A 288,358-nucleotide genomic window follows, 5' to 3' on the forward strand; every position below is an offset into this window, starting at 1 on the left:
TATTTATCAAACTTACTCATTGGAAATGGCAGCCCAAGAAATTTACTCCTTAGGATTTTGATTTTTCTTACATACTTCTGGCAATGGTTTCAAGGTTTTAGAAAGGTGTAAATCATGTTTTTGCTCAGTCCAGACAGTGTTGGCACAAAACTAAAATTATTTTTCCAGAAATGCAAACCCTTTTGTTTGGATGGCCTTTATTTTTCTGCCAAATTATACCACCAGTGCTATTTCTTTAGCCTAACACTATTTTCCATTATAATCCCGTCTTTCAAGAAACAAACCAAAGCCTTCTATCCTTGCAGAAATTTCAGACCCACAGATATGACTATCTTTCAACTGAGTTGGGAAAGTGGTCTCCAGTGACAGGCTTGGAGGATTCTGGTCATTTTTTCCATAAATAGCTAGATGAAAAGCCAATAACCTGATAGGGGAAAAACAGGTTTAGGAGGAAGATTGTTTCTGTAGTATGACTCAAAAAAGCTCTGGCTCCGAAAACCTTAGTAGTATATGAGTTTATTTACAAAAACCAGTGTCTTTGAAAATAACTAGCATGAGTACTGTTTAAGCTGAAGGGGCCCCAAATGATTGTGATGCTGTTTCTGTTGTTTGTTAGCATAGGAAAAGCTCCTATAACCCAAATTTTCTTGAGTTTTCTATTAAAAAGAACAAATTAGGTACGATAATATAGAAAAGAAGGAAAAAAAAAATTAATAAGGCTAGCATTATGGGACAAAAATACACCCACCGTATGAGTGTACAGAGTGACACAGATTTGTTCCTGGGGTTTTTTTGCTTGCAAATTATTTTTGTTTTACAAGCATTCCTTTTATATACATATATGATATATTAAAGTGTAAGAATTAAATTAATTCCAATTGTCTTCTGCTTGGACTAAATATATGTTAATGGTTGGGCTTTATTTTCTTTCCCTTCACGTTCCAAACATTGTTATAATGCATCTTTTTGCATTTGTACCACAGATCTACATAGCATGTTATAATTCAAAAATCAGTTGCTTTCTTAAGCAGCTTATAAACTAGCCCAAATGAAGAAGGTACCTGAATGAGAGTAGGTAAGAGAGTGTATGGACGCCAGTGGAGAGCATGTCAGCATAAAAGGGACTCCTCTACTAAGATGCAGCAAAGGAAGCGTTAAAGCTTTGTTTCCCCAGCCCTACCTGCTGCTTAGCTGGTGCTTCCATGTTAGCAGTGTGGTTATGATGGTCTCCCCTTATAAACATTGGAGAGAGGGTGATTCAGACATTAGGTGAGATGATAACTCATTAGGTGCCTAATGCTAAAAGGAGTGAATACTTTGTGTCCAGGGAACAGAAGACTGTCCCAAGTACAGCAGGTTGAAAAGGAAGTTGTCCAGTTTGCAGGAAAAGCTTTCAAAAAATATACTGGCTGTTTAGTCCAGACTGTTCTGGCTGGTGACCCCAGTGCTCCCCAGCTGGGCAGATATCCCCGTCACCAAAAATGGCATTTCCCCCTCCCAAGTGAAGGCAGCACCACCAGTCGGCAGAGCCCTCACCCTGGACCTGGCAGAGCTGTTCTGGCATGGCATGCCAGTGAGACGTGGGTTTATGGGACAGAGACGGCACAAGGAGGGGAGAAGTCAAGCTGAAGGACTAAAGCTCTGCAGTCTGTGCTGCGTGTCTTGTGGGAGGGGGGACGTCCTCCCTCTGTCTGCCCCAAGAGCCGCAGTCAATCGGGGAGTGCTGGCCAGGCAGCTGCGTCACCCACCTGCAGCGAGGGACCGGCTGGCTCCAGACTGAAAGAATGGAGGCTCCTCCAGCAGCATCAGGGGTCTTGCCCTTCATTTTATTTACCCATTTTATTTTTTGTAAAGCAGAACTTTTCTGGTTTCTCACTTTGGTGAGGAAAGAAAACACAAAGAAAATCCAAACTCAGTTCAGTCTGAACTCAATCGGTGTATAACTTGGCTTCCAAACTGAAATATCGACTATCTGCAAAGCCCTAAAGGAAACTGTCATGCTGATTTGAGGTAGACCAGTATAAATCCAACAGTTTCAATAGGCTACTTCAGGAATTAGTGTTAATACCTGTGCAGCTGTTATGAGGGGAAAGATAAGCAGTATTTACCAGGTTCTGTCTGTGACTTGAAATGTGGTGATACAAATTCATTAGCCATGGCGCTGCTCAGCACACTCATTATTTATTTGTTCCTAAATAGTCCTCTCAGGTTTTGTTTTGTAAGTTTTCCTACATTCCTCCTGCTTCAATGTCACATTGTTTGCCAGCATCCTACTTGTACTCAAAATGGGTAAGATTTGTTTTCCGAAACGTCAGCATTTCCAGGTGTCAATTTTCTTCCCTTTTCATGCTCAGAAGTGCCAGCGGAAGATTGGCTCTCTTTTTCTGGCTCCACTGTGAATTAAGTTCAACCTTTCCTTAAAAAGGTTTACGTTTCAGAACAGCTCATTTAAAAAAAAAAAAACCAACCTGACCCAAGCCCCCAAACAAGACAGTTAATGGAAGAAAAAGCTCTCGGCTTTGGTTTGAAAGGTCTTCAAGAGGAGGAATGCAAAGGGACTAAGGAACACAAACAGTTCTCATCCATGCCCCTTCTCCATGCCAACATATTTCTTCTTTCCAACTTCTGATCACAAATTAGTAGTTTAGTAACTGACCCTGTAGTGTTTTGGACTATTATTCTATTTGGGTCTGCTTTCACCTAAATAACAACCATCTGGTGGTGTCTCAAATCAGATTCGTGTGATGGGCTGTATATAATAACCAGTTCAAGGATTGTCAGGGGAAGGGTTAACATTCTTGCCCTGAGCAGAAGGACCGCAGCTGCATGCCGTAAACTTCGCACAAAGATTGTCAGGGTAGAAGGGCTGGGTCAGCTGTAAAGAATTAAGCAAATCCCCCTACTACAAGAAGAGGGAAGAAGAAGAGTGGAATTAAGAAGTCCTTTTCTGTTCTTGTGTTTGGTTCATAGTAAAATAGATAACAGAGAACGTTTGAGGCATACCTCGACCCTTACCCTCTACGCAATTTTTCCTCATGGAGAGCCTTGCTCCTTGATCTCACAGAACCTGAATAATTCATCTTCTGTTCCAGCAATGTCCGAAGTTTGCAGGAGGTGTGTGGAAAAGAGACCACGTGAACCTGCAAACTCATTTGCTATTTGTCTGGAAATCTGTATCCCCGCTGTCAATATAAAGTTATGTTCCTAAAAGAAAGGTGGAGGGTTTACTCTAGACTGAAATGTTCCCTGCACAAATCCTTCTTCAAGGGCAAGACTGAATTAAAGTAGCATGAAGGTGTCTTGTTTTCCCCAAAACATTAAAATCCTTCTTCAGCACAAACAGAATGTCCAAAATGCAGAGTTCCCTGAAAGGTTCGTCACAGGGATACGGGGAAACGGCAGATCTTCCCGCTACAATAAGTCATGGGGCAGCTGGAAACAAAAGTATGTGTCACAGGATGTTAGAGATGGAAAAGAAAATAATAAGGGCTGGTTGATTTTGCATATCCAAAGGCTCTTTTGTGGAGAGGAAGAATGTGAAATGCTGCAGCATGTTGCAGAAAAGAGGCTTTCAGAGAAAGACGTGGCTGAGGATGCTATTACAGCCTGGGACCATGGTAAGGGTATAGTCTCAACTCCTCGTGATGGGTGGGGAAGGCCACAATCTGCTCTCTTGTTTCTTTCTGATTTCTTGGGTTCTTTGAATTTGTCGGAGTGCCAAGGGTTATCAGGCTTTGGGCTTTTTTTTTTGCTCCTTTTTAGCTGTGGGTTGGAAAATATTTTTCCTCTATATGTATATGTGAACGTAAGGTATGTATTTATACACAGAACCTAAATATGCATAGATCTAAATATAGTATGTGTATATATATGAAAACTTCTTTAAGAATATAACTTTTTACATACCGCGTTGTGCAAAAGCGAACTACACACTTATCTTTGTAACCCTAAAGAATCCTACTGAAATCAGTAAGACTTCTTCCAGCAATAGCGGATGTCTGGGGGGTACATTTTGACTGTTCAGAGTACAGGTTGCCTTTTATGTTCTGAGCCCAAATCCAGGCACTTGCTGCTCATCAGAAAGCTGCTGCATCTCTGGTGTCTTTGGAGGAACTGCCTAAGGGAGAAGCAACCTACCTGAACCTTCGCTCCTGCTTTTCCTGACTTGTGTGAGCTGAAGCTTTATAAGCTTGCTTGTTTTCTCTGTAATCGTTGCTGCGCTGCATGTCACCGAAGCTGCTGTCCATCTGCAAGATTTAAGGCAAGACTCTTGACTGTAGCTGCTATTGACAATGGAAAAAGCAGATTTGTTATGGCTTTCTATTTTTTTTGTGGGGTAAGACTATATTTGATATATGAAAACATTTTTCAAAATGATTAGAGCAATCTCTCTGTAATTTGATTTGTTGGGTGGGAGGAGGGAGAGAGGGAAAACCCTATTGTAGAATGTTTTTCAATAAAACTGCAACAACTAAGACTCCAGACCAACAAACACTTACACATGTGCTTAGCTTTAAATCTGAGTTAGACCCATGGGGCCTATATTTGTATTTGATTAATGACAATTATTTGAAGAAAGATGGACTGGGTGGAATCAACTGGAAAAAATATGTAGCTATAAAAATGTATGCTTACTGTAACCTATTTTTATACTCTTTCAGTTCTGTTATATTCTTTTATCTTGCATATTTGGCACACAGCTGTAGGTTTCTAGCATAAGGAAAAGGTTTCACTGTCAAATTCTGTTTAGTTTTAATCAGAAGTGTGTAACTAAGTCCCCATTTGCCAACATGAGCCCAAGCAGAAACCCTATTAGCACTAGAGAACCTGGTTGCAGAACTGGGACCTTAATTTGAATGAGCTGCAGGCATTGATCTCCCTTTCTTCCTTCGTCTGGTGAGTTCAGTACCCCTGCTTGTATAGTTACAAGATTGAGCTTACAGTATGATAGCGGGATTGCTTTGTTAACAATCCCTTTAACCCTCATATGTGTTTCATCTTGTCTGTACACAAACTTCGCTGTTTGCAACTAGGCATTTGAGAGGAAAGTTAGACAGACCCAGCGTCTTTCAGATAAGAGCTTGTCACAGGACCTTCACAATTCTGCAAGAAGTACTTCTAATAATATGAGAAGTGGTAGAGTGCTGGGATGGGTCCCACTATGATAGCCTTATCAGATCACAGCCAAGCTCCGAGGCTCTGGGTGCACAGACTTTTGTGAGTGACTGCCAAGTTTGCAGGTGAGGCTGCCTGCACTGGTCTCTGACTCGATCTGCAGAGCGGCTCTGGGAGAGCCAGCAGCCCCGGTGCTCCTGCCCCAGCCTGGCTGCTCCTGCCCCAGCACAAGTGCTCCTGCCTCAGCCTGGACACCTCCCTTTGACCAGCTTTGGGAAGAGGAGCTCTCAGGATTGCAGGAGAGGCCGTGCAGCCACCTAACTACTCTTTTCCTACTGGAGAGAGGTATTTGTTCCTGCTGCCCAACACTTTCTTTCTGCTGTGGCAGACAGAAGGAGGGGCAATAGAGCACCCAGGCTTGGCATGGGACCTGCTCAGTCTCAGCTTAGATTAGCAGTTTAGAAAAGACATCGCTTTGAGGGCACAGCTCAGATGAGGAGAGCATGAGCATGTCCACCTCCAAGCCTTTGTAGTGAGTGGTGAGAAACAGCCCGTGATTCATCTCAGCCTTAGGGTAGGGGTAGGATTCAGCTCTAGGCTGATGGTTGAATCCGGCACCTACATGTAGGTGTCTAAATGTGAGCCAGGTTTTCAAGTGTCTGGTGTGGTCAGTGGAGATATAGTTTACACAGCGAAGGAAAACCAGAGGGCAGTTCAGCCCACTAAAGGTAACTGTATTGCAAAGTGAACTGAATTGGTCTCTGGTCTCCATTGACTGCATTGACTGGATCTTCACGACTGTACTGAAAACTCAGACATATTCCTCCCACTTAGGTACCTACTTCTGATAAGTTTTTCTTAAAGTGTATCTTACCCCAAGTGCCTGTGTTTGGTCAGAATCAAGTCCTCTAAGTGCCTGTTTCCCTTCACTGTCTTCAAAGGACAAAAAGAGCAGTGACAGCTCCTGGCAAAGGTCCTGCTGGGGCTGAGGGTGCCAGCTGTGTTTGAGTGAGGGGAGCAGTAGTCTTCTCTGGACTGTTTCTGGCTCAGGCTTCTAGTTCCTAGCAAACAGCTTCTAGCTCCTTCTGGAAGTACTCATTTTCTAAGTCTATGAGTTTTCCTTATGCAAACTGCAGAGCCAGATTCGTTTAGTTCATTATAAAGTCTCTTCTTGAGTTAGATCCCTAACTCACTCAAGAGTTCAAAGAGAAATGTAGACAGGCTTGAGATGTCTAAATCCAAATTGCACTTCTGCACATGTAAAGCAGTGCCTAAGCTCTTGAGAAGGCCAGACCAGACCCCAAGATAACTCCTAACCCTGTTGCATTACGAATAGTTGACTCTGATAAAAATTGCTTGGTACCTTAGCTGCAGGAGCTGGGTTAAGACCACGAATAGTGAGTGAAGGTAGGCGTTGCCTCAGAACAGGCATGCTTGCCCTCTAAATTTCAGTGTAGTGAGCTTCTGTTCAGAAAACACAGATTAGTAGGACTGAAGGCAGTCATCTCTCTGTATTTCCTAGATTAAACACTGAGTAGAAAGCCATTTTACCATGTGAAATCTGCTCTGAGGAACCTAACTGTCCCAACTCATCTGTAAGGACTACCTTACTGCATTTCAGAGCCAGGACACAGAAAGGTCAAGTGAGATGGTAAAGCTGCCACCACCCAAGTTTGTTTGTGAAGCTGGCGCTCGGCTATACCTCTGCATCCAAACACTCATGAGGGTTAACAAATCCTGAGTCTAAACTGCTGCTCTAACCTCAGCCTGAAAATGTCTTCCTCGCTGAACTGCTGGGTACTGCTGTGCATTGTTTAAACAGCTGCAGGGCTCCACTCCTGAGGGACCTGCAGGCTTGCGCTGGGTGAAGTCTTGTATATACAAACATAGTTTTGTGTCCTCCTTTGGAATATGCCTGGATAAAAGGTGGTATACAAACAGAAGATCATCATTGCTCTACAGTGAGGATTATATGTCTAAGCCTCATTAACACTATGGCTGAGATAGATAGATAGAATTTACCTTTTTTTGTAGTACTGCATAAATGGAAACCGCCATGACTGAGGGAAAACATCTAAACAAGACGTAGCCATTTAGACTGCCTTATTCTGATCAAAGGTTCGGATTCTGCAGATGTTTCTGTTTCCTCCTCCATCCTTGCAGTAAAAAGCTTTTGCAGGCTACCCTTTGGGACTTCGGCTCAAGGGTTCCCAGTCTCTTTTACTTCTGCTCCCACTGCAGTACAATTCCTACTGCAGGAGTACAGGGTTGTACCGCTACTGCTGGGGTGACGCACCAAGAGAGAGTTTTGCCTTCCCAAAGCTTGTAACTCTGTGCTATAATCACACACAAATGTCCTGTAGAGACTGTTTGACAAACTGCTGGGAAGGCGCAGGAGCCATGGAGTCATTTAGCAGAAATTGCTATGTTTGACGTGTCAGGGGGATTACTGAAGTACAGTAGAGGTTTCAGATTTTATTTTCTATCAAAGTGTGTTTTGCATTGCTTTGAAGACTCTAAAGTAAATAAACTGAACAATGCTTGAGTAGCCTAATGTAGTTGTTATTATGCCAGTTATTTAGAAATATTCTCATATTTAACAATATATTCCAGAGCCAAGCAGAGAAGCCTGTTCTAGCACTGTGGCATGGATATATAATTTTAATATATAAACTACTAATGTAACAGAACCAAGTGTATGTGTAGTAATGGCAAATTAAATTCCAAATACGTTATTAAATGAAAATAACTATTGGGCCCTATTGAGTGCAAATTTCTGCATTTGCCTATGATGACAAGCTATAAAAAATGAAAGGTTTGGCTTCCAGACATCATGTCATCATTTTCCAGCTATTGGACCTGCGAATCTCTGTGCTTGGTGAGCAGAATCTGGGCTGGAGCAAGGCTTTGAGCCCCAGACCTCCCTCATCTTAGGAGACTACTCCAAGAGCTAGGTTTTTGGCTATTCGGTGGTGGTCCTCTGTCTGTAGTTCTGAGCAGAAATTCCATCCTCAAGCAGAGAACACTTTCCCAATCACTGTTTCACTGAAGCTGGCACACACTGTGAAAAGCTTTATTTTCAGTGAGTCAGCACTTTCCGAGTAAAATCCATTTTGTCAGAAAATTGCCTACTAGTTTTCACCCTGTGCTAGCTGCACACATTCCCTGTAAGGAAAAAAACCCAGCTGAGAAGGATGTTCCAGCTGAGTTAGGTGAAGTCTGACAGGTGATATACCTGCTCTTTTGCATTCCCTCCCACGGATGTGGATACGGACTGAGTACTCTGGCTTTCCTCTGTTTTCCCAGCCAGCAGCCTGATCCCTCCTTCATATGGGTGTGATTGATTGAGAAAACATGCCTCCAACAGCACCGATGCTTGGATAAAGGCACAACACAGGAGGGTGTGCTGAGAGGGGTGAGACAGGGAATAATGCTGCACAACAAATTAGGCATGAACTTAATATGAGATATGTGCTGCTGTTAAAGCAATGATTTCTGTACAGTAATGAGTGTCACAGGTGAAATCAGGGTCTTATCAATCTTTAGCACATAGCCTCGGTTGTTCTCCAGTGTAGGTATTCCATTTTTAAGTTTGTTTTTTAAAAAAAAAAAAATAAAACAAAATAAGCATATATATGTGTATGTATATCTCAAAAAAAATGGGAACAAAAGTGAATGCAAAAAAATCATTGAAAGGACAATTGCATGTGACCAACTGAGATGGGTTAATAGATTTTAATATACATAGCTTAGGAAAGGCATTTATGAAAGGAAGAGGGAGGAAAAATATTTAAACATGTGAATAGTAAAGTAATGCTATCAGAGAAGAGTAACTACTTCAGCAGGTTGTGAGCGTAAATAACAAGGTGAAAGAGCTGCAAATTAGACAAGATAAAATTCACACCAGGAAATATCAGAAACATGACAGAACTGAAGAACTTGCCTCATACATGTGAAAATCAGGCAAAATGAGACTAGATAAAATCTGAGAAGCCCAGGTCTTGGTGTTTATTGTGTTTTTTTTTCTCTGAAGATGATAACAAAATTCTTGGTAGTTTCACTAGGAGCTGGTTTGTGCTGTCCCAAAGGGTTAACCATAGTTCAGCTCCGGGGGTGGAAAGTGTCTCCCAGCGGTCAGACTGAAGGAGACAGGGGAAAGGCCTGACTGGCAGAAAGGTGGTACTGTATCATCTTCCCTCCTCCTCCTCCTCTCCCCTCCCTCCAAAAGGAGGATTTAACACCAAAAAACCTGCTGCAATCTTAACTATCTTTTTCTTAATTTAAAGGCTGTTCATATACAACCTAAAGTTTGGGTTGAATTAAGCTACAGTCCACAAGCTATTCTGCCTTATTCTGAGTGGTATGAAACACAAGGAGCAGGAGTTGATATTTATAACCTTATAATAAATTATTCTGATCAGGAACATCCTGATAGCAATGTATGTATATTCATTTCTTATAATCTGTCTTGAAGGCCATTTACATAATCAGTTAACTGAGAAATGCAATGTGGTTGTATTATCCTACTGCCTTTACTCAGAAGTATTTTGCCTTAATCAGGGTGGAAAGTTCAACTGACACCACATTTCCAACAGTAATCATACCTTCTCCTCATCTCACAAGGCCCCTTTTTACTTTTACCAGAGAAGAGCACTAAATACATTGGCATTCTTTGTACGTGGCACTAGTTTCCCTAGTTTCTGGGATATAAAATCTCAAATCTTGAATGTTTCATAGTTCTGCTTAAATATGTTTCCTAAGTTCAGTTTGGGAGGGAAATAAAATTACTGAGCCCCGTTAAAAAAAGAAAAGAAAAAGAAAAAAGCTGGTAAACTGAGTTTTGAGCTAGAAGTGAGAGAAATATTTATATTGTAGATAAGTGTGAGTTTTCATGGAATCTCATGGCAGGGGTATTTCAGCAGAATGCCCCTGGTCTGCACATTCAGGGAACATGTAATGGGATACCACATAAATAAGTGGAAAAAAGTCATCACAGCACTTTGAGAGAGAAATAATTGCATTTTATTACTCATTTGGGCAGCATGAAGCAACACCACTTCTAGTTTGACCCTATAGTGTTGCTAACAAGTGTCGTTTAGTTTAATAAAAATATTATTATCTTTTACTTAAACTACAACTCTAACTTATTATTAGAGCTAGGCAGAAGAAGGAAATTCCAGTTCGTGTAGTACTTTGCCATTTCAAATTAGACTTTACTCTGATTTGGCAATGAAAATAAAATAAATGTGAAATTTCTCCAAAAGAAGGAATTGAGGGTTGGCCAGGTGGTCTTGGAGCTGTTGTTGGACCCACCTGGTTGGAAGTTGAGGAGCCAAAGCAGAAGGCAGTAGAAACCATACAGTTCTTCTCCTGTAACCACTTTTGTTTTGCAAACCCATGCCTAGCTTTCTGTATGTGTTTAAGTACCACTGACTTTACCGGGATTAAGCTCATGTTTAACTTTGAATGGGGATGAATCCAAGAGAGTTCATAAATCCTCTCCTGTGAAGTAGGAGGCTGATGGCTGGAAGCCAGCACAGCTGTAGTGGTGGTGCTCCCCAAGTACGCATAACGACATGCTAGGCCTGCCAACTGAGAAAAACACAGGTTCCTTTTGCTTGAAAAGGTGCAGCTGGAGTTTGGAAACTTCGCCTCACCGTTATACACTCCTACAAAACACAACTAATGCAGTGATACCATGTGCTGGGCAAGGGAGCTACTCCTAAATGTAGAAGAAGTCTGCACATAACCCAGTTTGAGATAATGAAGTTTATTTAGGAGAGAGCTAAGAGTCTGTGATGTATTGTCTCTGTATTTCTCTGTATTTTAAGACTTATCAATTGCATATGAGGTGCTAACACAAAAAAGGGGAAAAAGAAAGAGATAGTATCTTAGTTTGACCTTTTCCCATCTTTCATCAACACTGAGCAAGTTACCTCTTTAATCTGATTAGTCTGTGTTGGCTGGAGGCCTGGGAACCAAAGCCTTCCCTGGCAGCCCAGCAGCCACTACTTCACTACCATCTTGGCTGAGTCAAACTCATTTTTATTAGCAACTAATTTATTGTATAACATAGGCAGCAGGAGGACATTTCAAAAACAATAGAAGTTTTCAAAGATTTATGATCTACTAAAGACAGCAAAATATGCTTTATACATAAACTATGGATACAAAGAGATTTGAATTGTCTTGAGGTTGAGGCATAATACACTTGGTCCTCCATAGCAGCTACTTCTTTATCTGAGTTTGCTAAGGTGACCAAGAAGCAACCGGATTTTTGTTTACATATTATTAAAATCAAAATCACAATACGCATCAGTTCATGAAAATTCAGTGATAATAGTGTTTACAACTACAACGGTCAGGAATTTCCTTTGATTCAATGTGGACATGTGATCTGCTTAAAACCTGTTAAAAGAATGTTATTACATTAAAGGATGGAAAAGTAAAGGGTGAATACCAAATAAAACTTAAATGTGAAGAAATTCTTGTCAGTCTTTGTGAATACGCAATGTACAAAGCCTTATGATCCCCCTAAGAAGAGATGGAAAAATATTTCCTACCCTTACTTCTTTACTTATAAAAGCAGAAGGTATTCAGCAGACCAATTAATAATACAGTTTGAAGTTAACTAAATCTATTCACAGATTTCTGCTGACAAATATTGTTGTTCAAAACTATGGATAAACAAAACAGTATTTTTAAAAGATGGATACTGCATTTTCTATTTCTTGTACTAAATTTCTGTAGTAGTAGTATTATTATTGCTGTCTGCATTTCAAAAATTGTTCCTCAAAATCCTGGAACATAATTTTTTCTTCATTTCAGTGAGCAAACTAAGGAACCTGATTTACATGACAGCTTTTAGTTTTGCTGCTGTAATTTTTTTAGATGAAAAGCTGGACTTTGTGTTGAATGATATTCTTGATGAACAATGCAAGGGAAAAATGCGAACTTTTCCTTGATAAAACATGTCCAAATTGAACATTTTGGGGAGTGTTGATCAAAACCAGAACACTTCAGTTAAAATAAGCTAAGACAGTGGATTAGGAGAGAAGTACTGCGAATACCTCCTACTTCTCCTCCCTGTGGCTGGCTTCCCCAGCTGAGCTATGTTCCTGCCTTGCACTGCAGCCAGAAGGACTTTCAAGATACAGCCCCGCTGGACAATGGTGGGACCATCCTGCATCCTGGGAGATGCAGTCTCATGGAGGACGTAAAATCACACAGCTTTGGGAATATTCTAGGGGAAAAAAAACCCACAAGAAGTGGGCTATCTTAGCTTCCCATCAGCTAAAAAGGATGAATAAGCTGGCATAAAGAACTGCACTTCAGCTAAGTAGTCTTCAGGGTATGTGCAAGCACCTTTATTGTTTCTTGCCCCTCTACCAGTGAAATGTTGCAACTGATAGCTTTTATTGCTTTTAAAAATGTTGTCTTGTAAACTAGGCAATTAGATCAAATATAAAGCTCTTAGCAGTTCAGATAACCAAAGATACCTGTGCAGACTGTCTATAAACTTTCAGTAGAGCAGAACCTTACATGTATGGCTTCTTTATCTAATCTGTTTCTCAAAAAAATCTACACAGTTCTCTAAGAGCCAGAGCTATGAAAGCCCAGTTTCCAATCACCTTATTCTTACAGTTGAATAATTTTTTTATTGAGTTATATGAGGCACAAGCTTATACTTTATTATACACCGGGGAATCAATATTGACTATCAGCCATCACAATACAAGGATCTTTTTTCCTATATCTGACAGCATATTCTCATATCTTTTTAAACCTTTATCTTAATATCAGATTAGGCTAAAAATGGTCTGAACCTTACAGGAAAGGAAACGAAGAGGACTGACTGAGCACATAAGCCTTGCCTCCTTCAGAAATCAGTTAAAATGGCCCCATACCCTTATCAAAGGCATAGGTAAATTTGATATTTAGATTAGCATTATTGATAGAGCCTTTCTGGTGGAGTAATTTAATTCTCATATCCTCACAATTTTTTTCACCCTGCAAAACATTCAGTTGTCATCGCATTTTACTGGAACGTTTTAAAAGGAAAAAAAGGAGATATGGAGTATCAAAATACATTGTCTGCCTTTGTCAAAAGTGCCAATGATTTGTAGTGCTGGGAAGTCCTGTGCGGCTGAGGTCTAGAGTGAATTAAACCCTGGAAGTACGGCTGCATTTTAGTGCTGAGCCATCAGGTGTGAATATTTGCCTGGCTGAAAGAGCCCTCATTTGTTACTACTGGCTAGACGTGCTGACCATAAATCTGAAGTAAGGAAAGGCATTGGGCTGAATTGGCATCCCAAAATATTTAGGCTTGTAAAACCCCCAAGTATTCTGTTATGTATGCCCTGAAATGTTGACGCCTGTCTGACTGGAACCAATAACCTTGTATGACTGCTTTTTGACATGGGCAACTGTGTGTAGAATAGGAGGCCAAACATCTGAGGGGCAGTTTATTCTGCTCTCTGCGGCTATAGTTGCTTCAAAGCTTGAATTAGCGCTTCTCTTCCATAACGGCTGTTTTGTTAAAACCAAAGCGGTTTGTAACACATACCAGTATTCTCTGAAAATGTGATTAATGAGATTCTCAGGTTCAGGAGTGTACCAGGGAGAGAAAAGCATTTACAAGGAAGGAGGGAGGGAAGCTCAAAGTCAGCTTCTTCACTGCCTGGTTCCTTGTGGGAAGCTGAGTTTGGCTCTTTTTTTGTCCAAGGTGAGTAACTAATCTGTAGGTTATAGACAATATTCCAGCTGGTCTCCTGGAATAGGTTTCTTTTCTTCATCCTAGTTTAAAAGGACGTATTGGTTTTATTCATGTTAGAACAGGCTTTGAAACTTCAGTATGTTTCATGAGCTGGAATTACTGCTTTTCAGCCAGCCCTATTGTGACCTTTGCTTTTTACCATGCCCAAGGGTAGTTATTGTGATACTGTTTGATAGGTTTCTGGTAAATACCCAGGAAAGTCTAATGGGGAGGTGATAAAAGTAGCTGCACAGATAGTAATGCTCTCCTTATTCTAATATCTTGTTCAGAGCTAGAATGAGATCGCAGTTATGATAATTTCCTCACCATAGGAAACAGAGAAAAATATATACTTAACCAGACCAGGAAAACAGAAAATATCTATTTATCTAATAATGAAAATAAAGGGATATAACAATATAATATTTTGAGGGTTTTCTGTGTCAGTGGGTGGTCAGCAGGGCTTGCTGATAAATCTTTAGTACTACTCTACAGGCCAAAGAAACTGAAGAGGCCTAAAAGAAAGGTGAAGAGTTCACTGAAGACCTGAGTGAACCAAGAACTCAACATCAACCTGCCAAACCCCAGTGACTTGGATACCACCACTGTGTACTCAGCTGCCTAAGGAGAGGCTCAAGGCAGTTGACATCTGTCTACAAAGTAGTTTTGCATGTACCACAGGTCTTTCTGCATCTTGTGATCAGTGACTGAGCTTGTCACACAATATATGGGAAACTGCTCACCACAAATAAGCATCCAAAACTCTATATCCATTTAAAATGACTGCATGGAATAATGTTTTACTCTGTTGCTTATTCTACTGAGTATCAGATCTTTATGGTTTGTGATAGGGATGCTACTTCATGCCCTGTTTCCATCAACAGTCATTAATACATCCGTTAGGACATCCAGGCTACAAACTGCCAGCCAAGACTTCGGTCACAGGCAGTCTATTTGTCTATATGAGCTGGAAAAAAGTAGTGCTCTCTTGGCAGAAGAATTACTTAAGAAGAATTTCAAACCTTTTAATGATGCTTGACCTAGGCATCTTCTGCGGCCAAAAAGGCCTATTCTGTGGCCAAGAAGGCCAATAGGATGCTGGGTTGCATCAAAAAGGGAATCACCAGCAGAGATAAAGAAGTCATTATCCCACTCTACCCGGTGCTTGTCAGGCCACACCTGGAATACTGTGTACAGTTCTGGTCCCCATTACACAAAAAAAATGTGGACAGGCTGGAGGGGGTCCAGAGAAGGGCCACCAGGATGATCAAGGGTCTGGGAAGCCTGCCGTGTGAGGACAGGCTGAGAGAACTGGGCTTGTTCAGCCTTGAGAAAAGGAGGCTTAGAGGTGATCTCCTCACCATGTACCAGTACTTAAAGGGGAGCTACAAAGAAGATGGAGACTCCCTTTTTACAAGGAGTCACATGGTGAGGACAAGGGGTAACGGGTACAAGTTACTCCCAGGGAGATTCCGATTGGACACGAGAGGTAAATTTTTCACAATGAGAACAGTCAATCATTGGAATAATCTCCCCAGGGAAGTGGTTGACTCTGCTACACTGAACACATTTAAGCCTCAGCTGGACACGGTGCTGGGCCATCTTGTCTAGATTGTGCTAGAAAGGTTGGACCGGATGATCCTTGAGGTCCCTTCCAACCTGGTATTCTATGATTCCATGATTTTATGTGAACAAACATCAGGCATAAAGGGAAAGCAACAGTAAACAGGACTGCAGCCATAAAAGATATGATTTTGGGAGCTTCTTCCTTGAAACAGAATTATCAGTTAGACACTGTACAGTGTTTCTGGTCTACAACAGAGGTGTCACAGCCATGCTGCTGTTGTTTGTTTTACCAACATCCGTTTTGAAGCTCTTGTAAGTCTCTCTCCCCCACTCCCCCCTCCCTGAAGTCATGAACTGGTCATGTTTCATTTAAACTAAAAGAAAATATTTTGCATTATCTGTACTAAATGAGACAGAGGTTGCAAATAGCAGTAGTGGCATTCAGTCACAGAGCAGGTTAGATAAATAGGAGGGTAACTTTTTCATACAAAAAAAGTCATAAACTGCCTTTTTGCTTAGTGACCCTTTCAAAAAATCTTCACTTAGCTGTTTTAAATATACTTTCTTTAACTATATTATTCCCAGTTGAGAGACTAAAGCTGCTAGAAAAGCATTGGCTTTGTCTTATTGGATTGTTAAATGTTAAAAACCTAAATTATATTTTCTTCTAGACAAAGCTATGGTCTCAGCATGCATTGCTTATGTTTCATTGCATACTGGATTCTTTTTGCTACACAGTCTATGCACACTGAAATTTAATTCCTTAAGAAATTTGTGCAACTCCCTAAATAGTTACAGAGAAATGCTGTTTATGCCTTTGGTATTTTTCCTGCAAATGGAAAAAGTAGAAAATATAAATTAAACCTTGCGGCATTTCATTTCTATTATTAAATCTCCTGTGATCTCTTTAGAGAGAGAGAGATATTTTTGGAAAATTAAGGTCTGAGCAGTATTTTAGCACAAGATTTCTTTCTGAAGATGCAAAGCATTGTTAAAATGCTATAATTTTTAATGATATGATAACCAGGATTTGTAATGTTTGTTGGAGATATATATATATATATATATGTACATGTGTGCATGGAACGGAAGTTATTGTTCCTAACTTTCTGACTATCTGATTTGAAAATACCTAAATATCTGCAATCTGGAATGTAGACCTATAGTCTAAATTGTTCACTTACTCTTCCACCATAGCTGATAAAAGGAGGATATGTCACGAGGGCAGCTCATTCCACCTCACAGACATCTATCTTAGTATGGGATGAATTATTGTTTGGAAATATTCCTCTACTGATCGAGGAAGGAGCCTGTGTGATGATCTTAGACTCAACACTCAAACTTTTCAATATCTAAAATTAGGAGAGCTAAGTCTCACTCACAGACAATATGCTACTTGGCTAACTGGGATAGGCTTTGTCCTGCCAAACCTTAGATGTCAGCCACCCACATCTGACAAAATCCCTGGAGGCTGCCCAGGCTGAGGTGCAGTTCCTTCGTTCTACAGTGGCCACGTAAAACAGATTGGAGGAGCTGACTACTTCCACACTTCCACACAGGTGACTTTTTCCAGAAACCACTGTACAAGCTTCCCAGAAAGGCTGTGAAATCTCCATCCTTGGGATGTTTTCAACACAAAGCCCAGCGGTGAGCTGATCTAGTGATGCTGATAATCCTGAACTAGAAGACCCCCTGTAAACTGCTTCCAGCCTACATTTCTGTATTTTTTTCCCCCCACTGGTGACAAAACAAGTACAGACAATGAGCTTTGACACAGGCATTAACGATTAGGTGAGACAAATGCAAACTCTGGTCTTAGGCTGCTTCTGCACACAGTTTGCTCTATTTGATTACAGAGGAGTATTCCTGGTGGTCTATGCGAACCAGAAAGAAAGTCTTCAGTAGCAATAAATATTAATTCATGGTTAAGTGTGTTAATACCTAAATGTAGAAATGTTAAAGGGTATCTCTAGTTGGACTAATTTAGGGCAATCTGAGAAAGACATTTAGGTTGCATAGTACAAATTCTTCAAAGTGAATATCCCCCTGTTTTGATTCCTATGACGGAAGCTTAGACAAGTAGCTTAAACTAGATATCTAACGTGTAAATAGCTAAATATGAGTGATGGATGGAATATAGCTGGCAAGTCAGCTTTTTTCTAAAGAATTTTCTGCCTCCTTTTCTTGCCTTTTTTAGTTACCAGGGAAGCAGGGACTGTATTGTAGGTACAGCTGCTTGAAAGAAAAAAAAGAAAAAATTCTTCTTAAAAAGAAGTTTTATCTGCTCTTTTCACTAAAAAAAAAAAGGGTTTAGAATTTCCTTTTTTAATTTTTTTCATTATAATTTAAGCCTTTCACCACATACTGGTTTGCCTAGTTTTATTTATTTCACAATAAATTAAACTATTCTAAGTTCTCATTGGAAACAGGAACATTTCAGACAAACTAGATCTTTCTTTTCCTCCAACACTTTTCATAGTAAGTAAAACATTGTATGTGATCTTACTGAATAGGAATAAGGGTTTGGGAAGTGCTCTTGGATAATGAAAGCATCCAGAAGAGGAGATGGAGAGCAAGAAATTGTTAAACAATAGGATGGCAGTAGAACCCTAGGCTACAGTAGAGGAGAGCATCAATGACAGCGAAGAGACTGCTGCGGATCACTGCAGTAATGTTGTTACTATTTTTGGAGCATTACACATTAGCTATCTAACAGAGATATCGGCATCTGTTCTTCGAAGATTTGATCAGTTTAAGAGTTCAAGTACATATAATTATTTGTGGCAGGGGGTTGTTGTGTTGTTTTTTTTAATTTGTGGGTTTAGCACTTCTGTCCTCTCTCACTCTTTCTAGCTCCTATCCTGCACTGAGGTATAGGATAAACCTTATTTTAGGTGGCTGTCGCTTTTCATGTAACATAGGGGGCAACAGTGAACTCCCTGATAGACCTTATGGAGGTTCTGGCTCTTCTCCTTTTTCTGTTGTAGAAAACTGTTCGCCATGGGGTGTTCTCTGGGGGAAGAATGAAAGATGTTCTGGTTATGATAAAATGTACTCTATCGAATAAATGGGGCTGGCAAAATTTCTGAAGTGTGGTTAGACTCTGGATTCATTTAATCTCCTCTGAAACTTTATTCCACATTTTCTTTCTGCAATCGCACATGAAGGACTAGATCCTCAGCTGTTTTAAGTCAATACAGCATCACTGACATCAGCTGTCTGCTACCCAGGATAATCTGGGTGTTACTACACTCTGGCACACAGAAACCTAGGCAGTTCGATGGTTTCTAGCCCTGAACTGGCTCACACAGAACCAGCTTAAGTGTCCCTGCACTGGACTCCCCTGTGTATCTGGTATTACTTCAGGTGCTGAGCCACGTCAACAAGTGATACTTGTGAGAGTTGAAGCAGTCTGGTTGTTGCTGTGCCCAAGTTACCAAAACTTTCCAGACATGGATGTGCTAAAGACAGCGGAGGCATTGGGGAAGCAACACGGTGGAGTCCAGCACGGCCAATATCGGACATAAATTGGAGGTGTGAGCAGAGTCAGCTTGCTTTCCAGAAGTGGGGAGTCTCTTGTTGGATCAGTGATACAGGCTCAACATTCCGCTGTGGTCCTCAGCTGCCAAAACCCCGTCAGGCACTAGATTGCTTCTGTGGAACAAGTTCAAAAGTGTCTTTTCATAAGGACACAGTAAATCCCAAAGCCTATCTACCTGTCTAGACGATCTATACAATCTATTCATATATAATGGAGATTCATCTATTGGTTTGTAAGAGCTAGAGATCCAGTCCAAAGGCTTTGGCCAAAGTTATGTTCACTTTCTTCTCTGGTATTTGAGTTAATGTCATCTTTCCTTTCATAAGCAGAAGCTAGATATTTAACACCCTTGAGAAAATACTTTTCAAATTTCTCACTGAAAGCTTTGCAGAAGAGGAGAGAACAGATATTTAAAGAATCAGCTGCTGAAACATAGGTGTCTCATGCCCGTTTAGATCCCTCAGGACATCCTGTTTAGCCTGCAGGTGAGTATGGATCTTCTACAAGTACTGACAGCCCCAGGTCATTGTGCCACATCAACCCACATGGCACTATGCCTTTTTTGAAGCAACTGAATTGAGTCCTAAGACTGCTCACTGAATTTGTATTTGACTTGCTGGGCTAGAGCTTCTGCAAACAGTGGTCAAAGAAGGCAACCCACCAGGGAGTCCAATGATTCCTGCATAGGACTGGCAGCCACGTCATGTTAGCTACATTTGGGGAGGCCCAAGTGTTTAGGAAGAAGTTGATCTGTCAGACCATGAGTAGTGAACAACATGGACAAACTGGAGAATGTGAACACGGCTGATGCTGCCTTTTAAACCAAGTGTAGGGAAGAAACACATCATTGTTTATGAAAACAACAGGTAATGTCAAAACAAAAGGTCTCAGACCTTTTTTCTCCTTTTTTTTTCTTGACTTTTTCTGGAAAACACATTAATCAATCCTACTGTGCAGTCCTTCAATTTCCTGGAGGTCTCCCTCTCATACTGCTTCATAAACATAACCACTGTTTATCAAAACCCTGTGGTTCACTGTTTCTGAGGCGGGACACAGAGTTTCTCAAAAGGGAGTAATGAAGAGGCTAAAAGGGATCATGTGGATCCAAAAGGTGCTATAACTAACACTCAGCAAATGCAAAAATTGATTGCCTTTAATTTGAGAGAAAATCATATTTGCTTCCAAGTTTATACTACTTTTGACATGCTAGCAAGTACTTGAATAAATGTAGCGCTTTACGTATAAAAATTGCAACCCAAAGGGAGGCAGCAATAATTTAGCTCAGAAAACCCATAGAGCTCTCTGTTTCTCACTGAGTTGGCAGAGAAGCCCTCCCATATCCTCAGAAGAAATGAAAACAGATGAAGAAGTCCTGCATAGTCCATTCTCTAGTAGGAATCAGATCATATTTCTCACATCTGTTACCAACATGGCTGATCTGCTCTGTTCCCATCAGAGGGATAGTCAGGATATCAATGATTTGAGGTTTTCCCTTTTTAGGAGATATATTTCTCATCTTGTTATGTCTTTTGTTAATTTTACAGCAGTTTGATGTTAGGAAGGAGCTCCTCCTTTTCTGTCAATAGTACAAGGTCATTCTATCAGAGTAACATAATACATCAGCAGCTTGCATGCTTCAGGCATTTGAATAGATTAATTTTGTTCTGGTAAAATTTAGCAATGCATCTTTACTCCTTGCTTTTCTGTGGACAGTCAGTCCAATGTTAATGTCAAAAGTAACCGCATGTTATGGTGATATATTAGGCTTTAAAAAATTCAGATATTGTAAAGATCTGAAAGTACAATGTCATAATGCTTTGGTTCTGGAAAAGTTTTTTAATTTTATGAGCTATAAATAAGTTGAATGATGGAAACCACCTAAACTTTTTATCCATTTGCCAACTTGCCAATATGCAGCAAGGAGAGAGACAAACAGGTTGACAGGCCTTCATGTCTGAATGCCATACAGAAAGAAATTCAGGGATGAAACTGGACGACCACAGCACACCCGTAGCTTCCACAAATGATTTTAAACTGTAGAAACTGCAGCCTGAAACACTTAGGAAATGTAAAGGTTTTTGTCAAATCCAAAGAACTATCCCTTTGTAGTGAAAGCTTTGGAAGAATTAAGTATATTGAGTCTCCCAAATTTTAGAGACGGAAATTGCCAGAATAAATCTATATGACTTACGTTCTTGTGACTCTCATATTCTAATAAACTCTCATTATTTGCTCCTACTTCAATCAAAGGTTTAGAGCACAGAATAATATTTAACCATAATATGTAAGGTAGTGATTAGAAAAGACCTTAACAGGCTTGTATAATAAAGAAGCCAGCAGTGAAAATTAATCACTTCTAGAAATGACTTCAGAAAAGAAAGAAGTTGCATAAAATAGATGCAGAAAAACTGGGAGATCACTAAAAAGTAGCTACAATCGTAATTTTTGTTGTTTGTATATTACATGGGTGAAGATCAAGGGAGTATAGCGGAGAAACACAGAGAAGTCATGAGCAATCTCAGAATGCTTAACATCAGCCATCTGTTAAATACTGAAATATTTATAATGCACATCTAAACAAAAGAATATACAGTGGTGAAAAGTTAGGCATACACCTGATGATTTTACATTCACCTGAGAAATTGCAAACAATGAGATGGATCAAACACGCAAGAGTTTAAAGGGTAAAAATCTGCCATTTTCTGCTCTGTAGAAACACTTGCTAAGTATTTCAGGATGAATTGTCAGTTAAAGGCTAAATTTGCCATAGGACATCTTGGGGACCAAAGATTGGAAAGCGTGTTTCTGGTGGATCACTGGAATAAAATCAGTCCCTTAGAACAGCAGAAGAGCCTATTTCTGCTCAAATAGGTGTCACAGAAATACATGCCATTAAATAACATACATAGAAGCAGCAATTTGGACAGTTGGTAAGAAAATTACACCTTGTCTGTGAAAGCTACACAGACAAAAAAAGAAAGTGGGAGCAACTACTACTGCACAGTGATTTTCATGCAATTTATTACGTTAATACACAGTTTCTGTTTATATTGGGACAAAATCCATGTGTGTCCATTTCAAGGTAAAGAATCACTGGGGCTTTTGGTTCTGAATCAGGACATCACGTAATGGATAAAATGCTTTGTTCTTCCAAGTGATTCAGAAAAAGCTGAGATCCTTACTTTCTGTCTTAACTTTTGGATGTCAAATGCATTTTTAATTATGATGTTCTTTCTACTATGATTAGCATTGTTAGCAGATGTTTTTGCTCAAGAATCAAGACTATTGGAAACCAATATGTTTCTTAAACTAGCTATGTTTTTCCTCAAAGAGAATTCTGATCTAATTGGCATGTGTATTAAAGGGATTTCCTGTTCTAAATATACTGATTTCCTCAACTGTTGTGACTATGTGCAACATATGTCTCCAAAAGCAGAGTATCCTCAGTTACCAATGTTCCAGAGTTTATGCTGTGAAAGCTCAAAGATCTCATATAATTTTTAAATTTCATTCTTAACTTCTGAGTTTAGTGGGATTTAAGGGCATTTATGACCTTTCATGACATGCTCAATATGTTGCAGGATCAGGCCCTTAAGTATTGCCACAAGAAAGTATTCAGAACATGACTTTCTGGATTCTGTCATTCAGAATGTCATAGAATTGGCTCAACAATCACAAGAAATTCCAAAACATCTGGAAGGCATCACATTTCATACTGATGGTACCTACTAGATTTAGGTAGAAAAGCTCCAGAGAGTGTTTTTTTTTGTTTTTTTTTTTTTTTTTAAATGCTAGCCCTCTTGGAAAGAAGTTGATACACACATAGTAAAGTTCTTAAAAATGTAGAAAATCTCACCAGATCTGAATAAGGGTTTAACAGAAGGATTTAGAAGAGACTATTATGACAGCCTTGGGCCTGTCATAAGTGGGTCAGATAGGATATAGCAGAACAGATAGAAGGTGAAAGAACCAAGATTTGCAGGAGAACTGGAGTTTTAACAAGAAGTATTAAGTGGAATATGAAATATTACATCCATATGCTAGAGAAACCACATGTCGAACAGAAGGGATGGTAGACTATCAAAGCAGTGACTTAAATTTGTTGGGTTTGGCAAAGCAAGTCATAATCAGTACAATAAACAGAACACTCGAATACTTAAATAACCTTGAAGAAATGTAACTGCAAACAATATTTTCCTCTTGATTAAAAAAAAAAAAGGCACTAATTCTGTTAGGCAGTATTATGTTTTAGGTTTTTTAAAATTTGAGGGTACCCAGCATTACTACATTTTGTTTTTATAGAAAATACTATTCTCTCATGAAAACACTACCGCTTGTTAAATATTGCATGAAAAATATCTACACTTTGTGGGCAGTAAGTAAAAACAAGTACACCATATGCAGCAACAAACTGCAGACGAATAGAAGTGCTATGTGTGTTACCTTACAGTATTATTTCATAAAAAATATCATGCATTATTTACAGAATTGCCTCACTGTGCAATGCTGGAAGCTTTATCCATTCTCTTAGAACTTCTGAGGACACCATATCATCTTCAAAACTCTGTTTTCTTTCATGTATTACAGTATATCACACTAACCAAGATGCTACCTGGAGTCAGAAGTTTAAATTGATTCTCTCATTTTTGCTGTAATGTAAACTGAAGCAAACACTGTTCACAGATTTCAGACAGATGTTACAAAACGGCAGAGCTTACTTAAGAAGTTTCCACAATGTCTCATCATTTACAGTAACAGCATATGACTCTGGGAATTATCACTAGTATTTACAAGCAGATATTACCTCTGAGCCACAGGACAGCAGTCCTGCAAGCTGCAGCATGTAGGATGTATCATACATCTCTGAAGCCAACAACTTCTTGAGAAATCATATATTGGAGATGTTCTTTTCTTTTGGCTTGTGAGGAATCTAATGCTCAGGCTGCAGCAATTTATGTTTGCAGAACTTTACATGTGTTTTAGCTACTTTTCTGTGTGCTAAGATAACAAATCACACACGAATCGGTCAGCAAGAACATGTCTATAAACAAATAATGTCCAGAAAACAGTTTTTCATTAATCATTCCCAGTAAATCACTGTGACAGTCTGAAAAAAGGAGATGTTGATGGAACTGTGACATTCCCTCCAGTTTCACAGAGATGAGAGAACGGGGTCTGAACTCCAAAGGTCCAGAACATCGCTGTTATACCACATCAGACAACAAGGTGTCCCAAACAGGAAGGTGTTGATTGTGATCCACCCTTTGTTTTCAGCTAGAATATGCAAAGATACATACTGTGAATGATTTGATTTGGAATGGCCAGAATATGTGGACTTCCTCACTCACTTGGAAGGGGTATGGCCCTCAAGGAAAGGGTATGTGACCTCTGCTGTAAGATTCTCCCAAGAAGCCTAATTCATCTCTGAACATTAGGGTTCATGATAGACTGAAGTGCCTGAAATGCATTTGATGTGATTTATAATAAACTTGGACATTAAAAAAATATTGTTTATATTTGTCAGGCACTGTTTCAAGGCATTTTATGACGAAGTAGTCCCATCACACACAGCAACCTTCTGCAGCATGGGAGAAAACCTATGTGTTCATGCACTCGTTCTTAAGTGCGTGTTATCAGTGACGCAGCAGAGAGTTACCCATGCGGTTATACTTGAAAGGAGAGGGGGCAGATACAGGGTGGATTCTCAAGGCAGGATTTCATGGTGAAAACAGGGCTCTGTACAAGTGTTAGCCATTCGGATGTGATCTGCAGGACTAGCTGTACTCACAGGGAGGGTGGGTACGTACGAGCAACAGTGTGATAGGATGCTCGCACCTCCTCCAGGCTTAAACAAACTGTGACAGTCCATAACTCTAATGCCTTTTGTGATGGTTGCCCCAGTCACCTACACTGTGCGATTAAAGAATGACATTTTTGAGCAATTTTTTACTGAAGTAGATATGCAATCCTTTCAACAAACTTAGATGTTTTACTGTTCCCTTTTCCTCATTGACTTCCAGGCAAAAACTGCGGTGGCACCCTCTGCTAGGGCTTTATCTGTGTTTCCAACCCACACAGGTGCATCAGCAAATGTTCAGTGGGGAAGAGCTCTGCTCTGCGCCATTCCTCCCTCCAGGGGTGGAGGGCATCCCTCATCCCTCCCAAGGAAAAGGCAGAGAAAGATGGAGAAGGCTCCATTTAGATATAGGGAAGTGGGAACGAAGTCAAGAGGCAGAAGAAAGAGTTTCAACTCTAAGCCTAAAACATTTCAAATGAGATTAAGGTTTCATTTCAATAACTGGAGCACAGCTTTTTCTTCCCAAATTAAAATTGGCAAGTGTGTAATGAAGACTAATTGCATGTTCTGCATATTAAAAATATTTAGTTTTACTTGCACCCTAGAACCTAGATTATTTTGATAATGATTTGGGGATATTTAAGAGTGATGCCTGTTTAATAGGGGTGATTTTTAATGGATGCAAAGTGCCGATCAGTGGCTGCAAAGAAATTCCCTCAGCCTCTTTAGTCCATTTTTTTCTTTGCAACAGCATAACAGACTTGGCTTGCTTCAGCTATCATTAATGGTAGTACCATTTCTCGAAGAGGATGATTGAGAAGAACTTAAAAGAAAGAAAACTCCTGCAATCCCATTGCTTATTATAATTTACATTACCAGACAGTTTAAGCCTGTAAAACTACTTTAAAGTATATGAAGTTGGTTTAGGGGGTTGCACATCCCAAAAGTTAGTTCCTTTTTTAGCCAGGCTGCCCTGAAAACCTCTTGTGTTTCTTGATCCCTAGGCCAAAGGCCAAATGACAGCATAACTTGTAGCAGGCTGTGAAGGCAGAAGCTCATTCTTGCTTCACTGTGGAACAGCCCATTTCTGGGACCCAAAGGTACAGATGGTATAGATATAAACAAATACATTTTATGGTATCCAGTATCATGCCCACTCATATGCTGGGAAATTCCCACCTCTCCATCACCTTATCACTTTTTATCACTGCAAGGAAGACTGAATCCAAAGCCAAAATCAAGCTTCAAATGTCTGGTTTATTTTTGCTGGGCTGTAAAGACCCACAAAATTCATCTGGAAATTCATCTGAAATTTTGAGCCAGACAATGAAGCCAAAGACTAAAGGAACATTCTACATGGTGAATTGCTAAGGGTGTTCAAGGGAAGCTCTTCCTAAGTTTATCCATTCTGGGGTCACTTATTTTTTTCTGTAGGGTTTTAAATGCTAGCCTGTTGCTGGCTTTTAGCCAGGCCTATTGCTGGCGCCAGAGAGACTCATCATTTTATCAGGCTTGCCTCTGTTACACGAACATTTAATTGTTTGTGGGATATTCTTAGAACACAGAAATGATAGATCTTTCTGGCATTCAAATGAATTCATTCATTTGATTTATTTGTTTTCCCTAACAGCACAAGAGGTTTCGTCTGAATATTTATTTGGAAGGGCTTGGTATATAGAGAAATGTGAAGAAAAACAAATGTTTTTGTTCCATTCAGATTAGCTGGCTGTAGTGCACATGGAGAATACACAGCCCATGTAGATGCAGAAGAAAAGCCAGTATAAATGTTTGCTTTACAGAATTCAATAAGAACTGCTAGAAGCATAACTTGTTCCTGGGGAAAACTGCTTGAGATCTGTCTTCAGTGTTAGCCACACAGCTTTCTGTTTTTCAGACTGGGTGTCTTCTTTTGACATTAGTGTCTAAAGGCTCTGACTAAGAGTGGGGTACCACTCCAACACATGCAGAATATAGATGGAGTAAGGGTACTGATGCATGTTCACTCTTAAGAAAGGAGAGGAGTGTCATTTCCATTTTTTTGAGAGAACGGAGGCTCGGCAGGCTGTATGGAGATGGCCCCCATACCTGACTTAGGGACTACAGTACCATGGTGTTTACATTAAAGAGGACAATGTCTAACTCAAACATTCTACTGTCCAGGGCATCACATTTGGATCCCTATGCAGGTGAGGAGAGAGAGATGAGAGAGAAGTAACACAGCAAAGCAAAATAATCTAGGCCCCTATAATTCCTGTAGTTCAGTCCATCTAATTTAGATATTGGGATTTGTCTACATGGGCCACATAGGCAGCACTGATTGACAGCCTCGATGAGAAGAGAGTTTCATACACTTGCTGCTGTCCTGAAAGAAGATGTTATCTTGGTAGTGGTGACAACTAAAGGGTGACCTGTGATCATTAAGGTGGCTGATTGTTGTAGCAAATTGCCCAATATCATGCAGTCGAGCCAGTGACCTGATAGGAAATTGTCCTGTGATCTCCTAAATCTGGCTGCATAATTGTCACAACAAGAACCAGCAGAGATCTAAATGACAGGTGCTGCACAGCCTGTGGACATATCCTGTGATGTGGGAGACTGTGCCACATTGCTAGTGGAAATGAGGGAGACAGGAAAGGAAAGAGGATGATGTATCCCTCTTCTCCATTGTATATCTGCACCTGACCCTATGATAATATTTATCTCAGCATAATGCTGAAGTGCACTAATGCAGCATATGAAGGCTTAACAATGCTACAGATTTCTTCAGTATACAAAGTTCTTCTGGTTTCGTTCTTGTTTTATTTTTAAAGAGTTGAGACACAGACTGCCATCATGAAAGTGAAAATATCAGTTTTACTTTTAAAAATCAACTTCTAAATCTCACATATGTAGATAGGAAAATATTTGCCACTACAGTTTGCAACCGGAAAATACAGCATGATCAAAGTTTAATGATTTTTTATCAGAGAAAAAGACTTCAATCTTCCCATATTAATAAAGCTGAAAAAGTTCATCTGGACATCAAATTAATGGTATTTCAACAGTATCAGAATGAAATATGCCTATGTTTTCATTTCTATTTTTTTTTTAGAAATTATGTTCCACAACATTTTTTAACAATTTAATGGTTTTGTCTGTTGAGGACAGAAATTCCATTTATGACTAGCTCTAGTTGTTGAGGAAAGCTGGAAAAAATTATCATGACAGGCTCAAAAACCCGAAGACCAATAAAAAGAAACAAAAAATGTAGTATTTCTTAATATTTGGATTTTATACCAATGCCATGAATGTTGGTGGCCTGACACTGTGGTTTGGCAGTCCTGCATTCATTCAAATCCTACATATTTTTCAGCTCGGTTGTTCTCTCAGACATTTGTGCATATGAACAATTTGCACATGAACAAGGCATCTGTGCAGAGATGAGTCCATTTGTTCACAGCCATAGTTATTCGTTATTGATCATTTATTATTCAGTCACACATTGTGGAAATTGTATTCTTTCAGAAATGCTATATAAACAGGACTTAACCACTCCCCAAACCAAATCTCAAATACTTGTTTTGATAAAAACTATAACTCTTCTATTGCTTTTTAGCCACAGGTCTTGAAGAGCTTCACAGCGAAAAGGCACGATGGTTACAGAAATGGGGAACTGAGGCACAGAGCAATGAAGTGACTCTTCTGAGGTACTGCGATAGGTCAGTGCCAGGCTCCCGTACCCCTTCAGTCAGACACCTCAGCCTCTGTTGGCTTCTAAGGATGCTCTGTTCTTGTGCTAGTGTTAAAGCACTGAAATGCTTTCATGGCCGGTTTTTTGGACAAATTGTTCTGTGTGTGCTTGTCCAAAATGGGTAACTATTGACTTCTACTGCTAGACTTACATAGCATAGATTAATTTCTAAACTGTGATTTTTCACAACCAAAATGTTCTTTGAGTAGTAGAGTAGTAGAAATAGCTGTTAATACAGTGCATATGCTAAGGGAAAAAATTTAATTTACCTAAGACTTTCTTATATAAGAATTCTTCTTATTCTGCCCTATATACTGAAATTTATTACTGTTTCCCTATTTTGACTCCTGTATTTTCTGACGCCTGTTTCTTCTGTACTGTCCTGGTTGACACCAGAAGATTCAAGTTATACCAAACTTTCATTTAATGTAAAATTTGAGATTATCTCCCTATGGGCCAACCACAATTAGAACTGGTACTATTTGTAGTCTACAATTACACATATGTGTGATCAGGCTAAGAAGTCCCATCTGTAACTTTTAACATTTTCTCCATATACACTGTTGACTTCTAAGACATCCCAGTCAAGACATGTCTTATCACATAATTTGGAAGGAACTATTATTATAATAGGTTTTCATAAATATTTGTTTTGAAAGTTCTTATATAAATTTCTAGGCAAGTGTTGGAATAAAGCAATGCAAAATTAAGGCTAAATTTTGCTGACCTTAGACTGAACAAGAACTGAAATTACCCCTTCACATCAGACCAGCTACGTCAATGAACTTTTGATGAGATGACAGCTGAAAGAGATTTGAGAAGGGTTCTGCATGCTGTCACTTAGACATTAGGGCTAATTTTTTCAGACTATTGGCAAAATGAGTTGGCCGCAATCAGGTTGAGGTTTAAAATTTACATAATTCATTATACAGTTGTCTTATGGTTTGGATTTGGTTGAGAAGAGCAAGTAGGCACTATTGAAAAAAATGCATATCTTTCATTTCAGTGTGCCAGGAGACCCTTAAGATCAAAATCTGGCTTTCCAAGTGATAGAATTCATATGGAATCTGGTTAGAGTTTACAATTTTCACATCAGCAATAGTCAGTTTGTTTCCATCAGAGAGGTTAGAAGCTGTCATTTTAATTTTTTTCTGCCTGCTGGTATGTTACAGCATTCACACCTGCCAGAAAATGTCAGAATGTTTATTCCAAGAATAAAAATGTGGGCACATGTCCGCCTCCCAAAATAAATAGAACAGCAGATATATTCTGTAGTGCCTCCAATACTCACAGGTTGGAGTTAGTCATTCTTCCTGTGAGAGGGTGGCCATCAATCACTGTCAAAGGGAGCCTTGAGTTTGGAGTCAAGAACAGGGGTACTTGGATCAATGGACAAGGAACACAAGGAGCCTGTAGGGAGAGGATATGCCTTTTTATATGTATAAGTGGCAGCACTGTAAAGTCCCAAAAGCATCTGGGCTTGAGGGAAAAAAAAATTGCAGTATGGAGAGTTTGCTGGTTTGCCAAGCAAATAATCTTTCAGTCACAACCTTCTCCTCCCACAAGACCGAAGGGTGAATATTTTCATAATAAAAAGAAATCATTAAATTTCTGTCCCTGCCAATGGAACATATTCAGCAATCATCTGCATTGATTTACTGGAAAAAAGGAAATCTTTGTTCTATTGTGAAGTGGTACCACAATTTTAAGATGGCAAATGCATAAGAACACCAAGAGTGATACTCAGAGACTAATTTAGTCTGTCAAACTTACTCTTTTCAAATAAGTTCTAATAAACCAGTCCACTTTCAAAATCTTCTACTTAAGTGATCTGAAACTAAAACAGAACAAGTCATGAAAGCTTTACACGGAATAGTAATATTGCCTTGTATTTAAAGTGCTGGAATAGGAATTGCCTAAATTTCTGGCTCAGTCACAGACTCCTTGGGTGACTCTGGATGAGTTATTTAATCTCTCTTTGACTCCATACTTATAGAGAAGAAAATACTCCCTTTGAACTTGTTGCTTTACAAGGCAAGTATTGAGGGGCAGGTAATGTGGCTTGTATTCATCTGACACAGAGAATCCAACAGAGCTTCGTTAGTGAGGAACATGCCAGTTTCAGGCTCCCTCTGTAGTCAGAGCAGGGGGATAAGAAGCTCCTTCGACGCTTAATGTAGTCCAGCTATGGCTGGAAGGGCCCTTTGACAGTACCTCTTTTCATGCATTCACAGCAGAAGAAACTTAGGGTGACCACACTCCCCATTTGGCATTTGGCTTAGCTGGTTGGCCAAAAAATGATTTTTTTTTGCCCTCCATGCTGATATGACCTCCTCCAGAAGAGCTGGTAACTTTCTTCTTTGTGTTTCATGGGTCAAGCTCCATAGCTAGACCGTTTCCCAAGAACCACTGCAGGAAAAAACACCTCTCATGCATGACCTCGTCTAAATAAAAGAAGACAATGAGGCCTTAATAGCCCTGCATCTGCAGTTCTCACAAATTCAGTGCTTTCAGGTATTTTTCTGAAATTTATTTTATGAGATGACTGAAGCAATGTTTTGGTCAAAGTTCTGCCAGTAACAACCTCTCGACTTTCAGAGCCGCACTTTAGATGATGAGTTGAAAACAAGCAGGAACCCTTTGGCTGCCAAACAGCTACTTATTCACACAGCATCTAAGTCCTCAGTTTTTCTACAAAAAAAAAAAATTTTTTTTGAAACAACAAGGCTTACAAGGGGCTGAAATATTGTGACCAAAGCATAATGGCAATCTAAGAACAGACGGGAAGCCGTGGCACGGAACATAATTGCAATGCTCACACTATTAATGTATTTTATTATGTTGGACTAAAGAGAATGGAAAAAAAAACATCAAATATTCTGTTTGCAAATGAGGGCCTGGGGAGGTGCACCCATGAAACGTGTAGCGTTTTTACAAAAATAACCTATTTCAGCTAAAGAGATGGAAGATATCTAGTACACTTGGTCAGGGCACTGTCCGGGGAAGTAGGAGAATTTGGATCAAATCCCTGATGGGGCTGCAAACCAGAAGGATTTCAACCATGACCCTCACATCCTGGCCAACATTCCAAGATCATCGTGTTTTCTGTTTTGCTCTCCTTGTCTTCTGTTTTTCTGCTTCAGTCCCATGAACCTTGGTGAATCTTGACCCAAATTTGTATTTCTATAAATTTCCCTCCACACCCCTGGAAGGCCCCCAAATATAAGAAATCATCAGGCTCTCTAAGAAGAAATAAAAGTAGGATAACAAAGCAGAATTGTCCATTTCCTTGCAATGTGAACCACAGTCAGAAAATGTATTGTCTCCCTCTCCTCCTTATGCCTATTTATTGAGCGCCTTCCATTTTATTAGATATAGTTTTATATAGATACAGTGATATCTGAGAAGGGAAAACAGAAATGGCTTACTTGGAAAAAAACCCCAGCATTTATTTGATTTTTAGCCTTCTTAAATTCAGGTGAGGATAAATACCTGCATCACAAACTACAGAGTTTTTTAAGTCTCTGGCAAATGCTTGCTGGCCTTCAAAATCTCTGAATTTAGCATTTATTTCTCAGCAATGAAGTGTAACCAAGGAGACACACATTCCCAGACAGAATATCTTTAAGTAACATAGGCTCCATGGATAAGAAGAGTAGAGAATTGCTTGCTTGTAACCTATGAATTGATGTTACTGTGAATGAATATGTGTTCTTAGAAACAAGCCTCCTGCAGACAAAACCTAGAGGTGGTTGTTGAAGGCACCCATCAGCCCAAATCTGACAACTATCTGGTCATATATTTAAAGACAGTCTTGTTAGCTTCATCCTAAGGAAGTTCAATGAAATCTTTGAATTTCTTTGAGAAATTCCACATGACAGGAATTTCAATTCACATAAGACTCTTGATGCTACGGGCTAGTTAAAAGGCTTTGATTTTTGTCTTTCTCCTAGTTGCTCCTAGCAAAATAAAGAATCAGTCTCCCACAGTTCTTGTCACTTTGTAGTGCAAAAGACCATCCATGAAATATTCTGATATGGTGTCAAGAACTATGTGAAGTTTCTGGACAAAATGAGAGCAGATGACAAGCTGAGGTAAGTAGTAATGACTCTGGAGTTTAGCTGATATATACACTTGGCAGTCAAATATGGGTTTGAAGTTTTTGTGCCTTTTCTTTTTTTTTACTTCAGTCATCTAACAGGGAAACAGCTTGATCTTTTGAAATTAAATTAGACAAGCTGTTAATGAAGACTAATTGCTTTGCATAATTTAAAATATGTAGAGAGAGCTCCCTTGATCTGTGCAATCTGTACTTGCGTTAGCACTGGGGGTGAAGACAAACGATATCTCCAAGCCATTCGCCATCCTCCTAATCTGTAACCAGACTGAGAGCCAAGATGCCCCTGAGAAAGTTATAGCAACTCAGAAATATGCATCACTGCTCTTTTATTCTGCCCTGTCATATAGCTTAGCTGTGCTTTCATGTTTTACTCATGAGGGAATGTGACTGTCCTCTCCACCTAGTGCAAGGTTCTCACTTCATTAACAGAGACCCTTTCCATGCTGTTGCTGGAGGAAATCTTGTTACCTCATGAGAGCCAGGAGCCAGAATCTGCCCTGGAAGTTTTTCACTTTTGGAGGTGTGCTTGGGGAATGGAGGTAGAGACTGCAGGGAGAGGAGTGAGGGTGGAGCTTGCATTGCCCAGCACAGAATCCATTAGGTACCTACTTAAAGGAGTGAGTCCTCAGTAGCATGAGCAAAGCTAAGTCAGGGTGACTGGGGTCTTGCTTTCTATCATCCTGGTGGCACATTCCTGTGTTCCCCCCCTGCACTAACCCTGTGGCCAAACATGAAGTCTCTTCAGGGAGCTTATCCAAAATAGTAAACTAATATGGTTTTTTCCTCTGGATTAATTTTTGGCTGAACCAGCTCACCACCTACCAGACACAAGGGAGAAAGTACAGCTGGAGGTGGAGGTGGGACTTGCCACACCACTGACTTAGATCAGCTTCAAATGCTGCTGAACTGCACTCTTGAGGGCGATTCACAGCCTAGTTTCTCTATATAAAAGTAAAGGAGTCACTAGAGAGCAGTCGATTCTGCATAAGGCGAGTCAGAGCACCTAAGCTAACTGCGTCAAGTCAGCAGTGTGACCCCCCATGTTGAAACATACTGTTATGCACTAATGATGCTCTGGACACACTTGGGTGAATGGTGGGTTGACTTTTTTTCCCCAATGTTTATTGATTTAGCAAACGCAAAGAAAGGAGCGCCAAATCTGGCAGTTATTAGTGACTCCATGCTGTAGCCTGCTTGTGAACATACAATGCTCTGAAATAGTTTCTAAAGAGCCTAGTTTAACACAGCCTGATTTAACTCAGTTATCCTCTTCACAGATGATTACCCCACTAGCAACTCCTCCGCCTTTTCTTCCAGTCTGTTTTCTTGCTAGTAGCATCATTTCTAAGTTAAAATACATGGATACAAGCCAGTCCAGTATCTCTGGGAGCACTCACACTGCCAAATTTTAGTCATGTAACTTTATGTGCTCAGGTAAGGAAAGCCATCTTTCCCTGAGCTGCTGATGTGCTCACTGGAAAAGGAGAAGCTCTTCCAGAAGCCCATGAACTGTGCTTCCTTTCTGAATCACTGTGGGAGACCTAGTTGCTCTCTAGTGATCATATAGGGAGCCTAAGGTAACTAACTTTTGATTTAGACATATGAAGTAAGCGCCCAAAATTAAGTACTTGGACAAAAGTGTCATCAAAATATTTTCATTTTTCTTCATCTGCAGAGCGAAAAACCATTAAGTACCCACGCAGCCAGGCAGTGTAAAGTGCTGCATTGTTCATTTTGCGATCACCCCATCTCTAAAGCACATATAAAGTATGGTTAGATAAAAGATTGAAAAATGGCAGGATTCCTCTACAGCCACGAACCAGGACCACTATTCAATATTGAGAGAAGTTACTCTTGGTTTACATTGAGGTAAGTGAGAGGAAAATCAGACAGTGCAAGTGAAGCACGGCATTTGGAAAAACCTTTTGCTGAACTATGGAAGTTTTGTAGATGAGCTGTTTCTGAAAATACGAGTTGCTGCACTACTTTGTTAAAGACCCACTATATTTACAGCCAGAAAAAAGCGCTCAAGCATTTATTTCTGGAGAACAGTGACATCTAGTGAGCGTCCTGACCGACACTGAGCGTTCCCTGGGGTCTTCTTTAAGACTGAGCCTGCTACTTAGGCTTAGTTTGTTTTTCCGCTATTTGAACTTTACAGTTCCTTGAATCTCAACTGCATGTGCTGCTCATCTCTGACAGGGTCTATTGAATATAAACGGCAAGGGAGATGTGAGCCAGAACGGTGAGGGAGTGGGGTGGCTTCGAAGAGGGGACTTAAGCATGATAAATAAAATGTAGGTATGTGCCCTGGGACAGATTTGCTGTAGCAGAGGAATTACGGTGGTAGCAGAGTTGCCTAGGAGACAAGCATCAAGCTGTCAAACGGTCAGGAGCTGCAACAGCCAGGAAACCACAGTTTAAGTGGCTCATTAGTTCAGCACTTTTCTGGTAGACTTTCTGTTCCTGGGCTCCTGGGGAGCTCCTGGCAGAATTCACAGCTGCCTTCTCCTGCTGGAGATCCCAGGGCACTTCCCCAGATACTAGTCTGAATTCATTCATCAGGTAAATTCTGTACTTTCCTTCCCTACTGAGGTTCAGCCCAGGACTGTGAGAGTGTGCAGACACATCCATGTAAGCGTAAAGATTTTAGAGCTTTAAGATAAAATGCTTTTGGAACTAAAAATACTATTCATTTTACATTGCAGCTCTGTGAATAAGTGATGACTGGGATGACCCTCCAAGGACCCCTGGGCTGGGGAAATGGTGTCAAAAAGAATGGGAACTGTTGCTGTGAAGGAACAATTCTCAAAGATTGCAGTGAATCACACAATGAACTTTACAAATGGGGATTACAAAGGGTGTTGAGGCACGCACACACCAAACTGGAAGTCTTCAGCACTCCATCAGCATCCACAGCTGGACACTTCATTAGCACTTCGTCTTTAAAAAACTGGAGAGGTAATCTTTCAGCTGTATCATAAACAACCATTATATCCAATCCCATCTGTCCAGGCTGTAATCATGTATTTTATTATATAAATTACATATCTTTTATTAGTATTCTGAGAGATACTGGGCCAGATTCAGCAGTGTTTTTTAAAGCAATTTAAGTCTAAGGAAACAGTTTTTCTACAGCTATGCCAGTTTAAAAAGGTAGAATCCTTTTACACCTAGACTATCACATGATATCACTTTCATCTGCCAGCATTTGAAGAAACTCAATAATAATGATGAGAAGGCTTAGACTGGTGGAAAACTAAGGGTAATTAAATCTTTACATTATGCGCTATGTAGTTCCTGAAACTGGAGGATAAGAAGTTTATTTTACATAAATGTCTTACCATAAGCTACCTGAATGGATGAAATCCCCACTGTAACATGAGTTTTTTATCATTCCCTGTGTCATGGCATTTGCACTGTTGTTTTTTTTTTTTCTTTTCTCTCTTCTTTCTTTTCCTCACTGCAAATGCTGGAAGTGTGCACACATTTGAGAAAAACTTGTGCAAATATCTTAAATGTCAGGAATAGAATCTGAAGACTATCCCGTTGTATTACACTTCTTCTTGTTTTATCTTAGGGAAAAGTGCAGTATGTGGCCATCTCATGGAAAATGCATTTTAATGGGCAGGCACAACAGAACCAAAGCAAAGTTTTCTCAGCAAAGTTAATGTTGATGTTTCCCATCTTCTGTGCATTTGACTTTGCTACCATAACACTTCTGTAACACTGTGACAAACATGCTTCTAGAATCTTTTCTAATCTTTTCAAGGCAGATACATTTAATTTTGTGGAAGATATAGTTCTTGTGTCCAGAAAAGGAGCTTGACTTCTTAGAAGAGTACTGCCAACTGTTACAACCATGCTGCCACCAATACAGACACTGTCTCTCAAGTCTTGTCTGATCCCTCTCGCAACAAGGGCCTTTCTGCAGAGACCTACTGAATGTATGAAATGAATCCCTTGTTGTAATGAGGGAAAGAGCTGCAACATACCAGTGGAAACACGACACAGGAGCCAGAGAGTGTGGCAGCCAGGTTATGGGGGCCAGCCATAGCCATGTGATAGAAAGTGTTTGTAGGACAGAGGGAGCAAAATCGATTTTCCCCTTTACACCATTAACAATCTGACAAAAGCACTGCAGAAGGACTGGGATCAGGGGCTGAGAAAATTTATCCTACGGTGAGGTCTTTGAAAACCTGAGTGCTTTAAGAGTAAATCTTCAGCAGTTAAGAAATTTTGTCAATAGGCATGTGCTTTGCTATTTCCTTCCTTGCTCCTAGAACATCTAGTTTATGGTCTCCTCAGAGATCATATTTTAGATGAAGCAACGGGTGGAAATTGTGTAATGTTAACGCTAAATGTCCAAGAGAGGGCTCTTCGACTCTAATTTGGGAATCCAATGCAGCTTCCCATCAGATTAAAAAGTCAGATGAGAGGTCTGACCTAGGATTGTATCCAGAAAAGACAGAGCTAGAACAGTGAGACTGTATTTAGCCATTCTCAGCTGGTTTAAAAGTATGTAAGATTTAGCAATAGAGTCTAAACAATGAGGTATTTGGCTTGGCTGTGTAAGTGTAAACATAATGTTTCAATTGAAACCTTCCGTATCAGATGATTTTTCTCTTCAATTTACACTTTATAAATAACTTGGAATTGTACAGATTCCCAAGAGTCAACAAGTTGCAATCATTGCACAATGTCCTCTACAGCCTGAGCCACTTCGAGCATTGTAGGCTATTTTCCCTCTCAGGGTACCAGCTGCTGGAGGATGAGTGATGTACTTTGCATGTGGCTTAGCAGCTATCTTCTGGTAGCAAAGTGTAGGGAAAAACAATAATATTGATTCAAAGATGGTTATTAGTGAAATTGTAATGTTAAATCATTACAATCTTGTCAGAGTCTTTTTCTCAATTTGAAAAGGTATCTGTGATTTTTTTTATACCAGTGATAACTGGAGAACATAAAAATAGGTATTTATGGGTTAGGTTTTGGGGGAATTACTTTTCACTAGGAAATGCTCAGGATAAATGAAGGAATTCCTCATCCTTTGTTAGTTAAGGATCAGTTTCAAGTGTTAAAAGATAAAATACATTATCCGTAAACCACTAAACATATTTTTTAAACACTCAAGACAAAAATTTACAATTCTTCAATTTTTAACACTATTTCCTTTTATGCTGCAAGTTGGAAAGTGTATAAAAAACTTTGTGGTTTGTAGGAATCTAATTATATTTTGGAAGTGGTTTACATACTAATAAGGTGTAAAAGCAACTGTAAGTGAAAAAGCAACTGAGGAAGACTTAGACCACCATTGCATGTCACTGGAAAGAGCAAGGCCTGTCTCAGAAGGCTGAAAAAACTTTATTTTCAAGAAAATAAACCTTATGGAAGAGTTGAGGATCAGAAAGATTCTAGACTTTAAAAGAAAAAAAGATTATTCTCTTCAGAAACAGAAGAAAAAGTAGTGACATATTAGTAGCAAAGGTGGACACAGCTTTGGTTTGATGCCACATGATGGAAACATGTCAAGAGCGTATTAGGGGTGGACGAAGATAACGAGTCTGTAGACATTAAGAAGCCCACACTTCTGACCCAATGGGCTCCTCCTTTTCTGAAGTTATAAAAAAGTTAGATTATAAACCAAGTAGCCAAAGAAAGCATTTATTCCTATTCTCAAGTTTACCACAAATTTCATAGTGTGTCCGTTGGCTTATACAAATGAAGAAATAGCCAGATAAATGAAAATGAATGGTGAAACAAAAACACTGCAATACACCACTTGGGAATACTGATTTTCTTTTCATGAATGTTCTTGTAATATGATGACAAGACTGCATTGTCCTGTGAAAGACAAAGTGGTAAAGCATTGCCAAGAAATTAGATTGATACATCTATTTTGAAGTTCCTACCAGCATATTGATTTACTATTTAAATTAAAATATTAAGGGGAACAGAGAACATTAGAAAGACTTACTTTTTATATAAGACTATTGAGAGATATTTATATTATTATTATTATTGACAACTCCCCAAGTGACTTATTTTTATAAAACCATTTCTCAGATTTTATAAGACTTACTTAAAATTTCTATCCATTGATCATCTATAACCCTACAGATTAGGTTATCTGTGATACATTACATAGGCCTGATCAATCCTCAGCTGTAACTGCTGACCCACCTATAGGCTACCTCCATTACTTATGTTACGTTAAGATAAGACTTGTTGCTACTTGGAAGAAGAAGATATTCTGGACTCCATATGGTTAGACCGCACTCAGTGATGTAGTCTTTGTTAAGGTGTTTCCACAAAAAGGATAAATAAAAAGAATTAAAATGAAATAGCCATTCCTTTTGCTTGTGCTCTGTTTTTAATTTTTCTTTTCCTTTTCTATCAATTAAAAAGTCATGGTTAATAAGCACAATTATTTTCCTTGTCTTTAATCATTGTGTCCCCTAGGTGTTGGCAAGGGAGCCCATGTGAGTAGGAAAGCAGGACTGGAGTCCCTAAACTGGCATTAAGAGAAACAATTACTAAACAATGGCCTCTCATTTTTTATTTCTCCAGATTATAAATTGCAGAGGGGAGCTTTGTTTATGTCATGGTTTAACCCCAGCTGGCAACTAAGCACCACACAGCCACTTGCTCACTCCCTGCTTGCCCTGGTGGGATGGGGGAGAGATTCGGAAGGGCAAAAGTAAATAAACTCTTGGGCTGAGATAAGAAAAGTCTAATAATTGAAATAAAATAAAATAAAATAAAATAAAATAAAATAAAATAAAATAAAATAAAATAAAAATAAAATAGAATAAAATAAAATAAAATAAAATAAAATAAAATAAAATAAAATAAAATATTTTTTAAACTGTAATTAAAAGGAAAACAACAAAAGAGAGAGAGAGGAACAAAATCCAGGAAAAACAAGCGATGCAACTGCTTGCCACCAGTCAACCGATGCCCAGCCAGTCCCTGAGCAGCAATTGCTGCACTCCAGCCAACTCCCTCCAGTTTATACACTGAGTGTGATGTCGTATGGTATAGAATAGCCCTTTGTCCAGTGTGGGTCAGCTGTCCTGGCTGTGCCCCCTCCCAGCTTCTTGTGCACCTCCTTGCTGGCAGAACATAGGAAGCTGAAAAGTCTTTGATTTAGTATAAACACTGCTTAGCAACAACTAAAACATCAGTGTGTTGTCACATTATTTTCACCCTAAATCCAAAACACAGCACTATACCAGCTACTACGAGGAAAATTAACTCTATCCCAGCTGAAACCAGGACAATTCTTTGTTTGGATAAAATTACTTGCTGCTCAGCAAATTGGAACATGTTTTTTTCAACCCACAAAGAATCTGGCATTCTTTTCCAAGCTACAGTGCTGAGTTTACTGTCCACAGACCCTCATGCTTCTATTGTCATCTCCTCCTGTTTCCCTGACTACTTTTTGTCATGTCTCTTGTTTCTTCCCCCATCCACTACTGTACTTCAGTTTTTCCTTTCCCAATCCAACTGCATCAGAGTATTACTGCCTGTCCTGTCTCATGTTGCTAATATTTCGCTTTCCACTCATACCTGTTTCAATATTCCCCTTTGAGCTTCTTTTCACTGCCAGGAGCAGGCAGAGAAAGAAATTCCCTGTATTCCATACCTTGTGACTCCCTGCTGCTAAGAATAGTAGCTACAAGGAAGTCCTCCTACCTTTGCAATGAAGCACGCGCTTTTGCTCTGCTGGAATGGCACACAAGCATTCCAGCCAGTAACTAGAACTGGAGTGTATTCAGGGCAGATGAAATTTTGAGAGAATTTTGCTTCCAGCTGAAAACAAACAGCAGTCACCACCTCCAGAAACCCTCAATTATACACACTGAAAAAGTTAGTTCTTATAACTTCTTTGATAAATTTGGGACAAAGTTTTACGATAACAACAATAGGTACATCCTGACATCAAAATGGCTCTTAGCTTTGATCAAAAGCTTGGCTATACTAGAGATAATACCTTTTTAATGGGTACCTCTTGGTGTTAACAGGTAGAGTCAAATTTCTTGCAATAAAATTACGCACTCTCCAAAAGAGACATAGAAAAATTCAGATCAAATATTTAAAAAAATGATAGGATTTAGAAGCAACCAAAAAAGCAACTTCTAGTAGAGGATGCCAGGAAGCCTTAATTAGAGACTTAAAAATTGCTGATGTTCTGAAATTTTCATTTAGGTGTTCTCTGACTCTTGCCTAAAGAATAAATTGTGTTTTATTTGTGAATCACAATAACACTTTCAACTCTCAACAAAACTAGGTACACTCGGGTGTCTGGGCTTGCTATGAAATTATCATACAGTCCTCATAATTTATAACAATACTTCCAAGCCTGTAGACTAGAACTTAGATAATGTTTTGCTGTAAAGAATTTATTTTAAAAATTTGCACACTAGATTATTTATCTTTTTGATTATCCCTTTATTACGGTCTTTAAAAGTACATTTAACTTTAAACATTATTTAAACATTATATTATATATATTCTATATATTTATAGCTACATTATTTAAGTGGGATATGAATTTGTTAAAGGCTGTCGCTTTCCAGTTTATGTTTATAAAACAAGCAAGCAAACAAAACACCCAAGAAGTAATATTTCTAATAATAAAATGTGTGAGTTCTTTAAAGATTTAGGAGTGTGCTGCAAGCTCCTCAGACTCACAGTGCATAGACCCATACTGTTCAACTTACACTGATTTGTTGCTGTGAGGTTGGTCTTCCTTCCAGAATTGCGTTAAGCAACATGGCTAGCATCTGCCTGATGTTTATTCTTTTCCCCATCGTCTACCACAGAGGAATATTGTTTGAGAGAGATATTAGAACAAATATTATGTGCATTATGCTGTGGGCTTATGCTGGTTAAGGCAAGGTTGAAAAAATAGACTTGGAATGAAAGTAAATGAGCTTTTGCCATGGCTCTTAACACCTGTGGAATTTCATTCCATGGTCTTGACTGGTCACCGAAAAAAGACTTGTTTAGGACACCCATGAACTTCAGTAGGATTGTCTCTGTGTGTAACTAGCAGTGTGAGTAGAAAGATGAAGATTTGATACTTTAAAACAGCAACCAAACTTTAAAAAAATAACTAGAGATAGATAAACATAGAATTTATCCAGAGATATAATTGGGCCCAACCTGCGATGTCTTGGGGTGATCAGGTACCTTCTCCCTTAGCAAACACATGTATAACTTCAGCCTGATATAAAGAGATAACGGAGTCCTACCAATTATCTAAACTTTCCAGCTAGGGCAATTACGTTAAGATCTTTACATTTACGGTATGTCATGTGTCTAATCAAAAATTAATCAAATGATACTCTAAAGCAAAATAATTAATGAAAAAGTTCTTCTACCCACTGAATCTCTGAACAGTGTCACGCTGCATATTAATTATACAAGATGTTTACTTGCTATTTGCTGAGGACAACTGCTATGACTCCCATCCCCTAATGTTCTGTGAATGTCAGTTCGATATTGACAGATGACAGTTTCCTGTCCATGTTCTTGTCATCCAGCCTAAGGTGCTGCAGTTTTTGATGCACTGAAACCTCAGCTCCGAGTTGCAAGTAGATTTTAGAAACGTCGTTTGAAAAGCCAATGGGCAGCCAAATCCGGCAAATTTTCATTAAAATCAAGCTTTGTGCTTATACAAGAAAATAGTGAATGGTAAACCAATCTGAGAGAGATGACTGGCAGTCTGTTCTTGTTTACTTGGGCTAGAAGAAAGTCAACTTTGCTCAAAACTGCATATTCGATTAATAAGATTTTGACTGATTCTCTTTTAGTCCCTATTTCAAGGAATGGTACACTTCTTGAACTAGAACAACAAAGCAAACTGTCTGAGGCTAATAGTGCAAATAGACAAATGCCCAAATTCCCTCGTCTTATCTGAACTTGAACTTATTCTAACACTGGCATCTATGGATTAGATCGGAGTTGCTTGAAGTTTGCCTCACTTGAGACAGAAGCTCATTATTATTATTATCTCTGAGCAAATTTAGTTACTTCTGTGTTGAGAAGTTTGAATCTAGAGTATAAGTTGTACTGTGCAAGTTACTTTAAATGAAGCATAGCTGCTTCATTTCTAGATATACTGTGTAGTTATTAGTAACCATCGGTAACTTGCCTTCCATATTTAAATACATATTAGTATACACACACATATTTGTGGGCTTTTTTATCAGTATTTTATGAGAAATCCGTATCATATTAAATTACTTTGACATAAAATAACTGACTATAGAAATAAATATAGTTCAAGAGACATATTCCTAGCTTTGACTAAAGGTCTTTTGAGGATAATCTAAAACTTCTTTTTACACCATTTACTGCCTGTATTGTAACTTAAAGTACCTGATTTTATGAATCTTGATGCTCCTGTGTCATGGTTTAACCCTAGCCAGTAACAAAAAGTACCACACAGCTGCTCGCTCACTTGCCCATCCCCGGGGGGAGAGAATCGGAAGGGTAAAATTGAGAAAGCTCGTGGGTTGAGATAAGAACAGTTTAATAACTGAAATAAAGTAACAACAATAATAATAATAATAATTAAAAGAATATACAAAGCAAGTGATGCATGATGCAACTGCTCACCACCTGCCCACCGATGCCCTGCCAGTTCCTAAGCAGTGGTCGCCGCTCCCCAGCCAACTCCCCCCAGCGTATACACTGAGTGTGATGCCATACAGTATGGAGTAGCCCTGTGGCCAGCCTGGGTCAGCCGTCCTGGCTGTGCCCCCTCCCAGCTTCTTGTGAACCTGGCAGAGCAGGGGAAGGTGAAAAGTCCTTGACTAGTGTAAGCACTGCTTAGCAACAACTAAAATATCAGGGTGGTATCAACATTATTCTCATCCTAAATCCAAAACACAGCATTATACCAGCTACTAGGAAGAAAATTAACTCTATCCTAGCCGAAACCAGGACAGTATCCACGCCTTATTCTATACCATCTATGTCATGCCCAGGTCCTACGCTTTCAAATACATTCAAATTAATCACCACTACTTTTCCTGTCTTTTGATACAAACACACAGATATCATTCCCTAAGTCTATGGGCCATCCCTCTAAAATGTCCATTGAGTTAATTTTGTCCATGCCTTTGGGGTCCATCTGTCATAACAGTCCTTTAGGGCAGGAGAGGTGGTCTGTGGTGTTGGATTGTTGCATGCTGAAGCCAGTGTTTGTTCCATTATCGCTGCACTTCTCCGGTTCTACCATCGCTGCACTTTGCTTGGTTCTATCAAAGTTCATTCTTCATTAATCTGGGTGATTCTTACCGTAATACCATTGATATGGCATATAGCCACCATAAAACTAATGATATACAGTATTACATAGTAATTAACATCATACAATTCAAATCATTGGCTATTCTCACCCAAAATCAAGTCCCCTTGAGGTACGCATTGGACTTCCCCATTCTTCCGCATTATCCACCAACTGCACCCAGGTCCTTGAGCAAAAGCAATCCCATGAATGGGTTTGCCTTTGCCCAAGGCAGGAATAACCCAGACTGTCTTCCCCAGCATATATTTTACATGCACTACAGAGACTTTATCCCCTTCTACAGTACGTAAGAGTTTTGACTGGGCAGGGCCAACTCGACTGGCAGATCCCCTAGTGTTGACTGACCAGGTGGCTTTTGCTCAAGGCGTATCCCAATGTTTGAACGTCCTAGCACCCATTGCTCTCAGTGTAGTCTTTAACAGTCCATTGTATCGTTCAATTCTCCCAAAGGCTGGTGCGTGATAGGGGATGTGATATACCCGCTCCATGCCGTGCTCTTTGGCCCAGGTGTCTATGAGGTTGTTTCAGAAATGAGTCCCGTTGTCTGACTCAATTCTTCCTGGGGTGCCATGTCACCATAGGACTTGCTTTTCAAGGCCCAGGATACTGTTCCATGTATTCCAGCTGTTATTTTGTTGATCACATCCATTGGGATCTGATGATGCCCATCTTGCCATTTTATTCCTAAAATCCGGATCTCCTGTGCAGGTCCCTTGACCTTACTTTGTTTTATGGCAAAACCAGCCTTCAAGAAGGATTTGGACTATTTTCTTCCCTTTCTCAAAAACCTCTTCTGCTGTGTTGCCCCATACGATGATGTCATCAATGTACTGCAGGTGTTCCGGAGCCCCACCCTCTTCCAGTGCAGTCTGGATCAGTCCACGGCGAATGGTGGGGCTGTGTTTCCAGCCCTGGGGCAGTCGATTCCAGGTGTACTGGACGCCCCTCCAAGTGAAAGCAAACTGTGGCCTGCACTCTGCTGCCAAAGGGATTGAGAAAAACGCATTAGCGATATCAGTTGTGGCATACCACTTGGCTGCCTTTGACTCCACTTCATATTGAAGTTCTAGCATGTCCGGCACGGCAGCGCTCAGTGGTGGTGTGACTTTTTGTTCAGGCCCTGATAGTCTACTGTTAGCCTCCACTCTCCATTAGACTTTTGCACTGGCCATACGGGGCTGTTAAAGGGTGGGCGAGTCTTGCTGATGACTCCTTGGCTCTCCAGTCAATGAATCAGCTTATGGATGGGAATCAGGGAGCTATACCAAAAGCCACTTGTACCCTTTTGGGTCCTTGAAATACCCTCTCCTGAGGTAGTCTGTGCCAAGGATGCATGGAGCCTCTGGGCCAATGGAGTCACAATGGGGTGGCTTCTGCCACTCATTCCCAGTTAGGCTCACTCCAGCCTCCAACACAGTCAGCTGTTGGGATCCCCCTGTCACTCCAGAAATACAGATGGGTTCTGCCCCTTTATAGCTTGACGGCATTAGGGTACCCTGTGCACCGGTGTCCACTAGAGCCTTATACTCCTGTGGGTCTGATGTGCTCAGACATCGAATCCACAGAGCCCAGTAAATCCGGTTGTCCTTTTCATCCACCTGGCTGGAGGTAGGGCCCCTCTAGTCCTGGTCATAGCATTCATTACTCACTTCTTGTAAATGCGAATCAAATTAAGATCGGAAGTGAAATCAGCCCTTCTACTCTGTGCGGGAAACTGCTCACTGGAAACTGGAGCAGCAATTTTCCTGGAAGAACCCGCTGCCGTAATTGCTTTTCCTTGTAACTCACATACCCATGCCTCTAGGGTCGAGGTAGGTTTTCCATCCCACTTCCTCATGTCCTCTCCGTGGTCAGACAGGTAAAACCACAGGGTGGCCCATGGTGCGTACTCACTATATGCTCTCTTGAGCAGAGGAACGCATACTCCTAATGGCTGAGATAGTGGTCCATACAGGTGGGGAGTAGGGCATATCCTCTTTGAATGGCTGGACTTCCAGGGACAGTTTCTCCACAGCTGAGACACAGGCTCATAGGGAGGAAGAGAGACTTTTCTTTGTATTGCTGGAGTTGGCCAGCCAACTCATCCACCATCTGTTCCTCTCCATCTTTCCAGGTCACTACTGCCAATGAATTTGCGTGTGACGACAGTGCGCTCCGTACAAACTTCCGCCACATGGGTCCTGTGCCCCTGACTGGGCTGATCTGGATCTTTGGACAACTGCTTGTTTTTCAGGTCATCATAAATCACCTCCAGCATGGCTAATTTCCTCAGGTACTGGATACCTATCTCCACGATGGTCCACTTGCCTGGGTGACATATAACAGCTTCCTTGAATGGATACTTTTCCTTCATGCCTGACAGGAGTTGCCTTCAGAGGCTGAGGGCTTCTGCCCCTTTTCCAATTGCTTTGTCAATGCCCCCTTCCCTAGAAAGGGATCCCAGCTGCTTGGCTTCCCTACCCTCTAATTCCAGGCTACTGGCCCTGTTATCCCAGCATCGGAGCAGGTGACGACATTCTCACCTGGACGACAACTAAAATCTTTTTGCCTATCTCACAGCTCACTCAGGGATAGGGATTGGGTGGTTACCATCTCATTTATGAGTTCTGCCTCTTCCTCCTCCTATTCTCATGGTGGCCCTCGTTCATCTTCATCTCTTACTAAATGAGCTGATTTTCTTGTGTATTTCTTGTGTATAGGGGCAACTGATATCGGCATGGGTTGGTTCTCCAGTTCAGCTGTAGTACCTGTTGTGGGGGCTGGAGTAGCCACAGTGCCTGCCGCCCAGCTGGAGTAGCCGCAGTGCCTGTTTGCTGGGGTTGCAGTAGCCGCAGTGCCTGTTATTTTGTCATCAGATCCGGAGACCTTCTCTTCCCTTTGAGGGTTCTGAATAGTGTTTAATACGGCTTGGTAGGCATGGGCCAGGCCCCAGCACATTGCAGTGATTTGTGTCTCTCTGGAGTTACCAGGGTGACAGCATACTTTTTCCAAATTTTCTACTCATTTTTCAGGATTCTGCACTTGTTCAGGGGTGAAGTTCCAAAATACTGGAGGAGGCCACCATCCTAGGCATTTGCCCATGCTGTCCCACACACCCTGCCACTCATAACTATCCAGCCTTGGGGCAGATCTCTAGATGATATTCTTAAATTGCTTATTAACCTTAGACAAAACTGAAACAATATTCCCAAGAAATACCAATAGAAGTATTTTAACTACTCAAGGCTGTTCAACATACTGAAAAGTTATTGTAATGAAGAAGGAAACATCGTAGAAGAAGATAGTGAAGGTGCCATTCTGTATTTGCTCCATAAAAAACTTCTCAGAGGAAGAAGTATGATTGCTAATTGTCTCCATGAGGTGGTACCCGAAGTACAGTAATGGCTTCAGTACAAAACCCAAATACCAGACTAAGCTCAAGACCAGTGTTTTAATAACAAATCTCCCAAGCAAAACATCACTAATCACTGCAGAGCACACCAAACTGCAAAACCCAACACCAATCTTTAAGACGTACAGCAAAAAAAAGAGCATGGTGCAGATCAGATAAACTAATATTGAGAACAGATGAATCAATATTGTGACCGGCAACTATTAACAGATATAAATTCCTTAATATGCTCTGGTTAATCTGTTATTATCACAAACCCTTTGTGCCCCATATTGGGCACCAAAAAGGACTGTTGTGGTTTAACCCGAGTCGACAACCAAGCACCACACAGCCACTCGCTCAATCCCTGCTCTGGTGGGATGGGGGAGAGAACTGGAAGAGTAAAAGTGAGAAAACTCATGGGTTGAGACAAGAACAGTTTAATAACTGAAATAAAATAAAGTATAATAATAATAATAGAATATACAAAGCAAATGATGCACGATGCAATTGCTCACCACCTGCCGACCAATCCCAGCTAGTCCCCGAGCAGCGATCGCTGCCCCCAGGCCAACTTCCCCCAGCTTATATACTGAGCATGACGTCATATGGTATGGAATAGCCCTTTGGCCAGTCTGGGTCAGCTGGCTATGCTCCCTCCCGGCTTCTTGTGCACGTGGCAGAGCATGGGAAGCTGAAAAGTCGTTGACTTAGTGTAAGCACTGCTTAGCAACAACTATAACATCAGGGTGTTATCAACAGTATTCTCATCCTAAATCCAAAACACAGCATTATACCAGCTACTAGGAAGAAAATTAACTCTATCCCAGCCAAAACCAGGACATCCTGGTAGAACATTTGAGGAAGATACCTTTACTGCCCTCTGGTATGAATAGCATAAAAGAGAGAAGAAATCAGAGAAAATGGTGAAATGGTACCTGGGCTGTATGAAATCAGAGCCATCATTTGCTGTTCCAGATATTTGCTATGAACGGACCTGAACAGAGAGCCAAAAATGTCTACTAACATAGAATTGTTGATTATGTCCTTGTGGAGGGTGGCTTATCACCAACTCAAAACCACAGATACCTCCAATTAGAAATCCGGAAAAATGCCCAGGTGAACAACTTTGTAAGAAAATGTAAGAGTCTCCTGAGCAAATATTCATATCTATACATGAGCTAATTATCTTAAATTCCCATTACTGTCAGTGGAGAAAAATCAGCACCTTGGGGCATGATTCATCCCAAGGTTGACACCTAAAAGAGATCAGATGAAATATGCTCTAGGACTTCCTATTTCTCTCTCTTGATGACAATGGAAGCTCAGCATGACTAGCTCAGAGGAAGGTATCTACCTTGCAGATGTCTCAGGTTAGATGAAGTGAATCCTACACCTATTTTTGGAATATTTTGACCTGTGTCTTCATGTCCCACTTTCAGGCAAAACAATGGAACAGCTAATGCAGCACAGCAGAAAGAAAAGCTGATGTTTCTAGCACAATTAGACTTCAGATGGAAACAGTGCTAAAAGACCTTGCCATGGGCAAGAAGATAAATAGCCATCCTTATTATTTCAAATATGTTTAAAAGTATTTTACCACTAAATACAAAATGCTGAGACAAGCTATCTTCAACCTGGTAGGAATAAGTGACTCCACATCACATTCATTCCCCTCCAGAGAAGTAATCGACATGGCTAAATGCATCTGCAAGTACTTATGTCTTGCCCTCAGTACTGGTTAGGGCTACCCCAGCCCCTTTTACAGATCTCGTTCACACTGGGGATTAACAGTGGTTTGTCTTGTGTCTTTAACAGGCAGCTTTTGGTCAGGCACCCCTTAATCCATTTGATTCTTTACAAACGGCCTCATGAACCAGGAATGAAATGTTTCTACTTAAGCTACAGTTAACTTCATTAGAAAAAAGAAAAAAATAAAAATTATATAAAAATGATAACATGGTCTTGCCAAAATCTGGATAATGCTCTTGAAGTTTCAGATCTACGACATAGCCACAAATACCCTTGCATCCTCCCGCTCTCTCTCTTGTGCTGTCAAAGTTTTTGTTGTCTCTCAGCTGAGCCAGTGTCAGTTTTTCAGGTCTATATTAGAGATTCTGCCAAAAAAAGACTGGAGAGTCCCAGACCACTTTAGAAGGTTGTAATCCTATAATGACAATACTCATTAGGAATATAATGCGTTTGCATTGGTACAATAATGATTTTGCCCACAGGCAATCTCTCAGGACACAAGCTACTCCCTGCCAGTTTTTCCTGTAGCAGTTACCTTTCTGCACTGTCTTAAAAGAACCCCTCTTCCCATCCTAGCAATATTATTTAGTGTGAGACCTAATCGTACATGTCATGAGCTCTCCTCTTCCAAGATCACTGTATGCACACACATGCACACACCAAAAAGCAGTTATTTTTCTGATTTGCATTCATCTCTCCAAAGAATCTTTTGATCTATGCATATAACCTGCTCTTCACCCCTCCTCCTCATCCAACCTGCTTTCATTTATTACTACACAGTGCTTCAGTTTTCTGCTGAAGCTTGCCACGGGACAACAGATATGAGGATCTATATTATTCACCTTAGACAAAAGTGTGATTCTCTCTTCTTCAGATATATTGTCTGCTTGCTAATCTATGTATTGCTGCCTTCTTAAACTGAAGATTGGCTTTGGATTTGGCTTTCATTGTTTTAGCTTCCTCTGAAAGCAATTTGTCAATGGAAATCTAGTGCAAAATGATTCCCAGACGAGGAAGATGGTCTACCCAGTGTGACAGGGGAGGGAAACAGTAAGACCTCTAACACTTTTAACAGTCTCTCTTAATTGTAACCAATATCGAGTGTGACTTCTCAGCAGCACACTCAATCTGTCACATCAGAAGAGAAGAAGGTACCACAGAAAAAACATTGAAAAGAATTAGCAGTATCCCGTACCATTTACCTCACTTATAAATATTGGTAATATTCAGCATTCAGCTGAACACTTAATTCAGCTCTAGATTTAATACACTCTGAGTAAGCCACACACTAGTGATCTCCACTCTGTTAATATCATGTTCTGTATTTGGAAATCAAAAATAAATAAAAAAATTCAGTGAAGCTAGAGAATTCAAGCTGATGCAACATGTATTAGCTCATTTTCTGTGTAACAGCTTCCCACTCCACAGTAATGCTTCCATTTTGCATTGACGAGACTGCCTTTTAAAAAGGATGCATTGATATAAAATTCAGCAAATTATTTAGTCTTAGCTTCCCATTGAATCCAGCTTAACTATGCGTTGGAAGCCTAAATGTTTTCTTGGCTATGGGCTCAAAACCATATCTCAAGACATTTCCCCAGTGGAAAACGGTTTTCTTAACAGAGTAGTGGTGAGTCATCTGGTCTTTGTGCCTTAGGGCTCTACAAGTGAGGTGAGTAGATATAGCTACAGTGCTCAATCATATGAAACCACAGCCGCCTCACCTGTAACCACATGGGGACAAATCAATACCATTAGCTTCAGTGGAGTTATCCTGTTGACATATTTGACCCTAAATCCTTACCTAGAACACACAAGGGTGACGACTTGTGGACAATAACAAAACATCAGAGGACTGCAAGTAAATTTTTCTTGCATCTTTCCCTAGGAGTTGGCTAAGTTTTAATTTGCACTGCGCAACTTACCGAGGGAAGTATAGCCTCCTGCTTGTTTTTCCCATATGTATACATCTGAGGCCTGGGCACCCTGGAACTGCAGTTGTAGGCACACAACTAGGGTGCACTGCACAGACAGACTTCTTTCTTTCACTTCTTTTTGCTTTCATCTAGTCAGAACTAGTAGGATTAAACTGGAACAGGATGTGCTGCAATTTGTATATACCCACAGCAAATTATCATCTCAGTAGAGGAAGCAGCAGAAATCTCACGACTTAGCAGGGCATCTGAGGCACAATACCTACAAAAGATATTACTGAGATGACAGGGCTCAAATACCACTCCTTGTTCAAAAATCCCCTTGTTCATTTTAATTCCCTGTTTCGGGCAGAGCTCAAGATTGAGGGCTGTCTTCCAACCCAAGCCTTTTTTCACTTACGTTGCTGTCAAACGAACGACCTAACCGTCTATATGCATGTGAACAGCCGTGTGGGGGCTGGCAAAGGAAGCTCATTTGCATCTGTACAGTCACACATGCAATCGCATCTAGATATCAGGCCCTGCGCAGCCCTTCCCATCTTTATATGAAGACAATTTCTGCGCAAAGGTTCATTTAAAGCCAGTTAGAAGCAAGCAAGCTCGGTTAATCTTCTTTGTTATTTTCTACTTAGGACGCATCATTTCAGCCGCAGACCTGACCGTGCGTGTACACTGCTTGCCACATCCAGCAGTAGGCTGTAGACGGATCACTTGCCGGGTGACACATCTGCCGCTTCCTCTCAAGGTTAGCCTCCGGTGCCTCTTTTGATCAATTAAACTCAACTTTAGAAAATGATCTTGTGACAGGGCTGTTTCACGTTTGGCCTCTTTATATGGGTCTCTGATAGCCATGTAATCAGATTTCCTAAGTGTCTCCTGAGTAGGGGTTGCATCAGTCTGGTCTGAACCACTGCCTGGAGTTCAGCAGATCCCAAGCAAACGTTACTTAATTTCTGTATCAGCCGTGATTTCCATCATGCAGTTTTTGCTAACTGCTTATTTTACCACACAACGTGTTGCACAACATATTGAAGGGGGGGATTGCCTCTGCCGCAAGCACAAAACCACACATCGTCAAAGTCCTCCCAGACATGCCAAATCTTCCGAGACGAGCCTCATCAGCGCTGCAGTACTGGGGAGATGCAAACCCCACCGCTTCGCTGCAGCAGCGAGCCCCGACTGCTGCTTCAGCTGGGAGCTGAGGGAGAAACCAGCCCCCTCGCCATCGCCTCCTGCCCATGCATGCGGCTGGAACCGGAGATCTCTCCCTTCGCTTCTCGTCCCCGGACACTTCGGCTCTTCCACAACCCCCCGCTCCCGGTGTGTGTTGGGGGGGAGGGGGGGGCGCGATCTCAGCCCCAGCCGCCGCCGCCGCCGCTCCCCGCCGCCCGGCCTCGGCCCTCGCCTCACCCCGCGCCCAGGAGGCAGCTGAGGGCAGCCGCCCGCCCAACCGCCCAACCGCCCTCCCGCCCGCGCGGCGCTGCGCATGCGCAGCCGGCTCCCAGGCATGCTCACTGGCGGGGGCGGGGGGGGAGCGGGACGCGGCGGCGCGGCGCTGCCCGGCTCCCCTCGCCTCGCCTCGCCTCGCCTCAGCGCGGCTCGCACCATGCGGCGGGCGGCCGTGTGCCTGCGGGCGCTCTGCCTCCTGCTCCACCTCCGCGCCGCAGGTGAGCGGGGGCGGCCGGGGCCGGACGGTGGGGCGGGGAAGGCGGCGGGCACCCGCTTGCGCCGGGCGGCTCACCTGTTGTGGCGGCGGGGCTTTTGGGGCGGGGGGGGGGGGGGGGGGGGCGGCCCCGCGGGCGGCGGCGGGCGGCGCGAGCGCCGTTCAGCACCGCGGACAGCGGGCGGCCCCGCGCGCCGGCGGCGGGGCGGGCGGCGGGCGAGACCCGCGCCGAGGCGCCCCGCGCCCCGCGGAGCGGCCGCCCGCCGGCCCCGCATCGCCCCGACCTGGCCGGGGCTTGGGGCAGCGAAAGAAAACCCTGCCTCTTCACCCCTTTGCCTTCCTGGTTGTTTGGTTGCTTTTGAATTACTGGGGGGGGGAGGCGTTGCCACTTGTGTCTGCTCGCGGCAGCAGGGTTTTTAGAAAGGGAAATTTCAGCTGCGACAGCAGGCGTTTCGGCTGTAGCGGCGGTAATAAATCCTCGCTCTGCTTTGCTAGCAAAACGTGTGCCTCATTCAGAAATGTGGTGAGCGATGAGCGCCCGAGTACGTACACGAAGTTCCACTGCCGGTTTCGTTCTGATAGTCGTAGCTTATATTTCTGGCATAAATCTCGGGCTTCTTTTAAGTCATGAAAAACTGCCTATTTTCCAGAGTCTCTCTCCTGTGCAGAGTTAAGCATATATACTCTTAGGAAGGAAATAAAATCTGAGGTAACTGTATAACTGAATTAAGTTCTCAATTAGTAAAGTTGAAGAGTTTCTTCATTTTATAATTTATGGCAAGCATAGTTACTTCTGAAGCAGTAAACGGCTGTCGCACCCCGCTTTTAACTTCACTGAAGTTTAATTAACAACAACAATTATATGCACAGGTACCGATTCTTTTGCTCCCGGGAATGTTGGTTTTAGGAGAGGTTTTTAAGATGCACCTAATTTGCATTGTCTTACTGTAGAATCATTAAAAGTAACAACTGAACTTCATGCCTCTATTAATGTGGAAGCAGTGCATGAGCATGTATGCCTCCCCCCCAATTAGCCGTGTTGTGAAAATAGTTGTTTGTATGGATACATCAGGAAGTGGGCACTGCGTTCTTTTCTTTGCTGTTGTCAGGAGAAGTGGTTTGCCTCAGTTATTGGTATTTTATTGCCCTGGAATATTAGGCTACACTTCATAAAATCTCAGGAGCCTCTTTCCTGTGTATCTATAGTTAGGAAGCTCATGCTGTTATGCCTTATATTCATATGTGCAAGAGATTATTGACTGAAAGATAGGGAGCATTTTGTGATCCATTTTAATAAAAGCCTTAAGCTGCTTTTAGATTGTTCTTTTACAACATGTATTAAAATGATCATCTGTACAAAATTAGCGTACAGCCTCTATTTGACATAACGTGCCTTCTAATCTCAATGTATCCTCTATTAATAGTGGACTTCTCATTAGTTTTGATGTGCTTCATTTTTCTATCCTACTAATGGAAACTGGGTTTATATCCTGCCATTAAGCCATTTACTTCCCTTACTAAGTTTTACTTGTTTCATTAAGTTACTGGGAATGATTGCAGACAAAGCATGGCCTTTATTACGAAAATGTCTCTAATCATGAGAAAAAGAGAGGAAAATAGACGTTTGTATGGTGTTACTTTGTTCCCTGGGCAATCTTGGAAAATAATTGTTTCAGAGAAGGCAACAGAGAGGATCGACAGGAGCTGAATTCAACCTTTGCATATTGGGCACGGCTCCTATTGAGCGCAAGAGCTGTGCTTCCTCTCAGGCAGGGCTTGCATACAACTTGCTCTTGTTGGAAGTCATTGAAGATGTCACAGCAATGAAATAATATAGCAAGCTTAAACTGCTGAGATTTCTCTGTTTCATCTGATGCGAGTAGAAAATTTGGTCTTACACAGGCTACCACTATGGACATGTTTTATGTATAGCCTGAACTTATGAATTATTGACGGTGATTTTGCAGCTTTGGTTCATGTGGAATCACAAAATGCATTCCACTTGCCACTAGTGCTAGGTCACAAATTATATCCCAAATGTCAATTTTTTTGTAATATGATGGACACTGCTTGGCTTTTTTGTTCCAAGGCTGACTATACATGAGGCATGCTTCTAGGGAATGCTAAAGAAACTGTCAGCAGACATTAACAAAATCTCCCTTGATATCAGTTGATGATAATAGATTTTAAAGAAAACATAAGTCTACATTTTACTTGAGCTAATGCTACAGCAAAAATAATTCATTCTATAATGTGTTTAAATAGTGCTTTGTAATGGAAAGGTAATGCATGTCATATTGCAAATCTGGTTTGCTATGGAAAAACAATTCTACTATGGTTGTGTTACAGTAGCTTACATATGTATTCACACAAAAAATGGAAAATATTCTTGTCAAAAATGTGATTGGGAATTTTCATGTGCTTGAACAGGTACCGCTTTACTAAGTTGGTTTAGATACCAATTCCAATAAAGCGTGACAGCTGTGTAAACAGAAAATTAAATCCAATTGTGCTGTTGGTATACCCTCATATTGCTTGCTGAAATCAAACACACTTGTGTGTGCATCTCTGAAAACAGAATTAGGCCCTTCTGCTGAGTGCAGCAGGTGAAGTAATCAACCTATATAGAGGTTGCTGTTGGATGAAGACCTAAATCCGTAGTGACTGATTACAGGTCAGCATGAACCTTCAACTTATATTATGTGTTGCATGAGAGACTGCAAGGCAGTGCAGGTTATACTCTTTTTTAGTAGGTATGATCTAATACGTGTTCTTGCAATAAAAAACTGATGTCTCCCAAGATGACTCGGAAGCATTGTTTCCTTGTAAAAGAATGGCAGGTGGTAGCAAAAAAACAAAAAGTGATGCATTAGACTAACTTGTAATTAGAGCCATTTGCGTCATCCAGATTACTCAACTAATTAACTATTTTGCCTCTTTTTTTTCTAACAAATTTCGTGAACAAAATTAAAATATATGATGAATTAAATATCCAGTCGCAGGAAATAGGCTAGGAAAATCAACTAGACTAGAAAAAAACTTACTCACTTAACAATCACCATATCAACCCACCACCTGCCTTACATTAAAAATCTCTCTTTAAGAGAGCATTTTTGCAGAATTTGCTTTTAAGATGAACAAACCCTGGTCCTGGAAAAGCAAAGAGTTAACAACTGAAGGTTTGGTCAAGTCATCTAAGTCATGGTTTCTTGAGCAAAGGCCTTACACTAGCTTGCTAAGGGCTTCTATTACCTCATTTTATTATTCTCTTCATCAGTGAAGAGATGCATTGACAACCTTAAGTCAGTATGGACCAATACTTCCCTACTAGCCTTTTCAGAGAGGAAGCATGTAGATCCTTGTCTCCACCTCTTGATGGATCCGTTCCCCAAGCCTGTCAGCTGAATCAGGTAAAATTCAAGGTAGGAAATAGTGGCATTTTATCTTCTTGGGGTAATGCTGTAATAACATCAGGATTGCTTATATCAAAACTGAAATTTCTTTGACCACAAACTAACACTCCATTGGGTGGAATTCACTAGGTGTAGAAACATACATTATAAATACGCGAGACTGGTTCTCAATTAATTGTTACCAAAGTCCACAGGGTGATTTTACTAAGTTCTGCTGAGCAGAGACTAGTACTTCAGCTTTCCTGGTCAAACATACACTGTGTATTATTCTGATGGTTGGAAATTACTTGAGTGGACTGTGGTTTCTACTTAAGTGTTGTGCGGCCTATTTTCTAAAAAATGCACAAGCTCTGTCACAAAAATAAGAAAATCTGGGGACTGTCCTTCTAGGGTTGAGGTGAGATCTGCACAAAATGCATTTGCAATCAGATCCATTTCAGTAACCTCATACTAATCAGTGAATAATTCTAGCTTCTAAATACATTTAGAGTGAATGTGAAGGAGCTATTGATTTTAAAAATGTATTGGAATTCTGCTTCATTACACTAACATAATCTAAATGAAGCTGGTACTTATAATTGCCTTCTTTAGAAAACATATTGCTGCCCGTGAGTGGGTGTTTTTACTACAGTAGACATTTGTGCCTTTTATTAGTAGACTCATGGATAATCAGAGGGTAGTCATCTCTCTCTTTAACGGTTCCATTGGGGAGAATTAGTTTTATAGTTCAGTATCTGACTTCATATTTTTGAGAAAGTATTTAGTTGCAAAAGAGACTCTTGTCATGTTTTTACATGTGGAAATTCTTGCTATTCATAATTTTGAAAGACATCATTGTCTATGAAAGTTTTACGTTCAGTACATCCATTAGGAAATTATTGAGGTTTGTGATCTTGGAATCCCTGCCTAATTTCATTTGTTGTATTATGAGAAGACTAAAACATGTTAGACAGCAAAGGCCGGTTCCAGCTTTTCTGGAGAGTGAAGCAGGAGACTTGCTGAAAAAACCATGAATTGGGCTCTTGGGGGAGTTTGTCTCTCTAGAAGGAGGCTAATGAGATAACAGTGGGTGGCCATGTTTGGTGGAGGTCCCCCTCTGCAGGGATGTTATGAGGCTTGATGTGGGGGACTAGAAGAAGCGGTAGGACTCTTACTCTGTAAAGCACAGTCATTGTCCTGCAGGATTTTCAGCATGGCTTTGGAATAAATACTTGGAGAAGCTAAATAAGATCTGCTCAGAAATCCTCGGTGTGATTTCCTAGAGCAGTATTACTGCAAAAATAAACCAGCCAAAACTTTAAGACTGAACTTGACTTCCCTTCATATTGGCTACGGATTTCCGTGGAGATACTATATATTTCACAGAGATACTATATATTTACGTTCACGTTACGCAGAGCAGAATTTAGCCACAACCTTCATTTGGAAAATGACAGTAATCACAAAATTAGCAAATTGATGCAACACTTTCTCACACCTTCTGGAAAAAAAAGTCTGATGTGAGACTATACAGCACATTAGTGCCAGGGCATAAGTATGGCGGAATACTTAAGTGCCTTTGGGACCAATGGCTCGTCTCTTAATTCCCATGAGTAGACCTAGTGAAATCAGTGGTCTGTGGTATCCAGTTTCATTATTGACATACCAGGCAACAGGCCCATAAAACGAGATGCAAAGTGTCGTTTTGAAAAAGATACCACTTGTGCTTAATTCAAATTCACTGTAGCTGTGGATATTTTTGGCCAGAGCTTTTTTTTTTTTTCACCCTACTGAAAAGGACAAATTCAGCAAAAATGAATTTGCAGTTGTTTCTATTTTCAGCAGATTGCTTATTAGAAAAGGAAGAAAATTCCTTGCAATCATCTCTGTCTCCCTCTCCCTCTCTTGTGCGTACTCCCTCCCTCTCTCGGGGTGCTCTCGCACTCTCACATGCGTGTGCATGCGCTCCCTCGCTTTCACACACACAAGCACCCAGAAAAAACAAATTGTATATACATCTGCAGACATACCTACATACATTTTGTATGAATGGATTTTGTCTGAATTTTTTGTTTTAGTCAAAATTTCTGAACACTTTGTTTAAGGGCAAACCAAAATATTTTTCCAAATTTTTACAATTGTCCTGTTCCGTGCTTGCTTAGCTCTGGTGTAGGTTACTTGCTCTAAATTTTGACATGTCGTGGGTACTGTTCCTCTGCTGCAAAAGGCCTGGCCTTTTTATTACCAGACCTAGCTAGGAAAGCGCAGAACCCTTCCTATGAAGGACTGTGACCTTGTAGCCCTGTAATGTGGTGTTGCCTTTGCTAGTAACAACGCCATAAGCTTTGTACTGAGTTTGCAAGGCTTCATGACTGGGGCTTGTCAAGAGCAGTTTCTCTAATTGACCAAGCATCTATATCTGCTTTACTCTTGTTTATCTTTGTGTGGTGCAACTCTAGTTTTATACAGATAGCAGTAACACAGGCCTGCTAGAACAGCAGAGGCACTGAGAGTGCTGGAGCGTGTCCAAAGAAGGGCAACAAAGCTGGTGAAGGGTCTGGAGAACAAGTCTTACAAGGAGCGGCTGAGGGAGCTGGGGTTGTTTAGCCTGGAGAAGAGGAGGCTGAGGGGGGACCTTATCGCTTTCTACAACTACCTGAAAGGAGGTTGTAGCGAGGTGGGGGTCGGTCTCTTCTCCCAAGTAACAAGCGATAGGACGAGAGGAAATGGCCTCAAGTTGTGCCAGGGGAGATTTAGATTATATATTAGGAAAAATTTCTTCACGGAGAGAGTGGTTAGGCACTGGAACAGACTGCCCAGGGAAGTGGTACAATCACAGTCCCTAGAAGTATTCAAAAAACATGTGGATGTGGTGCTTAGGGACATGGTTTAGAGGTAGACCAGGCAGTTAGGTTAACAGGTTGGACTCGATGATCTCAGAGGTCCTTTCCAACCTTAACGATTCTATGATTCTATGTGGCATAGAGGAGTGCAGGTGTGGGATGATAAGAGTTGGGGTACAGGCTTGGCACTGAAGACCCCATGCTATAAACAGCTCAGTAATACGTAAAATGCAGACCTGGAGAACACCAGGTAAAGGGACTGACAATTTTAATTGTATTATTGCTATTATTGTTACTTTTTCTGTATTATTATTGTTTGCTTTTCTATAAAAGTTAGATCTAGACTAACAATGCTTCTTGAATTAGATTGTTAAGATTTTCATTATGCTAACAATAAACTCTTGGCTTTGCTTACATGTATAAGGTGTGCTTCTTCTTTGCTCATGAGCAAGACTTTGAATGTAACAGGGCTGAAAAACTTCTAACTGAAGGAGGCCGTGAGAAGCTATGCAGGATCATGCCCAGTGAAAGATCATTAGGTCTAGCAGCCTACTTTGGGTAGGGAATAGCTTAATTTGTACTGGTCTAACAAGCTTTGTCTTAAGAGGAAGCTGTGGTGTGAAGGAAGGATCTGATCAGGCTTTGTGTTTTGGCGTTATTCTCTGAACGATGGAAACAGTCACAGCCTGCAAGTCCCTCTGCTACAAGGACTGTTATATGTGGGAAAGTATTTTTCCAGGTGAATTCTTTCGTCAGTTCCAAAATTTCCAATGTGTTGCTTCATGCATGTGCTACCAAACCAGCAAGTGGATTCATATTTTTTCCTTTTCAGATTTGCCTGGTTTGCCTCACCTTTTAAAAGTATGTTCTGTTGTCCAGCTAATAGTGAAGTCATATTTTTGCCACTGTTCAACTGCATTTTATTGCTAATAATTCTTCATCCACCTCGCTAAAGTTGAACAGTAATTTGTGTTTGGCTAAAACTGTGTAGCCTATCCTAATGAGATTTAGATTTGATTGATGTACTACTTTGCTGACAGTAAGACGTACTGTTAACTAGACAGTACAGATGCAAGGCATATTGCCTCCAGACAGCTTTTGTTTTCATTTGTGCTTTCAGCATAATTTGAAACATTTTTATTTCCCACCAGATACATTGACTCTTCTTGATATGTTTTGGGTTTTTTTTGGTAAGATAGATGAAACAGGGATAAAGCAGTAGACTTTTATATTTTTTAAAGTCACAGCCAAAGGATGGTCCCATTGCCTGCACCAGAAGAGACAACCTTCACAGCCCAGAGAAGACACAAGTCTTTTAAACCTATAGTAGTGTTTATCCTATGTCTAGAAATTACCAGTAGTTAGCATTTCCCTTAGTATCTTTGTCATCCGGACTCCTGAGAGTTAGAGCCATGATCATAAATGGCTAGCATGATATTAAGCATTTTAGCACAGATGCTAAGAGAGATATTTCTTTTTCCCTTCCTTTTGGCCAATATCTACTTGGCCCTTACATAGACCAAAGAGGACTGCAAACTCTGCTCTGCAGGGTATGAGACCATATCCATCTCAATGGACTAAAAAGAGGCAGGCAATGAATCTCCTAGCTGTAGGAACATTGGCATTATTGGAAAAGATTGATTAATGCTCTGCATAAGTACATTGACCTGCCTCTCACAGTGACTCTGGGTGGCTGTTCGAGATGAACCATTGTGCAAGAGGTGATAAAGACTGAGCCTGTCCAAAGTCAGAGGCTGGTTTATAGGGTGTGAGGAAAGGTTGTATGGGCCTAAGAGCATCTTTCAGAACAATGAGCTAAACATAAAGAGAAAAGCATGTGGAGTTCAGGGTACAAAATTTAATTACCAAAGTTTAGTAAGTCTTCTTACTGAAAATGAGAAATTATTTAGCAACAGCATTAAATATGTTAACTCAAATTGCATTTGAGTTAAATTTATCTTTGAAACCAATCAGTAAAGTTTCAGCATGTTTTTCCCTTATGAAATGACTCTACATTTTCTGCCTTTTTTCCTCCAGTTTCCAGCTTGTTAGCATGAAAATCTCAAGCTGTGTAATATACCGAGATATCTGTAACTATAAAGACACTTCAGTGTTATTATAGTGCTAGTTATAGTATTAGTGTGAGTTTTAAAACATAGGTACTATGTGTCTATATTCACTTGTGTGTTTTACTTGCCTTTAATTGTGCGTTTTACTTACCTTTATCAGGTATAGCACAGCAGTTCTGTTGATGGATTTGGGGTGACTGTACTACTTACAAGTAGTAAATACACAGTATACCTCTCATTACAGAAAATGGGAATGTTCAGGAACATATCTTAATATGAATCTAATTTCTTCAGATTAAAACAAATAATAAGACTTGAGACAATGACCTCAAATTGTTTTTCCAGACATACATCAAGACTTTAGATGCCATTATCTTGGCCCTATCAGGTTTACAAAAGAATGTTATGTCCCACTGGGACTCTCCTTTTCCAGTCAAATAAAGTTCTGGTTTCTGGCTCTGGAGGCTGTGAGATAAAAAATCTGTAAAGCTGTGATATTTTTGTGTTTTAAACAGAGAAAACTGTGCTACAGTGTTACTGGCTTATTAATGGATCTTGACTATCTTGAAATTTTTTATCTGTCTATTTTAGAGAAAGTGAAGGTATTTGGGAATTGGGAGTCTAACAATTTTCTGGCACATTGCTTTAAAATAAAATGTCAACTGTCTGAGACTATTCAGGGAGTCAAGACAGTCTACAGTAATCTTGGTATTTCTCTATTAAGCAGAGGCCAACTGGGACAGTCAAAAGTGGCCACAACATCTTTCACATCTGATTTACTATTTATTATAGGCTTTCATTTCTGCATATGTAATACACGTTTGTAGTGTAAGACAGGCTCAGCAGCATGTGCTATCTAGCATTCTTGTGATTTACCTATCTATTATGATAAGAAACTTTTGTGCTTCCCATATGCTGGGACCATGTGGGTATTTCACATGGACTTCTACTGACCCGTTATCCATCATTTTTCTGTAGATTGGATACTTTTTTCTTTTTAATTCAGGACAGAAGCTTCTATGTTTCTGCAGACAACTAAGAAAATCAAGTGAACACATAGTTGGAACCAGCAAGCAGAACAGCTGGAGCCAGCAGAACAGGGAGTTTTGTAGGGATTTTTCCAATTTTCCTTTCCAGGAAGGATGATGAAGACAAAGATGGCAACTGGCGGCAATGGTGAAAATACTGAAATTAGCACCAGCAGTGAAGATGTTCAAGATGTAGAAAGTGTGTATTCTACGTCACTCTGGAGCTTCTTGTTGCACTTTGTTAATAGATGAAGTGTTTCAGTTGGTAGAGTTTCCAGAAGCAAAGCTCCAGGGATTGGAAATGCAACTAAAGATAATCTGAGATTTTGAGGAAGGAGAATACTGTGGTACAGGAGAAGCTAAATTAAAGAGGGGGTTTACAGCGGAGGAACATGGAAACAAGATCAAGACAGACTTTCTTTTTAAAAAAGAAATCTAAGGAACAGCAGCAGCAGCATGTGAGGAGCTGCAATGAAGAAGGAAATGTCAATCAGTAGGAAAGAACAGAGGAAGAAGTAGCAATATTCATCAGGAGCCAGAGTCTAAGAAAAAGTGTGGTGACCAATCATGACATTGTGCAGACAGAAGAACTGGAAAAAAGAATTAAGAAATACCAGTATAAAGTCACAGTGCCGCATATGTTACTAAAGGGAATAGGAATGGTTATTACATGAGATGATTGAGCTGAAGGAAGGGTAGACTGTCTTCCAGGGGCAAAGGTAGATACAAACCTGCTGCTGAGAAGTTTTGATATGAGTTTGAAAGTAACCACTGATTACTGTTCATTTTGGAACAAAAAATAAAATAAAATTTTCCATTGACATAAAAATAGCTATACTTAGATGAGAAATAGGTGAAGATTCAGGATCTTTTTTATTAGAAGAAATAGCATGGAATCACATTCTGAACATCTAGTCTGTTCTTCTCAATGCCAAGGCAGAATAAACGATAATTCTTTGTAAATACACTTGAGGGGAGGGAATTTTAGGAGAAGGAATAAAATTATTTTAGTTAAAGGGTGATATCAGCACTGAGGGAATATTAGAAGTCAGTCATGAATAACTCTACATTCTGAAGTAGAGTTCAAACAGGGCAGTGTGAGCAGAATATCAAAATTCATTTTAGGATCAAGTTTGCTAAGCTTATGGAAGAGATACCTCTAGGAATTCTATTTTTTGAGCCTTGTCCTAAGCCCCATTTTCTGAATTTACGTGTATGTTGGGATATCTGAATCTTAAAAGACACCAACATCACTTTTTTGCTATCATACTGTGGTACTTCAGTTCTTCATAGCTTCTGGTTTCCCTGGGGGCCACAAAGGAGTATTTGCTTTTTCTGTATAGGTACAGAACTCCATAGGGGAATCCCAGTCTTCTCTCTTAAGGGTCGGAGACTCACAATATTTAAAGGTGATGTGTAGCAGAAGTGCTGGTGTTTCTAATGACTTACTTCTCTGGGTGTCTCATTGGTGCATACTGCTTGTGTTCAGAGCTGAAGCTTGGGGGGTGAAGAAGGAATATTTTCCCCCTTTATCAGATTAAGAGGAAGCTTTATGTTCCCCTGTAGTATCAAGGGTGGCCCACTTGTTAGGGTCACCTGAGGCATCCATCGCAGTCTGGGAGTCAAAGTCTGATCTTGGTTGGGGCCTTATCCAGAGTCTGCTAAGATCAATGAAGTTTTTCACATGGGCACTGTAAATGCATGTAACCTACTTAAGCTATTGGGGCTGGGTGGACTTCTCAGAAAACCAAGTTCAGCGTAGTAATTTTCTTGGAATATATTTGAACTTCTGTGCTATCAGCTGGTAAAAATGGATTTGTGTGAGTGCGAGGAGTATGTTGTGTAATTAGAGTTCTTAATTTCTCATTTCTACAGGATAAGCCATTACCATTATCATCTTGTTGTCCATCTTGAAATTCTGCTGCGATGGATCTTGTATTGAATTTGCTGCAGGGTCCTGTGTTATTGATGTGATTTTTGGCATTCTAATGGAAGCGAGCCTGCTGGGTTTTAGTGGGAAATGATGATTCTGCTGTTATAAAGTACTGAGATTCATGAGCAGGCGAGCTTTTTGGAGAGTTCCTTTAACTATTGTTTTATCAAAAATAAGACAACTGTTCAGGTTTTTCTGTGTTACTCTGGGTTCAGTCAGGATTCACTCTGAAGTCATACTTGGGATTTACCTTAATGTTATTCAGTGAACAATTTGGGCTAATACTTAATGATATTATTTTTTTTCTTCTTCCGGTAAAAATAAATGAAATAAAAGGGTCATTTTGAATATTAAAGTGGGTAGGAAATGCAATATAAAGCATTCCAGGAGAAGCACAGTGGTTTTGCTTCCCTCAGAAACAAAGGCATAGGAATGAAGGAAGCAAAGAGGAACCACAAACGCCGAATGTGTCTGTAGTTACATTCCTGTATATTATCTATGATCAGTTTTAGAATACCGGTTGTCTGTGAAGGAGACATGAAAATAAATCCAACAAAGAGGTGACTATGAGAAGTGCTATGTTTCCTTGTTTTTATTTTGCCTTTCACACAACTCTCAGTTGCTAGGTAAGACCAGCCCTCAGGATTTTATCAATGAAGCCAACCCCCACAAAGCTTAATGAGATCCCAGCCAGCTTAACAAGCTTTGAAATTCATCTGTCTTTAAGACTATACTCTGTAGTTTCTCTCTTTTTTTTTTTTTTTCCCCTCCTGCTCTCAGTCATCTTCCCAATCAAAACCTGAGAACAGCTGTACGTAGGTGACCTCAGTGGTCATCTAGGAAAGTGTCAGTGTTTGTTTTTACCATTTAAAAGAGTAGCCTTAGGTTTAGCATTGTACTTTATACTAGGAGGATCTCTAAGTGTACTGCAAAATGCAGGATTCTGTGTTATGTCTTCTTCCTATTGATTTTCTGCTTATGTATGTTATGAATTGCTTCACCGCCTACTGACATGAACCCGCTTTTGGCAGAGAATGCATTTCCCAATGATGCATAGCAATACTGTAGCACAGATAAGGTATTGTCCTTGATTTTCCTAACCAAAATTTCATGAGGAAATTAGGTCAACAGAATGTAATTACCTACACTGAAATCTCCTAAGGGCACTGGGTAGAGCTGTGCAAATGACTGATTATTTTGATTTGCTTACAGAAGCACAAAAATCAGAGGCAAAAATCAGTCTGAATAGAACAAAATGATTTCTTGTTCAGCCTGAATTGAAACATGTTGGTTCTGAGCGGTTCTTCACAGCTCATTATGAGAATTAAAATAACATTGATTTTTTTTTTTTTTAAACTAAAAATCAGTGCACAAATGCAACATTGCCATTAACTCCAGCAGCTTCTGAAGAGGAAATTCCAGGCTGATCTGAGCGAGCTCTTGAGGTTCACTTCTCTTAGAACACAAAGTCCCTTTTGTACCACCGTGGGTTTCTTAGAGTGCTCTCCCAGGAGGTGACTAATGCAGCTTTCATTACTTTTTATCTATAAAGGAGCTGATCCTTGCCTATTTTTCTGCTCAGAGGGACAGCCTGACTTCCAGACTGGGAGCTGAACTGGGCTGTTGCAGCTGTTCTGTTCTTCACAAAGGAACTGAAGATTCACTAGGTTTCATCCCTAAAAAAAAAATCAAATAAAACTTTAGTTCTGGTTCCTTTTATAAAGGCATCTTTAGGAAGTATTTTGACTATCAAAAGAAAACTAATTTTTCACTAGTACACAGTTTATTAAAAGCATGTAATCTAAAAGAGTTCATGTGACCAACACCAAGGTATACAAGGTATGGCTAAATCCACACACCTATATCTCCTCTGCAGGGAGCCAGGTGCTCCGTTGTCTGGCCAGGCAATGCTTGGCTGTAGGCTGGGTTATAACAGGAGTTGGCACAAGGGACTATAAGGCCTCCTGATCTAAGCAGTTAATGGCAGCTGAACAGGGAATGCAGAATTATGATTCTGGACTAAGGCATCTGAGCTTTGCCTTTCTTCTCTTTCTTACATGTTTAAGTCTGATTTTTGGATCTGGTTCTTGGCCTTTTCTCCTCAAGTCCCCATATATAAAAGATGATCACAGCAATTCTCATCTTTAGTATTACTAGTTGATTAAATAAATCACAAAGCGGACTGCATATGTTTTCCTATTGGAGTTGATGCCGATACAAAGTTGGACTTGGCTCAGCATGTGCTCTGCTCTTGCACGTCATTTTTGAAATGTAACCCTGGCTGGAAGTATAAATAACATTTTAAAAAAAACCTGTAAAAATGAGTTTAAGAATGTGTCGTGGTTTAACCCCAGCCAGCAACTCAGCACCACGCAGCCGCTCGCTCGCTCCCCCCCAGTGGGATGGGGGAGAGAATCGGAAGGGTAAAAGGGAGAAAACTCGTGGGTTGAGATAAGAACAGTTTAATAATTGAAGTAAAATGAAATAGAGCAGTTAAATAGGCAAAGCAAAAACCGTGCACGCAAACAAAACAGAACAAGGAATTCATTCACCACTTCCCATCGGCAGGCAGGTGTTCAGCCATCTCCAGGAAAGCAGGGCCCCATCACGCGTAATGGTTACTTGGGAAGACAAATGCCATCATGCCCCATGTCCCCCTCCTTCCTTCTTCTTCCCCCAGCTTATATACTGAGCATGACGTCATATGGTATGGAATAGCCCCTTGGCCAGTCTGGGCCAGCTGTCCTGGCTGTGCCACCCCCCCCCCAGCTTCTTGTGCCCCCGGCAGAGCATGGGCAGTTGAAAAGTCCTTTACCACTGTGAGCGCCACTTAGCAACTACTTAGCAAGAACAAAACGTCAGTGTATCCTCGACATTGTTCTCATCCTAAACCCAAAACACAGCCCCATACCAGCTACCAAGAAGAAAATTAACTCTATCCCAGCTGAAACCAGGACAGAATGTGATACACTTCACATACTTAGTAGACTCTCTCTAGTGTTGTTAAGCTATTGCTATAGAAATTGTATTGTGGGATTTTAAGGGAATTCTTGTATTCCACAACTATTCTTTCCAAATCTTGCAGAATCCAAAGATCTCATCAGATTTCCAGCGCCGTCTACAGAATATTCAAGAGAGACATTCTAAACTTATTCTTCTCTTTTTGCAGGCTGCTTTTCTGGAGACAATGACCACTTTTTGGCAATTCATCAGCGAAGGAGTGGGAAACCTGTGTTTATTTATCACCATGTGCAGAGTGTGGAGAAAAGTCTGGATACAGACAGTTATAAGAATTCCAAACAAAATTTCCATTCTTCTTCCCACACCAAAATAAGCAAGCTGCACCCTGCAATAATTGTTAAATCGACCTTCCCCAGACCTGCCTACGACCCATCCCTCAATCTGTTAGCTATGACTGGTCAAGATTTGGAAGTGGAAAATCTTCCTATTCCTGCAACAAATGTGATTGTTGTGGTAAGTGCCTTTTCTTCTGAGTTCTGGAGTTGTTTTGTGAATAAATATGCCTGTAGATAAATATAGACATAGATTGTAATGTGGGGTATCCAAAGTTCCTATTCCACTGCCTGGCTGATCATCTAAATCTAAGTAATGACCATACATCTTGAAGCTCTTCACTTTAGTAGAGCTTGCATTCATATAGCCTCACCATCATCAACAAGCAATCTGATGAACCAGTGCAGAATATAGCCTCTCTGTAGGTAAAGAACTTACCTTTACTTCAGATGCCTTTAATCCTCTTGTCTTGACTGGTATTTGCACTGCTTTTGCTGGATGGATTTTAAACTTGTTCTGGATAGGGCACAAGAACATGTACTTTAGGGAACAATTCAACAGAGGCAGGGAGATTTTAAAAGGCTGACACGAAGGATTCATTCACTTCTGTTTCTGCAGTGAATCCGCCATGATGCTTACGTAGCTGTTTGAAAACAAGCCTGTTTCTTGCAAAGAATAAGAACTATGTTTTTGTTAGTGTAAGCCTTATGTGCTCCTTCTGGGCGATACCGTCTGGGACCCCCTCTTTCAGTTAACTACATGTGTGATCTATCCCGTTCTCAGAAAAGTGATGGCAGTGCTCCCTCCTGCAGCGGAGGGCATGGCAGTGGAATTGTACACTGATGCCACCCTGCTGCATCCTCACCCTTCATGCCAGTGAAGCAGCATGCTGTCAGTAGAGGTGTCCTCTGCAGAATGCACAGCACAGTCTGTACGTGCTCTGCGTAGACACTGCTCTGCCTCACCCTGGTGCATCGGTAGCCCTGCTTGATTATGGAGAAGAGCGTTGGGCTCATCCTTCTCCTTCTTGGAAGGCAGAACAACCATTCATAGTGGCTCATGCACTCATTCGAGTGAACTAATAAAGATTAAACTGAAACAATGTGACTAATTACAATCAGCAGCTATTTGCCTAATTCTGTAAATTACTCTGTAGAGAAGATGCTAGATTAAAAGAGATGGCCTTTACGAATAAGGAAAGAAGACAGAGCATACAACACTAGGCCATGTTAGCCCACAAAGTGTTTCAGCATCGTGTATGAGTTCCTCGTACTGTTGGTACCTCTAGAGATCTGCCCTCATGAATGCACCAAATGCAATAGAGGCTAGTGACACAGAAAAGAATAATCAGGAAAAAAAAAAGGGTAGTAATTTTATTAGTCTAACTTTAAAGTTTTAACAGTTAAAAATTGTATCAGAGAAGTAGGCTCAAAAAGCTGCGCTCTGGACTTGTCACATCCCACATGAACAAGACCTGCTAATTTGAGATTAGATGGCTAGCATAGTCAGTGGACTAGATTCATTTGTATGTAAATGTCCGTATCAGAGCAAAATAAGGTACTGACAGCCTTGCCTCACTGGGGACGTGCCAACTGTACAGAGTCCCAATACTGCATGGTACTGATCAGGAGGAGGAGATGCCAAGCAAGCTTGGATGCATCTATGTCCCAAGCTAGCCTAAGCCAGGAGGGCCAACGCCATAGCAAAGGTGCCTGCTCTCTTTTTTCCATAGCAAGCATTACTTCACCTCCTGTGAAGGTGAAACCTTTCTGTTAATGCAGGCAACTCAGAATATGCATGGCCCTTCATTTTTTCATTAAATGACACTGTTACCTGTGGCCTGTTATTTTAGTAGAGCTTTGCACATTTTTGGAAACCCATGGTCCTCAACTTGAAATGGAAGAATCCTGCAAAATATTCTGGGGCTACCCTGATTTTAGCTGACTGGCTCTGTGCCTGCATTAAAAGCTAAATGAGGCAGATTTTCAATCGGAAGTCACATTAAAAAAAGATCTATTAAATCTACATTAAGTTCTCATTAAGTGACCTCGGTCTGAAGCTTTGCTACTGCATTTCTAGGATGGAGCTGCTGCTCTGAAGCCTTCTGTTCTGGCTGAGAACCATATGTGCTTTAAGGGGGGGCATAACAGCATGAGCTAATCATGACATGAAAGCTGTTTGTTGCTTGGGATCTTCAGGTATCTCTGGATGTGTTGAAGGACAGTTTTTTTTTGTTTGTTTTTAATGTCATCCTTTCATAAAAAGCCTTTGGGGAAGCGTATGTTTTAAAGCTGAAGTGCTGAGAGTCAGACATCTCACTGGACTAATCCCACAATAAGAAATTTTGAAGCTGTCTTCCTCCAAAGGGCAGCTGTCCCACAGCAGGGTGGTTGCCATAATCCAAGCACAGCCCTGCTCCTGCCAGGTCTCCGCGCTTCAACGTTTTCGTTTCTCCCTCTTGAATTTCATGTTAAGTAGATGGTAATGTTAATGTCATTGCCGAGGGAGCCTGTTTTGTTTTGAATACATGTATATCGCCCCCTCTTTGTTTCGAACTAGCATTTACTGCTTGTTGCTGCGTTTTGGTTTTTATCATATAGGGCAAGTGGCAACATTTGTTGTTTTGCCCTGGCTGACCCTTTTTGTTCCAGCCTTTAGCAATGTTGTTGGTTGCTCAACTTGAAAGGGCAATTGCTAGTGTTAATGCTTCCTGTAATCCAGTTACATGACTAGTGCACATTGTGATTTACTATGAAAGCCAGCAACGGGGGTTATTTTTTAGAATAAATCAACGCTGTTGCGGCTCTGCAGAGGGGAAGAAACTGAATTCAATCTAATTTCAGTGACTTGAGGTCCATTTTCTTCGTGATAGAGGTGGAAAGGTAGGGTGAGTGGATGCCTAATGTAGAGCTATTACAAGGTTACATTTTGTGCTAAGGACTAGACCATCTGACAAGCAAAATGTTGCCAAGGCACGGCAGAGTGCTATGAAGCCAAGAATTCTGCAGGTCTTGTGTCAAAAAGTGATGTTTTGTGACTCTGTCAATAAAGAATGCACATTAAGAAGAAATTTTACTGAACCTGGGGAAACTGTAGTGCTTGTTTGCCTGAGGGAGGAAGAGGAGGGATTTATTTTCTGGGAGTGAGTTTTATATAGCTGAAGGCTTTCCATCACATTACCCAGGATTAAGTTCCTGTCTTTTTTGTGTGTGTGTGTGTGCTCAGTGCACATTGTTTGTTGAGGGAAGTGAGGACAATCCAGAGCTCTTAGAAGCATTTTGACTGTTCTATAAATGCCTTAGTGCTTAACCATATGTTCTGCTTAGCTATCTCTAAATGACGTGAGATCAACTCGTATGAAAATTGCTTCGTTAACATACGGAATTACATAATTTTTTTGTAATACTTGAGAGTTTTCTATTTGTATGGGTTTATTTTGGATCTCAGAATCTATACGCTCATCGAACATATTAGAGAGTTAGTAGTGAAATGAACAAGTTCTCCAAATGTTTATTTGTGTTTATTCCAAGTCTTTCCAATACTGAATGTGAGCACCACCAAGGTCAAGGCAGTACATGGAAAGTAGATACAGAGTATGGATAACCATTTATGATTAAAATTTTGCTAACACACTTGTTAAAAAGCCCAAACATATATACATACATATATATAGTTAAGGCTGCACTTGAGAGTAAAGCAGGACTTGTTGTAAAGGTTACAGCTCAGACTAGGTCTAAAGTATCACCTCATGGAGGTGCTAAAGCATCATCCCTTGCAACCTGATATAGTTTGGTCTGTCCAAAGTCTGTCTCAGGCACACAAGTGCGTTGTACTAAGACTGGACCAAGCTCCTCAGATGCTTTTTTCACTTGTATCCTGTGAAGCGTTTCAGAAATGTAAAGGTAATAAACTTGCTCAATATATTGACATTTTGCCTTTCATACCTCGCTACTACTATACGCCTTCTTATATAAATGTGAAAATTTGTCGCTATTTCTGTTGCTTCGAAAGGTCACAGCACTGTACAGTAGCCTAAAATTCAGCGCATCTCTTCAGTTTTGTTTGGCTTACATGAGTGTTACTGAACTGAGTTGATTCATTAGAGTTTCTCTCAGCTAATGTCAGTAGGACATAAGATTCACAGACAGCCACACAGAGCTTCTCTTTGCCTTTTCCATGGCATTTTGGGTAAGGCTGAATGCCTCAGAGCTATAGCTCTGCCATACCATTACAGCTACTTTGTCACCAGTGTTTGAACCATCTACCTTTAAGCACACTGAAGACCGCAAGGAAGAGCTTCAGATGCTAGTGCTTTGAGAGAGGATTCAGTGGAAGAGTAAAGCACACGAGTGTATGTATATATAAGCAGATAGCCACATGTGAACTCGGTATTCAAGCTTCAGTATAGGCAGTGGAAATCTAGCCTGTTGGTAGTCTATTAAGCTATCTAGCACTTTTCTAAACAAATTCTGGGTGATTAGAGAGTTAATATAGGTCAGGGACCATATCCAATAGTCAGACTGGATGTGGTCATCCTGGTTTGGAGATTAGCACTGACACGGGCCATTTCCACATCAGTTTTCTTACTGTCAGAGAATAGTACCAGACACATTTAATCTACCAGTAGAACATAGCCTTGATGTCTACTTCAGGGTGAGCTAAGTATCTCCTTAAGCCCAAATGGCTGTAGTGACAAGATTTCTATTGATGATAGTGGGTGCTTAAGCACCAGCTGCACACTGACTACTTACATATTTATATATATTCATACACGCACACCACATGTACATTTAGTGCCATCTTAATCTGGAGCTGATCCCAGCTTAAACAACACATTTTATATTGAAATAATGTGGAAATCCTTTCCAAATCTAGGAACAGTTCAAGTAGGTGGGCTGCTTCTGGGTGGCTTTGGGTAGCTGAAAACCACGAGGCTGTGAAATCACAGCAGAACTGCTTTTACACTTATGTCAAATTCATCCCACCAGTACTGCTCTATCCTCTTGTCTGACTCTGCTCATACTACATACTCAGAGAAGATGCATCTCTTGCTTGCTTACTGACATGGCCTTACACATATAAGTTTATTCCTCCATCAGTTCCCCATTTCCTGATGCATCAGGTTTAATTACGGGTGTCAAGGCCCAGAACTCATCTGCCTTATTTTTTCCTATATTTTATTTATTATTCCCACTACTTTTTTTCTGCTGGAAATGTCTATTTTTCTAATTCTTTTGTACTTTGTGTGAAGCCATGACTTCCACATGGATGATCTTAAAGGTCTTTTCCAACCTAAATGATTCTATGATTCTGTAGTGTCCTCCTGAAGCTCCTCTAGTAACACACAGAATGTCCTACTCTCTCCTCCTTCATGTATCCACTCAAGACTTACTTCTGATGCAAGACTTGCTTCTTCCTTTTAAAGATCAGCCAAACAAAGGGAGCCACACTACACAATATGCTTTCTTCTGAGCATTGAAATTCCCTCTACTGACTGGCTTTGTTGGAGTGCCATAAGAAGAACTGTATGAGGAGAGCTTGATAAAAAGGTGGGGGCATTCAATCTTTCCAAGCATTTTCAGTCCAAAAAAATATTTTACCTATAGGTACATTTTTGTGGAGACGTTTAATTAGTTTTCTTTTCTCTTCATAAAAATGGAACAATGTCTGTGAAATTTGCTTTTTACTTTTCTTTAAATGGAAAATACATGTTTCTTCTCACTGGTATTTTGGTAATATAAGATGCCCTCTTTTTCACGGCTAAGTCATAGAGTTTTACTGAATGAGAGGAGTAGGATACAGAGAGCCCTGTGAGTCACAGCACCAAGCTGCATGTGATCTTTCTGCATACTGGAAGGTAAATGGCCTTCTGAGAATCCCAAGAACAGAAGATGCTCTGATAATGTTTTTTCACCAGTAACCTGTTCCAGCTTTCCCCAGCTGTCTACTCCACTGATGCACTGTTTTTCCATAATCTCTTACTACTCTTTTCCCTGATGTTGAATACCTTGCCTTGATATAAGATAAAGTCTCTTCCTTATTTCAGTTCTCTTTGTTAGGGACTCTTCTGTCTTTCAGATACTGTGTCAGCCTCTGCTGGCACAGCACCCACCCAGTTAACTGGCCCAGTAAGGCCATGGTGAACAATCTGTAAAGTTATATTTAAATGTTTCTGTCTCAGTCTGATAAAAGTGCATAGAAGTCTGTGATAAACTATGATAGCCCAGGGTGATCCGTTAGACCAGAAATTAAGGACCGCTTTCAGGAGAGCACAGGCCAAAAGTGATTCTTCATTTGGGAGGGAGAGGAAGGGAGAGGAATGGATAAGGCTGGGGATGTTCTTATGACAGAACAGGCAGGGTTTCTGAAGCAAGCGGTTGGTTTGTTGTTGCTCATGCACCGTCTGCCTTCCACCCTATGTTGCGTGATATGTTATAGTACAGTTAGTTTGGAAGTTATTCAAAATGGTAATTTTATCTTCCTATTACATCCGGTACAGTAATGTCCTAATTTTCACTGGGATAGATGTAGATGTATGTATATGTAGTTCTATCTATAGCTAGATGTAGTTATACTATATTGTACTAATGGAAGGGACTAAGGAGGTGCTTTTTGAATACTGCGTGAACCTGGGGTCTCAGCCTTGAGTCTGTCAGACTCCGACTCCAAAGGCCATTTACCTTCTGGTGCACAGAAAGACCGCACGCAGCGTGGTGCAGTCACTCAGAGGGCTCTCTGTATCCTAATCCTCTCGTTCAGTAAAAGCACCCTAAGCTCACTCCCTCTGTAGGCCTTGTGAAGAGGTGGTCAAAATACTTTTGAAAGTATATTAAGCTACAAAATGGGGTGAGAATAAGGCAAAAAGTATGTTATGAGTGAGGAGAACACGTAGTCCATAAAGTGGCAGGTCAACCAGTGCTAGGGCAAACAGCCAAGCTAATGGTCTATGAAATGGAACAAAAAGTCAGATGTCACTTCTTGTCACTTAACATCTGTTATTGCCAGCCTAAGAGAGGGATTGGCACTGTGCCAGGCAGAGGAAGCATAAATAGAAAATCGTGTCTCCGCAGTGACTTCTCAAAGGAGCCTTCTGAGCAGTAAGATCTGGAAATCCAGTAAGGTCTCAACTGTGTCCCTCTCCATTTCCAGGTCATGTGTTTGTCTGATGCTTGGAACAACAGAGGACAAGTGCCGTGCTGATAGACAGTGAAGTTTTAAGACCTTATTATAATTACAGTGCTGACTTGCTAACAAGCTCTAAATGTTAGTCACACATTACAACAGTGCGCAACATCAGTCAGTATCCTTAGTGTGATTGTTATAATCACTGTTGTGTCGCTTTACGCTTTACGTCATGACCCCGAACACCAGGTCTTCACAGTATTTGGCTTCTAGACTTAAGTCCACCTTCTAATAAGAGATTGATGCTCACCATTATCTTAGTCCTTTCTTTAGTAATTATACTAGGCATAACATATCTGCAGCAAGCCTTGCAAATAGACCTAGTAGCCTGCAGCTCTGTCATTCTGGATTTTGTTTGCACAAAGAAATCTAGAGAATCTGCATTAGTTGGCCTCATTTGCTTTCTGCTTCCTTCTGTGCGCTCCAGCAGGGATAATTGCATGCTGAACCATTATCGTGGTATTGTGTTTGCTGTCAGTCCTTGTGGAAAACAGGAAAGATTGCATTAGGTTGTAACATGCACTAAAACCTCCTTAAGGCACTTTTTTTTCTTCTGACTGGCAAAATGATAAAAGAATGTTAGTGGGATATTCAGCAACCCCGTGCTTTAATTGATTAGCTTAATGCTGGCAACTTTGGGGTTATTTTCTGTCACATTCATTTGGATGCTAAACTTGCACAAAAGCTAGTCATATCTTTCACAAATTGACCAGATCCTCTTTGGTCACAAAGTTTTCCCTTTTCCTGCATTTTTTAGTGAAGGGAAGATGTTTCTTGAAGTCATTTAGTTTTCTTCATAAGCTCCGCAGTTTAAATGAAAACTGGATTTCAGGAGCAGGCATCTTATATGTTTTTAAACTAAAGACTAAAGTTTCATTGACAGTTAGCATTGTGCAGTTCATCTGTAAGAAGGTAAGAGTTGGCTGTTCCATACTTCTTCTTTCAGCTGTATGTTCCTATAACTGACCAGTCCCAGCTATAAAGTAGATACTTGTGTGTAGCAGAAAGGAATCTCCCTATGTTTTTCCATTCTTCAAATTGCTGGGGTTTGTTCTCCAGGAAAATCTTTATTAATTGATATTTTTTTGTTTTTGGCAAAACAGAGATTTTCCATGAAATTGGATTGAATTCAGCCACAGTTGCAGCCAAATCAAAGATCTTCACTTTTGCTTAAGCATTTTCAATATATCTTGGAGGTGCAGGGGAACTCAAATGTGAGAGTAGGGCTGTATACTGAAATGTGGGAGACTTGGCTCAAAGACTTGCTCTGAAGGAGATAGAGGAGAAAACTGAACCTGAATCTTTCTCATTCCACATGATCTAGTCGCTGAGCTAAGGGGTACAGAGTGCCACTTATATTCACAGATGAAATGATTTGTTTGTCCCAAAAGGCATCGTTTCAGCCAACGAAAGATTCAGAGAAGTGTTGATCTTGGGCTGATCCAGTACAAATTTCTTGTATGTATTTTGATTTGGCCTCTGAAACAGGGAAAAACTCCACAAACAAACAAACAAAAAACCAAGCCCCCCTGCTGCTTCCTTATTACTTACATGGCCCCATTTATTCCTCTGATCAAAATAGGCTTCTGTGCCATTTCTGTGCCATGCTGTACTGAATTCCAGGAGAAAAGACCCAGAGATTTAGACAACAGTGGATTTTCCATCCCTGCTCTTTGTTTGGCTTCTTCATGACGATGCCCAAACTGCACTGTGGGTGTTTCAGCCTTCAGCTTTGGAGGCAGCCTTGAGCTCCTTACCGGTTGGAGCTGCACTGTCTCCATTACCCGGAACAGTACAGACAGGCTTGTATTTCAGCAGGACTTCAGGAGATTGCTATACCACTATCAATGTTATGTTTTCCTTTTACAAGTGAGCTGAAACCTATTACTGCCTAAATTTGACTAAGGAAAGGGAAAAGTTTCCTGGCACGCAGAGTTTCGGGTGCCATCACTGGAATCACACACGCTTGATGTCCAGAATCATAAATGAACAAAATGGCCCTGCTGGGGTCATGAGACCCACCAATAAACAAATCAGTGACTTCTTCCCACAATAAATCTAAGTGTTGTGTTGATAATGTTCAGGAATAAAGACTGAAGAAGCACTTTTTCTTTTTTTTTTTTTTTTTTTTTTTTTTTAAATTCTTTCTGTACCCTCAGAGAGCTATCTTTGTGAAAACCCAAGTCCCCTACAGTAACGTTTAAAAGGCAGATAAAGGGCACTCAGATAAAAAGACAGCAAGACAGCATGTGTTTCCTTATCCGTCAATGTTTTGTTGGATCTGGCAGTTCAGCCTCTGGAATAATCCTTTTGGTTCTTCACTTCTGACGTCATTGTTAGGAAAAGTGACAGCTTCTATGAAGCTCCTGAATAGATGGTTCATAATGTGTTCTTGTATGTAACCCCTTAAATATTAAGCCTTATAAAAATTCCTTTTGAAAAAGAAAAATAATATTTTTTCCCATATCATCGCTACATTAATATGTGATATTTTTAAAACACAGTGACGTTTTGAATCAGACAAGCATTATTAGGGAGCAGAAGATGATCTTTTGAACACACTTTTTAAAATGTTTCATAGGTCAAATATTACTGCACTTCGGCATCTATTTTGCAAAAAATAAATATTGAATTCTGAAATGAAATGCACAGGCTGGGAGGATATTGGAGTTTGAAAGTGATCACATAGCTATCAACCGAATGATGTTTTTTCAGTCACCTCGGTACCGAAATAGTTCATGGAAAGGGGAATAACCCAGGGAGGTAAGCAGAGAGGTACAAAGTCTTTGTCTGTCTTCGTTGCTGTTGCTAAAAGCATTTAAGTAATGTTTTGCTGTCTTTCCTTTGAAGGTCAGTCGTCATGACTGACAATTTGTAATGGACCTAATTCTTATTTGGCTCTGCACCACAATAAACGGATGGAAAATACTTTTTAGCAGATAAAGCACTTTGAAATGAGTATATGGTAGAAGTATCATGAAAGGTGTTGGGAGCATATATCAAGACTGCTAATATAACAGCGTTGAATCGTGTAGGAAAGTGGTTGACTGCATATGTTATATCTGTGTTTATTTAAACATGAATTGAAACAGATTTACATTTCAGCCTTTATTAGCTGTTGGAGAATAATAGTGGAATGTCTGCTTTGTACAGATTTGGCTGAGGATACACATTCTCCTTGGGAATGGTCATTGTGTAATAAACTGTAGCATAGAAATCAATGACAATATAAATCAAGATTTTTACATTTACAATATGTTAAAGTAAATTTTGCTTGATTTACACAATGTCATTGATTGAATTTAATTTCATTTTTTTGCCCATTTTCCTGTTGGTGTTTTTAGAATGAGAGGTTATCTTTTTGCTGGTACTAACTGTACTAGTAATCTTGCTGTCTTTTTGAAAACACTGAAAGAAATAAGGATCGCTTCTGTTACAGTCCTGTGGTGTTCTGGCAACAGTTATAGCTTTCTGCAATGTTTAGCCAAATTGTTGCTGATATGCTTTCTTCGTGCAACACATAATGTATTGTCTAATTAAGAACACAGCTCTGGAGGCTAACCTTTACAAATAGATATGATATTTCAATTGCATGTAATAAAAATTATTTCATGTTATAACAGTTTAATTTTGGGTACTGTACCATGTAGTTCTATAGTAGTGCAGTCTTCTGAGCTGACAGGTCATTAAAACACAAATGTTTTGGGTTAGTGGAAGAATGACCTTAAATATGGTGCTCTTAGAACCTTTGCATTCTTTAGGCAAAGTAAAGCTTAAACAGTATAGAAATTATATTCCTTTTCTTAAGGTGATGATGAAAAATAAGCACGAAGCACATGTTGTCCGCAAAACCTCTCTCACAGGCTTTCTCTGGAATGGTGCTACGGGATGCTGTGGCTCTGCCTAATTAGCCACAGTAAAAGTGTATACAGGCAATAGAAATGAACTTGAAAATTAAAAATACTCACTCCCTTTCTTCCACTCTTTTCTGTTTGAATTATAGCTACACTAGTTAAAGACCTCTCCCATTTGTCCATTGCCTACTATGACATAAACTTAGTTTTAAGGGTTTCTAGATTGACCCTGGTAGAAATACCCTGTTAAAGGATGGCTGGGGTGGGAGGAGGGCAGGTGATTATTAGCTGTAGGAACACCTCTCCAGCATGCTGTATACGTACTTTTGTGGTTGGAACAAGAGACTATTGACTGGAGTTGGGAGAACAAGGAAACATAAACTGCAAATTTAAAAGACCACCCAGATCGTGAAATAGCAAGAAAGCCACTGAATGTTGATCAAGAAAATTATAAAAAAACCCCAACAACAACAACTGACCCCTCTAGAAATAGGTAATAGGACAATAATTAAATAGATAATTTGAAATCCATGCACTAAATCAAAAATTTGATTGTAGCTTTAATTTTTAAATATGCTTCCGAAGAATCTGCCTGAATATGGATATAACCTTTAATGAAATAACTGTAATGTGAGGCTTTCAGTAATGAATGAATTAGAAAACCATATGGATGCATTAAGTAGAATAATAAATGTACCATACACAAAAGTAGGACATCCATAAATCATTTATGATGTCCCTTCTCATCAGTTCTTGGCTCTTTGAGTCTTAATTGAAAGTCAGGGTAGCTGGATATTAGAAAAACTAGATTTTTTAGTCAGATAACAGACAACTTTCATTAAAGCATTAATTAATTTTAGAAGGCTGACGGCCTGATACATTAAAAATACTTGCAGAGCAGTGCTACTTTAGTCATGTTTTTTTCTATTTTAATTACTGTCTTCCTCTGGTCAATGAAAGTTATTCGTGTTCTACTTTAACTTGCTCAGCAAGCGTGATAGGATACTATTGTGTTTATAGAATTAAGTATTGTCTTGCCCAAACAATTCCAAATGCTTCAAATGGCTGCATGGTACAGTAACAAAAGTAAGATGGCTATTCTTACAGTAACTGTGAATGAGGTTGTTTCCTCTTTCAAAGGCAGAGATTTAGAGGACCTGTGTTAGGCAGTTCATTCTATGCACAGTCCTTCATGCCAGTAGAGACAAGGGAACACTGCAGAAAATACCTTTTTTCCTTTTTTCTTTTCACTTTTCTTGTACTTAAAAGTACTAATTTAAACTCTCTTTTTATCACCTTTAATAGTTTCCTTCCTGGAATCTAATCTCATTAAGAAGATGGACAAAATAAACATTTTGCATCACTCTCATAAAATGAGAGCCCAACATACATGCTGAAATTAATGTGAGACTTAAGCTACAAGCTTACTCTGCCAAAGAGGGACATGTCTATGCAAAATGATCGGAGTTGTTTTAATAAAATACTTTAGGAAAATTTTCAACAAATAACTGGATTTACAATATTGATTCTAAAAATATAAAAGATTCAGTCTGACAAGAATGTTATTCAGTATGAATAGCACATCTTTGTGGTGATGATAAATACGCTAAGAAAAAGTACAGATAGGAAGCTTATTTTCAGGGATCATATTTATTTCTGTCCAGGTGTTAAGAGTAGGATGTTTTTATAATTAATTCTCCATTATTCAAAGTGAAGGACTAAGGGATGTTGTAGATAATGGAAAAAAACCCTGATAATGTAATGTAACAATATAACGATATAACATAGTAAGATCATGATGTAGATGTACTGGGCACAGAGTTAGCTCACACCTATCAAGGCTTGCTAGCCAAGGCCTAGCATCAATGCACAGAGCTGGCCATCTCAAACCAAAAAGTCCCTTGGAGTCCCAATGCCCAGGAATGTGTTGCAGAACATGAGGAGCATCAATATCAGCGCTCAGTTATGGTATCCTCCTGACTCTGAGCCACCACTGATTAAGGGCAGCTTTGGTGGCTCCACATTCATGTGCCATTAAACTGAAATCCAAGGGCAACTGAGCGCTGACTGTGTTTCTAGGCCAGGGAATGTATTTCTAGGCCAGACTCAGATGTTCCCAACTGTCCTACCCACAATCAACCCCTTTCTCTCGTTCTCATGGAATTGACCTTTCTTCTCTTGTAATGCTACTAGTTTGTTTGGCTGGCCAGCCAGGTGTGTTGAATGGTTGGAATGCTTTCTCTTGGCCCACATGAAATTTACTTTTGCTTTTTACCATTAACTTTCAGTGGACTGTAAAACTGTCTTGGCTTACAGCTGTAGGCTTTTCTAGGGGCTAGCCAATATTTCCTTGTGTGCCCTGTTTGACTCATGGGCTGCCAGTTGACCAGTCCTCATCTGTTACGAGCACAGCCCTATAAATTCTTTTCATTAAAGGTAAGAGACTTTAAATGAAGAATCCAGTGCTTTTGGCATGCTGCATATTCATCTCTTCTGATCAATCACTGAAGAAATTAAATGCTCCAGAAATACCTATCTGCTGCTTGAAAGGACTGTTTAATCACTGTGGCCTCATTAATGTCTTGTGTGTTGCCAGTCCCAGTGATCCCAGCCTTTGCCAAACACAGTTGTATAAGCTTGGCAAAGGCTGCTAGCTTTTCTTTGTCTTAATGTTGTTATAACCCTCTCCATCCATTGCTCTACTGCTATTGATCTTTGCTCTCTTGGCCATGTTACTACTATTGTAGTTTCTTCAGTTGTAACAGAAATGCATTGACTACAATCTTTGGCTCCAATACCTAGTAATTTATTTTGTTGGCTTGTCTACTTGAACATATAAGCTACATCTTTGCTGTCTTAAATCTTATTCTGCCTGGAGGCTGACCGACTCTGCCTCTATCTTTGGCTTTCTTTTTCTTTCCCTTGTCTCTAATTGTGGACTTCTTTCAAAATTACTTTGAGGCTGATGCAATACAAAAATACCTTCACTTTGATAACACATCAGCTGCCAACTAGCTCTCTAACAGCTTATTAGTTATGGATTGGATCACTCATTCCTTTGTAGCAATTGAGCTGTACAGCAGGCTGATCAAGAACCACTGAAATGAAGTCTTCTGAGTCAAAAAATCAAGGCAGAGGTATCCCGAAAACAAAGTTCCTTTTTAAAGAATTTTGAGGTTTGAGGTAATTTTTGAGGTAAAAAAAAATTAACTGGGATAAAATGCAACTTTTTAGACCCTTTAATTGGGAGGTAAGGAGGAAATGTGAGTCATGCATCACAAAATGGCCAAGATGCCAGAGCTCAAGGCTTAGAGCTACAATGGACGCTTGGGTTCCAGTGCCTCTTTTGCCGCATCCTGGTAGGAGCCAAGAGTCACAAGGAGGAAATTAGTTAAATCGTCCAAGTCAGGTTATTTGGTGTCTTTGTTTACATTTTAGGATAGACCTGAGACAGGCTTATGCAGGGGGTGTTTTCCGTGCACTTGAGGTTGGTTTTGCCTTCAATGTATGGGAGTTCCAGAAGGCCAAGTCTCTTTTAGACACTGAAATGCTTTGCTCTCCTTTCCAGATCAATTTTTATTTAATTATTTGGACTGAGTGGAATCTGTGGTGTTGGCAGAAAAAGATTTGTCTGGAAGTCTAATAATTCAATTAATCATGTGGGATATGGAGGACAAAGCAATAATTCTTTATTCTGAAGCATATACAGATCAGGGACTGGAGCTGAGGTCTCCCATAGCCGGTATAAAACTCTAACCACAAATCTGTTGCTTATTCTGAAGTAAATCGGTCTTCTTCAGGTCTTCAGCAGGTTGGCCCTTAGTGAGATTATCAGCAATATATTATTTCTCAGCAGTAGAAGACTTACAATTTTGAGAAGAAATTCTGGGGATGGGAGCTGGAGAAAGAAGCTATTCTTAACTGTTCTTCTGCTAGCAGCCTGTATAAAATCAGGAGGCAGTGTATCGGCATGAGTCTCAACACACATTATCCTGATAAGGTTGTACTGAGTTCCTCATACAACCTAGGTAGCAGAGAGTTTCTTCATCCTTGATAGAGAAAAAAGTTGAAGGAAACACTATAACGTAAAAATGCAGACAGGTATTTCCGTACAGGGAGAGAAGACCACATGCAGTCCATGTGCTTTATCTGGTAAAGTGGGAAGGCAGAAGTTGGTTTTCAGAGGCGATACCAGACAGGTTACATAAACAGGGAGGAATGAATAAAACTTTAGTGTGGTGAATCTAGCACACTCCATTATTCTCTGTTTGGAAAGGTCACTTATTATCCTTGGGAGCCTTTTAAAAATTCTCCGTGTATAATCAGGAGTCATTTAGTTAAAATCGTAATGTCAACTAGACAATCATTTCAGCCAAACTTACACTACATTACTTCTGCATTGTTCATTCTTTCCTGAATTATATTTTCTACTGGGACTTACAACCTAATACTACTGATGTGAATTGATGTGAAACTTATGAGAATAAGAGTCCTAACTGCTTGATACATTTTATGTTGCCCAGTATAAAACTTGTATTTCTCTCCATTTAATCAGGCATGTAATGTGTTCAAAAGCATTGATTCAGAAGAACATTGCTGCAGTTTTCATACATCCTTTCTTTTTTTTCATCCTTTTCTGCTTTGGCTAACCATTCGGTGCTTACCATGCAGTATTCTCTACCCTTTTTTATCCCTCTCTTTCATTCCTGTAATAAGTTTGCTGGAGTTCTTGCCCCCAAAATACCTAGTCTGTAGTGCCTACTTAAGACATTTGTCTCACCATCCATTCAAACAGTTCTCAATGATTCTGTTATTTCATCTACTCCCTCTTTGACTCTGCTGTGTGCAAGTCATATAAATCGTTTAATCCTCTCCTCATCCAACCCTTGTTTTGTCTTTTTTTTTAACGTGTTTGGGTTTCAGGCTATAATAGAGCTAATATCTAATCTTACCCAAAATCTTTCATAATAAATTCAAACTTGGAAAAAATACTTTAAATAGCACATTCATCTTCCTTGATCATGCCCCCATATAGCTGCTAGAGGTGAAGCTCTGCTTTTCTCCTTGGAGTGCTGCATTGGTCTTCTGCACACTTCTGCCTGTGCACTCACCCCTTCTTCTCGCACCTTCTCATTCTTCTCATGCTCTAATCTTCTGCCCTCCTTTTTGCATCTCTTCAGTGCCACCCCTTATCCCAGGCTACTACCAGGGTCTTGGCTTGCCTTTGTTTTTAGTCACCTTCACCTTTGTCTTTCCTTTCCCCTTTGTCTTCTGCTCCTCCCTTTAGTCTTATAACCTCAAACCATTTTACTGATCTCTTTTTTGTCTCCATTTTTACATATATCTTAGCCCACACTTCTCTTTGGTTCCCTTGATAGTCTTCCCCTCTGCTGTGCGTGCTCCTTTTTTGCCCAGGGCCCTTCTGTTACCAGATCTCTGACAATGTTGTGGGTATCTGGACATATTCTTGAACTGTAATGTGCATCTTCTCACCATTTATTTTGACAGTACGGCAGGTGTTCTCAGCTCTGGTTTTAGTCAGATCTTTTGGTCTCGTTTTTTTTTTTTTTATTATTATTATTATTTATTTTATTCATGGCAAATAACTGCTGTGAGTGTTTCTAAACCTATTTGCTTATTTGCTTGTGTTAAGCTAGGAAAAGCCAACTAGAGAATATTCCTGCTGTTGGTATAGGGTTGCCCTGCTTTTGCAGTGCTCCATGGACTTCTGGATTCCAGGTGCTGTGGGGATCATTGTGAAGGGTGTACACTCATGTACTTACAGGCCTGGATTTAAATGATGATATAAGTAAGTGATTTCTGAAAATCCCATTTAAACTTGGGACCAAAGTATATTTTGAAGTCCAAGGTTAAATTTTGCTATTTTTGATAAAGTGTTATAGGAAAATGTATATTTTCACTTTGAAAAGGTTCACGTTTACCACGTGAGTGGTGACTAAAAGAAACTAAATTAATGTCTGCTCAAAGACAATAAAAATGTCAGCTGAAGTAAATATTCATTTAAGATTAATTTATTGTAAAGTGTACATGTCAAAGGTCACGTAGCAATATGAAAATATGCAGTATTTCTTAAATGTAGGCCATTGAATAGATTGAATTTGTACTCTGTGGAGTTTTGGAGGAAAATGTCTAGTGAAAATATGTAGAAAAATAGCAAATAACAATTATCGTCCACCAGATGTCCCTGTACTCATAGGTGGTAATGAACAATATTCATTCAACTGTCTAATTACTTTTATTAAAGGCAATTTACACACAGCGTATGCATTTCCCAAGTCTCTGTTAACCACTGTGTAATAAGATCATGAATAAATGGCAATTACATTAACAGTATTTGAGAGCTGTAGTTATGAAAATAAATTACAGGAATTCACTGTTAAGTTTCTACTTGCTATCTCAGTTTTGTGTGCTTTTCCTTCTCTTGGGTAACAGTCTATCATGCATTGCATGGTAGAAGTGGTAAATATTGATCTCTTATATTTGTAATGTACATACATTTAGATATGTAAATACAATTAGTCATATAAATATTACCAATCAATATGTTCTCATCTACCTCTCTATCTATAAAAGACTCTCAGTTACAGAACTAGTGAGTTGAAGGAATGTGGCTTTTGTGGAGATTTCTTTTAACTTTGGTAGCTATCGGAGCAGGCTGTAGTCATGGTACCTGCGTTCATGCAGGGTGTTTCGTTTCTGTCAGCTGCTCCCTTAGCTTGCCATGCAGCATGCTCCAGCCAAATGCGCGGCCGTCAGCCGTTCATGCACGTTTAGGGGCTGCAGCAGGACTGTGAAGTATCTGTTCTCGAGTGGGGACTTAGGCTACTGCCCTCAAATCTGTAGATGACTATATACCTGACCATACCCATGGTGGGAACTGGGCAGGTCTGCCAAGTTGTGTGCCCTTAAGCATCGTGGCTGATTCGAAGACACAACCTGACTTTTTAGTGATGCCACAACACAGGCAGGGCACCTTGTCCTCCTTTTCCCTGGGATGACTAAGCTGCCAGAAGAGCATCTGAATCGCTGCTGGGAGCAAGGCCCTGGCATGACTGAGAGATCCCACCCCAGCCATTCACTCTGGCCGGTCTACATTGGTGGCTATCCTTGGAGAGAGAGCCGGCAAACAGTGGTGGAAGGTCACTTGGTCACAGCCTTCCTTTCAACCCATGTCCAAGCCTTCCTTTCATTTTCTGTGTCAGTGCCACCATGGCATAGCCCAGGTTGGCGATGTGCAGTCCTGGCAAGCTCTGTGGACCTTCCCTACCTGTGTGCTATTGCGTATCTTGCGTCTATGACACATGGCCAAGGCCCAGCTAGCCACAGGGGCTGCCTGGCCTCCTACCCTGTCTCTGCAGAGGGGCTAGCACTGCTGACAGCTAGCATGCTTAGGTACGGACACTCATAGGCAGGGAGCAGCACTTTGGCTTGGAGTGGCCTCCTTTAGGCTACAAAGGAGGTGCATCTCTTGGGAAAGGCCATGTGCCTAGTGCTCCGATGGCTGCCCTGGGTCGTTTTTTCCTCTCCTTTTTGCTACAAGGAGCTGGTGGATGATGACAGGAATCAAAGAGGGCTTCTTGGGTAGGACTGTGTGGGAGGGGCACAAGACATTTGTTTTACCAGGGCCTGGGACAGACACTCAGCAGACCCAAGCACTCCCCGCAGTGTTGACACACCTAAGCTGATCTAAGGTGTTTTGGGAGCTGTCGTGTAGACCTTGCTTTGGGCCTCAGGAACTCTTGCAAGGATACAAACAAATGAGCGTGGACAAACTACAGGTTTACAGAGCCAAATCTTGTGTACCTGCTAAACAATACACGTGTGGACATCCCACCTCGAACGGGAGCCATCTCTTTATTCTCAAGAGTAGTCCTGTTTTATGGAGTTATGCTGGTGCTGAATGCATATTCGCAAGAATGCATCCTGTATTTAGTCCTGATAAGTTAACTTAAAAGTGTGGACAGAATTATAATTTTGTAATTGTAGTTGTGACTCTCCAGATGTTTCTATGTTTGGCGATGTATTACTTGATGAGAATGTTTAGTTTTAATAATGGTTTTGTAACCAATATGCTGCTTTTTAGTCATAGTTATAAAGTTTTGCAAGATGCATAGACTTGAAGATTTCTATTGAATGTGTATGAATTTATACACAAGCATTTCTGTTGTCTTCTGCCTTTTTTAAAAATTAAATGGTACCTAAAAAAATCTTATTAAAGCCAGATAAATGTTTATTGCCCATTAATAGTGCCTTCTGATAACGATGATAGAGCAAATGATACAGTTTCATTTGTTTTTCAATGTGTTTGTGATCCTGTCTTTTAGTATATGCATGTGACTTTCCTGATGGGTGAGCAGTTATGTAAGTTTTCATACTAGATACATAGATTGATTCATCAGTAGGAATTCTGTCTTAATAAGATGACTGCCTTCTGGTGTCTAAGCACTCTAAGCTTGATTAAGTAAGGGGAAATCAGTGGGAGCCAAAGGATGCAGGAAGGGAGTCGGAAAGAACAAATTTCTTGATTAATTTGGAGAAAATAAACCACTTCTGAAAGCAGCAGACATCCTTATCTTGGTGGATGTGCTAAGAGTTTACCCTCCCTAAATTAAGATATCAACTAACACTTTATTACATAAAAATAGATCTTGTATTTTTGTATATTTGTGTGTATGTATTTCAAAATGGCATATTGCATAGAAAGTTAAGTGTTTTCTTTTGACTTTTTGGTTGCAAAGTTTTCTGTTTCCACAAGGCATTATTGTTGCTTAAGAACAGCTATCAGACAAAATAATAACATAAAATGTTTACTGCCATAGCCCAGTAAACAAGGCATGAAAGGTTATTCCAAGTCTGCATATTAGAAAATGCTACTCAGATTTTCAAATCTGTAGACCAATAAAAAAGTAATTTATTTTTTAGACCTTTTTTCTCCTAAATATATTTATTTTTCTTAAAGTATTTTCAGTTTGTGTTATACCATGATATTAATGTAAAGAAGCTTTCAGGAAGAAGGTTTAGTGGAAGTTTTATGTGCATTTTAGCCCAACAGAGTGAACTAAAATTTATTTCAGTCCACTGAGCTAACTATATAACATAATCCTGTTAGTTTATTTGCAGTTTCCTGGATTATCTCTAACTCTTTAATCTCATAAAGTACCATGTTTATTATAGTGCTTGCATGTGTTGGGGAAAGACATTGGCTGAAAAAGAAATAGACACAACAAAATTTCTTGCACAACTTCCTTAATTTGAATGTAGGAATGTACACCACCTACTGTAAAGGCAGTAATGACGTCTGATTACGTAAGTACTTGTAATTTTTAGATAGATTTTGTGCTTAAACCTAGAAGGAATGGTATAAAATAGGCAAAGGTATAATAACCGAGTTATGGCTTAGCTCTATTTTAGCAGTATGTTGCTAATGCTGCAATAAAAGGGCTCTTGTCTGTAGTTACTTGAAAATGCTCATGACATCTTGTGCTTTTAATGAGCTAAATTTCAGTTTACAGACCAATCTAGCACTGATTAATTCTGCAGTGATGGTAGTTATGAAATATTACAATACCTGTGCTAATCTTTTATAGAGTATATATCATACAAACATGAATAAGTTTTGGCCAACAATAGCCTTTTTTTACAAAATTGCTTCCATAACGCTCTTTTTAGAGGAGTTAAAATCCTCTTACTGTGACTTCTTAGAATTGTGTTTACTGACAGTGAGAGTAACACCTGTCTTTAATCTGGTAGGGCTTTATGAGGGGAGTTGACAGTGGATTTTTGAAGTGAGGGAAAAATATAGGCAGTAGAGGAATTGTTTTAAATAGCTATTAACCATTTACATTTGGTTAACAGTAGTTAATGTGCTATTGTAAAGTCAAAACATCTCTAGAAAAAATGTGGAACAATTCAGCAACTCTGAGTATTATATATATGATGCCTGTACAATGGAAAAAGGTCTTGGAGAATATATATACTATTATTTCTTTAATTCTTTTCTTTCATGCTTAGTGTACCTCCATACGTTTTTCTGTTACCTTGATGTGGATTACAATATGTAGGTGTATGAAAAATACCCGTGCGTACTTTGGGCCTGTAGGTGTTTTTGTCCCAAGTTCTGGCCACATCTGGTTTGTGTCTCTGGGGGTCCATTCAAGCGCTGGGGCATCCGTTTGCCTGTGTGTTGCTGAGGGAAGGGAGCCAAAGGTCCCATCCTAGGGACGCTTGCTCAAACTGAACGTGTCTTAGATAAATAGCTGCACAGGAAATGGAACTGCGTTCATTTCTAGCGTGGTGATAACAGAAAAAGCTCAAGTTCACTGGTAGTTTCTGCCTAGGCAGGACTGAGATCTCAGTATATATGAAAATGAAAGCTACAGGCCAGCAGTAAGTGCAATATTGAAGCACAGCAAGTGAACAAGGAACGTAGAAGGGACTGAATGAGTCCTCTCTGCTCATACGTTGTCATTTTGAGTCTTATGAATATGACCATAAGTATGTCATCTTGAAGCACTCAGATTTCAGTGAGCATGGAGAGCTACATTTTTTTGTTTTGAATAGCTGGTTGGGATTATGTCTGTGGTGCTACAATACCTTTCTGGTAGCTACCAGTACTTGCTGTTGGTCAGTATGACACTGAGCTCTGCCTGAGCCAGAGTCTTCAGACCACTAGAGCTGCCCAGAATGCAGCTATCCTTCATTTCTTGTCTTGTCCTTTCTTCCCATAAGGGCTAATAGCACTCATGATATGATTTTTCGAGGACAAACCTAACGCCTGATTTTCAGTGAACTAATCTGTTTACATTTGGCTTTGCTCCATCAACGACAAACAATATTAAGTCTATTAAATAGCATCCTGGTATTTTAGAGCATTTGTACATAAGTTTTGCAAAACAGTGCTTGAAGGTTGTTTACACAATGAAAAAGGCAATTCTCCTAACTTAGCGTATTAGTTGTTTCTCATAACATTTGGATTGCTGTCCAGGATAGATGTAATATATTCACAAAGGCAAAGATCCAGGAAAAACCTTTCCTTCAGCAGAGCAGCTGAAATGAACAAAATGTTCCTGGTTCTTTAATTGCTTTTCTTTCTATGACTTGCCATATCACATAATAACATGAAATAAAACAAAAGTGCATCCGTCCAATCTTGTAGCACTCATTCAAGCTGAACTCCCACATACTTCAGTTTCAACCTCTGCCTTTTCGTTGTGCTTCCTCTTGCTACAAGAATAGAGGTGAAATACCTGTGACAGAAGTGGTACCAGAGAGGGTGGCACATGGGAGAGCAGTAGTTCGCTTGGATAACCATGGCCTTGTCAAACAACTTGTTTGATTCAGTTTTGGGGAGGAGGTTGGGAGAAGAACGTTCTTTTGCCCTGGAGCCAGGTGCCTTTGGAGCAGGGCGGCTTCCCAAAACACATTTCTTCCGACTACAAACATAAATCTGTCCAGGTGCACTCATTTTTAAGAGGCTACCACACTCTTAGACATTTTAGCCAAGCACCTCCATATTTTCAGCCTCCATAAAGATCACTCTCCTGAGCATTTGCTTGCTGGTTTCATCACATAGCCCCCTTAGAAGCCAGAGTGGCACATTTATGGTGCATATTGCAAAGAATTAGCTGTAAATGAGCCAGATCAAGGTATTGGAAGCAGTGTGGTCATCATAGCATGGTAGCCATAGCTGTGGTTAACTCATATGTTTCAGGAAGCTATATGGGTTTCTCTACACTGCACCTCAAAATGCCGTGACTCAGCGGGTGGCATCTGTGGACATTTGATGCACAGGAAGGGACCGTGTGGCCAAAAAACCTCTTTTCTTCAGGTTCTTCAGCACGAGCGTGAATGGTGCCACCAAATGTCCTCTGAGACACAAGATCATAAAATAGTTAGCAAAATAAGGCCTCTGTCATAAACAGGTTATCGAAGTTGTTGCATTATATATATATATGCTAAATAGTATATCTTTATTAATAACCATGAATAAGAGGAAAATTAATTTTTAATTCTCTGAAATGTATTAAACATTAAAAGATGGAATGAAATTCTGTTCAGGAGCTCAGCATAAAATGAGATGCGGTACCCAGTGGGAGATGTTGCTTTATTGCTCATAAATTAAAAATGAGTACTTTTTGTATGTGTTTGGTTATTATTTTCTAAGAAAGAATTGCTAATTGTTCGTAACTAAGTAAAAAATACCAAATACTGGTATGACTAAATATTTACTGGATAAAAGACAGGGAACAGAATCCAGGACTTGCCTCCTTGTGTGCCTAAAGCAGTCACTGAATTGCAGAGTCACACTCACATTTGTTCTTTATCTCTTCCCTCAAAAACCTGGGCTTCTTATCTACACACTGAAGTGGCTTCAAAAGGATGGATGAAGAATGGTGGAAGTCCTAGAATAACCTCAGGCTTGTTAGACAACACTCATTCTTGGGAAATGAGGCTTGAAATCTCCTTGCAAAAGGGAGAATATTGGATCCACATTTTTTTTCTTTGGATGACATCCCTAATCCCTAAATTACTAGAAGGAAGTAATAAGGATGAAATAACTACCATATTATATTGGATGTAGAAATGGGCTAAGCGTAAGCAAGCAAGCAGAGTCCTCCCCCAGAGGTCTGGGTATGACTCCTTCTTACGTGGGATACAGTTTAAACCATGCCACTGTCCACAGTGATCTTAGCTTGGTCACCAGCTCCAGCGCAGGCTTTATGCATGATCTGACTGTTTATGCCTCAGTTTCCCCTCCATTCAGTCAGGATATTATTTGATTTTGCCACATACAGAGGTAGCTGCAAATATACATTCGTTAACAGTTTGTGAGTTTCTCAAATACAACAGTAATGACTTTAGAAAGGAAAAAGCCTTCAAAAATTTAAAAACAGCATACAAATATGTCTGAAAAGGTGCTTCCAAAGTGGATTTCCTCACACTAGCAGCAAGGAAAATCTGTACTCCCTGAATTTCATGGAGAAAAGATATTGATTGAATTGCCTAGTTTTCTGGGTTCTTATAGTTTCAGTTTACAATGGGTTTATATGACATGGTTGAGTTCAATAGCAAGAAACTCGATCCAAAAATAGGGTAGGTGTTTCCTAGTTCTGTATTATCTGAAATCAGATAATTCTTAGTCCACAGCTAAAAGCATAGGCCAGTTTTCACTGCAAACTTTTAGAAATTAATTCAGTGTGTTTAGACTTGAGCAAAAACACACACAGTTTGCATTAAAATCAGAGTTCTAGGAAACTCATGTCTTGTAACACCAGGTACTGTAGAAGATCTGAAGAACAGACATTTTATATGCAGGATATCCCCTTAAAACTGTAACACTTAAAATGAAAAAGACAATGCAGGTTTGTCAGCATTATGTTACAGGTAATGCATTCAGTAGGTTGGATCTGGCTTTACCTTATGAAGCTAGATCATTTGTTATGAATCCATCTCTTACAAAAAACATAGCATTAATATAACCATAAAAATCTGACATGATGAGATATGCCTCAGGTAGAAACAAATCTACATTTGCTTCTATGACAATTTAAGAAAAGCATTTTAGTGAAACTATTGGTAAAACTGTGAATCAGACTATAAATATGTTTATTATTTTTTTGAGTGAAAGGCTTAATTTGCAGAGGAGGTGTTGCATGCAGATGTTGCAGGTAAGGCAAAAGCAGGGCATGAAATTACAGGCTGCCATCTGCTTTTGACAAATTAATTTTTCAGTTCTGCCAGTCAAAATTTGAAATCATGATTAATGCACGGTGCTCAGTTTAAAGCTATTGGCATGACAGACTGTTCAGCACTGAATTCTACTACAGCTAACAAGGCAGATCAGGGAGGTCAAACCTTATTTTTGTAGTCTTACACAGGGAAGGAAATCCTTCTCCTTGTCCTTAGTATCCTGATTTCAGAAAGCTCACATCATCTCCAGTATGTTTTCTTGTGAAAGAAAAGACTGTGAGAAAGAGATGGTTGGTAAGACCCTATTCATGTTATTACATGTCTTTCAGTATTTTGCAGAGGTTGGTGGTTAACACTGCAGATAATCATCCTAAACCAGAGAAACTCTCTAAGCAGTAATGATTATAAATTGTAACAATTCTCTCACAAAGGATATTAATTATAAAGGTAATGGGGCATGCTTTTAAACTCCTGTATGTCTTTCCTTTTTTCTTTTTTTTTCCATTTTAATGGAAAACATTTGACTTTTTTTCTTGTATTTTTGTTCAACATTGTGGATATTCTACAAAAAATTATATATATTTGTTAGATCAAAATTCACTTTATCTTAGTTTTCACACACACCCCCAATTTTACCATTTCTTCCTATTTTTTGCTGTTATGTAATTTAGTAGAATTAATTTTACCTGTGCTTTTTTCAGGGTTGTTTTATATTAATCTTTTTTGTATTTTGCATTCTGGAATTCTTAAAAACTTGAAGCGATTTGGATAAGTTAAATAAGCAGTAACAAAAAAATACAAAGCACAAAGAGAAAAATAGGAAAACTGGAAAGGAAATGAAAATAAATAGCAAAGCTGGAAATAATTTCTTCTATTCCAGTTGATGGCAAAAAACTTGGACTGGGGATGAAAAATTAGAGGGGGAAAAAGATGTATCATAGTTTTTGTTTTCCAAAACTAAATCAATGTAGATTTCCAACTGGAATAAGGTCAAATTTGCCAATTGATTTGTTGGGGTTTTTTACTTATAAATTTCATATTAAAAACATTCAAATGTTGTTTTCTTTGGTAAAAAAAAAGACCAGGTTGTTTTTCAATGGGAAAACTTTCAGACAGAATATGTCATCCAGCTCTTCTGGGGCTGACGGCTTTTTTGCTTTTGTGGATTACAATCATGGTTTGGAAAAGTTTAGGAGCTGTTCTGTTTGCAGTGATCTGAGCAGCATCCCCAAGCTGCCAGGTACCAAGTTGCAGTTCTGAGAGGTTACAAATGCCAATGCCAACAGTCTATTGATCACCAGCTCCATCAGCTAAGTCAGCTGGGCAAAAGGAATTTCTAGGTTTCATTGGCACTGTTGCGCATTGTCCCTTGTTTGACATAATCACAGAATCATTTAGGTTGGAAAGGACCTTTAAGATCGTTGAGTCCAACCATTAAGCTAACATTGCCAAGTCCACCACTAAACCAGGTGGGGTGGTGACTCAACCACTTCCCTGGGCAGCCTGTTCCAGTGCCTGACTACCCTTTCGGTGAAGAAGTTTCTCCTAATATCCAACCTAAACCTCCCCTGACACAACCTGAGGCTGTTTCCTCTCATCCTATCGCTTGTTACTTGGGGAGAAGAGACCGACCCCCACCTCGCTACAACCTCCTTTCAGGTAGTCGTAGAGAGCAATAAGGTCTCCCCTCAGCCTCCTTTTCTCCAGGCTAAACAACCCCAGCTCCCTCATCCGCTACAATGATACTGTATGTAGATGATGCATAGTTCAGGAAGAAAAATTAAATCTCCATTAGGAAGAAAATACTGTCATCTGTATCAAACTTTCAAGTATTAGAGTTTGTTTGCTTTCTCAAATGAAAGAAAGAAAGAAAGCTACAAGAAAAAACACTTTAAATTATAGCTCATTTTGCAGAGTCTGTCGTGGAGAAACCAGTGAAGTTCTAGGTCTCCCAACTGCTCCTGGAGGTTTCTGCCTTTCCCAAGAACTGTTAATTGTATCTGCCATATTGTCAGCTCTGTCTCCTTGCAGTGGCAATACTGAGGTGAAGAAGGTCAGTGTAAGCATGAGGCTTTAGACAACAGGGCAGCGTTCAGCAGTTTTAATCAAAGACGAGTGTGTGGCCTCTGAGGAACGTGTGCTGGCAGATCGTGTACTTGGGGAATTGCTCTGCAGGGTGGCTTCACATGAATGATTCAGGTCAGTATCTCTTGAGCAAAAAGTTCGTGGTGGGAAGATATTTGTGATTGAACAACAAAAACATCCTTATGTTTTTCAGATTAGCAGACCTTCTCATTATTATTTTTGAAATTTTTGTTAATGCCCTTGTGATTCTGTTTCAAATTTTCTAACAGCATGGTAAGAACTTAAAAATACTTGTATCTTTCAGAGAAAGGAATTCCCTCAGAAACAGAGGAAGTCACGTTATCTTGTTTAACTCCTGGCCTTGCCTTGGTAACTGGATAAAAGAATTTGAATCAAAGCTAGTCTTCACACAATGTGTTTTCTACTTTAGAGTTTGTCTAGCTTACAAATTATACAAAATGTATTTAAGGCTTTTCAAGCACGTAGATTCTTTCTAATTCTAACTGTGCATGTGTGTGTATGTGGATCTGATTTCCAGCATAGTCACTTCAGGATGGAATAGAATAATTAGAAAAGGTCAGTATGTACGAAAAACACGTGTCTACCTGCATGCTGGAATTATGAAAGTACAATTTCCGTCATTCCAGGGAAAAGAGGTGATTATTCAAAGCAATACAGCCAATATTTAATATAATCTGTCTCCTGTATGCATTCATATGTGCACGTGTGTGTGTGTGCATGGTATCATTCAGTGATACGATCCATTTTGAAACTGTTCTCCAAAGCAGTTTCCCATGTATGTGGTTTCCAGCACATTTTCCTCAAAGTAGCACAAAGTCTCCTTGCACAAAATAGCACCTAATTGCCCTGTCCTATGTAACTCCCCATATATACATGTATGTATGTATAGCTATACACATTATATATATATAAAATACGTATATATTTTTATACAGTCGATATGTATCATAGTTAGGTATGGTTGTTATGGTACAAGTCTCTAAAATGCTTAATAAACTTAATTTTCATCAAACAAGTCTGTGAAATCAGATTTCAACCACCGTAGCTATTTTGGGGTAGAGAATTTTACAGCCACAATCCTCAATGACTAGTGCTTTTTTAAAAATCTCTTACTGTTTCTATGCTTCAAGCGTACACTGCAGATTTGTACTGAAGTGAAAACCTAAGTTGTTTCTAGGTTGCTTTTTGTTTATCGTATTAAAAACCATGGTGCATTCTTCCCTGGATGCACACATGTAACTCCCATTAGCATTACAGTAAGTATCACACAAACACTGGGGAGATGGAATAGTTCCCCAAGGCCTTTATGTTATCCTCCATGCGTTAAATCATGTGGAGCGGAACAGAATAATCTGAAAATATGAAGGCTTTTGAACTGTGGCTATTGAACTGTATTATCCTTGCTGCACTAATTCCACAGAATTGGCAGGAGCAGCAGAGCTGATATAGACAGAGGCCCCCCAAAAAGCATACAGATATTTTTCTAGCCTTAAGGCTGTGAGGGACAAAAGGCTGCTCTGCTCTTGTAGATATGGTTGGTAAGTTGCAGAAAAACTGCAAATTATTTGGTGTACGGAAGAAATTTTGTAGAAAATTTTTTTTGAAAGTGCTTTCTCATTCAATACTGCCTTTTATCTGTGTATAGGTAGTACGCAGGTATTGATGACTAAGGTCTCTCAATGGGTCATTAAAGACAAAAGTATTAGTGTTCTTCAGCCTTAAAGCTGGTGGAAACATGAACTTTTCATTCTGAATAAAACATTATGTCTTTATAATATTAAAGAGTTTAGATAATTCGTGGGGAAAAATCTACTAAAGCAATGTGTTCTACTGAAACACCCTTTTATAATAATAACTTATTCTGTCAGGGAGTTTGACCAAGTTTTTATGTTGCTTTTTGAGCAACACTAGGACAAAAACATAGCAAAAGCTTTTGGCCAGTAGCTAAACTAGCTCTAAATCTAGTAATGTTGGTGTACAGTTTCCATCCTCGAAGATATGTCAAATTATTCTTTTACATGTGACCTCACTCAGAAACGTCAGTTGTTCTTTGCAGAAAGTTTAGAGAAAACTAAAAATTCTAATGAAAATGTTTCTTGGAAACCAATTCATTTCTTTGGATTTTTAAAAAATATTTGGGGTATATTGCATATACCTTTATGGAAGATATGCTTAGAATTTTCCCAGCATATTCTGAATGAAATTAACAGTCTGGTGAGTAATTTAGTTCTGTTAATGTATAATCTCTGTTACCATGCCTTTCTCTGTTTAAAGTTCATATGTCTTCCTGGCTGTAATCATGAACTCTTATGCAGTAACCATAGCTTGCAAATATTTGTTCACTTATTGCTGGTTGTTGTCCTTCTTACCTGAAATAAAGCTAAGTAAACAGCTACGGGCAACATATGCTTATCTCATTGGTAGGCTGCAAAATGATGAATCAGAGTGAATAATTATTTGGAAAATAGACTGTTTCAGAGCAAAGAAAGCCACCCACCTTGTGTCATCTTAGCAACGTTTAAATATATTAGGAGAATATTGGCTAGGAAGGCCAGACTGATCCAAATTAGTAGGATGTTAACATTTATTTGTAATGTAAAGAGACAGAGTAAAAGGTCACAGAAAAATTTCATTACTGTAAATCTGCCAAAGATGTAGCTTCCCCCTGACATGGGACAAACTGTTCTGTAAAAGAAGTGCATTTGCAAATCTCACTTTTATAGGACTTGTTTCATTACTCTCTGAATTCAGTGGCAAATGTCCTGATGGTATTAACGGCGTCCAGCTACTTTCCTGCAAGGTGCGCTCATCTCTTGCACCTTCAGGATTTTATTCAGCAATTAATCCCTCCGCTGATGTTTGAGGAGGTCATATGCTCATTGGGTTGTCTCAGCACTGGGATACAAGGCTGGCATGAGAGGTTACATGTAAGGTAAGAACTGATGTTGGGGCAGCTACTGCAGAAAGAAGCTATGTGGCAGTGCTGGGCTAGAAGTAACAGAAGGAAAAAAACCCCAAACCACCAAAATTATCAGTTCAGGAACATGAGATTTCTTGTTTGGCTTCTTTACTGAAGATCAGGTGGTATGAGTTTAGGTTTTTTTTGCATTATGCATTGTTGAATAAAGGTCACTTCTTTCTAGTTCTTTTCTATCATTTCCTTCCCATGTTACATTTAATCTTATGTTTTTTATACTGCCATATTTCCTTTCTCTTTTCTACTATTTCGTCCCTAGATAGGGAATGGGGGAGGGGGAAAGGAAACAGTGGCTATCTCTAGTGGTATTTCTTCTTGACATTAGATTTATTCATGTGACTCAACTATGCTGATTAATACTAAATGATTAATACTAAATTTCTTGACCTTCCACTTCACCATACAGATTGACAGCTGACAGATACCAGTAGATGAGTGGAGGTTGCCAGTCCGTCCACATTCTCCTTTTCCAGAAGTCATTTATTGGGTCCCCCCTGTGTTCTCTCCAGAGGACCTTTTCTGAGGAAACTTGCTGCTTCCTTCTCTGACACCACAGGAGGCTGTGTTAGAGAAATCCAGTCTTCAGTCTTCCCCATTTACCCCTGTGAAAAAGCTGCTTAGCTGTAAAGATTTTAATTGATATTTCTATTCAAAGACATTCTTCATTTTGGATCTTCTTCAGGCCTTACACTGCTGTGTATACCACCATGTACTGCCTTTCCATTTTTGCCATATATTCCATAGAAAATCACTAGGAAATCTTCCAGTATCCTCCCAAATCATGTCATGATTGGATTGCGTGTCCTTTCCATCAAATGTTGTGTATCATCCTCTTCAAAAGGGTTGTCCTGCACCCATCACCGTGTTATCTGTGTACCTTTTTCGTAGCAATTTGGTAAGCATCTGTCAGATGAATTACTTCAGTGCTCCCATGTAAATATGTATATATCCTAAAGCTGTGTGAAAGCAGACAGTCAAGGAGGTCCACGTGAAGAATCACCTTGAAACAATGTCTGTGTTTTTTCTCTATTCTTCTTCCCACCCAGTTCTCCAGTGAGCTGGGGAAAATATTTCTGCAAAATGGTTTAGGTTTTTATGAAGCTATTGAAAGGTGCAAGAGTAATATTACTTCCTGAGAAAAGAAAGTCCAAGTGGACACATAACATGATTATTTGAACCTGTCTGCTTTAGCAGGAAAACATGTATTGCATACATTTAAAAAGTTGTCTTAGCCTCCCAGTGTGAGCTGAGCTGTTCTCACTTGTTACTAAATTTAGCATGACTGCACAGAAACAGAAAGAAAAAAGCAAGTAAACCTTGAATCTTCACTTCTGTTAATAGTTAATTGTTAACTGCACAATGTCTTACTTATGAGATGATATTGGACAGACATTCTTCTTTACTACAAGTGCTGTGATATTATTAGAGACAGGAGAAAAATCTGCAAATAAATGTGGTCCTCAGAGAAATAAAACCTTCTGAGGTTTTTCTTCCTCTTATAAAACACTTAAGCTGGCCATCAGACTCTAACAAGGAGTACATCTGGGAAAGTAAATCAATGGTAATGTTTCATAAAAAAAAAAAAAAAAAAAGAGCTCAGATGCTCTTTAAAGGTTTTGTGGTTCTGTATTGGTTGTGTTAATGAAGTTCATTCTCTGTAGATGATATAACTGCTAATGCTTCCTACATTAGTGAATGAATTCCCTTTTCTCTTATGGCAGAGCAAGTCTCTGGTGAGAAACTGAATTCATGACGAGATATAGGTCAATATCTCCCATCTGACTGGGGCGATCCTCCCACCAGCCTGGAGAGAATGTGGGTGGTAATGAGAAGGGTGCAGGTATTAGCAGAGATTAAAATAAATGAAATGAGCTCTGCTTGTCGGCAAAAGAATCAGTTATTCTAGTCTTGCAGACCTGATGTTTAAATGAGTAAAATAGGAACATCCCTGATGATACAGGATAAAATGGAAAGTGGAGAAGCAAAAAAGTCATCAGCTTTTCTGCTTTGGCATGTAATTCGTGCTATGCCTTAGAGTGTTAGACAGAAAGAAACCTTCCTTTAGGTGAGGATGCCCATTCGTGACTTGCTTGTGGCCTTCTGGCTCTCCCAGAACTGACAGCTTCAAAAAGCAGATGAGAATACAAATGAACTAGTGTCTGTAAGTTGCCGGGTAGGCTGCTGTCAGTAATGGGAAAGGTGATCCCATGCAGAAGGAAACATCAGGCACTCAACCATAATTATATCACATTTGAGATGATGGTGAGCAAAAAATTATATGTTGATGAGAAACAGAGGTTGAGATTACCCTTCACAGCATCTTCACAACGTCTCTGAGAGAGTGGCCATAAACTGCCTCTCCTTCAACAAGTGATTTGATTTTTATTCTTACAGTAGTTTCTAAACCTGATTCCTACTGAGAGTATAAAGGAAGGATTTAAGCCTTTCCAAGGACTCTCTAAATTTGCATGAGTCAAGAGTTGTGAGAAAACATTTTTAAGGCAAGGAACTTTTAACAGCCATCCCTTCCTAGCAGTGCCAGGATTATTTGTGTGTGAATAGTGTATTTCCTAGGGCTCTTTAGTAAAATAAATAATATGGATAAATGCTCTAACACACATTTCATTGGCAGCAAAGAATAGTTACTTCACCAGGCTCTGAAGAGCATGATGAGATGCTGCATAGAGGTACATTTACTGTTGGAGTGCCTCTCTGCACGTTCAATAACGGGCAATGCTCGCTGGATGACTGATCGGTTACCTCACATCCTCTTTAGTGTTGACATGACTTGCAGCAACCCAACTGTCACAGTGTGTTTCAATTAGGCTTGATTCCCTTACCTAAAAAGGTCTGAAAAGCTAATTGGCACAGAGGTACTTTTGACTCCCAGTTGCAGGGAAAGAGACAATTATGCAGCAGATGGGAGAGAGAATACACAGGGCAATGATGTTTCCTACCGTCATTAAAATAGTAGGTAAATCTGGGAGAGTAGGGATCATCGTAGCTAGAGATAGGCAGAGGGAGTAGTTGAATTTCTGCCCGACAGGGACAGGGTTTTATGTTTCATAGACAATCTTAAAAATTACAAATACCCTGTCTTAAGCAGAAGAGCAGTGCTATGATACACTCAGGTATTTTGGAAACTGTTATTGCCAGTGAGCAGCTGGCAATAATATATTTATTTAAATGTCACGTTTAGAAGAATTGATATATTACCCTTCTTCTTAAATACAAACAGTTTGAAAGATAAATGGAGGATTCATGGAAAGCTTTCACTTCTGATGCTTGTAAATAATTAATTAGTAGGGATAATTTACTGTTTTAAGTTAGAAAGCATTTTAAAAAATCCACTCAGCTTTTTGCCAGTGGAAAGTAAATGCTAGATGAGTGCCTATGCTCATTTTCCAGTCTTATATCTTCCTATTCAGGACTATAGAGATAAATATTTTTCCATGCACTGCCGCTACCATCTAGTGTCATGAAAAATGCTAAACAGGATTTTATTGTGTGTACTGAATTAATATCCCTGGGTACTTCAGCATAGTTGCTATAACAGAAGACACAGCCATTCAGTTACAGTATTTGTTGTTACAGATTTCTGGTTTTGTGACAGGAGAGAGGGAAATAACCAAAAATAGTTTCAGGGCAGATCTTCTGGTTTGCAACTACACCATATGCCCACCACGCACAATATGTCTGATCATTCCAAAAATTGAAGTGTAGATGGTAAAACACGATGAATGAAATGTATGGCTGGTATAGCACTACTGCCTTCAGAGAAATTACACTAGCAACAAATCTAGCCCAATGACCTAACAGGTACATCTATTTTCAGGCAGCTACTTGTAGCTGTTTATCGTTTCAGTATAGTTCAGTGTCGTATCAGTGTAATTGAGAGCTTGTTTTCCACTCCTAGAGAGCTTCCAAACTGACTCTGAAACTAATTGAAAAATCACTCCTCTGTTTTTTCCTCTCAGTTTATTAAGAAATTGAGCCCATCTGGTATATGTCCCTTTCATAACAGCATCCTCTGCGGGGTTTTAATCGAATCTGCATTCTAGCAAGATGTTTTGAGTTTCTGCTTGCTGTCTTGTAAGTAAAAGCGTCTTTTTGTTCTCAGGGACACGGTTTTTATGGGATCACTCTTAAGGGTATTAAAGACAAGACTCTAGAAATACTCTCTCACCATCCCTCTATAAAGTTACGTATCTGATTTATACATTATGTATGAAACCACTGCACACATTCCACCCCATTAGGCTATGTGAGGACATGTAGCATAGTATCATCCACCAGCAGGCTGTTACTTATTCCATAGTTCATAAACTAATAGACTTTAGGAGGCTTATGCAAAAGTGGTTTATATCCTAACATTACAGCTGTCAAGAAACAATCCTTCCCCTGCCCCAAGAAGTAGCCCACAGAAGTGGCAGGTTGCGACAGGGGCTTGCATCTGAAAAAGGAGGGTTGTCTAAAGTTATCAGATTATTATAACAGACCAGATAGGAGATGCACAGTGAAGAGCTTTGACAGTAGTGAATGACACCTTGTGAATAGTTTTTTAGCTTTCTCTCTGTCAGTTTTCCTACTGTCACGTTTGCTTACTTAGTACAAGCCTACCCCAAATCCATCAGCATAGAAGGAAAGATTCTGACTGAATTCAGGCAGCTTTGGTTCCAGATTTTTAACAGGTCTGTACTTTCTGCTTTGTTTGCCTAATTCTCTTCTCTTTATTGCTGCTGGAGGAACACCACGGCTCCTTTGTCCTCCTCTCGTAAGCTGAATACTCGACCTTAGCAGAGTCTAGTTAGAAAAAAGAAATCTATAGCTTGTGTCTGGATGTCAGAAAGATTAGCATGAAAATCAGTAATTCAAGGACCCATGTTTGAACTTATCACTTCTCATACTTGTCAAATCTTTCACCTGTTCCTTTAGAGCTCTGCCTGATCTTTTTTATGCCTTTTATTAAATCAGCACTAATAGATTTGATTATGAAGATGTCTAGAACAAAAAAAAAAAACCAAAAAAAACCCAAAACAACCAACAAGTGCCTTCAGTCACTGACCTAAATCTCTAAAACTAGTTTTTAGAGTCTAGATGAAGGAGAGCAGCAGCGTGGGGCACTGAGATGGTCTGTGCTTTAGCATGACTGAAGAACAATAAGTGCCCTGGCAGTGTAAATCAGCAAACCCTGATCAATGACTCCATGTCCACTTTCACCACCCAAAGATCTGGCCAGATTATATGAGCAGATTAAACAAATCTTGAGGGAATATGTCTTGCCTTTTTTTTTTTTTTTTTTTTTTTGTCTTTCAAACTCAATATAGCCAAAGTGGCAGATACTGTGTGGCAAGCCAGTGCCAAGGCCAGATTCTGCATCGCTTCATTACAATAGCAAGAAGACAACTCCGTAGCTGTTCCCCTGGATTTTTTAAGCTTCATTTTCCTTGAATAAGGATGAAATGATCATCACAGTGCCATGTCTGTTTTCATTTGACATTTCTTTCTGTTTAAGTCATTCTCATTTTTATACAGAGAAATTCAAGACTGTTTTATAGGCTTTTCTGGAAGGTTATGGGTCAGCTGGGAGCAGAATGGGTTTTGGCATCTAAAATGCATGCAGGAACATGGGCTTGTTGGCTTAAGTAGATTAGCAAGAAAGTAAAAATTTTAGCAGTGCTTAATGATGTCAACAATGACATTTTCAGCCAGTGTCCCAGAAAGACACATGTAGCAGTTCATGCTTCCCAAAGAAATAGTATAGACTGTTTGCAAAGCTCAGGAAGACAGCTCTGCATGATTTGAAGTTCATTCATGTTTGAGGAGGATTATTCTTGACCTTGTAGGTCCAGAAAGCATATTTTTAAAAACAAAGTCAAAAGTGATGGAATAATTGCAGGAAGTAGTTTTAATGCACAGACAGCTAAGGAAATCTTGTGTTTTTCAGCACAGTCACTGTTTTAAGAGACTCTTCTTGACATCCCCAGAATTTCCCAGGCTAATAATTAAAGTGAGCCAGGCAATTAAAGATAATAGATAAAAGTAGCACGCAAATATAAAGGAACATTTCTTGCTGAGATAATAGCAGGAATAATTAACTATGAAAGTCAAGTAACAGTGCAGAACTCAATATATTCCAGCTCCAGGTTTTATTCAGAGACATTTTACTTTCATCCTCTGGTTTCACCTGCAGGGAGTATACAAGTTAGCAACACTATCTGAACCGAAGTAGAAAATTCATAGCAAAAGTCAGTTGTCAAATTCAGATCTTTCCTTTTTTCTGCAAGTTCAGTCCTATTAATATAAAATAGATTTGTGTTCTAGCATAGAGTATTTAAATTAGTGTTATTCTGGTTTACTTAAGCAAATGCATTCTTCTGCCAGCAGGTTTCAGAAAGACTCCTCTGGCTGAGGAAGTGGGCAGTAGAGAAACAAAAATCTGTGCATTCCCAGTTTCTTCTGACCAATTCATACTTCACAGGAAAAAATGGTAATGAGAGAATGAATTCTTAGCTATATCAGCATTGCTAAGGCTAATATGGATATCTGGAAATTAATTTTCTTTTGGACAGATTTGTTCTTAACCCACTTCAAAATGAGCCAGAACCAGTAAAGCTGACTCAAATATTTTTGGTAAGCAATAAATTTGTCACAAAAGAAGTCGTCCCAAAGAGAGTTCACATTCAGGTCTAATTCAAGTAAGTAGCTTTGACTGAAAAAACGAACTGGTGGGAATGGCAGAGGAGAGGACAGAAAATCCCCTCTATGCCACAGCTGAGTCTCTAGAATACTTCCCAGGGTATGGAGACCCTTCCTCATCTTCAGGGGATTTTGAAATTAGTTTCTGGACTATCTGCTTTTCTGCATTAGATGCTTTCATTTTCTTCCCTTGACAATTTTTTATCTAATGTGATCTAACTGGAGATTTACTGGAACAGTAGCTGTAGCATTCAAGCACTGTCAGTGTCCTAACCACCAGGCTAGACTATCTTTCTCTACTGTTTACTGACTGAATGTGCTTTATATAAAATGGAGCAGTTTCTGAAAGAGAAATCAGGATTTCCTTCGCCAAGGGTGCTGACTGACCCTATGGGTGTCACTTTCTCCTGGGGGCCCAGAGACGACAATTAAGCTCCCCCTGCCGCAAGCGCAGCAGAGTGGTGGACCTTACATCTTGCATTTCCCATGGGAGACTTCTGACTGCTTTGCGCTTTCAGCATAGGTGGAAACATCAAACCAAATCTAACTTTTCAGTTTATTTTTTCTGTAAGTGCCCAAAAATGAAATGCCAAATGGAAAATGTCAGTTAGTAGGAAATGCTTTTTTTGGTTCCTCATTTCAGTGGGAAGTCAAAATTTGTAGTTTTGCTTCATTTATGCAGTTTGGCAGATAGATGAAAGCATTGAGTATTTCTGCAACCCTACAGTCGGCGAGGGCTGGAACAGAAATTTCGAGCTCCAAAATGCACGCCTCTTCCACCTGAGCAGGAAGGATAACAGCTCTCATGGTATCAATAACAGCAGGCATCCATTATTCGGTGTCAGACAAGCAAACTGGGGAGACGTGGCAAACGTTTTGTCATTTATTACACGTAACGTGTCAGAAAAGAGGGCAGCTCTCAGGCCTGCTGAGCTCTGTCTTGCAGAACTTAAACTGCCTGCCTTTATTGCAGGTCATTATTCATCATGACCATTAGAAAAAGAGGAAGATTCGCTGGAAAACATACAGCATGGGTCTGTGGGGACAGGGGTGACAGAGTACATACTCTGTGTTTCCTGCCTTCATTACTTGTTCTGTTTCTCCCACTGATAGCTGAATTTCTGTAATAAATGGCAGCATTGTGTATAATTAATACTGTGTATAGTTTGTAAATCGGTTTGTAATGTACTTAGGTGTCCTTTTAGATGAAAGGTACTCACCATTATCTCTGTGAATCACAGGCTCCTGTCTTGTCAGGTGATACAGTAAGGCATAAACTTTTTGCCACAAATCACTTTCCTCCCACACCTTGCAGTTGTACAAAATCAAGGCATCTCAGGTGTTCCGTGTTTCATTTTTATATCATTAAAACAAATCTTTACCTCTCACTCTTTTAATAATTTCCCTTGTCTTTCTTTTCCTCACCGTGCATCAGTCATGTTAATTTAAATAGTGGAAGGTCTGTACAACTGCTAAAAAAAGGACATCTCAACTCCTCTCCCTGTCCAATTCATATTTTATGATTCAATCAATTGCTCAAGGTATTAATTGTTAAAATGAAATAATGGCACCTATGAGCGTCATATCTGGATCGTTTAAAAAATTCACTAGTAGTTCGGATATTCATTACATATAGAAAGCTACTCAAAAAAGTGATGATACACCAGTAAATAACATGAATCTTTTACAGCCTACTTTGGGTGGGAGAAATATCGTAACACATTGATTATATTTGGATTAATGTCTACATTTGTGTGTCAGTCTCGGGAATGGTCAGGAAGCATAACATGCTTCTGGACTTGCCAACTGCCTCCCTATTATATAGGGGTTTTGCAGCAAGCTGCAGACCACACTGTGGACCTGCTTAGGGACATCCAAATCCATCAGGCATAGTCAAGTCTTGGATACCCTCTCCTGATGTGCTGTTTGAACATACTTTTGTCATATGCCTATGTTTGATTTATTTGCTAAGAGTAGAAATCTTTGAATGGCAAATGTTGTCCAGGAGATATTGATCACTTTTTTCAGGCTTTGCCGGATTTAAATGCTGAAATCAATATGTTATCATGGCTGCCTATCTTTCACCCTCCTGCTGGAGAGCAGTGAATAGGACAAGGTCCTGTGTTTCAGCTACTGAATTCATTGTCCAGCATCCTACTGCAAACCTGCCTTCCTCCATGGTTTTTCTTCATGACCCAGGAGTCCGTCTTTGCACCATGTGTGACTTGGCCATAAGTCCTGTTCCACCAGCCCGGGCAGGAGACCAGTGGTCTCTCTTCAGAAGGGGGACAGAGTAGACTGTGTGGAGTGGTAACATCACAACTGTACCACCCCACCCCAGCCCTCGAGTTCGCCAGAGCCCATTTGCCAGGGCCCTTCAGTGTCATACGCTGTATTTTGAACCTTTTTTCCAGAGCCGCAATGTATCTGTTACTGGCAGAGTCTTTCAGTGGAAACAAGCATACTGTTCAGCTGGTGCTTGTCCAGGTTAGGAAGGTGGATACATATTTAGACCTTAAATTGCTATTTAGTGTTGATTGCCTGGATGGAGGCTTTTGAATAATGAATATTGCTTAATTATTGCCTCAGATTGGAGGCAAGTTATTGATTAAGTGTTCTTGGACATCAGTTTCTGAAGCTTGTCTCTCTGAAACCTTGATGTTCTCCCACCAAGATATTGACAGATGGAAAACCCACATTTGTTATGGAGATTTATTTGTTAGTATATGTTCTGTGTACCTTATACACAGAGACAGCTGAGCAGTAGGAGTTAAGTGATAGTAAGTAAGTCCATAACAAAGATACATGCTAACACTGGAGAGCTGTTATCGTACACAATCAAAGCATAGAGATTTTTATCATTACTTTTATTTATGTGGAACAAGATAATATACCTTTTAGCCAGCTCTTTTTGTGCTATTTTTGCAAAGATGTTGATATAGTTATGAATAATTTTCTATGAGCTTAAAGCACAAGAGTGATTTCCCACGGTAATCAAAGCAACGTTACACTGATAAATTCCCCATGTTTCATGCTAGGCAAAGTACTCCATAGGCCTCAGCCCTAGTGAATGGAAGTAATTTAATGGTCTTATATTTTATTTTATGTCATTTAAAGTTTACTTATTCCGTATTGAATGACTGACAAAACTTTTATCAGTCCCTGATACTGCAAAGACACTGTGTCATTTTGGACATGGGGTTGTTGTCATCTTTCACTCTCTGAAATAGACTGCAGTTATGTGAAAAAGTGGATAACTAAATTGTACATGAAAACTTTGTATCCTTTTCTAAGGACTTGGTGAATTCAAAGTCTGTGCATGGGTAATTTTCGAATTATTCTAAATATACAGAGATGTACTTTTGAAAGATGTCTTTTTCTTATGCCATTAGAGGCTGTGAAGGACGTGGAGGGGAAGGATAGGCAACATCACAAGCTACAGCTTTGTCATCATCTTCTAGCTGAGATTTTCCACTCCATTGTGCCATTTCTTAATCTCTGCAATGGCTGCTAATCAAATTCTAACAATGTGGTGTTTGACTTGATCAGTTGAATAACTAAAGTGACTTTTTCTGGATATCAGGTTGTCATATGTTTGAATTGCTCTATTCTTAACTTGATTTGGGGTTTTTTTTGTTGTTTGTTTTTTTTTTTTTTTTTTTTTTTTGTGTAACTGAAGTGATTTGGATGTATTCCACATACAGAAGAATAACAGCTGTTGAGGGGGCGAGGAAGAGTAAGCTGTAGCTACCAAAAGAGGGGGATAGCTTTTATCATATGCCATTATGTAGAGAGTTCTTGTCTTCAAACCACATCCTATGCAACTCTTCATCCTTTGTCTAAAAGATCTACATGCCTAAATGTGTCCTTTCCAGAAGGAAAAAAAAAAAAAAAAAAATCTGTTAGTGTCCTGCCTTGCAATGACAGTAATTCTGCTGAAACGAAGTAGAGTTAATCCTAGGATAATGATTGAATTAGAACAAGCACCAGCTTAAACAATTGTCTTTGGCAACCTGGGGCTAGGTTCAGTCTCATATTCATAAACTATAGAGGGAAAGGATTGTGGTCCGAAATGATTGAGCAGAAAATCTGTCTGAAACCTTGTACTTGCATGGCACCTTTATGGCCCTGCATCAGAAACATTGGGCAGGTGAGAAGGCAGGAAACTAAGTAAACTTCAAATCATATTTAGGCTCAGAAGCTTATCCCAATCTGACAGCTTCTGCAGAGTGCTTTGATCTCTAGCAAGTTCTAAGGGGAAAAAAAAAAGTGGGTTTTAATATCAATACTTAAGGAGATAGCTTTCCTGCAGTTTCCATATGCTCTCCTGCTATGCTCCTAATGAATGAAGCAAAATCTAGGGCTGAAACCTTTATTACAGAAGCTATTGGGGGCACTGCTATTGAGTTCAGTAACTGCAAACCCCTGCTTACATAATTTATTTAATTATCACCACTTTCTGAAGAGAAAGAGAGTTTTAAGTGGCTTGCTTTCAGCTGTTTAGAACCTCTTACACATGACAAAATTTCTCTTTAGAAATAAATGTTAGAATTTTGCAACTGTTTATGACAATAATTAATTCATTGACAACATGCTTTTATTGTTGAGAAATAATCCTAAAAGAAAGCACATAGAAAAGAAAATATGAAATATTGCAATACTAGTTAATTGTAAAAGTGTTTTTTTGAAACCAGATGAAGAAAACTTACTTGAAGCACAAGAGAGCATGTCGAGCATATAATGTCAGAGCATGGTCTGAGGGTTTGTCTGGGGAGGATCAGAATTTCATAGTGCTAGCACAGCCCAGAGCAGCTCTGTAGCCTACCCCGTGCACCCAGTGCCCAACTCACATCGTGGGAATGGCTGCACTGCGATGTTGCCTCCTCTTCGCATGGCGGCTTCATCCATCTCAGAAGGAGCTAGGTTCAGATCAGATGAGGAAGGTGGTTCTCCAGACAGTGAGCGGTAGACCTTACCCAGTGTTGCTGTGGGTGCAAGAAGTTTACTCGGGTTCACAGAGGGAGCTTTGAAGAGAGGTCTTATTATTATGGCAAACTACAGGAGGCTCAGAAAATCCCCCAAGCCAAAAATGGTTTGACACAGCGTTAGTAGCAGGGGAGAGATTTCATATGCTTGCCCTGTTCTTACTTCTCCCTTCTACTTACGGCTGTGCACGAGACACAGTATTGGGAGAGCTGGACACTTGGTCAGAACCAGTAGGGCTGTGTGCTTGTGTTGTAAAATGTAAGCACTGGCACTGTATAAGTAATGTTTTAATTTTATTTCATGAGAGCTATTTTAAGATTTTATGCCAATTTATGCACAACTAAGCATGAAATAGAATACATATTTCAGAAAAAGTCGTGCTGTGAAGTAGCATGAAGGAGGTGCCTTCCTCCTTAAAGTGTTACACGCATAACAGATTTATGAATAGTGATGGGGGCCATCGTTGTACACCATGCACTGTCCATGATCCTGTTATAAGTAAGTGTTCTATAAAATACAGAGGCTAATAAGCAGCAAGGCAGCAAAATGCTGAAGCATAATGCTGAATATGTGAATAATTTTGTGGAAGTTAATAGGAGCACTCGTATTCCTTAAACGATCATAACAGCTGCTCTGGAAAATGATTGCAAAATGCCACTCTTGTTCTTGGCAGGTCTGTGCCCTGTGTTTATTCATAAACACAGCTGTTTAATATTAGATACAAAAGTAAGCTTCTTATTGTTTTATTGTCATCAACTCTGTAGCTTTGGGAAAGTGATCTGGATCAAACACTTAAACAGCAAGCCAGAGAGTTTCTTACTGAAAGAAAGAAACATTTTTTTAACTTTCTTACTTTACTGATTTTACTTTTTCTCTTTGGAAAAAGTCCATGTCATTTCCCCTTACAGAATTACTTCCAAATTTTTGTTCTAGGAGAGAAGTTGCTGTAAGCCTGCAGTACAGGTACAATGCACAGAACAAAACCATGGATTCTGGCTAATTTTTAATGCCGTGGTTGATTTCTTATCATAGAATGGTTGAGACTGGAAGGGGCATCTGGTGATTGTGTGGTCCAACCGCTTGCCCAAAGCAAGGTCCCTCAGACCTGCAGGTTGCTCAGGACCTTCTCCATTTGGGTTTTGAATATCTCATAGGATGGAGACTCCCCAGCCTCTCTGGGCAACCTGTGCCAGTGTTTAACCACTATCACAGTAAAAAAGTGTTTCCTTATATGTAAATGAAACCTCCTGTGTTTCAGTTTGTGCCTGTTGCCTCCTGTCCTGTCACTAGCACCACCGAGAAGAGCCTGGCACTGTCTTCTTTACTCCCTCCCATCAGATATTTATACACATTGCCAAGCTCCTTACTGTACCTTCTCTTCTCCAGGCTAAGAAATCCCTTTTCAGCAGCTCCCATCAAGTTCCAGCAACCGCTTTGGAGCCGTTGTCTTCAGGGAGGTGAAGTACTGTTGACTTCGGTGCTTGTGTGAACAGCAATGGGTCCCAGATCACAGCTCTCTGTGTTTGGAGTTCAGCAGGAATAACGATCCCTTTCATTCACAGCCAGTCTTTCTAGTTCAGCAGAAACCTAGAGCTATTGCCTGAATCAAACCTCTGCCACTGCCAAAGGCATCTGCACTTCTCCCCCAGCTCCAGCTTACTTCAGGATCAACAGAAACCTGGAGCACTTGCTGATTTACAGTGTCTAGCATCTGTAAGGTGTAAGGCCAGGAGCTAACCTGAGAAACTCACTTTTCCTCATTTTGATGACATAGAAGGCAGTATAGTCATAGAATCATAGAATCATTAAGGTTGGAAAAGACCCTTAAGATCATTGAGTCCAGCCATTAACCTAGCACTGCCAAGTCCACCACTAAACCATGTCCTCGAGCACCACATCTACCCTTCTTTTAAATACCTCCAGGGATGGAGGCTCAACCACTTCCCTGGGCAGCCTGTTCCAGTGCCTGACTACCCTTTTGGTGAAGAAGTTTTTCCTAATATCCAACCTAAACTTCCCCTGGCACAGCTTGAGGCCGTTTCCTCTTGTCCTATCGCTTGTTACTTGGGAGAAGAGACCGACCCCCACCTCGCTACGACCTCCTTTCAGGTAGTTGGAGAGAGCGATAAGGTCTCCCTTCAGCCTCCTTTTCTCCAGGCTAAACAACCCCAGCTCCCTCAGCCGCTCCTCATAAGACTTGTGCTCTAGACCCTTCACCAGCTTCGTTGCCCTTCTCTGGACACGCTCCAGCACCTCGCTGTCCTTCTTGTAGTGAGGGGCCCAAAACTGAACCCAGTACTCAAGTCCTGTAGGCATAGACCTGGCTCCTAGGCTTTCTCTGTTACATGACCATAGGATTGAAAGGAGAGCTTTTTCTGGCATAGACACTCACTTCAGTATTCAGTATTATGCATTTATGGGCTATGCTTAAAAGCTCTGGACCAGGGACTGTGAAGCACCCGTTAGTAGCAGGCAGGTGAAAGAGGATCCAAAGTAAAGCAGGGACATTAAAGCCCGGAGTGGCCATTGAACACCCTACCCTGTTCAGTGTAAGAGTAGCAAAACCAGTAAATGGTGCTCTTGAGGCCTAACTCACTTCTAGTTCATTTCTCTGTGCATACTCTGCATCTTTACATTGGAAAACACATGCTGAGATTTCCACGGAGGAGAGCAGTTTTTATTAGATTGTTATATCTGTCCGCTGACCCTAGACAGAAGTAAGAATTATCATTTAATGTGAGAGACTGTTAAGCTTATCCAGCAGAGACACAGCATAAAAAAATGTTTTGCTTACATTATTTTTGTACTTTAAAATCATTTATCCTTGGCATGTAATTTAGAAAATAGGGTTTGATGACTGTTGGTAATTGCCTGTATTTTCTGTGATCAGCGTGTGTAGTGTTCAAAATTGATGTTGCTAATTAAATAATAGAAACAGGAACCAAGAGTTAATTGCAGTCTGTGCAGGTTGCCCCTCAGGTGTTTTGTGTCACCTGGTAAGTCTCAGCTCATTAGCAGAAACAAAGTCAGTAAGTGTTTACAGAACTGGAAGCAGCTGGAGAGTTACAAAATCACCATGTCCCATAGAAGCTGTGTGTATGTGAATGTGTGTGGTCATGGTCATGGTCATGCTCCTGATCACCAGCATGAGCAAGGCGTTAATGAATTGAAAAGCAGTAGAAAATGACAGCCTGCATGTAGTTCTCTCTGTTGATCACCAAGATACAAGACATAATAACTGCATTTTACCACCTCTCTGATGTGGCTAGACAGCTTCCAGTCGGTTCAGAGGTTGAGGAGGGATTGTATTCACATAACCTTAGCCCACGTGTTGTCCTGGGAGTATCTGCTCACTTGGTTATCAGATATGAACCTGAGTTTCTGAGCCATTCCTTTTAAAAATATATTTCTTTGCAAGTGAACTACATAAGCTTTTCCAAGATTTGTATTGTCTTGAGTTTAGCCGTATTAAGTACACGATGTTCAGGTGAACTTCACCTGAATCACCTGGTGCATCTGACCTACCTTATGGTTTATCCTGTGTTCCCTGATTCTGAGTTACCTTCAATCTTCTGTCTTCAAGCTTCTGTATGAGTTTGTGTGGCTCCTCAACAGACGTCTAATAAGGACATTGATTAGCACAGAGCTAGGAGCAACTTTCTGAAAGGAGCCATCTGTTCCAGCATTTTACAGGTTTACCTTTCTATTTGGTCTTTCAGCATCCAGTGTGATTACTTTTGGAATGGAATATATACATCACACTATTATCACCCCTTGATTTCTTATCCCTCAAAAAATCTCTAGAAGTGGTTCCTTCTTTCTTTTCTCTATCATTATGAAAATTTTGCTATCTCAATGTGTATTCCTGGTGATATTTAAACAAAAAAGCTTAAGTAGATTTAAGTCTACTGGCCCTAGATGTTCATGGATAGTTTTTCTTCCTTTAGCCGTTGCCAGCAGTTCATGTAGACTTTTTTTGCCCCGTTACAGTATTTATATGGTTATCTAGAGGGATAAAAATCGGCCTTCTTTATGGAAACATAATTTCTATTATTCTATTTCTAGTCTTTTCACAAGCTTTGCAGTTTTCTTCATGAGGAAGCACTTTGGGTTTTCATAAATGGGGCATGTCTACATGTCAGCACTCTCTGGATTTGAAAGCAGTGCAGCAGGCGTTCCTAGAGGGCCAGAGCGTATTTGTAGCTCACAAAGTATTTCTCTCTTTCCTGAAGGGGCTTTTTAATTGTGGCCATACTCAGCAGAACCATTTGCAAGTTGGAGCTACCATGGGCAGACTATCTTTTCCAGATCTGTGGGATATGTGAGACAAAAGCCTTAGGCTGAGGTAGCACTGCCACAGTCACTCTTTTCAGAATTCAGAGCAGCCCGTGACTGGTTTTGCACTGCAGATAGATGGGCAGCCCCAGCCTGAGCTCATATTCATTATGCGGCTCTTTGGGAAACCCTGATTTACAGCCTTTTTATGGAGAGGGAACTCATATCCAGAAAGACAAAATTAATGGCACTACAAAAGTGCAAATGTCACTAATGCTGTGAAATTATCCCCTTAATCAAGTTTATTTAATGAAATTTGAATGTTGGAAGAAAAGATGAGCGTAGAATTCGCACTGGGGAAGCAAACTGGATTGATAACGTTAAATCTGAATTCCCAGTTCTCTTTCTGCTTTTCCAAGTTTCTAAGCCGCTTTGTTATTGCTTCTTAGTACCAGCTCTCATCATCTACCTTCCCACTATTTCAGCTCTGAACCTAGAATGACACTGCTGCTTCTCTTTACATCCAAATGTAATACTTCTTCAGTCTAAAGTAAGCAACCACATGCTCTACTAATAATTAAAGCTCTATATGTGTTCTATTGTACTTGAAGTTTGAATATGCAGGCATGCTTAAATATCTGAAGGATATGGCCTTAAAAACTCTCATATATCCAAATGGTCATCTTCCATAAGGATGGAGAGAGACTGTCAACTAGCAGCTTCTTTCTTGCACAAAAGTTTTCTGAAAAACATCTTTAAATGACAAAAATTATTGGCTTTCTTATGTAGGTGTATATTCTACTTTCTTTTACTAAATCATCTCAAAAATATTAAAATTTGAAAGGTTTGAGTCACTGAATGAAGGCTTGGATTTTTTACTTATGTAAATTGCAGAGTGGTTGTTCAAGTAGAAGATTAAGTCTATTTGGACTCCTACAAAATTGAAATTAATTATTATTTATTCATTGCATTTTGCAAACTATTTTTGCAAATGCATTTTTCTCATTTGTGAGCTGCTCTATGATCTGTCTAATCTATATATGAACTGTAAGTGCAGAAGACAGAGAAGAGAGAAAACAGAATTACAATGAAATTTAAGAACTTCACAGTTAGTTGCAAGATTACAGCTTAGAATCTCTAATCACAGTCTAACTTTAAAAGACTGATGAGTCATAAATATGTTTTCAAATTGTATTAGGTAAAAAAAGACACCATTCAGCTGACATGACAAAGTTCCCTTCTTATTCAGGTTATGCAAATAATTTAAATGCTTGTCTTGTATTTTGCATATTAGTTATGTAATATATTATGATGTCAATTAACTGCAAAAATTGTTCTTAATGAAACAGAAGAATCTTTAATGATACATAATATAGGCTTCAAACAGAAAAGAACGTACATGATGAAGTACATAAAAGTAACTCAGGATGAAGTACATAAAAATAACTCAGATTCAGTGATCTTTGTAAATGATATATGGGAAGTCCTCTGTTTCTGTACTTTAAAATCTATGTAAATCTTAAAATTTTGGACCTTTGTTAGGGTTAGAACACTCGCGTTTTTTTGACATAAAGTATAAAGAATAACCCCAAAACCTGGAAAATGAGATAGCGAGGGATGTTGGCCAGAATTCCATGTTGGGTGTCCAAATCTTTGTTTTTACTTGTAGCGTTGACATTACATACCTTGTTCATGTTTATAAGATAAGCACTTTGCCATGATGCACTTCTGTTTCTTCAGACCTAATGAATCCTCTTAATCCCCATTGCTAGATCCTTTGGTGTGCCCACATGAAAAGAACGACAAATGTAAGCTTAGAATTATTATTTATAACCAGAGTGTTCTTTCTCCTTACATCCTTGCTCTCCCTGTCACCCAGCATGACATAAACCCTCACTGTGTGCTTGAAATTGTTTAGGAAGAATACAAGCAATTCTGTATTTAGCAGAGGAGACACCATACTGGACCACGTTATACCTGCCTGACAAAAAAAGACCTGACCCAGGAAATACAATGTATGCAACAGTAAGGGAAGAAATAAAATTACCATATGGATGACTGAAAGATGTTAATGCAAATAACAACAATACCGTCTATTACAAACTCATGCTGTTGGGTAGATCAATGTTGCAGCTGTCTAAAATACCTCTCAGGAAATGCATACTAAGTAATTCGGCAGGAGCTGCTTCAGTCTTCCAGAGGGCTAGTGAGCTCTTACTGAACGTAGATCTTGCTCTTTGCCTTACTTGAATAACATAACTTTATGTACCTGTTTGCACAGACCTGTAATGATGATGGAAATATCCCTTTTGTACGCTCCTTTTCTAGCAGGACGTGGGAAGAGCCGCTGCCCACCTGCGGTGTTCTCCTAGGGGAACGCACCTCAGGAGGTCTGGGACTGCTTATGTTCCTGCAGGAATAGCTGGCGGTGAATGAATGGGATCTGCTTTCCTTTCAGCTGGCTTATAAACATCCCTGATTAAGGCAGGTGAAAATGAGATGCCTAAAGTTGTGCACATGAATGTGACCCTGGCAGCAGAAGCTGGTCAGCTCTCAGAAAAGTAAAAGATACCAGAAAGCTATTGAGAGACCATACGTTAAATATGACAGGCTGGGTTGATGAGAGGATGACATGGCTTGTGTGTAGATGGACAGAGATTAATTTTACTGAGTAGGTTTTGTCTAACATGGCAAATATGAAGCATATATTTATGGAGTTGAACAAAGAGTTCTTCCTCATATATTCCTGTATCCTGTGACAAGAGGTAGATGAAGAATTGAGGGCAAAGGGGTCTCAGCTATGACATTCAGCTTCACTGATTTTATTTCTCTTTTTTTTTGCAGTACCAGTTTGTGGAAAAATCACAACTGAAAAAAAAATCGCATTTTGAAAACCTTTTTGTTACAACGACAGAGAATATTTAAGAATGTTTACCTTCCTTTTGCTGTTTCCTTTGCTTTAAACATTCAGATTTCGTTAGAAAATGCTAATTTTGGGGGTTTTTTTAAGTGTAATTTTCCTCTTTTCCCTCCAGTCATTTAATTATGCAATTTCTGGAAGGTTTTCTTGGAATGTTATATTTAATGGGAAGAAGATCATAGAAACAAGAAGCTGTAAAAGCTTGGTTTAGTTAATCTTATGTTTCTTTGTTCATCCCAGCGTGGGGTTGTTCCATTTTATCATCTATTATTTTTGTTCGGCTTTGTTTCAGCTAGTGAAATGAGCATTCCTCCCCTACTATAGACTAAATCTAATGATGAAGGCAAGTTTCTTGGTTTTAGTTCTAACTCAGAAAAAAGGCAGAGGAGGGATTAGTTGACAGACTAAGGTTGAGCCCTGCCAACCCTGATGACCTTGGCAGTCAGCTGCCACGTTAGCAGTAACGTACCACATTTTTCATTGGGGTAAGACGCTACCCTGCTGCTTTGGTCAAGTAGTAATGGTGGTTTCTGGATGTCCAGAAATCCCGTGAGCACATGTATAGAGCAATTGTATTGCTCTTGCACAACTGATCCAGCTTCTTCTGGTGAAACTGAACTTGCTGCTGCTGTATGCAAAGCCACGCTAGCAATGGTATGGTAGAAATGGGGCTGAGCCTTTTGCTGTACACGTCTGGTGCTGTGTCATGCCGTCCTGTTGGGTCATGTAGTAGGATTACACCCTCATCTTGAGTTGCACGGTAGGGGCTCTGCTGTGCAGGGCTGACAAGAGAGGGGGAGAATGGATATAATATATACATTCAGACTGCTGCACGACACTGTGGCTTCTCTGTCTTTGGAGGAGTGAGAGACGGGACATGAGAGCAGTCCAAAATATGTGATTTGGCAGCACTGTGTAAAGTGAAGGGAAAACGCAGCAAGGAAGTGGAAAGGGAGGGTAGTGTGGGAAAGAAAGCTCTTTCAACCTCTCCAGTAAATTCACATCTGCATCTTAGAGAGTATAGTGCATTTTTAATCCAGCACTGATGGGATCCATTGAGTTTGCTCCTGCATGCTGACCAGTAGTTGTGCAGGCCTGGCACGTCTGTGTTGAGCTGGGTGCAGAGCTGCCCCGGGGGCAGGCTGCGTCTCCCGAGTAGTCATATGAATTTCAGTGGGATAATGTCAGTGGATGTTCTTCCCAGAAGCGTTTGCTGGTTAGGACCCTTTGCAAAATGGATTTCTGTCTTATCACGGTTAAATGGAACAAGACCTTGTAAATGATAGATCATTGAGATATTTTCTCAAAATAAGCTAAAAATCAGTTGCTCCCGTTAAACGTTGTATATAAAAAATAGACAATAGCCACAGTCTCCCATGAAATTCCTGTGTTTCTCTGCATGATACTGTCAAAAAAAGTATAACATGCAAATATAAAAATCTAAATCATGTTCCTTCACTTTTCCTGAGGCTTTGTAGCTTTTTGTTCTGTTTTGCTTTTACACTTAACTTCTGAACTTGTTTAAGTAGACACACCTCCACTGATAAATTTAGACCCTAAGTTTTAGTTGTATGCCAACTGAGATAGAAGGCATACAGCCTTTTATTAACAGGCATAGATGCTATCGCTGTGTCTCTTTCCTGGGGAATAAGGTAGATGTCCTGGTTTTTTTTATGAAGTCTGCGAGCCCTCTTGACATCATTTGCAGGGCTTGTGTTTTGATATGACAGGTATAACACAGATATTGCTCTGGGTTAGAGACATACGCTCCATTTCTGAGAAGTTGAGTATTTCTTCCCCAGCATCTCTTCCTGCTCGCACAGAGCGGCAGCCACAGAACAACCGGGAATCTCCTGGGTTTCCAGAGTGCAGGAAAGAGGCAGGAAACATCCATAAAGGTGCACTCGCTGCATTCATACAGAGGAGCAGTACCTCCCAAACACAAATGGCACTGTTTGTGGTCACTTGGGGAAATCTGGAAGATTACTTCTTGTATGTTTAAAGAATATTGTTAAAAAATAAGAAAGGAAAAAAAAAATAAGGAAAAGGAAACCTCACCCACCAAATTTGCAATTGCTATTTCTCACTGAAAGGATTATGAATTATTTTGCTTTTGTGTACGTGTGAGAATGAGAGAACCACATGCAAACAGTTTTTAATATTCTCTTTTAAGGGTGGTCAATTCTGAGTATAAAAGGCGAAAAAATGCATTTTTCTCATTCTAAACATCTGAGGTTGGCTTTGACAGCTGTGTTGCCTGTTTAAAAAAAATGAACACAGAATTCTCTTCTGATCCTAAACATAAAAGAGAGAAATTGAAGATCCATGAATTGGGCTTTGCCTCCCAGTCATTTCAGAGCAGTAATTTCCCATATTACAAGGCAGCACAGCTTCTTCATCTTTGACCTCACAAGTGGAATAATCTCTAAAGAAAAGTCCCCCAAATTAGACTGAAAGCCATTTTCTAAAACTACTTCTCTAATGGTTGAATCAGAAAACTCGTCCTGTATTAGGACATTTAGGATACAGTATATGTGTCACATTTCCATAGACAGAAACAGAAATCTTGAGCCACTGGTCAAAAATAGAATATTGTTATTAGCATTAACAGGAATCATTGAGGAGGTAAACCACTCCTTAAATCTTTGGTGAGATTTGGTGTTAGAGTTTTCCCTTAAGCTGTGCCTTCTCTGTTCAGTACTAGACGGAAGAGGAAAATCCTTCGTCAGCCCAGCTGCTCAGGAGAAGGGGAATTTGTACCTCACAGCCTCCAAAATACAGTCGGTATTAGCAGCTGCAGGAGGTCAAAGATCCTGACGCAGTTGCCAAAATCATGAGATTGTCTTTTCACCTGCTTTCTAGTTTCTGAGCCTATAGGATTCGCACACAGTCATTAATGGTTTTGATAAAACTTTGAGACAAAGGCACATATCTAGTTGCATGAATCCGTGACAATAAAACCCAAAGTAATGCAAGTTTTGTCTAAGAAAAAACGCAGGTCCCCAAGGGTTTTCCTTGATTTTGCTTAACTTTGTTTCAAGTTCACAATAGTTAAAGGAACATAAGGCAGAAATTACAAGGGTGCCTTCTATTGTCTGCCCTTGGTTTATATGGATTTGGAGTGTTAAATTAGGTAAGGGGAAGTCAGTGATACAAGTTTTGTTCCAACAGTCTGTGATTATGGTGATGATAACAGCTATAAACAAACTTCAGTAGGCCAAAAGGTTGAAAGCAGATAAAGACTCAAAACATACTGGTGAATTGTGTCACACTAAAGAGCCCTTGTTTTGTACATTTGTTTCCTGAAAAGAGGATCCTGATCTCTCAAGAGCTGAGATGTAAGAATTGCTTCTTTCTTTGAAAGTCTTGGCTGTGGTGGGCAAATAATCCAGCCTGTCCTGGGACACAGGCTGCGATCAGGAATCGCACAAGAACAGTCTTTCGTGTAAATATGTCGATTCTGGTTGAGCCAAATGTATTTTAAGACTTCTTTTTGGTTTTTTCAGATGTATTTCAAATTTTCTTCTTCGTACACCCAGGAACCACAGCGAATTATGATTATGTGAAAAAAGGAAAAGCGTTTGCCTCTTTCTACAGCATTCCCATTGTGCCCGTTCAGGCAGATTTTGCTCGTGTGAAACTACCAATAAAAATTGTCTCTGAAAATAAATGCATGTGAAAGCTAGGACGTCAGCAGTACTGAAGCCTTACTTTGATTTTCAAAGCAAAGAGAAAGGTTACTAAGGAGAGTAAGTCAGTGGGAGTCTTTTGGCCACATCAGTTCCTGAAAGATGTGGAAGTTGCTGTATTGTCTTAGGTGTCTAGTTTTGTTCTTCATTAGTTTGTAAGGTTACATACACATATGTATATATGTCTGCTACAAATTAAATTTAAGATTCTGAAGATAAAAACAAAAGGATGATTTTGGGGCGGTTTTTTATGTCTGTCATTTTTCTGGAAGGCATTTTGATGTATTGAGGACCATTTTACAAAGTCGTGACAGGAATTTAATCTTCAGTAACTAAGAATTGTTTGAAACATAAAACTAGCTGAAATGAGGGTTTTACAAAAGGCACAAGGAGAAACAATACAGGTTCTCTGGCATTTTGAGCTTTATGCTGGCTCTACCTGGAGATTTAATAATTGGACAGAAAAAACAAACGTATTCTAAAGCGCTGTGCTGAACAGGCTCAAAAGGGTCTGTTTGCTCTGAGGATTACAGCTGGCTTCGGGATGATGAAATAGGATGTGACTGGTACAATCACGCTGTGCATAAAAGTTGTACCGGACATAATAGCACCATGCATTTCTTTTGTAATGGAAGGAATAATTTTTTGCTAATATTGAGTGAGGACAGATAGGACAATTTTATGGAGCTCATTATACATGCCTCTGAAAGAACAAAAAGGTTGAAATAGTGTTCAGCTGAGCTCTTCCATCTCTCCTTATGTTTCCACCTCTCTGTGTATCATCTTGTGCTTTTCCATCATCTCATCCTTTTCAACTGTCTGCCATAAGGGAGGAGGGCAGGGAGAGGTGGATGAAGGAAGGAAAAATCCTAGAAAACTATTAGAGCTTTGAAATTAACTTCAGCTGTTATTTTAAGAAAAATAAAATAATTTGTGACGAAGTAAATCCCAGTCCTTGAAGAAATGCAGCGCCAAATTAAAAAAATACAGGAATTAACTTTTGGGGGCAACACTAAAGTCACCTGTGAAAGAAGCTGAGAAGTTCTATCCTATATAGCTGCCCCCCATCTTCTTACTATAGTATATAAAGTCCTTGGTTTCACAGGAGCAGTGTGTGAAACAGTCAAATACTATTGTCACTATTTTATAGCAAAGAACTGAGGCAGATTAACTGTCGTAGACTTGCTAAGGCTAGAGGCACAGCAAAATTTTGGCCTCCCATCCCTACTAGTAATCAATTTGCAGTAATTGCAAATGCTCCCAGCTTAGGACTCTTTAAAATAGATATAGTATTGTTGTGACTGATTTTTTTAAAAGGAATAATATACTTCCATGCGCAGGAGAAACCTGTCTTCTTCCATCAGTAGGTACTTAACGTTCCACCAGGTGGTGAAGCAGAAAGTTCCCTCTGTCCCAAAGAAGCTCTAGAAAATCAACCACCAAGTCCAACAGAACTACTACGGCCTCCTGCCCCTCTCCTTCCCCCTTCCAAAGGGCTCCCACAGTACGGAGACCTTCTGGGACTGGTATTGTTTAATGACAAGGCTGTGTCAAACTTGTGTCCCGTGGACAATAGATAAGTTTTCCTTCCTCTTTCTTATACCCCCTCAACAATGACAAGCATGCATCCCATGGACATTTAGGATATGGGATTCTGGAACCCCCTCTCATAAAAAGTCTTCTTAACTTTACTGGGCTCTGGATAAGGTTATTCCCTTACTGAGGTGGGGCTGTGGGATGGTAGTCTCCTACAATCTATAGTACACTAGTTGTTTGGAAGCTGTACATACTTACTGACTTCCAAATATTTAATGTATGATTAATGCATTAATGATACCATGGGAAAGAGGTAAAGGAAAAGGAGAAATAAGTACAGTGAGCATTGAGGGGACAGTCTAACCCACACTCTAAGTCTGTCACCCCTCTAAAACCATCACATTGGGTACAGGAATGACCCACACGACTCAGAAGCCAGGAGAATGAGATAACCTACCTTCTGAGATCTCTTTCAGAAGAAAGATAGAAGACTATTCTGTGTCTTCTCATTAGATCTGATCAGTAAATCCACATTACCTTGTGACACAGTGGTATCAAATGACACTGAAAGAGCTGACCCTTTATCTTTGCTAGGAGACTGCAAGCCCAGAGATTAATGCAAAACATAGGACTGATAGAAATCAAAGTGTGCCTCTCAAAGAGAGGCATTAACAAGCCATATCCTTAATAGGCTGAATGCATTCTCATACACTTTAATCATCCATGAAGGTCATGGAGTCTTTCTATAGCTGATTGACTCACTGCCCAAGTGCATGTGAAAGCTCAGCGAGGGAATCTTGGACAAAAGCCAGACATCACAGATGGAGCATTTCTCATTCTTGTGTTGGTGCTTCCTACAGAAGTGGTCAAATCAGCCCCAAATCAGCTGATCTCATTTGAGAAATTAGTTCTTCTCCCTGCGAGAAGTGTAAATCTGTCACATAGCTGAGACAAACCAGTATAGTCATATCACCCACCCACCTCCAGAGTAGCTTTGCCACTCTCAACTGTGGATGCCAGCAGAGTGCCCTGGCCTCACCTCAACACCTGGTATGGCATCTTTGTCCTCTGCGATGCAGCAGGCTCTAGGAACATCCTTAGTTGGTACCTACACGTGTAAATAGGACTTGTATGAAATGCAGTATCTAGTCCAGGATGATGGCCAGCACTCAAACCTTTCGATAGCAGATTGAGAAACTTATCTTTTTATTGCACTAGGGTTCGTCTTGGTTTCTGATAATTCAAGGTTTGGCTTCAACTGTTTGACCAGGTTTGTAGTGTCTCTTCTGTACAGTTTTCAGGGACATCAGCGACTTTCAGCATCTATCTAAGCATCCAGCCCTTTTTCTGCCTCTCATTCAGTTTTTGGCTTCAGCAACTTCCTGTGGTAAAAAGGTCTGTGGATTAATTGCAGTGTGTGAAAGACTGCTTCCTTTATAAATTTTGATTTTCTCATATTTTAATGAACATTCACTTGAAAATCAGTATGGGGGGAGACCATACAGCCATCTTCACTAATTAGATTAACCCTACATTTCCCATTAGTGTGACTTCTGTCTTTGATTTCTTTCAGAGAGCTCATAACATGCATAAATATTTAAATGTATGCGCTTTCATGACAAATTGATCAAGAGCCAAAATTGTTCTTTAGTGCTATATGAGAAATGTGTAAATCCAGGAAATATTATGCTTACTTTAAACAAAGATTTTCCATAAAAGATGTAGGGTATTTTTCTCTAGCAAAAATGTGAATGAAGTTGTACGATGTCACATCTTGAAAAGCAGCATCCAAATATGCAAAACTTCCCTGGACTAATCAGGAATGAAGCAAAGTATCCCATTCCTATCACTTTTTCTTAATGTTTATACAGAACCAGTTTAGAATTCTTTTTCTTATCACCCAAATAGTCTTTGGACAAGCACACTTAAATTTTTACAGGCTACATGTGAAATTTGGAACTGTTTGGCAGATTTGCGTATTGTGCAGCCTTGGTGTCTCCCATTAGAAAATGAGTGACTTAAGCAGAAGCATGTTCCAGGTCCAGAGCATTTCTCAATGCTTTTCACTGGTTCTTGTAAATTCAAACATATGCCTGTAATTTTTGTAGTATTTCAGGTGATTTTCACGACACTTTTGTGGAATAGCCCAGACTCCCCCTCAAAATTTTTCAGTAATTGCTCTCTGACCTTAGAAGTATTTAAATGTCCCAAGATTTATATTTCTAGTCACATTGTGTTTTAGCAGAAATATATTATGTATGAAAGTTTGAGTAGGTCACTGCAGGCAACTGCTAATGTACAGAAACATGAAACTCCTTTAATTAATCACCAAGAATAATTTATTTTATACTCAGGAGAATTTTATCTTAGTTTACAGACATAATTCGAAGTTTAATGTGAACCTCATAGAATGGCAGGTTTCTCCTCTTGAAGAAAATAGCATTGTAGATGGACAGGTAAATGGGAGAGGAGGGACTGCCACCTCGGACACTGGTTTGGTTTAGGGCAAAGTGCCTTCAGAGGCTCGTCTTGGCAAAATGCTTTGCTCTAGTTGCATAATGCTGACCTGCATCAGAAGCTGAGGATGCGCTGGCTCCCATGCGATTCATGGGCTACATGAGATGCTAAACCTGCTGTGAGCCATGGCACACAGAATATTATGAAAGCCAAAATCTTCTGTGGATGTATCAGGCCACTTGAGCTAGCCAAAAGGGCTAACCTGACGTCCAGTGCAGCTGCAATCTCAGGTCATTGAATGGCGACAGGAAGGCAAATCTAATGTGTTTTAGGGGAAGAAAAGAGAAAATGAAGGTATTTTCACAATTTGTTGCCAGGTTTTTTGTAGTCCTGTACCCAAGCTGTACAAATACAGATCCAACTTTCACCTTCGCTCCTGCTAACTACATCCTTTTTTCATTGTACTGCTGAGGCTGTCTGATGAGGGTGGCAAGATGAAACACGGTGACACTAATTAACTGTAGACACTGTCACTGTGCAGGCAGCAGAGCAGTGTGCTCAGATGGAGGGACCCACAGCCAGGCCACAGTCCAGTATTTGCTTTAGCAAATAAAACATTTTATAGCATTTTTGGTGACTTTCTTAAAACATAAATAAATAAGTGGAGCACAGGCAGGTAAGACAACTCTTTTCTGAGCTTTCTTTTTTGTTTCACCTAAGTAAATAGGGGTAATTATTTTTATTTTCATTTTTAGAATTGCCTTTTTTTTTGGTTTTAGCACAAAATAGAACTTACTACCCAACGGCCCTTAAGTATGTAAAAGTCCTAGTATGTATAATTTGCTGATTTACTGTTAATCTTTGTTCATAAAAGTATGGTGAAGGCTTATACTTTAACCTTTAACCTTCTTCATCCTTGATTATTTTTCTTCCTGTATATTCAGGTTAGCTGGAGGTTTGAGAAAACATCTGTGGTGGTGGAGTCAGGAGGAGTTGAGAGGGGAGTAACCAATGTATAGAAAAGGAATGGTATATTTGAGGCTCATTGCAGAAAGGATATCACTGATGAGAAGGAAAAAATAAGAAAGGGAGGCATCTCTAATTTTTTCTTGAGAAGCAGAACGTGACTTGGCAAATCATAATTTATTGTAATATCCTAAACATATTATTTTAGAAACTGTGTTATACATCCATCCCTTTCGTGTTTTTATTTTTTTCTTTAACGTGAAAATCTTTACCAAAAAGCCCCTGTAGGATCTCAGTTGTGAATGGTCTTTGGTGTTTTTCTGTGCTGAGTTTCCTTTTCTGGAACTCTGTCTTCCCAAGTTTTCCACTACAAGCAGAGAAGTCCTTCCCTTCAACCTACCTGTTTTGCTTGGATCAGATAAACCTAGAAACTGTCGCTACAGTCGCAATATCCAGGTTGTAATTGCTCAGGGAAATGGGTCCTCCAGGGTGTTCGCCTCTAGGCTCAACAAGTCACTACTGCCAACAGCGGTAGCGGATTCAAAATTGTAAAGTGCTTGGGGAGTAGGTTGTGATCCATGATAAACACTGCAGATGAGCAAAGGATAAATGATTAGTGCTGTCTAACTGGGATGCTTCAGCCCTTTCTTTTCCAAAGCAAAAGGAGCAACTAGAGGAATACAGTAAGAGATAACTTGTGTATCTATCTATGCTAACGCATTGTTTTATTTATTTCTATGGATTTACTTTACAGGGGTTAATTTCATGTTTTATTGCGGGTGGTGTTAGAATACATAATGATTTTCTCTGTCTAATTATAACCTGTAGATGGCCAGACAGGTTTCCATTCTAGGAGTGATTCTCTTAATGACAATTTATATTACTTGTCTAATGTACAGGTATTGTTGCATTTGTAGTTGATCCACTATCAGTTTTGTATCCTAATCTCTTACCTTTATGGACTATAGTCAACACAGTATCTAGGCATGCCATCAGAATGGCACAATAACATCAAAATATTAACATTTTAATAATGTTTTAGAATTTTTCTACTGATAGGAATAGTTGGGATTTTTTCTACTGATAGGAATAGTTGGGATTTTTTCTACTGATAGGAATAGTTGGGATTTTTTCTTTCTCTTCTCTGTCTTCCTTCTTTCTTTTGTTTTTTTCTTTCCCTGACTAACTTTTCTCAACAAAAATTATCACAGTTAGGAATTTGCAGAAAGGCAATTTTGTACCAGACCCTCAGGTCAGACTTCAATTTCAGTCACCTTCGTGAGGGCACATGCCAGAGTCGAGAATATAATGCCCCCCAAGTGTTGCCTTCATCCCAGGTCTTGATAGTGTCAGTATGGGTTATTTTATGATAACATTCATGTAACTAAGGAGACCCATTGACTTTTAGTGCTGAGTTAGCATAAATTAGCCTGGATCTTGTCAGAAGGAACTTGGGAAAAGAGTATAATCTTGCCCTGTTCCCATCATTTTCCAGAAGCATGCAGAGTTGGCCACAGGAGACTGAACTTGATGTGTCTCCAGTCTGGTCCACTCCTGCTTTATGCTTTTATGAATCCAGTATAAATAAGGGGGTAATAGAGAGCACAGAGCGTGTTTGTGATGTGCTGCTCACTCTAAAGCAGGTGATGTTCTCGGGGGTCTCATTGAGCATTTCTGTACATTGTCTTTCACTGACCAAGTTAGAAATCCTATTCCTAAAGTGGCAGATTCTGGACTGCTAACTTTCCTCTTGATAGGAGGAGGCAAATGCACTTTCTTGTGCTGCCTGATGTAAGAAAAAATGACCTGTGTTACTCTTTCTTACTTAATTTTTACTATAATTGCTAAGGATCTAAGGCACACTAACACCAGCAATTGAGAAGCAGATTCCTTCAATGGACAGCAAGGCAAGGTTCTTATAAAAAATGTGATCTTTTTCTTCCTCAGATACGTCTTGGGGTTTTTTTTTAGATGAATAGTCACAAAAAAATATTTATTGCTGCACAAGAAGCACCCTGAGATGAGGCTTAAGGGCAAATTTCTTCCCACCCACTTAGGAGGTTTCCTAAAAGGGTCCTGAAATCTCCAGCTGCAAGGTCAGGTGAGCTTTCTAAGCACGCTGTTGCCAGACCGACAGAGTGAGTGTTGTCATCTTCAGGCTTTCCCTAGAACCACCAAGGAAAATATAAGATATAGCTGTTAGAGAGACACATGCGCTGTGCAGCCTTTTATGACTATTTGTTATAGTACACGGTGGACCAAATTCAGACCTGGTAGAAGGAAATGTGACTCTCCTGAAGATAATGGAGGTTCGCCACGTTTTATTGTCCCTGATATGATGAACCACAATCCCAGCATACTAAATCTATAAGAATTTATTACCTCCTTATAGGCTCTTTAAGATCTGTTTCATCTGAAGCTGGATATTTTTGTGGCTGTTTCATTTCTGTGTCTTTATCAGTGAGCTCTTAACACACTATTTAACATTTAATGTGATCTGATCCCCAGCTCAAGTATGTTTTAGTGAATGTATTTTGATTTTATGCCTGCTAATTTTGCTCAGTAACAACAGTTAGCATTATCCCCATAACTCAGGGTCACCGACTTAGACAAGCAATTTTGCACTCTTTATACCATCCCGATGGATCTCCAGGGACCCTCACGACAGCCTTTCTATTTCAGCAACAACTCATTTTCGCATTTACCCTCAGACCAGGCTGTCAACTTGCAGTGTAGTGATGGCTTCACAGCTCCAAACCAATTCTCATCTGCTGTATCGCTCAGGTGCGCCGTGGCTGGAGTGAGCCGGTCTGAGGAACAGAATAAGTGGTGCTCGGGTCTGTTAGATCTCCCCGTCTCCCCTCCCAAGACGTTTCTCTGTTTCAGTGACAAAGCTGGACCAGTTTTGTAGCCACTCAAGATGTCTGTCTAATTCAAGAAGAAGCAAAGAGAAGATTTTGCATTTTGAAAATGCCAGAGTAGAAATGGTAATTTAAATTAAAGAATCCTATAATACTTCCAGCTGAATTAAAGCTCCACTGTGTGGTAATAGCAGATCTTAGTTGATGCATCAAGATCTGACAATCCCATTAGTGTAACAAAATTAGAAAAAGTGGAAAAAAAGGAAAAACACTCAATACCAATGGAAAAATTAAACTGACAGTGGAAAAGGAAAGCAAATATTTTATGGTTTTACATCATAACTTACAAATATTTACTTATAAATAAAGGACAACAGTCAAAATGTATGATGTTGTTTTTCTTTGAGAAAAAAGTTGCCTTTCTTTCTAGACAATAACCATATTCCCAATGTCATGTCTGACCTATGGATATTTGATTCTCTTTATGCAGCTCTGGTTAGGAAGGAAGAATACTTGCTTGGATCCTCAGAGCAGCAAGCTGGTCTATGGCTTTAAGTAGAACGTTTAAAATAAAAACATCTTTTTCAGCTCAAGTCAACTGGCTCAGTCAGAACTTACTAACCTCCTAAGTCAGAAGTTTCCAGAAACATTGGAAGCCTTCTGGGACCATCTGACATACTCCTTTTCCCCCCCTTCTCCACTACGTATTGTCTGCAAAGGGGGTATGGAAGTGAAGAAAGGGACCCCAAAGTACCACATGGAAGTATTGGCCACCAGGCGTCATGTGAAGACCCCATATCTGGGTCTTCTTGGAAACAGTAGATTTGAACCTAAATTATTTCCTGCGTAAAATTCCACTGACTTCACAGGAAAGATTTGAACTTGAGGAAACATTTAAATTTCACTATGATTCTGACACAGAGAAAGAAAATGCTTCAGTGATATGGTTGGTCTCTGCTGAGAATTAATAGCCTTCTCTGACTCACATGAGGAAGTTTTAGGAAATTCAAGCATGTGGAATGTATCCAGAATGTTTCTTTTTTGATCTCAGAAACCGCTAATCAAAATTAAAATTGTATAATTTCACTACATCTGACTCATTCTTCACCTGCAGGGAGAAATGCTAAGATAATATTCAAAGCAAATCTTCATTGTGTAAAACCAACATCTCATTCTTTAAAGGTGAATTGATGTTTAATGCTTGACTTTCATTTTTAATGTAGTAATTGTGTTATCTTGAACACTGTGACTTGTCCAAGGAATGTAGCCAAAAACCTCTGGAACCTATTTTGAGTGTAGTTGAGGAAAGGTGGTACTTTGCTAATGAGCAGCATTTAAGATGCTTAAATTTTCCTTTGGACTTGTTCTTTATTATGATGTAATTAGATTGCACAGATTATCATTCTGGGAAAAAAACAATTGGCGAAGAGTCCCAGAGATCAGTCATCTTGAGAACTGAATGTGTTGAGCAAGGAGTTCATTTGAACCGGTTTTGTTTTTCAGACGCTGCAAATGGATGTAAACAAGCTGAATATCACATTGCTTCGGATATTTCGCCAAGGAGTGGCAGCAGCACTGGGACTGTTACCTCAGCAAGTTCATATCAACAGACTCATTGTAAGTACCAAAGGGCTGTGTATAATAAAATGTACCTGGTTAGTTTGAATTCTCTTAAATTTATTTTCCTGTCATTATGGAAAAGTGCAATAAAATAGGACAGAAAAATACTTTTTTTTTCAATTTTTTTTAACTGCACTACAGAAAAATAGATCTGCGTTACAAAATTATTTAAATTTTCTTTTGAAAGGAAACCATTCTCGGTTACAGTCTAGAAAAAAATTAAGTCAGATAAATCTCTTTTGTGTCCTATTCATAAGCAGATTGGTTAAACCTTAGTTTTCATTCCAGTGCAGTTCTATATCACATTAATTAAGAGACACTTATTCAAGTTTTATTTCTCAAAGGTTGAATATTGCTCAAAAAATACATGTGATTCTGCCTTTCGAAGACATCTTCACAATTTATCCTCAGACTTTCCATTAGTAAATTAAATGTCTTCTCACAATATTAATATTCATGTTTTGCTATTCAGCTATAAGAATCTATGCTCAGAAATTATCTTATGGACTATGGTATCATATTTGCAAAAGATGACGACAAATTTGCTTCTAGCAACAAAGACTTTTTATAAGCAATTGTCATTGTATGCTTTTCTGTGTATGGTTAAGAGCATACATTCTTAACACTGTGCTCTTTTTATGACAGTTTTGCCATGAAACAAAAAACCCCACAACATCCTACGTGTATTGCTAGCATTCAATTCACATTGCAGAGGGAAGAGGAGTTATTTTATTTTATTCTACATGCAGGTTGAATATTAGGGAAGAAAACTGACAAGTTCAGCATAAAAGTATTTGCTGCCTTGATAGCTTGATAGGATTGTATACATCAAAAAGGATTATAAAACTCCTTCAAATAATGTCTCTGTGAGAAAGGATCACACAAGAACTACAGCGGAAAAGATCAATAGGAATGCAATGCAGCCCTTTTCATGTTCGCCAGGGATGTCACTCATTCCTGACAAGTGATGCTAAATCTCCTTTGTCCCCTGCGTTAACCAGAATAAAAGGTTGAAAGACTTATTCAGAGAAAAGCACAATTAAATGAGAAATGTTCCAGAGTTTGGGATGTGTATTTCAACATACTAAGTCACTTAGTAGTTTTCTCACTGTGTTCTTTAGAAATAATGTAACTAAGCAGAAGAAATATGCTGTTTATTTTCCTACTGGCTCCATAGCTTTTCCCCTTCTCCTGTCATTTGTGATCTAAGGGAAGAGGTAATGTCATTTTGCACCTGCATATAGCTCAGAATACAGTAAGTACTATTAATGAATTAGTCTTCTCAACATCTGTAAAAGTCTGCTATGAGTTAATCTTTTAATGATATAAGAAAGAACACAAAATTTTACCTTATTTGCTCTAAAAATCACACACAGAAAGTCAAAATTCACAAGGAAGAAAAATACATCTTAGGAGACATTATTCCCACTGCCCATCCTTCTAACGTGAGACAGTTCCTCTCATGCAGAGTGTCGGCAAGTAAGCAGGGCACATCAAAATTCATCTCACCTCACTTCAGCCTTGCCTAAGCTACTCATCTAGGTTCCCTGTAAAAGCAATATAGACAAGGGTAACTGGAGGAGGAGAGGCATTGAGATCCCGATTATTTTAGGATGGATTAAATCATTCATCAGATGCCAGTCTCTTTCCACTGATTTTGAAGGTAGTTTAGATGACAGAAGTGAGGTAAGCTGACTCCCTCCCAAGTGAGCAGCTCCCAGAAGTGATCAGGAGCCTGGCAGCCGGGATGCGGTTGGGCACAGGGAGAGCAGAGGGCCTGCTAGCCTCTTGCATAGATCAACACGTAGTGCGCCAGGAAATATTAACTGGGCATTTCCAGTGTCTCCTTAACCTTTCCAGTAAACCCCCCTCCCATAAAGGCCTTTTAATGGGCAGAGGAACTCCTTAACAGAGGAGGCACAAAACACTGGGAATACTGCATCCCCACCAAGCCTTGCCTTGTTCCCACTACCCATGCCCAGAACCAGCCACCTACCCATGTCAGAGACCGAGTAGCCTCAAATCAGCTTCTTCAGCTTGACAAAAGTCTCTGCCTTGAACTGACACTCCAGACCTGTAGGTCTGTTTTCACTCCTTATCACCCTGCTGATCTGAATAATCCCACTGAAAAATGCCCGGTCCCACCAGTAGCCAATATCCTCACCAATCTTATCAAGCAGATGGACCAGCGGCACATGTGAGAGCACAGAGGGCAGATTTAGGGTAAACATGTTTGAAAGAGTCCCTTTCTGTGCAGCTCTACTTCTGAATGCAAAACTAGGTATTTTAAGAATAGCAAAAGATGTCTTTTTCTTCACTTCAGTAAAGATAATGATGACATTCAAGGTGAGGGGAAGGAGACAGGGGGAAATCAGGATTATCCCAGTGGGAACTGATCTCTCCCATCCCATAATGAAGAATAGCAAATAACTAGACCAGTGAGGTTCCTGCCTGCGCCGGCAGTAACACAGGTAGTAGCTCCATGATTACCTTGTGTGTGTGGCAGCTCCGAGGTCTGGACTCTACATCACAGCCTCAGCTAAACTGGCCATAGCCCTGGGGAACCCAGGTTCCCACACCCTGTGTGGTCATCAGGACTGTCTGGAGCACTGTTTTCAGGCGCTGTTCTAGTCTATCACAACCAGAGGAACTCTCTGGCAGTCTCTCCTTTTGTTCCCTTGCGACAGAGCATCATTGACATTTCTAACAGAGCACCCCTTGGGCTACCAGGACTGCATCAAAGACACCAGGGCAGGAACTAATAGAGGGGAGAGTAGGCATTCTCAGCTTACCCATTGAATGTAAACAAAACTTTTCTGGTCCTTTCATTCCGCTGTGCCATTTTAAGGAGTTGCACTGCAGTCGACTGAAAGGACTTTATACTTCATTGTGGTATGTGTCTGCAATGTGTTGACATGGGATTAGAAGGAAGTGCCAAAATACCACAGCATTATACTAAGCATTCCTGTTTAAGGACCACCTTCTAAAACAGGGCTGCATTTCAGCTCAGATCAGATGAACTATCTGCTAAAATCCCTGCTGGCACTTTGCCCTTGACCCCATCCCATGGCTCATCCCCTCGCTATGTTACATGGACCTGTCTTGTTTAATGGTACTAGACTCAGGAAGAGGGTACCTCAACAACAGCGAACAAGACAAAGCACAGGTGCCCACGTATGGTATTTGCATTTTCTTGCAGAGTCAGATGGGATTTAAGGAGTCAGGGAATAGGTATACTCTTCTCACAGAGCAGGTTGCAGCCTTTATATTCCATGCTTTTGTTTTTGGAATTATAGTTACAATCTATAGACAGCAGAGATTACCTAATCTCAGACCCTTCCTATGATTCTGCATTTTTTTAATTTTCCTAGGGCGAGAAGAACTGTGTGGAACTGTTTGTGTCCCCACTGAACAGAAAGCCAGGAATTTCTGAGGCGCTCCCATCTGAAGAAGTGCTGCGTTCCCTTAATATCAACATTTTGCATCAGAGTTTATCCCAGTTTGGAATAACAGAGGTCTCCCCTGAGGTTGGTTATCAATTTTTTAACCTGTAGTTTGTTACAGATTAGGCACTTATTACATCCCTGGTAGTTTTCAGGCTGAGGTTCTCAAGCATGAAGCAGAAAATGTGTAAGCTAGATGGCATTACTGCTGTAAGGCAATTATACAGCTAGCCCTGTTAAATTACTTTAATAGTGCTTCATTAGGCTATTTAAGCATTAATACCCAGGTCTTCCTCACACAGCTGGGCTACCATTGAAATCAGAGTTTAGATCCTAAGCATGCATCAATTGCCTTAAAGGAAGAAGGCCCAAGGACTTTTGGTCTATTAATGTGGGTCAGCAGCTATAACAATTTCCATAGAGAGATAAATGAAATGCATGTCAGGTGTGAGCATTACTGCCTGAGTAACTTGTGTCTGACGTGATTTGGAAAAACTGAGTTTGTATGTTGTACCCATGCTTCTTTCTATTCTCAGGAGAAGTGAGAGATTTATTTTGTTTACCTGCTCCAAAAGGAGGGCAAATATAAAAATTGTAGCTATTATTTGTATGACTATATCCATTTTGGGGGGGGGGAGGGGAGGAAATCTATTTTAAAGCAGAGACTGCATTGCCATCTCCACAGTGTCCCAGACATTACCAGTGAGATGGACATCTAATTCTGGACTGACCACTTGAGCTATGCACAGCAAATGAAAAAAAGCAAAGGCTTTTTGGTTTTTTTTCATTAGGAAAGGAAATCACTGAGCCCATGGACATAGTCACATGACATTGCATTTTATTTAGTGTCCTAGAAGCCCTTACCTACATATAAAGACCCTCAGAATTCAGTGTGAGGTCCAAATAACTTCAAACATGTTATCAAGAATCACTATTTTCGATGGAAGCTGCCATTTTGACAGAGGAGATGTCTATGGCCAAAGAAGTGGAAAAAAAGGAAAGGTTCTGATGAGCTGTGTTTCCACCTATTGGTAAAGAGTTCCTGGGTTTTTTTTACATCCAAACCTATGTTTGAGCCATTGCTGAGTTAGTACTGGCTGTTACGTTCACCTGTATTTCTACTGATTAGAAATGCTTTTGCTCATTTTAAGTATCCTAACTCTGTTTAAGAATCTGGAAGGTGTCTTTGGTACAAAAAATGAAATATAAAAATGAAGCCAGTTTAATACAATTTTACATGCTCTACTACAGCAGCCTGCCACTAAGAAAATGAGCAGATTCTCAGGTTGTATCTGTTCTAATACAAAATGAAGCCAAGCAGTGCTGTCCAAATGTCAAATCAGGTCTTTGTATCGCCCATCAGTGACCTGGGCTAAGCTTCCTTTAGGTCAGAATTTTCTTTGTTACAGAAGCATATGAGACTCACGGTTGTGATTGATAGATGCAATTATCTCTTCCAAGTACTTCAGTTACAAATAACACTTCAGGTAGACATGGGACAAGAACATATATGAATAATAGATGAATGGAGAAATGGCATCAAGCTATGAAGAGGTGCTGGAAAAAAACACAGTGCTGAACTCAAGATCTCATCTATCTTAGATACATTTCAATAATCTGGAGTGCTCAGATATTTGAATTTTGTCTCTGAAAAAAAAAAAATGTAGACAACCAGATGGAATGACTTAGAAAAGGATTATTAGAATGAAAGTTGTGCAGACTCTGACTCCTTCTATATACTGCTGGAGAAACAAGAGATTATTTTAATATTTCAGTTGCTAGCAAATTATATAGCTAAGGCCCTGATCCTGAAAAAATCATGCAGCTTTACACTAATAGGTATTCCTTTTGGATCTCAATAAATTGTTTACATGTGTAAGACTTCACAGAAAACAGCAGCTCAAAGACAACAACATATAATCTTTACTTGCTCAACTACTAACCAGTTATTTACTCTTCTCTCAACTTGCTCTAGGAACAAATCATGCCAAACAAAATAACAGCAAAGAAAATCAAAACGGGCAAACCTTTAAAGGAAGATATAGTTATACAAAGCTTTTCATAGCTTTGACACATTATTTTACCCATTTTGTGTGTTTATTCCTGAACTATCAATCCTAATTAGTTCATGAGCTCATAAATTGTACACTCTTCCACGAAAAAATCTGAATTCTTCACAACCAGTATTGTATGCGCACTCACAGTGTATCCGTGCAGAAAGGAAGCATTATCCTCATCTTTCTAGGTGGGTGGCTGACACAGAGGTGTTAGGGCTGGAATTCGTCTCCTTTTTTAGCTGCCTATTTCAGTATTAGCTTGAAAGTCTGTCGGCTCTCTCTACAGTAAACAGAAAGACAGAATTACCTCTAGCAGGCAGTTCATCCCATCTCTGAGATACCTCTCCTGAGATTGCTTGATTAACTCTTTCTAACAGGGTTTAGCTTAAACTAGACCCCCAGCTGTAGAAGGTTAATGGTGGGGGAGGTTACCCCGTCCTAAGAAACTTTACCAAGATTATGTAGGAAAACCCAAGTGGAAAACTGAAGCTCTCTGCTTAAAGTCTCAGCCCACGCGATACCATAAACAGCAAAACTCCTGGTGGATGTAGGTAATCATTTGCCAGTTCACATCTGCTGATGCATTAATCACTGATTGATATACTTTCAATTAAATTGCCTGTCTCAAAATTCATATCCTAGTTTCTTATTCTGCAGTAGCTGAAAGAGCAGGTTCCCTATATGCCTTTGCTGTAGGAACCACTGGAGTCCTTTGCTGCCTGGTGTAGAATGGATTGTGTACCTGTGGGAATGTGAAAATTTAATTTGATGGAGTCATTGCCCTTTCAGGGATCCAGGGAAATGGCAATACCTTCCATATGTCCTTTCTCTTTCAATGGCCTATTGTAGTTGTAGCATTTGCTCTTTTATTGTGGTCTAAAGTTTGTGTCTGAAGTGGGATTTCAGTTTGTGTTCTGCTCCATAGTGTGTAGCAGGGCCAGGAGCAGACTTCCCCAGAACAAATTACCAAATTGTTGCTTGTTGGTGGGACTAAATGCAATGACTCAGGCAGTCCATGTTACTATGGTGTGGGAATCCTGACTTCCTCATGTCTTTAAATTGTGCTCAGGGAAAATAGAAAATACTATTGGATTTCAGAGCTTAGTAGAGTAGAAGAGAACTTGAAGTGGTTTTGAATGACAAGAATAACTGAAGTAACAGTAGGTAAAATAAGGGTTAGTGTCTTTTGAGAGATAAGGTAACTTCCAGCTGGGAGATTTGGCACTAAAGGAGAATTTTCCAGAGTTCATGCCAAAATTATGCAATTCCAAAATGTACCATTACAGCCTCCTTGCACAAGGCTTCTGTTGGTTGCCTTTGAAGTGTGTGATATTAACTTCTTAGAGAAGAAATCAAAGGAACCAATCATGCACTTAAAGCATACAGAAACCATAAGTCATTGTAAGGACAAGGGATCAAAACCAATAGCTTAGAAATTACAACAGCCTAGACAGACAGAGGCGCCTGGGAACAAAGCAGAGCACAAGGACATGCTCCTGTGATCACGCAAGGCAGACGTAGCGTTACACCTGCATGGGTGCAAGCAGAGCGCCGCAGCAGGGACAGGAGCCCTGCAGGCCTGCCAGCTTTGTCATGAAATCACAACACTATCGCACACGCGTGTAAGGTAGAGTCTTTGGGGAGGCTTTGTCATGGGAGATGTTTTCTCCAGTGTCTGGGGAGTCTGAGAGGTCACTCATGTTCCTGCATGTTTTCATTGGGGCTGGAAGTGATTTCTTGGCAGACTTTCCTAACCTGCCTTAGCTAACACAGTTAAAATAGCAGAAAAAGCAAAGCAACGCAGTGTGAACTTCAATGAACCCTTTTTGATCTTAAGTTCGATTCCCAGCTCCCTATAAGCTTTCCTCTGAGCTCAGAACTACAGCTTGCCGTACTTTCATTAGTGTTTCAGCCCAAGGAACTAACTGGGGTTAACTGACCCAATGTGCAAATGCACATATTTTCCAGTGAAGACTTACCTTTCCTGGCAGCTCACAGTACCTTGGCAGGATCTTTCGGTCACAGATTTTACAGTGACTACTTCAGGTTGATGTCTCTCTTGTTATTATCAAAAGCTGACTGCTCATTTTATTTGTTTGTAGAAATAATCCACTAGGTTTCCACAATAAGACAAGAAAGGCCAGAGAAGATTTTTAATGTCTTTTTTTAAAAAAAAAAGTTTATTAAAAAATCGTTTTTCTAAACACATTTTTTCCAGTTCAGAGCAAAGCAGATACCTGTGCAGGCGCTCTTCAGTAAAGTTAGCGCTAGCATGGGATTGTTTAGAATACGTTGATTCTTCCCTGCCTTGAATTATGTGGAATTTAAACTGTTTAAATTAACCTGGCTAATTCTTCCTGAATGACTCACTCGATTGTGGAGACTCATAGAATCATAGAATTGTTAAGGTTGGAAAGGACCTCTGAGATCATCAAGCCCAACCTGTTAACCTAACTGCCTGGTCCACCTCTAAACCATGTTCCTCCTTAGGGAATGGAGTCAGACCCTGGGGGATGATGCTCTTGATGATGTACGTGATGACAAGCCTTCCTCCCCGTAGCCAGGTTTGCTCTGGGACCTGATGGTGGCTGAGCTACTGGAACTCCCTTGCCAGCCCACCTGCTCTGGTATTCTCCCTGCCTTTATCAGCTACAGCTTTTGGCAGCTCAGCTTGAGTTTATCTTCCTGCCCTCTGATGGCAGTTGCACATTCCCACTCCTCAAAAACTATCCGAAAGTCTTACTGGATTCTCAGGCAGGAAGAGGCTCCCAACAAAGTGAGAGAAATGGGGAGTAACATCAGTCAGTGGAGACACAGCACATCTCCGTGTGGGAGGCTCATTGCCTGCCGTCACAGACAGAAGTCCTCTCTTTTTTGCTTTTTCCACAGCATTTGACCATCCTGTCAGCTTATGTTTCCTGGGCGTCAACAATTTGTAGTGAGCGTGGCAATTGCCGTCCCTCTTATCAGTTCTCCCAGACCGAGGAACAAAGTTCTGAATGAGCAGCACTGACGTTTCAGAAAGCAATTCCTTATTGTGGGCGTGAAATGAGTCAGGTACTGCAGGTCACAGCCTCATCTGTCACTAGGGAGCAGCTCAAGCAATAATTCTGCTGTCCCGCATACTGCTCACTTAGATCCGGGGGGGAGGTTCCCTTGATTAGGTGAAGGTACTACTTCTGTGTTTCAAAATGGTGTGTGAGACCTGTTAAAGTTGGGGCATACTTTTTATTAACCCTTTTTGCAGCATTCGTTAATATTCTTTGAACTTTATTTTTAGAAAGACAAATCAGGGAAAAATGTATCCTGAACACACATACCTTTAGACGGACATCATAGAGATTAATTCTCTTAGGCTCGGTTATGTATACGAAGTCTATTATAAAATATTTTAAAAGTTTTGTGACACTAATGAATTACAGTTAATTAAAGTCTCTCACCCATTGAGTCAAAAAGTCCTACTAGCTCTTCATTTACTTCTTAGTATATTTGTTCTTCCAGTGAAGAGGTACAAAAACACCCCATTTACTCCCTTACAAAAGGTCAGCATGGCCAATTCTCCATCAACTCCTGCGTTTTATCTAGATTTCCTCCTGAGAGATCTGAAACACCGGAAAGCCATCAGGTAACCTACCCAGGGTCAAACACTTAGTTTATAGTTTATAGTTTATAGCTGCTGCGGTCGCTGTGGGATTCCCATGGAGCTCAACAGGAGCCGTCCCAAGTGCGGAGCAGCTGCAGTTTCAGGCTCTGAGCCAGTGCTGGGGCCCGAGTCCTGTGCTGTGAGCACAGCAGAATAACCTTGCTGTGCTGAGGTAGCAGATTGCATGGAGAGCTGCACCCCCTTAAAGTGGCAATGCTGTTTGAATATGTCTAGGAACAATTTTTGCAGAAATATTTGGCAAGATTTCCAGCTTATCTTTGAAAGCCCTGGTTTTTAAGTTGCTCACTAAACACAAGACTGACGCTTACAAACCTTGTTAAACTGTCAATACCTGCAATACTTTTAAGCCCAGATCATGAAACACTGCATGATTATGCACACGCACACACAAATACACTGATTTTACAAGGTTTGTTTCTGTAGTTTAGCAGAAGGGGGTAAAGGATTTCCATTCTGGTCCCTAGGGCTATGGCTTCCAAAGAAAATTCTTCTTTAGTATGCTTTCCGTTCTAAAGCAGTCAACTCCTGGTTATACACATGCACTTTTTTTAGCAAGCAAGTCTCTGTAAATTAACCATGCTACCAAATACTTCTCTAAATGTTCATGTTTTGTGGCATGATGGTATGATCTGTGAGTTGTCTTGCATCTGCATTGACTTTAATCTGCATTGTCCCAGCCCTTTTCAAAGCAAGCAGGGCACAAACCTGTGCTGAAAGGAGGACCATGAAAACTCTCGTGGGATCCAGCACGCAGCAAGTTTTTGCCAGCTTGTCCTCTCTTCCCCAGGCCATGATGTCCTCCTCCTCAGCAAGCCTTTCCACATGAATTCAACTTCATTGGGATTTTCTGTGTTTGGGAGGCTGATGGACACGAGGAGTTTGCTTGATGTATTAATTGTTCAAAAGAGCAGGCTAATTGGTGGCTAAGCAGACTTTGGAGCATGAAGTACCCATGTCAAGTGCTAGAGGGTCCCTGCAGTTACACAGGTCCAGTGAGTAGCCACTCACCTTTAGACGGAGGAACTCTTTCCTCTGTGGAAAACTCCCAGTCCTCTTACACAATGTCACCAGAAAGGAAAAAAGGCCACCTTGAGATGGGAACACAACTCACTAGTTAAACGAGAAGTTTAATTAAATCCATTAGGGAATTTCAGCAAAAGGGAAACACCAAGACCTTGAACATTTACAGTGGAAACCAGAATTTAAGAAAGCCGTTTTTACTCAGTCTGAGAACCGTACTGAAAATGCACAATTAAGAAGAGAAAAGCAAGTAGCTGGAAATTGGCAGAGCAACGTCTACTGAACTGCGGTCGCGGAAACACAAGACGACATACTTTATTTCAAATAATATATTGCAGTTAGACTGAGGGTACATGTACCCTGTTTCTACTACCAAATCTCTATTTGGAAACATAGTGAAATTCTGGTAATTTAATAGCCCAACCAACTCTCCACACTGCAATAAAGCCAAAAATAACTGCTTTTACAATTATTTCATAATCCCCAGGAGTTCCCCAGGAGTTCTGGAAATTTTAGTGTGCACAGCTGTTTAAGAAATGTACTATCAGCAGGAACCTGAATATAATGAGATTACTTTAAGCATAATCAGAATTATAGATAGACGGATAATGAGATTACTTTCAGCATAATCAGAATTTTTTACATATGCACATGTATGTGTGCGTGTACTCTAAAGGCGGCAGTGTCAGGGCTTGCCGGCTCACGAAGGCAAACCGGCAAGTCACCTGCTCTTCGCTCCTGTGTCAAGTGTAAACAGTCCCGCGGCTGGCGTGTGGGTGCCGGGGCCGGAGATAAGCGGCGGGGAGAAAGAGGCAGGGCGAGCGGTGGCCGCAGCCCACGCGGGAGCGCTGCCCTTTTACCTGATGAGCCAGGTAGTTTCCAAGAAAGAAAGACCGCAGGGTCTTGTTTGCTTACCTTCAACCAGTCCATGACTCCTGGTGGAGGATTATCTCAGCAGCCACAGAGAAGGTCTTAGATCGTCTCGCGTAGCGTTAGGACCTCTGGGTCGCACGCACGGACACGGACAGACACAGTGCAGGCGGGGCGCGTCGCCGAGGTGGGTATGCAAAGAGCAGCGTTCAAAGTGAGTGCCATATACTGTGGAATGTGAACTGTGACAAAGCTGAGGAGGGTGATTAATGCCTGACGAGAGCTATTTAATCTGCGCACGCTACTGTGTAACTTTTTTTCTCTTCCTCTTTCTGTTTTATTGCTTAAAAAGAAAAATGTTTTGCAAGGCCAGCATGAAGCAGACAAAATCTGGAGCAAAGAAGGATTTTATGCGGTTGTCATATTTCTCAGCATCTTTGTCATTCTAGTAACTTGTTTAATGGTAAGTTTCTTTTTTACTTTTTTTTGCTGTTCTTCATGCTTTTCTCAGTCTGAAGGATAGAGTCACACATTCTTTACATGAGAGGTGTTTTCTCAAAGCTATTAAAAACTCAGCTATAAGGTAAGCATTGGTCACTCTTATAATGCTGTGAAGCCAAAGTTTGAAGAACCACATTTCTTAATATATTTTGAGTCCAGTTGAAGAATGTAACTAGAAGGAAGCTGAAAAAATAAATAGTGGGCTCTTAAATCTGCAGACTAACTGTATAATGACATGAGTGATGACTTCTCAACCTTCTTACTAAGGTCCCAGGATCCCTGAAGTCGCATTAGCTGCCTGTATTTCAGTTTTATTGGATAGTAAAAGCAACACCACATTGGTACAATATTGTCATGCACAGTTCTTAGAGTGTGTGTCAGTATTCATGTATCGAATATACAAATTTTGAACTGAAATGACTAGTAAGTACATGAAAGAGTGATCGTATTTTTGAACAACTTTGCTGTTCACATTGTATGAGTTCAGTGGCCAGGTTTCTGGGCATTAGACATACTTGTAATACACTGAATATGAGATGTGCAAGGGTCACACAGAAGATGAACAACACTACACCACCACTGACTTTCACAGGGTAATTTTTGCATTTTTTCCAATGTTGTATCTCACATGTTTTCCTTCTCTGAATTGTATATTTCTTCTGTGGTGCATAAATATAAGGGTTTACTGAATTCTATGACAATTCTCAGCATTCATGAACACATAGTATCTTGGAGTCTTTTAAGATATTTTGCTTTCAAACACATTTAATTTTCTTTAACCTAGATGGATTCCCCACTTAAAACTTTAAGATGGAAAGAATGTTTAAACTGAAGATATTAATAAATGATCACATTGATAATAAAATCTTATTTAAGCTTTTAAAATCTCCCTAAGATTTGAAAAGCACTTGTTTGCTCATGAAAATTGTTGCTTTATATAATTTCTACTTCCTAGGCATCTCTGTTTCTCCGTGCCATCTCACTCAAAAATAGGAGGCTAACTCTAGAAGTACTAACTTTTACTCAAACTTTTTACTTTGGAGAAGCAGATATTTTGGTCATTACTGACTGTTTAACTAGAAGGGTATAGAAAATGCTGTCTGTCCTTGCCCTGGTACTACACAATATTTTCATTAATTATTTGGAATGCGTAGATGGTATTGGGAATTGTAAGCATTGTGGAGGACACTATCAGAACTTAAAATATTCTTAAGGTGCTGGAGAAAAGATGGGAAGTAACAAGAATGTTGCTTGGCAGGGACAAGAGCTCTAATCATGTGCGTCAATACAATGTAGGAAATACGTGGCAAAACAACGGTTCTGTAGGAAAGGTTCCAGCAGTACCGCAGAGCACACACTGAAGTAAATGAGTAACATCACATTGTTGCAAAAAATACACTTCTTGCCCTGGGATGTATAAATGAGGATATGATCTCTAAGATCTGCATTCAACTTGGCTCTGGTAATAATTTAGTTATAGTATCGTGTCTTACTCATTCTCTGTGGTCTCTTTCGGGTACCACGCTTGGGAGAAATGTCAGGCAATTATAGTAGGGAGGAGATACAAGAGTGATCAGAGACACAGAAGACAGGAAATAATTTGGTTTATTTATGACAGAGAAAAGAAGAGCAAGGAGAAACATGGTAGTTCTCAAACATGGAAAGATTTCAAAGGCTGTGGTAAGGAAGAAGATAATACTTTCTCCACTGGTGACTGGAAAAGAAGCAAATTTTGAAAGGGTGATTTGGCTAACTCATTAGAAAGAACTTTGTTATTGCATGGGTCCCTAGACCCTGGAGTACATTGCTTGGGGAAGCTCGGGAGTTTTCGCCCATTAAGGTTTTACGCAAGTACCTGTCAAGAATAGTTTAGGTGTAGCTGATCTGGAGTTATGGCAGAGGTAAATACTAGTAGACTCCTTTAACTCCCTTCCAGATGGATTTACTATGATGCTGTGGTCTTTTCTGCAGGCATTCCCCTTTCTGTCCGCTCCCAGGTCCAACCTGTATGTTCACGTGTGCTGCTGGTTAGACTGTGTGCATGGACATTGTCTCACATTTTGCCAGGACCTGCTGATACACGGAGTATGTGCAATCTATAAGGCTAACAAACAGCTCACGTTGTTTTTCATCCTACTTTATGTGTGTCAGTGGCAGACTTATGAAAAGTAGGAATTCGGTATTTCAAATTCAGCCATTGCAGTCTATCAGACCATTCAGCTTTAGCATAAAGCGTTAGGGCTCATCCTCAGTAGCTTTGGCCGTAGCAACCATATGAGACCACCAAAATGTGTCCTCTTTTTTAAAGTTATAGTAGGCATCTCTTTGTCCATAGGTGGTTATTTGTAGTTTAAAGGGTCCAAAAGCAGAAAGCTCAGCCTGCATCTGTAGATAACTTGGAAGTGTCCTTTAAAGTGTGGAGTAGGAAGTACTTTAAGTGATGATTTTGTTGATCAACAGCGCTCAGTGTAAGGCAGCTGAATTGTCAGTGTTATTGCTTTGTTCTGTGTAATTTCTGCAGAAATTGTAAAACGTGCGGCCTTGTCTCTTAACTGGGTTTTACAAATCATGGTGCTTCCCTGTGCTGAGAGTGCACTGTGCATTAACAGCTTTTAGGCTTCTTAATGCTTGGCTGGAATTTAACCAATATCTGGCCATAAAAATCTACTGTGCAGAGTATTGCTAAACAGTGTAATACAGCAGCACATGGGCTAAATTCGGACTTGTAAAATGTTCCTCTGAGGTTGTTTTTACTCAGCTAGTCCTTGTTGTCATAGTATGGGAACCTTTTGCATCCCAAGAGCAATTCATCATATGTGGAAGCCAACACACACCTCATTGCTATCCTCATCATGAGCTGACCATGGGCTCACTTCCACTGGGAACATCGTACATCACTTACAAAGTTTGCCAAGCAAAGGGCTAAGTAAGAATAAATATTTTTAGCACTCCTATGTGTAAAACAGGTCTCTATTTTTTATTTTACATAGATAGAGAAATAACTGAGCCACCACCAAATTTACTAAATAACACAATATTTGGCAGTGGGTTAAATTATTTGCTATCATATTTCATACTAATTTTGCCTGTTTTAATAAACCAGTATGTTTGCTTTTTTTTTTTTTTTTAACTATGTACATATTAATATCTGTTGAGTAGTCTGGAAGTATCACCTTCAGATTATGAAATATTTGTAGCTAGTTGTGATAAGAGGGTTTTCTAAATGTCTTTCTTTTTACCACTAAAAAAAAAAATCAAAAAGTAGGATTTTTTTTCATTTAAAATGATGGAAGACATGAACTTTGAGCAACCTGACCTGTGAAAGATGTCCCTGCTTATGTCAGGGGGGTTGGACTTGGAGATCATTAAAGGTCCCTTCTGACCCAAACTATTCTATGAATCCATGATTCCATGAACTTTGCCTTGTCAAAAAATGGTGAGGATCTAAATTTTTACTACTGTCTTTGGTGTTTTATGAGTTATGAACAGTTATTTGGTGTTTTGGGGAGATAGTTACTTAAATGATAAATATTTTTTTTCACCTTCATGATTGTATTTTGCAATTTCTTTAACAAGAAGAATATTGAATAACAAAAAAATGCATTTCAGCATCAAATTTCCACATGAGCTCTCTCTTGTTCTTAAACTTATAAGTTTCAGGATTCATAAAGTGGTGCAGGACTTCTGAAAGCACTTTGATTATAGAATATATACAACTAACTAATATCAGCTTATCAACTTCAGCTTTTGCCAGTTTAAAGATTTAAATCAAAAATAACAGTATGTATTTTTATCATACTGCAAGAGTGTTTAAGCCAACTTGAAATTAGGGGGTTTGTCTATAAACTAGTCCTAGATTGTCTGAATTCTTTAATTCTGCTTCTGTAGAACTTTTTATAGTCCGTTCAAATCATAGTATTCAAATGCCTCCCAGTAATGCATCAAATAACATGACTAACATCTGTCACATTTTTGTTCTTTCATCCCTTCCCCAGGGTTTGAGGGAAATTTTGTTAGCCGATTTTCTTCTCATGTATACACACGCACAATAGCTCTGCTTTTGCAGAGATACACACACAGCCTCACACATGTGTTGGTAAGTACTTGTTAGAGAGAATGCTTTTAATTAGAGTGAACTGTCTTAATTTCCATGGTTTCTGGGAGATTTTACGATACAGTCCTGGGTGCCGTAAATATCTCTAGGCAGATGAATTTTCCTATCACTGCTCCATATAACCATTGCCAAGATCTTCGTTCTGGAGACATAGTTATCTCATTGGGATTTCATGTCGATCTCTGAAGATGAATAAGAGCAGTTTCCACTGGTATTTTGACTGGGTAGGTAGGAGGTACTGGCCAAGCTAGGGCGTAACATGTCAGCTTTCCTTTGCAGAAATCTGAGCAGAGATATAAAGAGTGAATGTCATGTTGTCAGCACCCTGTCATTCTACCATATAAGCTGAGTCAAAGAGGAGGCAGAAAGAAGAGTTATTTTCCTTTTGGACTGTGGCTTTGAACCCTAGGCTTAATATATGAAAAAATTACAGGTGACCCACCTCGTGTGTCCTGGAAAATAGTGCTTCATGTTGTTCAGTTGCTCCATGCCTCTTCATTATCCTCACAATGAATCTTCTGGGGTATCAGTAAAATGTCAGTTTTCCTAATTTAGGTGCTTCATATCTGTTTCCATCCGTACTGACAGATGTGTTTAAACCCATTTGAAATATGAGTACAAGTAAGTTGTTCCCTTTGCAGAGCTTGGTGATTGGGTTGATCACTGTCTTTTTGGCCATTTCTGTTTGTTTGACTTTCACCTGGAATTCATTAAAAACATGATGGCCCTGGCCACACTTTCTGAGTAAAGTGTGATAGCTCTTAGACCAAATGTGTTCTTTAGCTTTTTTTCAACTTCAAGTATTAAAAAGGATATGAAATAATACTCGTCCAGGTTTTTGGAAGTCAAAAACATAATTCCCTGGGTCTCCAAGGGATGAAATTATATCAAAATATATCAGTGACAAGAAGGTATGGTTAACATTGTCATGACCATGAATGTCTGGGCTGTATATCTGTGGGTTACCAGAAAAAAATTAGACCAAAGCAATCACTGGAGGAAAAGAGGGTTAAAATATTTCAAGGCCCTTTTTTATCTTTACTGATACCTGTGTCCTTGCTTCACAGTAGGGCTGTTTTTTTCTGCAATATAATGGCAAGAGCAGCTTATCTTATCCATGCAATTTAATTCTAAACTCTTCTGAATGAACAGATGGTTTATGTAGCTAAGTCTTGTTTAATGGGTGTATTGCTAATGACATTAGGTCAGTTCCCAGCTAAATCTCTAATGCTAATCCTTGAAAAAACAAACCCATCAGATATATCCAGTCCTCACTGGAAAGCTATGGAGTGATAGATCTTTATGCGGTGCTAGTGGGGCAACAGCTGTCAAAGAGCTTCTGACTTGCAGTGGAAAAATGCTTTGGTCTAGGCTTTGTCTTTATGGCTTTGCAAACCAGGATTCAATTTGAATGCTTTATGGCAACAGATGAAGCAGAGTAGAAGTTATAAGGGTTTCTGCAGACACCTTCAAAAAGCTGTGTGCCTTTCACCCACCTCCACACACAATACTTACGATAGTAATTCTCCTAAGTTTCATAGGTTGTAAGGCACATTTTGAAAATGGCACAAATATGGCTTAGAAATCATTGTTTGCACTCCCCTCAAGAGAGAGAAGATGTGTTAAATAGGCGTAACACAGGTTCCTCTGGAGTGACATTACCAAGCACACGCTACCCACCAGTCCTCGCCAAGCTGGTGCCCAGCAGCGTCAGTGTGGAGTTCAGTGGAAGAGGATCAGTGCAACTTCTGAAAAGCTTTTTTGCTGCAGATATATGATATTCAAGTTCATAAGCAATAGGTGGACAGAGAATCCTGGTATTACAGTATGTTCAGACGTCAATGTCTTGGTAACTGTAAAACACACTGTTCTGAACAGATGCTTAAATAGCTTCGTAGGCCATGCATCGCTTCAGCTTTATTCCAGAACAATTTATGTTTCTTTGAGGATATTGAGGGATATCCTTATCCTGAGGAGTATTTCAGAGTAGTAGCAGTCTACCGTTACAAAAGTGTCCTAGTAAAGTTACTCTGTTCAACCATCAGCTCCATGCAAAATGAGTAAGAGCTTTTAAGAACATCTGCTCTAAAACAAATTGAGGCTGCTATAATTAGACATGTGTACCTGGATATATCATAAGCATCTATTTTATTTTGTGCCATTGTCTCTCTTGTGTTAAAATTCTTACAAATTTATCTACAATTACTCTATTTATCAGTATTTCCTTCCTCACAGTGTCTTTTGTAACTATTTTCCATTCTATGTTATTTGCACCTTTAATAATACAGCTGCTGGTATTGCAAATAATTACTGGCTCACAATCAGAACTGTTAAAATCCCTACCGCCCACGTGTACACACTGTGGTTTATGTAATGGAAATACTTATCCTGTTGTGGGAAACGCCGTGTAACACAACTTGTGGCTTACCTTCTAGGAATGAAAGCCACATATAGCAATCTTATCCAGCATTTGTGATACGTTCCTTGCTGTGTTTACCAGGGAATTGAGATTGAGCTTTCCTCTTTATTTCTGTAGGTTCTGTACAGATTAAAGGAGAAGATCCAGTTGTCACTGAGACAAGAGAAGGAAAAGAAGCAGGAGATCCACCTCTCGCCCCTTCGCCTGCAGACATCTCTGTCCGAGTATAAGACCACCAACAGCATGGTCCAGCCTGAACAGGCTCCAAAGGTTGTCAATGTTGTAGTGGACCCTCAAGGCCAATGTGTTCCTGAGCTCAAACCTCCCCTGTGTGCCAGTCCGTCTCCTTTCAGAATGAAACCTGTGGGGCTCCAGGAAAGGTAGGATGGTGCCCATCGCCTTCAGGATTTATTCTGCTTTGTTATAGTCATGCTGCATGATTTCATATGTGTCTGTTCTGTCAATGAATGGGAGACCTTCCCATACGGACATCTGAGAAGCGGGATTTTGGTGTGTTGCTATCTATCTCATGGGTATTCTCTCCTTTCCTTTTCATATGAGCAAAGGTCCAGAAGTTTGGGCTGAGATTAACTGCAATACTGGAATTCGTTTTGCTAATTTGTTTCTTTCCCTTTCCAACAATTACTCCAAGGAAATAATTTTTCATTTTCCATTGATTTTTGCCTGTTTTGATCCTGGAGATCCTGGCAGAAGGCACAAGGGCTGGTTATGTTTTGTCAGCAAAGGACGTTCTCGTTGTCAGGGAGTCCCTAGCACATGGGAAACTTGGAAAGAAGAAATATTTACACCAACTGAGTGCATTTACCAATCTCAGACAGTGTTTCCATTATCACCTTTTGATAATTTTTCTTCTTAAATCCAGCTTTCCATGATGGTCGGGATAGAGTCCAAGGTCTACAGGCTTTACAAAAAAGAGAAAGAAGTGATTAGTAATGAAACCGACCCTCGTGTGCAGCTCCTCAGAAATACTTGGGCACCAAACCTTGCCACTCATTCTACCTTTCAAAAACTGGGCCAGTGCTCTTTTTATAAAATTAGTTATTCTTCCCACAGGACAATGCACACTGACATCTGTCTCTCCTCTGTTCAAAACCTATATAATTTCTTGCCTGATGTCTGCAGGCCAGTTTCATAAAGCATCAGTGCTCTGAATAACTAACGTAGCATGCAGCCGGGCAACTGAACTCTTCTACCCCGACACAGACGATAGATGAAAGAACAGACACCACGCAGATATGACGGGGAAATCAGAATGAAAAGGAGACCAAGCACAGCCTTGTCTGTGAGGACTCTCAGAGTTGAGCAGTAACCCTGATTCAGCTTGAACCACAGGATTTCAGTGACAGAGATTTTATCAATGGCTTTATGAGCCACAGACAGAGCTAAGGGAGGGGGATTGAGTCTTCCGTGGGTAAAAGATGCTGAAAGGCAGAGCTGTCATAAAATATGTAGTGGTATCACTGCAGCTAAAAAAATAAGGAATGGAGGAAGCAACTACATACATTTTGATAGTTGCTGTCATTCCAGAAGGCCCTAAAAATAAAGCACACAAGCATGGGGATCATATAGCTAGTTTATAATACCTAGTACCTAACACAGCATACATAATAGTTGAGGGGGATTGGGGTGAAGGAATTTGTAGATGTGTTTGTACTTAAGGACTGGGGAAGAAATTTTTCCATTGCCTAAACAAAGAAAACAAAAACTATTGATCTAGGATCCTAATTTCCACCACCGCAGATACGAACTCAGCATTTAATACTCCTAAACCAAATTTCATCCTTTGGAAGGACAAAGTTCTGAGTCAGCTGTGTCAAAATGGAGAGCTGAGATACAAACAGGAAACTAAACCTGATGTTTGATCAAATAAACCAGGCATTTCAGCTTATTACTAAGGAAAAAGAAGTTAAAGGAACTGAGCACTTCAGTTTCTACTGTAAAAGAACACTAATAGGCCATTGTGAAAAAGTGAAAACAATTGTGATTGATAACGTCCCATTCTGCAGTTCTTTTTGTCATGTTTAACACAGTTACACTTCATCAGCCCAAGTCCACTTCTAAGAAATGGTGGTTTAAGTTTATTTCAAGCTCAGTGATATGAAGGTCTAGGGATGTTAGGGAGAGAACTTTAGGAGATAGGTTGTCTTCTCCTCCTCTGAAACAAGCAGCTATTATTATATATATTTCTTATTTATTTACTATATCCAGTACTATGAACAAACTTACATACATTTTGACACACAGAAGCATTGGAGGCAAAAAATAGTAATGCAGCAACACATTTTGCCTTAGACATCTAATGACCAGGTATGTGGACAGTTTAAAACCCCTCTCCACCTTTCTGCCCCACAACAGCCTTGCACTAGGCAACCTTGGGCCATCCTCAGTACACATGGGAGCGGTGGACCTTACAGCACGGGTCTGCACACTGCAAGCAGCACACTGTGCACAAAACAGCCTGCTCGCAGCCCTTTTTGTGTCAGCATAGAGTGGGATCAAGCCTGGAGGTCCCCTCCTGCTCATAGCCACAGCTTGGGGGCACCCATTCAGTAATGTTTGCTACCCCGATGTCGTGGTTTATTCTCATACTAAATCCAGAACGCAGCACTATACCAGCTACTAGGAAGAAAACTAACTCCATCCCAGCTGAAACCAGGACACCTGATTTTGGTTTCTGCCAGGGGAAGAAGCTCTTGGCAGGCTAGTGTGGGCATGGGGGCTCCTTGACAAACTTAGCATTGAGATCCTTTGGCCTGATGGCTTGACGGTGGTTCCTGAGCAGTATTTTCTAACCATCCAAACTCCCTAGTTTGATTCCTTAAGTGTGACCCATAGTCATGAAATGCCTCGTATGATCCAGACCAAACTGTATCTCTTCAAAGAGGAATCAATGGACCACGGGCCCCACCAGGGAGTGAGCCAACCGCTGTGCCTAGCCACCTGGGCGGGACGTTTGCGGCAGTGTCTCCGAAGGATGGGGCAGAAAATCCGGATGCTGCCTGCCTCTCAGGCCCTCCCTGCTCTGCACACTGGGTGCTGCTTTGAGGACCGTAGCTCAGTGCAAAAGTATGGTGGGACTGCGTTTTCACAAAGCACCGCATCAGCATCTGGCCCTCTGAACCTTTCCGTTTTTCATAGGAATAACATCGGCTGGTACAGAGGCAGACCAATTGTTAACGGACAGCTGTCCGTAAATCAAAACGTTTCTGGGAGTTTGTCCAGCTTCTTAAAACGCGTTGTGCTTCTGAATACTAGAGCCAAGTCCGTGTACATTTTTTTCTGCCTATCTGGAAAGCCTCTCACTGGGCTGTTTCTGTAAGGCACAGCTTCCCCAGCGGGTTGTGCCGCCTCTGCCCTACCCGGCGCGCGGAGCCGCCGCAGGGGGCTGCCGGGCGCACCCCGCCCCGCTGCCCGTGCCCGGCTGCCGGCGGGCGGCCGGCGCGGGGAGGGTGACACCTACAGGCGGCGGGCGGCACTGCCGCCGCCCCGCGCTGCCGGCGGGGTGGCCTGCCTCTGCGTGGGCAGCGTCGGAGAATGCGTTGGGAGGGAAGGGACCCTTAAAGGTCATCTGGTCCGTCCCCCCTGCAATCGGCAGGGACATCTACAACTAGATCAGGTTGCTCAGAGCCCCATCCAGCCTGTCCTTGAATGTTTCCAAGGATGGGGCATCTACCACCTCTCTGGGCAACCCCTTCCAGTGTTTCACCACCCTCATCGTGAAAAATTTCTTCCTTATATCTAGTCTGAATCTACCCTCTTTTAGTTTAAAACCATTACCCCTTGTCCTATCGCTACTGGCCCTGCTAAAAAGCGTGTCCCCATCTTTCTTATAATCCCCTTTTAAGTATTGAAAGACCACAATAAGGTCTCCCCGCAGCCTTCTCTTCTCCAGGCTGAACAACCCCAGCTCTTTCAGCCGTTCCTCACAGCAGAGGTGCTCCATCCTTCTGATCATTTTTGTGGCCCTCCTCTGGACCCGCTCCCACAGGTCCACGTCCTTCCTGTGCTGAGGACCCCAGAGCTGGACGCAGTACTCCAGGTGGGGGTCTCACCAGAGCAGAGCAGAGGGGCAGAATCCCCTCCCTCGCCCTGCTGGCCAGGCTTCTTGTGAAGCAGCCCAGGATACGGTTGGCTTTCTGGGCTGCGATCACACATTGCCGGCTCATGTCCAGCTTTTCATCTATCAGTACCTGTAGCTCTTGGAGGAGAGAAGGTGGTCACGTAATCAGGATAGTAACTGGCCCAGCAGCCTCGGGAGGCAAGTTGTTTTCCTGGATGCTGATCAGGGATGCGTGCCCATGTGCAGCATGCAGTTGGGGAAGGAAAGGAGCGGTGGTGGCCAAGGGTGGAGGATGGACCGATGGGTGTGGAGGTGAGAGGCACTGACCCCTTTCTATTACAGTTAATGGTAGATGCCAGGGCAGGCAAGGGAAGGGCTGTCTGCAGAGCCTCCTGGCATCCTCCGGATCACTCAGTACAGAATGCTCCAAATTTGCTCTCTTCTGGTGTTTTCACAACTGCTGCTCCTTTGCAGCAAAGACCTTCTCCATCAGCAACCCACACAGTGCTGTTACTGACCAAAGGAGCGGGAGAGCTAATGTTCCTCCGTGGGTGTCTTCGGTGATGGACTGTCACAATATCATAGCACCGACGCCTGAATTTAGGACGTAAATGATCCTTTTCTCTTCCGTGAGCGTATCCATGAATATTGCATCACTGTTTATCTTTCTACTTAGGCTTTTATAGGTCTATATGAATAATACATACTTTTTCCTTCAGCAGAGTAAGGCTTCCTTTTATTCTGCTGGTTGGCCCAAAATTCATCTTGATATGAATGGTCCCAGCCAAAATCAGAACCTGGTAAACTGGGATGTGATATTTTAAATTTCATTCTGACGTGTCAAGCATTGAAAATTCTTAGTACAAGCAGTGAGTTGTTAAAACGTGGTGGAGATATAAATATAAATAAGTTACCACACCAGCACAGTATTCACTTGTTTTACAACTGGATTTACGCTTCCTCCAGCCACTGCTGCTGTGAGTTTTAGTTCCAGTATTATTTGTGACTATGACAACTGGATTTCAACTAACTAGTATATTGTTATACTGTCTTGTTCAAATTAGTTACTATCTAGCATGCAAAAGTACATGGAAGAAAAGAATATGTTGAAAATAGCTCTTCTACTGCGTGTGTTAAAAAACACAAACAGTGCTTTGGGAAGTCTTCTCAAGCATTTGTATTCCATCTTAGCCACAGAGACCTAAAACTGTGGTTATTACATCTAAATAATCAGTGGGAAAAATCACAGCACTGTGTTTTCTCAGTCTGTTACATATTCATTGGAAAATTATTCTGTCTAAATGGGAGAGCTCTTCATGTTCCCATATCAGGATGCTAGGGGCATGCAGGACTCTCATTCAGATCAAGTAACATTTTACCTGTGCTTCGTGCTATTTTTTTTTCTCTGCAAGTAAATACAAGAGAGTGGAGAATATAATAGAGAAAAAGTTTGGCAAATAGAGCAAAAACCTGGCACATAAGTGAAATAAAATATTTTTTAAATGTGAAATAAAACAGTTCTGCAACAGTGTGGAGGCACTGCTGGGACACAGGAAAACAGAAGATACTCTGTGAAAGGGAAGGCAGGCAACACCAGTGTGAGCAAAACTGGAGAAGAGAGGGCTGCTCACTGACATTGTTCAACATACACTGTGCAACCAAGTCTGCAACCTCTAGAGAAAATCGGTAGGCATCAGAACAGAGAATAGTAGGGGGAAAATCACCTAAATCAATGTCAAATGTAACTCCCTACAAACATAACAGATAGGACTGAATCGTCGCTTGAACTCTGATTGTGAGAGCTGTGCGTGATGTTACTTTTCCCCACAAAGCAGAGCAATACTATAAAAACTGTATGCCATGGTTAATAGACTGTAACCAGTGAGATTTCTCTTACCCTCCTGAAGATGCCTGTAAATTGACAGGAAACTTCTTTTCTCCATCTCTAAGAAGTATTCAGTGGACATATAGTGAGTATAGCTCACTGTAAGTGTAATGAAATAAAACTTAAAATAATGTGCATTATAAAGCTGCTAAATGCTCACCTCTGTCCACTTCCTTATAAGATGAGAAAAAGAGATATTCTGATGGAAAAGAAAGGCAATATATTTTTAAATAATTAAAAAAAAAGTATTCAGATAACCCATAGTAGTGTGTGGAACTCACTGCCAAAAGATAAAGTTTGAATCAGGAACATATTAGCAAAAGGTACTCACACATCTAGTCACACCAATAATGAGAGCAATTATTGTTCTCTGTCTTCCTTTGGCATCCTTCCTCAAAAAAGCATCTTGTATTTGACACCTTTACAGAGAAAATCGTGGCCAGTTTGGGCTTCAAGTTTGGAGGTGGAAGAAAATTCCTATGTTAATATTGATAACTATTCCCTTTTATTATTTATTCTCCATAGACACAGAAATTAAACTATTGTTCCAGCCACCTATACAATTCCTGTGCCCTGTCGATTGCCATCTGGATGACAAATGCTGTGGATGACAAACACTAACTGTAATACCTATTTTCCTGGTGTTAGAAAAGCAGGATCTGTTAAAATGAATCATTATCTTAACAATACTGTATACCAAATAAAACCTCATACGAAATGTTGGAACCAGGGTAAAAAACCTGATGTGCTCTTTGCTTCATAAATATAATGGCAGCTGCATCTCAGGATATCACTGTTCAACCAAATCTCCGCTCTAATAGATGAGAAGAATTTCCAACAATTCTCTCTGGTTCTGTTCTGACTTTTAGATCACAAAGCACAGTTGCTGCAAATATAATTATGGTGTTGCTGATCTGTTATCTTTATACAAAACTGTCCATTGTGAGTAATCATTTCAAGTAATGCTCAGAGGGTAGCACCTTGCAGTTGGACTACTGTAAACATGCCAGGTTTTGTAGTTTATGACACAAGCATGGGAACTTAATATATTTACAGGAAGGGGCCTTGAATTTCCTGGCTAAAATATACTAGCTTTGCATAGATTTGGAGGATAAATTTACCCTATTGTGTGGAGCTGAATATGCTTTCTGCATTCTTAATTTAAATCCTAGGGATTGTTTTCAGGAAAATGTCAGTGTAATTGTTCAAAGCACAGCTATGTGCCAACACAAAAGTACTAGCTGGAGAACAATTTTACGGTGATATCCTATCAGAAGGAATTTGCAAAGCACCAGGGACCAGTAAACTGAGTTTGAGGTGGGAGGCAGGAATTTGTGTGCTCCGGTCCGTCTCTGCCACCGACTCATTAGAGCACTTTGGGCATGGCACATAAACCTCCTCCAGCCATGCTCCTAACTGCTGGATTGAGACTGGCTGGCTGGCATGTCCGTCTGAAGAGATGTAGCAAAGATGAGAACCTTAACCTGAAGTACAGTAAAAGTCCTATGTGCTACTATTTGTACACATCATTTAAGAAGAGTGAGAGAATACAATTAAAAAAAATAAAAGCACTTTCTGAAGGACCTAAAAATACATTTCTCTCATTTGGCAGACCTCTCAGCTGTGTTCAGTCCTGGTCTGTAAGATGCGCTAATAAATTCAATACAGCCAGAAACACTTATAGCACTGAGGCCAGCTAGCAGAGATTAGTTTGTGTCCATGCTGCCAAGCTCCCTTCACCTCCAAAAGAGTGGGGGCTGGATGCAGACTGCCTACTGGGAATGGTTTGTGCATGTGCTGGTTCCCAAACTGCGCCAGTGAATTGCTTTGGAGCGCTCTTGTTGGCACAGACTGAAAACAAGCCAGGGCTGCAAGGCTTGAAACGTAGCAATATCGATTACCGAGTTTCCGTGCCTGGGATTGTTTCCTGGCACTCTTTAATTTCTTTTTCTAGATGTAGCTTGCACATGAAGAAGTGCACAGCTGGTGTAGCAGCTGACGTGAGGGGAGCAGTCCTGATCGTGGGCAGCTGCTTACGGGCTGTGCCTTTTAGTAACGCTCCTTTCAGTGCAGGATCTCCCCGCAGCCCGGTGTTGTGGCTTCCCTCCTCCTCAGGCCATCTCAACTAGCTGGAAAGCCACACCATGGCACCTGGCACCTGCACTCTGGGTGACAGGGTGAGGGCTGAAAACCTGGGCTACTGAGGTGGGAGAAACTGGTCTAAGTAATGGGGAACATGAAGTGGGATCCAGCTGTGAGGGTCTCCTGCTCAGTGCCCGAGGGGTCTGTTTTAGCACGTGGATTCATGACTAGAGAGAGGATAACGTTTTACCTCCAACTTGCATTTGTGTAACATTTCTGTTAGCGCACAGTCACTCTGGAAGCTTTTTGCAAGCGCTGGACCTCTGAGTTGCACAAACGGCTGTTCTGTCCAACCCATTACAGACGTCTTTGCTTATCTGCAGTGTAGGAAGAGGGCAGGAATGTGAATTGTCCCCTTTCTCTGGAGGGGAAGTGAACTCAGGCACCAGCCTAACAAAGACCCTTTAAAAACCATATTTTAACTATTTGACTCCTGGCTGGTGGAGAAGGTCTTTTGGTTGTGGTTAGAGCTCTAAATAAATAGATGCAAATAACTATGTACCATCGCCTGAACTTACACCCACAGTCCCTTCCCCTGTGTCTCTAGCACCTCTTGCAAATTACTTCAGATTAGCGTGGGTAGACGGTACGTTTCCGCTCCTAGCTCCATCTCTGCTTTAAATTGTCCCACATCCCTTTTTTTTCCTCTTGCAAAGAACTAAAAGCTCTTCAGAGCACGTGACATTCATTTCTGGGAGTGGATAATTCAGGCAAATTAAGCCCACCCTTGTTTGGAGAAATTCTTCTGGTGCGGCTTCGTAGTCCTCTTCTCTCATGCTCAGTTTAGCATGCAGCCCATACCTACCCTTGGTTATGCCTTTACCGTCTTGTGAGGTTCAGTCAGGAATTTTGTAATAATTTTATTGTATTCCCAGGTCTCTTATCTGGCATTTATTCTTGTTACTCCAGTTGCTACTGGTTTTAGCTTGTACACAGGAAACCGTGGTGCCAATCGGTGTCGTTCCCAAGGTGACAGGAAACCCTGTTTGGTCGGATGTTGATTGTGCTTGTCTTTACTGCTCCACCCATCGCATTTTCTTCCTTTTTGGCTTAAGTTAAGACAAATTAATCAGTGGCCGCCATCTGGTAGACAGTTTTGGTGGTTTTGCAGTGATTCGTCCAGCTGATCTTTTGAAAAGTAACACACGGCACAAGAAACCGAGGGGGAATATCCATGTTAATATTGAAATGATTCTCAGGCCTAAGATCAGAGAAGCCATTGTTGCCCCGGGCACATGAGTAATTTGAGTCGTGTGAGTAATCCCCTTGTCTTGTCCAGCAGCGGGTTTGGGTTTTTAAGCGCCGTTTGGTCAGAGGGTTAAACTCCGACGCAGCTTTCCAGTGACTGATTTCCTCAGCTCCTCTCTGCCTCCGCTTCACTTCTGTGGTCGACCATCCCAGGCAGGGTTCCTGTGACTGCTTCACCAGCTGTCCTAATGGGCAGGCAGAGGGGGACATCTGGGAAAGTGAGGAGATGCACATTAGCTGAACTGGAATTCTCCGAGAAGCTCGGCTCAGCCCCTTAGCAGGATGTGTCCATCTGTGACATTTACAACCAAATATATCGCCTTTTCACATCGGCAGGCTGGAAATGCCGTGCTATGGGACAAAGAGAGGGAGAAGAGAACCAGTTTCATTGTGAGACTGGGTTATAAGCAGGATGAGGTACATTGCATCTCATGAGTCCTTGACGAGAACCCACAGGTACTGATTTCCATAAAATAAACAACTGATGTAGAAGGGAGCATCCCTATCAGATAGACAGGGGTTTGTAATTTACAAGAAAGGTTGACTTTTCACATTTGGGGGCTTTATAGAAGTCTCTTTGAATGCTCCTATTAATGTCTGAAAAAGGCCATTGCCTCAAATTAAAACCGAAATATTCACCTTCCCTCTTATTTTAGAACATATTTCTCACTGATCATGCCATTCCTTCTGGAAAACTGTTCTGCAGGGCAGCCTAAAGCTGGATTTACCTCAGTTCCCCTTAACTTAAAATGTTAAGAACAGACACAGAACACAGTTAAAGAGAGAAAAGAAAAACATCAAAGCACCTCCAAAACTGCAATATAAAATATCCAAGTATATCTTTGAATTGCAGGAAGCCATGTACTGGACAGTACTTACTAAGCATCCAGCTTATATTGTAGCCATCAGTTAATATTCCAGGCCATGAATCTCTTCTTTGAATGCAACCATAATTCATTTTATTTCTGTGCATTGTCAGGAGAACACTTACAAATTATGACAGTTGACTAATTATACTGCTTCTTTTCAGAAAAAAGCAGTTCTGGAAATTCAGCAGAGATCTCTTACACAGTCAGAGTTAGTATGTACAGAAAGCTTAACAATGCTAACTAGCAGAAATATCCCTTGTTTGCAAATACACCTTTCCTCAAAGAATACTGCATGTAAATCTGTGGGTCAGACTATTTCTCAGCTCTTAGGGGAAATTCTCTTTAGCATTTTTATTAATATAGTACCTGAGAGCCTCGGTCACAGATCAGGATCCCTCTGTGCAAGGCTCCGTATACACACAAAAATGAAACGATCCTCTATCCAAAAAACTTACAATCTAAACATCAGACAAGGTAGTAGATTCATGCAGACAATCAGGCAAGCCTCAGGAAACAGAAAAGCAATAGCATCGTGGCAGAGATGAGGACGCCCAGAGTATGCTATGAGAATGGCTCAGCCCAAGAAATACTGCCCAGAGGCAGCAGCTGATTTCAGACAACACTGACATTTCAGCCAGGTTCTTGCTAGAGTTGTTTGTCTGCTTTGATACGATCACACCCAAGCTGATGCATCAGTTTGGTTTGACTTTGAACCTTCGCTGAGTATGAACAACATGTTTCAGGAGCAGCTTTTATTATTTTCATGTAAGGCAAGTGAGACGTTAATTGGTTAAGTGACTGATCCAAGATGATCTTGCAAATCAGTGCCCTCTCTTCATAAAACACCTGGACTCTTGAACTCTTTGTTCAGTTCTCTAACCGGTGGAGTCTGTAAGAAGCTACGACAGTGATATTTCTTTCTGGGACAGGGACTTCCCTTATGTTCCCTATCAAAGAATATACTTTTGATGCTTAACAAACTGTGTGTATCATTGTTATTAATTTATGGTAACTATAATTATCCCTGTTATGTTAGTACTGTGATTTGATAACAGGAGCAAAACAGAACAGAGCGACTTCAAATAACTGCTCAAATATGCGATAGGCATCAGAAGGGGAAGTACTGTATATAATTCCCACACAGAAAAATGTCGTTAAGTACAATGTTTCTCTAGGGAACTCAGTCCCGATGCTTCGGGATGACCAATAGCAGCTCCCTGGAAAGCCGTGCTGCCAGCGAGAGACGGGGCCGGTGCGGGGCAGGAGGCAGCGGAGCCTGCCCCTCCGCCAGGGCTGGCGCTTCCGCTTCCCACTGTCCCCCTGGCAGCTGCATCTCCTGTCTTGGAGATGTCTCAAATCCTTCCTGAGTTGTAGCAAATGCCACCGGAGGACTGCTGCATAGTCCAGAGGCCGTCAGTTCCTTTCCCTGGATTTGATAGTGGACGTAACAGTGTAGCCTGACAACAAATGAAGGAAAGCAATCAGAACAGTAGGAAAGTACAAAACAGCTAATAAATCCAATTTGCATGGTCTTGTTTCAGTTTAGACTCTATTTAGCTTGTTTTCCTCAGTGGATTTATAGAGGTATCTGGGAAGAGAATTTGGCCCACAGAGCACAATACTGAATAGGTTTGCAAAAGAAGAAGGCATTGTGAAAAGCAGAAAGCTGGTATTGTAATTAATCCCAAAGGTAATCCTCTAGCTACAGAGAATGCATTTGCAATTTACTGATAAGATTAGAATAAAATAAATGTTTTCTGCTGCATCCCAAGGTTTTCCCCAAATGTAGATGGCCTAAATACCCCTCTAGTCCCCATGTCTAGTGTTCACTAATGCCTGTCTCCCAGCTATGGAGCTCATCATTTTCCTGGGACAGTGCAAAGGTCGTAAGGTGGGCTAAGCAAGCTGTCTGAAGGAAAAATCACAGAAGAGAAGACACCGACACAAAGATGTGGAAGCAACCTTTGGTCCAAGATGTTTCTAAACGACAGATTGTCAGAAGCTGGATGCTTACTAAAAATAAGTAACAGCGTTAATTAAGTAATCAGTAATTCCTGCTTGCTTTGTTCTTGCATTCTTTCCCTAAACCTCCTCTTGCTGGCCATTGTTGAAAACAGGATACTGGTCAACCTTTGGTCTTACATAGTACACCAAATTTAAATTCATATTTCTACATCGCTCCCTTCAATGTATCTTAATCTAACCCGTATTACATCATTAGCTGTATGGAGCCCTGTCTGTTGAGAGCGTTTGTACTGACGTAGATGAGGCAGAGGTCAGGTTGGGAGGGAGTTTGGTTTGTCTTTCAGATATGACTTCTCCTCCTTTCTCATTATTTCATAATGCAGTGTGCATTTAGAGGAACGTTGCTTTTCTCGCATTTCCCTCCTCTATTCAAATTCCTACAAGTGAATTTAAATCAAGTGATTTAAGTTTCTTAATGCCATGAATCCTTTGCTAATGGAGAACTATGAATCTGAAGCAATTATAATTATTTCGCTCTGACATTTCCAGTCTGTACTGACTCATTGATGGTGTGTATGAGGAATAGTAGATCCAGAAAGCCTTTGCTCTGGCCCGTGCCTTCATCTCTGGGCACAGGTACAGGTGTGTTTCCCTTCTCTACAGCCCAGCCTATGTACTCCCCTACAGAAACATCTCTGATGAAGGCAGGCAGTGGCCAGGGCCGTGGCCTTCAAGGGATCTGCAGAGCTCTGTAGAAGGGGGCTCCAGGTCACTTACCTATCTGTCCCTCATCAGCTGCTCAGCCCTAAATGGGACTGCACAGCTTGGCAATACCTCTTTCAAAGGTCTATCTAATCTCTGAAGTGCAAGACAAAGTACACCTTGGTATGCAGACATTTACAGCTGTCTTTTAAAAGCATTCAAGCATTGCTCCATTTCAAATTGCAAGCCGAAGGTGATTTCCTAAACTTCATTTTCAAACGGAATCCAGGCTCTTTGCACATTAATCTACTTGTTTGAGCAAGCCTTCCCATAGAAAGCAAGGCTGGAAAGCCAGACTACTAAAGCGAATCAAGAAGAAAAAGCTGCGAAGAGAGGAAGGTTTATATACCTAGCTTAGGTGTCAGCTCTGGAAACTTCAGAAGCAGCTAAATGGCAGACCTAAGTGCACGTGTGTGGTTCCTGCCTCTAAGGGCCTAAATCCCATCAGCTCATAGTATAACTTAAGCACGTAAGTCACTCTGGAAATGGGACTGTGCCTTCCAAAGTGTGTGAGCTAGAAGGGTTTTTGGTCTGTACAGGCAGCCTTAGACGCTTTGTCCGCTGTCTGGCTGAGCGGAGCAGTTTCGCCCGCTCCCTTTAGAAATGTCCATAGATGGCGCAGCTCTGTTGAGCAATGGTGTGGGCCTGGAGGTTTTACATTCTTCAGGAACTGCTGCTGTTCAGTAATTTCTTCAAAGTGCACTAACAATTAATTTGTCTGCTTAGAAATCTTCTGTGTGACACTTGCAGTAGTTTAAAGATAATGAAGACCAAGTCAAATAAACAAGGAATGTGCTTTTTTATTATCTTAAGGTTGACAGGGTGTAGTAAACGCCTCTTTTCCCAGATGTTCCTTCCTGTCTTTCCCAAACGGCAAACTCACCAGGAAAGAACTCATTGTACTGATTAGTCTTCAAGTCACAATAAAAAATAATTTTCTCTTACTGATACTGTCTGAAGATACTGCCCATTTACATTAAGAATACCCCTACCCATGTCTTTTTCCAAGTCAGCTGGTTTCGGTTAAAGCCTCAAAAGAGTATTGAAGGACATTAATGTGTGAATAGATTATATATTTGCTTGTTTGGATTTCAGGGTTATAGTTTATATTCCTTAGATGAGCAGCAGGTACAGGATGGAGGTAGAGTTTATGCTTAAGGGATTAATTCGTATGGAATACATGAAGCTAAATGGACTTATTGATAAGGCTTCTGTTATGAAAAAAAAAAAACCAAAACCCACAAACTTTTTTTTCATCTAAAAGCTGAAAAATCTAAGATCAGCCCATTTTTTATTTGTTTACCGTAGGGCTGACCAACTAAATAGCAACAAATCTCAGTTAAGCAGTCTTAAAAAAACCACTTCCTAGAAGCTATTGCTGTAGCGTTGCACCTCTCCATTCTCATTTATTAGATCAGTTCTCTTAGATAGGCTACGGTTCTCTGAATACTGCAGGCAAGCACCCTCTGGGCATGCTGTGGTGCTCAGCAAAGTGAGCCTTGCGTGCACTGGGAAAAGTAATCAGGCTTTGCAACTGGACAAGAGATCTAAATGGGAAATGATGGTGCCTGGCTACAGCTCCTCCACAGCATCATGGTAGTGCTTATGAACTGAAATCAGAGAGGGGCAACTCATACGAGCAAAAATATTTTGCAAATTGATTTTTATTTTCTAATTTTCAGCAAAAGATACAGCAGACAGAATATATGGGGTTTTTTAACAGTTCTTGTTGGCTTACCTTAAATAAATGCATTATCTGAGCTCATTAAGTTGTGCATTTGTTTAATCTGTGCAGCCCTAGCAGCTAATTATTATTCCTCTCCATTCTCTTTTCCCTTTCCCTATTCTTTTAATCCCTTTTGTTTATATTCATTGTAGCTTCGTTTAAATTAGCATGTGCATTAATCAGAGAGAGAACAGGTCATCCAGTATGTTTGTGCAGTGAGGCCTCCAGTATGAAATAGAGCAATGCTGCAATGCAAGCAGATAATAATAGCAATAAACAAGACTGCATTCAATTAAAGCTCTACCATCTAAAGCAAATTAACCATAAATTAGTAAACATTTATTCAGCTCTTTGAAAAAAACAGCTCAAATAAGCACAACAAACTAGCATCTTCATTTATTTTTACTTCTGCACATTTAACTCAGTTTTCACTCATGCTGAAAACACGTATATGTGAATATGAATCAGAAACAGAGCTTTATGTTACCATTCAAATTTTATTGGAGAGGGAAGTTTGCGTGACAAAATGCAATTTGATTGTAGAAATAATCTACAGGAAAAGATGGGAGGTTGTATAAGCTTTGCATTTTTGAACAGTCAGTTCCCGTAGCCGAGCGGCATTGCCTTATCGAGGGCAGAACAGGAGTGAATTGGCAGTACATTAGAAAGCGTGATTAAAAGAGGGAAAGTTGAAACTACTCTCATGTCAGCTGTTTTCCTCTACAGGATATTGAGCCATTCCTGTCCTAACCAGATACTGATTGCTTAAAACTTAGTCCAGAAGTACTTGTCAAAACCGTTTCCTCAGTTCATTTTGACATGCTGAGCTGTGAGTAGATCCTGAGAATTGTTTGCAATTTAGTGCTGGAGGTATTGGCCTGCTCTCACTCGTGGCTGTGGGAACAAGATCAGACCCTCTGGAGAGAAATGAAGTGCCTCCACTTTCCAGAAAAGCTATTTAAACTTTATAGCTGAGGCTGCTGATCAGTTTCTATGGTCTCGGAGAGGGTTGGAGGGTTCTGCTGCCAGGTGCTGCCAGGAGGTTTCTTGTAGCTAGGAAGCTGCAGAGGATTGAAAGTCTCATCTCGCAGCAGCCATATATCCCTCTTCTCCTTTCAGTAGGCACACGGCTTGCTGTCGTCACTTCCAGACCCCTTCCTCAGAGTGAGAGGCAGGAAGCGTCAGTTTTTCAAGTGACAAATAAGTGGGGAAAAATAATAGTGCAACACTGGAATACTATGAGGAGAGCCGTGTGATAGAGCAAACATGAGCAGAATAGCAGATGTTCTTTCCAAGAAGATGCATAGGGTTAGCATACTTCATCCTATTGCCTCCCTTATAGTCCTGAGCTTAAATTTTTTCCATCTATGGCTTTCTGGTGATAGGTATTAGCTTCAGTGTTATATCCAGATTACTCCCTCTGCACTGTAAATGACGTCCTATGGTTGGTGAGATTGGGCTGCCCACACAAATGGCTACAGGATTCGTCTTGGGTGCAGATGACTGTGAGGCAGAGTAGAAATATTATAAATATCAGTAATATTAACAATTGAATTGCTAAGCATGCTTGTGGAAACATCAGGCTAATATCTACCTATCTGTCCGGGATCTCCTCTCTGGAAGGGAAAAATCAGAGCCAGAGGAAGGTTACTCTGTGAAAGGAACAAGGCTTTGGAAATGAAGGCCAGGAGCCTACACAAAAAGAGAGGTCCACTGTTACTAGGCATGATAGGAGGTCAGTAGGTAACTCCTGGTGTTTTATGTAGCACTGATATGTCAGGGGATAGCAGGACAGGGGGGAAGATCAAGTTTTGACCACCTGCACACCAAAGTGCTGAAGGTGGAACTCTGGTCCTGCATTTTTTATTTTCATGCATAGTAAAGTTGCTGCAAAATGACCAAACATGAGCTGAGTGGAACAGGTCCTTCAAGGTATTGAGCTGTATCAATTTAGACTGGCCATAATGCATATTATCCTTTAATGCAAAGTAAATCAGTCATTTTATATTCATAGTTAAGGATTTTCTGTCAAAATCAGTTTGTATTCCTCTGCTGTTGTTTTTTTAAGTAAATGATTGACATAAATAATACTGAATCTTGAAATCAGTTGAAGAGTAATTTCCTTTAGAGAAGAGTACCTATGACAATTGATTGCAAAATGACTTAAGGTAACTTGAGAAATGACACAGATTTAGGGAACCTTGGGGTTTAGTCCCGCTTCCAACACTAATTCTTCTTTGGCCTTGTTAGTTGGTTGATCGCAGCTTCTCATTTTTGAGTACTTCAGTTTAGGTGTGATGTAGGTTTGGTTTGCTTAGAAGTGTTGATAACCCCAGGTCTGAGTGGGTTCATAAAAGCTGCAGCACTCGTTCAAGTGAAAACCAATGGCAAGCCAGAATTGTCAGCAAGCAAAGCAGAGATCATTTGGGAAACTGAGTTACCATCAGGGATCTGCCAAGCGTAGCACCTGTGTAGCAATGCTTTTACACTCCTAGGGCACCTAGGAGTGTAAAAATAAAAAGTATGTTATATGCAATAAGTACTATGTGCAAATATTTATTTATTAGGACGACATTCACATAGTTCCATAATGAATTATTTATTCATTATTTTCTCAAACTAGTACTGATGATATTGATTGACCTTTGTTGAAAGTAGGAGTAAATAAGAGGATAATTACACTAATGGGTATTGTATATTATCAGAACTTCTGGGGTTTTCTATCAGAATATTCTCTAACATGTGCTGCAGCACAACAGAAAACTGAACCTGATGAGCTCTGCATTTCCAAGAAAAGAATGTAAACCTAGGAAAAAATGAATCTTCTTTTTTCAAGTTTGGGCCGTCAATAATGGAGTTTTACCACATGCTTAGAAGACTTGTTTGAGATAGTATGCTGACGGTCAGAAAAAAACTGAGATTACCACATCCATTAATGTAACCATACTCTCATTCAGCCCTACTTTCCCAAGACATCCAGTAATATAAGCAGTACAAGGTGATGATACATATTTCAGGCTAGCATGTACAGAGCAAGAATCATATATAAGCATTTGTGAAAAATATAAACTGTTCTTATGCTGGTTAGAAGCAACTATTTAATAATACTGTGAATGTTACTTTAAAATTCATCAAATTATATTTTACTTCAAATGAGAGTCATCCCTTAGCCTTCTGAGGACTGACTGTAATGGATATTATAAATCTGGATTTGTGAAGAAATGTCTCAGTCATATATTAGAAGATCTGTGTTATTGTTTGCCCAAGGCTGAAAGAAAATGGCAGTATGTTCAGTCTTTTGCAAAGATTATTTTGACCCCTCTGTATCTCTGCTTTTTGACTTTTTCTTTTTTTCAACACTGATTTTTCTTGATGAAGTCAATGGGAGCTATGCAGTATCCTATTTTTATTTATTTTATATCAAAATACAGGATTAATAACAACAACAACATTATGTCCTTTTCTGATTTACAGTGCTTTTCACACCCCACCACAGCTTTAGGTATCACATTTGTTCATCTGCATGACCATGTTTTCTCTTAGCTACTCTGCTAAAAGCAGCAGGAAAGCTGAGACCTTTTTTTTTTTTTATTGTCCTTTTTTACAAATTTTTTTTTTCTTTTAATTACTCTACTGAAACATAAAACTAGATAAGCAGGTGAAGTCTGGCACCGGTAAGGTAGTAAGTGGTGGTAACCACGTGTCTAATTGTGCTCTCCCAGTGCAATTGCAGCAGTGCAAAACCCAGCTGAATGCATTTGCTGATGAGATGGACCAGCACGGGAAGAGAATCAGGACCCATGTCCAGACCTAGTCTGTGAGCGTTAGAGAAATAAAACACACAGGGGAATCGTGGTGTTTTTCCCATCATCCCTGCAGTAAAACCCAGGGAGAGCAGCCCTGCGGAGCGTCCCCTGGTACAAGCGGGATCTGAGGACCCAAAGCAAACTCCCTCCCCAGCAGCCGCAGCCAGCGCTGCTCTTCCCGCTAATTAATGGCTTCCTTCCACCTGCAGGGCTGACACAGCTCCCGCCTTGGCTGTGCAGAAGCTCGGCAGAGGGACGGAGGACCCAGGGCGCAGAAGGAAGCGCCTCCCGCCTCTGCAATGCCGGGGTCGGAGGGCAATGGCTCTTGGAGGGCAGCAGCCGTCACCACTGCTTCCAAAACCACTAGAGAGAATGAAAAGCCGAGGACCGGGAATCTGGGCGTTGCATTTTTCAGGAGTGCTGAATAAACATGGGAACGTGTATTTAAAGAAATTACCCAGCTTAAATAAACAACTGGGAAAACGTGTCGGGTAATTGGATTTTCATAATCACCAGCTATGGCTTAATTTTAGGGTCAGGGAAGACCTGGAAATGACCTTGCTAATGATTAATAGGCTTTAGTAACCTGGTGGCCCTCCGAGGTGGACAGGTGGAGCTTCCTTTCGAGAGTTTTCAAACAAACATTGCATTAATCTCTTCTTTTTTTTTTTTTTTTTAATCATAGTCTGTAATGAAATCTGCTTCTATAAATGTAGTATTAAAAATGCTCCAGTGGATTCTCATCAGTGGACTTGTTCCTATTACCCAATTGAAAAGAGGGCTGTGAGTATGTAGTAAGATCCCCTCTGGGATACTAGACAATACACAGACACAAGTGGTTTCCTGATTGCACTTATTCACGTACCCACTGATGAGGTGGCTGTCCCAGCTGGTTAAACTTCGGAAGAGTTAATCTCATGCTGATTTTAATGTAATGTTGTCACGAATGTTTACAATTCCTCAGATTCCTCACATGATGCTCATCCCCGTCAAGACACAACCTCGAGGGGATGCTGGGGGAAGTGTACCGTAACACAATCATCTTCTCTAATTTGGCCCAGATTATTAACAGGGGGAACATAAAGAATATAAAGTTATTTAAAAGGTAAAAAAAGGGTTGCAAATATTCACAAAAAAAGGGAAACCCCATGTGTATGGCTCCTTCACTCTAATTTGAAATGGAAAGATACCTGTATGTAGTCAGGAGATGAATATATATATATATATACACACAACATATCCCACATGTTTGGAGGGATCCAAGAAAATTAGTTGTCTGACTAGCAGTGTCACTGGTCCCACTGGTCTGATTGTGATTTCTTAATTCAAAACCTATTAGAGGCAAGGGATAGCTACCAAAAATGTCAGTTGGCTTTGGATTAGGTGCTACCTCCTCGTTGCTCTGTGGCCAGCCTTCTGCAGTACCTCCAGCAAGATGGGAAAAGGTGGGCTCACTACCTAACCTCTTTCCACCAGTAAAAGAGAAGAGAATTCTTCCTTTCTACTCTTGCCTACAGAAAGTGAAGGATTTAACTGTTGGAGGAACACAGAGAAACTGTTGGAGTCCAGAGAAGAATCTGAGACTATGAGCATCTTCTGTTAGGACATACAAGAGCATGATGGGTTCAGGCCCTCCCTGGTCTTTCAAGAGAAGGAAAAATGTCCTGTTCTCAGCCTGTTCCTCAGCATGGTCTTGCATGCAGTAAAGAAGTCTACGTGATTCATGTTAACCTTGGCAATAGTTAGTATTGCTAATGTAAACATTACTAAAAACTTTTTATTAAGTGAAGCATCCTACTTCAAAAGTGTTCTTCGAGATGCCCATTTTTATGGAAGAATTATCTTTAGAGCTATTATCTATTGTATATCCTCTTATGCACTTTCTAAAAAGGCCATTGTCCTTTAAGTAGTTTATTTTCTGCCCTATATTCAGTTTTTATTCAATGTGTAGCTTTTAATGTGTTAAATTGAAGCTAAAAACGATTTCTTCTTTCCAGGGTAAGTTATTTGATTCTCAACGCTGGTATTCGTCAACAATCCCCATAGATGGTAAAAGCTGTAAACTCAAAGTTATAATTAGATCAGGTATATTTTTTGTTGTTGTTAAAAAGGAAATAGCCTTTTTGCCAAGACTGTCAGTTATAACAATGTAAAAGCCAAAGAAAATATTAACATTTTCACTGTACTTTGTTACTGAACAATGCAAATACTTTTCCTCTATATTAGGAAATCTCAGTAGCCTCTCCCAGAAGTATGTCTGGGTCTAAATCGCTACCTATTTCTCAACCAAAGGTAGCCTAAACAGTTTTAGAGAGGTTCATTGCACACCTCTTCTGTGGATTTCTGGATTGCTTTCAAAAGATTGCATTTGCAATATACGCCCTCAGAGCCACCTGTTTGAGGGACTGCCTTTTTCCGTGGAATAAATTGCTAGTCGTGGTCAGAAGAGGTGCTTTTGCAGGAGGGTTTTTGTGAGAAAGAGGTCTAACAGGATGTTTTCCTTGAGAAGCGGCGTGGAGCTGGGGGACTGGCTTCCCCCGCAGGCAGGGGCAGTCCCCGGGGAGGTGGGATGGGTACGTGAGCCGGGACCCTCCCGCAAGGTCTGGCAGAGAGCGGCCACCGCAGCTGGCTCCCGGCGTGCCCACCTGGCACCAGGCTGTCACCGCTCCGAATTTGGGTGTGAGCACTGGTACCGCCGACGGGGGCTTTGGTACGATGCACGGTGTGTAGTGAGCCACAGAGCACTACTAGTAGTCTCTGCATATATCAGTTACTACTCATTTCTACTCGGGATGTTACTTCACGTCTGCCTACCTCCTAGCAAAATTAGCAGAATCATCCCCCACCTACTTCCCTCTGCCAACAGAACTTGTCCCCGTATACCCCCGGAGGCAGCCAGCTGCCTGCGGCCGCCTTGGCACATCTTGCCTCTCCCACCTCTGCTTCTGTCGCTGACTCACTGTTACCATCTGCGGGCCTGGGCAGCAAAGCTCTTGCTATCACCCACCCATCATCTAAGCTGAAATAGGCTTATGGACGCTATGGCACCATGCGAGATTCACCGATTCCACCAGGTGGTCTTGTCTCTTGGCCGTTGTTGCTTTGTGTTTTCCTAAGTGACAGGTGAGTGACTGATGTCATTTCTATTCGTGCAGACTGACATGATAGAAATGGTTTAATTTAAAATAAAATTACTGAAGGATCTGCTGACATGTACAAGAGGAAGGGAAGTGCATCAGAGTTGTGTCAGAACAAAAAACAAAGTGTTCATATGGTTACAAACAAAGAAGAAAGCAATAAACGCTAAGAGTACTTATTCTGGTGGCAGAAGAGTATCAGAAAACAGAACACCAACACGAAGTAAGGAGTCACAGTGTCTGAAAAGACAAGTAATTTGCTGAAATATGTGTGCAGACAAATACCTATGGGCCACCCCTAAATAACGAAAGGGCAGTGACAAGCAAGTATTAACACAAGCAACTTTTGCTGCAGACTAGAGGAAAGCATTCCCCCAATATTAATAGCACCTGCCTCGCAGATACTATCTGATGATGTCTGTGTGATATCTGTAATAATATGTGGTATTACTGCAAAAGGGACAGTTGTACCTTAACAACATCCCAGTGTCCAGAGCAGCGTGCAGTCACTCACCCAGTGGGAGTTCTCCTGCCGATAAGAAATGCACCCAACCGTGCAGAGCCCTAGCGGGAACACTGGAGTCACTGGATAATGGATTAACCAGTAAATGGTTTATCACTGACATATGTGATTTTAAAAATGGGCGATGTGTAGAGCTGTATTCCGATCGGGGAGGATGACTATTAGGAGCGACTTGAGACAGAGATCTTACATTGTGGTTGTATATATCCAAGCATGGTAGAGCAACTAAGAGCTTAAAGAACTCCCCTGTAAGCATACATTAACGGAGAGACGATAACGTGCAGAGGTAGGAATGAAACTTGCGTTGTCCTGTCTCTGTATGGGCATAGCTGCTTGGTAAATGTTAGAGACGTTTACACTGAGCTGGGCATCTGTAGCCCAGTTCAGACAGCTGAATCTTACAGTCTTACAGTACTGATTTCTGATTAGTAAACACAAAAACTTTGATTAATGCCTACAATTGTGTGTTTAGTCATCGCAATTCACAGAGCATGGATTTATTGCAATCAATATGTCTAAAGTTAAGGTTTGAGTAGATAACATTGGATCGATAGGTTGAAACTATGAAAAAAGACAGTTTTCTTAAGTGTTGTTTGGAGAAAGCAACAAAAAGGGTAGCGCTCCTACCAAGCACGCAGAAGTGTGCTTTATTTATATTTTCAGAGCTCAAAGGTGGTGTTGAATCCAGCTTTATTTTCCTGTAGAAATGTGAAATGTTGATGAATTTGATTGTCCTGCAAGAGATGTTTGGCATTTCTGAATAACCCCTCTAAGTCTGTGACTATTCCTCCTCCTGGGATGCACCTCATTTATTGTGGTTTATTGCGTCTCTCTTCCCTCCTACCTAACATGAGGCATTGTCCACTGTCTTGGTACGATGTTTGCACTGTCTTTCCACTTATTTCTGCTGATTTTATCACTGTTTCTCCTCCATGCTGTATATTTAATTTTAGTAGGTTCTTAAACATACAGCTGACATATGGTATATTTATTTCCAGGTTGTGTTATATATAATAGAGAAATATATCCCCTTTATTTCTGTGAAACATTTCTTCCTTACCAAGATACCACTTTCACATTTGACATCCATAAAGATTAAGTAGCATATAGGGAGCAGTTTCTACTTTTAAGAATAATCCAAATAGTTGCTCCCTAGCACACTGTTCTTGCAGCATCAGTTGTTAGATTCAAGAGGTAGGATGCTGTGTAAAATCTTGGTTTTCTGGACACCCAGTGCTTCCAGTGAAACCAGTCTTGCAGTCTTTGCACACCCAAATCTCCCAGTGACTACACAGAAAGTCAGGGTGCATAGGTAACTCAGGATCAGCTGCGTGAGTATGGGACTTGCACTAACACAGATCTGATACAGCTGTTTTAATTATTTTCTGACACAGACGAGGCTCCAATGTCTCACTGACTTTGGATATGAGCAGTTTGGGAAGTGTTGAACCTTTCGTCACTGTGCCGACCCCACGAGAAAAAGTAGCGATGGAATACCTACAGTCAGCCGGCCGCGTCCTGACACGGCAGCAGCTTCAAGACGCAGTTGCGTGTTCTCATTTACTTCAAACAGAATTCATGGTGAGTTTAAAAACGAGCTTTAAATGAGGATTTTTGACATAATTGGCACAACAGAAACGGTGGGGAAAAAATAATTGGGCAACACTTTAATGTCAAGGTACAAATCACTTCCGAAGGGCAGATTAGATAGTTTCAAGGTGGTGTTTTATGTTTCTGCGCTAAAGACAGATAAGTCAGTCAGTTATAGCCACAGATAATACAGATTCCTCTCAGTTTGCAGTCCCATTCATAGATGGGATAAATGTCGTATTAGAGCTACAGTACAAACAGCCAGGACTGTAACACTGTGACAGTTTCAGAGAGATCATAAAGGCTGTGATGACAGAAAACACAGTAATAATCGGAGATTCTGTTTATTCCCATGTAAACATTGTGTATGTTTGTAATTTGAAGACTAAATTTTTAGTCACTATAAATGACTTTTTTGGAGCAGACAGGGATACCCACAGTCAGTCAGTCCAAAATATCTCTAACAAGCACTCCATACAGGAAGCCTAATATACTCAAGACCAAAAAACCTGAAGTCTCCTACAAGTTTATTTAATATTAAAAAGGGTAAGAATCTAAAATGAAGACAGTGGCCAGGTAGAAACAAGTCAGAGCAGAAAAATTCAGTCAGGGAAAACACATTATTAAATACTACTTCGAGAAGACCCGGAAAAGACTGGTATTGCAAAACAGCCAGATGAAAGAGGTTATCAGAAGTAAGGAGACGCTCTTTACAAGAGAAATAGAACAAAGCATAAACTGAATCCAGTTGAATGTGAAAACTGAATAAGACAGGCCAAAAAAGGTTTTGAATTAAAAAAAATCATAACTTCATTTTTAAATAGATCAAAAGCACGAAGCTTACGGAACAATACAAGGATCAATAGAGGATCAAAAGGGTAGAAAAGGGTTTTGGAGAAGGTGAAGCAATAGGAGAGAAGTGACTGCATGATTTGCATCTATGTTGACCACAGAAGAACTTAGGGAATTTCCTACCTCTGCAGCAGGAGTAGATTCAAAGAGGTCACTGGAGGATCTGTCTGATATTGAAACGTCAGTGGAAGAGATTCTAGAACAAAGCAATAAAATGAATAAAAGCTACTCACTGGTATAAGCTGGTATTCACCCAGGAATCCTAAAGGAGTTCATATATGCAATTACCAATGTATTAACTGGGCAGGTGTAACCTAGCACTTGGGCCCCAGCAGCTGAGGAATCAGAGGGCCAGAGATAACAGGAGTCTTTCAGAAGGGCTCCAGAAGAGACTGAGAGAACTGCAGGCCTAGAACTCTGATGCCTAAATCAGAGAAATTGGAAGGAATTATAATAAAGAAAGAAGCCAATAGATATATGAACAACTGCAGTAGAGTGGGGAATAATCAACACGGTGAGCACTGGAAGGATTAGTTGCTTCTCAAAGGAGGTCACCAGTGGAGTCCCAGAGGCATCTATTCTGCAGCTGATACTGACCAAGGTGCTCTTAAGTCATCTGGAAAAGGGAATAAATAGTAAGGTGGTGAAGTTTGATGGTGACACTGAATTACCAAGGGTAGTAAAATTAAAAATGGACTTCAAAGAAATTACAGAAGGATTTTATGATGGTGATGAGGCATAGGAAATTCAGGGTTGATAAATAAAATGTTATGCATTTGAGGGAAAATAGTTTTGTATACTTTGATGGGTTCTGAAATACAAAGCTAAGAATCTTGGGAAAAGAACTAGAGAGTAATATAGAAAACATCTTTATCACAATGGAAAAATCTATGTTGCATTCACAACTGCATGCTGCTCTGATCTCTCCATCTCGAAGCACGTACAGAAGTATGGCAAACTAATCACAGACTAGAGCAGCTTCTGTATCAGGAGATACTAAATAGGCAAGGACTCTTCTGCCTGGAAAAGAGACTGTGAGAGGCTCTAACAGAAGCCTATAAAATCATGATAGCAAGGGGAATTATTCAGGGTTTTTTACGCTAAAAGAACAGTATCAGGTGACCAGTGCAATGCAAAGAAAAGCTTGTCCCGTTCTAGTTCCCTCAGATACCTTGCTACCAACTGCTATCAGAGGGCACCAGAGGAGGAACCTGACATAACCAACTACCCAACCCAACCTTAGCCTAACTTTTTTAGCTTTTACATCTCATTAGCAAACTAAACTAAACAAGCAAAGCTTTTTAAGACTGGTTTAATAGCTCAAATTTAATAAATAGAGCCACTCAGAACTGTGTATCCTAACAAGGCAGGAAGACCTATACAACCACTTGAGCATACTACAGGTCTAACAAAGACATACAAACAATTCAGTTCTTATTAAACATGCCAGAGCACGTGATCCCTCAGGTTTCATTTGTTTTCAATTCATGCATGTAAGTCAATTGAATAGATGATAAGTACCATCTTACTCTAAAAACAGTTTTTCATTATGAACAATTGCATCCTATGAAGCAGTCCTTTTATTCACCTTTTAAAAGCCAGGGTTTATAGTAAAAGTCATTTGCTTAAGAAAAATTAATCCCTCGGTTGTTTTACCAAAAATTGGTCAGACAGTGTACGTGGAAAAAATTATAAGCATCCAACATATTTGTATCACCAGTTAAGCCATCAGTTCTCTGCCATTCTGCTGCTTAGGCAGGAAAGCTAGAAGAAATAACTTCATCATGCTTAAACCCCCTATGTTGGGAGACAGTTTGTACAGACAACTTGGCATCTCCATAGAATCCTGTTTACCCGAATCCTCTCACACAGCATCTGTCCACAGCCTTGGGGCAATAGAGACTCACGTTTTATTTGCCTCTCAGGGGAGCACAACGTGACTTTAGCCATTCAGTGTTTCCACAAAATTTTATTGAAAAGATCATGACTCGTTTATTCCATTTTTGAACCATTTTTAAAAATGTGTTTTAGGATGAAGCTGTTGAACAGTGTCTGTTTAATATCTTCCTTGCTACAGATAATAGCTTTAGTAGGAACTTGAGGCATGCAAAGAACGCAATATATAACCCTCACTCGTTCTGCTCACTCAGCTTGTTTTAACTAGCTAAAGAAATACAATAAGACAGTCTTCTTGAGTCTAAAATTATTAGTTCCCATGAAAACCTTCCAAGTGTGCAAAAAGTGGAGAAATGTTGAAAGTTTTCAATGTAAAACTGAAACATGAGCAGTTTGGGGTTATTTTTAGTTCTTTAATTAAAATTTAATTTTTTGATTAACAATTTAGGGGGTATTAACTTTATTTTTTAATTGTAAAAACTGGCAAATTACTCTCAAAATATTTTTCCATAATACTCATTAAGAAAAAAGAGCTATTTTCTTTCTTTTATTTAATGCTGACAAAAAGTTTGTCTACTTTTACTTGGGAGAAGATACCTGATTTGCAAGGAGGAAGAAACATAAATTGTCCAGCATACACTTCTTTAGTAGCCTGAGCTGCTACTATTGAAAAGACAGAATGTCTGAAGTTGATGACAGAACAGAAAAATTTATTATTCCTGAAATACTGGCATGTCAGAAAAGACAGTCCTGCATGGGAAAGTGCCAGATTGTTAAATCTATAAAATTTGGTTCTCATAAAAATGGAGGGATGGGCACAATGAACATTTGCCTGAATCTTTGTAATTTTTGCCACATTTTCTTGAATGCTTTCAGAGATCCAAACCATATCTCTTTGAGTGTATGAACAGTTGTAGCATTTAAAGGCTAATGTGAGCCAGAATAGCTGTTATTAGAAGAGTATTGACCAGAGAGGTGAAGTAGCCCATGAACAAAGGCACATGCATATGCATGTATAATTGCATGCATGCAACTGAGCACATGAATATGTGCAGCTTATACGTTATTTATAATTATTTATATATAATATGTATATAGGTTTAATAAAACAAATTTATATATATTGTCTATATAGCTACAGACTTTGGATGCTAACTTGCAGACGTTCATGCCATTTGCAATCTGTTGGGCTTTTTTTCCCCCATGTTAGCAGGAACGTTATCCCCATAATATCCTGAATTTTTTCCTGGAATCATCTCTTGCATTTCACAGCCAGCTTCAGAGTAAGTAAGTGACTTGCCTGTGGCTGTGATCCACAGTGTATTGTCAGATATGTGTCCGTGCCCTTGGCCCTACAAGTACTTACTACTGGGAGGAACCTACTGACTAGAAAGTGTTTACAGGATGTAAGTGATTAACTGACCTTGCTGGCCCAGAGAAAGGCATTTCTGTTTTCAACTCGGTGGCATTTCTCCATCTGTCAGTAACTCGCCAACTGATGAACTATTTTAAAATTTCAGCAGGCATTGAAAGGGAGACAGCCAGCTGGCTGGAAGAGCCCCACTGACCACTGTCTCTTGTTTTGCAGGCAGAAGACTCTTACTCTCCCATCTTTTTCCAGTCTCTGTAGATGACAGATGTAAATCACATTAAACAAAGGCATAACATATTGCTCTCTCTTAGTTGGTGTATAGTTGAGCAGGGAAGCCTTTCAGAAGCCATGCACCGCTGGTGTTTATACTAAGCCAGTACTGAATCAGGGAAGCTCTAGGTCAGCCACTAGCCCAGTGTAAGGTGTTTACAGCGCAGTTAGGACAGTTTGGAGCCCAAGAGCCGAGGGGAAGAGTCTCACAGAGGTCACCACTGGGAAGGGGTGAAAGTCAGAGGTGGGTATGAGAGGGGTGTGGGAGCTCATTTTGTAGTTCCAGGGAGGTGGAAGGGGAATCAGAAGCAGGACACAGGTGAGATGGTTTGACCTGAAGGAATGGGATGAGGTTTATGCAGAAGTGGAGCCTTACGAGTGAGAACATCCTCCCCTTAGCACAGGCATCATACCGATGACAGTACAGGGAGATGAAAAAGGATTGGGTGACATCCCTGCAAGGAAGGTGTATCTTAGCAGCAACGCTTTGGCTGGCCTGAAATGAGAGGCAGCAAGTCATTCTCTTGAGGAGTCAGCTGAAGAGCAAGGAAGAGATTGAGGAAGAAACTGAGTGAGGTAAGAGAGGAAGAATAAAGAAGGCCTACTAAACACATGGGCATCAGGCAGAGAAGGTAGAGAAATAAAAACCAGCACAGAAGCTGCAGCCTCATGTAGTAAGATGTTTAGAAGCCAAGCTGGGAAGCAGAAAAGAGTCAAAGCAATTCATATTGACCCACCTAAATTTTACTTAGCTTTGCCTTCTCTTCAACCAGAAAAGTAAGAGGATAGCTTCCCCTGCTTGGTGAACACATGTAGAGATCAGCTCTTGGATGCATCCTTGGCAAGCGGTTAGGAGTCTTGTCCCTCGTCCTCTCACAAAAGCCCGCGGCAGCCAGTCATGCTGAGCAGGACCAGAGGTTGGGTCCGAAGGGCAGTGGCCATGCATCTCATCTGTGCCAAAGCCCTGGGCAGGCCTGTGCCTCTAGAGTTAGAAAATGGCTGATTTTGGAGGAAAATCCTTAAGTAAATTTTCCAGTGGTGCAAGTCAAAGGAGGTTTGCACTGAATAGGGCAGGAACATACCTTTTGCGCCTCCTCATGTTCCTATGTGTCTGTAAAAGGCAATTATTTAATATGCTGCTGTCTCTTTGGATAAATGTCCCAGGCTAGCAATGAAGTTTTCAAGTCTCTGGTAATGACTGTGCTTTTAAGTAGAAGTATTCATTTACTGAAGATCAAATTCCAGCTTACCCTAAGATAATTTAAATAGTCATGGCCAAAAAAATTCAGTGAAAAATGAAGAACTGAGTCAACTGAAGCATTTTTTAAATGTAATTTTTCCAGATTGTTTTGGTTGGTAAAACATCCCCCACGATCAGGGGAAAAAAGCCTTACATGTTTCAAATGGTTGTTTTTATTCAACTGTAAGAACACTAACAATGTCTCAGGACCTCAAAATCAAAATTATTCTTCTTCCCCCTTAGACCAAGTGAAACATTTTGCTCAATGAAAAATTGGAAGATTTTTACTTTTCATGCTGACAAACAATTTGAAAAACAGTAATTTTAAGTTGATCAGGAGTTTATCATTTGTATATTTTTGGAACTTCAAGCAAACCGTCACGTTAGTTACTTGCACATCTGTGTATTTAAAGAAGACAACATGGGTCAGTCACTAAAAGATCAAAATAAGAATCAATACAAATAGCTTCAGATGTTTATTACACTTTTGAGTCACTGAATGCAAAAGACTAAGGCACTTCATTCTAGTAGTCTCTATAAAAAGCAAGTAAGGTCTTTGACTGACATTGTTAAGGGCTTTGCACAAAATAAAAAAAAAAGTTTGCCATATAGTAATATTTAATAATTTTGAAAGTTCTCCCTCCAATTACGTAAAATGTTGCATTTTTCTGCTACAGTACTGCACTTTTCAGCTCCACTTTTCTAGAACTATTGTGTATTTTAACCTCTCTTCTAATCCTGTAAAAACTTTGCTTTTAATAATTCGTCAGAAGTGCTCCTTGGAAGTCGCCCCTTCAATATGCAACTCTTTGTGTTTATTAAAGGAAGGGTGTTGACAGACTTGAGGTGGGAACCACTTTTTTTCTTAATAACTTTGATGTCAAAAGACAGTTGTGTAACAGCAGATGGCCTTCTGGTGATAATTTCCTGCATGGCTTCTTTGGAAACACCAATCTGATTTAATTTATTTTTTATAGGAAATACCAATGAATTTTGTGGATCCCAAAGAAATTGACATCCCGAGTCATGGAACTAAAAACCGCTATAAAACAATTTTGCCAAGTAAGTGAGTTAGCCCATGGTTTCCTACTATGACATTTAGTTCTGCTTTGAGAACGTATTGCTGTGAAAATCTAGCTGTCTTTATCTTTGGTCGTTGTGTACCTATTCATAAATGTATTTATAATCTATGTAGAAGGACAACAAAAGCCCAGTGCTGTAGGACTGGCAAATGCAGAACTCTCACTGGATGCCTTAGTAGGTACACGCTCTGGTGGCATCCTAACCGCATACTGGGTACATGCTGGTTTTCTCTGGAGGACAGGTCAGGCAGATGGGTAGAGAGAGGTCTGCTGTGCCTCACAGTAGCTCCCCTGATCTGGAGGATGAGAGGACCAAGACTGTTGCCTCATCACAGCCCACGCTGTCTTGCAGTCACTGAATTCCCCCTGGTTGGGTCAAACTATTTGGGATCCTGTCCAATGTTAAGTGGCCCAGACTAAAAAAGCAAGGACATCCTATCCTTTCCTGTAGTGGACTTCCATCTTTATAAGTCCTCTGGTGTTGTTTTTCTTCTCCATGTGCCACATGGCTTTGTGGAAATCTGCTTACGTTAGTAAGAAAACCACTCTCGCACAGTGCTGCCTCATCGTTGTTGTAAACTTGTTACTGCTTTGCCGTAATGCTTCTGTATTTTCATGGGCCCAGATTATTTATTTCTGATGAAGTAACAATTGCTTTGTTATAATTAGAGGTGATTGAAAACTTTTCAGTGGAATAGTTTTCCTTCAAAATACACATTTCTCTGAAATGCAACTATTTTCATAACATTTGTTGAGAGATAATGAAATATTCCATTTCTCCTTTATTAATCATTTTGTTTTGTGTGTAGTTTCAAAATACGTTGCCGAAGTTTTAACACTGCACTAAATATAGACATGAATACTTGTGTTTTCATATTTTGACATCACCAAAGTGAAAAAGTTCAGTGATTCAGAATGTTGGGGGACACTCCCACAGAAAAATGTAAAAACATCCCTTTGCTTAGGTTTGGAATGAAGAATACTTTCAAAATGACAGCATATCCTATCAACTAGAAATTTGTTTTCTAATCATCTCTATAATGTCCTTGTAGACTTATGTTATATATTAGTCATGCAAATTCAGACACTTTAGATGACAAGACTTCTCTCAGCAAGCCTGAAAGCATTGTAATTTGTTCACATCATACAAAGGCCTTGCATTCAAATTAATGAAAACGGATGGCCTTCAGCTGCTAGATTAGTTTCAGAAACATGATACCTAGCTGGGAAAGAAACTCATGTGGAGTCCTCGCTTCCCTTCAGCCCCCAGTAAAATTCCCACTGACTTCAAGGTTAGTTCATTTAATGCAACCAATAGCTGTGTGCAGCTGAGTGCAATGGAGGAATGTTGAAGGGAATTAAAGAAAGAAAGTAACTGAATGCAAGTTATATACCAAGCAATCAGAAAATTCAGCATCCCTTAGAGCCTGGCCCAGTGTCAACAGGATGTACACAGAGGGTGAAATCCTGACCCCTTTGACGACAGCAGGGGTTTTGCCATCAGCTGCAGCGGAGCCAGGATACGGCCAAGCCTCCCTGCGCCCGACGGGCAGGATTTTCAGGAGGAGTTCTCCCTTCCCATAGCATCTCGCATCCAAGCTGCCCCAGCCACTGTCAGGTTCTCCTTCAGCAACGCCTTGCAAATGCGATGAGTCCTGTTTCACTGCAGCATGTGTTTTGAATCGGGACACGACAGCTGGGCCGTGGTTGATGCAGATGAGCTTTGAGAAGCAGCATGCCTTTGTGTTTTCACCTCCAGTTAGCCGGGACGTGCCGCTAACTCCGCGGCACATTTTCAGTCCAAGCACACTGCCGGTGTGTACCGCAGCTACTCACTGACAGGCACTTTGCAGCCATCCTTGACAGAAATCAAAAGGTCTGTTGTGTGTTAGCACCAGGCTGTTTCAAAGAAGGTATTTTAAGGATTGAGGCACATGCTCATAATAAATACTCACACACCCCACACCCAGTCCGAGAGGGTTTGGAAATGATTTGAGTGATTAAATAGAACAGCTTTCCTGGTTTCCTGCTCTGATGATATCAACCCGCTGCTTCGTAGGCCCGCGTCAGCTTTTCCATTCCCAGCGCTGGGTGCGTCGCCTGAATTGGAGCACCTGTGGTGACAAGTGACGTTTGAGCTGACGGATTATCTCCTAAAAATGCCCAGTCCTGCCAGCTCCACCCTCTGTGCTGTGGAGGGTGTTCTCATTTTCTAAGAGATAATTCTGCGGCAGGGTGCATGAGGGCAGGTTCATGTCAACAGAGACTACCCAGCCAGACACGCTCATGTGAAATGCCTAATGAAAATAATTCTACATGGAAAGCTATAAAGTGCAGGAAGCGTTACATTTCTATGAAAGATGTTTCAGTTGCAGTATAACATAGCCAATGCTCTAGGATGCCTCTGTAAGTGTTCTAAGTGTTACTTGCTTTATAATAAAATGCTAATACAACTAATGAGGGGATAGTGTGGGATCAGAGGCAAGTGGCTAAACAGTTCCTTAAAATCACTGTTTCTCCATCCTTCCTCCTGACAGCGACCCCACACACTGGTCCTGTTAAACCCCGAATCTTCAGCTGTGTTCCCTCTGCCACCCACCTACAGCATTTCTCACTCCCTCTGAGCAGGTTCCCAGTCCTGCACACAGATTTCCCAGTCTCTCACCACAGTCACATCCTTGTGGCAGAACACCAGCCCCGCTGCTCCCTCCTCATCCTCTTACTCCACATCTCCACCTTTGCCTGCTTGTCTCCTGCAGCCCCTGCTACATGTCCCCGCAGCAGGACCTCAACTTCAAAGCCCTGTATCTTTTCCCCTTCCTATCTTACTTCTCCACCTCAAACCAGAAGCAGAATTCCCATGGTGCTTCAGAGCATGCCTGGGCTCTTGCTTACATGGGAGCAAGTGGCTTAACACTGTTCTGTGGGTATCTTTGTGTGTGCAACACATCCAAGGTACCTGGATGTCATTCCTTACCCCTTTCTGAAGAGTACCCTCAGGGCAAAAGCATACATGAAAACACTCGCAGCAGAACAGCAGATTCACAGAAACGTGAAGGTAGAAAGCACTTGGCAGGTCACACCCACAAATCCACAAGCTGTTGCTTGAAGTGCTCGTGCTAAAACTGGCTCTGGCACTCCAGCTAAAGGCAAGGGGAAAGTTAAAGCTAAATTGTATGAACAAAGCACTTTATTATGTAAGCTTATAGACAGATGCTGGAAAACCGTTCTCTTGATGTTGAGAATTTTCAAGCTCCCTTGCACTACAGGCCTGACTACGAATGGTCATGTTTACTCCAGTCCTGCTCCCCAATGAAGCCAATAGGATCACCAGAAAGCTTTCAAAGACTAAAGAAAAAAAAAATCATATTTACAAAATAGAAGGAGAAAAACTGTTTAATCGTAGTGGAATTCAACATGGGTTCATCAAAGCATTTTTGCATATCCATGTGAGTTGACAAAATGTGTCCTAGTTGTGGTCACCAGTTTCATAACATCTATAATACTTGTAAGTAGCCAGTATTATAATAATTGATCTATGTTAGACTGCATAGTTAAAAATGTAAATGGATATTAGGCAGACCTTCTTTTTAGTAGATGAGAAAGATTCCCTTTGCATGAATGAAACTTTATTTTATAATGCTGAAGCATGTTTTAAAACGCACAAGCACTCACCACGGTAAATCTCTTAAGTTTTCCATTGAGATATCCTGGATTATATTGGAAGTGCCAGGAAATGATTCAGATGATCTTAGAAAATGATGCTCAGTTTACAGGTGTTTTATATATGAGGTCTTTTGAGGCAGTTGTATTATTTGCAAGTCTAGTAGCCTATTCCCCACCTGGCAGAGATTGGGAATACAGTCTGGTATGATTCTTCCACGTTCTGTGTTACAACGTTTACCAAATAATACCAGTATCCATAATTCATTTATAGACTGCAAGCAAAACCAGGCAAAATAGAGGTGGATGAATTTCAAAATGTTTCAATATCTGAAAGATTTATGATCTTTTGGGCTGCAAATGTGAGAGCAGTCTGCCTCACAAAATTTTCATCTTCTTTTCCTGCTCACAAAACAGAAATACCTTAAGGACAGCCCTTCTCGCAGTATTTCAGTCCTACTGTTGGTAAGGCAACTAGGACTGAACTAGGAGTAACAAATGACTTACCTCGGAAATGCTGCAAATGGGAACATACCCATGCCCTAAAGAATTCAGAACATAATAGCAGTCAAAATGGAAGAAGAAAAAATGACCACAGCACATCATACCCACCATACACTGAATACAGCCTTTGCAATGGGACAAAGCCCTGGGTCTTCATGACAAAGTGGTGTTCACGGACTGGATGAACCTCCAGTATCAATGGCAGTGCTGGAGGCCATCTAGCAGTGCCACCATACAGCCCAGCTTGTTCCCTGCACTGGGCAGTCTCATGGGGGCAAGCTACAGCCCCTTAAACACCCTCCTATTCTGCCAGCCTGGTAAATTCAGGCCAATCTGTTAAATACGGAGTTAGAGGAAGCTGCTTCTGCTCTAATGGGAGAGCTATTCCAGACTTTTTAGATACATTGAAGAAAACAGCAGCAATTTTGCCTCTAGTCAAAATTGTAGGAGACATTTTATATTAGTAATTAGAAGTGCTTAAGAGCTCTGCTGCATTTCAAGATGCTTTGCAAACATTGATGAATTCAGCCTTGCAGCCACCATCTGTGTCTTTCTGCTGTAGCTTCAGACTCTCAGACTTTGCCATCATTGAGGAAAAGATTACTACCTCCAAGGTATTTGTCATTCAGGAGGAAGCTAATTACTTCCATTTGTGTCTGATGATTGCTTAGTGGCTCGGGATCTTTAGCAGCTCTCAGGTTTTCCTCATTTCAGAGCTGAGTTTGCAGCACTTACCTATTTCATAAGTGATCAGGACTGTTAATTTATAAAAGAGTCCCATTTGGAAGCAGTGTTTGTTTCGTTGATTGGAGTTGGAAGGAGGTCTCAGAAATTGTGAAACTGATTTAGCTGCTCCTAAGTAACAGAGGGATTTATCTCAAGACGTGGTAATTAAACTGGATGTTGAGTCTGCTTGGAAGAGGTTTTTTAAGGTAGGGGTCAAGCTACACCAGAATCAGAGGCATTGTGTGAGCTAGAGGAAGCGGGTGTTTTTTCAAGGCCACGTAGCCTGAGGCATTTGTGGAAATGGCTAATAATCACTCTCTGCTGAAAAGGAATGAGAGGTTTCCTGTCCTCATATTGTTAAGGGGAAAAAAAAAGCTCTAAGTGAAAAAGTTGGGAAAGCTAGTACAAAGAGATTTTAACACAAGCTGACTAGGGTTCATGTTGTGCTATTAACACAGAGGACAAGACTTCCATGCACAGACTTTGAACTGGAAGTCATGCATTCATTTGCACATTTTAAGAAACATATTTTCAAAACACCAGCCTGGGTCCTGCAAAGGCTCCGCTCCTGTCCAAGACGCTCCTGTGACCTCCAGTGGGGAAAGGACATAAAGTATGTTTGGGATCATCCCTCCTCTTCCTTTGGTTTGCAAAGATTTTTATCTTGTTCTTAGGAACAGGATGAAAAGTCACAAAAGAAATCCAAAAGCAACTCTGAAAATACCAGGTTTTGCTACAGCATATGTACATCAACTATATATTTCTTGTATAAACAGCAGGGCCACATAACAGTGTTTTCTTACTGCTCTCCAGTTCAATATCCACACATCCACATATCTTTGAACACATTGCCTAGATTGCACTCAGCAAAGCAGCTATCCAGAGATGATTTCCAAACCAATAGGCGTCTGCATACTGTCAAAAAGCTGCTGATTCTAATTAATTATTTAAGCAAATTGCCAGAAGAAAAGATTATTTTTTTCAGTACAGAAATATTTCCATATCATTTTGTTAACAGTAGAATATTTTTTCAGAAAAGGTGTGAAGAAAGTCAAAGTGTGCCCCTACACAGCCACAACACAGGCACCTCACTCCCCTTCTCCTTATCTCGTTCTGTTATGCTGTGTAAATGAGAATTTACTGGCTTTAATTCCAAAAGGGTAATAAATGGGAGATCACATCATCCCAAATGAGCAAGCAAAAACTTCCTTTGCAGGAGGGATTTAGTAACCCCCAGCTCTGTACTCAACAGAAGTGGCCCCCACTCTGTTCTAGATCATCCAAGACAGTGAAGGAAAGAAAAGCATGAAGGAAAAAGTTCCTGTATTTTGGCATTGTACCTCCAGTCTAGTACACATGAATGGTCACAAATTGTGTCAGATGAGAACACAGGACTGAAGGGAAGGATATGGATTACCTAGTCCAGTCCCTGACAGTGAACTTAAATTGGTATAAAAACACATAGCTGATTTCATCCCAGGCAGAGGGAGCTTTTCTTAATTTAAATCCAAGTCATTGGCACAGTACAGCTTCAGGCAAAGATATCAAAGTTGAATCCAAAGGACTTGGTGTAATTATCTAGCATCATACAATGATATGACACAGGTTTCAGAGACAGTCTAGGCAGGTCAGCTTGATCCTCAGCCCAGGCAGACTAGACCCTGCTGGACATTGCCTGGACCTGATAGTGTTGCTTCAATGCCCTCAGCTTGCCGAGATACTTCTACGCAGCCCAGCATTGTGCAGGATAGGTGCACCTTAGTTACATGTGATGATCCTTCGCAGAGAGAAGAATTTGATGCATAATGCTTTAGTGCTTGACAACCCCAAAGAACAGTAGATTGTTTTCTTCAACAAGTCTTTGATTCTCTATAGAAATCTTCTAATTATGGGTTTTCTTTTCAATTTCCATCTTCCTTGTGCTCTTAGATCCTCTAAGCAGAGTGTATTTGAAACCAAAAAATCCATCTGACTCCTTGAGTACCTACATAAATGCTAACTACATTAGGGTAAGTAAATGTACACTCTTCATGTGCTTTTGAGACAATATTTGATTTCCCACGTGAATAGCTGATTTTGCCAAGGTGCCACTCATTTTATTCCTACCCGTCTTCATTGGTAATTCCTAATCTTTTCACCTAGGTTGGTGTGATAGAAATAGTTTCATGCGCTGTTTGTAACAAAGACCACATAGCCATGAATGTACTAAAATGGCTGCAGTAAGAAAATAATTTATCAGTTTATAAAAAACATTAAGAAACACATGCATTACTATTTGTTTACTTCAGTATTTACTGTTTAATGTTGTTCTACTGCCCTATAGTAAGAAAAAGAGAGTTACCTTTTAACAGTAACAGAGATACGAGTATTTTGGTAAAGAGAAGATCAGAGTCAACAGCAATATAAGCTGTATGGTTGCTCGTTGCAGTCGTGTTATCCACAAACAAGTTCAGTGGTGATGGTTTTTTTTTTTTCATGCATAACTATAGCAATTGATAGTCCTGAAATGATCAGTTAAGTTATTAAATACTGTAACAAGTCTGTGAAAAGGAGCATAAACAGATATGTTAAATATACACATGTGCACCAGCACACACACTTGTTCACATTTTACTCCCTGTATTGAATGGTTACATGATACAAAGACTTTATCAGCAGGAACCCTGTTGGAAAGCATTATTTCTAAGTGTCAGCTATGTTACAATCCTCGATGACACAGACGCACAGAGCCTTCTTGAACTCGTCGCACAGCGTATGCTGAATAGACTGCTAAGAAGCTATTTCAGTCATGTTTTAGGAGTGTAGTCCTCTACCTGCAAAATTAAATGTTTTGATTAGACTTATGTACCAGATCCTTAGCTGGAATAAATATAATAGTGCAACTGAAATTTGGTCCCAGAGCTCTACAATGATGTTGCTTATTTAAGTAACAATACGTGAAGATATACGTACACATCCCCCATGCCCCATACCCTGCCTCACTTTACGTCCTGTACTCTCAGCGTTTTGCCTGAAAGCCATCATCATGTAACTAAGCAGAGTGGTTCTCTTTGGAGAGCAACTCTTCCATCAGCCAGGCCATGTTTTGAGTCCTCTGAGGTCTCCCTTTTCCCCATGCCACCACCTTTCAGGACAACATATGGTGATTTCTCCTGCTGCTAACACCAGTTGAACTATCAGCAACTGCAGGAAAACTACAGCCCAGCAATGATACAAAATTTCACATCCATGTATGCAATATCGTTAGGCTTGCTGGGATCCTGACAGACCTGTCTTGGACAAAGTATGTTCAGGCAGATTGGTGAGTAGAAGGAGGACTGTTTATACCAGCTGAGGATCTGTCCCATTGGTTCATGCAATGAGTAACAGCTGTCAGGGAGAAAGGCACCCAGAAGGAAGATGCATGGCTAAAGGCTCCCGCACCACCTCCAGCCGTTCTCCATTCACTCATCCCCTTCAGACATTGCCAGGCTCTCCTGATCTGCATTACTGTTGGGCACCCTGTCACTGCACAAACTCACAAGTTCTCCTTCTCACCCAAAAAGTAAGAAGGCAATCTCTTGTTTTCCTCATTTCTTCTTGCCTTTCCCTTTCCTCTGCTTCCCTACTGTTTGCCTGACCTTTCTTTTACCTCCTATACACTTGTGTGTCTCAGGACTCCCTGATATGCTGTCCCTCCTATAAGGTCTCATAAAGGCACTTCTCCCTTAGCAAAGATGCATAGCAAAGTCTTTGACTCCACAAGCATTCATGTATTTTAAATCTTTTTTTCCTGTCATGAATCTTCATAGAAACCAGTTTTATAGTTCTTATTTTTTTTTTCCTGTGGCTTGTTGACTGTAAATTATCTTGTAAACACTGCAGCAATATAAATCATGGATTAAAGTACCACTGGATGATGGAAAGTCCCAACAACTTGGAGAACAGAGTAAGCTAAAAGAAGCCGAGTAAGCTAAAAAAAGCCAAGTAAGCAGGGAAATTTGAGAGGGATTGATGTATTCTCAGGACCATTTCAGTCCATCGAATCAGTAGTTTCCAGAGGAAAAACTGTTCTGCTGAAAAATTTCTGATCTGCTCTACTGTTAGTCATAACTGCTTACAGTTCAAATAAGTTTTGGGTTTTTTTTTAATTCCAGATTCATTTTTCTGCTCTTTTAGAACATTCACCTGCAATTTTGGTCGACCACGTGAATTTAAAGTAAATGCTTTTTTGTCTGTTTCTAAACCAGGGATATGGAGGTAAAGAGAAGGCTTTCATTGCAACTCAGGGACCCATGATTAATACCGTGAATGATTTCTGGCAAATGGTTTGGCAAGAAGACAGCCCTGTCATTGTTATGATCACAAAGCTGAAAGAAAAAAATGAGGTATGACAACTAACCAAACTGAGAAATTACTCCTATAGCTGTGTACTGTAGAAAGAACCTTAGCAGATATGGAAGGCAGCTAGCAGATAACCGGCTCTTAAATACTCTGGTAATGGGCAATGTGAAAAGTAATGTTGGGGTAGCCAAATACACCAACTGCAATTACATAGCAATCATAAGAGATGTATTAATAAAGACAAAAAGGAATTTCATTTTCTAGATCTGTGCTGTTGGCTTCATAATTTTTTAAGAAACACGTCATTTATCTGTTGGTCAGCTCTGTACTTCTTGTTACTTTCTGGTATATAAAGAATAGATGGTTAGTGTTATGATTAGAGGTTTCCTGACATGGTTGAAGTTTGCACTTTGCTATGATGGCAGGTTTTGAATCCATTCCAGATATTAAAAATCTTCTGGACCGTCCCAGAAATACAGTTTGGGCTCCCAAATGCCAATACCATGGAGGGACTTAGCCAGAATGGAAATACGTGGCTCTTTACGTAGTTAGTACCAAGTAGAGATGACAATTGCATTTTAATTGCTAATGGCTATCTAACTGCCTGTTATACATTCTGTGACTTTTGGATCGATTCCCAACTACATCTTTAATAGCTTTATTTAGTATTCATGTAAATTGTTGCCAGGCTTTCCTTGATAGTGCCAGAGTCCATATTTGTGACTGCCAGACATTAGGAACGAAAATCACTCTCCCATGCAGAGGGCCAACACAAAGCTCTGTTCTGGAAGACTGAATGTTAAAGAAGTGGTTTACGGGGCTTGTGGACAAGAGAGAGACAGACATAAAGGAGTCTGACTTTTTTCTTGAGTCCAAACTGCTAGACTTGGTAGCAATTCCCAGCTCCAGGTAGGCGCCTCAACCAAGTCTCAGTATCTTGCCACAGGTAAGCACCAGGGCCATAATGCCGCTGCTCCACTCACATCCCTGGTCTTCAAACTGAGATGCATGTGATGATAGAGAAACAGAGTTTATTCAGGCAAAGCTCCCCGTCTGAGTGATCAAGGGACCGAGATCCTGAGTGCATTCCCAGGGATCAAACTCACTGCTCCATTTAAATGTGGACTCAGTAGCCATACTCTTCTTTTTTCTGCCCTTGGCCACCGCTTGGCTGTCACTGTGAGTTTGGGCTTCTAACATGAACTTAAAATCCAGTGGATTTTAAGAAAGCTGTACGTAAAAAGTAGGTTGATCCTGTAAAATATCCCAAGACGTATTTGTGAACCAGGTGTCATTTTGCACTAGACTGTTCAAACAAGTGTCCAGAAGCCTACATTAAAAAGATTACTCCTGAAAACATAGAAAACTTACCCGAGCCTAACTGGCCAAAAGAATAAGTATTTCACTGAGGAAATGCTGACTCTTTAAACACTCACATCTGACACTGTGTAAGAAGAATGACTTGAAAGAAGTGCCCAGTGGTTTCCATTGTGTCAGGAAGCTCTGTGTTTACCTGAGTTACGCAGGCTCTAGGCACTGGTGTTTATCCGCATTGTTGTGGCCTGGCAGTGGTAATTTCCTCCTAATAGAAAGGGTGGGGAATCTCAACTCGTTCCCAGGCTATATAGAGAGGCTGTGTTTGCGCAAGCTGTCCTGCCCTGTCTGGAAACCTTAGGAACTCTCCCACCGTTAGCGGATTCCTCCTGAAACCTTGCTCGCTGTTGAAAAGAAAACAGCTTAGCTAGTAGCTGTGCTCAGCATATTAACTTCACTGTTTAAAGTATTTGCTCTCTATAGAGAATGCAAGAGCAGATGTTATTTAGCATAATAGTACTTGATATTTCTTCTTCTCTGTGGTCTGCTTTATTTCCATCATTTTCAGGGAGGTACATGTGCAGTATACACACATACAAATACCTTCAATATTTGAAACCGTATTCATCCACTCATCCACATCCACCCCTGCACAAATAAAGCCCCATACCTGACTCACAGGTATAGGCTCCATTCCTCAGTTGGTATAATATCAGTCAGCCTCCATTTGAGCTATAATGTACTATAATGTGTGAAGTAATATATAATGAGGGAGCTCTCAAATGGAAGACACATGAAAAACCGTAGTCTCAACAATAAATTCATTTATTTAGCATCAGTAAAATTATTTGGGACATTAGTGTCCTGGTTCAATATACTGATGTGATGAATTTGCAATAACAATGGGAATTGTGTGAAATGATGATAAACAAAGGTTTTTATAGAGTTACTTCTTTCCATGAGATGAAAAAATGTTTAGGACTCACTGTGGTAACAGTTTTTGTAAGATGGATGAAGATATAATATGAAAGTACAGTGCTGAGCAAAATACTCATTTCAGCTGCATGAAAAAAATATGGAGCATTAAATTATTGGATTTTCTTTCTTTTTCATTTTGAATTCTGATTAAAAAAAGGAGATAGATTGATTTGTAAGGAAGAATAATGCTGAAGGAACTATGGGTGCTGTGAGTATTTTAAGCAGAATCTGTAAAACCTGTCCTCAAAACTACACAATGTCTGAACAGATTGGAAATCTACCTGTGCAAGGAGAGTCCACAGCAAAAGAGCTTCTGCCTGGATAAATAATGAGAAACCTGGAATTCTAGGCTATAATTTTAGGGTTAATATGAGGAAAAACACATCTCATCTAGTAATCTAGGTACCCTCCCTGGTCACTGAAAAGCAGTAGTCACCTCCAGAGGGTGATCCATCCCATTCTAAGAGAATGAGATAAATCACCCACTGAAAGTTACCTTCTCTAATTCTGTAGTAATATTTTAGGACACGATCTTACAAAGCTTTATCCACGAGGCACATATAAACTTCATATATTACTGAGTTTAGTCAAGACAACTGAGCAATGGAAATTAGACAAATATGTGGAGCATAAGAATTTTATAGACTTCTATATCATTTTATAAAGAAGTTTTTAGACTTCTGTTGTGTCAGCTGTTTTTTGTAGCTATGCTATGTACTCCATAGATAATACACATTTAGTTTCCCTTCAAAACTTACTAGCAACATTACCCGGTAACCGGGAAACATATTTTGGGAAGCATAAATAAAGAATACTGTGCAGCATTCTGCAAGAAGAAAGGACTAGTACTGACAGATGCATTAAACAATGCATGTTTACTCAACTCAGATAACATAAATCTTGTTGTTGGTAATTATCTAGGACAATCTTGTTAACTCACTGTTTAAAGCTCATATTATGAGCTTTAAAAATTAACATTTTTTGTGTAACATTTTTTCCCTCAGTTGGTCTATAGGCACGCTTATCTACGCATAGCAAAGTAGATTTTGGAATTCAGAAATCCTACCTTTTAGAGAGTTCACATAAGCCTCTTTGAAGTTTACTTATTAGTTAAGTTGAGTATTGGCATCATAGATATGGCTTAGGTTTTGGAAAAACTTAAGAAGATTTGGTCCTTACTTTGAGGATTTTAGTATATGAAGGCAAATCCTGCAAGCCCTCTTAAAGTATACCTCTCATGCTTGAGTTAGTAGTGACAGTAAATAGAGGGCAGGAGTAAAAAGGGATTCTGGAATTGAAGATTTGTTGTAATTATTCATTACTGTTGTGTGTTGGCCTGGTTATTGGGACATTTAATGTGTAAATTTGTTGGCATAGCTATATGGAAAAATAAACAAGAAGCGGAGCTGAGGTAAAGCAACTTCACAAATATTTGAGAATTGTTAAACTAATTTTGTTCAGGATCCAAATCCAGGGAAAGTAAAGCAGGTAAATAACACATCAGCTGAGCGAGCCTTCCTCCAGTCAGCAGAAGTGGGGGACCAGGCTGCAACAGGAGCTCTTCTGGCAAGTTAAAAAAGCCTGTGCTCCTGAGCACAGACCGACTGTGGCAAATAGCAGGTGCCAGCCCCAGTCCGAGGCAGGGCCAGATCCTGCTCGGTTATGGAGATCCACCTCAGGAGGGGTCCTGTGAAGCCTGGCACCCGGCGGGCGTGAGATGGAGCACGCAAGGAGACGGGACAGGGGATGGAGGGAACCTAAGCCTGCAGCCCTGTCACAGGGGGAAGGACAAAGGCTGAAATCAGTTAAAGGCCATGCGAGATACTGTTTCTTGTGTAAACTTCCTGCTTGGGTCAAGGAATGTTTTTGTTTTTTTTTTTTAAAAAAAATGAGGCACCAGATCAGAAATAAATAATCATTTATTAACAAAAAGCTAACCAATGGAAATGAATCCAAGGGGGGAATCTGAAAGATGGCAGGAAGATGAGATTTTCCACATGAAAGTAAGATTCCCAGGCTTTTGGCTGCCATGCAAGTTGGTTAAGATGTCTTTTTTTTTTTTTTTCTTTTTTGAGCTTAAGCATCTTTTAAAAAATCCAGCTCCTAGCTGTTATATGTTTGCTGACCCCATAAAGGATCGTATGTTCAATCCCAAACTCACAAAATATGTGACCTATTTAGAAAGTGCTGTAATAGATGAATATGCTGAAAGGGAAACTATGAGGCCTGAGTGAACAGCAAGGAATGGAATCAGGAGCAGCACAAAGAGTGGAGGTAGAGGACTACGTGATGATAAGAACAAGTAAATTCTTCCTTTTTTCTGATACATACTGTAGGCAATAAGCTTTTACTGATTACAGACATGAGGCTAGAAAGAACGCTTCTTAACCATTGTGTTGGGCTTTTGAACAGGTTTAAAATATACTTACCTGAGACCAGTGGAATTTTCTCTAAGGTTCAAGCAATAGCTTGAGGCAATTTACTCTTTTTTGCTGATGCTTCTGGGATTTTCTATGTTATTTTTTGTATGTCTGATATGTTTATCCCTCCCATCTTCATCTTTATCCCTTTATTACAATTAACTTTCAAAAATGTGCTAATTCCCCCAAATACCTGTCATCTTCGAAGTGCCTGAACCAGCTGATCCCAGCTCTATTTTCAAGGCTATTTTTTAAAGCAGTAACAAACGGTATTTTAAAAAGACACACGGAGACTGTGTTAAAAATAATCCATTGTATCACACTAAATGTAGACGGACTGTTAAATGAAAGTTATTTTAATGAACAGCCCCATTTCTTTGTCCACCCAGCGCAAGTTGCCAATTCCAGTTCTGGGAAAGAGTCAAGACAAACACTCTTCTGGAGTGCCTGAAGGCTTTGTAGTGAGCATTGCATGCTTGCATTTATCAAGAAGTCTCAGGGGTTGACTCAACTATTGTTGATTGTCAGGGTACAATTGTGTATTTAGACTTTTCTTTTTCCCATATTAGCACTGAAAACTACACTCCCAGGGAGGGGCATGAATTGCAGATCTCGCAGATGATAGTAGCTATATGTGTCACATGGGGGGACTGTGGAACTTGTGAACACTTTTTTTCATACAAATTTCTGAGTATTTTATTGCCATTCTTGATGTCTTCGGGGAGACAGCAAATTTAGGATGTTCGAGTAATTCTGCAAAAGACAGGATTTGAACGAAACGAGTCAGATTGGCCAGCATTATTTCAGAACATGTGGCTTTCACACACCTTACACTATTAAGGTAATGAGCATCTATTTTTAGAAAAGTATTTATACAACAGAGATGATTTGGTTCAATCAGCTATTGGATTATCAAGCAGAGTAGCAGCTTAGAGATCACACCTGGTGGTAAAGCTTTGCATTTCACTGATATTTTTTTCTGGTTCATTTTTAGCAGGATTTACTGGGAGTTATGCTTTATGGCAATTAATTGTATTAAAGGGATTGTTTCATTTTGCTGCAGAATGCAGGCTACTGTCTAAATATATACTAGTTTCTTCAGCAAGAGTTTGTGAGGAAATATAAACAAGTTCTTTCTGGGATTCCTATTATTGTAGAACTGTCTGTTCTCTCAGTGGTTTTTTTTACTTGTGCATTGGATATTAAAAATAAGTTTTTCTTTAATTGTTGGAGGTTTTTTTAGTTAATGAACAAGTCATATTGGCCAGCATTATTTCAGAAAATGCTGCTGTCAAACACCTTACACTCTTAAGGTAATAAGCATCTATTTTTAGAGAAGTATTTATACAACAGGGATGTTTGCTTTCAGGTAGGCTATAGAGATACTTTAATGGAAATGAATATGAAGTTGCAGTTGACTTGAAGATAAGCAAACTATTGCAGGGGAAAAATAAAGTGGGTCATATTGTAAATACTATTTCTTCATCTCCTGTTTAGTAGATGCTTGTCAGATACATTGCTGAAATAGTATAACACTACTGATTCATTAATAATTCTGTATATAATTTTGTGTAACTCCAGCAAGACTGATGGATTTTTTTAACATTCATTTCCAGTAAGTTATATAGTAGACAACTCAGATTCTGCAAAATGCTTTAACATGCACATTAAGTCCCATTGAATTCAGTAAGATCTAAGGGCACATTTACATGCTTTGTTGTATCAGGGCTCAGGAGAGTAAAGAGGATAAAAAGTCTTGTGAGGAGAGGACAAATTCTGAATCTCTTGCTCAGAAGGAAATCCCATTTGGAAAGTGTAAACTTTATAAGTTTAGTTCTATGAATTAAAGAATATTCAGGGAAAAAATCTTTAAATTTGAATGTGGAAAATAATTCATTTAACTGAACTTCATTGAGCTTTTAAGAATAGAAACAGCTGTTCAAAGTGTTCAGTGATAGAGATCCATATTTGAAAAACTCAGATCCTGAAAATCAGGCCTAAGTCATTCATTAAGAACCTTTCAGTATCTTATTTAGGAATGCTTCTGGCATGAATAACACCTCGGTTGAATTCATCTGAACTTTCCAGACAACTACATTCTGTGTAAAGATTAGATATGAATATGGCTCCAGGATCCAGTTTGTTGATGACACTGATGCTTGCTTTCCAGAAATGCGTGCTCTATTGGCCAGAAAAAAGAGGAATCTATGGGAAGGTTGAAGTCCTTGTGAACAGTGTGCAAGAATGCGAGAACTATACTGTCCGTCAGCTTACAATAAAGGTAACAATCTGCGTCTGAGAAGCATTGCTCCTAATGCTTTATTTTTTTAATGTTAAATGAAGTTAAAGTGTTTACTTTTTAAAGGGCATAAATTTTTACAGGAGAAGTTACTGAGCTATGATGCTCGCAGCTGCAAGGTATGATTGAGACCAAAGTGCTGGAACACTTATTGTATTGCTGCTTTGTATCACTCTGGCAATAAAAAAGGCTTCAAAAAGAGTGCAAGTTTCACTCTCTTGAATTACGTTTGCTTTGAGGCCTTTTTAGCATTGCCAAGGCGATGTAAAGGGATTTTAGTTAATGAAAGAACTAGCATAGCATCATTCTGAAAAAGATATGCGACTCATGGGCTGAGTGCATCTGTAGCCCATTTTAAGCTAAAAATACAAGGAGTGTATAAGGAAAGCTTCATGCTTTCATAGTTCTGACTAAACATTAAGTGTGCGAAATAAGGCAGATGCTCTTCTTCTAAGTTACTCCCTATATTGCACTTAGGTGCTATCGGATTGCATCATCTGCTGCTCCTGACAGAGCACTACAGTAAATAATGAATTGGGAAAATCTGTTTGGTGTTTCAGACCAGGCAGTGAGAAGTGGGCAGAAGTCATATCGTCCAACACAAATTACTCTAGCCCATATTTAGTCCCTTTGCTTGTTGAAGTACATGGTAGCAGCCTGTCTTGGAGAGAATAACTGGACAAACAGGGATGTTTGATTAATCTAGAAGAGCAGTTCTTCTGCACCTTTAACTTAAATACTCTTGTAATTTTAGTATGAGACCCTTATGATAATGTCCTTAAAGGTAGCGGAAATATATAATAATTCAGAGATTCAGAAGCCCAGATCAAGCTAATCTCTCTAGATCTTATTGCTGATCTAACACAGACCTCTGACAATTCCCAACTGACAACAGTCAGCAAGTCAGTAGCCAGGTGGACAGTGCAGTACTTGCATATCTGGAAAGACAGCGAAGTTTTCAGGTGCACAAACCCTTCTTACAACTGTGTCCCTGGAGCGCGCCTGTTCCCTGCAATTGCATCCTCTGAGTCTAATGAAAAATTGTTAAATCTCTCTTAACATTTTTACTATCTTTTTACCATAACATTGAGAGAAATGAAAAGAATTGTTCACCACAAGTGTGCATGTAAAATCTCTGTGTTATTTTCAGCAAGGGGGTCAGTCCCGGAGTGTGAAACACTACTGGTACACATCCTGGCCGGACCACAAAACCCCCGACAGCGCTCAGCCTCTGCTGCAGCTCATGCTGGATGTGGAAGAGGACAGGGTGGAATCACCTGGCAGAGGGCCTGTCGTTGTGCATTGCAGGTAATTTGCAGTCCTGCTCTTAAACAACTGCCCAAAGCAAGGCCACAGCTAATCACATCAAACAGTCTTCCTCCTAAACAACGAACGCATTTGGGGAGGAGTAAAGTTCCCCGGATCCTCTTCATGCTAGTTGACTTTTTCTATTCATATTTGAGGATTTGAGTTTTGGAGAGAATTCCCTTGTTGCTAGCAAATCTTTTCAGAACCAGTCTCCATTTCTACTAACGAACTCTGTTTTTCAAAGACCAGCTGGAAAAAATAATTTGCTTCTGTTTCTTATTCATGATTTGCTTTCTTTTTAGTCTTGTTGCATAATTACATACCTAAGTCAGATGCAATGCCCTGTGACTGGTTGGCTAAAATGTTGTAAAGCAAGTCAGTTTTGAACAGCAGGCATCAGACCAAAATGCATCAATATAAAATTTGTGAATGTTTTCACAAAGGCAGTTCGTTGGATATTCAAGAGCAAAGTGTTATTCAGTACTCAAGAGCAGAGCTTTATTCATGCAAATCGTAATGAACCGGAGAATGTCCTTCTAATCATTCTGATTAAATTCCATTTTATTGCTTTATATTGATTCATTGCCCCATGTTGCAATTTAAGTAAAATTTTAAAAATTGAAATCAGTGTTTCCTTACTTGCTTTGTCTCATAACTGTGATGATACATCTCTTACAGTTGGGATAGTACTTTTTTTTTTCCTAGAAGTACATCAAAACCAGAACTTTTCATCTTGAACCACTTGTTTTCAACTCCATATTTAGGAGATTTAGAGAACTGGAAGCCAGATTTGAACCACCCATCATTTTTCAAAACCAGAATGTGATGAATAAGGAACTTTCCCAAATTTTATGCAGCTGTTTTTGTCAGGAATTGTAGTTTCCCTAAACAATCCACAAATCTGTGGATGGCTATTGAGAGTCCCATTTTTCCAGTAAGGGGCTTCAGTAATGAAGGTCTTCAGAAGAACAGGGTGTCTTTCTGAGGTGAGCGATATGACAGCAAGGTCTGTAATCATGAGCTGGAATTTATTCATGATTAAAGACCCAGATATCATCTCAGTTGTCATTACAATTAATAGTTCTTCAGTGACAACTCAGCTATCTATACACTCACTACACTATGGTCTACAAAATGGGTAAACTCACTCACACTCCATTTTCTAGTCAGATAGTTTCTTCCCTTTTAATCTGAGTTGCAGTTGAGGTCATCCAGGTCTTATGGAGCCTGTGCACATTTCTAAACTTGGACCTCAGATACAACTGCACAATTCACAGTTATTTCCAGAGGAGCATTGAAGTGCACACTCAAACAATGATCCTTAATCTGAAGCAGAAATGCTTTAATAATATCTTAATATGACACAAGTGGAAGAAAAAGTAATTCAGGTTTTTGTACATGTCTTCTGGTAGCCTATCAGCATAGGGTGCTGTCTTACACACACCAGTGATGAGCCCACTCAGGACTCGGGATATAGGAAGGACTTTACTTCTTTTAGCAAAGTAGTTCCTATTCTGCAAAAGAATAGGAAAAAGGGTAAACTTTTGCTTTGGTCCTTAAAATCAGCAGATCTGATTACACACATGCCAAGGACACAGATTTGCAAAGGAAGAAAGTTTTAAGTTCTTACCAATCTTTATAGTGGCATTCACTGGAAAGGTATATGTTTCCTCTCTCATGTGGCTCATCAAAAGCATGTGGTAAATATGGAAAATATCTCCTTAATCTGTCCTTTGGATGTATAGTCAGTACATCAAAATAAGTTTGGGTTTATGGCAACTAGGTGGTTTGGGAACAAATACAAGTTTTAATTGAGAGATTTCAAATATAGAGGGAAAAGATGTTTTTATTTAAATTGAATCAATAAGGAAGAATTAGAACACAGAATTATATTCTGCAAATGTAAAACTAATTTAGCGCCATTTAGTCAGTGAAACCAAGCTGACCGAGAATCTGGACCGCAATGCCATTTTCAGCTTCCCAGAAGAACAAGCAATTTGGCATATTAGAGGACTTGTAGGAGTTTCTTAAATGAGAATAAGGGATAAAATTTTTGTGCTCAGAAACTTGACACTGTTACAGTTATTGCTGGAAATTTTTGCTTTTCTTTCCTCAACAGCTAGTGCATGAACATGTTCTATAAAAAGCATACTGCCTGCATCTCTTAATCCCGAAATCGTAACAGTCCGATATTCCACACTCCCAATTAACAGACCACAGTCGTTACAAATGAGCTACACACGTTAAACTCCTAAAAAAAAAAGGAAAAATAGAAATATATATAATAGAAATAGATATATACACCATGTCTGGATGCTTGAAAAGACTTCAAAGTAAGTGGCTCTCCATATTTTCTGGATATACCAGGAAAAAAATGACAGGCAAGTGAAGAACAATGTCATTTTTATCTTGCACTGTCTGAAATGAAGCTGTGTAATAAGATAGGACCGGCACGCCTGAGCTGAGGAAGAAAATACATTAGAAAACCCTAATCTTTTTTAAATACATATTAAGAACTTGTCCAAGAACACTTAATCCACCCCCAAAAAAGGATAAAAAAAGAACCCTTCATTATAGCCAACTTCACTTACATCTGAATTGTTTAAACTTGTTAGCCCTGTTTTCAAGGGCTTCAGAATATTTGAGGAAGAGAATGGGCGTATGCATTGGATTGCTTTCTCCGAATCATTCTTTATAAACTATATGTCCTTCTCCTTTTGGATACATTTATCCCATAGATATTGATGTCCAAGGAGACAGGCTGTCAACTCAGGATCTTCATCTCACTCGATCCTTTCTTACGCTGCCAGTTTTACATCTCATTATCCCCTCACAGTTGGCTTAGACATCCTCATATATTTAATATTGCTGAGCCCTCTTGGAAATCTTCACTTCCAGATGGGAGGGCTCTTGAGTCTCTAAAGCATTCATTCTGTGGTGAGTAGATTGTGATTTGTTTCAGCTGTAGCAAATGGACATACTCCTGGTAACACTTTGCACTCAGATATATCAAGCTTCCATCTGAGACGCTCAACATATTCTTCCTGGCATTAATTTAAATAACTCTTGCAGTGCTCTTATGAGGCAGGTAGCATTCATACACATTGCAGAAATGAAGAAAGCAAGGGACGAAATGGTTAACTATTTACTATAAAGGCAGGCGTGGAGATCTAGTCCCCTGACTCCATGTTTCAACTATTTTCCTCACATTTTCCTGCCATGCAGCATGACAGGGATGAGCTGCACTGAATTGCACGCTGCTTAAGCAAGAAACAGAGTGGGGCAGAGATTCTCAAACACATTGGAGGCCCAGGGAGTAAAAATAATGCCAAAATGGCTGTTTCCAAGCAGGCATCAAGAAAACTTGGAGAGTTACAGCACCAAATCCTTCTCCTTCCTGCAGAATTACAGGAGAGGAGGGTAATTTCATCAGCATGGTTCTAGGTCCTTTTTACCTTCATGGTTACAGGTGTGGTTAGCAGAACCCCTGTATACTTCGAGGGCTTCAAACACAAAGCCCCACTGACTTTTGCCTTTAGGTGGGCTTTTCCCCCAGCTCAGTGCGTACCTCCATCGTTTGCTTGGACTGTGCCAGAGAGTATTTGGAGTTTGTGGTACTAATGGAGATTGGTTTTCTTACTATACACTTGTGTGCAAACTGGAAACGTGTAAGTCTTACAAATTACCTGCAACAACTGAACTGCTGGAACAGTGCACCCTTTCTTTTCTCTCTAAGATAGTGAGCTGAGAAGTTACCCTTGCTAGTCATGCACCCAGGAACTATGGGTTCTAGCAATTCCATGTTTCGTATTTTAGTGTTTTTGTATCTCTTTAGTGTTTTCCACTTAACTCCTTTAATCTGTGAACTCCAGTCCCCTATTACATTTTGCCTTCTTTTCAGTGCTGGTATAGGAAGAACTGGATGTTTCATTGCCACGGCCATTGGTTGTCAGCAGTTGAAGGAAGAAGGAGTTGTAGATGCATTGAGCATCGTCTGTCAGCTGCGAGTGGATCGGTGAGTTCCAGAAGAACCATAAATCAGTCAATGATTCTGAAAATCAGTCAATGATTCTGAAATGATTCTGAAATCATTACTGAAGTGATTCAGTAATGATCAGTAATGATTCAGTAATGATTCTGAAAATCTTTTCACAGTTGAATGTTGCTTTATATGAAGTGGCTGCCATCACTTTTGCTGACTCTTATGACAGCATTAGCTGAATATTCACAGTAATATTTGTATTTAGATCTTGAGTAAGGAATACTGTTTTCTGGGTGAAACTGGGTGAGACTCCATTGAATGAAATTCTCCTGAGATGGCAACCCTGTGGTTGCTGGGCACTTGGCACTCCTCTTTTCCCCTCCTGGAGCTTTCTGCTGTCTGTGGCATCCCACTAGGACACAAGAGACACGGGGCAATCTGGAGGCAAGGGATTGTCTTTGAGCCTGGATTGACAGGAACATCGAGGCTCACTCAGTGTGTAGTTTATGCAGTGCAGAGAGCCAAATCTGGTGCTGTTGCTATTCCCTCAGCTGTGCTGGGGGTCCTTTTGAATTGGTTTGGCAAACTTGCCCAACTTAAGAAAATAGCAAGGCATTTGTTGCAGAATTTTCTTAAGTCAGATCAATTCCCTGATTGAATTCACAGCTTGGGAGCAGGAACACTGTAAGCCAGCATTGTTGCAGAGTGCTTTGTTTTGTGAAATCATGGCTGAAGAGAGATTTGTGTTGGAAAGGAGGATGTGGGTATTGTGCACAATGGAAGCTGCTGGTTTGGTTGTACTTTTCTTTCTTATTCTGCTTGTGGAAACAGGATTTTGTATAAAGTAAATAAACAGGGTTGCACCAAGAATAGAGAAGTCTCGTTCCGCTCCGGCTGTAGGTACCAGATCATATAATCTCCTTGCAAGTATATTAACTGCTTCTGACATACATTTCTTCTTTAAATGGAAACAACCCGTAGGGGTGCAAATGCTGAAAAAGAGCTCAGGTCAAAGGGACAATACAGGATTTTTGTGTTCTGAAGAGCTCTGAAAGGTACTGGAACCACGAATTGCAGAACGACCAGAATCCATATAGCTGACCATGTTCATGGATCAACTCCTCTGCCTTCCCCTCCCACACGCCTTCCTCATAGTAGAGGTTATAATGTGATCCTTACAGGGCAACATGAGCCACTTGGAGTGTAAAATTCTCCAAGGGGAGTTCCTGACCTAAAAATCTCAGCAACAAAAAAGATGGAAGAGCTAAGAGAAAAATGCTTACTCTGTTTTAAATTATCAACACCAAATTTCCAACACTCCCTTCTGATTATCTGTTCGTCTTACTGAACAAGGTTTGTAGTGCTCTCCCCTATTTTAGTATTTCTGTTATAAGATAACCTTTTTCTTATTGCTTTTACACTCCACTGTAGAGAACTGGAAGCAAACTCTGGTCTCAGCTACATCATTTTTTATGTCATTATTTCAGCCATAGAAAAAATAATCCAGATTTTCAACATTATAACTGACAACACAATTTCATCGAGTGTATCTGACTAATGAACTTTCTTGTATGTATTAGTATCCTAGATAAGCTTGGAAAGAGAATGAAAATCTGACCCAAATATAAACATTCATAACAGCAATCTCAGCCACACAAAGCTTGTTATAAAAATTGTTAAGTCTTGTGATTTGCACATTTTTGTATTTTTTCGAGTTTCAGAGTATATAAATAGACTCCAGAGATCTTGCTTAAGGTGCCTCAGCTCTTCATATTCTCAGGCATTGCCTGAGACGAAAAGTATATCTGCGTTTTAATTTTTAAAGACATTTTTCTGGGCAAAACTCAGTAACCAAAAAATCTTTTTCTTTCCTTTTTCCGATTGGCCATACTGCAGAATGGATCTCACTCACCTGGCAGCCAGTTTGTAGAGAGGATTGCTAAGGCAGAGCTTAGCAGCCCCTAAGACTACAGTAGCCACTGCCAGCCCAACCAGATCACGGGTTCATAAAGCGGACGCGTACCACTGTTACATGGACAAAGCTCCATGAGACCAGCTTCCCCTGATGACCCCGTTCTGACGTGGTGGTTATTGGCAGGTGGCGTGTGAGACAGGGTCATTACATGGGGCATGAAGCTGGCAAAACGAACTTAACGTCCCACTAGACGTGGCTGCAAGAGCTGGCCCTGGCCGTGGCTGTGCGGCACTTCAGTTACCAGCAGGAGCATGAACGGAGGTGAGGCTGTCTTCCTCATGATGCTGGCCAGCAGCTGAGTGCCAATTTACTCTTTGTACATCAGATTGCCCTCACAAAACAGAAAAAAGAGAGTTTATCAGAAAAGGATGGTTTTATCTGACCACCTAGGAGCCAGAAAGCTGCCCAAGAGGTACACTGAATCATTTCATCTCTGATAACCTCATCTCCGCTGGAATCCCAGGCAGGCTTCCTCATGCTCAGAGCTGCACCATCCAAACGCAGACCTACTGATGGAACGAACACACTCGATGGTATCCCCTTGTGTGTGAACTTTCTGTCACATGGGTCTGTGGCCACATTTCTGCCAAAGTGAATAGAGCAATAGGAGAAAAGAGCTGCGCTCGAGGGACTCACAGGGATGCTGTAGTGATTCACCAAAACATTCCCATTGCCCAGCACACTCAGTGAGAACGAAACAAGCATCCAGACAAATTGCAGATGGTGGCAAAACGTTATGCTGAAAAACAGCTTAATTAACTGCCTATGTAGCCCCTCTGGAAACAGAGTTTAAAATAGAGCTTCAACAGGGAATGAGACAGGAGAGAGCTGTTCCCAGGCAAGGTGTGTCCAGATGCCACGTTCTTCTTAGCGGTTCAGTGTAAGTTAAGGGGTGAACAGATCTGGCAGTAATCGTCTGTGCTGAGCTAACATGAGGAAATGGACCACCCACTCAAAATCCTGACCCAGGATGGACATACAGCCATGCTTGGTGTGGATTCATAGAAAGACAGACCCACAGGTCTGCTCAGCTTACTTTTTTTCCCAGTTCATTTTTTATGTTATACAACAGAAACAGGAAATGTTTTATGTGAGGCATCTTCAAGACTTACTGTGATATCCAGAAACTTTGCACATTCTTAACCTTAAAGGCACATTCTTGGAATGACGTCTGATAACTTTGCTCTTGGCTCCTCAGACAGGATGAAAAGAGTTTCCAGTGTGCGTCAATTCATTGTTTAAGTGTTTTGACTAATCGCTTCAGGTTAAAAAAAAAAAATCCCGAACCCTGGATTACATTTGTTCTGGAGCAGACTGCAGCCAGCTGCACTAGCAGCAAGCCAGAGGGCAGGGTAAAGGACCCTGCCCTCCCCTGTGGCTGCCCAGGCAGAACGGCTCACAGTCCCCAAACCCTCAGGATACCGGGGCTTTCTTCCGAGCACCACCTCAGAGAGTCCCAAGGAAGCAGAGAGCCCAGCAGCTCACAGAAGAGCCACCAGCGTGGGCTGGCAGAGGACGAAGGCTGCACACCCGGAGGTGCCGTAGCTGTGGGTACATCCCTTCTGGGCACTAGGGACACAGGAGAGGAAACCTCCCTCCTTGAGCAGATTTCCTCCTGAAACGCTCTTCCACGCAGCCTTTTGCACAAACTGATGTCCTAGCGTCACAGATAATTCCTTGCTATTAAACATGAGCCTTGCACAAGAACAAAGGGGAGGACTTGGGCATTATTGGTAGATGAAAAGCTGGACATGAGCCAGAAATGTGCACTTGCAGCCCAGAAAACCAACCGTATCCTGGGCTCCATAAGAAGCAGCGTGTCCAGCAAGCCAAGGGAGGTGATTCTGCCCCTCTGCTCCTCTCTGGTGAGACCCCACCTGCAGTACTGCATCCAGCTCTCGAGTCCTCAGCACAGGAAGGACATGGACCTGTTGGAGCGGGTCCAGAGGAGGGCCACAAAAATGGTCAGAGGGATGGAGCACCTCTCCTTCATAGGAGTCTGAGAGAGCTGGGATTGTTCAGCCTGGAGAAGAGAAGGCTTCAGGGAGACCTTATTGACACCTTTCAATACTTAAAGGGAGCTTATAGAAAGATGGAGGAAGCCTTTTTACCAGGGCCTTTAGTGGTAGGACAAGTGGTAATGGTTTTAAACTAAAAGAGCGTAGATTTAGATTAGATGTAAGGAAGAAATTCTTTACCATGAGGACGGTGAGACACTGGAACAGGTTGCCCAGAGAAGTTGTGGATGCCCCATCCCTGGAAGTGTTCAAGGCCAGGTTGGATGGGGCTTTGAGCAACCTGGTCTAGTGAAAGGTGACTCTACCAGGGGTGTTGGACTAGATGATCTTTAAAGGTCCCTTCCAACCCAAACTATTCTGTGATGCTGTGGTTCTATGAATGCCATGTATAATAGCACTGACAAGGCCAAGTTGTCCGAACCTCTGTATAAGTCTCAGGTGTCCCTAAGCTGACAGGGATGTGCACTCATTTGCCCGTACAGGGTTCAGAAGTACCATAACATCCCAGTTATGCTTGCTAGCACAGGGCAGATGCAGTAGTGCTGGGCTGAGCCCCAGCCAGGCTTATACATGCCTTCTTGCGGATTTTCTATGTTACTTCAGCACCGAAGAGGAAGGAGCAAGGATCACCCCCACAAACAGCCTAGTGCAGCCAAACTTGTTTTAACCTGCCCTTCCTGCCAAGTCCTTCTCCCTGGATATGTTCCCTTCCTCCACCCCTTCCACACAGCAGCTCTAACCTGGGAAACGCACTCCCTTAGAGCACATCTTGGGGGAACACGGATGGGGGAGACAGGGAGGGAAGCTGGCTGGGAAGGGGTTGCGTGGGCAGGGCAGGACGCAGCAGTGAGGAGGAAGGAAGGAGGCTAAGCAGCACAGAGGACCAGAGCAAAGCCCTACCGTCACCTTTAGACTCTCGCTGGATCTCCAGGCAGGGGACAGGCACAGAGGAGAGCAGCTGAAGGCAGCAGACAGCCAAGAGTTATGAATTTGTGGATGTCTTTGTTGGCAAAACTAAGAGGCTGCTGCATTTTGCACCGGATGGGACCATTTAAGGGCCTGTGATTTAATTCCTAGGAATAACATATCATAATAGACATGCAGCTCACTAAAAGGTGTTTTACAGTTGCCTGAGCTCACTGGAGAAGCAGAGACAGCTGGTTGCTTGCTTAAAGAAGTAGGTATTATTTTAATTATGTTTTTCCTGCCACAGCCATTTAACCATCCAATAGCACTGAGGAAAATAAAAGGGCCTTATGGTTGTAGATAACATTCTCTAATACTAAAGGACAATACTTGTTGAGGCGGTTTTACCATTTTTCATATAGCTTTGTATATCAGTAGGCCCTTTTGTTTCTAGGGTGTCTGAAGGGACACATGGGGTTTTGTCAGACCTTCTCCTGTAAGATGCCTGGCTTCAACATTGCTCTGGATCCTAATCCCTCACAAATCTGATTGTTTCAGTGAAGATCTAGCTGAAGCCAAATACAATACACATCTTAATGTCTTCCTTCCCACTATGGCCATTTACTCTTTTATCCCCCTGAAGGTAACTAGCTGCTCCAGGGTACGCTGAGGATGAAATGGGGGCTTTGTTCTAGAAGCAGAGTAGGTAGCTTTGAATACCCTGGCAGATGCGGTAATAAAAGTGGAATTAAGTAAACTTGAGGCTTCACTCCATGAGAAATGAGACCTAGAAGACCTTAGTGCTGTCAGAAAGAGACTCAGTTTAATTTCAGAGCTGAATGGTACCGCTCTCACTGAATATCACACCTCCCTCCCGTAGGACATCATCCCCTTCCTAGCACACTGCAGTTGGCACTGGAGATGTGGGACTTGATCCTCATACTTAGACCTGAAAAAGGGATTGTTATCAGGTGAATGTATTAAATGTAGGCATCTAATCCAAGCTGGCTGTAACTAGTCCTTTTTATGGTCAAGTTAGTTAAACTCTTTTGTATTGTTGGTGCTGAAATGAGTCAGTGCTGTAAAGTTTCTTCGGTGGCTGCTGTTCAGACCGGATGCATTGTAGGCGTTAGAAAGAGGACAGGAAGCGCTGTTCTCTGCACAGGCGATCTGAGGGTCACCAAAGGTTACATTTTTAGTAAAGGACAAAAATGAAAGGCCAGATTCTGAATACTCCCTTGCTCCATCAATAGTAATGCTGCGTCCGCGTATCTGGCCTTCCGTGCCCAAGTGACTGAGCAAAATTCTCTGTGAATCTGTTGAATCTGAAATGTAGGTTTTAACAATGTAGATGCCAGATGTTTTCCTTTCTACTTCTTACCCTGACGGAACCGGGAATGGTGGTTCATGCTGGGCATGTGCTGGACGGCCTAAGTTATGAAGAAAGTACTTCTGCTCAGGCAGATCTCCCACTTACTCAAGCAAGCTCTACGTCCAAAACTGAGAAAAGGGCTTGTTAATACAAGCCACCATGTTAACACCACCATGTCTGGTGGTCATGGGGTTGGCAGGGGCTGGAGGTTGTTGCATTCTTAAGAAATAAGATTTCATTCCGATGTGTTTCCTTTTCAGGGGTGGAATGGTTCAGACCAGCGAACAGTATGAATTTGTGCACCATGCACTGAGTCTGTATGAAAGCAGACTTTCTGCAGAAGCTGTCCAGTGAAGCCAAGGAGGGTAAAACCGAATGTCAGTCTCTCGAGGTAATTTGTTTCATTACCTACCAGCAGCTTCTTCAAGGAGTTTACTGCAGTGGGAAGAGCGGCTTTGAGGCCAACTTCTGAAAGGATTGCGGACGGTTTGGCAAAAGTATAGAGATTGCTGGACCCTTAGTGTATATGAATGTATTGTGAGCTTCCCAAAAATGATTTATAAAGAAGGTACCGTACTGAAACAACACATGGATTTCACGTATATATCTAAAGGTGGGTTTAATTCTGTAATACTGATATCTGCCATATGGAATGTATGTATGTGCTACTGCTGCAGTCGGATGGACATTGGAACTTCCACAGAAGAAATGTTTATCAAGTGTATAAATGCTTTAACGTTTGCAAACTGTCTTGTGAATGGACTGTCAACTGTACTGTAAAGTGCTATTACTGATTATGTGGTGAGCTTGTTTCTTGGCCACATAATATTCTTGCTGCTAAAATTGCAAGTGTTCAATTATGGATTAAAAAAAAGAAGATGAGATAATAAAAAAATTAAAAGTCTTGTTTTTGAAAATATTCAAAAGCAGTTAATATTTTATATGGAAATATATGTTCTTCATACTATTAACTATTAAATGTGTATTTACTGTAGGTCTTACAGAGCAGTTGCAGAGCACAATGTCTGTTATTCAGTGTGTATGTATTTACCCTATACTGTTGATTGTCTTAGAACGTGCTTCTGCTACAGACCCGAATCCAGTGTATTTGTAAATTGTGTAAGTCCTTTTACTTTTAAAAGAAACTTTGTAGCATATATTAAATGGTAAGCATTTTAAATATTTGTCTGTCTTTTATTAACATGGGATTTTTTGCTTATGTTGTTTATCTGCTCTATCTCTTTCAGTAAGAGATAGATGCCTTTAGTGATATGAACAGTTCCATGACATACAAGAAAGAAAATGCTGCTATGACTGTTTCCTTTACTGTTCAGTAAGAGTTCGGTTTTAAGAGAAATGCAAAAGTTGGCATTATGACTTACAGCACTGGGAGGTCTGTTTACAGGGTATAATGAGTTTTTAATGCAGTGATGTTGACTTTGCTTCATACTGCTAATAAATTACACTTGATATAAAATATTTACTGAAGTCTCTATTCTTGCCTAGAGTAGCCAATGCACCACACACTCTCGTAATCCCATGAACAGGGACAGCCCAGTACAATTTGGTTAGCTTCCACCATGGCTTCAGACCACTGGAGAGCCGATCCAGAGGACACAGCCCATCTCCCACTGACGGAGCGAGGTGGATCACCTGATGGGAAGGCAAAACCAGCATCACTTCATCCCTCGGGGGGAGTTTGTGTAAGACCCAGTGCAGACTTCAGAGCTTTGCCTCCTCCTCTTCCCCTTCTCCTCCCCCTCTCCACTTAGCTTTTAGAATTTGTGGAGTCAGAACTATCAATATCGAGATTTTGCTTGATGACGTATAGTTACAAAAAAAATGTGTGTTTGTTCCCTAGATAATACAGTATATACTTATTCAGCACCATTCAGATCACCTGCAGACTTGTAGTATTTCACAGGCAACGAACTACACAAAAGTATAATTCCTTTTCTTTATTCAACATCATCGCTTTTAGTTTCCTGGATGTTTGAAAACCTCTCTCCCTTTTGCTTGTGTTTTTCCAAAATAAAGCAACTAGTAAACTCTGAAGAATCCTATGAAAGGACAAAAAGTGGTGTAAAACTCCCCAAAACAATTGAATAGAAGGAAGTGCTCGTCACTGACTTTTTCCCCCCGTGAAGGCACATTTCCTTCCTAGCCTTCGCTTCACTTTATCTGAGGTGGTTTTTTTTAAGAGAAGCATGGGGAGTTGCTAGAGGGAAAATGGATTCTTTATTTCACGTCCTGGTTTCTACCTGTCTTGCCTTGACATTCTCAGGTAAGTGTCTCTCCCCTCTTCCCCTCCGCTGTGTTGCTCTTTCTGCCGCCGGGCAGAGCCCTCCGGGGCAGCTGGCGACTTACAAAAACCGAGTCACTTCTTCGCTTGGGTTCATACGAGAGGAATGGGGGGCAGGGCCAACGTAGCCTGTTCTGTTTAGATTTCTTTCCAAAGGAAAATAAACTGTCTCCTTCTATGCTGGAGGTACCTCTTCTTTTTTTTAAGAAGATCTCCTGCTAGACAATCTGGGAGCTGAGCTTTGGGAAAAGCTCTTCGAAGGGGAGATTCCTATTTTTTAGTCCTACTTTGTGAAACTTCCAGAGCCAGGAGCTTTCTGTGATGCTTAGTTAGAAAATACCCAGGTCTGTAAAAACAGGGGGATGACAAACTTCAACCAAGGGAAATAAATACACGTTGGGTTTAGCACTTTGTGACTAATGAGGCTGGAAACGTTTGAGTAGCTGAGATGATAAAAAGAGAAAAACCTAAACAAGATGTGGCAGGGAGGCTGCATTTGAAATATCCAGTTCCGTGTTCTGTAACAAGTACGGATTTTGCATTGGTAACTTTGGGGTTTTTTGCTGAAGGCATTGTAGTTCTCTTCATTGGAGTGTTTGGTGTTGATCTTTAAGTGTGGTCGCACAAAGAGCTAATCTAACGTGAATTAGGACGGTCACAAAACTAAGAGCGAGAGACGTTGGAGTAAATCCAGTAAAATAGATGTGCTTCCTATCACTAAAGAGCCTCCATTCCTGTAACGGCACAGGCACTGAGAGGCACACAGATTTGGGAACGTCCTTTTATATGTTTTCTTCAGAAACACTATGAGTTTTACTAAAACAGTTTCCAGGCAGTAAATTATATTGTAAAAAGACTGTGTCGTAAAATGGAAGAAAGACTGAGAGCTTGTGTAGATCTCTATGCTTTCAAGCAGGGGAAGTGGGGTATTTAGAATTGGTATTTAAAGTTAATAGTTCTTGCATTTCTTTTATATCCAGTTTATTTTTTTCTTCACTTTTATATATAATGAAGGTCAAGGTGACCTTTGCACAATAGTTTGCTTTTTGCATTCTCACTCTTTACATTACCAGCACTTGCATCATGTGGGTTGTACGTCTTGGGTCTTTTTAAATAGGTTCAACACATGGGAAGTTCATGAAAAGTTCAACATATAGAAAGTGGGAAGAGAGATGTATTTGTTGATGCATTTTAAATCATCAAGAATTTGCTTTTTGTTAAATAACCATGTGTAATCTATTGTATTTTTCTGGAATTTTCCTCTTCCAGAAGGGTTTCTGATTATCCATGTCCAGAAACAGCAGTGTCTTTCAGAAAAGAGAGGAGTCCTTATGGAAAAGTGCAGTATGACCAACCTCAACCAGCAGTGGCAGTGGACGGCAGATGACAAGCTCCTCCATGTGAAATCTGCCCGGTGCCTGAGCATCTCTACACGCTCTGCCCTGTCGTCTCGCAGCATCGTCGTCGATTGTCCCCAGGCAGTCAGGTGGACTTGCCATGAGGAGGACGGGCTCCTGAAGGTGGCCAACAGCTCTCTCTTTCTCACAAAGCAAGGTCAGAAGGTAATGGCCAAGAAGAGTAAGAAATACCTTCATACATGGATGCAGCTAGAAGCCAGCGAGACAGGAAAACCTGTTTATGTAAATCTGTGCTCAAAGCAAGGTGAGCTACTCCTTCAAGGAAGTATCCTGCAAGTTTTGGTAACAAAAATGTCTCTTTTATGCTAACTCAAATGTTAAAAATGATTATATTTTATTCATACAGAAAAACGTTTCTCATAGTTGAAAAGAGTTGAGAGAACCATAGAAAGAACAGCTGAGTTCTGTCTTTCTCACAACTGGTGGGGTTTTTAAGCCATTTTATATTTTCAGGATGTCTCTCCTTTTCTCTACTCCCAATCTTTGGATCAAAGTGCTTATGTGTAAGCTCAGCTCACTATTCTTGTGTCATTTCCTTTTTCACTTTTAAACGGAATTGTGGGTACTAATTCCTACTACTTTTAAAAAACATGGATGTATAAAAGTCCCCCTCCTCCCCATTCATTTTACCATACAAATTCAGATTCAATCTGTCAAGAGCAGGAAGACATCTGAAAATCAAACACATGCACAATTACTTCTCTGATTAACCCGAATGCATGATTAGAACAGACATATGGCTTACACATTCGCATGTTTACACAGTGTCACTTTGCCCTTAGATGCAATATATATGAGAACAATGAAAAGCCTGAAAATAATGAACTGAATCAAAAATCTCAGAAATTCTTGCAATAGCACTTTGAGATATATGGGTCTGCGCACATACTTACAGATGTGTTGATATACCTGTGTGGTCACATGCATCCATATCCATAGCAAAAGGGAAGGTAGAACGGTTTGAATACTGCTTAATAACACTTCCCTTGATGTCCTGTTGTCAGTCCTTCCTGACAATCCTGTTGACATTCTTCTTGCGCAATATTAAGCAGTTCTTCATGGTAAATAAGAACAACGTGCAGAGTTAAGCTCTCTATTGGGGAACACACAATTTATTCTTGTCTTTACAGGATTAAAAAAAATGTTTTATGACCCAATACTTTTGCATACGGCCAAGTTTTCAGAATGTTTAAAACAAATCCTTGTTCTTTCTAACCTTTCTAGCCTCCCATTTGTTGTAAGGCAGGGTACCATCTTTTTTCAGCAAATTTGCACTTGCAGAACTCTACTCACAGCAGCAGGACTACTCACCTGAGTGCAGGTCTGAAAGGACAGCTAGCAGAATCAGGGAATGGAAAACTGGCCAAGATGCCATTCCAGCCCTCCCATATATTTTGGAGATTAAAAAGGCAAAATCATTTGAAGCCCTGTGTATAGGGTGAGTATGGCTCGCTTATTCAAAGACACCATGAACAGTTAAGATGAGGTACGTAGGCAGTGTTATTTTCTTTAGATAGCTGGATGAAATGTGGCCTAACAGAGTTACATCCTTTTTTCTTAATCATCCTCAGAGGAGAAGCAATTTAAGACCAATGAGTACTGAGTGAGACAATTGTCATGGGCTATTAAAGCACCTTCTCATCTATTTACTGTGCTCGGTCCTTTAATGAATTTACCTTAATTTTCCTGAAATTCTCTCCATAGGCAGGGCTGTAGATCCACTTTAAGAGTCTCACTGTGTCAGTTATCTCTTTTTTTTTTTTACCTCCAGAGCTCTGGGAAGCTCTCCTGAGAAATCAACAGTACATAATGATCCTCAGTACCTAACTAAGAATTGCAGGTATATAAGAAACTCATAAAGAGTTGAAGTAGTGCAAAGAGATTAATTTTTCAAATAATAATAAGAATAATAATAAGTACTACAAGAACAAAATCTAATGCCCACAGTGCTGGTCTTGACGTCCATATGCGTGTCAAAATTTTCAATGTTGAATGTGTAAAATTAGTCTTCCAAGAACTTCTGTCTACTTTCAGTGAAAGCAGCCATGGATCAGCCTAAAATAATATCTTCAGTCTATATTTAGCTAAGATAGTAAAAACTGAGCAAAGTCTTTGGAGCTGAAACGGCTGTAAGTTTTTCTACTCCTGACTAACACCATATTTTGATATAATTCACCCTTTGTTTTCATAGTACTCATAAAAATAGTTATATTTTGGCAAAGGAGCAACTCACTGAATTGCATCCCAACCATCTTATCAGCCCAAGTACAGTACAAGCTCCAAACCCAACAGCTGCAGCTACCTTTTATTCTGGACCTAACTCAAATGCCAAGCATGATTTTTCTGAGCCTGGGGAGAGTCTGAGCTTGGATTTGGATTTCAAATCAGCCATCTGAGATGAGATTGGATACACATTTTTTGCTACAACCTTGACCTAAATGACTCTTTGTGGAAATCAGGATCTGCTTAAATATGTATCCCATCTCTGTTCAGTCAGAGATCACTTTAAATCTAACAGCGGACAGTCCTTCTCCCACAAACCCATGGTTGAATCTGGCCTCTGGCTGAAACAGCTAGCATGAAGAAGGGCCACGAGATATCAGTCTGCCTTGAGATGGTGAGACTTCAGCTCTCATCAAATTCATGAGGAGATTCTGGGCAGAGAGAGGAATAGTCTCTATAGGGCTAAGGCCGTCTTTTCACTAGCCGGCTGTTGGGATCAGAGATTCTTTAAGCCCAGGATCCAGGAGAAGGGACAGGAATGGAAACAGGGAGGAGGAAAGCACGAGGAAGGTGAAGGGGCAGAAGGCAGGATGACTGAAAAGAGCAAAAATTATTGCATGCAAATAGCAATCGCGGAACAAACCCCGTCTCCTCTTGTATGCCTGGAAAGCACCCAGAGCACCGCTAATGCTGACACACGAATGCTGATGTCACTTCTGAGTTGTGTAAGCAATTCTTACAAGCTTCTTTTGTTCTGGGTAGGTTAGTTTCAATAAAATATCCAGTTAGAGAACAGAGGCAATGCTATGTGGCACCTCGAATATTCCCAGCAAACCTCAAAACCACTGCAGACCAAAAATTATTCACTAAGAAGCGGAGAATGACTTCAAATAGGGAGACACAAGTCCCAGCTGTATGCTGCAGTTATCCCCTGAGACCTAGAGACTGTCACACAGCCTGTAGAGCCGGCTGGATGCAGAAGGTGACAAGAACTGTTTTGTAATACGATGCTCTGCATCGCATTTCTCTTCTACCATATCATACGTAGTAGGGACATCTCCTGAAGGAATTGTAGCTGCGAAGCCCTAGAACTGTGGATATCCAGACAAAGCCCCATTCAAAAGAGCAACTGATTTTGTGGAGGAGAATGGTTTTATTACTTGCTGTTATGTGCCAAGTACTTAAGAACCATAGTGGGATCCACAAAATTATAAAACAAGTTGGACAAGGAATTCAAATAACAAATACAGCATCTTTTTATCTCTTGTTTTGCTTGCCGTCTAAAATAGACAAAATATCAGATACTATGTATAGGCCAAAGCCTGATGTGCCATCTGATGTTCAGACTGTTACCTCCACAGTCCTTCCTCCTTTTCTACCCCATTTTCTGGCCCTGTATCTTCTCTTTCACATGGGCTTCTCTCTTCCCCTTATCCCATTCTCAGTTTGCCTGCTTCGTATCAGAACCTGAGCTTATTGAGTTCACATCCCACCGCTGGCACTTCGGCGGGTGAGATGGAAGGTAGAAGAGACCAGAGCAGTGCACGCTCAGAGCACGCTCCACACCGCTGGAGCAGCAGTAGCAACTTCAGAACATGGTAAGAGAAGACATGTGCACCTCCTTGGCACTCTTGGGAAAGCAGAAGAGCCCCAAAGAAAAGCGGCAGAAGCACAGAAAAGTCAGCAACTCTTACTCATTTTTGCAACCATGTTAATATCTCTGGGCTTTAAATTTTCCACACCTTTAGTGTTTGTAATGACTGCAACAATCCATCCATAGGTTCACAACAGGTTGGGTTTTTGTGTGTGTAACCTTTACAAATTTCTCCAGGATAAATTAGAACAGTGAGAATCAATATTTTTCTTCCACCCTCGAGTTGACCCAAAACTTTTTTTCCTAAAAAACATTCACTCAAACTCATTTTTATCTTCCTGAATTATTATTTTATAGGATTTTGTAAGTAAAAGAGTTTGCTAGCCTCTATGATGAAATACCAAAAATGACTTGAGTCATTTCTTTGGTCAAAGCAATACATGGCTGACCACGTCTGCTCAGCTCCACCTGGAAAAAGAAAGGCGTCAATGTCAGATCCTTGGACATAATTACAAGACCTTGTACACAATCCAATACTGACAGAAGCAAAAAGCTAAATGTGATTTTACGTTTTGTAAAAAGAAATGGAAAAATTTGCAGTATAGCCTAGGTCTTTGGTTTTCGTAAATTTTCAAAGTCTCAGTGAGCCACAGCGCAGAGAGTATAGAACAAAATCAGCTCAGCTGCTTTCATAGGGAAAAAATGGAGCAATATGAACAGCTTCCCAGAGCAACCAGGAGGATGGCAACTCCTGCTTTACTATTTCATCTTCTGCTGCGAGTGCTAACAAAGATGCCAATTCCAGACAACTATACTGGTAATATTCATTATTACATTCTCTCCCTTTATTTTGGATGGATCTCTGTGTAGAAGCTGGAGTGGGTTTCAGCTCCTAGGTGTCTAAATGTAGGTGCCTGAAGGAAGGGCTTCTTTCAGTTGTCTCAACGTAGGTGCTTTTTGTCATTTGAGATGCTCCAAGATATCCTACCTGGCCTCTGACCGCCTACCCAGAAAGACATAGGTCTCCCATAGGTGCTCTGAGAGCCCTGAGCAGATGTCTCAGATGCCCTGGAGCAGTTCAGATTGCATGAGGCAACTACGTTTAGGCAACGGAACCAAGTCCTAGGTGTCTACATAGTAGCTACCTTTCTGAGCTCTCTTCAGTAGAGGTGTAATCCATGGAGTTAATGGAGTCTAGATACATTTCAGTGACCAAAAATCCACTTCAGGGTGAGATGAGGCTATCCAGAGTGTCAGAAACAGGGCTGATGATGATAGAGCTACGCCATTATCACCATAGTTATCTGGGATGGGCTGCTACCACTGGTGCTGAAAGAGCCTTTAAGTGGCTACTTCAGCATTTCAAAAACAAGCAAATAAAAGAGCAGCTCAGGATTAGACTGGAGTTTGGAGACATTTGACCTCTCTGACATGAGATAGATACAAACATCGCTAACTTCTACAATATTTCAGATAAAGACGGCACAAATTTTTCGAGTAGGATAGATTTTGCAGCTTTTAAAAGGTCTACACTGAATGGGAAAGAAAGGACATTTAGCGGATTTTGTTCTTCTGTCACACTCCTACACACGACAGAAATCTGAATTATGTTTTTTAAATAGAGTCTTTGTTTTTATTTATAAGTGGTTGGACAGCTAAAAAGATAACTCATTTTGTCCTGCACATACAGAGATCTTTCTTAAAACAACCCCTTCTAGTTTCAAGTCTTGCTGTCAGCGAGTTAGATGCAGTCTTACAGAGTATTTTTTCTTATACAATAGATATCTGGTTCATTTATGTTTCACTAACAGTTCAGCCTCAGTTTTCTGAAACTGTGCTTTAATAGGGTAGGCACATTGGCACGATGCAGGCTATTTCAGAAAGCTGCGCCGTGCCGGCTCATCTGAGTCCGAAGGCACCACTGTAGGGTTCTCAGTACTTGACAGCTAATCAGTGCTCTTGCTCATCATACATGCAAAACGTATGGATTTCCTTTTCGTGTGAGCAGCCTGCGGCTGTGCAGGTGGATGCAGCCTGCAGTACCCCCCACGGATGAAATACGCGCTTAGTCAGAATGTCATAATTTCTCCTGGGTGTGCTACTGATGATTACAATGGCATGTTCACACGCTGTATATCATTCAGCCACTAGTGATCAACGTCAGCGTCAGTGCTGCAGTTCTGTTCCCATGAACAGTTTTATGACTGATTTCCAAAGAGACTGCGAGAACAATGCTAAACACTTCTGAAAAATCCCACTGTTGAGATCTCTGTGTACTTTACTGATGTCCAGGCGGGAGGTGAGTTTTTTCTGGTTTAAAAACTTGGAACTCAAGTTGTGTAGAAATCTGTTTGCTTTGGTCTTATAATACGCAGTTTTCTTTTATAAGTGTCTGCTATTGAAGAAGGGCTATGAGGGTCCTTATGCTAGGACCATAGTGGCTTTCCTTAGAAAGAGAATATAAACCTGGATCCTGATTTTCTTGAAGTCAGGGCAGATATGAACCCTATTAGTCAGTCCACTGTTGGATACATGGAAAGTGCTGGTACGTATATCTGAACTTCCAGTATGGCCTAGTGCTATGCGCAAGCCATTTCCATCCAGAGGTTGCAGATAACAGACTCTTGTCAGTCTTTGCTGGGAAAGATCCTTTAGCTGGAAACCCAGGGTAGCCCTGAGCTTAATAAGAGGATTCGGGGTGTGCAGTGACCAAGTGCTGGTTCATGGAACCTCCTTGGGCTGCTGGAACATTTCTGAGGACCAAGTGTTTCGCTTCCAGGAGGGTCGAGCTCTCCCCTCGGCTCCTGCACCAGGAATGCTGGTTATCCCCTGGCTGCTGAGTCCCATAAATGTCGCTGGCAGCACCAACTTCCCTTTTATGGAGCAGCAGCTTTCCTAAAGCACAATTGCACTGGAACGCAAACATCTTCCTGTTGGAATTGCTGCTATTTGTCTGTAAATAAAGCCAAGATTTTTTTTTAATGTGTTTTTAAGTTGGGTGTGTAAATCTATATTTAGGAACTCAATTGAGCGGCCTTTTTTTCTAAGCGGCTGCTGACCACTCAGCTGTACTTTTTTTTTAGCTGTCTTTCTGTCACTTTCTCCTGCTGAACTTGGAGATATCTGAGAGGCACAGAGCCAGCAGGCCTAATTCTTCCCAAGTCCTTGGGACTAGCATTTCTAGTTGCCTACTGCAGGCTTTCAGAGACCCCTGACTAACAGGAGATCCCCAGGAACAACGACTGACATGGAATTTAGACTAAGTCTGGGCTTGTGTCAACTAATGGGTTTATTTCAGCAGCTGACAACAGCTTGAGGACAGGGCTGCCCCTGCCAGACTATTCCCTGGCCGTTTGGTGGGGTCCGTGAAGGTACGCGACGTAGGACCACAGCAGACTCTGCACCACAGGCACTCTCCAGGGGATTCTGCAAATGCAGCAGCATGAGGATGATCGTGCAGTGTTGGACCAGAACTGAGGGTTCGATGAAACCCTTTGCACAGATATAAGAGAGAGCAGAATTAGATCTATGGTATTGTTTTTAGTGCCTCGATTTGGAAAAATATTTGATCAACATTTTTTGTAATCAAATGGAGATTTGGAGATTTTTATTCCCAGAGAAGCACAGTTAGATAAAAGGAGGAGAAAGGTTTAATCTGGGTATCAACCCATTCCAGCAAACCAATCCTTTTGAAGAGGACCCAAAATCACGTACCAGGTGAATGCACTCTGCTGTCAAGCACAGGAAACACTTGCATGAAAGTGTCTCTTACAAGGGTTTACAATCTCATTTTTATTTCTGGCTGCAAATGAAAGTACTGCAAGTTTCTTTATATAAACATGTTAACATATATATTTACACATATACAAAAAAACCCGTCATGTTGACTTCATGGAAGCTCACCCAGTGACCCTTTGGGGAAGAGGTAATCACACATTGGCCTGCTAAGACATCATAATTGCACACCAAGTAATTACATTTGGAAGCTTCTGCTGCAATTTAACCCAGTCATTTACATTTTTTTAAAGAGTTTGTGAGCTAAAATTGTTGTACATGGCAACCAGCCCAGTGGCTCAGCAGCAAAACAAGGTTCTGTCATGCTGGAGACCCCAGTTCAAGGACAGACAAAGTGTCTTGGGCGTTGAGCCAATGCACACTAGCTGTGCTCCAGCAATGGCAGCGCAGCTTTTTGTGAGGAGAAGGGGCCAGTGAGTAATTCCAATCGCTTAGCTGAAATGTGATGCTACCAGATGTAGAGGCCACCACAGCTTGAACCCTGGCCTCACAGCCACAAAGAAAGGATATTAAATACATACCAATGGGGAGGAAGAGCCATGAAAATGTGGAGGAAAAATGTGTAGTAAAATCTTTCCTGCGCTCTAATTGCAACTTTGGCGTTCTCCGAAGGATACGTGACTAAAAAAGCAAATCCACCATTATATTTGCAGACACTTCAGTTAACTGACACAATTGTTAGCTGAACCTCGGGAAGAGAGCAGTCAGGGGTTAGCATGGTCTCTGCATGGGACTGATTTAAAAATGCAAGAGGAATGTCCCATGTGGGCACAAGGAACTTACCTTGAACAAATATCTTGAACAGAGAAATTATCTTGAACAAATTACCTTGAAAAATTATCTCGAAAAATTATCTCGAACAAAGCCATATCTTGAACTTACACCAACAAAAGGCAGATGAGAATCTGGCCCATGTACTTACAAAGGCAAGGGGGGGTTGACCATATAAAGCTGAGACTGCTGTTTGAGAGACTCAAGCAAGTGAAAAAGCTACGAGTGAAAACACTGTGCTGTTAGTGACAAAGTACATCACTTCAGAATCATTGATGGACTGTATTTAAAATGAATGGTATGAACATTCAGGGAAATTAATTTTTTTCTGCTTGTGTTTTTGCACAGACTTTGGTATTGATGCAAAATACATGTTTGCACTGAAAACAAAAAACTATAGAACTGACAGGTGCACTTAAACTACTTAGAAGTCCTATCAGCCACATTTATTGGCATCGAAAGAATTGTTTATAAAAATATAGAGCTGATTTTAATTACTTTCCTTTATTTGTCTTAGATCTCCACGATGCAGACACTTCTGTATGGAGTACTAGAACTACATCCCCCCCTTTAAACGCCGTTACCTCTAGGCCTGAAAATCTGCTGAAGAGTAGCACAGAGATGTTCATCAGAAACGTGACTGAACACTTCAGTAAAAAACTCATTGAAAACCTCTACTTTGACTTGAAATCTGCAGTAACAGAGAAAGCCTGGATTACAACTACTCTTCAATACTCTAGCACGACAGAAGAGGTAAGGCAGAAGAATTATTGATTGATTTTTATTAAGCCTGCTCCACTCTGTGGAGCCTGATAGCTATTACAGGTGGATGTTCCCTGGACAAAAAAAAACCAGCTACAGGACTGTGCTTTGTTCTTTGTTTTGATGGGATGCTTTGTTCATGCTGATAGTGCCCTTTTTGCTAGAAGCACAGCTGCAGAAAAAGTCTGCCTCTTCTGTGCAGCACAGTCCTGGTGTGCACAATGCATTGGGAAAATCTCTAAGCTCGAGGGAAATGCTCAGGATACGTGAGGAGGAATGGAAAGCTCTCAGATGTGGCCTAGGTATCTGCTCTCACTGACGTAGGCTCTGCCATTGGTTTGTTGCACGACGTGAGGGTCTAGCTCTAATTACGCTCTAAGAATCACAGTCTGTTTTATGACCTTAGGTAGGACAGTTGAGTCCTAAAATTACATCCACAGTTTACAGATCAAAGCAAGTGAAATCTGAATGCTTTAACTTGACCTGGAACAAGGTTAAACAAGGAACCTTGCCCTGGAACAAGGAACAAGGTTAAACAAGGAACCCTGGCCTTGACCCTGGTCAGCTTATCTACTGACCGATAGGCAGAGTGGAGACACACAGCCGCTTCTTGATCTCTGCTCTGTCCAACCTGTCAGAGGAGGGGAACGGGGGTGCCAGCCCCACCCACAGAAGGAGCTAAGGGCAGGCATTCAGTACCTCCGCATCAGTTTCCAGTCTTCCTTTCCCGCAAGGCACAGTTAAGTAATCTGAGAGCAAATCTGGAATCGCCGTTGGCAAAATGTGGACGGGAAGTTAGAGCTAAAGCACGCAGGACATTATTGGTCGCTGTATCGCCATCGACACATAGTGGTTTAGACCTGAAAACCCCTAAATTCCCTATGGCTTCTTCTCCAGGAGACCCCACTGCGCTCAATGTACTGGGGCAGGCAAACATGTTGTTTCAGTTACTACTTTGGGTGTCGGTGCTAGTGTGGATAAGACTAAGAAACGTGTTTTGTATACTTGGGAGGGCTGTTGACAGAGCAATCTGTACAATCTGGTATGAACAGCATCACCAGCGACAGGGAGAAAGGAGAAGCGGTGTCACCCAGGAGTAGGCTGACCCAAGTAACCAACTCAAAGGTTTATGGACCCTGACACTGCTGTTCTAGTGCTGATGAGGGGAAGGGACTGAGCACTGCGCCCTGTTCCATAGCTGATGGAGACGGTTCTTTTAAAATGTGATTATTCTGGCTTGCTGCAGGCAGGCTGAGCTTATTTCCCCATGCCCTCTGGCCATATGCATACCTCCTGCACAGAATACTCGTCTCCTGCAAATGGATATGTCCTATATAATCTGGTATTACCCCAAACTGCCTCCAGCAGTCCTCCTAAATAACCACACCGGTGCTAAAGGAATGGCACCGTTTGCACTGAAGCTACCACCCCCTGTGTTCATACTCCAGTTCACCTCCTGATTCCCATGATTTGCACTAAGTTGGCTTAGGTCCAAGCTTTCAAACCAGAATCCTGATGATAAGCTCTCTGAGCATATCCATGAAAAAATAAAATTAATGAATATCTGTCCCTTAGAGCCTCCAGCTGGGTCTGGATATTTGAATCTAGATACAACAATTTAGACACACAAACTTAAAATCTTTGTCCTCCATCCCTCAGTTTCCCTGTCTTTAGAGTGGAATTAAAAATATTTTTGTCAAACTGCAGGGACGTTAAAGGATTAACTGGATTTAACATGATACTTTGAAAATACATAGACTTAGTAAGCACTGAGTATTGTTGTTCGGAAGACAATACCTTCTATGAACTGCATTTGCCCAGGCTAGGTCGTCTTGTTTGTAGAAGTAAAGCCTTGATGTTATTTGGCTGTGAGCGTACCCATTTGGGGGGGGACAACGGTGACACTTCAATCGAACAAAGTGTTTGGTTTAGAGCAGCCTTGGATTTCAAGTCAAACTGCAGCTTGCACTTTCAAGCCCTGACAAAAGCTGTGCAAAGCCCATTTCCTCTCGATTAGGGAGACAGAGAGAGAGGTTGGTGTTGAAAAAAAAAGAAGTCAGGAAACCTCGGGAAAGTGTCTGAAAGGGACTTTGGAGCCTGCCATTAGAGACACGTCCGGCCACTCCCAAAACTCACTTCCAGTTCTTTTTTTTTTTTCCTTTTTTCTTTTTTAATTAGTTTCTTGGCTTGCCACACAGATCGGTAAGTGTTAAAGGCTGTGTGACTGCTGATTTGCTAAAAGCCCATCTATTCAATTTATTCAGTCTGGAAATAATTACTCGTATTATCTTGGCTATTCTATATAAATATATTGCCACCAGTGAATTGTGGACCCCTCCTGTTTTATTCCAGTGCTGGCATAGACATCTGTGGCAGGCCTTAGCCTTACAGCAGCTTTGTGCTGGATAACATGCAGAAGGAAGTCTCAAAACCCATAATAAACCAGCACTTTCCTACTAATATAGCAGAGTAGTTTTAAAGATTTTACAATAGCAAGAATAAGAGCAATAAAGCAGGAACTTCTAAATTATGGGCAATGCTGAGAAGCAGCAACATCCCTTTTCTCCACACATTATCTAACATTAGCTTGGACAGACAGACAGACATTTCCAAGGTCTTTAAATTTCACTTGTGGTAGTTTCAATTTCTTTCCCAACTTCTGTGAGTTTGCACTGATTCTTTTTAGTTTCATAAATTACATCTACTTAGCTAATTTACACCTACGTATCTGAATTACATCTTCCCTACAAATTCAGATTATGGATGTTTTCAAAAATCCCTACAATGTGAGCGCCACTTTCCAAAAAAAGGCAGGTTATTCCAAATATTCTCATTTTCAGAGAGGGGTTTGAAGTAATCCAAACATCCTGATAAGCTTTCAGATTTGCTCTTCTCCAGTGCTGGAAAAATACTGGTGTGGTTTATGCCATTAGGTCCCAAAAGCACAATCATCTAAAGATGAATTTATGCTGTAAGAAATCTCACGCCATGAACTGATTACAAGACACATATCATTTTACTCCCAGTTTAGGTCTAACATACACACCTTGTGTTTTCCATCAATGGTTTGTTTATGGAGGTACTAGCTCTTTGGGGTACGGTCCCTCCTTTTGTCTGAAGTATGTAAAACATCTCTTCCAAGGAAGATCTTGTTCTGCAATGGGCTTGAGAATGGCATAATAATCAACACATATTTCTATCATCACTTAAGGTGATATTCATGACATTATTAATCATCCCAAGCCTTTAGAGAGTAAAGCCCAACACTTTCAGTGCCATGTCCCGAGGACCAAGCATGGAGCTCCACTGGGACAGATGAGGCTTTCCACAGGTGCAGGTATCACCCAAGAGTGCTCAGACCTTCAGTTGCTGAACGAGAATTTCTGAATGAAAGCTAAGGTTTTTCAGATATTTGTATCTTGTTTCACAGGTTCATGCCCAGAAAAATCCTGCAGCAGCAGCTCCCCTAAAAGGCAGGCTAATGTTTGTAAACCCTAGCACCTTTTTGTCCCTAAAATGGGGCAAAAGTGAAATGGAGATGGTGTTGAATTTGCTTGAGGTGCCGCTTTTAAAAGTTAAAATCCCACATGCATCATACAGTACAGAAAGATACAGGAAAGTGCCATTCCCATGTGAAGAAAGTAAATGTCAAATTCTTCCCACTTTATGCAATCTCAAATTTACCCCATGGCTGCTAGGTTATTGTCTATTTGAAGGTCCAAAACACTTCTGGTTATGTTTCTTCTCCCTCATCCCACCCCACATTCACATATATGTGAGTTTTAAGAGGCTGAAACCTAAACAAGAAGGGAATGGGCACACATGACAGAAACGGAGAGCTGTGCCGCGGCTGCAGCCGATTCAGAGTTGCGCACAGCTCGTTCGGTGTGGTCTGAAAACGGGGAGACGTTCTTGCTTTCTGCGGTGTGTGTAATTTTAGCTTGGGAGTTATTCAGGGGATGTGGGAAGGAATTGTTTCAAGGACACAAGTCGATGCGGAACAAAACAAAAAGCTGAGATAACTTGGCCGCTGGGAGATGGGCTACTCCTCTGCTGATGGAGGAGCAGCTCGGCGTTGGGCTCTGGTGGGAGTCTCCTTGCAGCGATGCCTCCAGCTGAGGTGCTGCAGGGCCGGGGAGAGGACGGAGGCCTTGGCCGTCCATGGCTAACCCCTAAAAACGTCAATGTTTGCAACATGGGAGCTGGAATGGCGGTTTAATGACGGCTGAGGCCGAGAGGAGGGTGGGCCAGGAGATGGGGCGGTGTGAGGGGTGGCAGGCGTGAGGAGAAGCGGGCACATGAGGCGAGGTGGCCATGAAGCGAGGCAGGCGTGAGGCGAGGCGGCCATGAGGGGTGGCAGGCATGAGGAGAAGGGGGCATGCAAGGCAAGACGGCCGTGAGGCAAGGCAGGCGTGAGGAGAGGCAGCCATGAGGCAAGGCAGATGCGAGGAGAGGCAAGGCGGCCTCAGCTGAGGTGCAGCCGGCGTGAGGCGGGAGCGCTGCCGCCGCACCACCACCAACGGCACCGCCTGAGGGGCCCCCACGAAGCCAGGAGGAGCGCGGGGAGAGAAGCCCCGGGGGAGAGCCGACCTAGGGAGGAAGCGGCGAGGAAGGAAGGGAGGTCGGGTGGGAGAGGAGCCGGGGGGAAAGCGGGACGCACAAGGAGCGAGGGGAGGCACCCCGGGACCTGCCGCCCGCCGCCGCCCCCCGCGCCCCCCGACCGGCGGGCGGCAGGTCCCGGGTGGCCGGGCTTCGCCCCCCGCAGCGAGACGCGAGGAAATCGCCTCTTGATTGCGGAAGTCGGCGGGAAGGGCTCCGGCAGAGTCAGCCCGGGTCAGAATGGCAGCGTGGGAAGCGGCGGCCGCCTCCCCCGCCTCCTCCGCTCCTCCTCGGGCGGGCGGGCGGGCGGGCGGCGGGCAGCCCCCCCCCCGCACCCCACCCCGGTGGCCAGGGAGGCGGCGAGGCGGCCGGGGCAGCCCCGAGCGTATGCAGCAAGCGGGCGGCCCGGCGGAGGGCTCGGCGGCCGCCGCGCGGAGCCCGGCGGGGAGCGGGGGGCCCCCGGGGCCCGCCGCGGCCACTTCGCGTCTTCATAGCCCCCCCGCCCCACCCCGCACCCTCCCCCGCCGCCTCCCTTCCCCTCTTCCCCTCCCCGCGAGGGTTTTCGGGGTTAAAAACTGTCGGCGATGCTGAGCTATGGAGCGGGATTCGCCCTGTGGACGGCGCTGGCCCTGACCAAGGTGAGCGGCGGGCGGCGGTGGTGCGAGGTCGCCCCTCGCAGGTCCCAGCCGAGCCCGGGGCGGGGGCGGGGGGGGGGCCCAGGCGGGTTTGCCCCGCCGCGGGGATGGGGTTGGGGGGTGAGCCCGGACTTGGGGGGGCACCGGCGGCTGTCGGAGCCCGGCGGGTCGCTCAGAGCTTTCCCCGCTCTCCGCAGGCCGCGCCGGGGGAGGCGGCGGGATGCAGCGCCAACCTGACGGAGCCGCGCGTCGCCGGGCAGAGCGTCCGGCTGCGGTGGAGCGCCGCGGGCCGCGCCTGCAACTTCAGCCTGAGCGGGCGCTCCGAGGACGGGGAGGCGGCCGGCTGCCAGCCCGCCCCCACGGGCAACGGCTCCTACGGCTGCAGCCTGCGGGGCCTGGAGGCCGGGACCTGGTACCACCTCTGCATCGAGCCGCTCGCCGGCGGGGAGGCTGTCAACATCTCCGTGCAGACAGGTATGGGCACGGCAGGTGCTCGGGGAGGGACGCCGGGCTTTTCCTTCCCGTCCCCTTGCTTCGGCCGGCTGTAAGAGGAGGAGAGCGATGCGTTTACAGCTACTGTAAACCTACAGTGTTTGCTGAACGTAGCTATCCTGCGCTTGCGTTCTCTTCTCCCCGCTGCCAGAAATAATCGCTGCCAAAAGTTAACCCAGCAGGCTTGAAAGGAGAAGGTGCTGTGAGGAGACTAGGTCAGTGCTGGGAGTACCGTTCTGCCGCTCCCTTAAGCTGCCATCCAGCAGAATGCTTTAAGAAGTAGTAGCCCGTAACATCCTTTGTGCTCGTGCAAACCCATTGGCTTCATAGTTACTCAGGTGACAGCTTATTTGCTGTGTTTAAAATACAATTTATTTCATGGCAGGTAGGTCCTGTTCAAGGATAACTTACTGTTTCAGCCCATTTCTATACTTTTATTCTGTCTAACCAGAGTCTAAAAGTCGGAAAGTAAGGCTGAAACTTCTTGCTTTTATGTTTTCCTTGAATACAACCAGTGAGGTGATGTACTTGCACAGTCACATCCACAACTGGCTATAAAAATGTTCCAGCAGCCTGCCAGAGTGCTGCCAAGGAAAGCTCCCTTTCTGAATGCATGGTTGTGTGTGCATGTCAACAGCTCAGCTGTGAAGCAATGAACGACATAGAGCCACGGGCTGCAGTGACAGAACTGGACTCTTTCTACCTGTATTAGTGTTTTTTTAAAGATGATGAAATAGAGTATTGTCCAGGCTCTTAATGGTGGTAACACAAGACTCAAAACAGAGATGTCTTAAATGAGGTCCATGATTAAATGCCTCCATGATTTGCTCCTAAAGTGTTAGTTTCAAAGAGGTACTTTGCAGTATTAGTAGTGAAGATCACAGCAGCTAAATACTTCACAATTACCGGTTCAGAGATGTCATTTACTGTCAGACCCTTTTCCCTGCATTAATTATACAAATGCACTAGATACCCTCCATTAATTTGCTTTGGTAACTCAAGTTTAAAAAAGTCTAGTGACAAGTCTGCTGGTATGATAGCTATACATTAAGCACAAGTCATGTCACTTGCTAAAAATGAGTAATGGTTTCTATGCAGACAGTGATTTAAATCCATGTCATGCATCATGCCAACTGTTTTTAATATTGATGACTTGTAATTTGAAAATTGAAAGAATGAATCAACCGTTATCAGTGTGACAGGTATAAATCATCATCGTTACTGAATAGTAGAGATCTATTATTGAACACTTGCGTAGAAGTAGAGAAAAAGATACCACTTTAAACCGCATTTTGATTAATGCATAATCATTTAGACAGTAGCTTGTACATGCCATTTATGACTTTTTTAATCAGTAAATAGATTTTGCAAGACTGTAAGATAAAAGTGATTGGAAGCAACTGCTGATTCTAGTCATATTATATAGCTGACATCAGACTGAAAAGACTGATTAAAGTTTAAGTTGGAATACTGCAAATTAGTGGACCATAGTTGAAGTGAGGTTTATGTTTGGATTTTGGATAGCAGAGATCAGTCAAAAGCATGAAATAAGAATAGAGGAACCATGGAGGTTTTCTGCAAAGACAGCTACTCAGATTGCTCCGTGGTTCCTTGCTTCCCTTGATTCAGTCACATCAGTTACATTGCTTGATGGTGTTAAAAATACGCAATTAGCTCCATAATGTGTCAATTTATTTTATTTCTAAAGAATATACAGGGTTTCTTATGCCTGTCAACAACCCATGTTGTACTGTCAATACTATGCATTTCAACAGAGAATGAGGGAGGATTATTCTGCTGTATGTTTCCACTAGAGGCAGCATTTTAAACCAGTTTCCTGGAAGCTCTTTTTCACCTGTTCCTTTGTAACCTGATGTCAGTAGTTTTGTTTTACCATCTACTGAGCCTGAATGTCCATAGGCGTGTGTTCCTGGAAACCATCCTGTGAATATGGAAGTATGAGCAATATTTTCAGCCATATTGTAAACAAAATCGCCTCTGATTTGAATGGTAGCGGAACTGAGCTATCATGGGCTGTCTAAAAATATGATGTCTGACCTTGGTACTCAGTGAGATCCCCTTCCTGGGCTTTTCGTCTAAGAAAGATGGGCAAAGCTGTCCTTTGGAGGTGCCCAGCTTTCTCCACTGACTATAAAAGGAGCCTAGGTTAAACCAGGCACCTGAAGTTTGGATGGTTGAAGTTAAGTGAGAGGAATCCCATCTCATGTGTTTACTTTTGCAAAATGAGGTTTTGAACATCTGTACCGTCTCGATACAATAAATGTACACAGAGAAAGTTGCAGATTCATTTATATACCTAGTTCAGAAACTTTAACTTTTTGCTCATATTCAATCCTGTTAACATTTTCATGTGCTCATTCCTGTTATGTGTTCAATTTTCATCATGTTTCTTATACAAAGTGCTGGAGTAGCTAAGCCTGTAAAATCCAAAATATTTTGTTAAATTTTGAATGTGATCTGTTCTGACTAAGGACTTAAAGTGAAAGCGATGAATAATGCGTGCCATAGTTGCGGTTGTAATGTGAAGGCTTGGAGAGGACCAAATCCCTAACTTAATTTGGCCTTTTGAGTATTTAATTTCACATTAAAATTAGAGTTATGACAATGAGTTAAGTCTATGTTATTTGCAGGTTTGATATTCCAATGGAGTAAGTGCGCAGCTCACTGAGATTGTATAAAGTCTCAAGTAACACCAGACCCTTCGTGAATCTCTGAGTAGAGAAGCAGCTTCTATTTCACTTGTGGATGCATAGATCTGAAATCTGATGATCTATGGAATACTAGTACAATAATCCACACTAGTCCACTAAGGTGGAGTCTCTTTACTCACAAGAAATTTTGATCTATGGGTTATCAATTTAAAATTACAAGTATTTAATCCTCTGGAGCAGAACTAAAATAGGTCCTCCAAACTGATGGAAAATACAACCGCATATGCACTATATGAGCCAGGTATACACAGGCGTGCAAACACACATGCAATGTTGGCAGTTGTGCTATTTTGGTAGAATAGGAAATGAAGAAAAAGCTGATAACACCATTTATCAGCTCTGAGCTACAGTTAAATTTCCACTGCAAACCTGAGATTACAGAAGTTAGTAGGCACAAGTCTGTATATTTATTTCACATTAATATTTACCATTTATTATGTTTTTTTAATATATATATATATAAAACAGCACATAAAACCATACTAGTCAGCATGCTTGACATTGTAAAGTTGGGGCAACACATGCACCTGTCGATCCTTTCATGTTATCTTCTTTATTGTTCTCAGGAATACTATTTCTGTGACTGAGAGCTACTCTATGACAAAAGATGGTAGGGTTGTGTCTTTTCTGGTTTCAGATAAAATACTTTTTAAGTTCTCAATTCTCCAAATGCTTGTGCACCAGCATAACTGTATTTTCCGTGAATGACAGTCTTTAATTAAAATTCTAGTTAAAAACAATAGTATATGAACAGATCCTAAATTACAGTTAAATTTATGAATTTCAATTCTGAATTGAAATTTGGATTTGAAATACTGGTCTTGAGAACCATGAAAAACAACATGGCAATTCCTCAGCTTTCAAATATATCTTCTAAAATAGGCTTATAAATGCCATTCTTAACATTGTTTTCTACAAAAATATTGCAATGATATATTATGTTACTGCCTAATCCAAGCCACCTGTACTGAGAGAACTAACAAGTAAATGAATTTTTGTCAGAACACTTGCTAAATTTTTGAATGAAAAGAGATTAAAAATTCTACCTTCTAAGACACAGACTGGTAGAGTATTTTTCCATTGTAATATGTAACTTTGTAAATGCCAGAAGCATGGCTTGGCCATGTGTTCACTCCTGTAAATTACAAATTATTTGGGACAAATCTGATTTATTAGCCATCTGTAGGAACAACTACTGTGACATGGCTCTGACTATAGGCTGTATAATCCTATCATCCATAATCACATAATGGTTATGATCATCGTCTCAAAAGGCAGACTACAAGAAGAAAATAAATAACCATGTTTTAAAGATTTTCTAGGTTGCATATCGTCCCGAAGAAATGGATATTTGTACTTAATAAGGACAATTAAATCATCCCTCTTTACTTAATCTTCAGAAAAGTCCTTGTGAAGTAGATTACTGTTTTATGAATAGGGAAAACTAGGAAAAAAAAAAATGGATAATTTAGTAGGAAGATGACTGAAACTGGCAGGAATTCCCCGTTATTCAGTGCTGGGCTCATATCTCTCAGTTATTTTTTTTCTCCAGCATAAGGCCGGGATGTTTCTGTGCTTACAAGGCTGTATTTGGGAGTCATGTCATTGGGGTTGGACCATAACTATATCTGTCGTTCCTATAAAATGTGTCTGTAGCAGGTGTGCACACAAAGCATATCCTCTTCCCAAAAAGTGAAAATGGAGGTGGCGCAATATATTTCAAGCAACATTAAGCCTTCTGGAAGGTTCCTTTGTAGACCAGGAGACATTAATTCATATAGTATCAAATGGTATAAAAATATCTTTGTGAAAATATTTTATTTCTGTGATATATCAGTGTTGTATCGTTGCCAGCAGAGACTTGTATAACAATGTAAATGGCTTTTTAAGTGTTTGTTTCCATCCAGGGCTCTTTCAGCCCAGGCACTTCCCAATCTCATTGTTCCTTTGTTCTAGCGGATGTACAAAGCACTGAGTGTTTTGTTTTCTGGACCAGATAGATTAGATAAAGTCTGAATTTCTGAACTTCACCTTCTAGGCACGCAACTCTTTTCTTTGCTAATGCACCTCAGAAGACAGATTACCCAGGACAGTATAAGCGCTTCTAAAATTGTAGAAGATGTCTTCTTTTGTAGAATTTGGCAAATAATGCAAATTACAATGTTGGTTACTTTTGCAGGACTTGGTTGACTTAACGAGCAGTCAACCTTATCCTAACTTTGTGAGAGAGAGAGTTAAACTTCTTGACAGTTATCATGACTGTTCTTTTGATATCAGTCGAATTAAAACTTTTTCAGCTGGCTGTGCATCTGACCATATATAGTGCTGGAATTTATTTCTGACTCCCAAAGTTTGACCTTTCTGATTAGAACAATTGCCTTCAAGGAACAAGATTATATCCCCGCTATTCACTTTTGCCAACATAATAGTCTTTAGTGGCTTAGTATATATTATAGGTGGAGCTGGTAGTCAAGGCTATTGTTAAGATTTCCTGACACTTTTCATTAAAACCTCCTGTTTCAATTGCTGTAACTGGGTGAAGTTTTAACTATTTGGCCTGAAGTTTCATGTGCTTGGTCTTTGACTTGAGTTTTAATTTTTTTTTTTTTTTTTCAGGTTTATGCAGAGTTAGTTTGGCCTTTAAGAAAGAGGTCAAGAAAAGAAGAGAGATATTTTTATGTATTGATTTTGTTAATTTAATTTTCATCTCTTTTTCTGAACAACACTAGCGTCTCTGTGGTCCAAAGCAAAAATCTGAATTTAAGCAGAGACCTGGGTTCAAAGGGACACAGTATGTTTCGCAGAGTCACAGAATCACAGAATGGATGAGGTTGGAAGGGACCTCTCGAGGTCATCTGGTCCAAGCCCCCTGCTCAGACAGGGCCACCTGGAGCCAGTTGCCCAGGGCCATGTCCAGACAGCTTTTGAATGTCTCCAAGGAGGGAGATATTCCCTTGAAATTCCTAATATACTTGACTGACAGCGCATACCACCAAAACCTGGCACCAGTATGTTCTTAGCAGAGCTTTGTAAGAAGCGATTAAACCCTCTGCACCATCCAGGCTTTGAAGAAAAAACAGTTTAAAGGCTGCTAGCCCCATGATACTCCTACTGCTGTATTCATACGGCGGGGGTAGGTTTGACTTTGTGCTTTCAGCCTTTACAGTGCAGTTTTTAATTATGTGATCTCACGCTCTTTCGTCTGCCTTGTTCAGGGAACCAGGCAGCAATGACTGCACTGGAAAAGCGGTCTTATTCTTCTGTGTTTAAGGCACTGTTCATATGGAGACCTCAATTCTCAACCTGGATGCACCATACACTCCCTGTCTGATGCTAGGCAAGTGTAGCACAGTACTCATATGGAAGCCAAATTTAGTTGTTAAATTGTTGGGAAACCTTTATTCTTTAACCCCCCAACTTGTGAATGCTTGATTTTGCTGCTTTGGGTGGTTTTACGATACCTTTTTAATAAGTAATTGCTTAACCTTATTGGGAGACATAAATGTCAATACCTTCGTACCTCAACAAGTAATACATTCCTTTTGATTTGTATGAAGTCTTGTGAGTGGAGAACTTGTGAGTGGAGAACACCTGGAGAACACCAGCAACCGGAGTCTTTTGTTTTGGTCAATGTTTGCCATCCCTTTAGAGTGTATCATATTTTATAGGTGATTTTACTTGAGCGCTCCTTAATAAACAACATAATGAATGCTGAGAGTTTCTCAGAGAAATAGTCCCAATTAAATATAGTTCCGAAAAGTTTATCCAATGTACTGTTTGAGGTTTTTTAAATTTATATGAACAATGCTACAGCAGAGAAGAAGCATATTCTATCGGAATCTGAAGTGGTTGAAGTTAATACTAAAACCAAAGGATTGTTGTCATTAAAATTGTGTAAATGCTCATGCCCATTTGTCATAAAGTGTTTAGCGTGAGTGCTAGGAAATGAAAGCCACCGGTACTATTGGATCTATAAAGCTACATTACACTGAGGCATTGAGTGTAATTTGCTGGGTTTTCATGTTTACGGTTTCTTATTAAAGTTGTTACAGTTTTACTATCAGCAGATTTCCAAGCTTGTTATATACATCCACAACTGGAACTGTTTTTCCACGTGTGTGTATGAGTGAGCGTGTACACATATAGACAAGTAAGATTTCTGAATTCTGCAGAACTCTTACAGACAGGTTTCAGTGATACGATGTTTATATATGGGAAGAAAAAGACTTTTTGAAAAGCATTGGCAGCATGATGATGATAAAGGGAGAGTTTTGGAAGGTTTTTTGTGCTGCTGTGTAAAACTTCAGATAATCCCAATGCAAGAAATACTAGTTTATGTCTTCTGTTTGTTTTTTTTTTAACTACAGATCCGTTACCACCACCTCGTTTTGAAATTAATAAGGAAAAAACTACACTCACAAGCTTGCAGGTTCAGTGGGATCCTTCCTCAGGAAAGGTGGACTTGTATAACCTAGTATTATTTGATCATGATAATAGAAAGATACAAGAAGTCTCTGTACCAGGAAGAATTTCAAAAACAGAAAATACTTTTTCTAGTCTCATCCCTGGGAATAAATACAACATTGTCCTCAGTGCAGTTGCTGGAAATAAGAGTACCCCGAAACTTTACATAAGCGGATCTACTGGTAGGACTTCTTTTACTGTAGTTCATCTAAATAAAACCATTTATGGTATTTTGCAGTTCTGCATTTTGAAATTAACAAATATATATAATTCTTCTAACTGGCAAGATAGATACATGTAAGTATCTATTGATTATAAGTAGAAATAAACAAAACATGAATCTCTTACTAACATAGGGAGTTGTTTGCTAAGAATGGAGGCATGTTGTTATGGTGTATTTGGACATAAATTTGGGGTTACGTTTTCACTATCCCTAAAGAAACTCAACATATTTCAAAAGTAAATCTGTTCAAAATGCTGAAATTGTGGAGATAACCATTAGGCCTTAAGCATGTGTTTTTTATTCCAACAGTGCCATCCCCTGTGAAAAATATTCAGGTCAGTGTCAAGACAGACACTATCCATGCTTCATGGTCTCCTGGCTCTGGGCACGTGGATCGTTACAGGCTGGTGTTACTGGATAATCATGTCCCAGTGCATGAGATTCACGAAGAAGATCCTCTGACCTCCTACACTTTTTCAGGACTTACAGCAGGCCACCAGTATAACCTCTCTATCATAACCCAGGCTGCAGGATTGGAGAGCGGCAGTTTTCAAATCGTCAGGACAGGTATGATTTCAGAATTTGTCACAACAGAACAAGAAGCTAAGGCCATAATCTAATAATATTACAGGACATATTTCAGAATAGTAAATGATTCATGTTCCAAGTGTATATTCCCAGGCTTCAGCGACTGAATTAACCTTGGCAGGTGTTTCTCTCCAAAGGCTGTAGCGGGAGTTAGAGACACCATAAGCTTATTTAGCTCCCTAAGTTAGCACTGCAGCAAAGTTAGTGGCTAAATTAGCTTGTAGGGTGTCTGCAGCTAATTTAGCTGCACTGCTTAATGTAGGCAGCTCCATTAAACATGTAAAGTTAGGTGTTAACAACCTGAGCCCAAGTGCCCTAGTATCACCTCATATCTGTGAAAGAGGTTCATCTGACTCCTGTATGAACTTCTTCAGTGAATTGTGGCAGCGTGTAGTCTGGTTACTTCACAATTCTGAAGGCACTTTAACTCCATGATTCTTACTTAGCTGAATGGGAGATGCAGAGCTTGTGAGTTTTGCAAACAAATATTTTCTGTGACTTTTTTTCTCTGGATTGCAAAATAGCTGCACCTGTGAAAAGGAAGTGAAAAAAATGTAGAGCAGGTTAAGAACTTTAAAATTAATGTTGGGGTTTGTTGGTTTGTTTTGTTTTGTTTTGTTTTGTTTTCCCAGAGAAGTATTGATTCACAGAACCAGAGTTTTAGAAATGAAGTTTTTTTCAGGGAGGTTTTTCAGGATAGAGTTCTGTGGTCATAGAGAGAAAGATAAGATGACATGCTACTAGAGTCCAATGGTTAAAACACTCACGTAAGCAAAAACAGGGTCATGCCTTTGCTTTCCTTAATTTCTGGGAAATGTAAGGTGCAGTTTCTCTTACAGAAAGCTCACCATGTAGACATAATTTAATATTAAGTGAACAATATTGTGTCTCAGGCACACAGATGAGTGCAGTTGTCACCAAGTACTGGCTGTTCTGGGGATTATACTCTTGTTTCATTTTATTTCTTCAGAATTTTTTATTTCTTCCTGTTGTGGCATGCAAAAATTTTAAATCTCACAGGTTTTCTCAGAACATAAAAGCACTCCATCTAGCTTGCAGCATGGTCCTCTATTTCAGTACCTAGTGTGCCACAAGCCTGAGAAATTAAGATATTGGAGATGGCTATGCTTTTCTTTTGATGGAGCATTTGAATAAAGGAGTTTGATTCCAATCGCCTCTATGCTGGTGTAAATCAGGCATAGGTCCAATGATGCTGTAGTGTTTACCAAAATGTACGCAGCCATCTCTGTTTGTAGGAGCATGTACCTGGTCTGTTTTATAGTCAAAATGACTAGTGTGAGTGCAGACATGGCTAACAGATTTTCTATTCCGTGAAACAAGAGTGGGCGTCGTAAGAGGTGTCACTCTCAGCAGTAGAATATCTTAAAACAGGACTTGGTTCAGTTTCATTTGGACCAGGCTTTGCCCTTTCACTGTTGAGGCACAGTCATTCATACTCTGTCTCATATTCAAAAGCAAAACTTAACTATCGCGGTTTGGAGGCAGCACGTCTTATATGTTCTGTGGTGGAAGTATTTTATTCTCTTTCTTATTTTCTTTCCTTAGCCCCCGCTGAAGTCTTAGATTTGACGGTGACTAACGATGACAGCGTAGATGGTTTAAAAGTTAAGTGGAGAAGACCTGCAGGAAACCTCAATTTCTATAATATCACTCTGTCTCATCTTGGATCAGTTAAAGAAGTCAAAACCGTACAGCCACCGGTCACAGAGACTCACTTTGACAAGCTAACTCCAGGACGTCTTTATCAGGTTACTGCCCGCACAATCAGTGGTGAACTGTTTACTGATCGGATGGCAACTGGCAGGACATGTAAGTCTTTTGCTTCAGTGAGAACATTGTAACCAATGCTATTTCTGCCTACATTGGCCTTGTAGAAAATCATTGTAGGAGACAAAATGACTTGGATTCCAGGCAAAATAAGATAAAGAGCACAATATTGTTCCGGGAGTACCCCTTCCTGACTCTGGCAACAGTTAATCTGGCAGCCAAAAGCAACTCCAGCATACTTTGGGAGCAGGAAACAATAATGCATTTTGGACCTTGTAGTTGGGTGAGTCTGTAACAAAACTGTTCCACACTACTGCACTTCTGACCAACTTTGTTGTCTTGAATTCAACTCAGCATAGTATATAAAACGAGTTACATTATGGGGAAATCTGAATGTAGGCAAATTGTTAACAGATTTTTAAGTAATTTTGCAAGGTCTAATGTTATCCCCTGCTCCAGACACAAATCTACAAATAGGAAAAGATTAGGTCTCAGCTTTCTTTACTGCCAACAGTGTAGATTAAGGAAGGCATATGGCAGCCTGGGTAGAGCTGGGTTATGGTTTTTTTATTTATTTTCTTTCAGAAGTACAGTTTTCTTGCCAGTATCTGTCATATGAGTTCTGAACCTGAAAAATCCTGGCATAATTCTCCCACAGCATTACTGGCCACAGAGGTGTGTCATCTTCTCCACACCAGCCTAGCCCAGACAGAATTTAGATGGGAAAAAATATATAAGTGGGTGAAGAATACATACATAAATTGTTAGACTCAGAGCCAAAAAATATAAAACATGTGTGTGAGAGAGAGAGAGCAGAGTATTTATTTTAGAGAATATTTATGATCTACGACTAAATGTCTCATATGAAAGGCACATCCTTGCCATATCTAGCTGCTACTCCATTCTCAGTGTAGGCTGGAAGGGACCTGAAAAGCCTTTCATGTCCAGTAAGTACAAAGCTGGACTGGTTAGATGCATGTCTCTTTTGTTTGTCTAGCCTACCATTAAAGAGCTTTAAGATTACCATTTCCATCTGAAGGGAGAGCTTCAGGCCCTCACTCAAACCACTGATCCCCAAATTTGTGACCTAGACCCGGTACTTTCAAAGTTGGGGATCTAGAAGTCCCATTTCCAAGGATGCTGATCACGTGCAATTCCTTCCCTTGACTTTTCTATAGATATCAAAAGCTTTGAAAACAGAGTCACTTCAGCAGAAGCTTTGTGGCCTAACGATAAATTTGTAAATCCAGGCTGTCAGGTCTACAGATACTGAAGAGGTTAGACTCTTGAGATCCCTGTGTATCTCACAGAGAGAGCTGGGTGCCCAAGAGCATAATCCACATTGCTGTGTATTGAGAGGGTGCCTGCGGCAGCAGAACCTGCTGAGGAATGTTGTGGTAAGGAATATGGACATCTCAGGGACTGAAACTTTGTACCATAAGGATGTAATGATGTCCAGCCAGTCTGAAAAGGCTGAACTCTACGTTGTAAGTACATCTGTGCTTCCTAACAAAACACTGTGTGCTTTTATCCACTCACTCAGCAATTGAAACACATCTCCCATATTCAGTGGCATGTGGGAGGTCAACCTAGATACCACTACCCATAGCTGATACCCAGCTATGCCTGTGGGAAGTGAAACTGGTGTTTTGTGGTGCTGGTAGAAATCTCTCAATCCTTTGCTAGGTACTGAGCAATTAAATATTAACTAAGCCAGAGAAAACATGAGAGCATGATTCTAGCCTTGTCGTTTATAGTTAATATTTGCTGATGCTTCCAATGCTGATCTCTGAGTATCTTAACACTAAGCTATAGGTATCCTAACCTAAGGGTCTGCATCTGTCTTCCAATCTCTGCCTGGTGTGGTTAATATTTAATTATTCCGTGAAAATCAGAAAAGCCTCAGTGGTCCAGGGTGACCTGCAGCAGTAGGGCAGGAAGGTTGAGCATGTAAATTCAGGACCCTTGAAGTGGAGTGGATGCTTTAATGGACCTCAGTTTGAACCTCAGTGCCTTACAGCTGGGAGGGAGTAGGACACACAAGGCCTTTGTGGAAGAAGCCATCAGACTTTGCATTTCTGCTGCTGAGACCAGAATTTGGCCCAGAGAGATTGAAGTTTTGGCCTTAGCTTTGAAAAATTGATTGACAGTTTCTAAGTGAACTTAAGTCCAGGAAGCAACTGGGAAGCTGACTGGAAACTGCAAGATGCATCCAAGAAGTGCATGGGGGAGATTTTGCCTGCCCTAAGAAGGGTTCCCCATTTCTGATGTCAGAAACCAACAGTGAAAAAGTGAGTCGTTTGTGTGGGGAAGAGTAAAAACTATCTTTGAAATTAATGCCAGCCTTTGTAACGAGGTACCTCACGTTGCTCTTACTGATCCAAATACTTCTACAATAGCTATGCTGCGAGATGGGTTTTGCCAGTCTGCAGTTAGGTCTTACCAGAGATACCCAACTTCAAAATTACTCTCTCAATCTCTGTATTTCAGTTCCGCAGAAAGTTTCTGCGCTGAGGGCCAGTGGTGGTGGCTGGCTGAGGTCTCTGCGAGTGAAGTGGCTGCCCCCTGCGGGAGACTGGGAGAGGTACCGCCTGCTCCTGTGGAACCGCTCGGCCCTGGTGCTCAACACCACCCTGGAGAAGGACACCACGGAGTACGTCATCACCGACGTGGGCCTCATCCCGGGGAGGCAGTACGACGTGGACGTCATTGTGGAGAGTGGCGATTTGCAGAGCAAGACTAGCTGCACGGGGAGAACAGGTCAGCGTGCTCGTCCGGGAAGTGGGAAAGTGCAAAATGTTCAGTTGGGCTCTGTGGACAATCAGAAATAGTACTTGGGAATCCACAGATGAATGTCACTATTAATACAGTAAAGAGGAACTCCCTTGTGAAAAACAGAAATAATTCTTTTTAGCAGTTTTATGAAAACTTCCAGGATTATTTTTGTGGTAAATGTATTGTTAATGAAAGCTTTGGGAATTATATCACCATTCTGTCATGACTGAGGCATAACACTACATGTATAACATTTCACTGTTAGGTTTTGTAGCTGATTGCAGGCACCCTATATAGTTCTTTAAAGAGAGCAATATAGATTTTCCTGTACTGTTCATCAGTGTATTTAGTGGCAAAGTGGTTTACTTGCCAGCTTGTATAACTAATGAGTATGAACAGCGTTAACCAAAACTGGCTGAGGTGTATGTTAGCGTGGCTGTTCCAAAACGTCCCAATTCTTGTTTCTGTGCTCCAGAAATAAAATGGGGTTAGCCAGTTCAAGTCAGCCTTTCCAAAGGAAATCCATATACGCTGCAGTGACATTACGGGAATTCTTTTGGAGCATGCTAGTCAAAGCCACATCTGCTTGCTTCAAACTTAAAAAATAGTTGCAATATAATTGTTAATGGTTCTGCTCTGTGAATGCAAAATAAGTGCAATTCAGAGGATAAGAAGACTTGGAGGAGGAGTATCATCAGGCAAAACTCAAGCCTGAGCCTTATCTCACAGGAGAATGTGAGATAAGATAGGGCCGCCCTACTTTATCCTCGCATTTCCTAGTGCTCGCCTTTCCTGCTACGCCCTTACCTGTCATTCCCTGAGGGCTTCGTTTTTCTGATTTTGCACAATGGCAAGACCAGTGGACGCTACAAAACTGAAGCTTTCTCTAACTTCTAGCCAACTTGATCAGAGGAAGGCAGATTCTTATTCTGCTTACTTTGATATACGTTACAAATAATTTAAGTTTATGGTGTTACTTTTAATTGACACAGCTAAGTGATTAGAATATAGTCCAATAAATAATACCCAGCAGTGGGTGTATCACAGTTTGACCCACAGTCAGGTTCATAATGTACCTGTTATGAAGCATAGGTATTAGACCCTATTCTGACTTAATTCTCTCTTACGTAAACCCACAGTCTTGGAAAGTGAGTTGGATTTCAGCGTAACAGGGAAGAAATCAGATCAGGGGACTACGTTAGGTAACACACGAACACACACAGAAGTTCACTGATCAAATTCTTTCTTTTATACCTGTTGTGGTGTAACCGGCAGGCAGCTAAACAGCACACAGCTGTTCGCTCACTCCCCCCACAGTGGGATGGGGGAGAGAATCAGGAAAAAAAAAAGTAAAAGAATATACAAAATAAGTGGTGTACAGTGCAATTGCTCACCACCCACGGACCGATGCCAAGCCAGTCCCTGAGCAGCATTCACTGCCCCCCGGCCAGCTCCCCCCAGTTTATATACTGAGCATGATGTTGCATGCTATGGAATATCCCTTTGGCCAGTCTGGGTCAGCTGTCCTGGCTGTGCCCCCTCCCAGCTTCTCACTGACAGAGCATGAGAAGCTGAAAAGTCCTTGATTTAGTGTAAGCGCTACTTAGCAACAACTAAAGCATCAATGTGTTATCAACATTATTCTCATCCTAAATCCAAAACACAGCACTATAGCAGCTACTAGGAGGAAAATTAACTCTAGCCCAGCCGAAACCAGGACAATACCACTCCAAAGTTTGGAGTGTCTCCCAACTTCACTGAGATGTGAACCAGTGCAAAATCAATGTCACTCTCACCCTATAATTTGCATCCTTGTTTGTTACAGCTAAATTGATGTAGATCTGTTTTATGGTACAAATGTTTTATATCCCTGTCTAGCACCCGCAGTTCAAGAGGAGGCTCACTGACTTCACTGCATTTCCATTCGTACTAAAATATATATCCTGGCATAAGTTTAAACCTAAGCATTACAGCCATAATGCATTGCTGAAGTCTGCTGCTACAGCCCTTTACTGGAAGAGCAGCACAAATAATAGATTTGTAAGATTGGCTTCCGAGAGAAAGGTAAAGGATCTCCTCTTGATTGCAAATACTCTGTTGCTGTAACATTTCTGTCTTACAGAACAGATTCCTTACAGCAGCTTGAGATATGACATGTGTGTTCGCTACAAAGTCCTGTTCTCATTGTGATATTTGTGCTCATTTACAGCTCCCGAGTCTGTTCTCCAGCTTCGTGTGAAGCATGCTAATGAATCTTCACTTAGTGTCATGTGGATGACCCCTGTTGCGGAATGGGACAGCTATGTGGTTTCACTGGGAGACGGGTATCTTACTGTCATAAAAAAGGGGCTTGCAAAAGAAGCTAAGGAATACACTTTCACTGACTTGGTACCTGGAAGAAAGTATACAGTTACCATCATTACCATTAGTGGGATTTTAAGCAACTGGACTTCAGTGGACGGAAGAACAGGTATCATCCTCTCAAACTATTTTAATCTTTACTTCTGTTAACCATTAACAACTTTCTTTGCTTTGTAGTGAACTGAATGAACACAGCGTCTAAATATCAAAAGTCTTGAATTTACAGTTGTTTCTTCAATAGAAAAGTTATGTTTCTGAGTCTCTCATTTCTAACTGTCTATTATCTCGCAGTATTTATTTAAGGTTTTGGGGAAATGGATATGTAATTCTTAGCAAAACAGTTTTCTGAAATGTTATGTCACATCTGATCAATCTACATTAGCACAAGATTCCATATAAGAAGAACAATTTTCACTGGGTATCTTCAGGAAGGTCACTTCCTTGATTCAAAGCATTCATCATCTGGAAAAAAAAAACCCACCACCACACAGGAAAATGTTGCTTTAGGGGGAACATTCCAAGGTTGACAGACACAAAACATATGTGACCTTGAAAATGTATTTTGAATCTCTCTGCTCTTCTGATTCCAAAATCTGTATCTGTTACTTAATGACTTGATGACTGTAACAAAAGGAAGGTCCCATTCCCACCCCCTGGAGGGTGCTAATTTTGTGCACGTTTACAAGTTTTAAACCATACAAGTTGCTTTACTCTGCTTGACTTACTTATGCATTCTTCAGTGCAAGCAAAGTCTTAAAACATAGCTCTGGTCTGGCACAGCACAGAGAAAAACAAGCTGCTAGTGTATGAATCTAATCATGCCTATGGCTTGATAGTGGTCCTTACTAAAGTGTTGTAATTCCTTCCAGGGCCTGAAAAGTTTGACTTACACTTTTCATTTCTCTGCTATGTGATTAGATAGCTGGGATTTCACTTCCTTCTGCCTTACACCCCTTTAGGAGGCCTATTCAGGCATAAAGGTTACAGTGTCCCACTTCACTAGTATGAATCAATGCTTGAAAACACATCAGACAGGGATAGTGTGTCAGCGTTACATTCAAAGGGATGAAGAACAAACATCAACGGGTTTGAGTGTAGGTCTTAATAAGCATTCCAGACCTCTGAATCTTCTTTTCAGTAGGACAACCTACTAGGCTTGCAAAATATTGCTGTAAATATGACAGAAATAGGTCTTACATGCTTCTCAGATTGGTCAGATTCCAGTGGAGCCTGAGGTGTCACTGAAAGTGCCTTTAGCATAGAAATCTGGCACTTCTGTTTCTTGTTGGACCTTGCTATGTTATGACAGTATTATAAAATGGGGAGGATTTTTGATTCACTTTTATATGAACGTTTCGTTTTTTCAGCTATATGCCTAATTTTCTAGCTTTTGTTAATGATTGCTAATCCAGTACTATGTGTGCAAAAAGGTTGATATAAAACAAGAGATGAAGCTTGCAATCACATTTCGTTAAGTTAAAGGGTTCTTTATTTCAGTTGTGCTTGGTCATGTAAGCAGAAATACTTAGAAAGAAGTAACTGTATTTCCTTGCTTTGACCAACTATTGCCAAATAAATAAAAAAAATAATAATTTGGGTAAAATTTGTGCTAGATATTCCATTCCTTTCTGTTCTTTCTTTTTCCTTTTTGGTCTGGGTAAGTTTACCAGCTTGTACTTAGATAAATGTCATGTCAGTTTAACAATTAATTCATCTTTTGATGCTAGAAAAGTTAGTGTCCTGCAGATCTTCTGACGTAAAAAGTAAAACCAAATACATCCATCTCAGTTACCCCCAAAATTAAAGGGTCTGACACTTCTCTGAGGTATTCATCAGACTAGTTTGCCATTTAATAGGAATGAGAGATGGGGAATAGGAGAGGAAAAGGAGAATGAAAGACACAGACTGTATTTGAAATAGTCATCACAAAACCAAGTGATTTCCTAAATTGATGGCTTTTGTTTAATAGTATTTATAAGATGCTGTTGCTTCCTGTTCACTGATCTTGAATCATTTTGGTCTGACTGAGAAAAGCTGTGCTAAAGCCTGCAAGACCTTTCTGTGCCTTAGATAGTTTCCCATAGACCACATCCCATCAGACAGGAAGCAGTCCACAGTTAGATTATTTTTAGTCCTGTTGAGTCTGGCTGCAAATTGGAATGTTCTTTTGATGCACTTCCTCAGTGTGACTAAACTTGGGTTATTTGGGAGATTTTGTTTTGGTTTATTTTATTTCTCCTCAGTAACATGATGACAATTTTTTTTTGCAGTGCCAGCCCAAGTGACTGGTCTGACCGTGGCAAGTCAGGGATCAACGAACAGCTTGTTCACTAACTGGACAAGGGCGCTGGGAGATGTGGACTCATACCAAGTGCTACTGATTCACGAGAATGTTGTCATTAAAAATGAGACTGTTCCCAGTGAAACCAACAGATACCACTTCTATCCCCTGAAACCTGGAGGAGTCTATTCAGTTGTTGTCACCACTGTCAGCGGGGGGATATCTTCAAGGCAAACAATCGCAGAGGGGAGGACAGGTAAAAAGGAAAATGCTCCAGCATCTCTTTTGTCAGTTCCTAAAAGCTGAATTGATTAAATAGAATGGTCTTGTGATTAAGCCACTGGGCTGAGAATTTAGATATACAGGAGTTTCAACCATGTAATTCCTGGGTGTGACCTCAGGCACACTGTGGGTCCAGATTCATGTTAACTTACCTTTAGGGAGCTAACTGCTCTGCCTGCAACAGGAACTCTGTACAGCAGGATCGCTCTGTAGTGAAGACAGAAATATGCCCTGAGAGTGATGTACAGCTGTGGTGGGTAAATCGCTCCTTGGAAGGGACTTTCTTGTTCCGTTGGCTAGATGGCAGCACAGGGTGATTGCTCCTTACTTAGGTGTGCAAATTAGCTGCCTAAAGGTAGTGGGATGAATTTGTGTCTCAGTCTCTCATGACCCATTCTTTTTCTCCAGTCCAACATTGGAGAATGTCCACCAGGATTACTTACTCATTATGAGGCCCTTCTATACTGCATAGGACAGGATTTACTATTGCGTCAAATTCTGTAAGTTTAATGACTCATGAAACCAGTCCTTTGAATATTTAAATAGAGGGAAAAATTGACAACACAGTGCAATTTCACCCTTTATGTGAATTCGGTGAGGGCAAGGCATTCTGCAGTTTGCTCCAATGTTCTCCTTGAAAACAACTATTTTCAGGTTAAAAAAACAAACAAACAAACAACAAAACAATTGGAAAAAAATAACACGAAAAATCTTAAAGTACGTACTTTGTAAAATCTTCTAGTATTTTTGACTCTGGCAGCTGATGGGCAGCCCCTCTGCTTACCTACTGAGGTAAGTCAGTTCAGTGCATGAGTCCAGTGAAATCGTGGCAGTTCATAATGATTAAGGCCTGCCCCTGTAATAACTCTGACAATTTTGTACCTGAGTGATGGTAGTTCTGGTAATGTGGAGCCTTTGAGCTCACCTTGCAGGCTTGAAAAACAAATTGCATTCATGTTTTGGCCACTAGGCGTCAGAGAACTCATTGTAAATGAAACACATTCTGCTATGGGCCTCAGCTTCATACAAGCCTCAGTAGTTATTGCTATTACTGACGAAGGGCAATTTGAGAGGATAACTCATCTTCCGGGATTTTAGAAATGCTGGGATCATGCCACCAAAGACAATTTCCTTCACTATATTCCAAAAAGCTGATGAGTGCTGCTGAGTGGGAGTCAGTGCAGAGCTTCTCAGGATTTCCAGACGGCTTATTTTGCACGGTGGCGTTCTGGGCATTCTCACAAGAATAGGAATTGGCTAGTTAAAGCTCTTCTGTTTTTTCCTCTTTGTTGCACAGTTCCTTCCAGCGTGACTGGAGTAACAGTAAATAACTCAGGTCGCAGTGACTACCTCAGTGTTTCTTGGCTGCCAGCATCTGGAGATGTAGACAATTATTTGGTAACACTCTCTCACGATGACCAGATTGTTCAGACCCTCACCATTTCCAAGTCCCTCAGTGAATGCTCCTTCAGCAGCCTTACTCCTGGGACGCTTTACAATGTGATGATAACCACAAAGAGTGGGAAGTATGAAAATTATTCTTTCAGCCAGGAACGAACAGGTAAGAGAGCCTCTGAGCGAATACAGTCACCATAAACACTTTGTATAGTCATTATCAATGATCTGTCAATATCTGACCAAACTGGCATGGGTGAGTAGGGGTTGTAGGATCAAACCATAAAATTGCAGCTTTACAGACTTAGTCTTATTCTTATGCCCCTACTGCTGCTTTATGTCATACAAAATTACTTCAGCATGAATAAAAGTCATGTGTCAGTGAGCAGAAATCATGTATCAGTTTTGGCTCAAATGCATTTTCCTGCCCTTAACCCCTCTGCTTGGCTCTTCAAGTATATCAAGGGGTAATGGTTTTAAACTAAAGGAGGGTAGATTTAGACTGAACATAAGGAAAACATTTTTCACGATGAGGGTGGTGAAACACTGGAAGGGGTTGCCCAGAGAGGTGGTAGATGCCCCATCCTTGGAAACATTCAAGGACAGGCTGGATGGGGCTCTGAGCAACCTGATCTAGTTGTAAATGTCCTTGCCCATTGCAGGGGGGTTGGACTACATGACCTTTAAAGGTCCCTTCCAGCCCAAAGCATTCTATGATTCTGTGATCCTGCAGAGCATCCCCCCAAAAAGTTATTCAAACACTGAAAGTACAGAGTAGGAGCTAACTACTAAAATATTAATAAGGTGTCGCCTAAATGAGTATCATCCACGTCTGTTGTTTTTGGTCATTTAACACCCGCGTCTATGGTTTTGGTCACGCATTGTTCAAGGAGATTGTAACAGGAATAGAGATATTTCAGAGAAGGGTGCCAATAATGACGGAAAACTTCTTAAAACTTCCTCAAAGATTGAAAAGACTGACACTTTACACTTGGTAAACCAGTAGAATAAAAGAAAGATGGTAAGGGGTGTTAAAATGACAAAGAGTATTAAGTTAGTGCAATTTGAGTCTTCTCATGATGTGAGTGAAAATCCAAGGGACAGACATTTGAATGAGGAGAAGCAAATTCAGGACTAGTGTGAACCTGTGGAACTCACTGCGATAAGCAAAACCATTCCAAAGTTCCAAAAGACCAAAAATTGGAAAGGCAAACTATTGTCATGTGACGTAAAGCAGGCTGGAAACTGCAGAATTACTATTTTAGAGGGTAGGGTATTGCTTAAATCCACGTTGTGGTCTTTTTGCAACTTCCTCAGGAAAGTCTGGTAATTACCACAAATGTAGTCCACTACAGCAACTCCTGTTACTTCAGGAAGTTATTGCCTTCTGAATCTTTAATTGTGTTTTTTTCTTTCAGTCCCTTCAAGTGTTCAGGGACTTACTGTCAGCAATTCAGCCAGAAGTGACTACTTGAAGGTGTCCTGGTTACATGCCTCTGGATATTTTGATAATTATGAAGTGATCATCAAGAACAACAATGATTTCATCCAAACAAAAAGTGTCCCAAAGGATGAAAATGAATGTGTGTTCACTAATCTGGTCCCAGGGAGGCAGTACAGTGTCACAGTCAGCACAAGGAGTGGGAAATACGAAACTAGTGAAAGGGTCTATGGCAGAACAAGTAAGTAAATACCCCAGAAGCCTCCTAAGACACTGTAGGATTTTTTTCTGTTTACCATATCTGGGCTCAAAAATCTCATATGATTTTAACATAGGATGTTGAGTGTGACTCTTTGAATGTGTGTCATTCCAAATATGGAAAGCAATATTTAGTTTATGACCGGTGTTCAAGTTGCAGACATACAGAAAGTGAAAGAAGAGACCTGTGCTGTGAACTTGGAAAGCAAATCTTGAAACATGGAAAACTGAAAAACAGTTGTAGAGATTTCCACATAAGCTTAGTATTTATGCTTAAATTATGCCAGAATGTACAAGACAGTTTTTTCTGGTCATGGAAATGTGTAAGGAAGAAGATAGGCTAGACCTCATGCTACTGAAATTACCCCAAGAACTGGAGTTGGAGAGCATGGGGCAAGAGTGGTAAGGTGGCTAGTTGTGAGCCAGCAGGGATCTGGATGCAATCTGCCTGTCCTCACCTAGCACTACATGTAAGCTAATGAGCCATGTTAAGAAACCAAGTTCATTAACACAGATGTAGCACTGGGCAAAAATAATTGACCTGCATTTGGCAGGAGTTGGGAACTGCGCAGTGTGGTGCTGCATCACATAGACAGCTTGCCTTGGGTCTCCACTAGCTCATGCCTCTTTGCACCACATTTGTTGTACATGCAGATCCTACTCATTTTTTGTTGGCTATGCAGACTCCCTGCAGGCTCCATTATTATTCGTTTATTATTTTTATGCTGATAGATAGTAGACTCCCTGTTCTGACATGGGACCTTCCAGTGATAGATACGGTGCAAACCACAAAGAGCAACCCTTGCAAATAAGTGCAGTCTACTGCTTTTCCTAGGGAACTGAATGAAAAGTTTTAGCTCAGGAGCTGTTATCTTTTTGCTGTGATCTCATAATAAGTACTGAGAAGTTTCCTATCTTTCTTCTCACCTCTTCAGTGCCAGAGTCAGTGAAGGAACTGACTCTTAGTAACAGAAGCACAGAAGATCTGCAGGTAACTTGGTCAAAGGCTGAAGGGGATGTTGATAAATATGAGATTCAGCTCCTCTTCAATGATATGAAGATCTTCCCACCCATTTTCCTTGGGAACACCGTTGAGGAGTATTGGTTCACAGCTCTGACTCCAGGACGTCTATACAAAATTCTTGTCTTGACAATCAGTGGAGATGCACAACGCGCTACTTTCATAGAAGGCCTGACAAGTAAGAAATAACGTGGTATTTAAAATGTGTTGAGGCTTCTCTAGAGGAAAGAATGAGGCACAGAAAATCAAGGGAGAACCATGATCTTATTTGAAGTCCTGTAACACTGTCATAAAGATAGCAGATCTCTTTCAAAATCACAGTAGTACTTCAGCCAACTTGATCTGTGCTTAATAAATAAATGTCACAGCCACCAATATTTGATTATTGGCAGATAATTTGACTTGTTGCATTGGAATGGTATGGTGATGTCAGCGTTTGGGTTTCTGTTATTCCCATGCATGCCAATTGTTTGCTTAGTATCTGTAGCTAAATCACTTAAGCTGTTTTACACCTCTGTTTACCCACCTGAAACGAATGGGTGAGATTATAACTGCAAAATGCCTAAGTAAGAGGTAAAGAGCTTTGATTTTCTGAGGTGTTTCTAAAGCATCATTCAGAGAAGAGGGAGGTTATCCAGATAAAAGAATATACAAACTTTTTTTCTGTTTAACTTACATTTTCTTTACTTTTCTTCCTGTAAACACATAGAATTGCTCTTCTAAAATGGCATGATCCTACACAAATGCCTTCAGCTTTACTTGTGTTTACCCGTGAGTGAAATTACTTGTACCTGTAAATACTCTTTGTCCTTTGAATCATTTTCTGTGGCCACAAAGAAGTAGGAATTAAAAAGTCTGAATCAAACAAGAAATTTGTGAGCAGGTGCCTTTGTGTTCCTTTTTTTTTCCAGTTCCAAGTGCAGTCAGAAACATTCATGTGTCACCTAACGGCATGACAAACAGCCTGAAAGTGAGCTGGACTCCTGGAGGTGGAGATGTTGATTCCTACACAGTGACAATATTTCAGCAAAACCATCAGCTTGATTCCCAGAGTGTCTCCAAACACGTCTCTGAGCACATTTTTCACAAGTTGGAAGCTGGGGAGCAGTACCGGGTGGTGGTGCAATCTAACAGTGGCACCTTGCACAACAGCTTAGCAGCTTTTGGGAGAACAAGTACGTTTCTTTTGAGACAAGGAGCAAGTTGCATTATGTCTTCCCAGAAGCTGTCCCTTATTTAATAATGTTAATGAACGTACCATTGGGTATGGGGAGACCCAGACTGACGAGAAGTTTTTACCTCAAAGAGCGTGAGTCCTCACTCTTGCAAACACTGAGGCATGGCTCTGTTAACATCAGTGAGATCTGTCATATGAGTAGCTTTACCTGGGTAAATGTGTGTGGAATTCAGGCCGCCAGCCCAAAGTGTGCCTTTATAGGATGAAGGCAGTTCCAGCCCTCCCCAGTCCTGTGCCTGTACCCATCCGACACATACATCGCAGGGCTCCATGTAGTCAAATACTGTGTTCTAGCAGAGCCCGTTGCATGGTCAAGGCTTGTTAGACAATGTATTGCACCAATATGCTGCGTGTCAGGATGCACAAACAGTTGAACACCTTGTTTTTAATCCACCCTCTCTCTTTAGCACCTGCATGTGTTTGCTGTGGCCTTGACTTTTGTGCAACAGCTGCTGGCTAACGTTTTCTATTCTGTCCCGCTTATTCTGTGCCGCTATTTTGCACCAATTTACCACTTCTTTATTTTTCAGTTCTTTTTCACATGCCTTTCTTAACTGTTTTGGTCAGTACATCTCACTCTCCTTCTCCCTTTTTTCATGATAATTTATGTATATCACTTGCTTCGCCATGCCCAGTTCAGATGTCCATGATGCTCTGTAACTTCATCTGATTGTATTTATGTCTAGGAATTATTTGCTTCTGCAAACACATGCACAGATATCCCTTTTCCCACAGGTGAACATGCAAATGTATAAAGATATTCTCTATTAATTACTCCATTCACAGCTGTGTATTGAATGGTCTGTATTTCCCCTGGTAATGTCCTGCCTTTCATTTTTGCTTCCAGTTCCAGCCTCTGTCCAGGAATTATTAGCCCATCATGCTTACAGCAGTCATTCCTTGTTAGTAACCTGGCAGAAAGCTCCTGGTGTAGCTGAAAGATATGACATTCTGCTCTTGAATGAGCAAGGAATCCTCCTGAGCAACAAATCAGAGCCAGCTACTGCCAAACAGCACAAATTTGAAGATTTATTAGCCGGCAAGAAGTATAAAATACAAGTTTTGACAGTCAGTGGCGGGCTCTTCAGTAAGCGAGCAGAAACTGTTGGTCGAACAGGTAATTAGAACATCTCTATTTATAGCTCCCTCAGTCAGATATCGTTAAATACATGAATCATCTGTATATCCTGATTCTGGAAAGATTCCAGTAGGAGCAGACCTCAGATATTGATGCATCATTTTTCCTGATATGTGCTTGGTATGTGAATCTGAAATCTGTTAGCATAATAATGTGGCCATAGTTCATAATAAGGATATTGAACCAAAGTCCTGGATGCTTCCACCAGTCTATCTGTTATGGAATCACCTGAATGCTTTACTGTCATCAAGTTTTTAATTCACAATCTCAAGGCTCTTAGTGCAGGATTTGACATTAATACACACCTCTAAACTGAGAGCCGAGTCTTGTAGTCTTTACTCAATTAAAGCTTCTTGTAGAAACTAATGGACAGTTCTGTGTGAGCACAGGCTGGAGAACCAAGCCTGCTGGGAAATACAAACATTGTATTGGAGAGACTTAGTGGCACCTCGTAAATGCCTTCCTATTGCTTCTGAAAGTTGATGTTGACATTACTTAGCTACTTGTGCCTTAATTGAAATGTATTCCAGTCATGAGTTGTTACTTTATTAAAGGTTCAGCTTAGTGGCTAGACACTTTGATATTTACTCTTGCATTTATCCTTTTCAGTTCCAGCAGCTGTCACAAATCTGAAGGTCACAGAGAACACCACTGACCGACTGTCCTTCAGCTGGACCACCTCACAAGGGGAGCTTGATTCATATGACATCTTCCTATACAACCCAGACAAGTCCCTTCATGACAGGATTTCAGGAGAGCAGCACCTCCAGGAATGTTCATTCCAGAACCTGCGGCAAGGCAGGATGTATCGAATGGTGATTGTTACCCACAGCGGAGACCTCACTAATGAGTCGTCTGTCTTTGGAAGAACAGGCAAGAACATCTAAGAAAATCATCCATCTCAAGTGTGATGCTAATGAGGGACACCAGTGAGCTGGTCTGAGTCTGATGTTCATGCTAGATTAGAGCAACTATGAGAAATACCAAAATTGGCTCTTATACATGAAAAGCATTAGATAAAGAAGGTGGTAAATTCTGAATGTTGTGGTTACAAGAGGAAAAAATGAAGGAGTAGTTCCCCAGTACTCAGGTCAGGAGAAGGACATCCCCATGTATGCTGCATAAGACTGAAAGGAAAACGGCTGTCTCCCATCCTAGAAGCAATATTGGTCTATGAGTGGAAAAGACAAAAGGCAAAACCAGTAGGGTTAATGGGGCAGACAATCTAGCAGTGAAGTAAAACTAGTTTCCCATGGGGAGCTCTGGCTGCAGCTCCATGTTTGTTTAGCCACACCTGGGAAGCAGAGTTTCCTAAGCAGTTCTAGCAGCCCTGACACTCTGTGAAACCTTTCTTTATCCTCTGAGGCACCATATAGTAACCGCTTTGTACCACTGCCTCTGTGCTTTCTTCAGCTACCTCAGAACTGGATGTTTCCAGACACTGACTGGGAAAAAGCTGCTTAGTATTTGCAAAACTATGTATTATAAATATTTCAGCCTCTTTTGGGGACAGTGGCAGTTCAAAATAAGAAAGGAAACTATTGCGATATGCCTCCTGATGGTTCCTGGCTTTTTGGCCAGCTGTGGTGGCTGTCTAGTTTATTACGTGGCTGTCATTACAGGATAAGCATAAGGTCTGCTTGACCTTGTTGCTTCTCCTGACCCTAAGGATGTTCTACAGAAAATAATGTTCATCCCCTGTTTTTCAGTACCAGCCCCAGTTGTTGGTCTTGAGGCATCCAACCGAAACATGACAGACAGTCTGTGGTTCACCTGGGGTCCAGCAGCAGGAGATGTTGACTTCTATGAGCTGACTCTTTACAACCCAAATGGGACACAGAAAGAAACATGGCACAGGAAAGACCTGAAAGAATGGCATTTCCAGGGGCTCATTCCTGGCAGAAAGTACACTCTGGTTGTGGTGACTCACAGTGGCGACCTGACCAACACAGCAAACGCTGAAGGAAGAACAGGTAAAAGACACAAAAGCTTTGGGATTTTTGTTTAGTCCCGTCTGTCAGAGTTCATATTAGTTCACAACTATGCGACAGACTTATTCTGAGGGAGGATTTATTATAAGAGTCACTGAAGGTGTAAAGTTAAAGGATATCCTTAAGGGTATTAAACCAATGGAGTGTGATTTTGTTCAGCACTGTTTTTCTTTCAAAGGCTCAGAAATATGTAATGTCTGTGAAAGTCAACACCATCAGCACTGATGCAGTAACTGGCTATGTACACGGGATAACATAAACCACTTTGTGATGCATGAAGAAAATAATGCATGTTTCATCTTATTTGTCTTGTGTAAAAAATTTGTTAAGAATCTCTTTTTTTTTTCCCTTCCCCCCCCCTTCCTGTGTAGCACCCAGCCCACCTAACACTGTATCCTTTACTGATGTTGCAAACACTTCTTTATCAATCACTTGGCTGGGTCCTCCAGACTGGACAGACTATGACGATTTTGAGTTGCAGTGGCTTCCAAAAGATCCCCTCACAGTATTCAATCCCTACAGCAGCAGCAAATCAAAAGTACGCATCATTTATGGCCTGCGACCAGGAAGACTCTATGAGTTCAGTGTCAGAACGGTCAGTGGTGACAGCTGGAAGACATACAGTCAGTCACAGTCTGCAAGTGTGAGAACAAGTAAGTAACAATTTCCACTGCACCCTAACACTCAGCTGGAGAAGATGCAAAACTGTTAAATCTTACCTTTTGCAGTCAGTAATTTCCATTAATAAATTCATGAATGACTGGCAATGAATTCAGCTAGACTCTAAGCCCTTGCTGTGTGCAAGGTCAACTGTTTAAAGATTGAACATGGACATACATTTGCAGTGTTCACATCCAGAGTAGGGCTGTTCAGTTGCAGAGCCTGAATCAATCACTTTCAGGGGTAAAATAAGGCTGAATATCCAAACTTCTCTGACGTTAGGGACAGTGGGATATTGAAATAATCAAAATGCTTCTGAACGATCAGACAGCAAGGATGAATGAAACCCTGCTGTACTAGATTTGAAACTGGAATCAGTGTTTCAGTGCTCTGAGTTTCTGTCAGTGTCTGTGGATCCACGTAATCTCTAGCTGTCTCTGGCAATCTCAGTAGCAGGCTGGTTTGAAAAAGTGACCTGGAATTGTAAAAATAACTGAGCCTTGGCAAACCCTCATGTCACTTGGGGTGGGATTGAGCTCCAAATTGGCATCTATGTTTAGTAAGCTGAGTAGCTCTTTAGACCTCATTGATCATATTAATTAAAATGAGAGCATAGCTACCTCTTTCACCTGTATTTAATCACTTAAATATAGGTGTCAGCCATCTGAAAGTGAAATCTTGTCCTTCTTACATGTTGCATGTTATAAATGATGCTCCAATATTACGTGGATAAAGCAGAGTTCTGTGGTATGTTTTACTAATATGGACAGACCACATGCTACCCAGGAAACCAGGCCAGTCATGAGATGACAGTCTTAGTATTGACTGATACTGTTGACTACATGTAACCTCAAATAGGTTGTAACAGAATTCTAGAAATCCATTGCTTTCCAGTGTTGCTGTTCTTGTTAAGACTTCAGCAAGTAGTTTTGTTTGCTTGTTTTCGCAATTACTGAAGCTTCACAAACCTGATGAGGCTGATGTCAGTAGATCCAATTTCAGATGGCTAAAATGAGTAAGACTGCCTTGCCCAATAATCAGGCAGCACACATTTGCAGAAGAGGTGAGAATTCTGGCTCCCAGCCTCCTGCTTCGATCAAATGGTTGATGCAGAATGTAGGGGCTGTGGGGTGAGCAGAGTGCATGATGCCTGATGCTTTTCCCATTGAGCTTCAACTTCTCAACATTCCTCTAGAACCAGACAAGATACAAAGTCTTCATTGTCGGCCCCAGACCTCTACTGCCATCGCGTGTTCCTGGACTCCTCCTGATTCTGACTTTGATGGGTATAGTGTCGAATGCAAAAAACTGGACAATCGTGAAGTGGAATTTTCTAAAAGGATAGAAAAAGACAAATCCCTGCTTAATATCATGACCCTCGTTCCCCACAAGCGATACCTGGTGTCCATCAAGGTGCATTCTGCAGACATGACAAGTGAAGTAGTTGAAGACAGCACCATCACAATGATCGACCGTAAGTGGAATTCAGAGTTGCTGTGAAGGGAGGCAGTGAGCAGCAATGAGCATTTGCTTGTGTTGGTTAGACAGCAAAAGGAGTTCTGAACTCCATGATTGCCAGTGTGTGGCACTCATAATCTGGTGGCCAAAATAGGGTGAACCTGTCCTTTGGCCCCTGTTGTGAGAGACAATGCAGGATTTTAACTATATTGCCTCTCATTACATTGCCAGACCTGCTTATTTGGCTCATTCATGAAATATAGCCTGAGAAACATGAAAAATTATTCTGTTGCTCTGATGTTCAGCACCAAAGATGTCCTCGTCATCCCACACCTTTAATTGTCCTCATGGTTGCTGCTTGGCTTCCTGTGCCTGGCTGTTTCCCCTCACAGCCGGTAGCCATCCTCAGCAAAAAGGTCCCTCAGTAAGGACATTGGATTGTGACACTGGGTCCTCTTTGGGCTCTCTATACACTCTTCTGAGATGCTACCTGACCAAATCACCTGTAGGAGTTAGACCTGAGGAAAGATCACAGATTTCCAAAGCATGTGCTTTGAAACAGCTTCATCAGTTTCTCTACCCTTAGGCTGCTGAGTGGAGGGTAGTGACAGCATCTGCTGGTGCCTCTGCACTGCCAGGCATCACGGCCGTCAACAGCCATTGCTAGCCCTAGAGCTGCTCCAATTTTTGCAGTACCGCTGGATTCAGTGGCACAGCACAACGCAGGGGCCTGAACCGCTCCGGGGCTAAACTTCTCAAAAATGACAGGATGGCCAGGAGGCCTATTCAGGGATGCTTCTATAGCTGTTTATTAAAAGCCACATTTCTGTGAAATGCTAGATCATAAAAAATATGTTTGGTTTGGGAGCTAGTGACCTAAGCTACAGAGTTCAGTCACCAACCCACCTTCTCCCTTCCCCCATCAATTGCCTTTTAATTGCAACCGTGTCATCTCCTTCCTCTACCACAAAGGATGCTGCAAATTCAGCTGTATTAAGAGCTAGCTACTCATGTCACAAGAAGTGAGACTGAGTCCTGTTTGAAAGTTAGCTGTTTCACGTTTGATCTTACTTGTTTTGAACACTGCTGCCCTCCCAGGCTCTGGTTAACACTGGAGGCCACACCTCAAGGGAACACAAAAAATTGCAGCTAGGCTTTGTAGGTCTAAGAGGTTTAGCTAAACAACGTATAAATGTGTGAATTACTGGTTGCTTTTGCAATCTAAAACCTTTTGAAGTTTAGCCACCTGCTTACATATTCGATATGTTTCCCATGCATGAAATATAGTTCCAGTAATACAGATTTTTAAAAGATTCAGCAATGAGGATTCTAAAATCCCCACTTTTGCTGCACTGCTTCTCTGAAGGTTTTTTCCCTATGTACTTTGCTTTCCAGTTTCGTTCTGCTGTGTCACGGTTTGAGGTATAGCTTTCTATCATACGAAGAACATTTCCTATGGAAATTCTGCAGTCAGTCTGGAAGATGGTACTCTATAGTTGAATGCTGTGTCTGGCTGACTCAGGGCTGTTCCTCTGGAAAAGGAAGCAGAAATTTAGATGCTTAGAATAGGTACCTTCCCGCAGTGAGTGTGCTACGTGGCCTCCAAATACCTGGCTTAAACCTCTGTTATTTTTAGCAGCTGCAATTTCTGATTTCAGAGATTTAGCAAGACTTTAATGCATTTCCATGTGGGCTTCTGCAGGAATTCCTACTGAGGAGCTGCCACTGTTGTTACAGTTAGCTCACTGCTGGCTTGTTTCATCCTTTGGCAGTTTCTCTGTAGGAGGTGAAGATACCTTCTTGATTGCAAAGAGAATAGAATCAGAGACTTGGGTCCAGTCAGCTGAGCTTTATTAAGAATTGCATTTCCCTTACTAGGTCTAGCTCCCAGCAAATACGTAGATAATGCTTTTCTCTTTTTTTTTTTCTTTTTTTTTTTTTTTATTACTCAGGTCCCCCTCAGCCACCTCCAGACATACGAGTGAACAAAAAAGACGTGCTGATTACCAAATCCTCCATCAACTTTACTTTTAACTGCAGCTGGTTTAGTGATACTAATGGAGCTGTGAAGTACTTTACTGTGGTTGTGAGAGAGGCTGATGGTAAGTGTCATGATTTAATACCATTCTCTCTTTAGCCTATAGGAGTTACATGGGGAGGTACACCCCCATCACTACCCAGCAAAGGAGCTTCTCCTCATCTGGCAGCTGAGTTTCATAGAAGTTTTCGATCTATGCTTGCTGCCTAGCCTGCAGACTTAGGAACACAGTCTTCTCCTCAGAGGGTCAGTAGCAACTGCAGAGCCAGAAGCAGTAGTTAGCTTTTGTACTTTAGGTTATCATCTCATGTATGTTCAGGAAATTTCCATGGTAGGAGACATGTTGGATGCCGTTGGCAGTGGACACAGAAGAAACTGCCTTGCTGTGCACAGATCTCAAAAGGTAGTTTAAATGTTAGGTGGGAACACTAAGGCAACTCTTTTGGAGAACCTCAGTAAGCCATGCTGAGAAGGCAAAGGTAGCATCTCCCAGGTGGTGTTTGCTTACTGAAGAAAATGACTTTGTGTGCAGCACTGTGAAACAGAACAGAAATTGCCCTTGTAGCATGCATGTAAACTTCCCTTTCTGCAGTTGACCTACATGTGACAAAACAGATGGATGTCTCAACAATTAATACCTTGTTTTTAGAAGTGGCTTCATCTACTGGCATGCCAGGATGTATTTTGTGACCCCTGAGAAAGTTTCTTAATCTCTCTGTCCATCAGCCCTTAAGGAAAAAAAAGCGTAGACAATATTTCGACTGTCTACTCTGTCATGTTTGTGCAGACTATAAAGCTCTTTGAGAAGGGGACTACTCATTGCCATGGTTTTGCTTACCTGAGTCTTTTACACATTATTGTGAGTATTCATTCAGGGAACTCCTGTCATTTCCTATTGCAGCTTTTCTCTCTATACAGAAGACTTGTTAGTGTGTGGATTTTTTTTTTTTTTACGTGCTTTTTGAAATAGCTGGTGGTAGGATCACAGAGATTCCCACAAACAGCACTGTAAAAAATATCATAGCATTGAATTCAACCCATGCATGCCTATTGCAGCATTGTATCTGGAAAAGTTGTGCTAAGGTCTTGTGAGGAAATCTGTCTGAAGTTCCCCAGAAAAGTAGTAGCAAGATTGGTACTAGAAACAAGGTACCCTAACCACTGTAGCTTTGTATGCACAAGGTAGCCTGCGCAGCCTCCAAGGAATGCTAGAAAGTTGGATAAGAATATGTCTGTCAACAGCCTGAGCCTATAAACTGCATCCCATTAATGGCTGTGGTACATAAACCTTCTGCCTTTCTCTGCACATGATGTAGGTAGTGAAGGACCAAAGCCGGATGAGCAGCACCCATTACCTTCCTACCTGGAATACAAACACAACGACTCTATACGCATCTACCAGACCAATTATTTTGCCAGTAGATGTGCTGAAAACCCTGACAGCGAGTATAAAAGCTTTGACATTAAACTTGGAGGAGAAATGGAAAATCTGGGAGGAAGGTGTGATCCAGATCAGCAAAAATTCTGCGATGGACCTCTAAAGCCTCGGACTGCTTATAGGTTAGGTTTATGTTGGTAGTTGTGCTCTGTCACATTATTAGGCATCATGCTGTCTGGATGCCCGATACACTTGAGCTTCTGTAGACTAATAACTGGGTTGTACGATGTTCTTTGTGTTTCACTGAATTTATAAAAGCTTTACCCATGTCCCCATTCCATAGGTATGAACCAGTCCTTCACTAGCACGGGAATGATACAATTAATTATGCACAGAACTCAGTGCAGTGAGTAGGCTTATTTATTTCCCTCAGCTTGATGGGGAACTCTCCTATAGCTGCTAAATCTCTCTTTGGAAAGACTTAAGACCATCAGCTAAGTCAGAAGAGTACTTAACAGGAGAAGGCAAGGATGCCTCACTTGGTCTGTTTGGCACCACTACCCCACACCACTTCTTTGGAACAAGCTAGAAAAGCCTGGTGGTTATTCTAAGCTGTGGCACCATCCCCAGGCTCCAGAGCTAGGCCCAGGTTAGCTGTAGGGTGTGGAAGAGGGTGACTGCCAAGACCAGGCTCAGCAGTTACGCAGGCTGTGAGACCAAACTTGAGCTCCGGTGCAGCTCAGTCACACCCCTTCCGCAGGCCAACACACTCCCAAGAGGTCTGCAAGCTGCTTGCTGGACAGCCACATGGGCACGTGCCAAGCAGCACACAATGCCTCTCAGCTTCTTCATCATCATCAAGACAGTGCTACCCTACCACAGTCTGCTCTCATTAGGGCACATTTCCCAAAAATTCAGTCTGGGAAATATGAACATTGCTCCATTAGCACAGCCCTGTTCAGCTATGTGGAGGGAAAATATCTCCCCACTGAGAAGCATTTCTGACTCCTCTCCCCACTGCAGCTTCTGCTAGTCCTGCCTTCAGGCATGGTCAGGCGGTGTGTGCCAGCAGCCAGAGCCCCATCCGTTACCTCTCTCAGGGTACCTCAGAGCCCTCCGGCTGTACTAGCTGGGCTCTCCCAGCTGTACTATTTAACTCAGGAACCTGCATTAAGAACTGTCTGCGGTCAGTGGAAAGGTTTTAGTTATCTCTAAGGGGCAAATGAGTTCTTACTTTTCTGCTGTTGGTTCTGAATATCTGATGAGCTCTAACTATAACAGTATTGTTTTTTTTAGGATCAGCATACGGGCTTTTACCCAGCTCTTCAGTGAAGACCCAAAGGAACTCCCTAAACCGCTCTTTGCAGACACCTTCTTCTCTTTACCGATCACTACAGAGGCAGGTTAGTTTCAGGCTTATTTTTCAATGACTGTAGCATGTGATCATATATTGTGCCTCAGAACACTCTGGTATCTAGAACTATTTGCAAGGAGTGGAACAAAACCAGATTGTTGTGCATGTCCTGAAGGCTGCTCTGAAATGAGGCTGGAGCCATGGCTTATCCAGCCTTAGTTTGAAAATTCAGAGGACTGCTTGATGGAGCTGCTGACAGTAGAGGAAAGGGTGAACGGTCAGTGAAGCTATCGCCAAGAAAACTTCAAAGTGCAAGAGAACCAAACTCCCATATAACGGAGCTGTGCTTGCTTTTACTGTGGTTGGGAGTGAAAGATTTTGCCTAATGTTTGGAAAAAATAAGGATAGAAAATCAAGGCCAGGTTTTAGCAAAGTGTTTAAATGCGTTATGTTTCCTTGTCTTTAACCTTTTTCTTTAGCTGATAATAACATATCCCCTGAAAGTTATTGATTCTTTGATTCTTCATATCTTTTCCTCAAGATATATAAATACACTGTTTTGTTTCTAGAGCCTCTATTTGGAGTTATTGAAGGTGTGAGTGCTGGCTTGTTTCTGATTGTGATGTTAGTGGCTGTTACTGCTTTATTTGTCTGCAGACAAAAAGTTAGGTAAGTTGAGTCCCTTTACCAGTCTCTTATTGAAGCCAGGTCAAATTATTCATTTAAGCAATACAATATTTAAAGCCGAACTGTACAATTGGAGGAATGCACTGAACTATTTAACAGATAAAATCTATGTCCCCCAGCATCTGTACACACCAAGTACAAAACTAATAACTTACATATTAAGAGATTTATATATTTATGATTCAAATACCTGCTGATGTTAGTCAGAATTATCTCATAGAGGATCCTTGTAACTTTTAGTTTTCAGTATGAATCTGAATATTTCTGAATAACTGGTTTATCATTCAAACTGTCTTTTGTCAAAAATTAAATGTTTAAAATTAATTTCATCTGCATTGTAGATGGGAAGCTCTTGAAACTGTTCATTTAGACTTTATCATGTCAGTTAAAAAATCTTAAGGTGTGACATTACCTCAATGTCCAAAAGATTAGTTCAAACTTCACTTCTCATTTTTTTGTTGATTGATTGTTGTGTATTTCACATTATAGATGAATCTTAAATAGTGAATTTTAGATGTTTTTAAAAAGTGAAATACTCTGTCTCAACTTTGAAAAAAAACTTTATCCACTTAATCCATTTTGCATGACTGAAAGAGATATGACATTATTGATATGAAATTCCTTGTGGTTTGTGAAATAAAAAAATTCAACATTTCCGTTACATGGGAAACTCTGAAATTCTGAAATTCAGTTCTTTTACTGACACAAGATTAGGTCTATTTTGTTTCAAATTTGCTTTTCAGATGCCAGAATTTCACACTGGAAAAAAACCTGGTTTCTGGCTAGTTGCAGCTTTTAGACAGAACGGATTTACCCTTTAGCAATGCTATTCTTAGGCTCTACAAACAAATTCAGTGTATTCCTCTATCTGCCATCCAAAAAAAAGAGGCATAAATCATTAGCAATAGTAAATAAAGTCTGCTTTTGCATGTATAGACCTGTGCACTCCTAACTGTCTCAGCACATAGTGACATATAGAGCATGAACAGAATGCAGAGTGATGTGGTTTTCACCTTGCACGTCTCATTGCATTTTTTTAGTGTAGATAAACTTCAGATAGAGCGTGGTTTCTTGTTGTGAGTTACATAGCCAGCAGGACTGCAAGTACCGGTATGGTTTTCCCTTATCATATGCAAAGAGAAAGTGTTCTCTGAGGGAGGTATGTTGAAAGAGGTGATGGCAGTGAAAGGATGAAAGGCAACACTAACCGTATGGAGTACCGCTTCTGCGGCTTTCCCAAAGCCCACTGTGGTGCTGCCACTAACTCTTGCTATGAACCTGGGCATCTCCTAGAGGCCTGGTCTGCAGAGTCTGAAAATCTACCTACCTGTTCCTCTCTGCATGTAGAGAATCAACCAGCTTAGGGCCCGTCTTAACATAGGACTCCCTCCTTAGTGATAGGCTGGGCTGTGAGTGTTTCAGAGCAAGAGAAAAGTCTTACTGCCTGTGCACATGCATACACTCCACATCACTATTACCAAACTAAAATACAAGAAAACTCTGTGCCACAGCTAGGAGCACTGTCACATATCAGAGCCACAAATCAAAACAGACTTTCTCAAATTCATTTTTTTCCAACTTAATGATGTAAATTATGTTATTGGTAGCTCTTATCAGTATGAGAATACAACGATAAAACAGAATATCTTCCTTTTTATTCCAGCAATGGCCACGAAAGACCTATAGCAAGGCTGAGCATTCGCAGGGACAGGCCACTGTCAGTCCATCTGAACTTGGGGCAAAAAGGGTAAAATCAAAAGTTTTGTTTCTAAGAGCACTATTTTAACATGGCATCATGGATGAACAGGCGCATCTGGTCACTCACTGATGAAGTGTTTCTTTTTCTTTTTGAAATCATTTCTAGGAACCGGAAAACTTCCAGGTAAAAAAGAAAAAAATTAATACCTAAAAAAACCTCTTGATAACCAACTGGATAAATTATGACTGTGATTCATCCTGTGATTTTCTTCCTCCTGTTGAATATTTTAGTCCGATCAAAGTCAGTCATTTTGAAGCACACTTCACCAAACTTCAAGCAGACTCCAACTACCTCCTGTCCAAGGAGTATGAGGTGGGATCCTACTCTAGGCAAAGGACTTGCTTTATGAAGGGGCGGGCTGGCTGAACTGATGGATTAAAAAGGCCTGCATTTGTTTGTCTTATTCACACAAATCCAAATAAGTTTGAGAGTCTCACCTGAACTCCACTTGTCCTAATGCAGAAACCAGCTCTTCATTTGGCATAGCATCTTCTGGTTGGCAGCCTCTGCCGATCCCTGTCTGGCTGAGGTCAGGAGCATTCATTTGTGTGGCACATCTGTGTGATAAAGCACAGAAAGCACCTGCCAGCCATGTGCTTGCTTTAAACCAGTATGATTAGCTATTTAATTTCAGTTTGTTCTTTTAAAAAACTACCCATTCTCTGTCCATGGCCTTTGAGAGCTGATAAGCACTGTGTCCCCCTGTGTTGTCACATCCTTTAATTATTTTCACCTCACATTTTATTCCTACTTTCTTTTGCAGGACTTAAAAGATGTGGGTCGAAACCAGACATGTGACATAGCACTTCTGCCAGAGAACAGAGGGAAAAATCGATACAATAATATATTGCCCTGTGAGTTTTAGGTTTGGTTGTGTAATATTACATCACGACAGCTATTTTTCACTTTTTTCAGCAAGACTAGTAGAAAAGAGAGTGCAGCCAATCCCTTCCCTCCTTCCTGTCAGAGATGAAATACCTCTGCCAGCTCAGGTTCTGGTGCTTGGAGGCAGATGATGTATGGCCCTAAACGGTTTCACACAGACCAGTAATTTCATTTCACACTAGAGATGTAATGACTAGCATTCAGTCTGGAGAGAAAAAGCTCCAGCTATTATGGGCATTCAGTCACTGCTGATAACAAGGATAGTAGAAATAACAGTAGGGTTGTTTACAGATAGGGTGTCATCCATTCAGTGCGTTTTGACAACCTTGCCAAATCTTTCTTCTTCAGAGGACACAGCAAACCACTATACAGTGTAGAGCTAGCGTGGTTCTGCATGGTAAGGCCCACGTGTGAGGCTAGCCCTGTTCTGAGGCAAGACCTGTCATTGAGTTTCCCCCTTCAATCTCCTATCTGCCTGTTTCGGAGGTAACACGTGCTGTGCATCAAGGAGGAACACCACATGACTCACTGCTCCACGTGCTGCCCTGCTGCTGGATGTGGTATGTGCTTGGAGCACAGCCTCACAGCATCTCCTGTGTTCTGCCTGCCGTGCTGGGCTGGGGAGCATGCCCGCGATGTACGAGAAACAATGTCTGACTGAGATCCAACATGGTGTTATCTCACAAACCAGTGACCTGGTGGCTTAGGCACTCTGTACCTCTCTGTAGTACTGGAGATGCCACCGGTCCCAGGGAAGACAGTTGGCCTGCTCACACACGTTAGCTTGGGAGCTGTGCAGACCCCTGAAGCGCTACCGCTCTTTCAATGGCAACACTGGGCACTGCTCTCCAGTACAGCACGCTGCTGTCAGGATCAAAGGAGGATGCTGTTGTGGCTCTTCTGTTGCCATAACAAATCCTATGCAACTCACCAGAGGAATTTTTGGATGTTCACTGCTTCCTTCTCACCCATCCCTCTCCTAGTCTTTGGAACACTCCACAGCACTCATGTATGAAAGAGGCAGTACAGATATAAACAGTTATTCCTCTAAATTAGCCTTCCATATAAAATCCTTGTAATAATGCTGCCAGTCCTTTCACAAATGCATTTCTGTAAATGGGAGAGGGACTGAAAATCAAGACCTAGCCATAAGTCTCTTGTAATCAATTTCTTCCTAGATGATACATCAAGAGTGAAGCTTTCCAATGTGGATGATGACCCTTGCTCAGACTACATTAATGCAAGCTACATACCAGTAAGTGACTCAAGGATGGTATTTTACAGTCCTCCCTCCAGTGGTAATTTGTCCTTCATCTAAAACTGAATATAAAGCTGGATGCTTAAGGCTTCCCTCCCCCTTCATTTATTCACTTCAGCTAAAAGTCTGAGAACTCATTTTGTGGGTGTGCTGAAAGGCTGTGTCTGACTGCCATTAAGTTAACTGTGAGTGATTTAGCCAGCACTTAAGGACACTTTCTTGGATTGCTATAGTTATGTAAGATAGCAAGTCTAATTGGCCAAGGACACATTTTTAAAGGTCACTGATTTTATACAGTGTCCACAACAACTGTAGCTATCACTGCAGGTGGCATCCTCATTGTGGAGCTGCAGCTCATCCTGACAGTGTTGGCACCTTGCAGGATGGTGAAACTGGCTGAGATTACAACAATGCCCTTTGCCAGAGAGTTGTGATTGATACTAGCAGTGGCTTTAGCAATCCAGATTTCAAGCCAGAACTCAGCTAATTTATTAAAAACAGTAAATAAAACAAAAATCCCTAGTAGTTCCAAAATTGCTTGAGACTGTGCTGAACACAATAGAACAATGAAAAGCTTTGACTGCCACAAAAGGAACAGCAGATACACTGCCGCAGTCTCTTCCTTCTCTCTGCTCCAGCCAGCCTTCTGCTTCCAGGTCCAAAGTAACAATTTAGCTCTCAAAACTATTGTCCCAGCAAGGGCATTGTTACTGCAGAGCCCTGGCTGCAACCTTACGGCTTGTACAGTTGCTAGAAGATCTTTTTTTTTCTGCCTTTATGGAAACTAATGGAGTTCTCTTTACTTGCAGGGCAGTAATTTCCGCAGGGAATACATAGCGACTCAGGGCCCTTTGCCTGGTACCAAAGATGAGTTCTGGAAGATGGCATGGGAACAAAATGTTCACAATATTGTCATGGTAACCCAGTGTGTTGAGAAGGGCCGGGTGAGCAGTGACTCTTCTTTATTATTAATGACTGTTTTAACATCTATTAAAAGTTTATGGATATTGTTTGCACCACACTAATACCAAAGGCCCCAGTCAAGGATATATACAGTAAGAGATAAGAGGTATGATTTAAAGACTGGAAACAGATTAAGGCTGTGAAGTGAGGATGCAGTGACCATCCCAAGATCATGAAGCATGTCAAGGCTAGAGTTAGGAACAGAGCTCAGTGCTTCTGGTCTCTAATCCAGCACTTTGCTCACTAGTAGTAATATAATCCCCTTAAGCATGCAGAAGGACAACCACGAGCAAAAAATGCCTGTTTATCACATCAACTACAATCAACTACTATTTTAAATATAAGCTCTAGAGAGCAAATGTTGATCATTAAATACATGGAATTCTCTCTGATGCATAAGCCCCGATGTATTAAGCAAAGAGACCAGTCACGCACTTGACGGTCTTACTGAGTGCAAGTGTAGGTAGGTTATTTAGCTGTCTCAGCAATCCACCTCCCCAAGTATGACCACATCCTGCACCCTTTGTAAGACAGGGACTAGATCTGTAAAAAGTTTAAACCAGCTTGAAGTAGTGATCATCTGATGGCACATATGGGGCTATTTCCCTTCAGTTTACCATGTTTTCTTGAGGAGATGGTGAAAGCAGATGCAGTACAGGCAGCCACCTGTCTTCTCCTGCACCTCACTGGCTCTGAGTGGGACCCCACTGTCATGTCTCAGCAGGAGGTGGGGAAGCGGGCACTGGAGGCCTAGCTGCCATCCAAGCAGAGCTCTGAGGAGAGTTGGCACAGAAAATGTTGTGGCATCCAGAAGAGGACATTAGTGAAGTGCTTCCCATTCCTCCCTTCACAAACATCTATGATGAGAACTTCCACTTCCCAGCCCCATCCTAGCCCGTTCCTATTCCAGGCCCTGTTTGTTGAGCTGACATGTCAGGGGGTGGCATCCCTCTCTGAATTCAGCTGCTGCCGTTCTTCCTTCATCCTCAGGCACAGGAGCTCTGAAGTCTACTTCTGCCAGTGCTGGATGGAGGTGTTGTTTACAGCTGTTACTGACACTAAATCTATCTTTTTCTGTGTCCCTGCAGGTGAAGTGTGATCACTACTGGCCCCTTGACCAGGATTCCTTGTACTATGGAGACCTGATTGTTGAGATGCTGTCTGAATCGGTGCTCCCAGAATGGACAATACGAGAGTTTAAAATCTGCAGTGTATGTTTGCATTCATCTTTTTTTTTTTTTTTTTAATTAATTGCCTTAAAAACACCTGCAAGGCTTAATTAGGAAGGTTTCTTCTGCTGTAGTACAGTTGCATCATGCCCAGCTCATCTCTGGTGGCAGCTGTAGCATTTGCTCTGAAGATGCATGTTATGTGTGTCCCCTCCTCTCTTGTCTGTTTGGATGACCCGTACTTTTGTATCCCAAAAGGAAGAGCAGCTTGACTCAACGAGGCTCATTCGTCACTTCCACTACACTGTCTGGCCGGATCATGGTGTGCCAGAGACCACCCAGTCCCTGATACAGTTTGTCAGAACTGTAAGGGATTATATCAACAGGACCCCAGACACAGGACCAGCTATCGTGCACTGCAGGTATGTGCAGCAGCAAAAGGTCAGCAGCACAGAGCCTTTGTGTGTACCCTTGGGAAGATCCCAAATATTGATCCCTGTTAGGCCATGGGCTGTCACAGAATCTGAGAGAGCTGATGGGCTTAAGTCTCCAGATACATCAGAGCAGCATTGCCAAGGCACGGGCACTCACTCACAACCTCACCCTGGAGATGCCCCAAAAATGACTCTCAGGGAACCAGTGTGTCTCTGTGGGACCACTGGAGAGCACTAAAGGTGTCAGCAGCTGCCGATGCTCACAAGCTTTTGCATTCTTAAATTGCCTGTGTGCTGCTGTTGCGACCCAACATCTGCATCAAAAAGGGGTGTTCTGAAAAGGTAAGATATACCCAGGGGTGAATCTGGCTACATATGGATGTTGAGAGTAGCTGGCAGATCCATCCTTTCCCCCATTCTGACTGAGACTCCATCTCCTTACTGCCTTCTCGTGCTCTTCTGCTGTTGTGCCATCTCTGGAAGCCATAGGGCTGCAGCTTTTCCTCTGCATCCCTATGCACGTATACAAAAAAGACAAAACTGGACTGCCTGATCCATGATCCGCTGGTCAGCTGCGGCAGAATATAGGGTTACAGAGTGAGAGAGAAAGTGCAGTGTGGTGCTGTGTGTATCTTCTGAAAAAGCCATATGCTCAGTGGTACTACTTGAACGTAGTATCTGTTCCCTCCACCCATTTTATGGGCTGAGGCATGTATCTTACATGACCCCACCTGTGTCTGCCTGTTCATCATGTGCTGCAACATGTCACATGTCTGCTGTATCACCGTCAGGTCAACTTTCCTCTTCCTTGCCTCCTGTCTCTAACCCCCACCTCCGAGCATTTCAGCTACTGGGGACTCTGGGACACTGCCTTACTCTGCCCTTCCATAAGGCACAAGCCAGCTTATCTTTTAGAATCAAGCCTACTTCTTCATCCCTGGAGAGAAGAGGCTTAAAAGTTACAGTCAGGTGCAGTCTCTTAGTGTATCTCAATGACTGAGTTAATCCAAAGCAGAAAGCAGTAGCAGAGATACCTCTACCATCGCTATCCTTTCCTCCTTCCTAAATAAATTCCACTATAAAGTATTTGAAGTCCCAGAGATGCCATTTGAACAATGAGCTTCTCATCCTGGAGATCTGAACTTTACAAAAGTGTCACATGAAGACAGTGAATGCTCTGATCCATGTCCTTTTAAATCTTTTGGGTTGTTTTCTTTTCCAGTGCTGGTGTTGGCAGGACTGGCACATTCATTGCACTGGACCGAATTCTGCAGCAGCTGGATTCAAAGGACACTGTCGACATCTATGCAGCAGTACATGACCTAAGGCTTCACCGGGTTCACATGGTTCAGACAGAGGTAAGTTCTGGATAGCCTACAATACAGCAACACCAGCTGCAGTATATAATAATCAGTCTCTCATCTTAAAGGCTCTCAAGGCACTTCACAGTTACTCCACTGTGAAATACTAGTTAGATATATTTTAGCTCTGTGAGGATTTTAGTTCAGGATTGTTTCCATCGGCTCTCATACAATGGGTCCAAACCATAACAAGTGGTAGCTATGCTTTCTATAGATTTCTCCTATTGGCACTGGCCCACAATCACGCCAGCAGTGTTATGCAGCAGACACTTAACAGCACATTGTTGTGTTAGTGCAGTGTCCAGTAAATGAGCTTTGAGCAGAGATAGGTCCTTCAGGGATGGGTTTGGAGGACAAGCCTAAACCAGACAGATAGGTCGACATAATAGGGAAAAGGAATGGAGGACAGAGAAAATTAGATGTACATAATTTTAAAACTCTTAAGCACTGTGACCTTGTGGCTTTGCAGTTCATTTTTTATTGAGCTGCTCTGTCGTTTTCATTAATGGTATTGGAAAGTTGATCAGCATTCTCCTAACATACTATGCAAAAGCAAGTACATTTATTCTCGAAGTGCAGAAAAAGTATGCGTTTGGGATTTCTTTCTGTGCTTTTAAAACTGCAAGAAAATCACTTTACACTAATAGCAGCTAAACACTTAGGATCTGATTTAATAAAGGCGAGTTGTGGAGGCAGTCTTTACATTTTCTCTGTGAACTGTTAATAGAGGAATCGGAACAAGGTTGATGGGTCTGCCTGCAGCTTGATACTAATGGAGCTCTGTTGCAATTTGGAAATGAAAATATCAGTGACGGCGCTTCCTGATAGATGTAGAAGTCACACATGGGTATAAAGACAGACTCAACTGGGAATGCAAAAGAGAGATTTCCTGGAACTATCTTAATCACAGAAGACCTCCTGTTGGAGGGGAGACAGATTCTCAGCTCGGTCTGGGCATCCTCAGAGACAGATCCATCTCACCTTCTACATCCTCATCAGCTGTAGTCAGCAAAGGCAGACAGGCGGCTCAGAAGGGCGGCTCTTTTTCCCTAGCTGGAAAAAAGAGGCAACGACCTCAAGAGCCTAAATTTGACATCAGGCTTATACAGAACTAAAGTTGTGTGATACAAAGCCCACCTTTGGCACGAGCTTGACATGACATCTAAGTCAAAAGGTAGCCAGACCCAAGAAAAATATCTACAGCAATAGTAAGAAGCACCCCACTATGCCACTACTAGCACTACATGTACTTCTGCCCTAAACCAGCAGTGGCTCAAGTCTTAGCCAGATCCCTGTTGTAACCAGTCCTGCCCCTGGAAGAATGCACAAGCAGCATCCAAGAGACAGGCTGACGGAAAGCTTTTGCAGCTGACGCATACTCACCCCACTTGAGCTGTATCGTGCTTGTAGACTGACCATGTAGCTGTGTCAGTGCACAGCCACTGAGCTGCTGTATTCTCAGCAAGTCTTATTAATCTCAACTGTCAATTGTGTCTGTATATGGTTTCTGATTTGGAACTGCCTTTCATCAAGATAGCTTGGAGCACAAGCAATACAATCTCTCATCCTCCTGCAAGAAAATGAAGTAAATTTATCCTGGAGTTTTATGATTATGCAAAGTTTGCAATGAGCAGTGAGTTATGAAGTAATTCTTACACATCTTTTAAGAAAAAGTAAAGGAATTGGGGAGAGGGGGAAGAAAAGATCTGCTCCACAAACTCCATTTGATGCGTGTGAAGACACTAGTTCCTGGTGTTATCATTCATGTCTTGCCTTCCATAACCTGTTTGGGGGTTGAGATAAAAGCTAGATCCCCATCTGTTGATGTGGTGGAAGCCAAATCCCACTGGGGAGCACAGGCCAGCAGGCAGGACTGTTTGCAATGAGATGCTCGAGCCAAAGGTCACAGCACCATCCTGCTTGACATTATGCAGTCGCAGTAAAACAGTAGCAACAAAACACTGCCCCAGCTTCAGACTTGGCTGAAAGCCATCTAAGACAAGAGACTGCAGCTGGAGACATGCAGGGGAGTAACAGAAAACCGTGTCCCTCAGCTCAAAAGGCAGTGGGCTCAGCACAGCAGCTGTAACATGGGCAGAGAAGCTGTCCACCATTGCAGTCCCAAATCGTCTCTGCCAAAGGAAGTCTCCATGCCCTGGCCAGCTTTCCACCAAATCAGTGGGTGGGGTGCAGGATTCTGCTCCACAGAGGCAGCAGCCATATGTGCATAACAGCAGGTATCCTCACTTTCCCAGAGCCAGAGCACTGAGAAAAATGTACAGGGCAATAGCTTGTGTGAAAAACCTGGAATATTGTGTACACCTGGAATACTGTGTATGCCTGGAATACTGTGTACAGTTCTGGTCCCCGTTATACAAAAAAAGATGTGGACAGGCTGGAGGGGGTCCAGAGAAGGGCCACCAGGATGATCAGGGGTCTGGGAAGCCTGCCGTGTGAGGGTAGGCTGAGAGAGCTGGGCTTGTTCAGCCTTGAGAAAAGGAGGCTTAGAGGTGATCTCCTCACCATGTACCAGTACTTAAAGGGGAGCTACAAAGAAGATGGAGACTCCCTTTTTACAAGGAGTCACATGGTGAGGACAAGGGGTAACAGGTACAAGTTACTCCCAGGGAGATTCCGATTGGAGACGAGAGGTAAATTTTTCACAATGAGAACAGTCAATCATTGGAATAATCTCCCCAGGGAAGTGGTTGACTCCGCTATGCTGAACACATTTAAGCCTCAGCTGGACATGGTGCTGGGCCATCTCGTCTAGATTGTGCTAGAAAGGTTGGACCAGATGATCCTTGAGGTCCCTTCCAACCTGGTATTCTATGATTCTATGAAAAACAAGTAGAAGATTTGGGGGGAGAAAATGCATGTGCTTATTGGAGAAATTATGTCTTTGAGATAAAGTAATATTAAAAAGGTACACCTTGATATATAAAGATGCTCGGCCTGATTTTGGGGTACCATGCTACACTAATCAAAAAATGATAATGACCCATGTCATAAACCACAAAGAGCAGCAAAGCATGGGGATTTAACAATCTATTCTATCAAGGTAGTTTGATAAACAGTCAATAACAGGCTGATCCTCCCTACTTTGGTTCTGAATGTCATCTTACCTCCCTTCTATGAGAGGCACTCTTCAGAAAAGACAGTCTGTCATTCGCCACATAGTCAGAGGCAATCTTATAACATATATTGGATGAAAAAAATGCTGCTTTTGCCAGGAAATTTGGGTTCATCAATGAAATATATTGTGATAAAATTCTGTGGAAAATATTTCTTTTCAGAACAAAAGATAAGGAAATTGTTTGTCTCTTCTGTGTCCTTCCCTGTACATATTAATTGTTACCCATGCTTTATACCGAAGCATTCAGAAGTAGTAGCTATCCAACACAGCATCATGTCCAATTATGCCTTACAGTTGATAGAGCTTTCACTCATGACATGATCCGTCAAAACATATTATGTTCGTTTATGTTTTACTGGTAGCATTTCTAAAAACAGGTGATCACAAGAGTTTATTATATTACTAGTGTGAAAAAGAGATTAATTTTAGAAGTATATTTTAATTTTTAACACCACCCTTGATTTTGCATGAGGGAGTTAGCCTGTAATGTTTTTTTCACAATACAGAAAATTAAATTACAAAATTTTCTGGAGTGACTTAACAACAAATTCTTTTGCAGTGTCAATATGTGTATCTACATCAATGTGTAAGAGATGTGTTAAGAGCCAGAAAACTTCGCAGTGAACAAGAAAATCCCTTGTTTCCAATATATGAAAATGTGAATCCAGAGTATCACAGAGGTACGTGCAAGTTTATCAAATTGTAAAGTGTTTCAAATGTAATAGCTCATTGACAACGTAATTGAGGGGGCACATTGTGCTATCCCTTGCCATCGATATTCGTTCTCTTCCTGGACCTTCATTTCTTCGCTGCTCTGCTCTTGTCACTCTTGCAATTGCATCTTTATTTTCTCCATTAGTAGTCATTGTAATGTCTCTCCTTGCTCCTACCTTACCTTCATTCTCTCCCTGTCTCACGCTTCATGATTCCTGTGCTGCTGGGGAACCGAAACTCTTCCCTATCATCATATTGGCTTCCTCCTGTACCTCACCAGTGTTTACCTCATCCACTTTTAAGCACACTGAGGCTAGTGGCTGGGCTCGCTGGGCTCTTCTGTCTTTGATGGTGTTCAGTTTCTGTCCTGAATCATCCTCATTTTCTCTTGACTGTATAGGCGACCTTAGGAGAGTTCCCATCTGCCTTGAGTGGATAATGTAGGCGTCCAAGGCTGTGCTCTTCCCTCCTCTCCTAACTCTCCATCCTTATAGGCTTTTTTCCCTAGCCTTATCCCATGGGGATAAGAATTGCAGGAGTAGCAAACCTGGCACTAGCACTGCCCTTCACCTCCTGTTCTCATGGCCAGAGGACCAGTCTGGAGAAGCTGTAACCAGAGGTGGCCTGTGTGTCCTGCTAGAGCTGATTCCTAAGGGCTGTGGAAGTTTTCAGAGTCAGACAGCAGGATCTCAGTAGCTCCTCAAATTTGGACATTGGGAATTGAGATTATATGTTGAGAAATCAGAATAATTTTCTTGATCTAGCCCATAGAAATCAGAGTTGTCATCAACAGGTAGAGCAGGACTGGAGAGGGCCAAGGACTGAAATAACCGGGGTTCCACAAGTGGGGAGTGCTAGCAAAAGCAGAGGTGGGGTGTGCTCTGTATCTGTCACGTTAGTCGCCAGCCAGTGCAGGCTGCCACACGACCACCTTTCGGAGCACTGTAGTCAGCTAGCAGAGCTGAACGTGAAGCCACCTGGGTTGTTTTATCTTTTCTAATCTCAGTTTTCCTTGCTTTCAGATGCTGTTTATTCAAGGCACTAAGAATGTAACAGACAACTGCTTTTGTGACCACATTTGTTAACTAGGGGTTTTGTTTGGGTTTTTTTATGTATGTATTTCATGCACTAGAAAGGTGCCAGACTTTTCTGTTGAGACTGTGTATAATTTATTGGTCTGGTGATTTTTTTTTTAAAGATATATAATTTAAGTGTAATAGATATTAATGTATATAATTGTATTTTGGCATTATGTAAATATGTATTTTTTCTATATTGTTAATATTAAGCTTCAGATAATACTATTTTTTCTTATCACAGTTTTTATGAACTGTTCTACATAAACTATTTTAAATTGTATGGCTAACAGGACTGCTGCGTTTGGGGCAGGTTATGTATTGGCACGTAACACACAGGAAAAATCCTATAAGGAGAACCTCATTTTTTTTAACTAGTTCAGTGTTTGTGAGATGAAATAAGCTACTATTAAGCAAGGGAACAGTAGTCCTGTATAGGAATTACAATGCTACTCTACACTTTAAACTTACTGCTTGTGATCTGACAAAAATGGGTATAACCCATAACACAATGACATACCTTTTACAGAACTCATTAACAGCCAAGCAAAACAGGGTCCACCTCACTAGAAGCAACTGTTTCAGTCTAATGTGACATAGTAGAAAAATATCAAACAACACATGCTGCCGTGAAGTCTAGCAGACCTTTCCCCCCGCCGCATGCTTAGAGGGGAGACAGGTCACATTCTGATTTCTTTACACTGGTTTAAGAGAGCAGAATCAGACCACAGCCTGTGTCTGTGCATTTTCACTTGCGTACAATTACAATAAGAAAGGTGTTCAAGGAAACGCCTCAAGACGTTCATGTCAACAGACCTGTGAGAGTGTGAAGTCTGGCAACTTCCATAGCTCATTAAAAACAACGCTGTACCGTGACAGCTAAAAAAATAGAGACATGATAAACATGTTGAAATAAAGACATATAAAGGTATATATCTCACAGTTTGCACATCTGGCTTCGGCCTTAAGCTGCTTGCAGCATAGCTGCCTTGGTCTAAGCGTTGATCTCCTTTGAATGCCACTTGCTTTCACAAAGGGAAAGCATGGCCCCAGCATGTCTGCACAAAAAAACTCCTCCACTTACATGTTGCCTGATGTCACCACCACAGGGGCAGTTGGAACGGAAAAAGGCTCATCAGTAAACCAGGGGATGTAGGCTGGCAGGGCTGTGCTAATCATCGGATGACTCAAAGCATTTAGTGATTAGGAAAAAGTACAATCGAAAAGCACTCACCAGGTATCCTGCCCAGCCAAGCGGATTAGGCACATCCTCTCTCCTCTGCAAAGAGGCTTCTCGTTCAAGGGACTGGTTTGAACACTCTGTTCAGCTATTCTTTGTCTTTATAAAACGCTCTTCAGACAAATAGAGAAGAGGCAGTACACAGTTCTTCTCAATCACAAAAATAAGGAAGGGCTTGGTAGTTCTTCTTCTAGATATCTACCCATACTTCACCTAGAGAAAACTTAGCCTGCTGCTGAAGACAAATGCCTAAATTCCACTTTTATTTTGGAGAGAAATAAATATTTCTGAAGGCCTCCAGAGAACCAGCCAATACACCTAAGTGCCTAAGTGAGGAACTGCTGTGGCCCTGGGCCAAGACTACTGTGATTTCACCATGACTTACTGGAGCCACACTTGCAGTAGGAACACCTGCCTGACGATGGCTGAAGAAACCTGCAAGGCAGCTCTGACATAGTTTTCTTAAATTATTCCAAAGCAGAACCAGGAGGACTATGCACATCCCTGTCACTCTGGTTTTCCTACAGAGAAGGAAACAGCCTGATAGTCCGTCTTCCTTCCTACTCCATCTGGAGTCTCATCTTTTCTTGACCCAATATCCTCGCATGCCTCAGAAGCCACCCTTCATATCAGCTTTCACAGCTGCTCACAACATGTAAGCTTGGTTAACCTTCTAGGTGTCTCTGTGTGAAAATACTGCTCATTCCTCTTGTACATCCTCTTTGGCCTCAGACAAACCTCAAGATTCACCACCCTTAGTGGGATCTGAAGAGGAAGGGAACTAGCATTATAGTGGAAGCCATTTTCACAGAGGGAAATCTAAGCAACACCACAAAGAAATGTGCAAATTTTCTGCAGGCCCCTTTTTTCTCTGTTTCGTTTGCTAGATAGATAGTAGGTTAGCAAGCAAGGACAAACAAGCATGGCAGCTTTAGATCGATCATTGACCTTGCTAATAACCACTGAACCTAGGGCATCATGAAAATTGGCATTGTGTTACGTGCGCTGCATTTAGTCCTTTCTTTTTGCAGCGGTAGCTGAGGAACGAAGATCACCATGTTAGTTACCAGCAGTACAATTACACTGTGAAGACGTACCAAATGTACCCTATAAATTATCATCTCGCGCTATATATTACTGTGTCATTTTTTATGCCGAGGGAAATGGAACTCGCTCAATAATATATGATCTGAGGGCAGAAGTCTGATTGTATACTATGTATGCACGTTGTTCATCATTTTCAGAAAGACACATATCGTTCTGCTCTTTCTTTTAACGTTGTTTCTCAGCTCCCTCCTCCGCACCTACAGAGTTCACAAATCTGCACCCAAAATGATGATGTTGTAGCAGACAGCTATTTTCATCCTTTTTCTCAGCTAATAATGGACAGAGTTCATAAGCCTCTTCCTCCTCATCACTTAATAACATGACAGATGACCTTAAACACTCTGGCACAATGCTCTTGAGCAGCTTTACATCTCTGCCTGGCCAGGTCACGTGTGAGACTGTACACACACATTATTGCTCTGGTTCTGCTTTCTAGCCAATTCCGGTCATATGAAACCAGTGTAAATCCACTGAGAATAAGTAAAAAGTATCTATGTAGCATTTTGTTAATATAAGACACCTACTTATCAGTATAATTAATTATATTTACTGTGCCTCTAAGCTGAATAACAGGACCGATGGGAAATTGTTAACGTAACAAGAATGAACTTGAAGGAGCTCTTAAGGAAGAAGACATCCTCTGCTGAAGAGGATGTTTCTCTTTTGAATGTCCACGAACGATGTTCAGAATTCCCTTCCTGATGTTTCCCAATAATAATGTTACAAAGCAAGGCTAGCGTTGTCGCTGATCCATAAGCTGATTTGCACACTTGGAGCCCAGTCCTGTGAATCTCTGCATTGTCCACAAAGCTACCTGAGTACTTTCATGAAAGTCAACTGGAATGCTTGCCTGAAGAATATCGGTCCACTTCTGAAGCACTTGCAGGGCTGGGCTTTTAGGTTAATTCAAATTTTTGTATTGAAATTTATTTAATAATGAAAAAATTGTAATAAATGTTTTTTTAATCTGTGCAATACAATTACGAGATCCACTACCGATTGTAGGGAAAAAAAAAAAAAAAAGATCTTGCATAGCTGGAGTTGATAAATGATATTTTTTGTTACTAATGGAACATAAAAGTGGGTGAGAGAAATAGGCATACTGTGAAGATGTCATAAAAGTGCAACTTTATACATTTTTCTCTGCTGCTATAGTTATTTATACAGCTTATATACGTGCCTAAAATTGCCAGAAATATTATTTTATGCCATGTCATACTATGAATTTCCTTTCAGTTGTAGAACAGAGAAAAGAAAATGTGTGAGCTTTAAGTTTATATTATGTATTATATACGGTTATTTACGCTTTGACTTTGAAAGCAAAAAGTTAAATACTAGACAGATAGGAGTACAGGAGCACTTAGCTGCGCTTCTCAGCCTGGGAGTTAATATATGGGCTAGAGGGATGAGAACGATAACCATCTAATCGCTGCAAGAGCAACTCCTCCCAAGGCCACGGATCGGAGAAACTCATCCGACATTCGGAGATACAGCCTACCGCAGCCACAGCTTCGCTACCAAGGGGCGGCATGGCCGGTGCTTGCATTGATTCCCATTTCCTTCAGTATTTCCAACACACAGTTTGGGTGAATATAATGCACCATCAAATGACAACCGCTCCCCTGATGGCCCTGTCACAGATGTTCGGGCTCTGGAGCTGTGAGCTCTGGGACCTGTAGTCCCAGGAGGCTGCAACTTTGAATAGAAGATGCCTGGGCACCCCCGTACTTAGGCAGCTCGCTGTGGACCCCGGGCCCTCGACTGTCCCTCTCAGGCTGATGAAGTCAAACTCCAGACCTGTTGGTAGCACCACCATGGCCAAAGCAAACTGGTCTGTTATCAGTGACCTCGCAGATCAACAGCTAGTTCAGACTGGGATTTGGTTTTTAAGACTGGCAAGAAATACTGGAGACTAGGGACTAGCTAAATTTAGCAAGTACTATGGAATTTGGGCACATACAGCGCCAATGATGCTGGTAGATTGACGTGCGTGATGATTTGGTTGTTTCTTCGTTTATTTGAAAGCTAAAGAAATACTGTAAGTAATGTCAAGTAGCTAAATATATATAGTGTTCTACAGCAGGGCGGTATGTTATAGTGAAAAAAACCCACGATTTTGAAATGTGGCTAGCCATAAATTCTTTGCCAGTGCCTGGAGTAAAGTGCCTGAAAAACATCTTCAGCACATATTCCATTTTCATATGCTATATAATTACTTAGATTTGTGTTCCTAACAAACACTGGGTGAACACAGAATCGTGCCACTATTGTCAATTTAATTTATGCATTTGTTAAGTATATTTTTATATTTTTAGCCACAGTCAACAAATCAAATATATTTGAGTGTATTTTACACATTTTTATAAATAGTTCATGAATAAAACATTCATTTAAAAAAAATCACGTCATCGTCTTCTGTTTGACTGCCTTTGCATTATGGATTTTGTTGTCCTGCTGCTCAGAGAAAAGGTCATAAGTGAGTTTGATTTCAAGTGAGACGGTCTTCAGAGAGCATTAAATTCATCAGCAGCCTCCGCCTGTCGGGGGAAAGGGGGCTCTGCTGTTGCCTGCTGGCCGGATTAGCGCCCGGGTGGGAAGACACCGTTCTTCCCTTCGCCTCCCCGGCGCTCTGCCCTCCTCCTTTTTTTAAACCAAATACTGCCTGGGTTTATACAACGTGTATTTGAAACAACAGCGCGTCTTAAACTTGAGTGCCTGTTATTTTAGAGCCATTTCGCCAGACCGTTGTACCAGTTAACACCGCACTGGAGCTCCGTCACTGCCTACCACCCGAGGATCTGAACCCTGCATTTTAACAAATATGTTTCTTCCCCTCCTGCTCTCCACAATGCTTAAAACCCATCAGCATTCCTGTGGGTCCAGGGTGCTCGGCAGTAGCGTGCTTATTGCCAACACTCTGTGTCTCAGTTATTCCTTATTTGTCATCAGAAGTGTTTAGGACAAGGTAATTCTGTTTATTTAAAAGGAGGAATGATTTATTAGCTTATATTTTGTACGGGGAGCTATTTGCTGAGGGGATGTGTACTGAAAGGTGAGGGAGTTGTTAGATTTTCTCTTTGTGATGTGAAAGCTTACCTCTGAGCCGTACTCTGTCCTGAAGCCAACGTAGGCACAAAAGAGCAGAAATAAAGATCATGTACGGTTAATATCTCCACACACGAGAAACATGGCCAGCATTGCAGACAAGAAGAAATATGAATGTTTTTACAAGGTACAGCAAGGAAACTGAAACACAGAGGGTCTCTTCTAGTTTGGCAAGAACACAGTAGTCGGTCCCTGTTGAAGTACTGCCAGAATCAAGTTTTTAGCTTTGTTATTTTTACAAAATGGACCTGATTTTTACTTGGGCTTCATACCTGTGAGCTGGCTGTTTTGTCTGGTAAGTCATTTCCTATAACAGTGCTAGATAATAATTCCCTTTTTCTGCCAGTCCCGGTCTTCACTATCAGCTGGTTTCCTAAGCCCTAGAAATAGCTGCTGGTGTCAGACGTCTTACGGCAGGCGCGATGCGGCGATACTGATATGTCAGCAAATGCCACAAGTGAAAACTTCAAGTGTAACTAACCAAGCCTTTGCGCATCACTCAGGTACAATACCAGTCCCAACCTGTGCAAAAACCTCCAGCAGCAAAAGAAGAAAAAGAGAAAAAAAAACAGCATTCCAATTAATTTCTGGAAAACATCGCATTTCAGACAAGTTGCAAAAGCCAGACCCATTTTTCCTGTTCTCAGGGTCAGCGATACGTGGGGCTGGGGGGATGCGCTCTGCAGCGGCCGCCGAGGGGCCGTGCGTGGCCGCCCGAGCGCTGCGAGGGATGGCGCTGATGCCAAGGTCGCGGTGGCTGGGCTGTTTTGATCGCTGAGCCACCGATGGCCGCCCCTTTGAATCGATCTGCTGGTTTTCACCACGCAACAGCTGTGGGCACTGTCTCCGGTCGCTGGGCACGCGTGTCCAGGAGCACACGGGGCAGAGCAAGGCCCATCAGCGCTGGCAGGTGAGGCCCTTCAGGCGCAAAAACAGCCCCGGTGCCTTCGTCACTGCTTGTATCTGCAGGAACAGGCGTGTGCGCCTCACGCTTTTTGGGGTCTGGCTCCTGCAGGTGCCTGACGTCCTCTTTATACCCAAGTTAGGTGCTAACTGTCATTTGCATCACGTGACACCTCGCCGCGACAAGCGGCTTTGCTTGGGACGAGGGATGGTCCCTGCTCCCAGAGGCTTGGAGAAGTCAGCAGCACCGAGCAGGCGTGGAGGTGCCAAGGTCCAAGAGGGCAAAGCTTTTTGCAGACCACAAAGTATCCAAGTCTCCACGCAAAACGTTACCTGAGCACCTACAGCTTTGCTGTTGCAGAGGTCCTGGGGATCCCAAAGGAGGCTTAAGTCCCCCTGAGGGCTGTCACTGACCAGGAAGGGTCCCTGCCACCAGCTCGGGGAGGGTCCATGCTGAGCCCAGCTGCAGGCTGCCCTTCCCACCCCTCCTGACCCAAATCCCAACTGGAAAAGATGGCTGGAGCACATCCTAGCCCCCAGAGATGCCAGTGATGGGTGCACACAGCTTCAGGGGGCAAAGAGAGAGGAAACTATGAGGAAGCCCAGCTGGGGCTCAGCACCGCCACGGTTCCTCTCTCCATGCCGAGGCCTTCCACCACTGAGCTACGGGGCCACGGCACACGGGGGTGACTGCCGAGGCGCATGACGGGGACTTGCCAGCTCTGCCAGCCAAGGGGAGGCACACCGCCCCGCCGGGTGCCCCCGTCCCCAGGCTCATGGAGATCTCCATGCTCCAGAGGGCCAAGAGCATGAGGCTGCTGCCAAGAGCCAGGCCAAGAGGGCGACAGCCATGGCCTCGTGCAGCAGCTGAATGCAGGGTGCTGAGCGTTGCTGGCAAGTGCTGCTGCGACGGCTGGGCCAGACATTTTTGTACGGGGCCTTCCCTGCACTCTTGCCAAAATCTCTGCCAAGTTACACGCTGTGTCCTTGCTTGTCTTTATTGTTCAAGCACCCAGGCCTGCTTATGTGCCAAATCAATAGCGGAGAGCAGCTGGAACAGCTACCTCTTACCGAGGGTAAAGGTAGAGCTTTCCTGCTCCCCACTCAGCGGTGAGGCCACACAACCTGGCCATCAGGTGCCACCTGAAATCTGCAATTTGAGTCCTCTCAGGACAAGAAAGGGCCTGAAACCAGCTATTTCTGCCCCTACGCATTGCTCATTGCTTGTTCTGTCTAGAAGACGGGACACAGGCATAAAGAGGTGAGCTGAGGGAGCACCTCCTGGAGGGACATGTCTCCTAGCAGCCCTGTTTCACAGGGTGACTCTCATGGATGCTATTTCTATGTATCTGTCTCAGCTGGGCTGGTTTGCACTGGGCTTTAAAACTAAACATGTTTTGCTGAGCAATGCTCAAGTGCACCTGCCTGCATAGGTTCAAAACCTGGGCAGAAGAAAGCTCATGATCAGGTTAACATAACACCTCTATAAAAATCCTTTGGTGAGTTTTCAGGAGCATAAATTTGGCTTTGGTCTGGCCCTTCCTTCTTGTGGAGAACAATGTACGTTCATTAAGTCCTTGCCTCCACTTCTAGTGGTGCTGTAGCATTTCTATCAGCTCAGAAACAATTGCTTTGCCCCTTGGATGTGGCAGCCGGGCACCTAGATAGTATTGAGTTATACATGTTCCCCAGGGCTCAGTACTGGGGCCAGTTCTGTTTAATATCTTTATTGACGATCTGGATGAGGGGATCGAGTGCACCCTCAATAAGTTTGCAGATGACACCAAGTTGGGCGGGAGTGTTGATCTGCTGGAGGGTAGGAAGGGCCTACAGAGGGACCTGGACAGGCTGGATCAATGGGCTGAGGCCAACTGCATGAGGTTCAACAAACTCAACAAGGCTCAGTGCTGGGTCCTGCACTTGGGTCACAACAACCCCATGCAATGCTACAGGCTGGGGGAGGAGTGGCTGGAGAGCTGCCTGGTGGAAAAGGACCTGGGGGTGTTGGTTGACAGCCACCTGAACATGAGCCAGCAGTGTGCCCAGGTGGCCAAGAGGGCTAATGGTATCCTGGCTTGTATCAGGAATAGTGTGGCCAGCAGGACCAGGGAGGTGATGGTGCCCCTGTACTCGGCACTGGTGAGGCCACACCTCGAGTACTGTGTTCAGTTTTGGGCCCCTCACTACAAGAAGGACATTGAGGTGCTGGAGCGTGTCCAGAGAAGGGCAACGAAGCTGGTGAAGGGTCTGGAGCACAAGTCTTGTGAGGAGAGGCTGAGGGGGCTGGGGTTGTTTAGTTTGGAGAAAAGGAGGCTGAGGGGAGACCTTATCGCTCTCTACCACTACATGAGACAGGAGGTTGTAGTGAGGTGGGGGTCAGTCTCTTCTCCCTAGTAACAAGCAATAGGACAAGAGGAAACAGATTCAAGTTGCACCAGGGCAGGTTTAGATTGGGTACTGGGAAAAATTTCTTCACCAAAAGGGTAGTCAGGCACAGGAACAGGCTGCCCAGGGAAGTGGTTGAGTCCCCATCCCTGAAGGTATTTAAAAGATGTGTAGATGTAGTGCTTAGGGACATGGTTTAGTGGTGGACTCGGCAGTGTTAGGTTAACTTGGACTTGATGATCTTAAAGGTCTTTTCCAGCTGTGGTGGGTTGACCCTGGCTGGACACCAGGTGCCCACCAAAGCCGGTTTATCACTCCCCCTCCTCAGCTGGACAGGGGGAGAAAAATATGACAAAAGGCTCGTGGGTCGAGATAAGGACAGGGAGATCACTCACCAATTACCATCGTGGGCAAAACAGACTCAACTCAGGGAAATTAATTTAATTTATTACCAGTCAAATCAGAGTAGAGTAATGAGAAATAAAACCAAATCTTAAAACTCCTTCCCCGCACCTCTCACTTCTTCCCTAGCTCAACTTTGCTCCCAAATTCTCTACCTCCTCCCCCCGAGCGGCTCAGGGGGACAGGGAATGTAGACATCCATGGGCTTAAATGAACTGGTTACTATCCCTGTATCCCAGTCACATTTGGGGATGGATGAGGAGTTGAGCATCTTCACCGTGCCCAATGGAGGTGGTCCTGGCGCCTCCTCGGGGGCTTCAGACCCTCACAGCTCTGCAGGAGTTGCTCCACGTTTTCAGAATAAAGCTCTGAATTTAAGCGATGCCCTTTGGAGTCACACTCAGAGGTCTGCTGTTAAACTAAGACCCAAGCCCAGCTCTCATGCTAGTTCAGCTTCTTCCCCAGGCTTGCGACTGGTGAGCGTGAGAGATTTGCAGCTGAAGTGCCGTCACTGGTCATCAGAGTAGCAAAGTACTGGGGGAAAATAGTGCCAGAGACCTCTTCAGAGAGGAAAGCAACCGCATTGGGTGGCTCCACAGGACACTAGCACTAGATCCCTGCATCAGTCTGCAAGCATGAAGGAATCGGCAGGGTACACATACTCCTTTAGAACTTCTCCCTGTCCTTGGCATAGACACACACACACATATATATGTCACTAGGGATGGGGATATATTTCAAATCCATTTGTCTGCATTGCCGCATGATGCAAAGTTATGAAAATTGTTTTCACTTTGCAAACTTATTGTTGGAAGTTTTAAAAATTATCTGTACCCCTTATAATCCCGTGGTCTCTCCCACTCCCATTGGATACATGAAACAAATGTGTCTGGTTTTTGCCCAGACCAAGTTTGAGGCTCTAGCACAGCCAGCACAGAAAGAAGGCCCTTCAATTTTGTTTTCCATCCCACAGAGAGTAAAGAATCCTGAAATTAAAAAAGAGACTAGTGGCATTATGGATAAGAAAGCCCAAACTTCCTGGAAAATCAAACACAGACCAGATGGCGTGTAGTAAAGCTACCCAAATAGATTTGGTATGAGCTGAGCTACACTGTAAAAACACAGATTAAAAATAATTGGATGCAGAAAGCAAAGTGAAGGTGGTCAGAATGCTCCACGCAGCTTGGCTAGGGAAGAAAATGTTATGCAAATAAAGGACAGCTACAGAAAGGTCCATGTGTTAATTGGGGGCATTTCTCCTGCCTGTCAATGACTAAAGTAGCAGTAACGAAACAACTAGGAGAAAAAGATGGATGCTTGCAAAGGCAATAAAGAGATATATAATGTCCAAAGTATCAAACAGATGAGAAAGGATATGCTTAAGACACCACACATGATAAATGCCAGCATCCTATTATCTTATCACTGGATCTAAAAGACACCTGGAGCCAAATTATTTGTGAGAATCCGACTTTGAGAGAACGGACTGGCAGAAAACTAGAATTAATTAATGCCCTACAGATCTGTGCTAGAAAGGTTGGAGAGCACTAAAAATATCTGAGGAGACTGTTTCTTACACATCATGCCAATTAGATCTGGTCAGGCTGTGACAAATTTTCTGTAAACATTCTGGTGAACAAGCAACTCCCTCAACCCCTCCAGCAGCTCCCAGGGCGGTTGAAATCTTGCCTTTAAAATGCCTGAAACTGCAATGGCAAACACGGAGGAGGGAAAAAGCAAAAGCAAAAGCTGTTGTTAAGTATATTGTGGTGGATGAACCAGGGCAGGTAGGAAAATTTCAGATCCTTGACTTGGCAATGTTCTTGAGCATGGATTTCTGTTTGCTGTGGTGGGATTAAACCTGAACATCTTCTTGTACTGAGTCCATTAGCGGAAAAGCAGAAAAGAGAGAAAATATGGTGAGTGAATTTCTTCTGCTCTTGTCTAAGGAAGACACATTCATTTCAGTGGGGAAAAATGCACATGCATCCGTGCTGGGATGGGAAGGCAACTAGGAAGAAGGGTAAAGCCACCAAAGACCTCCACCAACTTTGTGGTGACATCTTTTATTTAATTTCCCTTCTCTATCTGACACTCCCTCAGAGACCAGATGAAAGAAAAGCCTGTGAAGGACCACACAGTGCGATTGCAGGGGCCGGACCCTGTTGTGCTCTGAGCCGGGGGCTGAGCTGCCGAGATCATGCGGTGCAAGCGGGAGCACACGCACCTCGCCCGGGAGGTCCTCGCACCGAGGTGGGACCCACTCCTCCGTCCTCACTCAGCCTCACCAGGGAAAACCACACTTGAATCATCTGTGCGAGCTGCTGCTGTCCCCGAGGAAGCGGCTCTCGCCTGCCTCCTCCTTTCCGTCCCCTCTGCCGCCCACTCGTTCCCACATCCCTCTGCTTGTTGCCACTCGGCACAACAGACTGGGGAAGTGATCCGTGTTAAAATTACCTTGTCACCAACACAAACAACTGGCTATTTTTAATCTCCCCAGTCTGTTGCAGGAGAGCGTGTCTGAGGTTTTCGTGCAGCTGCACGCTGGCAGGGCATGGGTTGTCAGCCATTGCTCCTTTTGCTTCTCAGCCCTTTCCCCGCTCCCTTAGCCCACCTGCTCTGGCAGAGCCTGACCTGCCCCTCACAAGTCCCACCAGGCTGCCCCCAGAAAATGAGACTCCAGCCGAGCTTGGTCCCCAACCTGCCACCTACATCTGTGAGGAAGAGGAACAACGGATTTTTAAAAAAAGTGGATCTAACCCTGGCTTTCCTATAGGTGCAAGTATGCCTGATGACTGGGGAATCAGCCTCAAAGAAGAGGGGACCGGAGAAAGGGAAAGAAAAGCTCTGGACAGCAGGAGGAGGGTGGATATTGGTTCATGTCCTGTGTTATGCCAAACGCATGAAACCCCAATGCGGTGGGACTCTGCTCCCTGCATGGACATCCTCCAGGGAGACGGGGAAGCTGAGGGTCTTGTTAGTGTGACCAGGTCCCCTTTGCTCCTGAAATGCCACTTTGCATTTTCTAGTACTCACACTCTGAAAGGGAGAATTAGGTGCAGAGACTTCACAAACAAATTTCCCTTACCTACACCTCCATATCCTCCCCCCTCTAGTTCTTATCTCGGTAATTAAATTATGCAGCTGAGGAAAGTGATTTGGAAAACAGATGGCATGCAAGATGCTGTAGAAAACAGTGGTGCATTTTAAACCCTACAGCAGAGACACAGACAGATTTGAGTGGTATATGGGCCTTGAAGTAATTGAACTTCAAAAGCTGCTTGTGCAATGGCCTTTAACCAGAAGAAATGAATGGCCCTCTAGCCACCAACTTGACACTCACAATTAAGTATTAAAATCAAGCTTTTCCCCGAACATTGTGGCTGGTCTAATTTGCCACACTAGCTGGTGTGACTTAACCGTGGTTCCCGGTAAATGTCAATGGTAGGAAATATGGGATTTGGGCAAGACGGGATCTTGAAGCAAGCGGTTTAGCGTAGCACTAGTCTGAAAAGTAAAGGAGAATGACACAAAAAAGAGCAGATCATTAATTAACCCATGTGAGGCTCTAAGCCCATTTTCCCACTGTCCTTACGTTTAAGACCACGGCATGAACTTGACGGGGCAGGGCTGGGTGAGGACCGGGTGCCACAGCTGCTGGCAGAGTGAATGCCGTGTCCCCAGACCTGCTGGTGGCCACGGGTGGTCACATCGTGGCAGCCCACCGCTGCCTCCTGGCCGCTGCACGCCCGGCGGCAAAGGAGAAGGGGAGCTCTTCTGCCAACGGAGCCGAGGAAAGGGGTTTTCCAATGGTATCTGCCTCTGGATCAGCATTAGAAATGTCTTCACTCAAAAGTTAGATGGTAAAAGAGGTTGTGCTAGCTTGTGTGGGATGGGGCTGCTGCCTCTTTCCAGGAAAATGGCATGGTCATCAAATCCCACCCTCTGAAACAGTGCTGGAGATCGACTTGTTGTAATGAAAACCATCACGAGCAGAGCTAGGGGAGCTCTACGGCTGGCAGCTGTTTCCACCACTGAGTATGTTTCCACACAAAGCTGGAGGTAATTGTCAGAAAGACTAATAAATTGAACATAAAGAGTTTAAACCATCCGGATAAATAATGGCAGATGTTTAGGGAAGGAATAACAGGCAAACGTATGAGTTATGCAGTGCCTGAAGTTCAAAGAAAATTAGATCAAACTGCGAGGGCATTGTTGAGAGGAACAGTAAGGGATAAAGCAACCGGGGAGGGAGGAAGGGAAGGAAAAGCCGTCTCCTTTCCCTCGGACGCGTGACTACCACCCCCCGCTAGCAAGGCGAACCACCGCTTCATCACCAAACTGGCATCCAGCGCCTGCGGTGCACGCAGAAGCAAGCGCCAGCACTTGCCATCGCACACACCGGCCTGCAGAGCCGGCTCCCCCAGAGCACTATTAGCATTTAATGGGGCCGCTGATGTGCAGAAATGCTGAATCCCACCACAAAACCTGCATCTTCCCACGGATTTCAGCAAAGGACGAGAAACTGGGCTAGTAGCTGGAGTAGGGACTGAGGAACCAGGATCCCTGCATTTCGTATCCGTCTGTGTTTCACTGTCCAGGCTTGCGCGCAACACCTAACCTCTGCAGGCGGCAGTTCAGCTGCCTGTAAAAGAAATTCTTTTGATGTGAGGGGACCTACGGTCCAGTTAAAATCCCTGTTTGAAAGACACTATGAATAATAACTGTGCTGCCAGCCCTCTTCTTCCTCACCCAAGAATGGAGCAGGTTTTAATATGGTACGTGTGCCAGAAATGTACTCTCTTGAAAGGGGAAGCAAACCCTTCATTGTCAGAAAGGCTGCAGCACTTATGTGGTTTTTTTCTCAGATTTCACAGGGGATAATAGGTAGTGTTTAAATGCAGAGGGCCAAATTATCAGAACGCTTTTGACCTACATAATGAGTATTGCTAACGGCAATGCTTGACTTGGCAATGCAGTCTTCAAGGTTATTTAGCAAAGCACAGAATGTACAGCAAAGGAAAAAAAAAAGATAATTTTAATATGTCTTTGCAAAATAAATATAAAACTAATCAATTTGGCTTTTCACTTTTATTTTGCCTTTTTGTTTTGGCTTTCAATAAAAGCAACCTTGAAAATGCAACATAAGAAGCATTAGACAGGAGTGATACAGGAACAATAAAACGAGGAGGAATGCAAGCTGGTACAGAATGTCTTCGATCATTATAAAGCTAATTATTGAGAGAGACAGCTCAGTGTTCATGAATACAGAATAATTATGAGTTTGGTAAACCTTTACTGCACGATACGTATGTATGCGTGTGCCTGGAGAAAGGGTGTTTAAGATGGAAGCAACAAAGTGAAATCAAAGAGTATGCGCGTCACTCCAATAGCAGGGCGGAAGGAAGGAACAATTCCCAATCTACCTTATTTGGAGGCACAGCCAACGCTACAACGAGCTTCCACTATGTAGCCATACGTTAGCTGCCCTATTGCTACAAAATGGCTGTAAATAGGTACAGGTATTCTGGACAAAAAGAAATAATTCCCACAAAGTTTTGAGATAGGTCAAAACATAATTTGAACAGTAGGTCATTAGAAACTGATTTGAAATATGGATTTTTGCCTAAACCTTCTTTAATTTTGCTCACTTTGCACAGCGAGAACTCCTTGGGCACGCGTGCAAGTCTTGTAAGCAAGGAAAACAGGTTACTGTCAAGTGACTTGCGTGCATGCCTATGTGTTTTACACCCAAAATATCTCTGGAAGAAAACCCAACCTAACCTCAAACCTGTTGACACTGACACCAGTGAATTTCGAGATGTTCAGCCCCAGCGATCTCCTGCCTGCTGCGTCCAGTCGTGCAAACTCCTTCCCCTGGGAAGGTGTTTAGGCAGGGATTCTGCAGTCCTGCATGGATTTGCAGCAGAAACACACTGCTTTTTGGAAAGAAAAATCAGTGTGATGGTCCTGATGCTGCAATGACAGATTGCATCCCCCTCATGCTGCCCCCAACACGCAGCTTCAGGCACCAGAAACTGCCTGAATTGCTGCAAAAGTCCCGTGCAACACTGCTCTAAACTTCCCAGTAATTTCAATGTAAAAAGAATGGGAAATACACTTTGTTCTGAGCAAAACAGGTTTAAAAAATAGGTTAAAATAGGTTAAAAAACCCAGCGTGGTACCCCATATTCCCCCAAGAAGTCACTAAGTGACAGCTACTAGAGAAAAGGCTGTGGTTTCAGCCCGAGACACCAGTTAAATGCCATCAAAGCTAGGGTTAGCTAGCGGCGATCACACCACCGTGCTGTCTAGTGTCTATCTGAAGACTTTACAGTTACATTTTTGCTTGCCAAGACGTTTCCTCCCTCCAAACGTTATGTTTGTTCTGTCCCTCCAGTCCTCATTTATTACCTTGTATTTTTCAGGAATAGAAAAGACACTTTATTCTTCTGCTAATATTCTTAGCTCCTCATATTTGCTGTTGAATCACCTGCCCGTCACACTGGAGCTCGCAAACCTCCTGATCTGGCATATTTTAAAAAATTCAATTAATTTGCCCTTTACTTTGCCATTTCATATCATGAATAAAGCTCACCTCACCCCACACCTGCGCTCGGTATCTCGCTGTTCGTTATTGCTTTGTGTTGACAGTTCTGCAGCCCATTTTTAATCTCCCCTTGCTTGTTGCCAGCTTGATCTAAATTAATTTTTTAAATTAGATCTCAAGGCATTATTTAAAATGCTCCCTACATTGTATCGCTTCCCGTATATGTCTCCATTAGTCTCCAGTTTGGCTGTAAAAAAGTAGCAGAGTTCACAGGGCACTATTTGCTTTTAATACACCAGAACCATTTACTGCTTGTGATTCACTTGTCTGGATACTTGTAGATTCTTAGCATATGCTCTGTATTTTCAATAAGGATTGAAAATTAATACATCAAAAACAAGAGATGCTAGCTAACTCCAGAACTTCCATATTACTTTTTTTTCCTTTCCATTTTTCATGATTTTTCAGAAAAAAACTGTTTAGGATCTAGGCTACCTGCCATTTAGATGTACTGACTGCTGTATATTTGGTCCTTCCAAACTAGTCTCCCCCTGCCTAAAAACAGACTTCCTGACAATTTCACGGTTAATTTTTAATTGTCTCGAACATTATTCTTCAGAGGAATAGTGCAGGAAAAGATAGTTCCGCCCTTTTAATTCCACAAAAGATTTCGCTTGTTGCCAAACCCACGGCCCTCCCAGCATTTCGCATTCGCTCTGAGGCGGGAGCCCTCTCTGCGACGGCCCTGGGTCGTGCTCTCACCCTGCAGCCCCACACCCTGGCAGGGCTCCCCATATCCAGACCTCCATCAAATGCCAAATACCACATCCTGGAGATGCTGCGGCCTCCGACCTCGGGTGGGTACGCGAGCCAAACCGGATCGCTGCAAGGGGGGAAAGGAGCCGGGGAAGAGCTGCTCTCCTGCTGAGTGGAGAAGGGCTGCGGCTCTGCTCAAAGCAGCTGCTCTGCAAAATTCAGGTTGCAGCCCCACAAACCTTCCTTGTAGGGGGCTGCGTTTCTTGCATTGAGATGCATTGAAATTGCATTCTTGCATTGAATTACATTGAAAGGAAATGCAGCCACGTGCGTATGTTGAAAAGACAGAGACTTCAATATTTGCTCATGCTCTTATAGGCATGATCAGAAATTGTTCCTTATCTGAAGTCTGGATTTGTCCTAATCCCACAGTGAGGGAATGGAAATTGCCTAAAAGTTGGCTCTTCAGGGGCTTTTGAAACAAAACATTAGCTACTTGCATCTCTTATTGAATTGATCCCACTGGATGTGGTCCAAATATTTGAGGGATTTTGTCCAGAAACCATCAGTTGCTGTCAGTTGCTGAACAAGCAGTAATATGAAAGATCTTAATAGTCAATTTTTTCCAACTGCTTTTAGTGAATGGCAATTGGCATGCAAATAACTAAAGGGATAAACTTTATGTTAGCTGAAAAGTTATGAAAAAGTTAGATTATGTAAGGTAATGTTTGCCACTGCATTAGCTCATTAAATTAAATTACAGGCAGATTGCTTTTTTTTTTTCCCCCCAAATGCAATATCAAAGGTGATTTAAGTAACTTCTACTGCATTTATGGGAGAGTTATCTCAGCCTGATTGCTGTATGTGCTGTTTGGAAATTGTTTGTGTATTGTAGGTGTGTACGTAATTTGACAGCTACGCCAACATATTTTATATTAAAATTTTATACCCAAATTACAGCTATATAATTTAATGGACTATTCCTTTTCTTATTGCATCTCCAGTCATGTACCCAATGCATGCAAAGTGATTTCTTGGCTTAGGAGACTTAAAACCATTAGACCACCAAAGAGCTGCAAATTAAACGCAGTGCAAGTAATGACAGCATTCGTGCTAGCATATCAAACCAGAAAGAAAATCGCACAGCCTCTCAAATATCAAACTTTGGGGTTGATTCATTCGGTGGGTCTGTGACCTGACAAGGCAGTATGATTAATTGCACACATATTCCCTCGGAGGTTTTCCCGTTCATGCTTTCTGCGGCAAAGATTGTTAGCTTGACAGACCAGCGTAGCAACCTCTTAAGATGCCAGAAAAGGAAGGGGTTGGTTTCTGATTGAAAGTTAATGGATGAATAGCAGCTGCTCCATGCTGAGAGGAAAAAAAGCAGCTTTTGATTCTCGGAGAAATCACACACAGAAATAAGCTGATTTTTCGATAACGCCAGCTATAGGATTTCTGTCACAGACTGCAAGAAAATATTCGCATGATACAATAGGTTTCATAATTAGGAATTCTGCTGTGCTTCCTTTCATCTGATTACCTAAATATAAGCCATGGCGTGAGTTTTTTTCTTTCCTTATTAAACACTGTTCTAGGTGTCTCCTCTTCCACGTGTTTATTCTTGGC

The 288,358-nt window shown here is 41.2% G+C and overlaps 2 protein-coding genes across 5 annotated transcripts; both read left to right on the forward strand.

Moving 5' to 3' along the window:
* The first annotated feature begins 52,594 nt into the window (after nt 1–52,594).
* PTPRR (protein tyrosine phosphatase receptor type R) lies at nt 52,595–206,004 on the forward strand. Its single transcript, XM_082308958.1, has 14 exons — nt 52,595–52,670; nt 67,101–67,405; nt 128,947–129,060; nt 132,435–132,590; nt 140,470–140,580; nt 147,269–147,531; nt 170,690–170,876; nt 177,493–177,577; nt 184,420–184,499; nt 186,720–186,857; nt 193,696–193,806; nt 194,975–195,132; nt 199,034–199,147; nt 205,646–206,004. The coding sequence occupies exons 1-14, from the start codon at nt 52,610–52,612 to the stop codon at nt 205,737–205,739; spliced, it is 1,977 nt and encodes a 658-aa protein (XP_082165084.1). The 5' UTR covers nt 52,595–52,609; the 3' UTR covers nt 205,740–206,004.
* Nucleotides 206,005–207,581: 1,577 nt separating this feature from the next.
* Nucleotides 207,582–275,018, forward strand: PTPRB (protein tyrosine phosphatase receptor type B; the record flags this gene model as incomplete). 4 transcript variants are annotated; one of them, XM_082310694.1, is made up of 34 exons in its annotated part: nt 207,582–207,669; nt 208,957–209,349; nt 218,006–218,241; nt 223,682–223,958; nt 231,076–231,354; nt 231,705–231,962; nt 233,550–233,813; nt 236,262–236,531; nt 238,756–239,016; nt 241,178–241,444; nt 242,768–243,031; nt 244,284–244,547; nt 245,500–245,763; nt 246,497–246,760; nt 247,670–247,939; nt 248,570–248,833; nt 249,670–249,933; nt 250,323–250,604; nt 251,807–252,085; nt 254,022–254,171; nt 255,424–255,667; nt 256,782–256,888; nt 257,409–257,508; nt 259,190–259,273; nt 259,391–259,408; nt 259,516–259,597; nt 260,049–260,139; nt 261,349–261,425; nt 262,238–262,372; nt 263,480–263,602; nt 263,819–263,982; nt 265,217–265,352; nt 269,051–269,171; nt 270,228–275,018. In XM_082310694.1, exons 1-34 carry the CDS (start codon nt 207,615–207,617, stop codon nt 270,248–270,250), a joined length of 6,630 nt encoding a protein of 2,209 aa, XP_082166820.1. In that variant the 5' UTR covers nt 207,582–207,614. The 4 variants fall into 4 exon arrangements, with proteins under 4 accessions (XP_082166820.1, XP_082166817.1, XP_082166819.1 ...); XM_082310691.1 differs by lacking the exon at nt 270,228–275,018 and having other exon boundaries at nt 269,051–269,197; XM_082310692.1 differs by lacking the exons at nt 207,582–207,669; nt 208,957–209,349; nt 218,006–218,241; nt 270,228–275,018 and adding an exon at nt 223,244–223,487 and having other exon boundaries at nt 269,051–269,197.
* Nucleotides 275,019–288,358: the final 13,340 nt, after the last annotated feature.

Source organism: Platalea leucorodia (genome assembly GCF_965183815.1).
Source record: "Platalea leucorodia genome assembly, chromosome: 4".
NCBI classification, from domain to species: domain Eukaryota; kingdom Metazoa; phylum Chordata; class Aves; order Pelecaniformes; family Threskiornithidae; genus Platalea; species Platalea leucorodia.

Bases quoted from the DNA above. Each gene is read 5' to 3' on its own strand.
- PTPRR (XM_082308958.1), top strand. From the start codon at position 52,610: ATGCGGCGGGCGGCCGTGTGCCTGCGGGCGCTCTGCCTCCTGCTCCAC. The intron at 147,532-170,689 runs GTAGGATGGTGC...TTTCTGACACAG, and splicing joins CCTGTGGGGCTCCAGGAAAG to ACGAGGCTCCAATGTCTCAC. The intron at 193,807-194,974 runs GTAACAATCTGC...TGTTATTTTCAG, and splicing joins TCCGTCAGCTTACAATAAAG to CAAGGGGGTCAGTCCCGGAG.